This window comes from Aotus nancymaae, unplaced genomic scaffold (genome assembly GCF_030222135.1).
Source record: "Aotus nancymaae isolate 86718 unplaced genomic scaffold, 86718_ANA_hifiasm-v0.15.2.pri h1tg000031l, whole genome shotgun sequence".
In the NCBI taxonomy this organism is placed as follows: domain Eukaryota; kingdom Metazoa; phylum Chordata; class Mammalia; order Primates; family Aotidae; genus Aotus; species Aotus nancymaae.
The window spans coordinates 5701893-5946419 of record NW_026988444.1 but is presented as its reverse complement, the minus strand read 5'-3'; the positions used below and the strand labels follow the sequence as shown (position 1 = coordinate 5946419).

The window sequence follows — 244527 nt, the reverse complement described above, 5'->3', positions numbered from 1 at the left end:
CTTTAGCTCAGCAGAAGGCAGTGCCACCTTCAGAGGCTTTAGCTCAGCAGAAGGCAGTGCCACCTTCAGGGGCTATAACTCAGCAGAAGGCAGTGCCACCTTCAGAGGCTTTAACTCAGCAGAAGGCAGTGCCACCTTCAGAGGCTTTAGCTCGGCAGAAGGCAGTGCCACCTTCAGAGGCTTTAACTCAGCAGAAGGCAGTGCCACCTTCAGAGGCTTTAGCTCGGCAGAAGGCAGTGCCACCTTCAGGGGCTTTAACTCACCAGAAGGCAGTGCCACCTTCAGGGGCTATAACTCAGCAGAAGGCAGTGCCACCTTCAGAGGCTTTAACTCAGCAGAAGGCAGTGCCACCTTCAGAGGCTTTAACTCAGCAGAAGGCAGTGCCACCTTCAGAGGCTTTAGCTCGGCAGAAGGCAGTGCCACCTTCAGGGGCTTTAACTCACCAGAAGGCAGTGCCACCTTCAGGGGCTATAACTCAGCAGAAGGCAGTGCCACCTTCAGAGGCTTTAGCTCAGCAGAAGGCAGTGCCACCTTCAGAGGCTTTAGCTCGGCAGAAGGCAGTGCCACCTTCAGGGGCTTTAACTCACCAGAAGGCAGTGCCACCTTCAGAGGCTATAACTCAGCAGAAGGCAGTGCCACCTTCAGAGGCTTTAGCTCAGCAGAAGGCAGTGCCACCTTCAGAGGCTTTAGCTCACCAGAAGGCAGTGCCACCTTCAGGGGCTATAACTCAGCAGAAGGCAGTGCCACCTTCAGAGGCTTTAGCTCGGCAGAAGGCAGTGCCAACTTCAGGGGCTTTAACTCACCAGAAGGCAGTGCCACCTTCAGGGGCTATAACTCAGCAGAAGGCAGTGCCACCTTCAGAGGCTTTAACTCAGCAGAAGGCAGTGCCACCTTCAGGGGCTTTAGCTCAGCAGAAGGCAGTGCCACCTTCAGGGGCTATAACTCACCAGAAGGCAGTGCCACCTTCAGAGGCTTTAGCTCAGCAGAAGGCAGTGCCACCTTCAGAGGCTTTAGCTCAGCAGAAGGCAGTGCCACCTTCAGGGGCTTTAACTCACCAGAAGGCAGTGCCACCTTCAGAGGCTTTAGCTCAGCAGAAGGCAGTGCCACCTTCAGAGGCTTTAGCTCAGCAGAAGGCAGTGCCACCTTCAGAGGCTTTAACTCAGCAGAAGGCAGTGCCACCTTCAGAGGCTTTAGCTCGGCAGAAGGCAGTGCCACCTTCAGAGGCTTTAACTCAGCAGAAGGCAGTGCCACCTTCAGAGGCTTTAGCTCGGCAGAAGGCAGTGCCACCTTCAGAGGCTTTAACTCACCAGAAGGCAGTGCCACCTTCAGGGGCTATAACTCAGCAGAAGGAAGTGCCACCTTCAGAGGCTTTAGCTCAGCAGAAGGCAGTGCCACCTTCAGAGGCTTTAACTCAGCAGAAGGCAGTGCCACCTTCAGAGGCTTTAGCTCGGCAGAAGGCAGTGCCACCTTCAGGGGCTTTAACTCACCAGAAGGCAGTGCCACCTTCAGAGGCTATAACTCAGCAGAAGGCAGTGCCACCTTCAGAGGCTTTAGCTCGGCAGAAGGCCATGCCAGCTTCAGAGGCTTTAGCTCAGCAGAAGGCAGTGCCACCTTCAGAGGCTTTAACTCAGCACTATGGCCCAGCAGAAGTCAGGTGGATTGTGGTGAATGGCAGTGGATCATATGACCCTGACCAAGTTGTAACCCGCCGTCCACTGCTGCGCCAGACATGGTATCCTTAGTACCACAGGACAGCGGGGCCTCTGGAACTCGCATGTGGCCACGGGCCTGGGAAATGCATTGTTTCCAATCCCCGTCAGAGGGGCGGCTCAGACACAGTTTGCGTTCACTTGGCAGAGATAACAGTTCGAGTCCCCGGTCCGGCCCAGGCCGATGTGAGCCCTCTTTTCTGTCACACGTCCGCCTACTGGGCCTTCATCCCCTGGATGCTCTGTGGGATATTCTGCTGGATCGCTGTATTGATGCCATCGTGCATATTAGAACCAGAGAGGATTGACTGGAAAGTGCTTTGGATGCCTTGTAAGACACATTCATTCCAGAGGGTGAGTGGCAAACGTTACCGTCTCAAGGTCTGACGCACAGATGAAGACTTTAGAGGCTCAGTGCCCGGGGCATCCTGAGACGTTGCTTCCAAGGTAGAGGAGAAGCTTTTGTACCTTGCCCACCTACCGTGAAGAACAAGGATGGCGCTGGGCAGGCCTCACCGGATTTTGGAGGCTCCATGCACCTCCCTTGGGAATGTCCCTTTGCCAGGGGACTCGGACAGCTGTTGGCTCTGAGTGGGGCCCGGGCACAGCAGGTTCTCGAGCAGATTCACGCTACGATACCACCATGGTGTGAATGGCATCTGCCATAGAAAAGGAGCACCAGACCCCAAAATAGGAGGTGAAGTCCTGAAACAAGAGCGTGCTGTCTGCAGCAGAGCCGTGTTGCTGTTTCGAAGCAGCACTGGGCGTGATATCGGGCTCCTGGCCTCAAGACACCAGGTAACTAAGTGGCCTGAGCTGCCCACCAGGAGTCGGATGTTATGGGATCCCAAGTTTGCGGGTGGCAGTGGTGGTGCAGCAGCAATCCATTGTACACGGACATGCGTGGCAGGCAGGGTGGGTGGAAACAAGTCAGTCACAGGAACAGTGGCCTGGGCCACCCTGTTATCACCCGCGTCCACCTGGGCCACCCTATCATCACCCGCGTGCACCTGGGCCACCCTATCATCTCCCGCGTGCACCCGGGCCACCCTATCATCTCCCGCGTCCACCTGGGCCACCCTATCATGTCCCGCGTGCACCTGGGCCACCCTATCATCTCCCGCGTGCACCCGGGCCACCCTGTTATCACCCGCGTCCACCTGGGCCACCCTATCATCACCCGCGTGCACCTGGGCCACCCTATCATCTCCCGCGTGCACCTGGGCCACCCTATCATCTCCCGCGTCCACCCGGGCCACCCTATCATCTCCCGCGTGCACCCGGGCCACCCTATCATCTCCCGCGTGCACCCGGGCCACCCTATCATCTCCCGCGTGCACCCGGGCCACCCTATCATCACCCGCGTGCACCTGGGCCACCCTATCATCACCCGCGTGCACCCGGGCCACCCTATCATCTCCCGCGTCCACCCGGGTCACCCTATCATCACCCGCGTGCACCCGGGCCACCCTATCATCTCCCGCGTCCACCCGGGCCACCCTATCATCTCCCGCGTGCACCCGGGCCACCCTATCATCTCCCGCGTGCACCCGGGCCACCCTATCATCTCCCGCGTCCACCCGGGTCACCCTATCATCACCCGCGTGCTCCCGGGCCACCCTATCATCACCCGCGTGCACCCGGGCCACCCTATCATCACCCGCGTGCTCCCGGGCCACCCTATCATCACCCGCGTGCTCCCGGGCCACCCTATCATCTCCCGCGTGCACCTGGGCCACCCTATCATCACCCGCGTCCACCCGGGCCACCCTATCATCACCCGCGTGCACCCGGGCCACCCTATCATCTCCCGCGTCCACCCGGGCCACCCTATCATCTCCCGCGTGCACCCGGGCCACCCTATCATCACCCGCGTGCACCCGGGCCACCCTATCATCACCCGCGTGCACCCGGGCCACCCTATCATCACCCGCGTGCACCCGGGCCACCCTATCATCTCCCGCGTGCACCCGGGCCACCCTATCATCACCCGCGTGCACCCGGGCCACCCTATCATCTCCCGCGTCCACCCGGGCCACCCTATCATCTCCCGCGTGCACCCGGGCCACCCTATCATCACCCGCGTGCTCCCGGGCCACCCTATCATCACCCGCGTGCACCCGGGCCACCCTATCATCACCCGCGTGCTCCCGGGCCACCCTATCATCACCCGCGTGCTCCCGGGCCACCCTATCATCTCCCGCGTGCACCTGGGCCACCCTATCATCACCCGCGTCCACCCGGGCCACCCTATCATCACCCGCGTGCACCCGGGCCACCCTATCATCTCCCGCGTCCACCCGGGCCACCCTATCATCACCCGCGTGCACCCGGGCCACCCTATCATCTCCCGCGTGCACCCGGGCCACCCTATCATCACCCGCGTGCACCCGGGCCACCCTATCATCTCCCGCGTGCACCCGGGCCACCCTATCATCACCCGCGTGCACCCGGGCCACCCTATCATCTCCCGCGTCCACCCGGGCCACCCTATCATCTCCCGCGTGCACCCGGGCCACCCTATCATCACCCGCGTGCACCCGGGCCACCCTATCATCTCCCGCGTCCACCCGGGTCACCCTATCATCACCCGCGTGCTCCCGGGCCACCCTATCATCTCCCGCGTCCACCCGGGCCACCCTATCATCTCCCGCGTGCACCCGGGCCACCCTATCATCTCCCGCGTCCACCCGGGTCACCCTATCATCACCCGCGTGCTCCCGGGCCACCCTATCATCTCCCGCGTGCACCCGGGCCACCCTATCATCACCCGCGTCCACCCGGGCCACCCTATCATCTCCCGCGTCCACCCGGGCCACCCTATCATCACCCGCGTGCACCCGGGCCACCCTATCATCTCCCGCGTGCACCCGGGCCACCCTATCATCACCCGCGTGCTCCCGGGCCACCCTATCATCACCCGCGTCCACCCGGGCCACCCTATCATCTCCCGCGTGCACCCGGGCCACCCTATCATCACCCGCGTGCACCCGGGTCACCCTATCATCACCCGCGTGCACCCGGGCCACCCTATCATCACCCGCGTGCACCCGGGCCACCCTATCATCACCCGCGTGCACCCGGGCCACCCTATCATCACCCGCGTGCTCCCGGGCCACCCTATCATCTCCCGCGTGCACCCGGGCCACCCTATCATCTCCCGCGTGCACCTGGGCCACCCTATCATCTCCCGCGTCCACCCGGGTCACCCTATCATCACCCGCGTGCTCCCGGGCCACCCTATCATCTCCCGCGTGCACCCGGGCCACCCTATCATCTCCCGCGTGCACCCGGGCCACCCTATCATCTCCCGCGTCCACCCGGGCCACCCTATCATCTCCCGCGTGCACCCGGGCCACCCTATCATCTCCCGCGTCCACCCGGGTCACCCTATCATCACCCGCGTGCTCCCGGGCCACCCTATCATCTCCCGCGTGCACCCGGGCCACCCTATCATCACCCGCGTCCACCCGGGCCACCCTATCATCTCCCGCGTGCTCCCGGGCCACCCTATCATCTCCCGCGTGCACCCGGGCCACCCTATCATCTCCCGCGTGCACCCGGGCCACCCTATCATCTCCCGCGTCCACCCGGGTCACCCTATCATCACCCGCGTGCTCCCGGGCCACCCTATCATCTCCCGCGTGCACCCGGGCCACCCTATCATCACCCGCGTCCACCCGGGCCACCCTATCATCTCCCGCGTCCACCCGGGCCACCCTATCATCACCCGCGTGCACCCGGGCCACCCTATCATCTCCCGCGTGCACCCGGGCCACCCTATCATCACCCGCGTGCTCCCGGGCCACCCTATCATCACCCGCGTCCACCCGGGCCACCCTATCATCTCCCGCGTGCACCCGGGTCACCCTATCATCACCCGCGTGCACCCGGGTCACCCTATCATCACCCGCGTGCACCCGGGCCACCCTATCATCACCCGCGTGCACCCGGGCCACCCTATCATCACCCGCGTGCACCCGGGCCACCCTATCATCACCCGCGTGCACCCGGGTCACCCTATCATCACCCGCGTCCACCCGGGCCACCCTATCATCACCCGCGTGCACCCGGGCCACCCTATCATCACCCGCGTGCACCCGGGCCACCCTATCATCACCCGCGTGCACCCGGGCCACCCTATCATCACCCGCGTGCACCCGGGCCACCCTATCATCTCCCGCGTGCACCCGGGTCACCCTATCATCACCCGCGTGCACCCGGGCCACCCTATCATCTCCCGCGTGCTCCCGGGCCACCCTATCATCACCCGCGTCCACCCGGGCCACCCTATCATCTCCCGCGTCCACCCGGGCCACCCTATCATCACCCGCGTGCACCCGGGCCACCCTATCATCACCCGCGTGCACCCGGGCCACCCTATCATCTCCCGCGTGCACCCGGGTCACCCTATCATCACCCGCGTGCACCCGGGCCACCCTATCATCTCCCGCGTGCTCCCGGGCCACCCTATCATCACCCGCGTCCACCCGGGCCACCCTATCATCTCCCGCGTCCACCCGGGCCACCCTATCATCACCCGCGTGCACCCGGGCCACCCTATCATCACCCGCGTGCACCCGGGCCACCCTATCATCTCCCGCGTCCACCCGGGCCACCCTATCATCACCCGCGTGCACCCGGGCCACCCTATCATCTCCCGCGTGCACCCGGGTCACCCTATCATCACCCGCGTGCACCCGGGCCACCCTATCATCACCCGCGTGCACCCGGGCCACCCTATCATCTCCCTCGTGCACCCGGGCCACCCTATCATCTCCCGCGTGCACCCGGGCCACCCTATCATCTCCCTCGTGCACCCGGGCCACCCTATCATCTCCCGCGTGCACCCGGGTCACCCTATCATCACCCGCGTGCACCCGGGCCACCCTATCATCACCCGCGTGCACCCGGGCCACCCTATCATCTCCCTCGTGCACCCGGGCCACCCTATCATCACCCGCGTGCTCCCGGGCCACCCTATCATCACCCGCGTCCACCCGGGCCACCCTATCATCTCCCGCGTGCACCCGGGTCACCCTATCATCACCCGCGTGCACCCGGGTCACCCTATCATCACCCGCGTGCACCCGGGCCACCCTATCATCACCCGCGTGCACCCGGGCCACCCTATCATCACCCGCGTGCACCCGGGCCACCCTATCATCACCCGCGTGCACCCGGGCCACCCTATCATCTCCCGCGTGCACCCGGGCCACCCTATCATCACCCGCGTGCACCCGGGCCACCCTATCATCTCCCGCGTGCACCCGGGCCACCCTATCATCACCCGCGTGCTCCCGGGCCACCCTATCATCACCCGCGTCCACCCGGGCCACCCTATCATCTCCCGCGTGCACCCGGGTCACCCTATCATCACCCGCGTGCACCCGGGTCACCCTATCATCACCCGCGTCCACCCGGGCCACCCTATCATCACCCGCGTCCACCCGGGCCACCCTATCATCACCCGCGTGCACCCGGTCCACCCTATCATCACCCGCGTGCACCCGGGCCACCCTATCATCTCCCGCGTCCACCCGGGCCACCCTATCATCACCCGCGTGCACCCGGGCCACCCTATCATCACCCGCGTGCACCCGGGCCACCCTATCATCTCCCGCGTGCACCCGGGTCACCCTATCATCACCCGCGTGCACCCGGGTCACCCTATCATCACCCGCGTCCACCCGGGCCACCCTATCATCACCCGCGTGCACCCGGGCCACCCTATCATCTCCCGCGTGCACCCGGGCCACCCTATCATCTCCCGCGTGCACCCGGGCCACCCTATCATCTCCCGCGTGCACCCGGGCCACCCTATCATCACCCGCGTGCACCCGGGCCACCCTATCATCTCCCTCGTGCACCCGGGCCACCCTATCATCTCCCGCGTGCACCCGGGCCACCCTATCATCTCCCGCGTGCACCCGGGCCACCCTATCATCACCCTCGTGCACCCGGGCCACCCTATCATCACCCGCGTGCACCCGGGCCACCCTATCATCACCCGCGTGCACCCGGGCCACCCTATCATCTCCCGCGTCCACCCGGGCCACCCTATCATCACCCGCGTGCACCCGGGCCACCCTATCATCTCCCGCGTCCACCCGGGCCACCCTATCATCACCCGCGTGCACCCGGGCCACCCTATCATCTCCCTCGTGCACCCGGGCCACCCTATCATCTCCCTCGTGCACCCGGGCCACCCTATCATCACCCGCGTGCACCCGGGCCACCCTATCATCTCCCGCGTGCACCTGGGTCTTTCTCTTAGCCTCGCAAACAAGGCCTTGAGAGGGTTCCCTGGGACTGGATGACTGAGGAGGAAATCTAGAGCCTGGCTCATGGATACAATGGCTTGGTCTTTGGTGCAAACCAAAACGGACTCTCCCAACTCAGGGTTCCTAGAAGACAGTGGTGAGGGAACATCCTCCGCACGGGCAAAGCATCAAGAAATAGAACTTGTTCGTCTATTTTGTGTGGAGAGACGAGTGGCCCAAGGAAAGGAAACACACAAACATTAACACAGAGGGTGTTCCCAGAGGCGAGGGGCGGTGCTTCGCAGTGATAACTCATCCTTCAAAAGCCTCAGAACGCTGTCAGCCGAGCGGACCTTGGGATGTTTCAGAAGCTACACCTGACAGTGGCGGAAGACACGTTCACCTCAAGTGTCCGTGGATAGTCAGGACTGCTGCTGGTTTATGAAACAGAAGCTCAATACATTTTCAAAACACTAAGACCCACATACAGTATGAGCTCTGACTGCAACAGATAAATTAGAAAGAAAAAACAGAAAGGCATTTAGAATAGCCACCAAATGTCTGATAATTACACAATAGAAGTCTAAATAGTCTGTGGTTCAAAGAAATCACAAGGGAAATTATAAAATATTTTGATCTGAGTGATAACAAAAAGATCATCTATCAAAATTTGGGAGGTGCCGTGAAGAAAGCGCTCGGGGGATTTCAGCTCTCAGTGCTCATACCGGGAAAACAAATGTTTGAAATGAACCAAGCTTCTGCCGTAGGAAGCTAGGAAAAGAGCAAATTAAAACCAAGGGAGGCAAAATAAAAGGAACAATACACCAACACTGGAAACAGTGTGTTGCTTTTTTGGAGAGATTAGCAAAGTCAGTAACCCCTAGCTGGACCGATCAACGGGAAAACACGAGAAAATGTAAATTACCAATGAGAGGAATGAAACAGGAAATCACTTGAGAGCCCATCCCACAAGCGTTAAAGGGTAATAACGGGACATTACAGGTGATTTTATGCCAACACATTCAACAGCTTAGCTGGAATCAAGCATGCCCTGGGTAACACATTACCAAAACGGGCATGAAGAGAGAGACAAAAATCTAAAGAACTGTTCATTAAAAAATTAAAATTCATTCAAAAAAAAATCCTTCCCACAAAGAAAGCTCCTGTCCCACAAGGCCTCGCTGGATAATTCTACCAAAATATAAGGGAAAAATAGCCCGTATTCTAGACAAACTTAATTGGTAAATAAAGGAAAAAAAATACTGTCCAAACCGTTTTACAAGACCAGCGGAACTCTGCTACCAAAACGTGACAAAGATATTCCGAGAAAATAAGAGGTCAGTGGATGAAACAGCACATCCGCAGAATAAAGAAACGTAACTGTGATCACCACACCGCAGGCAGAAGAGGTAGTTGACAAAAGACGACAGCTGTTCGTGATAAAAACGCTCGCACACCAGGACAGGTGGGGACTCCCTGCCTCTGACGCAGGCAGCTGCAGAAACCCGACTGCTGACGCCAGCCTGACGCCAACATTAAACACGTCTCCAGGGTGAGAAGGCTCGGCTCGCCATGGGGTCCAACTCTGGGTTTGTGGCCTACGTCTGCTCGGTGAAGCAAGAAAAAATAAATAAAAGGCAGAAGGAAAAACTCTCATTCGCTACGGGGAGTTTGATTATCTACTTAGAAAACTCAAAGGAATCTACAAAAACGGTACTAGACCTTGTGAATTTAGCAAGGTCAGAGATGCAAGATTAATACAGAAAAAAATGGTACTTTATATTAAAAATAAACAACTGCGCCGGGTGTGGTGGCTCATGTCTGTAATCCCAGCACATTGGGAGGCCAAGGCGGGTGGATCACGAGGTCAGGAGATCGAGACCACCCTGGACAACAAGGCGAAACCCTGTCTCTTCTAAAAAAAAATACAAAAATTAGCCGGGCGTGGTGGTTCGTGCCTGTAGTCCCAGCTGCTTGGGATGCTGAGGGAAGAGAATTGCTTGAACCTGGGAGGCGGAAGTTACAGTGAGTCGAGATGGCGCCACTGCACTCTGGCCTGGTGACAGCAAGACTCTGTCTCTAAATAAATGAACAAAATAAACAATTGGAAATAAAAATTTTCAAATGCCATGTATAATGGCATCAAAAATACCAAACGCCTAGGAATAAATCTAACAAAAGATCTGCACCCAAGTGGGCTGTTTCCAGGAGGGCCCACTGGGAGGGACACGGCCGCTGGGGGCCGGGGACGTTGCCTGGTCCCGCCTCCGGGGCTGGGTCCGTGGTTTTCCTTGAAGAACTCCCTCCCACTTCACTGTACGTTGAAAACTAGAAACGTAGCTGAGAGTAATTTAACAAGACTTAAGTTTGTGTTTATGAAATGGAATTTAGACTTTATTTCCATTTTCCTCAACTTGTTAGATGGATTTGGTGCAGTTCCTGCCAAAATTTCAGCAAGCTATTCTGAAGAAATAGATACATGAGTCTAAAACGTACACAGAAATTCAAAGGATGTAGGATACGAAAAACCTTGAAAAGGGAGAAAAACGTTTGAGGACTTGTTCTTAATTTCACGACTTAACTGTAAAGCTACAATATTTGAAACAGCACGGGATTGACACGAGGCTGCAATGAAACAGAACAGAGAGGCCGTGAAGAGACCCACGCACATGCAGTCAACTGATTTTTAACAGCGCAGTCGAAATCAGTTCACTGGGGAAAGGCAGGGCTGTTTCACACTTGTTACTGGAACTGGGATATCCATACGAACAGAAATGAACTTTGACTTCTTTTCTACCCTATACGAAAAATTAATTTGAGGTGTATCATAGAGCTAAACACAAAAGCTGACAGCGTCAAGTTTTTAGAAGAAAACACAGGGAGATAGCGTCACGATCTCACAGTGGGCAAAGGTTTCTTAGGTAAGATACAAACAGCCCACACCGTAAAGGAAAGCTCATTGGTAAATACGACTTCACCAAAATTGAAAACACCTGCGCTTTCATAGGTAGGCCAGGTGTGGTTGCTCAGGCCTGTGATCCCAGCACTTTGGGAGGCTGAGGTGAGCAGATCTTTTGAGGTCAGGAGTTCGAGAGCAGCCTGGCCAACAAGGCAAAACCCCGTCTCTACCAAAAAACAAAAACATTAGCTGGGTGTGGCGGCGCACGCCTGTAATCCGAGTCACTCAGGAGGCTGAGACAGGAGAATCTCTCGAACCAGGTGGAGGTTGCAGTGAGCTGAGATAGCGCCATTGTGCACTCTGTCTCAAAAAAAAAAAAGGGATTAGGTAAGCTACAGAGTGGGAGAAAATATTCATGCCACAACACATATCTGATAGTATCTAGAATATATTGAAAAATGACCAGACATCAACAATAAAAAGATAAAAATCCAAATATTTGAACTGACAGTTTTCAGAAGATCTACGAACAGCAGCGAAGATCCTGAACATGAACAGGCGTCAGGGAAACGCGACTGAAACCGTCAGACCCGACTTTACACCCCAGCAAAAAAAGACAACGGCGAGAGGGGTGAGGGCGCCAGCACCCGGGACGCTCGTGCGCGGCTGCGGAGTGAAGCACGGAACAGCCACGCCAGGATTCCGTGGACAGTCTCTCATGAGGTACAGGCTAGCGTATGACCCTGCAATTCCACTCCTAGTTATTTACCCGAGAAAAATGAACGCATGTGGCCACCCGAAAGCTTGAGTAAGAATTTCGCCAGCACCTTATTCACAACAGCCCCAAATGAGAAATAACGCAGATGCCCATCTATGGTAGATGAACCAACACATCGCGGTGGATCCATGTGACGGGACGACGCTCAGCTGCAAAGACACACCGACGCCCACGACAGCCAGCACGTGTGCGTGTCAGAAACAGCAGGTGAAAGAAGCCGGCACAGCGGAGGGCCTGCCGTGTGTCCACCGACATGAAATTCAACCATGGCCGGGCGCCGTGGCTCACGCCTGTAATTCCAGCACTTTGGGAGGCCGAGGCAGGCGGATCGCTTGAGGTCAGGAGTTTGAGACCAGCTTGGCCAACATGGTGAAACCCCGGCTCTCCTAAAAATACAAAAATTAGGTGGGCGTGGTGGCACGCGCCTGTAATCCCAGCTACTCCGGAGGCCGAGGCAGGAGAATTGTTTGAACCCTGGAGGCGGAGGTTGCAGTGAGCCGAGATCACACCACTGCACTCTGGTCTGGGTGACAAGAGTGAAACTCCATCTCAAAAAAAAAAAAAAAAATTGAAATATGCCAGGCTGATGTGTGGTCACAGAGGTGAGGCAGTTGAGGGATGGGCACTGGCTGGGTGGGAGCACAGGGGACCTTCCACTGGAGGCTTCCTGGGGTCACTTCCCAAATAAACGATTTGTACTTGAATTCTGGCCTCAGTATCTGTTTCTAGGGACACCAGAGCAAGCCAGGGCTGCTCTCTGGACAAAAGAACAAAATTTTGAATGTGGCCCATGTGGTCCTGCATGTTCTGGCCCCAAACTCCTCAGCCTCCTCCTGAAGGCCCCTCCAGCTTGGCTTTCTGAGCTCCAGACCCTCTGTCCACCCCGGGGCCTGTGATCATCACAGCTGTGACAGGACAGCGTGTGTGGTCCCATCTCTGCCAGTGCCCTGGAGCAGACGGCCTCCTGGCTGCCCCCCAGCCCTGTCTCAGTGCACATAACTGTGCCCAGCAGCACCCACGAGTGCCAAGGACGGGGCCAGGCCAGCCCCGCCGCACAGAGGGCTTTGCCCACCTTGGCAAGGGAGCGACGCTGCCCAGCCCTCTTCTGGGGGTCCTTGGGGCCAGTGACGACCCGGAAACGTGGGTGTGGCTGTGGCTGCTGAAGCCCCCTGCCCCGGTCCCAAGGAGATCAGGACTGGTGGGGTGAGGGGCTGCCTAAGAAGTGAGCGGGGGGGATCAACGGCCAGAGGGAGCCGAGCAGGGGTGGGAGCCACACACCCGAGGGCCGAGCAGCTGAGGGCTGAGAGTGCAGGACTCTCCATGTTGGGGGGCGGAGGGCACGGGCCTCAGGGTTTAATGGACTGAGGTGTTGGGGGGCTGAGGGTGCGGGTCTCTGTGTTGGGGGGCTGAGGGTGTGGGACTCTGTGTTGGGGGCTGAGGGTGCGGGACTCTGTGTTGGGGGGCTGAGGGTGCGGGACTCTGTGTTGGGGGGCTGAGGGTGCGGGACTCTCCGTGTTAGGGGCTGAGGGTGCGGGACTCTGTGTTGGGGCGCCGAGGGCGCAGAACTGAGGGTTTCATGGACTGAGGTGTTGGGGGGCTGAGGGCGTGGGACTCTCCGTGTTGGGGGACTGAGGGTGCGAGACTCTCCGTGTTAGGGGCTGAGGGTGCGGGACTCTGTGTTGGGGGGCTGAGGGTGCGGGACTCTGTGTTGGGGGGCTGAGGGTGCGGGACTCTGTGTTGGGGGGCTGAGGGTGCGGGACTCTGTGTTGGGGGGCTGAGGGTGCGGGACTCTGTGTTGGGGGGCTGAGGGTGCGGGACTCTGTGTTGGGGGGCTGAGGGTGCGGGACTCTGTGTTGGGGGGCTGAGGGTGCGGGACTCTGTGTTGGGGGGCTGAGGGTGCGGGACTCTGTGTTGGGGGGCTGAGGGTGCGGGACTCTGTGTTGGGGGGCTGAGGGTGCGGGACTCTGTGTTGGGGGGCTGAGGGTGCGGGACTCTGTGTTGGGGGGCTGAGGGTGCGGGACTCTGTGTTGGGGCGCTGAGGGCGCGGGACTCTCCGTGTTGGGGGGCTGAGGGTGTGGGACTCTGCGTTGGGGGCTGAGGGTGTGGGACTCTCCGTGTTGGGGGCTGAGGGTGCGGGACTCTGTGTTGGGGGGCTGAGGGTGCGGGACTCTGTGTTGGGGGGCTGAGGGTGCGGGACTCTGTGTTGGGGGGCTGAGGGTGCGGGACTCTGCGTTGGGGGCTGAGGGCGTGGGACTCTGCGTTGGGGGCTGAGGGCGCGGGACTCTGCGTTGGGGGCTGAGTGTGCGGGACTCTGCGTTGGGGGCTGAGGGCGCGGGACTCTCCGTGTTGGGGGGCTGAGGGTGCGGGACTCTGTGTTGGGGGGCTGAGGGTGCGGGACTCTGTGTTGGGGCGCTGAGGGCGCGGGACTCTCCGTGTTGGGGGGCTGAGGGTGCGGGTCTCTGTGTTGGGGCTGAGGGTGCGGGACTCTCCGTGTTGGGGGCTGAGGGTGCGGGACTCTGTGTTGGGGGGCTGAGGGTGCGGGACTCTGCGTTGGGGGCTGAGGGCGTGGGACTCTGCGTTGGGGGCTGAGTGTGCGGGACTCTGCGTTGGGGGCTGAGGGCGCGGGACTCTCCGTGTTGGGGGGCTGAGGGTGCGGGACTCTGCGTTGGGGGCTGAGGGTGTGGGACTCTGCGTTGGGGGCTGAGGGTGCGGGACTCTCCGTGTTGGGGGGCTGAGGGTGCGGGACTCTCCGTGTTGGGGGGCTGAGGGCGTGGGACTCTCCGTGTTGGGGGGCTGAGGGCACGGGACTCTGTTGGGGCTGAGGGCACGGGACTCTCCGTGTTGGGGGACTGAGGGTGCGGGACTCTGTGTTGGGGGCTAAGGGTGCGGGACTCTGTGTTGGGGGGCTGAGGGTGCGGGACTCTGAGTTGGGGGGCTTAGGGCGCGGGTCTCAGGGTTTCATGGACTGAGGTGTTGGGGGGCTGAGGGTGCGGGACTCTGTGTTGGGGCGCTGAGGGCGCGGGACTCTCTGTGTTGGGGGCTGAGGGTGTGGGACTCTGCGTTGGGGGCTGAGGGTGTGGGACTCTGCGTTGGGGGCTGAGGGTGTGGGACTCTCCGTGTTGGGGGGCTGAGGGTGCGGGACTCTGTGTTGGGGGCTGAGGGTGTGGGACTCTGCGTTGGGGGCTGAGGGTGCGGGACTCTGCGTTGGGGGCTGAGGGTGCGGGACTCTGCGTTGGGGGCTGAGGGTGCGGGACTCTCCGTGTTGGGGGGCTGAGGGTGCGGGACTCTGTGTTGGGGGCTGAGGGTGTGGGACTCTGCGTTGGGGGCTGAGGGTGCGGGACTCTGCGTTGGGGGCTGAGGGTGCGGGACTCTCCGTGTTGGGGGGCTGAGGGTGCGGGACTCTGTGTTGGGGGGCTGAGGGTGCGGGACTCTCCGTGTTGGGGCTGAGGGTGCGGGACTCTCCGTGTTGGGGGGCTGAGGGTGCGGGACTCTGCGTTGGGGGCTGAGGGTGTGGGACTCTGCGTTGGGGGCTGAGGGTGCGGGACTCTCCGTGTTGGGGGGCTGAGGGCGCGGGACTCTCCGTGTTGGGGGCTGAGGGTGCGGGACTCTCAGTGTTGGGGGGCTGAGGGCGTGGGACTCTCCGTGTTGGGGGGCTGAGGGCACGGGACTCTGTTGGGGCTGAGGCCACGGGACTCTCCGTGTTGGGGGACTGAGGGTGCGGGACTCTGTGTTGGGGGCTAAGGGTGCGGGACTCTGTGTTGGGGGGCTGAGGGTGCGGGACTCTGAGTTGGGGGGCTTAGGGCGCGGGTCTCAGGGTTTCATGGACTGAGGTGTTGGGGGGCTGAGGGTGCGGGACTCTGTGTTGGGGCTGAGGGCGCGGGACTCTCCGTGTTGGGGGGCTGAGGGCGCCGGACTCTCCGTGTTGGGGGGCTGAGGGTGCGGGGCTCTGTGTTCGGGGCTGAGGGTGCGGGACTCTGTGTTGGGGGGCTGAGGGTGCGGGACTCTGAGTTGGGGGGCTTAGGGCACGGGTCTCAGGGTTTCATGGACTGAGGTTTTGGGGTTTGAGGGTGCGGGACTCTGTTGGCCCTGAGGGTGCGGGACTCTGTGTTGGGGCTGAGGGCGCGGGACTCTCCGTGTTGGGGGGCTGAGGGCGCGGGACTCTCCGTGTTGGGGGGCTGAGGGCGCAGGACTCTCCGTGTTGGGGGGCTGAGGGTGCGAGACTCTCCGTGTTGGGGGGCTGAGGGTGCGAGACTGTGTTGGGGGCTGAGGGCGGGGGACTCTCCGTGTTGGGGGGTTGAGGGCGCGGGTCTCAGGGTTTCATGGACTGAGGTGTTGGGGGGCTGAGGGCGCGGGACTCTCCGTGTTGGGGGGCTGAGGGTGCGGGACTCTGTGTTGGGGCCTGAGGGTGCGGGACTCTCCGTGTTGGGGGGCTGAGGGCGCGGGAATCTCCGTGTTGGGGGGCTGAGGGTGCGGGACTCTGTGTTGCGGGGCTGAGGGTGCGGGACTCTCCGTGTTGGGGGGCTGAGGGTGCGGGACTCTGTGTTGGGGCCTGAGGGTGCGGGACTCTCCGTGTTGGGGGGCTGAGGGCGCGGGAATCTCCGTGTTGGGGGGCTGAGGGCGCGGGTCCCAGGGTCTCGTGGACTGAGGGTGCAGGCCTCTTGGTGTGTGGGCTCAGGTCCTGGCTGTGCGCTCTCAAACACGCAGGTGCCCTTGTCCACGAGTGGGGTCTCCAACTAGCCCTGTGGGCCGTGTGGGTTCCCTTGGAGCTGCTGTGTGAGGACGTCTCGGGGTGTGACATCTGGGGCCAGAGTGTGGTGACAGCACCCCCAGGGGAGGGTCTGCCCCGTGGGCTCCGGGATGAGGGTGTCCCCTGAAGTCCATAGTCAGGTGGCTCAGGGAGCAGGATGGGCTCTTCTCAGACTCTGTCACTGACCACCCCACACGGGGAGGAGCGGGGCCGGGCTGTTTATTAACCTTCCTGGAGGGCTCACGGCCTGGGGGGCTGCGGCTCATTTGGAAGGTGCTGGGTCCCGCGCCCAAGTGGGCTGTTTCCAGGAGGGCCCACTGGAGGGAAAAGGGCTGGCTGGGGCCGGGAGGCTGCCTGGTTCTGCCTTTCAGGTGGGGTCAGTGGCTTTCCTGCCCCTAGGCCTGGGGGACCCTGCCAGGGTCTGTTTGCTCCTGATCATCCTCTTGAGGAGGGAATGGGCCAAGGATGTGCCAGCAGGTTGGTCACACCTTCCTCCTGACCCCTCGGGGGGGTGTGGGCCAGGTGTGTGTCAGCAGGCAGGTCACACCTTCCTCCTGACCCCTCGAGGGGGCGTGGGCCAGGTGTGTGCCAGCAGGCTGGTCACACCTTCCTCCTGACCCCTCGGGGGGGTGTGGGCCAGGTGTGTGCCAGCAGGCTGGTCACACCTTCCTCCTGACCCCTCGGGGGGGCGTGGGCCAGGTGTGTGCCAGCAGGCTGGTCACACCTTCCTCCTGACCCCTCGGGGGGGCGTGGGCCAGGTGTGTGCCAGCAGGCAGGTCACACCTTCCTCCTGACCCCTCGGGGGGGCATGGGCCAGGTGTGTGCCAGCAGGCTGGTCACAGCTTCTTTTTGGGGCAGTGCTGCAGGGCCTCCCTCAGGGCCTCTATCACGAGGTCCACATTCTCGCGGGTGGCATTGCAGCCCATCAGCCCGATCCGCAGCACCTGGGGCGGGGAGGGGGACATGGGCCAGGTCAATGTCAGCCTCCTGCCTGCGGCCCACCTGACCCTGACCGAGGGCTGGCCAGAGCCAGGATGGGCTCACCTGAGTGAGGACCAGCCACCCAGTGTCCACGAGGGGAGCTGAGAGCCCCGTGCAGGCCACAGAGGAGCCCCGAACACCCGGGCCAGGGCAGGCTCTCCTCCCTCTGTACCCACAGTGATGTGGGAGGGTGGGTGGTGCCACGGAGGCCTGTCCACACTGCCGCTCAGAGACACAGCGGGCACAGGCACAGGACTTAAGGGTGTTCCAAGTGGAATCATCAAGCTGCACCCAGTGACCTCAGCAGGCTGGGTGGGAGCAGGGTGGGAGGACTCGCTTTGCCTGGACACCCCTTGGAGAGCAGGGTCCTTCTAGGTGCTCCTATCTGGACTCTCAGAGGACCCCGGCCTCCCCTGGACCTGGTGACAATCCCGCTCAAGGAGGGGTGTCAGGTTTGGTTTCTACAAAAGGCCCTCCAGGTGCCCCCTCACCTTCCCCGTGGAGGGCCCGAGGCCACCCATGATCTCGATGCCAAAGCGGTCTATGAGGTAGCTGACGATGTCCCTCCAGTCATAGCCGGCGGGCACAGCCACAGTGGTGACCGTGGGCAGCCGCAGCGCCTGCAGGAGGGGCCCGCTCAGCAGGTGGGGAGAGGCCCTGCACGGGCCCGAGTGACAGCTCTTGGCCAGGGCCATCTGCCCCGGCTTCAGGTTCCAGAGGGGCCAGGGGGAGAAAGGTCCTGGAGGAGGGAATGGGGTTCCCACCCCTCCGGAGGTGGTGGGGGATGGGCAACCTCCCCCTGGGAGATCACAGGCCGTCCTGAGACCTGGCATCAGAGGCCGGGAGCTGGGACTGCTCCCTGGCCCTGGGGCCAAACCACTGGGCAGCTGCCCCTCCTTCTCAGGACCGAGCGTCCCCACTGCGGGGGCTGGGCAAGAGCCCCTCATCCTTCCCCATGGGTGCAGGGCTGCCCACTGCCAGGGCCTCCTCACCGGGTCCTTCACGAAGAGCCGCAGCCCCAGCGCCTGCAGGCGCCCGTGCAAGTATGCCACGGCCTCGCGGTGCTGGCGCCAGCTGCTCTCCAGGCCCTGCGTGGGAGATGGCACCGGTACGCAGTGGCATGAGTGCGGCGGGCAGGAAGCCTCGCCCTCTGCGGCGCAGGAGGAAGAGCTTGACTCACAGGCCTTGGTGCAGGGGAGCCTCCGGACCCCCCAGTTTAGATTTCCCCGGAGGCAAAGCCTGGGACTACCCCAGGGCCAGGAGGAAACCTCTGGGTCTGAGAGCGGTGGGGGGTGGGGTGGGGGGTCTGCCTGTGGCCTCGGGGAAGAGGAGGGGAGAGCGCCTTGCAGCACGGAGGAGTTGGGCGGGGAGGAGGGGAGGGGCTGTTGGGCCACACAGGGCCAGGGCTCAGGGTCCCGGCTCCCCCATCCTGGCATCCTCCCCACAACTGCTCCTGCCTCAGCTCTGGACAGGCGAGGGGTGGTCTTTCCAGCCCTGGGCCTCTCGCTCCCGGCCTCCAGGCACCAGCTCCCATGGCCACCCCAGGTGGGACCCTGGGGCAGCAGGTATTCTTTCCTCTGGCTACCCGGGCATCTTCCCTGTGCATGTGACCCCGCAATCCGCACTCCGCCAGGCCCCCGAGCCCGCTGCTGCCCTGTGCCCTGCCGTCTAGTCCTGCTCTCTTCCTTCGCCCAGCTCACACCCCCACCCTCCTTTACGACCCTAGAGCCTCTCCCTGTGAGTGCCCAGTGCCTCGCCTTCCCGGGGGGTGTGGGTGACATCTGGCTTAGGGGGCACCCCCGCACTAACCCAGCCCTAGGCAGTGGCTTTATGAGCAGACCCAGGAGGCCAATGTGGCAGGCACGGCCTTGCAACCTCACGGGAAGCTGGCTGCAGCCCAAGGACCCTTCCTGGACTCTGGACTGGTGGCTGGCAATGGGCCCCACAGGACGACAGGACCCACACGAAAGTAGGCGGGGCTTCCTGTCTCATGTCCTGCAGAGCCACTGGGCCTGTGTGCTGACGGTGTGGACTCTACAGTGGCCAAATCAACCCCTGGTCACAGCCAGCCGCGCCTGCTCAGCTCTCGCCCTGCCACAGGAGCTGGACCAGACTGCAGGACGGGCCTCCCCTTCTCCCCACCCACCCGCTCGCCAGGCCTCACTCGCTGCTTCACACAGCAACAGAAGGGATGGAGCGTCCACACCTGCCCCACTGCTGCTTCTGTCCCTGGGGCTCTGTCCTCCCGGCTGCGCCCACGGCCAGTGTGCCTGGGTCCCCGTCCTCTCTCCCCCACCCCACAGAGGGCCTCCCTGGCAGGCTCCCTTCCCTCTGTGCACCAGGGACATCTCCTTCTCTGCGCGCTGCACCCTCAGCCGTCCAGCCGGTGGCCCTGTCTCTTCCGGTGGGAGTGCCGTCCACACACCTGCTCCACAAGGAGGGCCAGGCCCTCTCTCAGGCTGTACAGGCTGATGACGGGGGGCGTGTGATGGTACCTGAAAGACATGAGGGGCTTGGTCCAGCACCACGGGCGGGGTCGGGGGCAGACGGGGCATTAACTCGGTCTGCCCCAGCCCCGACAGCACAGGCTCTCTGATCACAGGCCGGCCTTCTCCACAGGAGTCCTGTCTGGATTCAGAACGTTGGACTGGGAAGGCAGCTGCGTCTGCCAGGGAGAGCATGGCTTCGTGTGGGCGCCGGCTAGGACGCAGTGGGCGGCTGCAGGAGCAGACACACGCCAGCACCTCCCCGCCACCACCTCCCCGCCCCTCAGCCCCAGTGTGCCTGAGAAGCTGGCACTGGCCCTCCGTGCCCACTGGGCTAGGGCACCATTCCTGGCGCCTTGTCCCTGTGTGTAGCATGAGGGGCCTTGGGTTTACGGCCAAGGTCGTCTTTTGAGGGGGGTAAACTGAGGCCTGGGAGTGGGGAGATATGGCAGGGTCAACAGGGCCCGAGGGTGCGCTGGGACGTCTGGGGAGGACAGTGTTTGTGGAAGGGTCTGGGGGGCCACGCCCCTGCCCAGAGCCTCGGGCCGGGGAATGGGGGAACCTAGGGTGGGGCATTTGGTGGCCGGGAGCAGGTGAATTCTGGGGCTCTAGTTGGGGTTCGTGGGGCAGGAAGGTGGGAGCCCCCACCTCTCAGCCATGCCTAGCACCCCCGCCTTCCCGTCCCTGCCGGGCCTCACATCCTGGGCTGGCCGTCGCAGCCCCAGAAGTTGGCCAGGTACTTGATGTCCAGGTAGAAGGAGGAGGGCTTTTTCTTGCGGGAGTAGATCTTGTTCCTGGGGAGGAAGAAGCCGCCTGAACCCCGGCCCCTCAGTTTGGGCTGAAGGCCAGGCGGCCTTGTCGGCTGTCCTGTTTCACAGGAGTGAGACGTGGCAGGGCCCCCAGGAGGGCCTGCCCAGCTGCATTTGGGCTCAGGGGCTAGTGTGGGACCAGGCTGGCCGTGGGACCCTCAGCTGTCCAGTCCTGCGGGCCCTCGGGCCCAGCCTGCACCTCTGCCCACGTGGGTGTGACCCCGCCAAGGGGACCCTTGAGGCCGGCTCCCTCCACTCCGTGCACCCCTCTCTCTCCCCCAGCCCCTCCTACAGGGTCAGCCTTCATTTCCCTCATCACCCAAAGGTGACTGCTCTCAGGCCCCCAGGCCAGGCTTGAAACTTGAAATGTGTCTGTCTCTACAATACCAGGTTGACCAGCCAGCCTGGGCCTCTCCTCAGGCTCCTGAACACACCCAGCCGCCCCCTTGACCCTCCCTGTGGTCCAGCAGGCACCTCGGACCTCCCTTTCCAACACCGAATTCCTGACGTCACCCCGAAGTCCTCTCTGTTCTGGGGAACGGCACCTCCCGTTGCCAGGCTGCAGCTTGATGAGAACTGCCTGTGAAGCCTAGCCCCCTTCCCCTACCCCCTGCCCAGCCTGGCTCAGCATCTGGACGCTAGTGTGGGAGGTGAGATGAGGATGGCAGGGGACACCGTGTGTGGCCCATGTGTCCCTTGGGGCAGCCCCTGGAAGCTGAGCGAGGGTGGAGGCTGTGTGGAGGCCGGGTGGGGTGCTGGAACACAGGCCCCTGGTCCTTTCCGGGCCACTCCTTGGTGCGAAGCTGGGAACTCCCGGGGCACCAGACTCTGCACCCTGCACACGCACTCCCCGTGAACGCAGGGCCCGTGGCCTCCCCCAGCGTGAGCAAGAAAGCACCAGGTGCTGGAGAAGCCAGGGAGCCCCTCCTGCCTCGGCCCCCTGAGCTCCCTGCAAGCCCAGCCCTGCACGGGGTAAAGGGCTGTGGGGCACTCACTTGGCAGGGTCACTGAAGGAGAGGAATGAGGTCCCTGGAGGGGCGTTCAGGACCTTCTGGGAGCTCGAGTACAAGATGTCGATGCCTGCAGGAGGGCGGTTCGCTCGGGACGGACACCCCACCCCAGGGCAGGCCAGGCCAGCGGGGTGCCTGCCTCGCTAACAGGCTGGAGGGCTAAGACCCCACCAAGAATCTGTGCACGATGGCGGGGAGACGCAGAAGGGAGTCCTGGGTTCCAATCTCGACACTGCTTCGTGGCAGCCACGACCTCAGCCCTGAGCCTTTTAGCGCCGCTCCACCTCCACTGTGCTTGTCATGAGGGACAGCCCTGCCACCCCGCACTGCACCCCTGGGCTCCTCCTCCACTGTGCTTGTCATGAGGGACAGCCCTGCCACCCCGCACTGCACCCCTGGGCTCCTCCTCCACTGTGCTTGTCATGAGGGACAGCCCTGCCACCCCGCACTGCACCCCTGGGCTCCTCCTCCACTGTGCTTGTCATGAGGGACAGCCCTGCCACCCCGCACTGCACCCCTGGGCTCCTCCTCCACTGTGCTTGTCATGAGGGACAGCCCTGCCACCCCGCACTGCACCCCTGGGCTCCTCCTCCACTGTGCTTGTCATGAGGGACAGCCCTGCCACCCCGCACTGCACCCCTGGGCTCCTCCTCCACTGTGCTTGTCATGAGGGACAGCCCTGCCACCCCGCACTGCACCCCTGGGCTCCTCCTCCACTGTGCTTGTCATGAGGGACAGCCCTGCCACCCCGCACTGCACCCCTGGGCTCCTCCTCCACTGTGCTTGTCATGAGGGACAGCCCTGCCACCCCGCACTGCACCCCTGGGCTCCACCTCCACTGCTTGTCATCAGGGACAGCCCTGCCACCCCGCACTGCACCCCTGGGCTCCACCTCCACTGCTTGTCATCAGGGACAGCCCTGCCACCCCGCACTGCACCCCTGGGCTCCACCTCCACTGTGCTTGTCATGAGGGACAGCCCTGCCACCCCGCACTGCACCCCTGGGCTCCTCCTCCACTGTGCTTGTCATGAGGGACAGCCCTGCCACCCCGCACTGCACCCCTGGGCTCCTCCTCCACTGTGCTTGTCATGAGGGACAGCCCTGCCACCCCGCACTGCACCCCTGGGCTCCACCTCCACTGCTTGTCATCAGGGACAGCCCTGCCACCCCGCACTGCACCCCTGGGCTCCTCCTCCACTGTGCTTGTCATGAGGGACAGCCCTGCCACCCCGCACTGCACCCCTGGGCTCCTCCTCCACTGTGCTTGTCATGAGGGACAGCCCTGCCACCCCGCACTGCACCCCTGGGCTCCTCCTCCACTGTGCTTGTCATGAGGGACAGCCCTGCCACCCCGCACTGCACCCCTGGGCTCCCCCCAAGGTCCCTGCTTTCAGGAGTAGTGTGAGAGTTAGCCCAGAAATCCCTTCCTTCCTGTCTGACAACTCCCAAATCAGGAGGGGCTCTGTGGGAACAGACAGGCTCCGTGGAGTGGGCGGGGCACCTCGGTGGTGCAGGGTGCAGGCTCTGCCCCAAGAGCGGCTGGGCACGGGAGGCCCCTCGACCCCTCGGCCGGCCTGGCTGAGGTTCCCTGCAAGGTGACCCTGACAGAGGTGCTCACTGCTATGGGCAGCCTGGCAGGGTTCAGGGTGGACAGAGGGGTCCCCTACGCCTGATTGGCTGGAGCCCCGCCCCTTGCTCTTCCCACCGCTCCCACTACAGCTCTGTCCCTCCCGCCAGCCCCCACGCCTGATCTGACAGCTCAGTGGAAACACGGGGTTGCCGGGCAGTTTCTGGAGCTGCTCTTGCCCCAGTAAGCAGCAAGTGTTCCCCAGGCCAGGTGGAGACGGGGCCGAATCCTCACTCCAGCCAGGCTTCCTGCACGTGGAGCCTGAGGCGGCTCAGGCAGGGCAGGGTCCCCGGGGCAGACCCTTACCTTGCTGGTCCATGTACAGAGGGGTCCCACCCACGGATGCCACTGAGTCCACCAGGAGCAGGCACTTGTACCTGGGGGGGAGGGGACGAAACAGAGGGCCCAGGTGAAGCGGGGGGCCTCTGGAGGGCTCGGGCCCCAGCCTGGATGGGGTTTCTGAGGTACCTCCAGAGCCTTAGGCTGGCAAGGAAGGGGCTGCCTCCTGCCGCCGCCCAGGAGTTTGAGCCTTAGGCTGGCAAGGAAGGGGCTGCCTCCCGCCACCGCCCAGGAGTTGGCAGCTGCCTTCTCCTGCCTTTGTCAGGGTCCACTGGGACCTGTGGCTCTTCCTCTCCCACCTGAGCATCGGTGCAGAGGGAGCTGGGAATCAAGGGAGCATCATGGCCCTTGAGGGCCCCGGCTGCAGGGCCCCGCACTGCTGCTGAAGAGGGTCAGCCGGGCAGTCTGGGGTCCCCAGGCATGGCAGGCGGCTGAGGACCTGTGTGGACCTCAGGGACGGGGGTGGCACCAGGCTGGGCCACCCTCTGCCGACAGCTGCTCAGCCTAGCTGCTGGCCAGAGCCAGGGCCGGACGAGGGGACAGCAGCACTCTCGCCCTCCTCCACCTCCATGTTTTCTTGTCAAGAAAAAAAAGACACAGAAAGTATCTCGCGCCGGCCGCAGGCGGGGCTGGCTTGGGTGTTGCTGCACCCGGCCCGGGTTGTGTTTGCGAGCTTTACTCACGGCCACGGCCATGCCGCAAGCTGTCCGGATGGGACCTGCCGGAAGGACCCTCCCTGGCCGTCGAGTTTCTCTCCTCTGTCCTGTGCTCGGCCTTGCAACGGGACTGCTGGGTCCCAAGGGGCTCTGTACCCATTTCCCAGGGGATCCCGTCTGACTCCATTCAAGGCCCAGCCCTGTGCACCCCTGTGTGGGGGGAGGGAGGCTAGGGGAGGGAAATGGAGGGCTTCAGGCAGCTTTAGTGCCCTGGCAATCTTGGGTCGAGGTAGGGGCAGGCCCTGGCAGGATATGGAAGTCCGCAACAAGCCCTCTCCAGCCATGGGGACAGAGGTCAGTGGGCACTGTGTTGGTGCCTGGCTGGAGAGCACCAGAGCCTGCCCCAGGACCTGGGCTCATCTTTAGACTTAGCCCAGAGCGAAGAGGACCTGGGAGGTGCCTGCACCCCACACCGTGGGACAGAGGCTGGGGTGGGGACCCGGGCAGAGGGACGAGTGCTCACCCCTCCCCACAGCCTGGCTCCGAGCTGGGCTCCGGCCCACCGTGCTGGGGCCAGGCTCACCTGTGGCAGAGCTCCCCGAAGCCGTCAAGGGGCTGCAGCACGCCGCTGGATGACTCCCCGTGGGTCAAGAACAGCAGCACTGGCTTGTGCTGGGCCAGGCCCTGGGGAAGTAGGGACAGCTTCGGGTGGAGCTCGGGGGCGGGGGCCAGGAGCCCCACAAACACCCTTCACGGGTGGCGCAGCTCCAGGGAGCAACAGCTGGGCATGCCTCAACCCCTCCCTGATGGTGTGCGTGGGAGGAGGGGGCTGGCGGCATCTCAGCTCTGGGAGGACGGCTTTTCCAAGAACAGGACTTTTGCGTAGAGAGGGAGGAGGAGTGGCCCCAGCCTGCTGCCCCCTCTGTGAGGCCTGTTGCTAGGTGGACTGAGTCCCCATGCTCAGGGCAGGTTGGGGCTGACTTCAGCCCACAGGGTGGGGTATCTTGACTGTCAGGGAATTGCCCTGCACCCCTGACCCCAACCCAGCCTCCTGCCTCCAGCCCCTCGGGCCCTGCCCATAGGACCAGGCTCCTGACTCAGTTTCCCTGCCAGATAGAAGCCTCCCGACCAGTCTTCCCACGACTCCCAGGGAATGGAACCCTCCCCTGTAGCCGGTCACCAGATGCTAGGATGGGCTGAGGGCCAGCCGTGGGCCCCCGCCTCCCAGCCCTGACCCCAGCCTGCTGGCTGGCCACTTCCTGGCGGTCCCTGGGCCAGCATGCCCCCTACCTCCTCCACCTCCTGCAGTGTGAAGTGACCTCCAGGGTCCTTGGTCATCGGGTGCACTCGTGCTCCTGGGGGCGGGACAGAGCGGGCCGTGAGGGTCCCGCACACACTGTAGGAGCCAGTGTTGGGCACCAGCGGCCCTGATGAGCAGGGGACCCTGTGAGGGCTGGACCCTGCCCACCGTGTCACCCTGGCCACCTGCCTGAAGCGGAGGGTGGACTCTGCCCAGCGAGAGCCTCTCCGTGTGAAGAGCCAGGGCCATCCTGGCCGCTGGCTGTTGGAGCCCAGGCTCCTGGGGCGCTCTTGACAGAGCTCAGCTCAAATGCCCTTTCTCAGGCCACGCTGACCACTGCCCCCCAGGCAGAGCATGAGCTCCCGGGGGTCGGGGCTGCACCCCAGGGCTGGCACAAGGAGGCCCACAGGCTTGATGGGTGACAGACTGAAGGCCGAGGGTGAGTGAGGCAGCAGTCTTGCCCTCCGTTGGAGCTGGGACTCCAGGATCAGGCCCTCAACTGCCCCTCTCTCTCTGTCCCTGTCCCGGGTGCCACTCACGGCCAGAGTTGTGGGAGGGGAAGAACCTGTGGCTCAGGGGACAGCATGGGGACAGGGGAGGGGCCTGCTGGCCATAAACCCCCGGCATCTGAGCCTGCGTGCCCGGATGTCCCCTTGGGTCCTTGCCTCTGCTGACCCTGGCTCCTTTTGTAAAGTTTGTGGCCTCGGGGTCGGGACGCTCTCCGGTTGAGGCTGCGCATTAACCAGCATGGCCACGGTGGAGGTGACCAAGTCCACGTCCCTCAACGCCACAATCAATCATTAAACCCAGGGCACACTCCTGCTCCTGCTTCTCTCCCAGAAAAGTGTACTCGGGAGGCAGACTCTGTCCATACTCTGTATTTTGTGGATCACATCGAGTTCCAGAAGGAATGCTGCTAAGCTTTGAGGGGAGGCTTCAGCTTCTGAAACCCCAAACCCCACCCTGTCACAGAGGAGAGCTGGTGCCCAGGGCTCTCAGGACTGTGTGCTGGGACTGGGGGTTTCCCTGCAGTGCCACCCCCCATGCACTTCAGAAACCACTCAGGGGCTGGGGGATCGGGGCCCCTGTGCTGTTCCCAGCATGTTAGAGTCAGCCCCCGAGTTCCCTGAGCCTGCCTGGAGGAGGCAGCGGGCTGGCCGGAGGCGCGTGTGGGAAGGGCCACACGGGGGTGTAAGCGCTCACCCGACAGGGGATGCCAGCTTCACACAGAGGGAGGCCAGGGAGGCCTTGAAGGGTGGAGCCAGGGCCGTCCCCACCTGGTCCCCTTCCTTACCGAGGCGCTCCCCGATGTCTGCGGCTCGCTGCCCCCAGATGCCGTTGACCCCGACCAGGAAGGAGTCGCCCGGCTCCAGCACATTGATCAGGGCGGCCTCCAGAGCACAGTGTCCCGAGCCACTGATGACCAGCGTGAGCGGGTTCCTGGTCTGGAACAAGTACTGGATGCCTTCCTTGATCTCATCCATGATCTGCGGGCGGGTACAGGGTGAGACCCAGGCCCCCACTTCCCCGAGTGAGGAGGCAGTGACCCCCTCATCTCGTCCATGATCTTCGGGTGGGTACAGGGTGAGACCCAGGCCCCCACTTCCCCGAGTGAGGAGGCAGTGACCACTCCCCGATCCGTGATCTGCAGGTGGGTACACTGGTCAGACCCCTGCCTGCCAGAGTGAGGAGACAGTGACTGCCCCCCCACCGTCCATGATCTGTGGTGGGTACAGGGTGAGACCCAGGCCCCTCAAGTGAGGAGGCAGCTGATCCCCTCCCCCATCCATGATCTGCAGGTGGGTGCATGGGTCAGACCCAGTGTCCCTGCTTCTCCGAATGAGGAGACAGCTGACGCCCTCCCCTCGTCCATGATCTGGGGGTATGAACACAGGTGAGACCCAGGCCCCCCGAGTGCCCCCGCTCCTACCTGGTACATCTCCTTGTGCATGGGCCCGATCACCTGCAGCCCCCCAGCCGCCATGGTGCGAGGAGGCAGGTTGGCGGGGCCGGGCCCCAGCAGGAGCCGGGTGGGGACGGAGAGGGGCTTGAGCAGGGCCTTGGGGGGTGCCACCAGCAGCTGGTGCGAGGCCATAGTCCTCACCCAACCTGCTGCTCTGGGACCCAGGGTTGCACTGGCCTTGGCCAGAGCCTGGAACATTTCCCCTTGGGCTGGACACAGAGGTGAGAAGTGAGGATTGGTGGATGGGCTTCCGGGGCGGCCCTGCCTTTTGCTCTTGTTCCCTGAGCCTTATCTGTGTTACCCTGTAGGTCAGGGCCAGGCAGCAGGGGGCTGAGCCTTCAGGCAGAGGGAGCCTCCCGGGCTGAGTGACAAAAAAGCAGAGTGCCACAGAGCTGTCCTGGCCCCAGCCCTCCTTGCTTCCCGCTATGTCCTGCGTCCAGCCCCTCCCATCTTGCTTAGCTGAGACATTGGCTCCACCTGGAAGGGCGGACAACTAGAATTGGGGGGGCTTCGAAGTCATAGGCAGATTTAAACAGATTTTGATTGGCAACTGGTGGTCAACCTAAGCTTCAGTCAGAGAAGTGTTTCCTAAAGGGTCGGAGCACAAGTCACTGAGGCTGGGCAACAACCCCCAACCCCCGCGTTGGCTGATGTGTTGCCAAGCCGCTGCCATAGGTGTGGGCGTGTTCCCGTAAGACCTTATTTACAAAAAGCAGGTGGCAGGCCAGACTGGGTCCATGGGCCGTAGCTACTGACCCTGGCTCAGGTGATGGGAAGGCTTGTAACCAAAAATAAAACGTGAAGGCCCCCGGCAACCATGTGAATGGGCTTCACGCTCCGCCAGAGCACTTTAAAATCGAACCTGGAAGACGCTCAGGCCAGATCGTCACGTCTACACATCAATATCAGCGCAGACCCCAAGCCTGCGAGGAAACATTCACCATCTTCTTCCTCTCTCAAGGCCGCTACCTGGAGGTGTCATCTGCTCCCCACAACCCCTGTTCATAACCCAGACACTCCTTTCTGCTGGTCCTCTTTCAATGGAAATATGTTTAAATTCAAGTTGTCCTGCCAGTCCAGACGGAACCAGCTTCAGTCTCACATGTGTTGACTGATGCCTCGTGTCTCCCTAAAACGTCTAGAAGCAAGCCCGGCCCCGACCAGCCTGGGCCCTGGCAAGGTTGCCCTCCCCCCAGGAGGCTGTGTCATGGGTGCACCCTCACCTGGGTGAGGCCGCAGTTAATTTAGAAAGAAACTTTCTAAATTAATTGAGACCTGTTTCGGATACTTTTTGGTTTCCAGGCTCAATGCAGCAAATAAACCTGCACCACGTATAGACACAAGGCAAGGGTGGCGCCGTGCGTTCCGGCGTGCGTATGTGCGTGCGTGCGTTCCGGCGTGCATGTGTGCGTGCGTGCGTTCCGGCGTGCGTGCGTGCGTGCGTTCCGGCGTGCGTGCGTTCCGGTGTGTGCGTGCGTGCGTCCCGGTGTGCGTGCGTGCGTGCGTTCCGGCGTGCGTGTGTGCGTGCGTGCGTTCCGGTGTGTGCGTGCGTGCGTCCCGGTGCGCTTGCGTCCCGGCGATGTAGAGAAATTCTGGTTACTTAGAAATTTTTGATTGAAAAGGGGCCTGGAACCAGGTGCCGACGTTAGCTAACAGGGAAATCTAATGACTTCTGAAGCCCTCAGATAAAGAGGTTCGCCCCCACCTGGAGCCTGCCTGATGGTCACAGGTGGTTTGCCCTCCTCACTTGGTGACGCGGTTGACCCTCGCTATTCCGCCATGCTCACGTCCGCCATGCTCATGTCGGGGTCTCGAGAAAGGGAAAGGGCACAGTGAAGCGGGGCGTCCGGCCCGCCTGGCTGCTTCCCGCTGAAAGCGAGTTCGGGGGATGGGTCGCGTTTTCCCTGCCTTGCTCTCGGTCATGGAGGGAACGGAGCGGGCAGCCGGGATCCCACCCGGGAGGCTGTGTAAACGGAGTCGCCGCTGCAGGCCGGAGTCGGGACAGCGCAGCCCTATCCGCGGGTGGAATTGCTGTCGTCTGCAACATAGAAACCGAATGAGAGCATTCAGATGGCAGGGACCCGATAGTCGGGAAAAATGACAGAAGAGAAAGGTCTAAGGCATGGGAGAAGCCGAGTGATTTTTGAAAGCCAGTCGGTAAGGTTTCGGCCCAGTCTCGGTCACTTTGGGAAAGCGTGTGTAGCCATCTGGCTTGTTGGAAGATACCGGTTTCCGCTTCTCCAGACGCGGTAATGTTGGTGCAACGGGCCCCGTTGATGACAGCACAGACCCTCCTTGCTCAGCTAGGAGGCATCCAGAGCACGTCTGTTACCAAAAACCACGCCTGCTGGCGAGTCTGAAGACTTCCGTGGTGCGGGGAGACTTGCACCAGCTTTTGCTGAGGCTGTTTCAAGGGAGGCGCTAGGCTCTCGTCGTTACGATTTCTTGGTAAGTAAAACCTCCCCGAGGGGTAAGAGTTGCGACAGTTCCCACAGCTCCGGCCACAGCAGGTCCCAGGGCCCTTTTTCTTCTAGAAGAGAATTCTGAGTTGGAAGTGATGTCAAGACACTGATGTGGGTGGGAGCTGTTGTTCCCAGGTACAGTCACCATCGTGAAGAGGATGATCAAGGCTGGGCAGGGCCAAAGCCGGAGAAGGGTTTAAATCGTCCCCGGCAGTGCTGCAAAGCCGTGAGAGCCCAGGAGAGGCAGGATGATTATTCAGGTTAAAATCTTGGGAAGAAAGGAAGTGGGCCTTCTGACGGTTTTTAAGAGGCCCCATATGGGAGGAAAGATTGTGCTTACGTGCCGATGGAGGGGGTTTAAAAGCAGGAAGGGGCCAGTGCGTGGTGTGGGAGATGAAATAGGTGCACGATGGTTACTTCTGTGCGGGCTGCATCGCTACAGTAACAGACACGATGGTACTGGGAGTGCAGGGGTGGTGTACGCCGGCGCCCTGCTGTATTGGTCCAGTTTAACCACTTATAAACTGGCAGTGGTGAGACAGAGTTTTTTTTTTTTTGAGATAGAGGCTCACTCAGTCACCCAGGCTGGAGTGAAGTGGTGCGATCTCAGCTCACGGCAACCTCCACATCTTGGGTTCAAGTGATTCTCTTGCCTCAGCCTCCTGAGTAGCTGGGATTATAGGCACCCACCACCATGCCTGGCTAATTTTTGTATTTTTAGTAGAGACGGGGTTTCGCCTTGTTGGCCAGGCTGGTCTTGAACTCCTGACCTCAGGTGATCCACCTGCCTCCACCTCCCAAAGTGCTAGGATTACAGGCGAGAGCCACTGCTCCCAGGCAGAGTCAGAGTTTTGATTGTAGGAGGCTAAGGCCTCAAATGGGTCAAAGTTAGCCACATGAGTATCATTATCTAGGTGTACATCCCAAAATAACACTACAAATCAGGGCAGTTTCAGTGATACTGTAAGTATGGACGGTGAGGGAAGTAATGTGGTAGCAGGAAGTTGGAGGGGGTTTCCAGTTTAGCAGCACAGAAGGAGACGGTCGGGGTGGGAAGGAGCGTGAGAGGAATAGTGAAATTCCGACGGGACAGTTTGGTTGGAAACAGGGCGCGCTTACAAAGAAGGATCTATGTGGCTTGGAGTGGTGGGTTGTGGACGGCAAAGCCAGCCACGCGAAGGAGTTTCTCCTCTCACAATAGCCTGTGAGATGCTGAGGATGACGCTGTCAAAACAAGAGGACTGGGAAATTTTTATATGAGGGATACAGAGAAAAACATGGAAGAAAGAAAACAGGAGTCTCATTGTTCTAATTCAAGGAAAGTCACAAAAGCTGTTCCAGGTATAATTAGAAAAACCACCTTGCCGATAAAAAGCTAGTACAAGCTGAATAATTGCATGTGGTTCTTGAGAAATGGGGGTTGGATGAAGAGTAAGTGAATTGGCCGGGCGCGGTGGCTCACGCCTGTAATCCTAGCACTTTGGGAGGTCGAGGCAGGTGGATTACCTGAGGTTAGGAGTTTGAGACCAGCCTGGCCAACATGGTGAAACCCCATCTCTACTAAAAATACAAAAAAAAAAAAAAAAAAAAAAAATTAGCTGCATGTGATGGTGCACACCTGTAATCCCAGCTACTCGGGAGGCTGAGGCAGGAGAATTGCTTGAACCTGGGAGGCAGAGGTTGCAAGATCTCACCATTGCACTCCAGCCTGGGCGACAAGAGTGATACTCTGTCTCAAAAAAAAAAAAAGGAAGTGAATTGAGGATAATCTCAGAAAAGTGGAGGATCTCGAAACCCTTCTGGAGCACATAGGGAAATGACAAGGGAGGAAAGGAAAGTGGATGATAAAGACAGCAAAAGGCTCACGCGTATCCTTTGCTTCTGAAGGTTCTGCTATTAATCCAAAGGAAGGAGTTCATATTCAGGTAAAGTGTCACCTGGTTGTTTGCAAAACAGAAATTAGTAGATGTTACAAAGGCTCGAAGTGTGAGCAGGCTGGAGTTCTGGCGGTGCAGACGGCACAGGCGGGCCCGAGGGGAGAGTCCCTGCAGTTGAACAGCTGCGGGAGGGACTGGGGGGCCTGCAGAGGGTCCAGTCCAGAGGGCCTGACGGGGTTTCTGTCTTGAGGCAAAGTTTTTAAGTATACCCAGTCCCACAGGCTAGTAGGAGGGCTTGTTTCTGATAAGGAAGAGTCAGGTTTTGGACAAAATTTGTCCTGGTCTTCAGCAGTGGACCCAGGTCTTCAGATCGTTTGCCCCAGGGAGGCAGCAGATTGAGACAGATAATGAGCCTCTGGATCAAGTAATAGGTCTGTTTGTAAAAAGGGGCATCCATGAAGAATTTCAAAAATGACTCAGGTGGGTTGAAACCTGTGAGGTTGTTCTAGATCTCAATAGGGCAATGGGAAGAAGCTACCCGAGACGGCTGAGTTTCTCTAGAGGGCCTAGTGACCAGTTTTCAAGGCTAGCCTGGCCCTTGGATGACCGAGTGTGGTAAGCAGCATGCAAGCAATACTCTATTTGGAGGGTCTCGGTGATTCCTGGAGGAACAGAGGAAACAAAGGCCAGGCCACTGTCTGATCGGAGGGATGGAGGGAGTCCAGATCGAGGAATGACGTGTTCTAAAAGAGCCGTAGTTACTTCCGATGCTCTTTCTGTTCGACTGGGGAAGGCTTTAGTCCAGACTGTGAGAGTGTCTCTAAAGATGAAAAGGCATCTGAGTCCCTTATGAGGGGGCCTGTGGGGAGAGTCCTCAGGTCCTCTCCCCTGAATAGGCGGGAGGAGGGCCAGGGGGTTCATTGCACCCTCAGGATTTCATTGACAGCAAATTGGGCAGAATTGAGAAATGTTCCATTCAGCTGGGGCCAGGTCAGGCCCGTGAAAAAGAGGGTCGATTGAGGCTTGTAAAGTTTCGGCCCCCAGGTGGGTAGCTTGATGGAGATTTCAGGGGGTTTCCACGTGGAACCTTGGGGAGGAGGATTATTTTCAGAGTTTCGAGGCCATCCCTCAGGAATGAATGCGACACCCAGTTTAGTGCTTTCTGTAATGTGGGGTTTTGGGGGTCATGTGAGGAATGAGGGCGCCTGGAGAGGAGCCGGGCAGCTGATTTTGTTTGTTCGTGTGCGTAATTATCCCCCCGGCAGGATTCAAGTTCTCTTTCTGAGGAACCTGACAGAGAGGGGTTTTGCTGTTTCTGTTGGGAGACGTATGTCTTCTAGCAAGGTTGAAATTTCAGGGGCGTGGTAAGTGGGGGTGTCGGGGCTGTGAGAGAACCTCTCTCCTTCCCACAGCTGTGAGGGCGTGTGTCACGTGACACACAGGCTGAGTCGGTGTGTAAGTCACTTGAGCCTTATTCCAGTGCCCGGTTACAGAGCTATGACAAGGACTATTAGTTCAGCTTTTTGAGCCAAGGCGGTTCCTCTGGGTGTAGGACCTAATTCTGTAGCGTTAGTGATGCTAACCGTAGCCCAGCCTGACACTCTCCTAACACGAACCTCCCGCCATCGGTGCACCGGGTGGCATAAGGACTTTGTGCACAGCGTCCTTTAGATCAGCCCTAGCACTGCATGTAAGATCAGTAGTTTCTACATGAGAATGTCCACGGAGAAGCCATAGGTTTTACAGAGTTCAGGAGTTTGTAAAGCAAGTGATTGGCGCTTATGAATTCTATGATCTGAAATCCAATAGAAGGCCTTAGAATTTAGAATATCCAAGACCTGATGGGGGCGGGGTTAAAACCGTTAAGGTTTGCCCTAGAGTTAGTTTTGAGACTACTTTTACTAAGAGGGCCACTGCTGCTAAGGCTCGTAAGCAGGGCACCATCCTGGGATACCAAGTAAAGGTTTTGAAAAATATGCTGCAGGGCACTTAGAGGGCCCAGATCTTGGGCTAAAACTCCCAAAGCGATTCCCCTTCGTTCATGTACATGCAAAAAGAAAGGCTTGGTCGGATCTGGTAGGGCTGAGGCCGGGGCTGAGAGTGAGGCCTGTTTTAAAGTCTCCAGAGCATGCTTCATGTTACCAGTCCACGTGAGACGTTGTTCCTCAGCCCCTCTGAGAGTTTCGTAGGAAGGCTTGGCTATTAATCCAAAGGAAGGAGTCTGTCCTCTGCAAACCTGGCCACCCCCTCACAGGACCAAAGCTGTTCTTTAGTTCCCGGAGTTGTCACGTTTAAGATAAGATCTTATATTTTAATAAATTTCATTAATTTATTTTTGAGACTGAGTCTCACTGTGTCGCCCAGGCTAGAGTGTAGTGGCGCAATCTTGGCTCATTGCAGACTCCACCTCCCAGGTTCAAGTGACTCTTCTGCTTCAGCCTCCTGAGTAGCTGGGACTACAGGCACACGCCATCATGCCCAGCTAATTTTTTTGTATTCTTAGTAGAGATAGGGTTTCACCATGTTGGCCAGGCTGGTCTTGAACTCCTGACCTCAAGTGCTCTGCCCACCTCGGCCTCCCAAAGTGCTAGATTTACAGGCATGAGCCTCTGCGCTGGGCCTAAGATAAGATCTTTACAAGTGCTAGAGAGGCTCTTTGTACTGCGAGTTAAGATAAGACCCCAAAATTGAATACCCTGTGTGGCTGTTTTTACCTTAGAAGAAGACACTTTGTACCGATAATCCGCAAGTTTGTTTGGTGCTAATGCTGTGCTTTGGTCTGTAACAGCTTTGCTAGGACGACAGATTAGCGGGTCATCGACACTGGAGCAGGCTGCTGTCTGGGAGAAGCAGTGTGGACAGGTGGTCTTTAACTAGGGCCCGTCTAAAAGGGGGGCTATCTCTGAATCCTGGGGCAGAACCGTCCAAGTTAACTGTTGGGTTATTTAGGTATGTGGGTCTTGCCATTCAAAAGCAAACAAAAATTGGCTATCTGAGTGTAAAGGAATGCAGAAAAACACTCTCTTGAGATCAAGAACTGTAAGCCAAGCTGTGGTGGAGGGAATCTGTCCAAGAAGGGTGTAAGGGTTTGGGACAGTAGGGTGAATAGGAATAGCAGCTTCGATAGGAAGCCTCTGGTAACGGTTCTAAGGTAGGAGCCCTCTGGTTTCTTCACAGCTAAGGTGGAGCGTCGCAAGGGTTGCGTGGGCGCACACGTCTGTGGGTTACACGTTTTGTTTATTAGGGGCTTTAGCCCTTCTCATGCTTCTGGTTTCAAGGGCTATTGGGGGGTTCTGGGGAACTGACTGGGATGTTTAAGCCAAGTGATGACAGGAGCAGATGATATTGAACGGCCAGGAATAGAAGTTTCCCAAACCTCAAATGGCACGTGTTTTGAAGGTGAGGTTCTGCAGATTGTGGCAGCTCTTTGGTGATGTGTGAGTTAACACAGCTAGAAGGTGAAGCCTTAGCTCTAAGTTAGCTCGTAATTTTGTAATTTTGTTAAGTCATGCTCTAGTAACGGAACAGCGCAGCTTGGCAGGACTAAAAAGGAGTGAGTGAAGGGATAGCCTTCATTTTACAAGGGAGTGGTGGCGTGAAACAGCCTCATCGGGGTTTTCCATCCGCACCTGTGAGGGAAATGGAGGCTCGGCACACTGGACCACAGTAAACCTTTAAAACTGAATAACTGGCCCCGTATCTCTGAGGAACATTGCCTCTTATTCAGCCTCAATCAGATTTCCCTAAGGCTCCTCCACAGAGGTGGAAAGGCTAGGGGCCTTGATGGCCTCACGGCCCGTCTGTCATCTGGAGGATGGCTTTCAGAGGCTTGGTCATCACCCAGGGAGAGGGTGAGAGGTGCCCATCCTTGCCCTCATCCTGTTCATCCTGTTGGGTAGGTTGGCAAGGTTGTGGCTGTGATGGCCCAGAGGAAGAGGTGCCCCTCCCGTCGTCACGGGGGAGAGAGGGGCGTGTCCTTTTCAGTGACCCTCTTGTTTGCAACGAGGACATGGTCCTGGAGGAGGCGGCTTGTAACCCAGAGGTTTGAGACATTCTGTACGCCGGTGTCCTGGATTCCTGCAGTAGTGACAGGCTCCTGCTCTGTGAGCGTTACAGGGATGAGCCTTGGTTGTTCACGAATGGAAAAGAACCTGCCGATGCTGTTGCCATGTCCTCCAGCGGAGCCTCTTATTTTCGATGTTTCCTCCTGGTTACGGAAAACCTTAAAGGCTGCGTTCAGTAAAGCAGGGAAGGGCGTCTGTGGGCCTTGCTCTGATTCTGGAGGTTTTGTCCGACGTCTTAGGGAAGCCTGACGTGAACCGTGAGGCCAGGATGGACTGGCCCTCAGCGCTTCCGGGGTCTAAATCTCCACGTTTACGCATGGCCCACACCAGTCTAGCTTTGGAAAGAACAGGGTTCTCAAATGGCTCCTGAGTGATTTCTCATGTTTAGAAAAATTAACAGGTTTTATTAGCGCCTTTTTCCCTCCTTCCAACAAGCAAGTTGTGATATAACCTCGTCTGTCCCTGCCTCTGTCTGCGCCACTTCGGCAGCCTGGTGTTGCCAGTGGGTTCTGTGTTGGGGACACATTCTTTCCAGCTCTCTTGTTAGGGTTATGAGCATGACCTTTATCTGCCCCAGCTTGAGCTAAAGACATATGCGTGATTTTTCTTCGTGAGAACACGTAGTTACTGCCAGGAATATGCCTTGCCAGGGTAAGTCAGAGGCAGTAGTGAAAGCTCGAGATTCTCGAATGAACTTGGTAGGATCCTGGCTAAATGAGCCCAGCTTGGATTTGAGGAAGATCAGACGTCGGAAAAGGGACATGAACTCACATTGTTCCCAAACCTCCATTGGCCATCTTGTGGAGAGGAAAAACACGGATTTGCTGAGGACTCTGTGCTGGTGGCATCTGTGACTCCTGTGTGAGTGTGTGAGGGGGACAAAGCTCTGGGTGTGGGGGCGGGAGGGCTGACGGGGGCATGGAGCAGATGGAGAGGGTGCAGGTGAAGCGGGAGCAGGCTTCGGAGAGTGTGATGGGCGGAAGGAAGGTCATCTAGGACATCAGAATTGGGGAGGGAGGAAGCTCCTTGGAAGCATATGTGACAATTTTTGTGTAATTTTGGGTTTTGGGATAAAGCCAGAATGACTTCAGCACATGAGACCCCTGAATCTTCCTGAGGCTCTGGCAAAACAAGTGTATCTGTAAAATAGTATTCCAATCCAGGTCCCGTTCAGAGGCCAGTATAAATTCCTGGGGAGCGTATATTGAACCCAAGATATCTTACAAAAGAAAACCATATGCTTCTTTTTCAGAGTTTGTGGGTCAAAATTCGACCAGTTTTGAAGAACGCGATCCAAGGGGGAGTGGGATGGAACTGAAGAATGAGTTGGGCCCATGCTGGGCTTAGATCGGGGAGTACGAGACTCCTGAGGTGTCCCCGAGGGACTTGGACCTTGCCCCTCTGGCTCACTCTGTTCGGGGGCGCCCACCGCAGCTGGAGGGCCTGCTCTTGCCTGGATGACTCCTCCAGGTATGCCCGTGTTTGAGTGGTCAGCTCAGACCTAAGCGGGAGGAGAACTCCCCCGGAACCTGGGGTGCGGTTCTGCCTGAGGTGGAATTCGGAAGTGGGTCTGCAAACAGTGGGGCGTCTGGGCGGAGTGGGGATCTGGGTTACAGGGCGTTCCGTCACGGCGGACTTGCCACCCCGCCAGCAGTAGCAAGGCCGCTTTTTTGTCTTGGACTTCAGATCACACCAGACAGTGCCCTCGGCCCGAAAATAAAACAGAAGCCTGGCTAATTCCTCACCCCGGAGGGCAGTGATGGAAAGAGCTCTCTGCTCTGGGGCTTCAGGATCCCACTGAAGAGTGGCCTCCGCCAGTGCCATCAGTTCCTGAGTAAAGAACCAGACCATCAAGGGAAGCAGGGAGGGAAAAGAAGGGAGAAATCCCAGTGAAGTCCCCGTACGCACCACCAAGATGCCGGGCGAGGCGTCAGAGCCTCAGCGTCAGGAAGTGGCCAACTCTTGGCTTGGCAAGAAGAATTTACCGGCCGGGCGCGGTGGCTCACGCCTGTAATCCCAGCACTTTGGGAAGCCAAGGCAGGTGGATCATGAAGTCAAGAGATCCAGACCATCCTGGTCAACATGGTGAAAACCTGTCTCTACTAAAAATACAAAAATTAACTGGGCATGGTGGCGCACGCCTGTAGTCCCAGCTACTCGGGAGGCTGAGGCAGGAGAATTGCTTGAACCCAGGAGGCGGAGGTTGCAGTGAGCCGAGATCGAGCCATTGCACTCCAGCCTGGGTAACAAGAGTGAAACTCTGTCTCAAAAAAAAAAAGAATTTACCAATGACAGTGTGGGTCTGAAAGAGGAAAGCTGGGCCAGGCGCAGTGGCTCACGTCTGCAATTCCAGCACTTTGGGAGGCTGAGGCGGGCAGATCACGAGGTGAGGAGTTTGAGACCAGCCTGATTAACATGGTGAAACCCCATCTCTACTAAAAATACAAAAATTAGCCAGGCGTCATGGCAGCTGTAATCCCAGCTATTCAGGAGGCTGAGGCAGGAGAATCGCTTGAACCTGGGAGGCGGAGGTTGCAGTGAGCTGAGATCACGCATTGCACTCCAGCCTGGGTGACAGAATGAGACTCTGTCTCAAAAAAAAGGAGTGCAGCGGCTGCCTTAGCCAGGGGACTGAGTGCTGTGGGGAGTTTTCCTTAGGAGCATCTGTGGACCTCACAGCAGGGGCTGAAGGGCGATTTGCAGATAAATGGCTACATCTGTAGACTTTTTGGTGCCTTAATGATGGCCAGGGCTGCACGCTGAGTTTCGGCATGCATGCATTCCAGAGCTGTAGAGAAATTCTAGTTACTTACAAATTTTAGGTTGAAAGGAGGCCTGGAACCAGGTGCCGACTTTAGATGATAGGGAAGTCTAATTACTTCTAAATTCCTCAAATACGGAACTTTGCCTCTGGACGGCCAGCCTGATGGTCACCAGGTGGTGTCTGCTGTCCTCAGCCAGCTCAGGGGGCCTCTCCAGCTCTGCCTCTGGCCCTCCCCCAAGCACACTCCCCCTGCTCCAGGCAAACCGACGCGCCTGTGCCTTGATGCGTGTTGGTCTCTGCTGGGAGTGCTTGCTTCTGTCTGCTCAGCTCCCCTCGCAGCCCAGGGAGTCATCCCGACTGTCCAGTGTCCTCAGCTGCCGTCAGGCCACTCGCCCCATGGGTCACATCATCTGTTGACTGCCTGTCCCCCACCCCCTGGGGCAGGAACCCCTATATGCAGTTCTGTGTGCCCGGCGTGGCGTGTGCGAGGGCAGAGAGGGTCTGGACGCAGGGTGGCCGACGGGTCGCAGAGGGTGGGTGGGGCAGCCCCCGGAAAGCCAGGGAGGCCTGCGTGCTTTGTTCCGGAACAGAAGGTGTTGCTCCCTCGTCCTGAGTCGAGGTGGCCAGGAGAAGCTGTTGTAACCACCCAGGGAAGGTGTTTCTTCAGGCTGAGAGCTTATTGGGAGCCTCGGAGCTACTGACGACAGCGAACCGCAGGGCAGGCAACTGACCTCTGTCTCCCCGGAGTCCAGGAGATAAGGGCCGCCTGGCCAGGTGGACCAGGCCGTTCCAGCCAAGGCCGGTAGCAGCAGCGCCCTGGGGGCGGCCTCTCGCAGCTGTGAAATGAGAGGCGAGGGCACCGCCCGCTCAGTCACCCGCCTTTCTGGGTCTGGGGTGGGCCTGGGCCAGCAGCCCAGGGGGCCGGGATGGGGTGTGAAGTCCGGGTCAGGACCCGGGGCTGGCCTGCCTTGCCCTCCTGGGGAGGACAGACCCAGAGGTGACTTTGTTCCCCAGATGATGTCACCAGAGGAACCAGCTGGCCTGCCACCTGACATGCAAGGCCGAGAACTGAGTCTCTTCTAAAAATTTCACTTGTTTTGTTATGATTGATATGACATAATGCGAACAGTTTCTTTGGGTCTGGAGCCCATCTCACTTAGGCGAGCCCGTCGCCCTTAGGTGCTCTAGGGAGGTGATGTGTGGCATGCTGGTCACGGGATGCTCTGGCCACTCCTGCTGGGCAAACCCACCACGCGCTGTTTAATTGAACCCCGACGAAACCAGCCTGTCGGGACATCCAGGCTGCAGGTGGCCATTGGGGCATCTGCCCTTTCACAGGCGGCAGCTGGGTCCCAAGGAAGGGGAGGATCGGAGTGAAACCCACTGCCTCAACTGCGGGGCGGGACCCTGGGCTGGGGGCCTGTGCCTGAGATGCACGGGTGCCTGGGGGTGTCCAGCCCAAGAGGCCCCCTCCAGGTCACAGCCTGAATGGCAGGAGTTGGTTCTGGCAGGTGAGGGGCCTGCAGAACGGACGCCATTGAGTAGCTCGTGATGAGACGCCGTGTTCTGGGGTAGCTGTTCCAGCGCTCTGCCTGGGTCTGGAGTGCCGTGAGGGCTGCCACACGTGCCTGTGCTGTGACCCCGTCCCCGGAACAGCCCCTGCCATGCTCAGCCTGTGGCTGCATCCCTGCTCATACTGGGCGTAAAACTGTCCTGTGAGAACAGCCTGCTGGTGTGCGATGCCAGGAGTCCAGCCATGTGGAGGCAGGGCTGCCCTGGACCTCTTATCTGTGAGGTAGAGTTCTCTCCTGGGGTGACAGAGCAGGTATCAGGGGCCACAGGTCATCACGGTCATCAGGGTCATGGTGGAGAAATCCGGCTCGGCCTCTCCCGCCTGGGCCAAGACCGCCCTGATGCACTGCCTCCTCCCCATGTGACTCCGGCCAGCCCGAGGGTCCTCCCAGGCAGGGGGTGAGGGCGTGTGGATCAGCTTCCTGGGAGTCTGGGCACAGCCCCCTAAATGCTGGAGGACTCAGGAGCCAGGACATGGGGGATTTCCAGCTGACCTCCAGGGCTCCTTTCCCCAGGCCCCTCTGCCTGTAGTGAGTTCTTGGCATTGGTGGGTGGGTGGGGACAGGGGTGGGTAGGATCCGGCACTGCCCTCCTGGCATTCACTCTGGGTTCCTGGAGGAGAGGAATCCTCTACCCCTCAAGACCTTCCCAAGCCCGTGCCACAGAGATGTGAGCAGAGACCCCATGTGTGGTTGGACAGGACAGGCCTGGCCCCTTCCTGGAGGTGGCCGAGGAGGGCAGGTAGGTAGGGCCACCTCAGCCGTGTGGTCTTGGCAGCCGCTTGTCCCACTGGAACCCACGTCCTCATCTGCACGGCAGGGACATACACTGGGGCAGCGGGGGCCGTGGCGACTTGGGGGAGAGGGCAGCTGCCCACTGCTGGAGTCTCTGGGCTTCACTCCTGGGACTCCCACCTTCCCCCACCAACCTGGAGGCCCCCGGCACCCCCATGCCGGACAGTCTTATCACCCTCTTCTCCCAAGTGACTGTAGAATCCAAAGCAGAAAGTGGCACAGCTGACGAAGAGGCTGTCTGGGCCGGTGTGGCCGCGGGCTCAGCGGGGGCTGGCCCCGTCTGCCGCCCCTGCCCTGCCCTGCCCTGCCTTCTTGAGGCCACCGTTCTGGATACGGGGGAGCTCCACCGGGAAATGGCGCCCTCCACACATGGCAGCGGCGATCGGTGGATTCGGGGTGCATTGCAGCCCTCGGAATGTGTGTGTCCTAGTCCTAACCCTGTGAAGGCGGCCTTGTCCTAGGCTCTTTGCTGATGTGATCAGGCGAAGGGCATAGTGGGTGAGCGTGGGCCTGAGCCCAGATGAGGTTGCGGCCAGTGGGACTCATTCTCCGGACCGGACTGAAGACAGGCTGAAGGCAGCAAGCAGCACGGAGGGCATCCTCTGTCCACCCTCACTGCCCGTCAGCCAAGACACCCCCGCCAGCACCGGGACAGTCTGCAATGCCATGGCAGTGCCCAGAAGCCAAGGCCCATTTCCATGCCAACAACCGGAAGTTACCACCCATTTCCTAGCAACTTTGAATAACCTGCCCCTTCATTTGCATGTCATTAAAAGTGGGTATAAATATGACTGCCAACCTCCCTGCCCCGCACGTGCGGCTCACTGCTTGGGGGTGCCCTGCTCTGCCGGAGCTGCAGCACTGCCACCGCCTCCCCGGATCTGCCACCACCTCCCCGGATCTGCCACCACCTCCCCGGATCTGCCACCGCCTCCCCGGAGCTGCGGCGCTCCCACCTGAATTCCTTCCTCAGCAAAGCCAGGAATCTTCCCCGCATGACAGTGACGGTGTCCCTATTGAGAAAGGAGACAGCTGAACACAGGCACAGAGACAGACACACAAGGAGAAGGTCACGTAGCCACAGAGACAGCAGGGCGGTGCATCTGCACCGAGGACCCCGGGGCTGCCGGGGACCACCAGAACCTAGAGGAGGCCAGGGAGGACCCCCCCACCCCCAGAGGCTTCAGAGAGCGTGGCCCTGACAGCACCTTCACTTTGGACTTCCAGCTTTCAGAAATGAGAGAGAAAAGGCTTCTGCTGTTTGACATCACACAGCCCGAGGTCATTTGCTGATGCAGTCTCGGGAAGCAGCGCAGCACATCCACCGTCCTCACCGACTCCCAGGGCCCTCCAGCTTCATGCTGGTCACCGGCCTGCGCCCAGCCCGTCGGAGAGTCGCCAGTGTCTCTTTCACACCATCTCCTTGTTCTTTCCGCTCTGAAGCCTCCTAAGACTTTTGAGACTTTGATCCAGCACGTGCGCACGTGTGGGAATGCTTCTTCCACCACACCAACCTGCAGGAGGACAAACTCTGAGGAACAGCTGGGAGCTGTGTGGAGCTCAGACCATGGCAGGAACACGCAGTGCACCGGGGCCGCCTGCTGGGTGGCAGGGGCTGGGTGGCCATGGAGGAAGGCAGGCAGGTGCCCACGGGCAGCCCCAGCCTGTGCCTGTGAAAACTTTTAAAACACTCGACTCTTCATAGAAAAACTTAGAAACAGCCCCTTGTGGCGGGCAAGGCACCAGCCCTGCCCGGTTCCACCGTCCCGAGTGTGACCCTCAGCGAGGTCTCCAGCCCCAGCTGCCCCGCTGGACATGGTGATTCCACAGAGGCTGGCACGAACATGCCGTTGAGGAGAAAGGCGTCTCAGCGAGCTGGGTTTTCCTTTGTGCGTGGGCCGCACCCACTTACGAGCCTCTCCACCTGGAATTCTGCCCGTGGAGGGGGATGTCCACACCCACGCTGGCCTGCATCTCAGGGATTTTATGAGCATCAGCGGGTGTAACCTGCCACAGTGAAACCCGCCCAGTTGTCCCATAGACGGATGTTTCTGGTTTCTTTTGAATAAACAGAGAAATTGGCTCTCCCAGTCTTAAAACTTGAGAAAGCTACATTTGTCTTACCTGAGTTGTTTCCTCAGGAAACGCCCTCAGCCCTCCCAGGTAGTAGGAGGGAACAGAGACTCAAAGGTCATGGCATCTAGACAAAGAGGTGCCAGCGCCTTCCCCGTCATGGCTGCCTGACCGGCCCCTGCTTCCTCCTGGCCAGCTCCTCTTCCTCACTCTTCCTGCATGCAGTTACATTTCTGCCACGTAAACCTCTCGTTTCTGTTGACAGCGCAGTGGATTTGAGATGCGTCTCCCACCTCTTTGTCTGCAGCTCCCGGTAAAACGTTCTTACCGGCTTTCCGTGTGGCGAGCGGCAGGACCGAGACCAGACTCCTGGCGTTTCGGTGACAAGAGAACACTCGGGAAACTACAGTGTAAACCAGCTCAGCCCCGATGCCGATGAGAAGCTGGCGGCCTTGCCCGTCTCAGGGATTTTCCCAGGAAAATCAATTCGATGCCCACTTGAGGTGTACTTTTCAAACTGATTTTTAAAACAGTAAAAGTATTGTGTGCTCATTGTAAATACTTTCAAAACATCAACATACATTGTTAAAAAAATTAAATGCCTTAAAACCCTCTATTTAGATGAGCCCACATTATTTATTTATTTTTTTTTGAGACAGTGTCTTGCTCTGTCGCCCAGGCTGGAGTGCAGTGGCTCAATCTCGGCTCCCTGCAACCTCTGCCTCCCCAGTTCCAGCAATTCTCCTGCCTCAGCCTCCCAGGTAGCTGGGACTACAGGCGCACACCACCATGCCCAGCTAATTTTGTATTTTTAGTAGAAACTGCATTTCACCATGTTTGCCAGGCTGGTCTCGAACTCCTGACCTTGTGATCTACCTGCCTCAGCCTCCCAGAATGCTGGGATTACAGGTGTGAGCCACTGCGCCCGGCCAGAGCCCACTTTTACAGCGGTGGGCGTGTGTCACTTTCTCGTATTTATTTTGCCACATTTTTGTCCGTGTAGCTGAAATCATTCAATACACACTGATATTTGAATGGAAAAAACACCAGAACTTTCCTGGGCCTCAGTGGAAGTAACAGAAAGGACCGACTGGTGCTGTGCACTGTCTGGCCCTGGTGGATTTATCAGTCTCTACTATTCCACAACATTTTAAAAAGAAACGATTGAAGTCATCTGATAGCGCTTAAAGGGGCAGCGTGGCTACCTGTATGCATCGGAGTGACTTAGGAACATTTTACCAAGACGTTTCCAGGGCGAATCTCTTTTCTTTGGATCTGCTGGGCACCAGGAGAGCAGTTTATCACCCTTGTGTAGGGAAGGGTGACAGGCAGGCCGGGTGCTCCCTCCTGGACTTCAGGGGTCCCCACCACCTGGTGGATCGAGGGGCCGCTATGCCTAAGCTGTCTGTGCAGACAAGCGGTTCTGCTGGGCACCTGGTTTCCTCCCAGGGTTCTGGGACCTGCAGGGACGCCAGGGGGAGGGTGCGGCACGACCAGCCCCGGAACAGTCCCGGCGCTGAGGCTCTGAGGCGCTGAAGGGCTTCCCTGGTTGGGACATGTCACACGCGCCACCATAACACGGTGCTGGGGAACGGCACGTCCTGTGGGCTGCACCCGGAGAGGACGCTGGAAGCTCACACGGGTTTCCTCCATGCTCCGCTCCGTGCCCTGCCCTGTGCTGGGGAATGGCGTCCCGTGGGCTGTACCCGGAGAGGACGCTGGAAGCTCACACGGGTTTCCTTCACGCTCCGCCCCACGCCCTGCCCTGCCCTGTGCTGGGGAATGGCATCCCGTGGGCTGTACCCGGAGAGGATGCTGGAAGCTCACACGGGTTTCCTCCATGCTCCGCTCCGCGCCCTGCCCTGTGCTGGGGAATGGCATCCCGTGGGCTGTACCCGGAGAGGACGCTGGAAGCTCACACGGGTTTCCTCCACGCTCCGCCCCGCGCCCTGCCCGGGCCGACTGTGTGTGTGTCCTTTCCTTGTAACAAGTGGAAGGCCAGCGAGTCCTCCTGTAGAATCGTCGGCCTGGAACCTGGGAAGCCTGTGCAGCCACCTGTTTCCAGCTCAGGCAGTGACGTGGCTTCCGTCAGCTCCGTGGATTCTTGGGTAGAGCCACGGTCACAGCCCTGTGTGCTGACAACCTCCCTTTCCCGTCCCGGGAGGGTGCTGAGGTTTTGCTTCATTAATTCATATTTTTGTTTATTCACCGTCATTTATTGATGATCTTCTCTGGATCACTCATAAGAGAATAAATGGTCATGAAGAAAACTGAGAAAACACACAGGCTCACTGCTCCAATGTGCCGGCCCAGGAGCGGGGACCCGAACAACCACGCGGTAGGACCTCAGAGGAGAGGCGGCCGCGCCCGCTGCAGGGAGTGAGCAGGAGGGGAAGGAAGGCTTTCTGGCAGAAGCCACATCTGAGCCGAGATCTGCCTGGAGAGAAGGGTTGATCTGGGCATGAAGGTGGGGCCCAGAGTGGCCAGGCCTGCCAGGCAGCACCTGCAGGACCCCCAGTGGGAGGGGCGGGGGCAGCCAGGACCAGAGCAAGGACAGTGTGGCCGGGGGAGGCTGCAGGGTGGCCAGAGCGTGTGTGGAGGCCACAGGGAGGATTTGGATTTATGCCAGAGCCCTGGGGAATCACGGGAGGATGGACTCTACCTACAGCAAGGGCAGATCACAGCGTGGAGAGCCCGGAGGGTGTGCCCAGGAAGGGAGGCGCCAGCTGGGGCTGGGCAGTGTTTTGAACTGAATTGTGCCATCCAAAATACATGTGTTGAAGTCCGCCTCCCGTCCCTCAGGATGTGACCGTATCTGGAGATAACGTCTTTAAAGAGGCTGTTAGACTGAGCCCTAATCCAACCCGACCGAGTCTTTATAAGAAGAGGAGATTAGGACACAGACACGGGGGAGGCCGCGTGGAAACGCAGGGAGAAGACGGCCATCTACAAGCCGGCGCGCGCGGCTTCTGCTTCACCCCTCACAGCCCCGCCCTGCGTTCCCCAGTGTGTGTGCTGGGAAGTCCAGTCCTCTGCTGCTCCAGAAGCAGGTGGCCCTGCCATGCCTGGCAAGGTGGCGATTACAGGGACCGGCAGGCGGAACGTGCAGGCGTGCGTGTGCAAGGCACTCGGTACACATCAGCCGTTCCCACATGAGAGGGGACAGCTCTGGGCAGCGCCGGAGTGCGGGCAGGCTTTTGGCCTGAGTATCCTCCCTGTGGCGTCCTGGCCAACGTCTCAGCCCCTGGAAGACCCCACGAGGCTCTGCCCAGATCAGTGGCCTGGACACAGCAGCTCAGGCCTGACATACACATGAGCAGGGAGCCCAGCGGGCGGAGGTCCCCGTGCAGCCAGGACCGGAGGGCTCAGAGGGGGCAGGTCTGGGGTCAGAGGTCACCACTCTGCCAAGGAGCTGCCAGCCAGGGACTGCGGAGAGGAGGCGCGGTGGTTGGTGGGTGGTTGGTGGGGGACAACGCTCTGATCTCTGGGGAAACAGTGACACCCAGTGGCCGACTGCGGCCCCAACACACGGCACACGGGGTTCCTGTTCTTCCTGATGGCGCAAGTGACAGCTGGGAGGTGCACGTGGAGCAGGAGGACCTGCAGAAAGGCCCAGAGAGGCCCCGTGCCTCTTCTGCCGTCCCTGCCCAGAGCAAGCTCAGCCTGCGGCGTGTGGGCATGGACTCCACAGCCCGCCTGGGCCTGCAGCCGCAGGGAAGCCGCTGGACACTGACCCTGCCTTGGGAATCCTGACGGCCGTGCTCGGTCTGGGTGACATCACGGTGACCTCCCGCAGCGCAGTCCACAGGGCTGAGGACAGTGAGAGACAGTGACAGGTGACCTGGCTCTCCGAAAGGGACCTCACCAGCAGGCCAGGGCCGGTCGGGGCTTCCCGATTTGCAGGAAACTCAGTGAGGGGAAGGGTGCCGAGTCATGGAGGGACCCACCGGTCCCCGGCCTCCGAGGCCCCTGGGGTGGGAGCAGCCTGCACGTGGGGTGCATGCGGTGGGGGACGGCAGCAGGGGCCAGGCGTTCAGACGTGACCGGAGGACGGTCAGGAGGCAGGCAGGTTTCAGCAGGGCTTTGTGGGCTTGCTTCCCCGCGCATGACGCAGAAGGTGTGCAGTGGCTCCGACAGGGGCTTGAGTGGAGACGCCTGTGGACTCTGTGTGCCTCTCACCTTCCGCAACCCAGCTGTCCTCACCTCCCTGCCCAGCCTTGGTGCTCCCAGGGCCCTGTGACCCCCACCCGCCACCGTTCATTATCCACAAGCAGCAGATGGGGCTTTCTCACACAGGGCTCAGGCCCCCAGACCAGCCTGACCACCCTCCCTGGCTGGGCCTGCCCTGGGCTTCACCCACCGCCCTTCACTGCCCCCGGTCCTGCCCTTGTCCCTTCCCCCACTGAGTGGGCTGCTCCGAAGTCCCCTAGATTGTCCTTCTGGCTGTCCCCAGGGGCTTCCACAGCCCAGTTCCTGATGGCACTTGGCCAGCCGTGGGCCCTGCACATCAGGGCTGCTTCTCGGCCTTCTCGACGAGCTCAGTGCCTGGCGCTGCCGTCACCCTGCAGTGTGTCCTTGGCCAATCCCCGTCCCTGCCCGGCCTCCTCCTCCTCAGGACAGTGGGTTGGGCTGAAGCCCTGTAAGGTCTGTGGGGTGAGCCCTCTTGTTCCTCGCCCGGCTTAGCCCTGGGGCAACCAGGTGAATCTTCTGCAGGGCAGGAAGCGGAACCTCCTCGTGAGGGAGGAGGGACCTCCCACTGAAGCATGCGTCCCAGCAGTCCCGTTTGAAAGTATCTTCTGTGTAAGTAATGAGGACGTTTTCCAGTGACGCAGACGTGAGGACAGCGAACCTGCCGGCGCCAGCACCGGCCTCAACAGCCGGCAGCCTCCTCCCGGCCAGCTTTTCTCGGGACCCCTCCATATTACTTGTTTAATTTTGCTGAAGACTTTTACAGCAAATCCCCGGCAATGTGTTCTTCCACCCGGATCTTCCGGTGCGCCTAAACACGTGGGCCCTTTTCACACAGCCTCAATGGCATTGTCACACTAAAAACAACAAATGACAATTCCTTACTATCATCTGGGAGCCTGGCCTCAGGAAACGTACAATCATGGTGGAAAGGGAAGCAAACATCTTCACATGGCGGCAGGAGAGGAGTGCAGAGTGAGGGGGAAGACCCCTCATAAAACCGTCAGATCTCGTGAGAACTCGCGATCATGAGAACAGGATGGGGGAAACTGCTCCCATGATTCAGTTACCTCCCACCAGATTCCTCCCATGACATGGGGATTATGGGAACAATTCAAGATGAGATTTGGGTGGGGACACAGCCAAGCCCTATCACCTGCTAGCTTCCAAAACCTTATCTGTACACATAGCGCTCAGAACTTCGGAGCGCTGACTCCCACTCTTTGGAGTCTGTGCTCCCAGGTGGCTGTCCTCATGCTTTGTGCTGAAGTTAATTGTGCATTTCACTCTGTTTTCTGAATCTCTTTGTTTAGGGTTGAAAGGGAAGGGATTGGCCATGGCGTTTGGCACATGGCGCTTGGCACACGGGCAGCTCCTGGCAGGAGGCCAGCTGTGCCACAGCCCCAGCCAGTATGCTCTGTAGGGCTGTGAGGCTGCCCACTGCCCCAGCTGCCTGGCCAGGGTCCAGACTCCCTGTCCCAGGAGCTTCTGGGCAGCAGAGAGGGAGAGGAGGAGACAGGACTGGAGGTCACCCTCCCCCAGGATCTGAGCTTCCACCAGGAAGGAAACCAACCTCTATCCCCCACAAATAGACTTCTTTGGCATATTTTGAGATGGCTGTTCAGAGAGCCTGAAGACGGAGGCAGCCCTGCAAAGCTCTCTTTTGTGGGGAAATTTGCATCTGTGTAGAAAACCTGCATTGGTGCAGCCAGGCTTTTGCTGAGGCCCTCATTTGTCTGCATTTAGGAAAGATAAGCTGAGAGTCTGCGCATTAGCCTGTTCTCACGCTACCACAAAGAACTGCCTGAGACTGGGTAATTTATAAAGGAAGGAGGTTTAATTGAGTTCAGTGTAATTGAGTCAGTTCTGCAGGGCTGGGGAGGCCTCAGGAAACTTACAATCATGGCAGAAGAGGGAGAAAACAGGTCTTTCTTCACATGGAGGCAGGAAGGAGAAAGAGTGCCAAGTAAAGGAGGAAGCCTAAAACCATCAGATCTCATGAGAACTCGCTCGCTATCACGAGAGCAACACGACAGAAATCACCCCCACGATCCAATCACCTCCACCTGGTTCTGCCCTTGACACGTGGGGGTTATTACAATTCAAGGTGAGATTTGGGTGGGGACACACAGCCAAGCCATGTCAGTCCACCCCGGCCCCTCCCAAATCTCACGTCGTCACATTTCAAAACATAATCGTGCCCTTCCAACAGTCCCCCAAAGTCCTAGCTCATTCCAGCATTAACCCAAAAGTCCATGTCCAAAGTCTCATGTGAAACAAGGCAAGTCCCTTCTCCCTATGAGCCTGTAAAATCAAAAGCATGTTAGTTACTTCCTAGAGACAATGGGGGTACAGGTATTGGGTAAATACACCCATTCCAAAAGGGAGAAATTGGCAAAAACAAAGGGGCTACAGGCCCCATGCAAGTCTGAAATCCAGCAGGACGGTCATTAAACCTTAAAGTTCCAGAATGATCTCCTTTGGCTCCATGTTTCACATCCAGGTCATGCTGATTCAAGGGGTGGTTCCCCATGGCCTTGGGCAGCTCTGCCCCTGTGGCTTGGCTTTGCAGGGTACAGCACCCTCCCAGCTGGCTGCCCTCATGGGCTGGCTATGGAGTGTCTGCAGCTTTTCAAGACGTACAGTGCAAGTTGGTGGATCTACCATTCTGGAGTCTGGAAGATGGTGGCCTTCCTCTCACAGCAACACTAGGCAGTGGCTCAGTGGGGACTCTGTGTGGGTGCTCTGATCCCACAGTCCCTTCTGCACTGACCTAGTAGAGGTTCTCTATGAGGGTTTTGCCCCTGTAGAAAACGTCTGCCTGGACATCCCGGCATTTCCTTACATCCACTGAAATCTAGCTGAAGCGCCCCAAATCTCAATTCTTGACTTCTGGGCACCCACAAGCCCGTTACCATGTGGAAGCTCCCAAGGCTTGGGGCTTGCACCCTCTGAAGCAACAGCCTAAGCTGTATGTTAGCCCCTTTTAGCCATGGCTGGAGCAGCTGGGACGAAGGGCACTACGTTCCGAGGCTGCACACAGCAGAGGGTCCTGGACCCAGACGAGAAAACAAGTTTTCCCTCCTAGGCCTCTGGGCCTGTGATGGGAGGGGGCTGCTGTGGAGGCCTCTGGGCCTGTGATGAAGGGACTGCTGTGAAGTTCTCTGACATGCCCTGGAGACATTTTCCTCATTGTCTTGGTGATTAAATTCAGCTCCTCGTTACTTATGCAAATTTCTGCAGCCAGCTTAAATTTCTCTTCAGAAAATGGGGATTTCTTTTCTATTGCATCATCAGGCTGCAAATTTTTCAAACTTTTATGCTCTGCTTCCTCTTGAACATTTGCCGCTTAGAAATTTCTCCCAGCAGATACTCTAAATCATCTCTCTCAAGTTCAAAGTTCTATACATCTCTAAGGCAGGGTGAAAATGCCAGCAGTCTCTTTGCATAGCAAGAGTAACCTCTATTCCGGTTCCCAACAAGTTCCCCATCTCCATATGAGATCACCTCAGCCTGGACTTCATCGTGCATATCACTATCAGCATTTTGGTCAAAGCCATTCAATAAGTCTCTAGGAAATTCCAAACTTTCCCATGACTTTCTGTCTTCTGAGCCCTCCAAGTCTCTAGGAAGTTCCAAACATTCCCATATTTTCCTGTCTTCTTCTGAGCCCTCCAAATGGTTCCAACCTCTGCCTGTTACCCAGTTCCAAAGCTGCTTCCACATTTTTGGGTATCTCTGTAGAAGCACTCTACTCTCTGTGGTAAGAATTTATGGCAATAGTCCATTCCCATGCTGCTTTAAAGAACTGTCTGAGACTAGGTAAGTTATAAAGGAAGGAGGTTTAATTGGCTTGCAGTTCCACAGGGCTGGGGAGACCTCAGGAAACTTACAATCGTGGCAGAAGGGGAAGCAAACATGTTCTTCTTCACATGATGGCAGGAAGGAGAAGGAATGCCAAATGAAGGGGGAAGCCCCTTCTAAAACCATCAGATCTCATGAGAACCTACTCACTATCAGGAGACGAGCATGGCAGAAACAGCTCCCATGATTCAATTATCTCCACCTGGTTTCACCCTTGACCTGGAGATTATTAAAATTCAGTGTGTCGCCCTTGAAGGCTGAAGGAAGCATTGACCATCTGCCGGCTGTGAGGTCCCATAACCTGGCGAGCCTGGCCTCCTCTTCTCCCCCTCCCATAATCTGCCATGCCACTGGGATCTGGTTTTGGCTAGGCCCGAGACTCCATTCTTTCTGTAACCTGTTCAAAGAAAAACCAAACTTTGTAAAACACTTAAAGAGTTTTCTTCTGAGTCAATACGAGTGACCATGACCCAGGGAACAGACCCAAGAGATCCTGAGAAAGTGTGCCCAGGCAGTTGGGTCACTGCTTGATTTTATACATTTTAGGGAGACAGAAGTTACAGGCAAAGACATAAATCAATACACGGAAGGCGTACATCGGTTCTGCCTACAATCTGGCACATCTCCAAGTTGGGGCACTTACAGCTCATAGATGGATTCAAAGATTTTCTGATTGACAATTGGTTTGAAAGAGCTAAATTTTGTTTAAAGACTTGAAGTCAGTAGAAAGAAAGGCTTGGGTTCCGATAAGGGGGTTGTGGAGGCCATAAGTCTTGTTATGCAGATGAAGCCTCCCAGGCCACAGTCTTCAGAGAGAATAGAAGGTGAATGTCTCTTTTCAGACTTTGAAAATGTCAGACTCTCATTTAATCTCCCTTAGATCTGGGAAAGGCCTAGAAAGACAGGACTGGCTACATTAATGGAGATTCTCCACAGATCCAAATATCCCCCACAAAAGATGTCTTTGTGGGGCAATATCAAAATATGTCAATGAAATATAGTTTGGAGTAAAATATTTTGATTTCATTTGGGGTCTGCCATCTGTCATGTGAGGCTGTACCAAAGTCTGTTTGGAATTTGGTGTCTTACTGCCACAGAGAGTCTGCTCTGTCAGTCTCACGATCTGTGTGTTAAGGCTAATGCTGCTCAGCTGTGCCTGAACCCCAAAAGGGAGGGGAATAAGGAGGTATGTCTGACCCCCTTCCTATCGCGGCTGGGAATTCAGCTTTTCAGGCTTCAGTGGAGTGTCCTTGGACAAGAGGGGGGTCTACTCGGTTGAATGGGCTTAGGACTTAATTTTTGGCTCACAAATCTTAAGGTGGTATAAAGACAGCAACTATCCTGCCTTTCCTTGAGTTTTTTTTTTTTTAGATGGGGTCTTGCTCTGTCACCTGGGCTGGAGTGCAGTGGTGCCATCTAAGCTCACTGTAGCCTCCACTGCCCAGGCTCAGGTGATCCTCCCACTTCAGCCTCCCAGGTACCTGGGACCACAGGCATGTGCCACCAAGCCTGGCTAATTTTTTTTTTTTTTTAATATTTTTGGTAAAGATGGGGTTTCACCCAGGCTGGTCTCAAGCTCCTGAGCTTAAGCCATCTATCTGCCCACCTCAGCCCCGCAAAGTGCTAGGATTACAGGCATGAGCCACCATGCCTGGCCTCTTTGAGTTCTATTTCCCTGACTCCTGTGCACGTTAATAAATTTGTATGCCTTTTCCCCTATTAATCTGCCTTCTGTCAGTTCATGTTTTTCAGAGAAACTTCAGAGGGTAAAGGGGAAGGTTTTCCTTCTCCCTTACAGCCCCATTAGGCTTGAAGCCTAAGGCCTCACCTAATTCCCTGTGGGACCGGAGAGAGTGCTCTATGAAGGGTTACCCCGGGCAAGAGACATCCCTTTGTTATATGTAAATTTTTGATGCTGCAGAAGAAATAGCACTTGAATATAAAGTTTCTCAGCAAGGCCATTTGCTTCTGTAGAAGGGTGTGTCTCATGGATGGAGCACTGGCAAGCACCCCCTGAACAGGGGAGCGGAACGGGTTCTTATCCGCGATGGAGGTCGTCCCTGCTGCTGTGTCATTCCCCGATTGGCTAGGGTTGGACCACACGGTCTAAGTGAATTCCAACTGGGTGTTTTAAAGAGAGCAAAGGTGTGAGCCAGAGTGTCGGGGTGAGCAGTTTGGTGGGAAAACCGGTTATGGAACAGGTAACTAAAGGTGACTCAGCTCAGAGCAGGTGACCAGGGGTGACTCAGGTCAATGCTGGTGAGGGGTGAGTCAGGACAGAGCAGGTGACGCGGGGAACAAATGCAAACTACTGATTAGAACGCGTGTAAAAGCTGTTTACTGAAACTACAAGGACATTAAACTTTAAAATGGAAGACAAAGAACTGAACATACTGACCTGTGGATGCTTTGAAGAGAAATTTAGAACTCCGGCATCCAACACCTTCTTCAGAACAGAGCCCCAGGTTCCTTTCCCCAAAGCCCAGCCCAGCCCAGCCCTTCCCCTGGTGGCCCTCGGGGCCCTAGGAATGTTCTGTCCCCTCCTGGGCTGCCCCCAGACCTGGTACCTCTGGGTGGAGAGGTGTTCTGAGGTCATGGGCCTCCTGCTGACCTCTCCCCATCAGGGGAGGGCCGAAACCAGAAGGCCTGCTGGGAAGCTGGATTCCTGTCCCTCCTAGCAGCCCAGGGAGTCATGTGACTGAGCCATCCGCATGCTGTCCCGCCCGTTACAGAACTCAGCCAGTCCATGCAGCCCCTTGAGGAAATTCCATTATTTCTGTTTACAGATGAGGAAACAGAGGCTCGGGACAGTGAGTGACCTGCCTATGGGCACCTCCTGGAAAGGGAGGAGAGCAGCCAGGAGGCTGCCCGGAGGAGATGGGGCCACGTGGTCCCGGTCACCTGTGCGGCTGCACTGACGGGGCTTCAGCATTGAGGTGGGGTCCCTGTGCTCAGCCCAGGGGGCCTACCACCAGAGCGCATGTCCAGGCACCCTGAGAAGAGGCGTGTCGGCCACCCAGCCACAGCCAGACCCTCCTGGAAAGGCCACGCTTCTGTGGGCCCCGGGCCTGGGCAGAAACGGGCTCTCCCATGTGGACCGGGCCGGGCTCCTGAGGCACACTCGCCCTGTGGGGAGCTCCCAGCTAACCTTTCCTATCATTTTTAGACGCATCCTGGGTTCTACTTCTTTTTCCCAGCAGATGGCACTGGGGAGGCTGTGTGGAGCCCTCCAGACCTGTGAGCTCAGGCCATGCGTTGCTGGATCCTTGTCCCCCGCTGACCAGCCCAGGGAGCTCGCTGTGCAGGGTCTCTGCAGCTCCCGTCAGGGTCACACAGGGTGTCCTCCATGGGTCATGACTGCCCTGCTGTTGCCAGGACGCCTCCTCCGCACCTCCCCTGTCAGTTTCTCCAGTCGTGGCCCAGTGACTGCACCTGGGCTGGGGAGAGACAGAATTTGCCTGAGAAGAGATGCTCATGGACACGGAGCTCCACGTTCGCTCCCAGAGGCAGCTTTGCACACAGTGCTGGCGTTGGCAGCATCCGGACCGGCCTCCTAGCTCCCCACACGTCCTCTTGAATAACACGTGAAAAGGGAACTGATCCCCAAACTCCTTCCTCCAAGGTCGACTCCCTTCTGCCAGGATCTAAGGAAAGCTTTCATCTCAGCGCTCCCGCCGCAGGCTGTGTTCCTGCAGGCCATCTTCCGGCCTGGAGTCCGAGCTAAGTCCCTGCGTGCTGTGCTGCCTTGGGTGGAAGCAGGACCGCAGACCCTTTGATGGAGCCTGAGTGGCAGAGGGGCCATCAGAGAGCGCGGGCTCTAAAAGACTCCCCAGTTTACAGATGGGGAAACAGGCTGGAGAGAGGGAGCCCTGCCCAGAGCCACACAGCTAGCATCGAGTAGGTACTACCTGGGAGCTGGACCAGGTGTGCCCCCTCCTGACCAGGGCGGGGCTGTCAGTGTGGGCTTCAGGAAAAATCACTGTCTGGCGAGTGCACCAGGAGCTGGGGCCACAGAAGGGGACGGCGGAGAGGGAGAGGGCAGCTCTGTGGGGGCGGTGCCTCCTTTCTTCCAGCAGCCACACTCCCCGTCACAGTGCAGGACACTGGAGCTCATGCTGACCAGCAGCTCCAACTCAGGATGAGCCCCAGGAACTCCGGGACACGTTTGCCGGCACAGTGGCCAGGCCAGGTGCCCCAGGTGCCTGGCAGCCTCTGAGAACCTCTGATGAGACAAGGAGGCAGAGGCCCTGAGATCAGGAGCTGTGTCCAGCTCAACCCTCAGCGACTTCCTCCGAGAGCCCTGTGAGGCCACTGCAGAGGCCCGGGAACGGCGGCAGCCTGCAGCTCCAGGCCACGCTGCAGCGAGGCGCAGACCCAACGTCAAACTTCTGCTGTGAGTGAGAGGCCTCTGGCTCAGGACCGACTCTGAGGCGTCCGCATGTTCATCCGATATGTACACACACGGCTGTCCCTGCGGACGGCTGCCCTGCACGGTCAGGGATGGCGTCACCAGCATCCAGCTGCAGCACGCAGGTTTGGGGATCAGGGAGCCGCCTCTGATCAGGCTTCGCTGCAGGGCCTGGCTTTCCTGCTCAGCTGGCCTCCAGTCTCCAGCCACGCCCGGGTCCCTGCCGGCCGAGCACGTCCCGCATCCATCAGACAAAGCTGACCCTGGCCACGGGCCTCCATGTGGGTGAGTCACCGGGAAGGGCTGGTTCTCGCTGATTGAGTCACTCGCCTGCTCTGGAGTGTCTGTTCTTAGGTTACCCAGAGATGCCTCACCCAGGTGCGGCTGAGAAGCTTGAGCCTTTCTTTCCCTTATTGGTTTGAAAGGCCGCCCTTAGCACGTGCTGCCTCTGTCATTTCCCTCTGTGTGGGTTCCCTCACCAGGACTGAGTTGTTTTAATTATTACGGCCTCAGGGTTGACAGGCTGATTTGCCGTAGGATAGGTAAGACTCCCCTAGTAATTTCTCTTCGATTGTTTCATTTATTTTCTTCTCATAATCCACCGTGTTTTTTTTTTGACAGAATCTGGCTCTTGAATAACAGATGAAAAGGGACAGGGAGGCTGGAATAACAGACTGCACTGCCCAGGCTGGAGTGCAATGGCACGATCTTGGCTCACTGCAACTCTGCCTTCCGGGTTCAAGCAATTCTCCTGCCTCAGCCTCCCGAGTAGCTGGGATTACAGGTATGTGCCACCACGCCTGGCTAATTTTTATATTTTTAGTAGAGATAGGGTTTCACTATGTTGGCCAGGCTGGTCTCGAACTTCTGACCTCAGGTAATCGGCCCCACTCAGCCTCCCAAAGTGCTAGGATTGCAGGTGTGCGACTCTGCACCCAGCCTTATCAACGGTACTTAGATTTTCACTATTTTTCATATGTATTTAATTTTAAATATTTTGTTTCTGTAATTATATCGTCTTGTCATTTTCAAAGAACCAATCCTTTTTTTTCTAAGTGTAATTTCTGTTTATTTTCTATTTCGTGATTTGGGGTTTTGCCTTCAACCCTTCCTCCCGCCCTGCTGAACTGTGCCGTGGTTCGTGATCTGGACTCTGAGGCTGAACATGCCCCTCGTTTCCAGCCTGTCTTGAATTCTTGTCAAAGCCTTTAGGGCTTGAGCTTCCCTCTCACGGCACAGCAGCTGACCCCCTGGTTTTGATGAAGGCGTTCTCATTCTCATTCACTTCTAGAGACACTGTAACTTCAGTTATGTTGCTTCACTCAACCGCGTCAGTTTTTTAACTTCCAAGGCGTCACACTTTAGGCCTAGAGAACAATACCTTGTACAGCTGCTTTGAATAGTTTATCAGTGTTTTGAGGGGCTCTCTGCCTGCTTACGTCAGTGCTCACGGCTTTTGAGAAAAACCCGCAGGTGCCAGGGAGGGTTCCGGCAGGAAACTCGTGGCTGTGCTCCAGGGCACAGCTGCGGAGAGCTTGGTGACAGGCTGTTACACAGGTGTGGACAGGGCCGGGGACCCATCAAGGGAGATGTGGGTGGCATGGGGTCTTTGCCAGTACTGGACAGTGCCATCCAGGAACTGAAGCCTTTAGCAAGAGGGCAGCCTGGCTGGGGTGATCTGAAAAGGGGGCCGGGAGGATCAGCCCCTCCCTCCTTACCGGCTCCTCCTGCTGCCCAGCCCTGCAGTCTCTCCTATGGGATGAACGAGAACAGAATCTGGGAGGCTACCTCCCGGAACACAGGGACAGGCTGGGGAAGTAGGAGCGGGTCTGCACAGGGCAGAGGTCCACCCTGCACACCCCGGCACCTCCGTGTCGCGAGGTCCCTGGCTTCCCTGTAAGTACTTGTGTAAGTGTCTGTCACCAGGAAGATGGCAGGTGGACCTGGGCAGGACTGCAGCTTACTCAGTTCCATCCCCGCCAGCGTCAGCACTGGTCAAGTCCTCCACATGCTGACCCCAGAGAACCTCCAATCCCCCGCCTCCTGCATGTGTGTAGCTGACAGCAGAATCCAGGCCCAAGGCGCTGGGGAGCACCCAATTTGCTTCCCCTCCTACTCAGCTAAGCGTGGGCAGCAGGGGTGACCTGGCCCAGCAAACAGCACAGCGGCAATGCCGCGGGGCCGCTCTTCCTACCGCCGCGCTGCAGCTCCGGACGCAGAGGAAGCTCAGGCCGTTTAGGGTCTGGATAAACAGACGAGGGAAACCGGAGGGACTGGGAGAAGCAGAAGTGGAGGGGGCAGGGGACTGGACTGCCATGTCAACAGCCAACACTTCCTTCTGGTCCTGGTCCCTAGGAATCTCCCGGCAGGGCTGCCTGCTGACACGGCTGGCCTGTGATGGACTCTGGCCCCAGCCCAGTTGCTGCTGGCCAGACACTGACTCAGCACCCGGCTGCCCAGTGCACCGCAAGCAGATCCCGGTAGAGCTGCCCACGCTGCGCAGCTCCCCAGCGGGCCTCCCAGGCCAGAGCCCAGAGACCGTTCACTTGGGCCCTACCAGGCTCCACCTTCTGAGTCCAGGGCCCAACAAAGCTGCGCTCCTGCTGGTTATTTCACTCCTTCCTGAAATGGGTGACGACCCTGGTCCTACCTCGGAGTGATTCTGATGTGAAATTAGGGTTTGTGCAGGGATGGGGGTGTGATCCTGCAGTGACAGATGCCTGGGCCTCCTCCCAGCCCCGCAGAGTCCAAATCCCCAGGGCAGGGGCCGAGGGGGCGAGGCTAACATAGCCAGGACTCCTGAGGGTCCCCAGCATCGGGGGTCTCCTGGGCTGGGTGCCCCTGGCTCTCGTGACTTCATATCCTGACCTCTCCCCACCCACTGGAGCTCTGAGGGTCTCAGCGTCTCCATTTGACATCGCTTTCTTTCCCACTCGTGTGTGTACACACACACACACATCACACACGCACACAACCCACTCACACACACTAACACACATCACACACACACGCATACGCACACAACCCACTCACACACACTCACACATCACACACACTCACACGCACACAACCCACTCACACACACTAACACGCATCACACACACACGCACACAACCCACTCTCACACACGCACACATCACACACACACGCACACGCACACCAACACACTCACACGCACACAACTCACTCACACACACACATCACACCCACTCACACGCACAGAACCCACTCACACACACTAACACACATCACACACGCACACAACCCACTCACACACACTCACACGCACACTCACACCAACACCCCCCCCACACACACCCCCCCCCCCCACACACACACACACTCCTCAACAAACTGTCCAAAACCTAATGAGGATAAATACAGAATGTGGTGCGAAGTGTCTCCAAAAACACAGCAAGGCTTGGCCTCCTTGTCTGTCCACTGCACCGAGACCTCCAGGTCTGGGGGTTCCCTGCGGTGTGAGGGACACCTGTGTCATTTGCTGTCCAAACCAGGCACTGTCAGAGTGAAAGGGGGCACGGGCACAGAGGCACAAGGCAGGGCTGTCTTGCTGGGCCTGGACACGGGGTCACCCGCAGCAGCCCCAGGGTCAGAAACTGGCCGGACTCTCTTCAGAAATCCCACGCTGGTGCAATTCATCATGGCTCCTCCTCACCCTCTTCCCAGGAGATGGCCCAGTTTTAGGCTTAGTCCTCAAGAATCTCCAGTCAACATCTTCACCAGACCTGTTTCCTGGGGCAAAGGTATGGATGTTTATTTCTTTATGACTTCTATAAACATTTGGATTTTCAGGAGAAAAAGGAGAAATAGGGACTGGACCCCTGTTCTTCCAGCAGAGAAATGGGAAGGGCAGTTCATCTGGCAGCTCTGTCCTGCAGCCTGGTCCTCACTCCCTTCTGAGCCTCAATTGCTCCATCCGTAAAATGAGGAGGGGGCCTGGACCCCAGCCCCAAGCACGGAGTCATGATTTTGAGAACACGTGTCCACTAAAACGGATGGACCCAAAACAGTCCCTGTGAGCGAGCATTTGGAAGTCTGCGAGGAGGAGGCGCTGCTTTGCGCCTTCTCTGCCGGTCTGATTCTCCACCAGGCTAGAGGTGCGTCGTAACCAAGACTTCTGGTTGATGGCTGCCCACACCGGGGGTCCCAGGGCCCAGTGACACACAGAGCCACGTGGCCCGCTTAACTAGGAGCCCCTATAATTCATGGAGAACAATGGAGTCAGGATCTCTGGGGGATACGGCAGGGTGATTCGAATCTGCAGCCGGGGTGAGAACCCTGGGTTGGAAGTTCCCACCAGCCTCCATGGCTGAGCTAGGTGGAAGCTGTTTAGGAATGATGAGGATCTGGGAGGCGTGGGCTTGAGTGGGGAAAGAGGTCATCGCCGAAGGTTAACATTAGTGCAGAGAGAGGCTGACCTCTGCCTCCATTGCTGAAAGCCCAGGCTGGGGGCTTCCTACCAGGGAACCTGCTTCCCCCCATCTTCCAAGCACTGCCTTGCCCTTGGCTCTGGCCCCAGAGAAGCTACTGGAGTTGGGGGGAGGGTATTCTGCCAAAGACTTGGCTCAAGCCAATCTAGAGCATCCTCTGACCCTCAGGGGCCTTTTCAGCCTCTCAGCCTTGCTGTCTTCATTTGCCAGATGGGGGCGACAACGGTGCCCTCTGTGGGTGCAAGTAAACTAAGTTCAGCTACTCAGAAGCAAGCGCTTTGGCCAGGCACGGTGGCTCACACCTGTAATCCCAGCACTTCGGGAGATCGAGGCAGGCGGATTGCTTGAGATCAGGAGTTCAAGACCAGCCTGGACAACATGGTGAAATGGTGTCTCTACTAAAATACAAAAATTAGCTGGGCGCCTGTAATCCCAGCTACTCGGGCGGCTGAGGCAGGAGAATCGCTTGAACCTGGGAGGTGGAGGTTGCCGTGAGCCGAGATTGCACCACTGCACTCCAGCCTGGGGGATGAGGAGATGCCATTTAAAAAAACACCCCAAAACCAAAAGTAAGCATTTGGCAAATTCCACGGCACGGATGTGGCTGGCAAGGAGGGTCAGGGTCCTGGGGAGAGCCAGGGCAAGTGTCTATGGGCTGGGATGGTGGGGAGGGACAGGGTTACTGGGGAGAGCCGGAGCAGGAGTCTGTGGGCCGGGATGGTCAAGAGGGTCGGTCAGGGTTAAGAGGGAGAGCCGGGGCAGGAGTCTAGGGACTGGGGTGGTGGGGAAGGTCACGGTTACTGGGGAGAGCCGGGGCAGGTGTCTGTGGGCCAGGTCTGAGCTTCTGCTTGGCTGCCCCTGTGCTGCAGTGTGGTCTGCCTGCTCCTCACCCAGGTCCCCAGCTTTACTGCAAGAGCTGGGCCGTGACTGGGGCTCTGATGCGCCTTCTTTCCCTGGACCCAGGCCAGTGGCTGATGTCCTGTCTCCGCCCCATCGCTGCAGCCCCAGGGCATGCTGGAAACCTGGTGACACCACTGCTGAGGTTCTTGGACCTCTGGAGAGTCTGAGCTGCATCCCAGGCCATGAGCTAGGCCAGCTCCCACCCACTGTGGCGGGGTGGACACAGCCTGGGTAAGCACTCAACGTGCCCTAACGCCCACTGTTCACTGGACACAATTTACATGCCATGAAATTGATGGGTAATCACTTCACATCCCACAAACGGAGAAGCTGGGGCTCAAAGGGATGAATGACCACCCAGGCTCAAAAGTTAGTGAGGGACAGAGCCAGGATTTCTTTCCAGCAGCCGGTTCTCAGACAACTTCTTCACTGCTGTTGTCTCATTGACTTTCTCGTCCCCAAACCCGAGGACTGCAGCGTCCCCACGGTACACTTAGCCCCGAGACTTTCAGGGCCGCAGTGCACAGAGCAGAACTGGCATGGACGAGACAAATGAGTTCAGAGGCTATGGCCTTCACGCTACGCTGTTGTAAGGCAGGACGGCTGCATGGAGGAGGAGGAGGAGGGGGAAGAGGCATCCTCACAGGGCTTTGGAGGATGGGGATTCTCCGGTTTTAGGGGAAGGCTGCACAAGCCGCACTGAAGACGTGACTGCAGGGGCAAGGCCTGTAACGGTGCCGCTGCGCAGGCGCCTGGAGGGGATCTGTGAGGACCAGGTGGGCGACGGGGCCTCGGCCAGACAGGGCGCTCTACGGGAACAGGACCCAGGGTCTACGCCAGGAACACCGTCCACAGGTCACCCTTGGGAGCCATCTGAGCAAAGCTGGGAGGATTTGGTGGGACCTCGCTCCTCTCCCGGCGTTCTTCCATCTTGGCCTCAGTTTTCCTATTTGTAACATGCAGCTTTGGGTCTCAAAGGGCCCTCCAACTCAATCTGTGGCTGAACCCCAGCCCCACTGCGGTGCAGCGCGAGCCACAGAGCCCCCTACGGCTTGGCCACACTTCAGGGTCCGGGCTCAGGACCCCACGAGCCGCTCTCCCCGCAACCCGCAGGCTCCCGGCCGCCATCATCTAGCCCAGCAGGATGCGAGCCCTAGTTCAGTGCACCCCGCGGGATCCGCCCGCCGTTGCTGTGGCAACGGCGCTACGCTAGAGGCCAGCGCAGCCGGCAGTGCGGCGCGGAGGGAGGAGGTTGCCACGGCAACCAGGGCGCGCCTCCAGCGTGGCGGGGCCTCCAGTGTGGCGGGGCACAGGGGAGGAGTCTCCAGCGGGACGGGGCATCGGGGGCGGAGTCTCCGGCGGGGCGGGGCCTACGGCGGGGCGGGGCATCGGGGGCGGAGTCTCCGGCGGGGCGGGGCCTACGGCGGGGCCCCAGGGAACGCCGCGGAGGCTGCTGGCGGCTTCTTCCCGGACGGCTGGGCTGTTGCGGTTCCGCCCCACGCCTTGGCCTGGGACTTCGTAATTCACCTCTTCTCAGATAACCTGTCTTTTCACTCTTTTGTCTCTGGGGCTCTGCACTTGGTTTTATTTCCCAGTAGGGGCCCTTCTTGATTCCTAATGTGAACGTTTCTGTCTGTAGGCAATCCTGGAAAATTCTAAGCCAGTATTCGAGTGTTGTTTCAGTGCCTCTCCGTGCCTTCTGGAATTCCGCGGATGGCTCTCCAGCGCCAGTCAGGGCATCCCCTGGCTCCTGCTCCCGGCCCGACCCCACCCTCGTGGCGTGTCTGCTGTGCGCGCCCTGCCTGGACCCAGCTCCCCTCCAGGCCCTGCCCTTCCAGGCTTCCCAGGCCCCAGGGGGAACGTGGTGGGGGGCAGCGTCTTCCTGACCTGCCGTCCTGGTGTCCACAGAGCCCCCCGGGCTGACCCCAGGTGACCCCCTTGCCCACCGGGCGCCCCCGACCACCCAGCCCCGCCTGGTTGCTGCTTGGACGTCACAGCCCCTCCATCCCCGGCGCCCAGACTGGCCGCAGCCGCCTCGGTGTGGCGCTTGGGAGTCGTTCTTTTCTGTGTGAAAAGCTTGGATTCTGGATTTTAAATTTTGGGATATATTTTTTCTACAATTTATTTTTATTAGGTGGGACCATTTAAAATTTGTAGGTCAAAAGTAGACATCAGTAATTTGAAGTGATTTAACCTAATATTCTTTCCACAGTGGTTTATCTAGAAGTCTACATCTCTAATCGCATTTTAAAATGTCTTCCTTAATGTAAATTAATTAGTAGTGTAGATTCAGAATGATACAAAAAGAAGGTAAATATGAATGCATCTCACTCTTTACCTCATTGGCATACAAAGTTACACCTGAATAATATTTAAAAATTCAAACCATATACACAGAAAGAGGATATATTTAAAAGAAAGGAGTGAATGCCTTCTCAACAACCCCCACCGAGAGTCACCCCCAGTCATCACAAAGGCCGCCAACAGTTTCTTGTGATTCTTTTCAGTGAGAAAAACGGGGCGACGGGGTTCCATTGTGCTCACTCTTCTGTGTCCCTTCTAAACAATTTAACAGCAAATCCCCCGTCATCTTCCCCATCACCACATACTTTTGACACCTCCTTCGTTTTAGAAGCTTTGGAGAAATCACTCCTGTATATCCCCCAGTCCATTTAGCCAGTGCCAGTGGGCGAATACCTTGATTATTATTATTATTATTATTATTTTTTAGACAGAGTTTCACTCTGTTGCCCAGGCTGGAGTGCAGTGGCGCAATCTTGGCTCACTGCAAACTCTGCCTCCTGGGTTCAAGCGATTCTCCTGGCTCAGCCTCCTTAGTAGCTGAGTTACAGGCACGCGCCACCACACCCAGCTAATTTGTTTGTATTTTTAGTAGAGATGGGGTTTCACCTTGTTGGTCAGGCTGCTCTCAAACTCCTGACCTCAGGTGATCCAGCTGCCTAGGCCTCCCAAAGTGCTGGGATTACAGGCGTGAGCCACCGTGCCCGCCAATTACGTCGTTTTTAAATCCGTGTTGTGGTCAGTATTCTTGCCTATTTACGTTGGCAAAGTTTTGTGTGTGTATACACCACAGGCAAATTTCTAGCCATGGCATTGCTGAATTGAGGGTAGCAGCATGTGAACCCAGGTGCATTTTGACAAACTGCTAACCAGAAACATTGCCCTACCTGCCTTGGACACCGCCATGACTTCCACCATCACCACGACGTCCAGCACCATGACGTCCACCACCATGGCACAGAGGGGCTCATTTTCCCGTGGCCTGGGCACACTGGACGTTCTCAGACATTTTGATTTGATAGGTTAATTTGATAGGTCAAAAAACAACCCCAGTGTTTTGCTGTGCACTTCCTTAACTGCGGCCCTGTTTTCCCCTGCTGTTGGCCCATTCTCTTTCTGTTTTTCCTTCTGTAAACTCCCTTTGAAGTCTCTGCCCGCCTGTGTCTGGGGTCATCACTCAGATTGCCTGCTGCCGGTTTGCAGAGCTCCTTAAGTGGCAGGCCATTCCCTGCATCTTCCTGAGTGTGGAAATGCTTTTCACTTTGGCTTATGGTGTTGGGCCATAGAGATGCCGGGGTTTTGTGGAGTCCTCGTCTTTGTAGAGGGCTCGGGTGATGTGCCCCTCCTTCTCCACTCCGGGACGCTGCGCAGGGCCACCACGTCTCACCCCAGCCCCTAAGGTTTCGTGTTCACAAACTAATGTTGATTCCATCAGGAATTTATCTTGATGTCACTCACATGTCAGGTGGGGAACCCAGCTGTATATTTTCCTACAGTATCTGACACCAGTTATTAAATGATCCATTCCCCAAAATTGTTTGAAAGGACACCTTTTATCATAAAATTTTGATCTGTTTCTTCTTCAACACTGGCATCTTTTTAATTATGAGATTTTGTAACATGTTTTAGTATCTAAGGGCCGACTCTCCTCGGTCTTCCTATTAACATATTTCCTGATTAGTCTTGCATGTTGGTGTTTCCATGTGAACCGCTGTTGCTATTTTAATTGCATGGAATGTGTAGTTTTAATTTAGAGAAAACTAGCTCTTCTACAATATCGCCTCTTCCAAAAAGATGCTGTGCGTTCCCACTAACTTACTGCTTTCCAGTGGAGTTTCGAAGTTTTCTGTATCATTTCCTTATGAGTGAGAAAGCTGCGCGTTTATTGTTATTTTCTGGCATTCTGTTTGTTCTTATTTTTGTTTTATGTATTCTTTATTTATGTACATATTCTAGCAATTTTTGATTGCTATTAATGATTGGACTCCTCCATAATAGGTTCTAACTGGTCCTTGTTTTTTGTGGAAACAGTTGCCTTCTTGGTGATAATTTTTCTTATCAGCTCCTAACTTAAAAAATCTTTCTATAGCTTTAAGGGTACAAGTGGTTTTTGTTTTGTTTGAGACAGAGTCTCACTCTGTCACCCAGGGTGGAGTGCAATGGTGCCATCTTGGCTCACTGCAACCTCTGCCTCCTGGGTTCAAGGGAGTCTCCCTATTCAGCCTCCTGAGTAGCTGGGAACACAGGCACCTGCCATTATGTCTGGCTAAGTTTTGTGTTTTTGTAGAGTCGGGGTTTCACCATGTTGTCCAGGCTGGTCTTGAACTCCTGACCTCAGGTGATCCACCCACCTCGGCCTCCCAGAGTGCTGGGATTACAGGCGTGAGCCATGGTACCTTACCTACAGGTGGTTTTTGGTTACATGGCTGAATTGTACAGTGGTGAAGTCTGGGCTTTAACTGAACTCCTCACCTGAAAAGTGAACATTGTGTCCAATATGTGGTTTTCCATCCCGTGCCTCACTCTCATCCTCCCCGCTTCCGGGTCTCCAGTGCCCTTTACAGCACTCGGTATGCCTCCGTGTACCCAGAGCTTAGTTTCTGCTTATAAGTGAGAACATGCGGTATCTGGTTCTCCATTCCCGAGTTACTTCCCTTGGGTAAATGGCCTCAGTTCCATCCAAGCTGCTGCAAAAGACATTATTCCATTCATCTTCTGGTTGAGAACGATTCTGTGGTGTGTGTATACCATCCGTTCATCTTCTGGTTGAGAACGATTCCGTGGTGTGTGTATACCACCCGTTCATCTTCTGGCTGAGAACGATTCCGTGGTGTATACTTACCATCCGTTCATCTTCTGGTTGAGAATGATTCTGTGGTGTGTGTATACCATCCGTTCATCTTCTGGTTGAGAACGATTCCGTGGTGTGTGTATACCACCCGTTCATCTTCTGGCTGAGAACGATTCCGTGGTGTATACTTACCATCCGTTCATCTTCTGGTTGAGAACCATTCCGTGGTGTATACTTACCACCCGTTCATCTTCTGGCTGAGAACGATTCCGTGGTGTGTGTATACCATCAGTTCATCTTCTGGTTGAGAACGATTCCGTGGTGTGTGTATACCATCCGTTCATCTTCTGGTTGAGAACCATTCCGTGGTGTATACTTACCATCCGTTCATCTTCTGGTTGAGAACCATTCCGTGGTGTATACTTACCATCCGTTCTTCATCCTCTCATCAGCTGATAGGCACGTACGTTGGCTCCTTATCTTTGGAATTGTGATTCGTGCTGTGATAAACATGCATATTGGTAGTTTTGTTTTTTTTAAGCTATGTGATGACTTTCCTTTGAGTAGACACCCTGTGTTGGGATTGCTGGATTGAGTTCTAGTTCTACTTTGCTCTCTGAGAATTCTCCGTACTGTTTTCCACAGCGGTTGTCCTGATTTGCGTTCCCATCAGCCGTGAGTAAAGCATTCCCTTTTACCACGTCCGTGCCAACATCTACCTTTTTTTAAAACTTTTTAATAATGCCAGCTCCTAACTTATTGTTCCCTATAGCTTGTCACTCATCCCTTCAGTTTTCCAGATAGATGATGATATCATCTACAAATAATAATTTTGTTTCTTCCATTCCAATATTTTAACCTTCTATTTAAATAGAAAAAACCAGCTGTTTCTTCCCTGTACTGGAACTTCTGATACCAAGTGTGATGGTTATTTTCCCCACATCATCCAGTTATCCAAGTCTTCTTACACTAGGTGGGTGTCCTACAATTTAGTGATCACACTAATTACCGGGAACTAGTGCAGACCCCGTCGGTTAAGGACTTTGCCTGTCAACACTGCCCCACTTCAGACGCCTGTTGAAGGTAGTGGGTCCTGGCCAGACATGGTGGCTCACACCTGCCATCCCAGCACTTTGGGAGGCTGAGGCAGGCGTATCACCTGAGGTCGGGAGTTCGAGACCAGCCTGACGCACACGGGGTGAAACCCCGTCTCTACTAAAAATGCAGAATTAGCCGGGCATGGTGGTGCATGCTGTAATCCCAGCTACTCAGGAGGCTGAGGCAGGAGAACCACTTGAATCTGGGAGGCAGAGGTTGCGGTGAGCCGAGATTGTGCCATTGCACTCCAGCCTCAGCAGCAAGAGCGAAACTCTGCCTCAAAAAAAAAGAAAGAAAGAAAGAAAGAAAGAAAGAATGAAAGAAAGTAAGTAAGTAGTGGGTCCCAGGTTACCCACACTTGTTTTCAACTTGGCTACAAATCAGAGGCTTCAGGACCCTCTCCTCAGGCTCAGCAATTTCCTGACAGGCCACAGAATTCAGAGAAACGCTTGCAGGTACTGGATGATGACAGAGGACCTGTAAGGGACACAGGTGAACGGCCACCTGGAGAGGGACACAGGCTGTGGGTAACCCCCATCTGGGCGCCGAGGGAGGAGCGCTAAGCAGATCCCGGCACAATTAGTGTCTGAAGAATATCTCAGTTTATAGTGTTACTACACAGTCATTTCCTTTATATAATCCTTTATATATAACCTTATATTAGTTTATAGAATTAGTGCCTGAAGAATATCTTACTTCTCAGTTATTTCCCTATATATATATAAAATTATGTCTTAGTTCACAGTCTGAGGAATGCCTAGAGCAGACACGGTGCAGAGCATGAATTAAGGGATAAACAGCTACACATATATAAGCATATCTTGCCTATAGTTGGAGGAATGTCTGGAGCAGACACGGTGCAGAGCATGCTTTAAGGTAAAACAGTCATACCAGGACAAGAGTCTTTGGCCCAGACGGCAGTGTTCAGTATCGTAAAGATACCCGCTGTGTGGCAGGCTTGGAGTAAGAGCCACTCCTCCTGATAAAGGAGTTGTAGGACCTTGCTCCAGTTCTTGTGGAAGGCTAGCCTCAGACCGGCACTCTCGCCAGCGTCCGGGGGCTTAAAACCCCTCCAGTATAACTGCGCCTTGGTGGCCATATAACTTGTCAGCTCTCTAGCTACTGCGCTGCTCAGAGCGTCCTCATGTAGAAATCACTGGAAGCCGCCAGCAGGTGGCTGTAGACCTGGTCAGCTCTGTCGCCGCTCAAAGCATCCTCCTGTAGAATCCCTTAGGAGTAGCCTGCCCCTAGACAAGAGATATTGCAGGCTGCACCTCTTCACTGTGCAGGGCCCACCTCCTAGCTCAGGTGACCTAATGGGGGTGGACCCCTCGCTGAGCACTGCCCACCTCCTGGCTTAGGTGACCTAATGGGGTGGACCCCTCACTGAGCACTGCCCACCTCCTTGCCTCAGGGACCTAATGGGGTGGACCCCTCGCTTATCACCACATGAATGTCGTGACCCTGTCTTGTGCTTAAAGGTGGCCTCACTCACTACCCCTCCCCGCTACCTATGCCTAATAAATGCAGAGGCTTCTGGACATTCGGGCCTGGCCTGTCCCTGCCTGTAAGTGGCGTGGCCCCCGAGCCCGGCTGTCTTTCCCAGTCCTTCTGTGTCCTGTCTCTGTACTTCTCGGATCCAGCGCCCCAGCACCGCCATAGGGGACACCCTATGGGACACACGGGTGTGTGCACCAGCCCAAAAGCTATGCAAACCCTGTCCTTCAGGGATTTTTATGAAGACTTCCTGCGCTAGTCTGTTCTGGCTGCTAAAACAGAACACCTCAGATGGGATAATTGATACACAACAGAAATTGATTGCTCATCATTCTGGAGGCTGGAAGTCCAGGATCAAGGCACCGGCAGAGATGGCGTCCGATGAGGGCCCTCCCCTGGCAGAGGGCAGAAGGGGCTCCTGAAGCTCTTTAACAAGGGCACTAATTCTGCGTGTGAGAGCGCCATCCTCGTGACTCGGTCACCTGCTAAGGGCCCCGCCTCTTGATGCTGTCACACTGGGGATGAAGCTCCAACACAAATGGAGGGAGGACAGCAGCGTCTGGACCATGGCCCTTCATCACACAGCCTGACCCGCTGCTCAGTCGCCAGAGGGTGAGGGGGTGGGACTGAAAGTTCCGAGATTTAACTTATGGCTTAATCTTTCCGGTGACCAGCCCCCATCCTGAAGCTATCCAGGAACCCACCAAGAGTCACTCCATTAGAACAAAAGACGCTCCTGTCCCCCAGGAAAGCCCAAGGGATTTAGGAGCCCTATGTCACGACCTGAGGTCCCAGAACCAAGTATTTGGTCTAGGAAGCAAATATTAGAACAAAGGATGGTCCTAGCCCCCTGCGCTTAGGACGTTACAAGCACTTTAGGAGCGCAGTAGGGGAAACTGAGGGCAGAGGCCAAATACATGTTCACTCACGTGTTTTTTAATTGCACGGGCGGATACTTGTAAATGAAATGGAGGTGAGACTGCACATCCTTCATTGCAATGAGGCTTTCTCTGTCGTTTCACCAGGCCAGCTCTCCTTTATGTCGGGCTTGTGGTGTGGCCGGCCCTGGTCTCCGCGTTTTACATGTCCGTTCACCGAATCCTCAGCACTGCTGTATGGGGTTGGTACAGCTCTTATTCCTGTGTCCTGCAGAAGAGGTCACGGGCACAGGGGGCTCGTGAACTTGCCCAGAGTCATGCAACTGACGGGCGTGAAGCCACCTGCTGCCCTGGGCTGGGCTCTTTACCCGCGACCCTGCACAGCCACTCCCTCCCCAAGCGAAGGCAGACGCCGTCTTTCCCCAGATGCTGTGGCTGTTCCTGTTTAACTAGAAATAGCCAGCTTCCCGGTCAAATGCCTTTTCAATATCTACTAAAATCATCCGGTTTCTTTTTATCTTGTCACTTCCTGAGATGGATGATTGTCTTCGTGCCATCCCTGCCACTGTGCCACAGCTGTATTCTCCAGAAGAATCTAGCCACCGCCCAGGACCGTTCTAATGTACTGCTGACTTCCATCTGGTTGTGTTACGTAATTTTCGTATTCGTATTGCTGTGAAATTGCTTCGTGGGTTTCCTCTTCGGGATCTCTCCCCCTGTTTTGGCATCAGTGTTATGCTGGCTTCACAAAAGCAATTTCATCCATCTCCTCCTTTTCGTAGCTGTGGGTCACTTTACGTAATATGACAGCAGTCTAGATTTCTTCAGTTTGAAACAATGAGAAATTACCCGGACCCAGGCCTACCAGGTGGCCGCTCTTTGAAAACTCCTTCCACGTTAGTGATCTGTTTGGGGGTGGGCAGAGCCTGCTCCGGGGTGCCCAGCATTCCTGGACTTGCCACGCTACCCTTGGCCACCTGCACAGCCTGCAGCCTCGGAGTGGGTGCAGAGAGGGCAGTGGGGGTGGGTCCTCAGCCCAGTTGTGGGGGCGCTAATGTGACAATGTCTTGATCTCGTCGATTGGAGGGTGGGGCTCGCAGTGTTGCTCCCGTCCTGCGTCCCTGAACTCTGACCTCAGGAAGCAGTAACTGAGCGGGGAGAGCAGAGGCAAGCCCCAGAGCCTTTCACATGCCGATCTGCCTGACTTTTTCTGTTTAGAAGTTGAAAAATGATCAAGTGCTCAAAGAAAAACAACGAGATTTAAAGAAGAAGGAAAAGGAGGAAGAGGAGGGGGGTGAAGGAGAAGGTGGGGGGAGAGAGAGAGAGAACGAGAGGCAGAGACAGGGAGGGAGGGAAGGGGGAACGGAAAGAGATGAAACTGGCAGCCTCCGCCACTGGGTCTGGGAGCTGCGTCGGAGCAGGTGGCCCCGCTCTCTGGGCTTAATGCTCTGCTGTCGCTGGCCCGAGATCCTTAATAATTTCATCTTTTGTGTTTTGTGGTGCCGACGGGATGGTGAGGCAGGCGCAGAGGAGACGCACAAGCCTCTGCCCGCTCCTGCAGCTCCGTCCAGTTCTGGCGTTCACAGTGCCATGGCGTGGAGTTCAGCAAGACTCACGCAAGTGCCAGCTAGAGCGGGTCATGCCTGCAGCCCAGTGGGCGTGGCACGAGGCAACCCAGAAAGGCCACGCTTCACATTTGGACCAGAACTTGTTCCAAATACAGAAGGGGGCCGTGGCGGTCTAAGGAACACGAAGGACCTGGGGCCCCCGTCGTATCTTTTCTTAGTCATTTGACTTTCCTGTATTGGCCGAGCACTGACACTGAAACGGTGGCATGGAAGGAGAGGGAAGACCGGAAGACCCAGCGTTCTCCTTTCATCTCTCCCTCCTCGTCAGCAAGCAGAAGGCAGAGCGTGTTGGTGCCAGCATCAGGAAGCGACATAGAAGCGGGTGAGTGAGTGTCGTGCGTGGTTCCCATTGTTCTGGTAAGAACAGAAGACACACACAGATGAACTGGGACATAGGAGCTGCATGATTTCAGTGATTCGGTGTCCGAGGTGAAAGCTCTTCTATCTGCGTTTAAAACTGGCATTCTACCATAGAAATTCACCCTAGCAATTGAGCATTTTCATTTTTCTTTACTGAGGATGGCATTAAAGAGCAGTGAACACCGTGGCTAGTCAGGGGCGCCTGGGGAACGGGGAAGAGGGTTATGTCTTCAGCACCTGTAACTGCACGTTGCCAGGCTTTTGAACGAGGCAGCTTGGTCTCATTTTGCATCAGGTCCCCACGTTCTGTCACTGGGCCTGTGTGAAGGATCCAGTGGCAAAGTAGACGAGGTCTGTGAAGTGGGCGGAGGCTGCAGCCAGGGCAGGGGCCCGACGGGAGACGCACGGTTTAGTCCTGCTCTCCTGCCCACCTTGGGATGGCCTGGACCATGGGGAAGCCATCACGGGGGCTGTTACGGAGCTGTAAGATCCTCCTGGGCGGGACGGCACTGGTGACCACGGGGAGCTGCCCAGAGAGCCTTCTCACCGATGCCCGCGATGCCCACGGGCTGATGCGGCACAGCTGAGGAAGCGCCTCCTCCTCTGTGGGCTCTGGGGAGGGAGGCGGCAAGGACTGGGGATGGGTTTCAGGAAGAAGCCTGTCACTCAGGGCCTTCCCTGCACCCGCCTGGCTTCTGTGCCTCCCACTGCAGGCCGCCAGTAGAGCAGCTGCTGTCGCAACACCACTGGGTGGTCCCGGGCCAGAGTCACTCTACGCCCAAGGAATATGGCCAGCTGGAGAGTAAGGCATGCTCCCTGGGGATGCATGTCAGTCCATGTCTCTATGGCATTAGAGGAGGGGCGATTGGGAGTAAGCCCATGTAGGACAGAGGAGAGGGGCAGGTGCAGGCACGGAGCTTCAGACCCAGAGGCAGGTCTGAGCCTGCAAAAGAGACAGAGAGGGAAGGGGCTTGGGTAGGAAGAGTCTCAGACTGCAGTCCCCTTCCCAGAAGCTTTTGGCCAAGCTGCTGGGTGTCCCTGACAAAGCTCCCCATTGCCGGGGTCTTGCAGGGGACAGAGGGGCCAGCACTGGCATCTCAGACTCTGTCTTTGACGAGGAGCAGTCAGGGAACAGGCAGCAAAGTTTAGTCTTGATGTAACAGTAATTGCTATAAATGTAAATGGCTTAAATTCCAATTAAGAGGCAGAAACAGATTAGATTAAAAAATTTCAACAATGGGTTGCCTAAAAGAGATATGCTTTAAAAAGATACAAAAAGCTTAAAATTAAAAAGTTGGCAAAAGACATAGCAGGCAAATATGAACCAAAGAAAACTGGATCGACATGTGAACATATGACATTGAAATTTAAGCAAAAATTAAAAAAAAACTCCAAACACCAGACAAGGAAGGGCACACAGGCATCCGGGTGCAAGGAGCCACAGAATGATAAGGCATGCCTATCAGAATCCTTCCAGCATCTAAAAATATGGCCTCAATACACAGCAAGCAACATGTGCCAGAATTGCGGGGAGAAGCAGATATTTTCACAATGCTCACTGGAGATTTTTAAAAATAATAATCATAGCTCACACTGACAAAAATTAGCAGAAATCTCCAAATCCTGATCAATACAATTAGTAACCTTAAAAAACTTTTCTTTCTGGGATCTCACCTTACTGAGTCAACAGTTAATAATTTTGAACATTACATAATATACAGAACTCTCTGCCCATCAAGCAGAGAACACAACACGTATGAAATGAGGCTGCGTGTTAGGACCAAAGACGCCTCAGCGAATCCCGGAGGAACAGGCCGTGCAGACCGGATTGCTAGCTTGTTTGTGCTTCTGAGTTCCCTTTGCCCGTTCTTTGGGAGACCACCCCAAACGGACCATACTCCTTGGGTGCCCCGCCCTCCAGCTTCCCCTGGGGTTCAGCGAAAGCACTGCCGGATCAGGGGCGGAGGGAGCCTGAGGTCCAGGGTTTGCTGCCCTGGCTCTCCCCCTAGGAAGCTGTGGCTGGCTGCACCCCCTCCCCCAGCCTCTGCTTCTGCCCACCCCACTCCCCACAGGCGGTAAGGCTGCAGTACCACCAAGCCCTTGGGGCTCCCTGACCTCCTGCCCACACCTTTGTTGACAGTCTCTTTATCGAGCACTTCTCAAATTACCCAATTTGAGTGTGCCATCTGCTTGCTGCCAGGACCTTGACTGAATACAGACTTGTTCTCTCACAATAATGCAATTAAATTAGAACCTGGTAACAAAAGGTTATAATGAAAGAAACGCTATTGAAAAGTAAATAACGTTATTAAATAATCCTGGGTTTAAAAGGCGATCATCAGGGACAGTAGAACATATTAGATCTGAATGATAATGAAAACATTTTATGTCCAAATTTGTGAGATTCAGCCAAGGCAGTCCTGTAGAAGGGGTTTTGTAGCTTTTAATACAGTAGATCTATTGGAAAATCGGAAGGCTTAAAAAGGAGCTAAGCACTTGGTTCAAGACAGAGGAGCAGATGGAATCCAAAGAGCCACAAAGGAAGGAAAGAAGACAGAAGGGCAGAAGCAAATGAAATCACGGGAAAGACGTTTACCAGAAGTAAGCTGGACCTCTGAAAATATTTAAAAATATTATAAGAGAAAAATGCAAACAACAAAATGCAGGCCAAGTGCACTCCCATCATCCCGGCACTGCGGGAGGCCGAGGCAGGCGGGTGGCTTGAGCTCAGGAGTAAGACCAGCCCGGGCAACACAACAAAGTCCTGTCTCTACTGAAAATGCAAAAATAAGCTGGGCGTGGTGCTACACACCCATAGTTCCAGCTACTAGGGAGGCTGAGGTGGGAGGATGGCTTGAGCTGGGGAGGTTGAGGCTGCAGTGAGCCAAGATGGCACCACTCACTCCAACTTGAGAGACAGAGCAAGACCCCATCTTAAAAAAAAAAAAAAAAAGCAGACTATAAGGAAACAAGCACAGAAACTATAGATATATAAAAAAGATATGCTACTCATTTAAATATTAATGTGAAATAGATTAATTCCTAGAAAAATGTCAATTGCCTCAAGAAATAGAGAACCTGCCAGACTAAAAAGCATGAGGAAGACGGAGGTGATAAAGACCCCGGCCCCAGAAGCCCAGATGGTTTTACTGTTTCTACCACGTTAGGAAGAACAATTGATTTCTCTCTCACGCCAATGGTTCCAGGAAACAGCGAAGAGGAGGAGCTGCCTAGCTGGTTTCGGCGGGGCTGGGGCTGGGAGTGGGGGCCCGTGGCTGTGCACCTGCAAGGCGCTGGCCTACAGCTGTGGCGACTGAGGCGAAGCCGGCTCTCCCTGGCGTGTGGATGAAATGGTTAACGGAGGGGCCGCTAGGGCAGCGCAGGCCCCTGCTGGGCGCCAGGGAAGCTTAGCCAGGACGCCCATGGCAGGGGCTCCATGGCAGGGGCTCCATGGCAGGGGCTGGGCTGGGGGGGACCTGGCCCTGAGGTTCAGGGTGGCCCGAGGTCCGTGCACCCCCGCACCGTAGTGCGGGGAGGTCCCCGTGGACGAGCCGCCCAGAGGCTTTGTGGAAGGTGCCCAGCCCTGGGGCGGTGGACGAGGGCGGTGGCGCGCACGGAGATGCCAGTCAGCCCCTGGAACCGCGAACGCAGCGCGGCTGGGGGCGGGTGACGCAGGCTGGGGTTTGCCGCGGTGGTCCCCGAGCGGCTTGTGACCTGGGGGTCCAGAGGAGTTAAGCTGGACAGGCCCGGGTGAGGACAATGGGGGCCTGGAGAGGTGGGGCGAGAGGCGGGCGGGGGTCCCACGGGCCGTGGCGGAGGCGAGGCGGCGGGTTGCATCATCCCGCGAGGCCGGAGCGGGGCTCGGCCACCGCTGCTCTTCCTCTGGGGCCCGGGCCCGACGCAAGATGCGATTTCACGGCGCACCTGTTACACCCGGAGCCAGCATCCCTCCCCCCGCCCGCCCCCCACGATGCGTCTGTCGCGGGCTCCGGGCGGGGGCAGGTGGACGTTTTACGATTTCACTGGAAAGGGGCCGGGGCGGGGGAGGCCCGGCGAGGGGTCCGCGGGCAAGGTCAGGGGCCTCAGGGGCTTCGGGACGGGGCGCTCCGGGTCCCTCCCCCGCGAGGTCTCAGGGGCGCGCCGGGACCGGGGACGGCGCGTCCGAGCCGAGCCGGTGTCCGCCCCCCACCCTCCGCGGGGCCCGCCGCGGTGTCAGCGGTGACGTCACGGCCCGGCCCTGGCCCCCTCCGTCCCCAGCCCCGTCCCCGCGGCGGCCGCGTCGCCCGTCCCTCTCCCCGCGCGACAAACCAGCTGGCGGCTGGAGCTCGGGCGCCGCGCGCAGCCAACCAGCGCCTCGGGAGGGGCGCGGGGCGGGCCGGGCCGGGGGCGCGCAGCCCGTCACGCGGCGCCGCCGTCACAGCGCAGAGCAGCCGGCGAGCGGCAGCAGCTCCGGGCTCAGGAGCCCGCGCCCTGCCGGTGCCCATGCGGGGCGGCCGCCAGTGACGCCGGAGAGGTAAGGCCGCCGCCCGCGCGGCCTCCCGCGCCCTCACCCCTCACCTGCATCCACTGCGCCCGGGGCTGGGAGCTCGGGCCGGCGCCCTCGTTGCGGCCGGAAGCGCGGGCACCGCGAGGCTCCTTCCCTTCCCTACCGTCCTCCATCCCCGCAGAGAACAATGGCGAAATTCTGGGGTGTCCGCCCTTCAGGCGCCGCTCGGAAAGGCTCTTTCGCCGCGATCGCTGCTGCAGCCGGGCCCTGGGTTCAGGGGGGCGGGGGTCGCCTTGGGGAGGGCGCGCCCGGCCTGCGGGATCCGGAGACCCCCGCCCTTCCCAGGCTAACCCGCTCCCCTGGAGAGGAGCCGTCGGCAAGTCTGCGCCCAGACCGCGGGGTGAGGGGGCGCAGGGGAGGGATGGAGAGCTGGGCTGAGGACGCGGACCGGCACCTGAGAGGGTGAGAGCGCGCAGGGCGGCCGGGCGCGGGCACCTGCTCTGGTCCCCGGCGTGGGGGAGGGCGGATGCTGGAGCCGGGAGCAAAACAGGCGGGCGGGGCAGGGGCTGCGGCGCTGGGGCCCGGCCACCCGCTTCGTCGCACCGCCGGGCTGCCCGTCACCCCCTCCCCCGCCGGGTCCCCTCCCCGGAGACCCCAGCTCCCTTCCAGAAAGACCCAGCATCGGGAGGGGCCGCCGGCGCGCACCGCCTGCGTCTCAGCAGCCAGCGCCCGGTAACAGGTGTGGCCCGGGGCGGGGGAGGGGCTGCGGCGTCCAAGTTGGCGGCGCCCGGGCTCGGGTGACACGGGGGGGACAGTGGCCGCAGAGACCTTCTCACTCCCGCTTTAAGCCGCCCCTCACGCCGACTTCCCCCAAACCCGGGGCACAGCCCCGCGCCGGGGAAGGGTCGGGGCAGCATCCCCGCCGGGAGGGAGGGTCCGCAGGCACCGGGCGCGAGGCGCGAGACCCTGTGCGCGGGTAGGTGGGGTCGGGGTGGCCCTGCCGGCCGCAGGGGCTGGGGGGGAGGGTAAGGAGGGAATGCCAAGTCATGGGGCCTGCTGGGCGCGAGCGCGGCGTCGCCCGGCGCGGACCCGATGCGCGCCCACGTCCCCAGGAATAGGGACATTTCCCCAGAAACCGGAGGACCCTCCCCAAGCGGCGGCCCTTTCCCAGGGGTGCCCGCATTGCCGGGACTAAAGGCCTGCAGGGCAAGAGGATTGGATCTTGTGGCTGCGGAGAGGCCCCGGCCGCGCAAGGCTGGGACCGGCCTCACCCTGGGGACGCACAGCGTGACACCGAGGTGGGTTCCGCGGGACACGCGCTTGCACTCAGGCTGGCGCGGCCTCTGCCGGGGAACCAGGCCAGCGACCTCGTGGTCTGAGAAGGCAGCAGAGGGTTTGAAGGGGAGCTCTGGGGTCCACGGGGGTTGGGGCTGCACCTGCGGCGGCCATTTTGCAGGTGTGGTTGGCCTCAGCCGGGCTGTGGAGTGATGAGTCAGGAGTGGGCAGGTGTGGAGCCTGTGGTGGAGACGGGGCTGGCGGTGCAGGGTGTGGGTCGGGCCAGGGCCGGAGCTCAGCTGTGCCCTTGCGCTGAACACACGCCTCTATTTAGAGGGGTTCCTTGTTAGGGTGATGGGGTGGTTGAAGTGAAGACCCAGGAACCCTCTGGACTGGAGGGTCGCAGGCCGCTGGCTGAGGCGCCGGGGAGGGGCCAGGGGAGCTCAGCCATTACCTGTGGCGAAGTCTCCGGAGGGTGCTGGGTCCAAGGCAGGCCCAGATGACCAGCTTCACCCGGGCTGCAGATGGACCTGAGGCCCTGCAGCTGTCCTCCCCCGGCGAGGTCCACGGGGCGGAGAGAGACTGGAATCAGGTGCCAAGGCAGGTTTCCCGGTCCGGCCCAGGGAGGCCCCTGGTGGCGTCCACGAGATGTCTGCTGTGTCCAAGCCCCGCTCCCCGCCCGCGCTGCCCCGGGTGCCTCCTTTCCCCTTCCCCCTGGAATGTCCCACAGACTGCCCCATCTGGGGCTCTGCCGAGTCAGCCACTGACAGGAGGAGCCTGGAATTCTGCCCAAAGCCCGGGGATGGTGCTTGGCTGGACCGGGATTCAAACCGAGGCCACCCCATGGCCACCCGGCCTGGGCCTCGCAGTCCTCCCTGCTGTCATGACTGCTGACCTTGGGTCCACCGTGTCTTTTGGGAGGAGGGTAGGGCAGTCCTCCTGTGGGATTTGTGGAGGGTGGAGGGCGAGACGGCTACGTAGCCTCTGGAGAAGGCCCTGGAGAGACTGGGGAGGTCTCTTCAGGCCATTTGGTTAGGCCAGCCAAAGCAGGTGAGCTCGGTGGGGCGGGGCCAGGAAGGGAGACATTGTCATAGAGCCCTCGTCCTACAGAATTGGGGTCTGTGGAGGGGCTGCCAGCATTAGGCAGTTACGACTGACAGAGCCCTGCACGTGCCCAGCTGGCCCGTCCCTCAGGCCTGAGACCATCTGTGCACATCTTACCAGTGAGCTGAGAGGGACCTGAGCTGCCACCACGGGTGGAGAGGGGAGGGCCGGGGTCACTGAGTGGCTGTGATTGGTAGGGTGAGCACGAGGCCGTCTGCCTTCAGAGTCCGGGGACCTTTCTAGGACTTTGCCACATTCAGTGTTCTTAGGCCCTAAGGACGTGGCTCACCCCCCAATGTGGGTGGCCAAAGGGACTTGATGTTTCGCCTCCCACTGCCTGTTGCCCCCTCCATGCCCAGGAGCATCTCTGAGAACTCTGGGGGCTGGGCTACACTTTGCCCCCAACCTGTCCATGGGTGGTTTGGGTGCCCAGGGACACAGGCAGGCAGTGTAGGTCCTTGCCGGGTTCTGGACCTTAGATAGTGGCCTCGGGCCATCCCCACCAGAGGAAGGATTGGGACCCCAGAGCCTTGCATCCCGTCCTTTGGCACAGCACCTGGGGTGGGGGCAGGGGCAGGGGCACGGGCAGGGCACATTGGTCCCACCTGACGAAGCCAGCTTGCTCTTTAGCTCCTGAGCCCCACTGGGATCTCGGCTCTCTGACTGGCCTCTCGCCGCCCCAGTGCCCTCACCCTCAGGGCCTCGAGAACCCCGGGAACAGCTGGCTGGGCCTGGCCTGAGAACTGCAGATGGGGGTGCTACGGGGCAGAGGGCACAGTCAAGGTCAGCAGCCGGTGGAGCTGAGCCTCCTGACCCTCGGGCTCCTCCCCAGCCTGTGCTGCGGGTTTCAGTCTCCTGCAGGCCTGGCGCAGTGTGGAGATTGATCCGGATGTGTGGATGTGGGACTCGGGCTGGGGTTGCCGGAATCCGAGGAGGAGGGGCTACTGCGTCTCTAAAGCCTCGTCTCCCTGGATTTAATCTCCTAATCCCAGGCCCTGGAGGCTCAGCCCTGACTGCCACGGAGCCGGGGGATTCTGATGGCCTTCGGGGACTCCTGCCTGCGTGCCATCCCCGCCAGATTTCAGGATGCCCTGAGGTCTAGGTAGGGGAGGCATCCCTGCGCCTCTCCTCGCCCCTTCCCACAGTGCCCTTGAGGGGGCCAGAGCAGTCACCTGGCCACATACACTCATAGTCACATGCATCCACTTGGACACACACACACATACACATGCACATACACGTACACACACATTGCACACACACTGACACATGCACATGTACATATACACATATACACACACTGACACTTGCACATGTACACACACACGCACATGTACACACAATGTACATACACAGACACACATGCACATATACACACAAACACTGGCATGCACATGTACATACACACTGACACGTGCACCTGTACATATACACATACACACAGGCACACGTGCACATGTACATATACACATGCACACTGACATGCACATGTACATATACACACATACACACACTGACACGTGCACATGTACACACACATACACATGTACATATACACATACAGACACATGCACATGTACATGTACACACTGACACATGCACATGTACATACACATACACACTGACATGTGCACATGTACATATACACACATACACACACTGACACACGTGCACATGTGCACACACGGACACACGTACATATACACATACATACACATGCACATGTACATATGCACACATACACACTGAAACATGCACATGTACACACATACACTGACATGCACATGTACATATACACGTATACACACTGACACACATGCACATGTACATATACACATGCACACACAATCACATGCACACTGACAACCACACATACATTCACAGGCATACATACATGCTCATGCACACACATACCCACACATACATTCACACAAACACACACATACACACACATACTCATGCACACATGCACATTCACCCACACATATTCACACAGACATAGATACATGCTCATGTATACATGCACTCACACACCCACACATACATTCACACACAAACACATACTCATGCACACATGCACAGACATGCCACACATACATTCACACACATATATTCATGCACACACACATTCACACATACTCATGCACACATGCACACACCTACCCACACATACATTCACACATACATGCTCATGCACACATACATGCTCATGCACACAGGTATACTCACACCCACTCATTCACACAGACATACACATGCTCATGCATGCGTGCATGCTCATACACATACATTCACAGACATACACATGCTGATGCATGCATGCACACTCACACACCCATACATACATTCACACACATACATACATGTGCTCATGCATGCATGCACACACACACCCATACATACATTCACACACACATACACGTGCTCATGAATGCATGCACACTCAGATACAATACATACATCCACACACACACAGACATACACGTGCTCATGCATGCATGCACACTCATACACCCATACATACATTCACACACACATACATACATGTGCTCATGCATGCATGCACACTCACACACCCATACATACATTCACACACACATACACGTGCTCATGAATGCATGCACACTCAGATACAATACATACATTCACACACAGACATACACGTGCTCATGCATGCATGCACACTCACACACCCATACATACATTCACACACATACATGTGCTCGTGAATGCATGCACACTCAGATACCATACATACATTCACACACACACAGACATACACGTGCTCATGCATGCATGCACACTCACACACCCATACATACACTCACACACACATACATACACATGCTCATGCACGCATGCCCACACCCATACATTCACACACACGGACATACACATGCTCATGCACGCATGCACAGACACACCCATACATACATTCACACACACAGATATACACATGCTCATGCATGCCTGCACTCACACCCATACATAAATTCACATACACACAGACCTACACATGCTCATGCATGCATGCACACTCACACACCCATACATACACTCACACACACATACATACACATGCTCATGCACGCATGCACACACCCATACATTCACACACGCAGATATACACATGCTCATGCATGCCTGCACTCACACCCATACATATATTCACATACACACAGACATACACATGCTCATGCATGCATGCACTCATACACCCATACATACATTCACACACACAGACACACATGCTCATGCATGCACACTCACGCATACATTCACACACACAGACATACATGTGCTCATGCATACATGCACACACACCCATACATACATTCACACACACAGACATACACATGCTCGTGCATGCATGCACACACACCTATACATACATTCACACATAGACGTGCTCATGCATGCATGCACACTCACACACCCATACATACATTCATACAGACATACACATGCTCATGCATGCATGCACACTCACACCCATACATACATTCACACACAGACACACATGCTCATGCATGCACACTCACGCATACATTCACACACGCATACATACATGTGCTCATGCATGCACACACACACCTATACATACATTCACACACATAGACATATACATGCTCATGCATGCATGCACACACACACACATACATTCACACACAGACATACACATGCTCATACATGCATGCACACACACACCCATACATACATTCACACACACATACACATGCTCTTGCACGCATGCACTCACACCCATACATGCATTCACACACAGAGACATACACATGTTCTTGCACGCATGCACCCTCATACCCATACATTCACACACACACATACACATGCTCATGCATGCATGCACACTCACACACATACATGCATGCAGATACACACACACACAGTCTCTACATCCCTCGTCCCTTTGTTCCTGCCAGGATTTCTCGTCTGGAGCACTCTCTAAGCAACCTCCAGGTTAGGTTTTAGGCCCCACTCAAATGCTGCCTTGGCCATGACCCCTGCCGTCGCCCCGACCCTTCAGATTGGCACATAGATTTCCACAACCATAGGGTTCCGGGGCTGGGGAAGAAGACAGGGAGCACTGCTGGGGCGCAGCCTGCACTGTGCAGCTCACGTATACCCTTATCTGACGCCACCCCACACCCGAACAATGGGGACAGCACCGCTGGGTTCAGATCCCACTGGCGGTGGTTGTCCCGTTTTCCAGGTATGGAGACTGAGGCTCCTGAAAATCCCATGTGGCTTGTAAAGAGAGGACCGGGGACTCAGAGGAGAGTTGCTCCTTTAGCACTTTCTGCCTGTCCCCCCACCCTTCCCCTCCACCCCCATTGCCCCACCACTTCTCCACCCCCATGGGGGCCAGCACCGTGCCTCACGCTGAGTAAGCACGCAGTCAGTGCTCCTCCACGGCTGAGCGGTGTTCTAGTCCAAGTACTGCATTTCCTGGTGGGGTCCAGGGCAAGCTTTGGCCACCCTCTCGGGGGTTGGGGGTCCTTGGGTCTCAGTGTCTCCTGTTCAGAGCCTACCAACTCCTGAGCCTGGCTCAGGAATGACAGGCACCCTATTACCTCTGGGCCTCCCATGGTGATCCTGAAACACAGCTCTAGGGACAGGCGTGGCCCCGCCCGCTCCTATTCCTGCAGGGCTCCGTCCCTGGGGCCGGTAGTGCCAGGAGTGCCTTCAAGGGGTTCCTGCCCCCACCTCAGCCCTGCCAGGAACCCTCAGGCAGGCCTCAGTTTCCTTCTCCGTCTGGCATCAGCTCAAGCCAGGACGGTGCAGGACAGGGCTGTGCTGTCAATGGTCAAGGCCATGGGTTGGGGCTGCCCAGGTTCCTGAGGGGCTGCTGTGGGGCTTGGGCAGGGCCACACTCCATTGCTTGGTGTCATCTGGTCCCCACTGTCCTCCTGCTTCTGGGGCCAGGGCCCCACCATGGTTGCAGGTCCTCGGGGCCTGGGAGGGCTGCAGCCCTAGGACACATGGTGGCTGCAGGGGCCAGGCCCAGAACAGAGGATGCCTACGGCCCCGCACCCTTTGCATCAGCTCTGCACTTAGGCGGGCTGTTCTTGGGTGGTGTTTTATTTTCTCCAGCTCTTGGTTATCTTGATTTTATTTTATTATTTTGGAGACAGGATCTCACTGTCTCACTCAGGTTGGAGTGCAGTGATGCAATCACAGCTCACTGCAGCCTTGACCTCCTGGGTTCAAGTGATCCTCCTAATTTTTGTAGAGATGGGGTTTTGTCATGTTGTGCAGGCTGGTCTTGAACTCCTGGGCTCAAGCAGTCCTCCTGCTTCGGCCCCCCAAAGTGCTGGGATTGTAGGCATAAGCCACTGCGCCCAGCCTTTTAATTTTCTTGAATGGGTTTTTTCCCCTTGATGGCATCTCCAGAAGTGGCCTCTGGCAGCTGCTTGCCATGTCCCCTGGATTGGAGTCTCTGTTTCTTGGACCCTGAGCTGCTTGTTTGTTTCTTGGTTTCCTGTCATGCTTTGCTGGAGCACATCCTTGTGTGACTTCCTAGAAAAGGATGCCTGAGTCCTTGGTGTGTGTGCTTTGGCTGTGTCCTTGCTCTGGGTGGTGGTGTCTGGAGTGCTTCTGTTCCTAAGTAATTTATTTTCCCGGGGACTCTGAGGGCAGGGTCACCATGGCTTTCTGCATCTGGTCACTTAAGTTGTTGGCAACTTGCCTTTTCTCCCTGAAAGCTTTTCAGATCCTTTTCCTTGGCATTCTAACTTCATCTGGATGGGTATAAGGGTGGGGTTCGCACTTTCTGGCACGTGGTGGGCCCTTCACACTGAAGCCAAGGTCTCTTTTTCTATTTGTTTGTAATTTCCTCCCCTTTCATTTTTTCTTTTACCCTGAATTCGTGGATTGGTCTGTTTGGTTTCTTTTCTCTTGTATATTCTGCCTCCTTGTTTATATTCTAAAGTCCTTTGGCTTTTCTAGAGGGTTTTTGAAATCTCGTACTTCAGCTCTGACATTTTTCATCTCTAAAATGTTCACATTTCTAACTGTTCTGTCTCATGGCATTCTCTCCTTGTTTTGAAAATGAGCGTCTTCTTGAGACTCCGCAGGTGTGTGGACAGAGGGTGTGCTCAGCTGTTTTGTGTCTGTTTCGTGTCTGTTCCATGCTTTGCCTGTCCTTCCCACCGGGCCTGTTTTCTGCTGGCGGCTCTGGTCCTTCCCTTTCGTGATCTGTTGTCACACCCGGGGAAGACCTTAGTTGGCCCACCCCGAGTCAGGGAGGCTGTTGGTGGGAGCGGCAGGGCTGCTGCTGGTCACCCCTGAGTGGCTCTAACCAGAGCTTGGTGTGCGGTGGGGTGTCTGTGGCAGGCCCTGGATTAGGTGAAGGAGTGGGGCGGCTGCCAAGCTGCCCCTGCATATCAGAATGAGGGGTACCACATTTTTCAGCTCACTGAGGGCTTCACTCCTGCCGTGGAGAAAGCCATTCAGCGGCTCACATGAGGGCACCACTCCTGCCGTGGAGAAAGCCATTCAGCGGCTCACCTGAGGGCACTGGCGGTGACCACCCGAGGAGGGTGGGTGGTGGGGGTGTGGGTGAGGGCTTCCATTTTAGCCTCGCTTCTCACCCTTGCCTTCCATTGTGTGCCTGAGTTCCCGAGCTGGAGCCCCCTGCCCCTTCTCTGCCCTCCACAAGGGGCACTGGGGGCTGAGGTCCCAGGAGGCATCTCTCCCAGGCCTTTTGTTGTTGGGGGCTTTCTGGTGGGTTCTAGCTATTATCTCTTGGAAACTCAGAGTGACTGGTGTGCCAGGCAGCCATCGGACCTGGGGCCCCTTCTCCCTCTCGCGGTGTGGCCAGGACCTTACTCTATGACTGTCAGTTCTAAGTCTAAGAAACACCTGCTGAGTTTTTTCTCAAACTCTTCAGGAAGAATCAGTGTTTCAGGAAGTGGCTCATGCCGATGCTTTGCTCTGGGCTGGCCCTGTGGGGTGTGCACAGGGCCTAATTGGGAGCAGGTGGATCCTGAGGTGAAAGCGATCCCCAAGGTGAAGGCGGATCCCAAGATGAAGGCAGATCTCGAGGTGAAGGCAGATCCCAAGGTGAAGGCAGATCCCGAGGTGAAGGCGGATCCCCAAGGTGAAGGCGGATCCCTGAGGTGAAGGCGGATCCCGAGGTGAAGGCGGATCCCTGAGGTGAAGGCGGATCCCGAGGTGAAGGCGGATCCCTGAGGTGAAGGCGGATCCCTGAGGTGAAGGCGGATCCCTGAGGTGAAGGCGGATCCCGAGGTGAAGGCGGATCCCCGAGGTGAAGGTGGATCCCGAGGTGAAGGCGGATCCCCAAGGTGAAGGCGGATCCTGAGGTGAAGGCGGATCCCAGGTGGACCCTGAGGTGAAGGCAGATCCCGAGGTGAAGGCGGATCCCTGAGGTGAAGGCGGATCCCTGAGGTGAAGGCGGATCCTGAGGTGAAGGCAGATCCCAGGTGGACCCTGAGGTGAAGGCAGATCCCGAGGTGAAGGCGGATCCCTGAGGTGAAGGCGGATCCCTGAGGTGAAGGCGGATCCCGAAGTGAAGGTGGATCCCGAAGTGAAGGCGGATCCCTGAGGTGAAGGCGGATCCCGAGGTGAAGGCGGATCCCTGAGGTGAAGGCGGATCCTGAGGTGAAAGTGGACCCCGAGGTGAAGGTGGATCCCAGGTGGACCCCAAGGTGAAGGCAGATCCCTGAGGTGAAGGCAGATCCCTGAGGTGAAGGCAGATCTCCGAGGTGAAGGCGGATCCCTGAGGTGAAGGTGGATCCCTGAGGTGAAGGCAGATCTCCGAGGTGAAGGCGGATCCCTGAGGTGAAGGTGGATCCCGAAGTGAAGGCGGATCCCTGAGGTGAAGGCGGATCCCGAGGTGAAGGCAGATCCCTGAGGTGAAGGCAGATCCCTGAGGTGAAGGCAGATCTCCGAGGTGAAGGCGGATCCCTGAGGTGAAGGTGGATCCCGAAGTGAAGGCGGATCCCGAGGTGAAGGTGGATCCCTAGGTGAAGGCGGATCCCGAGGTGAAGGCGGATCCCCAAAGTGAAGGCGGATCCCGAGGTGAAGGCGGATCCCAGGCGGACCCCGAGGTGAAGGCGGATCCCAGGTGGACCCCGAGGTGAAGGCCATCTGGGCCGGGCGGGCGCCTCTGCGCTGCGGGCCTTCCGGCAGCTGGCGGGGAGGGCCTAGGGCCTGTGTCTGCCCCGCACTGTCACTCCGTGCCTGGTCTCTCCTGGACACGCCTCAGGCCGAGGCACACTTTGTCGTCTGCTTTAGCGCCAGCCCCCAGCCCCCTACCACAGGGACTTAGCTTTTCCTGTACTTCCCGCCGATGCCCCTGCCCCAGGGGGAGGCGGGGACCTGACCTGAACCCAGAGCCCCAAAGCCACAGGGGAGTTCCTGCAGGGCGCCCTGGCCTCTGTGCCTGCTGTGACTTGCAGGGCGCGGCCTGGTGCGGCTGGTGGGTCTTCTGCACGCATTTAACCGAGAGAATGTGTCCTGTTCCCCTCCCTCCATCTCAGGGCCCCTGGCTCAGGGCTCATGGCCTCCTTCTCCTGGATTCATTACCTCCGGCCAGCCACACCCACGTGGATGGCCACCATCACCTGCCCCCCTTGCCCTCTCCTGCCCTCGGGCCATCTTCTCTGCTCACTTCCTGTGGGTGCGTCTGGTCTCGTCAGGCCCTCAGACGCTCATGCTGCTGCCTCTGTGAAGGTCCCCAGCTGTGGGGTCCCCAGCGCAGACCCCACCCTGCCACCAGCAGCTTCTCAGCCTCTTCTTTGCTTCCAGGAAGTCAGCCTGGCACCTCTGGCTTCCTCCTGGCCACTCTTGAGCCTGTGCCCTCATCTCTGGCCACTCCAGCCAGCGTGACTTCACCCCACAGGACCAATTCATGCTTCTTGTCTCTGATGACTTCCTGCCCCACCTGTCCCAGAGGCTGTCCCTCTTTGCCTTTGAGGGGAGCTCACCCTTCCTCTGGGCTCTGGCATGGGCTGCGTCTGGCGCAGTGGCCCACAAACCCCCACCTTCTCAGGGCTCAGCTGCTTCAGACCCCCATCGTCAGCTGCGCCTTCGGCCATCAGCCACGCCTACAGGCTCTGGCCACCCTTGGGGCCACCTGGCCCCCTCTCAAGTTGGCTCACAGAGAGACTTCTTGAAGACAGTTACATCTTTATTTATTTATGTTTTTATTATTTTTTGAGATGGAGTCTCACTCTATAGCCTAGGCTGGAGTGCAGTGGTGCGATCACAGCTCACTGCAACCTCTGCCTCCTGGGTTCAAGCGATTCTCTTGCCTCAGCCTCCCAAGTAGCTGGGACTACAGGTGCCCACCATCTAATTTTTGTATTTTTCATAGAGACGGGGTTTTACCATGTTGGCCAGGGTGGTCACGAGCTCCTGACTTAAGTGATCTGCCTGCATCAGCCTCTCACAGTGCTGAGATTACAGGCAGCTGATAGTTCCATCCTGAAAAATTGTGTCATGTAATAGCGAGGACATACAAAAAAAATACAGAATATTACAACCAACGGCCACATGCCCACATCAGCTTTAGAACTTAGGCATTTCCAGTCTGCTCCCGCACGCAGCACTGACAGAGCGCTCACCGCCACCCGGCATCTCGGCCGACTCATGTCACCCTGGGGAAGAAGAGGGACAGATGGGGCCTCGTGGGAGGGAGATCCCTCCATGTCACCGTGGGGGGCACGTCGAGTGGCCTTGGTGGCGGCCAGCACCGTGCATTGGGCACTGATGGCTCCTGGAGTGTGGGTCTTGCCTGAGTCTGTGGCTACTGCCATCTGTATGAAACTCCGAGGCGGCTGCAGCCGACTCCGCGCGTTCGTCCGCATCTGGGATGCGGGGCAGTTGGGCCGTCTCCATGCTTTTTGCAACGAAAAACGATGCTGCATTTTGGTGCATTTCCCCCTCGAGTATGAGCAGCATCTCCACTTGTAGAGCTGTGGGGCACGTGGTCCGCAGCCCCAGTGGGTGTCGCCGTGTCGCTTTCCAGGTGGTGGCACCGCCCACTCCCGGGTGAACCGTCAAAGCTCCGGTGGCTCGCCCCGCGCTGCGCCTGGTGCGCCCCACTTCTAAATGTCACGATCTGGTGGATACAGTTTGAAAATGTGCTTTCCGAACTACTGTTGTGGTTGAGTATCTTTTCATGTCAATCGCCAGTTCATATATTTTTGCCCATTTTCTTTTGTGATTTTTAAAATTTTAATTTTTACCTGTCCTCTGTATGTTCTGCGTACAAATCTTCGCTGGATTTAAGTTCTGCAGACACATTCTCCAGGTGGGCGGGGTTCTCATCACCGTTTCATCGATACCTTTTGATAGCCCGACCTTCCTTTTGCTGTTTTCTGTGGGTTCAGAAATCCTTCCGGCCGGGCGGGCGGTTCACACCTGTAATCTCAGAACTTTGGGAGGCCGGGATCGCTTGAGGCCAGGAGTTTGAGACTAACCTGGGCAATGTGACGAAACCCCATCTCTACTAAAAATACAAAAAATAAATAAGCAAATAGCCAGGCGTGGTGGCACATGCCGTAATCCCAGTTACTTGGGTGGCCGAGGTACTTACATCGGGAGGCGGAGGTTGCAGCGAGCCGAGATTACACCACCACACTCCAGCCTGGGCGACAGAGTGAGGCTGTCTCAGAACAAACACACAAACAACAATCCTTCCCTAGGGGAGTATGAAGATATCTCTCTTCTTTGTTTTCTTCCAGAACCTTTTTTGTTAACATGAGGTCTTTAATCCACATGGAATTTGTCTGATATAAAAAGGCACCTTCCCCTGGTGTATTTCCCAGATTCCAGCCAGTTTTCCTGCCATCGCTGGCTCTGTCGTCGGCCCCTCCCACTTGCTCTGTAAAGCCGCCTTTCCCAGCTGTCGAAAGGGCTGTGCTTCTGCAGGTCTGTCCCTGGGGTCCCTTCCATTGCACTCCTGGTGGCCTGTCCTGGGGTCCCTTCCGTTGCACTCCTGGTGGCCTGTCCTGGGGTCCCTTCCGTTGCACTCCTGGTGGCCTGTCCTGGGGTCCCTTCCGTTGCATTCCTGGTGGCCTGTCCTGGGGTCCCTTCTGTTGCACTCCTGGTGGCCTGTCCTGGGGTCCCTTCTGTTGCACTCCTGGTGGCCTGTCCCTGGGGTCCCTTCTGTTGCACTCCTGGTGGCCTGTCCTGGGGTCCCTTCCGTTGCATTCCTGGTGGCCTGTCCTGGGGTCCCTTCTGTTGCACTCCTGGTGGCCTGTCCCTGGGGTCCCTTCTGTTGCACTCCTGGTGGCCTGTCCTGGGGTCCCTTCCGTTGCATTCCTGGTGGCCTGTCCTGGGGTCCCTTCCGTTGCATTCCTGGTGGCCTGTCCCTGGGGTCCCTTCTGTTGCACTCCTGGTGGCCTGTCCCTGGGGTCCCTTCCGTTGCACTCCTGGTGGCCTGTCCCTGGGGTCCCTTCTGTTGCACTCCTGGTGGCCTGTCCTGGGGTCCCTTCCGTTGCATTCCTGGTGGCCTGTCCTGGGGTCCCTTCCGTTGCATTCCTGGTGGCCTGTCCTGGGGTCCCTTCTGTTGCACTCCTGGTGGCCTGTCCTGGGGTCCCTTCTGTTGCACTCCTGGTGGCCTGTCCCTGGGGTCCCTTCTGTTGCACTCCTGGTGGCCTGTCCTGGGGTCCCTTCCGTTGCATTCCTGGTGGCCTGTCCTGGGGTCCCTTCCGTTGCATTCCTGGTGGCCTGTCCCTGGGGTCCCTTCTGTTGCACTCCTGGTGGCCTGTCCCTGGGGTCCCTTCCGTTGCACTCCTGGTGGCCTGTCCCTGGGGTCCCTTCTGTTGCACTCCTGGTGGCCTGTCCTGGGGTCCCTTCCGTTGCACTCCTGGTGGCCTGTCCCTGGGGTCCCTTCTGTTGCACTCCTGGTGGCCTGTCCTGGGGTCCCTTCTGTTGCACTCCTGGTGGCCTGTCCCTGGGGTCCCTTCTGTTGCACTCCTGGTGGCCTGTCCCTGTGCCAGTGCAGCCCGACTTCACGCCAGGGCTTCCTGCTAAGAGCAGGAAGAGGGCGTGCCACGCTCTGCCCTCTGCCCTCTGCCCTCTGGTCTTGCTCTTTCTCTTTTCCTTCAGCCTTGTTACTGATGCTCTTAACATCTTACTCTACCACATACATTTTTAGAAGCAACTTGTCATGATTCACAAAACAACTCGAGTTTTCATATGAAATGGCATTGAGTTTTTGAATCCATTTAGGTAAAATTAAATGTTTTTAATATATTGAGATTTCTTTTCCATGAAGAGTTTATAGTTCTCCATTCATTTCGATTTTCTGCAATGTTTTTGGTAAAGTTCTGCAATTTTCTCTGTAAAAAGTTAGTGACATTTATTCCTAGGTACTCTATAGTTTGGGTTATTTATTTATTTATTTATTTATTAGAGACAAGGTCTTGCTCTGTTGCCCAGCCTGGAGTGCAGTGTGTGATCGTAGCTCACTGCAGCCTTGAACTTCTGGGCTCAAGTGATCCTCATGCCTCAGACTCCCAGGGAGTTACTACAGATGTCACCACTACTCCTGGCTAATTAAAAAATAATTGTTTTTAGAGACGGGTCTTGCTGTGTTGCTCAGACTGGTCTTGAATTCCTGGGCTCAAGCAGTCCTTCTGCCTCAGCCTCCATGGTAGCTGGGACTGCAGGTGTGAGCCACTGTGCCAGGTTGGGTTATTTTAAAGGACACTTTAAAATATATTTTAATTCTTTTTCTCAGGTATATAAGACTTCTTGATTTTTACAACCTTACTGAGCCTTTCTCCTAATTCAAATAATTTTTCCATGGATCCTCTCGATTTCTGTGTAGATGAGCAAATGGTCTGCAGATAATGACAGTTTTGTTTCTTTCTTTCAAATTCATATTTTGTTATTTGTTGTTTTCTTGTCTGGTCCGGCTAGAACCTCTGCTACAATGTGAGATAGAAGTGGAGATGGCAAGCGTCCGGACTTGTTTCTGGAGTTAAAGGAAATGTTCCCACGATTTTACCATTAAGTGTGATGTGTGGGGAGATTTTTAGTAGATAGCTGTTATGAGGCTCAAAAAGTTTTCTCTTTTTCTAATATTGCTTAGAATTTTATCACAAATGAGTCTTGAAAATTACGGAATGCTTTTTTAGCATCTATGAAGGGCCTCATATTCTGTTTTCTTTCATTTGAAAGTTGTAATAGTGGCTGCCCTAACGTCAAGCGATCCTGCCGTTCCTGGAATATTTGTTGCTGTATTTTCTTGCTAATTTTCCGGACTTTTATACCTATGTTCATCCCTGAGATTGGTCTATAATCTTTCTCAAATCTTTCTTGTTTACTTTGATGCTAAAATTCTGTTAGCATCAGTGACTGAGCTGTGCGTGCAGCTGGCCCTCCGTGTCCATGGGTTCTGCATCTGAATTCGACCAGATCAAAATTTTTGGAAAAAAAACAGTGGTTTGTTTATAGCGAACATGTACAAACGTTTTTTCCCTTGTCATTGTTCCCTGGACAATACAACATAGCAACGATTTACTGGTACATTGCATTACATTGTGTTAGGTGTGCTAACAAAGCTGGCGACGGTTTAAAGTATGTGGGAGGATGTGTGTAGGCCAAGTGCAGACAGTCCGCTGGTTCCTGCGAGGGCTGGAGCACCCGTGAATTTTGGTCTGTGGGGCTCCCGGAACCAGTCTCCTGCTGATTCTGACGATGGCTTTATGGTGTTTGGTGTTTCTGTCTATTTCTTCCGTTCTCCTAAAAAGTTTGTATAGGACTGATAATTATCTTTAAAAAAAAACGTGTGGTGGAACTCACCTATAAAAAGTGTCTGAATCTGCGGCCTTTTTTTGTGGGTAGATTTTTAAACCATCGGATCAACGTCTTTAATGATCGTGGGAAGATGCGCGTTTCTGTGGCTTACTCTTTCTGCTACTTGCGCATCACGTTTTCCTGGTTCTTGGCGGGTCTAGTCATTTGGGACTGGACGTGACAGGATGCGTATATTCTGGAGTGTGACTTACACTTCTTCCCTTAGCGCGTGTTGGGCTGTCTTGGTAGGTGGTTGACTTACCTGAAGACCGATTTGCTCAGTCAAGGCCTGTTTCAAGCTTTTCTAGGGTTGATCTAGAGCAGACCACCTGCAGGAATAGTTTGGACACCCAACTAAGGCATGCCTTCTCCAGGGTCTCCATGGAGTATCGGGAGTGGAGGCTCCGGAGGACTCCCCGTTCTGGCCGATTGGATCACAAACGACTCCTCCCTCTGTGTGAGTTTTGGGAATCGTTCGGCTTACAGCGGCCTAGTCTTTTTGTGTCTGGATTATCTGGGAATGGACAGTACTCTGAAAAGACACAAGGGTACCCCTGCGCGAATTTCTGCCTTCTGGAGGAGCTCTGACTCGGCAGCCTCCAGCTGCTGCAGCCCACCCAAACTCTGACCTCCATCTTCTTACTGCCAGCGCTGCCAAGGTGCTTGGGCCCCACCTTGCTGTGCCTGCCTCCAGGCAGATGTGGAGTGATCACAGGGCTCAGCTCGTGCCAGGCAGATGTGGAGTGATCACAGGGCTCAGCTCGTGCCAGGCAGATGTGGAGTGATCACGGGGCTCAGCTCGTGCCAGGCAGATGTGGAGTGATCACGGGGCTCAGCTCGTGCCAGGCAGATGTGGAGTGATCACGGGGCTCAGCTCGTGCCAGGCAGATGTGGAGTGATCACGGGGCTCAGCTCGTGCCAGGCAGATGTGGAGTGTTCACGGGGCTCAGCTCGTGCCAGGCAGATGTGGAGTGACCACGGGGCTCAGCTCGTGCCAGGCAGATGTGGAGTGACCACGGGGCTCAGCTAGTGCCAGGCAGATGTGGAGTGATCACAGGGCTCAGCTCGTGCCAGGCAGATGTGGAGTGTTCACGGGGCTCAGCTCGTGCCAGGCAGATGTGGAGTGACCACGGGGCTCAGCTAGTGCCAGGCAGATGTGGAGTGATCACGGGGCTCAGCTCGTGCCAGGCAGATGTGGAGTGACCACGGGGCTCAGCTAGTGCCAGGCAGATGTGGAGTGACCACGGGGCTCAGCTCGTGCCAGGCAGATGTGGAGTGACCACGGGGCTCAGCTAGTGCCAGGCAGATGTGGAGTGATCACGGGGCTCAGCTAGTGCCAGGCAGATGTGGAGTGATCACGGGGCTCAGCTCGTGCCAGGCAGATGTGGAGTGACCACGGGGCTCAGCTAGTGCCAGGCAGATGTGGAGTGACCACGGGGCTCAGCTAGTGCCAGGCAGATGTGGAGTGACCACGGGGCTCAGCTCGTGCCAGGCAGATGTGGAGTGACCACGGGGCTCAGCTCGTGCCAGGCAGATGTGGAGTGACCACGGGGCTCAGCTAGTGCCAGGCAGATGTGGAGTGACCACGGGGCTCAGCTAGTGCCAGGCAGATGTGGAGTGACCACGGGGCTCAGCTCGTGCCAGGCAGATGTGGAGTGACCACGGGGCTCAGCTCGTGCCAGGCAGATGTGGAGTGACCACGGGGCTCAGCTAGTGCCAGGCAGATGTGGAGTGATCACGGGGCTCAGCTCGTGCCAGGCAGATGTGGAGTGTTCACGGGGCTCAGCTCGTGCCAGGCAGATGTGGAGTGTTCACGGGGCTCAGCTAGTGCCAGGCAGATGTGGAGTGACCACGGGGCTCAGCTCGTGCCAGGCAGATGTGGAGTGACCACGGGGCTCAGCTAGTGCCAGGCAGATGTGGAGTGACCACGGGGCTCAGCTAGTGCCAGGCAGATGTGGAGTGACCACGGGGCTCAGCTCGTGCCAGGCAGATGTGGAGTGACCACGGGGCTCAGCTCGTGCCAGGCAGATGTGGAGTGACCACGGGGCTCAGCTCGTGCCAGGCAGATGTGGAGTGATCACGGGGCTCAGCTCGTGCCAGGCAGATGTGGAGTGTTCACGGGGCTCAGCTCGTGCCAGGCAGATGTGGAGTGATCACGGGGCTCAGCTAGTGCCAGGCAGATGTGGAGTGACCACGGGGCTCAGCTAGTGCCAGGCAGATGTGGAGTGACCACGGGGCTCAGCTCGTGCCAGGCAGATGTGGAGTGACCACGGGGCTCAGCTCGTGCCAGGCAGATGTGGAGTGACCACGGGGCTCAGCTAGTGCCAGGCAGATGTGGAGTGATCACGGGGCTCAGCTCGTGCCAGGCAGATGTGGAGTGTTCACGGGGCTCAGCTCGTGCCAGGCAGATGTGGAGTGTTCACGGGGCTCAGCTAGTGCCAGGCAGATGTGGAGTGACCACGGGGCTCAGCTCGTGCCAGGCAGATGTGGAGTGACCACGGGGCTCAGCTAGTGCCAGGCAGATGTGGAGTGACCACGGGGCTCAGCTAGTGCCAGGCAGATGTGGAGTGACCACGGGGCTCAGCTCGTGCCAGGCAGATGTGGAGTGACCACGGGGCTCAGCTCGTGCCAGGCAGATGTGGAGTGACCACGGGGCTCAGCTAGTGCCAGGCAGATGTGGAGTGACCACGGGGCTCAGCTCGTGCCAGGCAGATGTGGAGTGATCACGGGGCTCAGCTAGTGCCAGGCAGATGTGGAGTGACCACGGGGCTCAGCTCGTGCCAGGCAGGTGTGGAGTGTTCACGGGGCTCAGCTAGTGCCAGGCAGATGTGGAGTGACCACGGGGCTCAGCTCGTGCCAGGCAGATGTGGAGTGATCACGGGGCTCAGCTCGTGCCAGGCAGATGTGGAGTGTTCACGGGGCTCAGCTAGTGCCAGGCAGATGTGGAGTGACCACGGGGCTCAGCTCGTGCCAGGCAGATGTGGAGTGATCACGGGGCTCAGCTCGTGCCAGGCAGATGTGGAGTGTTCACGGGGCTCAGCTCGTGCCAGGCAGATGTGGAGTGACCACGGGGCTCAGCTCGTGCCAGGCAGATGTGGAGTGACCACGGGGCTCAGCTCGTGCCAGGCAGATGTGGAGTGTTCACGGGGCTCAGCTAGTGCCAGGCAGATGTGGAGTGATCACGGGGCTCAGCTCGTGCCAGGCAGATGTGGAGTGATCACGGGGCTCAGCTCGTGCCAGGCAGATGTGGAGTGATCACGGGGCTCAGCTCGTGCCAGGCAGATGTGGAGTGTTCACGGGGCTCAGCTAGTGCCAGGCAGATGTGGAGTGACCACGGGGCTCAGCTCGTGCCAGGCAGATGTGGAGTGATCACGGGGCTCAGCTCGTGCCAGGCAGATGTGGAGTGTTCACGGGGCTCAGCTCGTGCCAGGCAGATGTGGAGTGACCACGGGGCTCAGCTCGTGCCAGGCAGATGTGGAGTGACCACGGGGCTCAGCTCGTGCCAGGCAGATGTGGAGTGTTCACGGGGCTCAGCTAGTGCCAGGCAGATGTGGAGTGATCACGGGGCTCAGCTCGTGCCAGGCAGATGTGGAGTGATCACGGGGCTCAGCTCGTGCCAGGCAGATGTGGAGTGACCACGGGGCTCAGCTCGTGCCAGGCAGATGTGGAGTGACCACGGGGCTCCGCTAGTGCCCGGCAGATGTGGAGTGATCACGGGGCTCAGCTCGTGCCAGGCAGATGTGGAGTGACCACGGGGCTCAGCTCGTGCCAGGCAGATGTGGAGTGATCACGGGGCTCAGCTCGTGCCAGGCAGATGTGGAGTGATCACGGGGCTCAGCTCGTGCCAGGCAGATGTCGAGTTATCACGGGGCTCACCTAGTGTGCGCCCCTTCTCAGGGATCACGGTTCTGACTGCGGAAGGTGTGATGTCTGAACACCGTTATTTTCATGTGTTTTGTCTTCTTTGCTAGTTACCGTTTAAGTGAGAGTTTAAGCCCGGTCCCTGGGACGCCATCAGGGCTGGACATGAAAACTCCAAGTTTTGCTAGTAGAGTTTTCATTACCACTTAGTAAATATTTCTGTATTTTCATCATGATTTTTCTTTTGGTTTGTTATTTAGAAGCTTATTTTTAAAATTTCTGACCATATGGGTTTTAAATTATTTTTAAATTAATTTTTAGTCTAATCATGTTCAAATTACAGTATTCATTTGATACAGGTCTTTGAAAGTTCCTGGGAGTGGCTTTATGGTCTAGTGCATGCATGCTAAAGCTCGTAAATGTTCCCTGTGTGTGGGAAAAGAATGTTTCTCTGATCTGCAGCGAGAGGCACCTGTGTCCATTAGTTCATGATTATCATTACGCACTCTGTGTTCTTATTCATCATATATCTGCTTGACCTCCCAGTTAGTGAGAGGTGTTAAAATCCCCGTCATGATAAATTAATGAATTCCTCCATGTTACGTGACCGTTAACTTTCATTTTATATATATATATATATATATTTTTGAGACGGAGTTTCGCTCTTGTTACCCAGGCTGGAGTGCAATGGCGCGATCTCGGCTCACCGCAACCTCCGCCTCCTGGGTTCAGGCAATTCTCCTGCCCCAGCCTCCTGAGTAGCTGGGATTACAGGCACGCGCCACCATGCCCAGCTAATTTTTTGTATTTTTAGTAAGACGGGGTTTCACCATGTTGACCAGGATGGTCTCGATCTCTTGACCTCGTGATCCACCCGCCTCGGCCTCCCAAAGTGCTGGGATTATAGGCGTGAGCCACCACGCCCAGCTGGTTTTATATTTTCATCCTTTTTCTCTCTCTGGGGTCATTTTGAGTAATTTTTTTCTGATATATTTTCCAGTTCATTAATTCTGTGTTGAGCTCCATTTAATTTGCTGATTGGCATGTCTGCTAAGTTTTCAGTTTTAAATCATTACGTTTTATTTCTGAGCGTCCTGCACGGTTCGTTCCCATATTTTACCCACTGTTTTTCTCTTCTGCTTATTTCTTAGAACATTTAAGCAACTTATTGTTATAATCTGCATTTGATAATTTTAACATCTGAAGTCGTTGAGGATTGAATTCCTCTCTTCCCTCTCTCTTTCTTCTCCCTTCCCTCCTTTCTCCTTCCCCTCTCCCTTCCCTCCCCTTCCCTCTGCTGTCCCTCTCCTTCTCCCTCTCATTCTCCCTCCCTCCCTCCTTCTCTCCCTTCCTCCCTCTCTCTCTCCCTCTCCTTCCCTCTCCCTCCCCCCTCCCTCTCCCCTCTCCTTCTCCCTCTCACTCTCCCTCCTGCTCTCTCTCCCTCCCTCCCTCCTTCTCTCCCTCCCTCTCCCTCCCTCTTCCCTCTCCCCCCCTTCCCTCTCCCCACTCTCTCTCTCTCCCTCTCCCTCTCTCCCTCTCCCTCCCTCTCTCTCTCCCTCCCTCTCCCCTCTCCCCTCTCCCTCTCCCTCCGTCCCTCTCCCTCTCCCCCTCCCTCTCCCCTCTCCCTCCCTCTCTCCCTCCCTCTCCCTCTCCCCTCTCCCTCCCTCTCCCTCCCTCTCCCTCCCTCTCCCTCTCCCCTCTCCCTCCCTCCCTCTCCCTCTCTCCCTCCCTCTCCCTCTCCCCTCTCCCTCCCTCTCCCTCTCCCCTCTCCCCTCTCCCCTCTCCCTCTCCCTCCTTCCCTCTCCCCTCTCCCTCTCCCCTCTCCCCTCTCCCCTCTCCCCTCTCCCCTCTCCCCTCTCCTCTCTCCCCCTCCCTTCCTTCTCTCCTTTTTTGGTGACTCTTGCTTATGGTGAATTGCTTCCCTGACGGTTTGGTGATAGGGACTGGCGTTCACTGCGGTAATCTTGGGGCCTCCTGGGAGGACTTGTGTGTGCTTCGCTAGGCGCTTTGGGTGCTCACTCCTGAGAACTACTCTGAGCTAACTTCTCGAATTTGGGTTCCACTGCTCATGCAGGTGTTGTAAATTTGAAACCCAAACTTTCTGAGGACAGGCCTGTGGCCCGAATTTCGCAGTAACACTTGCTTTTTCTCCACCTCGAGCTCGGCGTCATTCGGATCCCCTCCCGAGTCGTTCTCACCCAGCCTTCCACTTCACAGAGGCCGTGGCTTTGAAGGGTTCCGTTGTCCTGGTGACTTGTCCCAGCCCTCACCCTGTGTGTCTCTGAGCTCCTGCCTCCCATCCCCCACAGCAGGTGAAGCCCAGTTCTCTGCCACCTTAATGTCATCTCCTTCCTCTTTTTTTCTTTCCTTCTGAGTGCTCTCATTTTCTCTGAGGTTTGTTATTTACCCTGAACTCCTTCTTGGATCCTGAGTATCCCTGTTATTCATCCTGAGTCTCACCCGCCGCGCACAGAAGCAGAAGCCTCCGCTCAGCCCTCTTCCTGTCTGTTGGGAAATACTGATTTTAACGAGCAAACTGAGTTTTGAACGCACACGCACCAGTGTTTCTCAACCAAAATGAGGAATTTCTATTTTACCTGGACTGTTTGGTGATGCTTTTTAAATGGGTCTTTTTAGGTTGGGGTGAGCACAGCGTGGAACGATCGCACGTTTTATAAAATCTGTTTAGAAAACCAGCAGCCTTTGTGTGCCGCACCCAGGCTTTTCAGCTCCCTGAGCTGGTTTTAAAATCTGACCGCACGTTGCTAAATAATGTGCTCGTTCTGCTAATTCTTGCTTGTTTAGCCGTTCCGTAAATGGAATTAGAAAGTGTTTACCCTTTTGTGTTGGTTTCTTTTTCTCAGCGTCCTATTTGTGGTTTTCATCCATTTCTCATCTCTCCTTCCTGAAATGCCACAGAATCAAGGTAAAGGTCAAGTGAAGCAAGACCTAAACGCTCACGTCAGGGTGAGAAAGCAGGAGAGAGCACCCGGCAGCCAGTTCTGGGTGCCGAGAAGCAGGCCCACGTGGCAGCGGATTGAGCCCTGGGTCCCTCCCAAGGCAAGCATCGTGACCTCCCGAGAGGCCTCCCAAGCCAACCACAGCTCCCTCAGGGGCACTGGGATCTGAACCAACCTGGGCTGACGGGGGCCGCCCTCCCCCCGCCCCCCACCCCTTGCACTTTTAAGGCTGTGCATTTCCTGGTCCGTCCTGCTGCAGGACCTTTGCCACAACTTTCATAAGCATCTCATTATCACTCACTCAAAATACTTCCTAATATCCGGCGTGATTTTTTTCTTTGACCTATGGGTTTTTAGAATTGTATCGCTTAGTGTCCGAGCAATTGGGTTATTTTGCAGGTGATTTTTTTGGGGCTATTGATGTAGAGTATAATTCTATTGTGGTCAGAGAACATCTGCCTTATAACCCGAATTTAAGATGGACATTTGTGGAAGTTTGTGTTATGACCGGCGTATGGCAAATTGCAGTACACGTTCTGTGTGCAGTTCTAAAGAATGTGTGTGAGGCTGGGCACGGCGACTCACACCTGGAATCCCAGCACTTCGGGGAGCTGAGACGGGAGGATCGTTTGAGCCCAGGAGCTCGAGACCAGCCTGGCCAACATAGTGAGACCCAATCCCTACAAAATGGAAAATAAAAAAATGATCTGGGCATGACAGTAGCATGTGCCCATAGTCCCAGCTCCTCAAAGAGCGGAGGCGGGAGGATTGCTTAAGCCTGGGAGGTCAAGGCTGTGCTGAGCTCGGATCACACCACTGAACTCCAGCCTGGGAGACAGGAGACGCGATCTCTAAATAAATGAATAAGTAAATAATTAAATAAATAATGTGTATGATATATACTTTCTCCTTCTTGTGGCTGATAGAACAAGCAAAATTTTTCATCCTTTTGATTTAAACCTTTCTGTGTCTTTGTATGTAGAGTCTCTTATGAACAGAATATAATTTTTAAAAATCTGGTCTGACGATTGTTAATGTTTCACTTGGTGTGTTTGGTTTGTCCTGAGTTGAGCTTTTATCTGCTATCCTAACTCGTTACTCTCCACTCGACATCATCTTCTCATACGCTGTTTTTCTCCTTCATTGCCTTCCACTGGATTCATAAATTTTAATTTTTATGTTATTTTTCTATTAGTTTGTTAATTAAACATTAGTGTTCTACTTTCTAAGTGATCACCCTTGAAATCACAACACGTATCCTGAACAGCTGAATACAAATGGTTATTCCCAGCCCTTTCGTGACCGTGTCGGAACGTGGCTACTCCGAGCCCTTTCGTGACCGTGTCGGAACGTGGCTACTCCGAGCCCTTTCGTGACCGTGTCGGAACGGGGCTACTCCGAGCCCTTTCGTGACCGTGTCGGAACGTGGCTACTCCGAGCCCTTTCGTGACCGTGTCGGAACGTGGCTACTCCGAGCCCTTTCGTGACCGTGTCGGAACGTGGCTACTCCGAGCCCTTTCGTGACCGTGTCGGAACGTGGCTACTCCGAGCCCTTTCGTGACCGTGTCGGAACGGGGCTACTCCGAGCCCTTTCGTGACCGTGTCGGAACGTGGCTACTCCGAGCCCTTTCGTGACCGTGTCGGAACGTGGCTACTCCGAGCCCTTTCGTGACCGTGTCGGAACGTGGCTACTCCGAGCCCTTTCGTGACCGTGTCGGAACGTGGCTACTCCCAGCCCTTTCGTGACCGTGTCGGAACGTGGCTACTCCGAGCCCTTTCGTGACCGTGTCGGAACGTGGCTACTCCCAGCCCTTTCGTGACCGTGTCGGAACGTGGCTACTCCGAGCCCTTTCGTGACCGTGTCGGAACGTGGCTACTCCCAGCCCTTTCGTGACCGTGTCGGAACGTGGCTACTCCGAGCCCTTTCGTGACCGTGTCGGAACGTGGCTACTCCGAGCCCTTTCGTGACCGTGTCGGAATGTGGCTACTCCGAGCCCTTTCGTGACCGTGTCGGAACGTGGCAACCTTGTCTTTGGGTTTCCGTCATTTCTGTTGAGAAGTCAGTTGTCAATCTTAGTTTTGCTCCTTTAAAGGTTATATGCCATTTTCTCCTGGCCAAGCGTTCTGCCGTCACCCGTGGTCCCAGCAGTGTCACCGCGCTGCGCTTTGTGCGGCTTTCTTGTCTGTCTTGCTTTGCGTTTGCAGAGCTTCTTGAACCTGCGGGCCGATGTGCTTCAGCAGCTGTGGACAATCCATGGTGGTTAGTTTTGTAAATATTGCTTCTCCCCTGTCTCGGTCTGTTCCGGCTGCTGTAACGACAATATCGTAAGCTGGGCGGCTTACAGATAACAGAATTTACTTTTCACAGTTCTGGAGGCTGGGAAGCTCAAGAGCAAGGCACATCGCTGAGGACCCGCATTCTGGTTGGGAGAGGCCTCCTTGCCCGGTTCCCACGTGGTGCGTGAGGGGTGTCTCTGGCACCTCTTTCCTAAGGGCGCTGACCCCATTTGTGAGGCTCCCCACTCATGACCTAATCGCCTCCTACGGGCCCCACTTCCTAATGCCATCACTTTGGGGGTTAGGATTTCAACACAGGAATTTGGATGAGGTGGGACGCAGACATTCAGACCACATCCGCCCTTTCCATTTCTTCTCCTTTTGGGTTCCAGTTACAGGCATGTTTGGCCATTTCCCTGTGTCCTATATTTTTCTGGCTGTCACGTCTCTGTTTTCCATTCTTATCTGTTTTACATTTTCTGTATTTCTGTGACCTGTCCTCCAGTTTGCTAACACTGTCTTCAGCTGTGTCTAATCACTCGCGTTCCTAATTTTAGTTATAGTGTTTTTCAGATCTAGCATTTCCATTTGATTATTTTTTATAGTTTCCAGTCCTCTGGCAAAACTCTCCATTTTCCATTTATTTCCTCTGTCCTTTTTGCTCTTATTTTGAATACGTGAGTCAGGGTTGTTGGAAAGTCCTTGTTTAATGACTCCTAGACCTGGATCGTCTGTAGGTATGTGTCTTTTTTTTTCTCATGTGTTTATATTTTATTTTTCTTCTTTGTTTTTAATCAGAGTCCTTTCTTATTTTGTACCTTCTGAGTTTTGATTGGATGTCACACATTCCCTATTAAAAGAATGTAGAGTACAGAGATTATCCTGGGTCTGAAAAAATAAAAATAAAAGCACGTAGAGGCTCCAGATGGCTTCCCTTTTCTCTCCCAGGCAGCCAGAGTGAGGTTTGAATTAAGCCACGTGAGGGCAGGTTGTAGTTTTTACAGACTCGTCCTAGCTGTGGCTCTACCCTGCTCTTAGGTTCTCTACCTTCCTGGGCTTTCAGCCAGAGCCCGGTATCGTCACTGGGTGTCCTCCTGCACCGTGAACTCAAATCACTGTTAGCCCCTGAGACTGTGCAAGATGCCTCTGGTTTTCAGCTTGGGTTGTAAAATCCCACGTCTCCTGCCTTTAGAATCTGGTAAATGTCTTAAGGGAAGGATTGGGCGTTTGTTCATCTTAGTTCTTCATCCCTCTCTTCCGGGATCTTGGCCTCTCAAGTTTCCTTCTCTTGCCCAAAAGCTCTGCAGCTTGCTCCGTCCCTCAGCAACGGCTCTCTGCCTGGGAAGACTCCAGATTCCCAGCCTCTTGCCCCGTGTGCAGAATGCAAATACGCCCGGAGGCGGTGCTCAGAGGCCGGCTCCTGCCCCGGCAGCCCCTGCTCTGGAATGCTGGCTGGCGGCTCCGCACGGATTACGGATTCCTCCTCACCCAGCGTTGTGTCGGGCCTCCTGCGCAGTGCACTGGTCCGCGGCTGCCACTGCGCCCACCAGGCCTCCTCCGCTCTGCCTGCGTCGCGGTGTGAATATTCTGCACCCCAGAGCCAGAACAGAGGCTTCTCTGTGTCCTTGCAATGCTTTTACATTTTAAAGATCAAGTTATATAATAGCTTTATTTTTTACAATGTGGGATGGCCAGTTGTCCCAATACTGGTCTTACGTCATTACCTCAATGGCTGCCTTTTCCTTTAACGGATGTGTGTGTGCATGTGCGTGCGTGTGTGCATGTGTGCGTGTGCACGTGTCTGCGTGTGCACGTGTGTCTGTGTGCACGTGTGTGTCTGTGCATGTGCACGTGTCTGTGCGCGTCTGCACGTGTGTGCGCGCATGTGCACCTGTGTGCGTGTGTATCTGTGTGCTTGTGCACGTGTGTGTGCGTGTGCACCTGTGTGCGTGTGTCTCTGTGTGCTTGTGCACGTGTGTGTGCGCGTGTGCACCTGTGTGCACGTGTGTGTGTGCGTGCGTCTGCTTGTGGACATGCTCAGTCTGTTCACGTCATTTCTAGACTTTGGAAGTGGTCATATTCCGTAGGATATAGATGGGATAGCTGGTAGGGGATGTTTTCCCTCTTTGTTCTCATTTTTCGAAATTCTCTTGTCCTGCCAAATTCCACTGAAGGTCCTGTTAGAATATTTTGCTTATTGGAATTGCACTGAATTTATACAGCTAAATTTGGGGAGACCTGGAAATTTTGTGGTGTTGAATTGAATATCTGCTTTCATAAATGTTTTCTTAATTTCTAAGTACTTCCTATTTCAGTACTTGGGATAACTGAGTCAAAGGACTCAGACTTTTTAAAGGCCCCAGGCGTGCTGCAGAGCGCTCGCTGGAAACCTTGCGGGTCTGTGCCCTCACCAGGGACGCGTGAGCTTGCCTGTCCCTCTCTCCATCCCGGCTCCAATGTCCTGAGACTTGTTCCAGTTTTGGAAGTGCAGGGATTTTCAACACAAGGAAACACAGATTCTCAGAGGTCATCCCTCGGTCCACGCTGGCGGCCACTCCTGGCCATGAGGAGAAGACCTCATGGCAGAAGCACTCTGGAGTGTAGACGCGGCTGCATCTATGGCTCTAAGGGGCTGCGGTGTAGGCGGTATGAGTCCAACCACATCAGGAACTTGTCCCCACTTAGTCGTAGGGTGGCCTGGCACCTCCCCTCCCCTGTAGCCTCTGGAAGAGCTGTTGCCTGAGGGACAGCCCTGCCCCACACCCAGCGCGTTGTGTGTTCTGAGGAGGAGTTCTGCAGAACCTGGGGGTGGCCGGGCGGGGTCCGGGAGTTCAGCACCTGCCCTGGTCCCAGGCTCACTGTGCCCCTTTCCTTCTGCAGACATACCCTCCTGCTTTTGACCCTGGGGTTTCCAGGGGCAGCCCAGAGGGGCTTGTCCCTTCTTCACAGCTACAAGGCTGGGGCACTGTCGGAAGGGGCCTTTTGGCCAGATTCTCCCAAGGGTGGCACTTATGGGCGGAGACAAGCAGGCGCAAGGTTGCCTTTTCATGGAATCTCAGTGTGGAAGGGTTTCAGGGAGGCCACCTAGCCTGTGCTCTCATTGGATGCTTCTGGTGATGGGGGACTCACCACTTAGCAGGCACCCAGGAGCGCTGGAGACAGCAGCTGGTGGAAACCTCTTCATGCTGGCCTGCATGGATGCTGTTTCATGGAGCTCTGGCCATTCCTGTAACCAACAGCTCTGTCCTGAGCCTTTCCCTCTCCCTGTGCCCAGGAGCCCCATCCTTCAGGCCCCAAGTCCCGTGGGGGAAACCGCAGCGTCTGGGAGGTCAGCCCAGGTCCCGTGGGGGAACTGCAGCGTCTGGGAGGTCAGCCCAGGTCCCGTGGGGGATCCGCAGCGTCTGGGAGGTCAGCCCAGGTCCCGTGGGGGAACCGCAGCGTCTGGGAGGTCAGCCCAGGTCCCGTGGGGGAAACTTTTGCGGCGGCCGCTTTGTCATTGCTTTGCGGGGAGTTTTTTTTTCTTTTGAAAGAAAGAAAAAGAGAAAGAGGGAGAGAGAACAGGATTCTTGCTCCATTGCCCAGGCTGGAATGCAATCTAAAAATAGGTGTTAAAAACCTCTTTTTTGCTGATAATTGTGCTTAACAGCAAAGACAGGAAGGAATAAGAGAAGAAAATAAACAAACAGCCGACCAATATTTCATTAAGTCTGTGAAATGCTATGCAAATGCTGAAGAGTGATTTACTTCCAATTATGTGGTCACTTTCAAAACAGGTGTAATGTGATACTGAGAAAAATGTATGTTCTGTGGACCTGGGGTGGAGAATTCTATAAATATTCACTGAGTTTACTTGTTCCAGGTCTGAGTTCAAATCACGGATGTCCCTGTTAAGTTTCTATGTCGTTGATCCGTCGAATACTAACAATGTGGTGTCACAGTCTCCCGCTATTATTAGGAGTCCAGGTCTCTTTATAAGTCATTAAGAACTTGTCTCATGTATCTGGGTGCTCCTGTATCGGGTGCGTGTATATTTAGGGTCATTAACTCCTGTTGTTGCATTGATCCTTTTACCATTACGTAATGTCCTTCTTTGTTTCTTTTAGTCTTTGTTACTGTTAAAGTCTATTATGTCAGAGACGAAAATTACAACTCCTGTTTTTTCCTCTCTCTTTTCTTTTGCTCTCCGTTTGACTGGCAAGTCTTCCACCAACCCTTTGTTTTGAGTCTTTGTGTGTCCTTACTTATGAGATGGATCTGGATACAGCTTAATGATGGATTTTGACTTTTTATTCAATTTACCTGTCTTTGATTGCGGCATTTAATCCATTTAAATTTAGAATTAATATTAATATTTGTGAGTTCAATATTGTCATTTGATGCTAGCTGGCTATTTTGCCCATTAGTTGATGTAGATTCTTCATTATAGAGATACTCTTTATGTTTTGGTAAGTTTTTGGGATGACTGATACTGGTTGTTCCTTTCTGTTTGTAGTGCTTCTTTCAGAAGCTCTTGTAAAGCAGGCCTGGTGGTGATGAAATCTCTGAGTCTTGCTTGTTCACGAAAAATTTTCTTTTTCCTTCATTTATGAAGCTTAGTTTGGCTGGATATGAGATTCTGGGTTGAAAATTCTTTTCTTTGAGGATATTGAATATTGACCCCCACTCTCTTCTAGTTTGTAGGGTTTCTGCTGAGAGGTCTGCTGTGAGTCTGATAGGCTTTCCTTTATGGGTAACCTGACCTTTCTCTCTAGCTGCCCTTAGAATTTTCTCCTTTATTTCAATCCTGGTGAATCTAATGATTATGTGTCTTGGGGTTGGTCTACTTGAGGAATATCTCTGTGGTGTTCTCTGTATTACCTGGAGTTGTGTATTGTCCTGCCTTAGTAGGTTAGGAAAGTTTTCCTGAATAATATCCTGAAGAATATTTTCCAGCTTGGATTCATTCTCTTCATGACATTCAGGTACACCTATCAAACGTAAATTAGGTCTTTTCACATAGTCCCATATTTCTTGGAGACTTTGCTCATTCCTTTTTACTCTTTCTTCTCTAATCTTGTCTTCTCGTTTCATTTCATTAAGTTGGTCTTCGACCTCTGATATCCTTTCTTCTGCTTGATCAATTCGACTGTTAAAACCTGTGCATACTTCTCAGAGTTCTCATATTGTATTCTTCAGCTCCATTAATTCACTTCCATTCCTCTCTAAATTGTCTATTCTCGTTAGGATTTCATCAAACCCTTTTTCAAAGTTCTTAGTTTCTTTACATTGGACTAGGACATGTTCTTTTAACTCACAGAAGTTTCTTATTATCCACTTTCTGAAGCCTAATTCTGTTATTGGAATACACTCGTTCTCCATCAGGCCTTGATCCCTTGTTGATGAGGAACTGTGATCCCCTATAGAGGGAGAGGCATTCTGATTTTGGGTATTCTCAGCCTTTTTACGCTGGTTTCTTCCCATCATTGTGAATTTATCCATCTGTCATCTTTGTAATTACTGACTTTCAAATTCGGTCTCTGAGTGGACGTCCAACTTGTTGATTCCCAGTGCCGGAATCTGAGCAACCCACTGCGCCGGCCAAAACAGCGGCATTAAGATTCGTGGTGCTTTTCTGCCGGGGAATCTCCCATCTGGCTTCCCTCTTGAGTCCCTTTTTCAATCAGTTGAACAGGCGACTCTGCCTTCCAGGAGCTCCAAACGTCGACCAGAAGGGGACCCAGTCCTATTTACTCTGCACCAAGAACCGCCGTGCCGGCCACAAGAGTCGTGCTGGTGAATTGTGGGGCTCCTCCGCTGGGAATCTCCTGGTCCGTGAGCAACAAATATTCGTCTGAAAGTGTGGCGTCCTCTCGTTCTCTGTGCTTTCACACAGAGCTGCTAGTAATTGGCCATCTTGGATCTCTCTCCTGCGGGGAGTTTTCATCAGCCTTCCTCAGGGTCCTAGCACCCGAGAGGCCAAACCATTTTGGGGTTCTTGACCGCCACCCTGTCATTTCACAGATGGTAAACTGGGGCCCAGGAAGCTGAGTCACACGGCTGGGTTAAAGGCAAGGCCCAGGCCGGCCCCCCAGCCCTGGCTTGTACCGAGTTCCCTGTGACTCACGGGCTGCGCCTCCTCAGTGGGGCCTTCAGGAATGTTCCGCTCCCCCTTCCGCGTAAATTACCAGCAGGAAATGTGGCTGAAAACATTGACTTTTGTCCCATTGCTTAGGGCTGTCTGTCCTGTTCTGTTCATTTCCGAGTAACGTTCTCCTCCTTGCTAATTCAGAGACCCTTCTCCTGCTGATGTGGCCACCAGCTGGTGCTCCACACAGGATGTGATGGGGCATTCTAGAACACTGTGCCATTTTCAAGCATCCTTGACATGTTGATCTGAGCCCGCACTGCTCTTGGGGCCTGCATGGACCTGGCATGGAGCCCACCCAGACCTGTGTCCACAGGGGAAGCCCCTGCTTGGGGACTCTGCCGTGGGAGGGAGCGAAGGCCACCTTCATGTTCACGCCGCGGTCGCTCTGTTTCGTCAGGTTCCAGCTTCCCCAGGCTTTCGAAGCCGGGTTCCACTAGTCCCGCTGGGCTCCTGGTTTCTAGAATGATCTGTGCTGCGCGCCCGCTTGTGGATTCCACCCCACTCATGTGTCACAGCGGGGGACTTTGGAAGGGAGTCAGCTGCAGCAGAGTGCGGGTCCTGCCCCTTCAATGCTGTTTCCAATTCACGTTTCCCTTTTTCCCCAGGTGATTCCCCCGCTCACTGGGGCTCCCACTACTGCAAGGAGTGACCAACGAAGGCCACCGAGATGGCTGGGGCTTCGGTGAAGGTGGCGGTGCGGGTCCGCCCCTTCAATTCCCGGGAAATGAGTCGCGACTCCAAGTGCATCATTCAGATGTCTGGAAGCACCACCAGTGAGTATCGGCCTGCACGGCAGCGCGGTCGGCCGCAGTCGGCCACGGGAGGCCACGGGAGGCTGGGGCCACCGTCCTGTGCCTACGGGTCCGGCTCAGCAGTCAACCTGGCCCAGGCCCCAAGAGAAGCATCCCCCTCCTTGTCTCTGTGGTGTAGGGGTGTCCTGGGGCTGTGGTAGCAAACTGCCACCAATCGTGGTGGGCTTCCAGGAACAGATATTGATGCTCACGGCTCCGGAGGCCGGAAGTCCAAAGTGAAGGTGTCAGCAGGGCCTCACTGTCTCTGAGCTCCTAGGGAGGATCTTTCCTGCCCTCTCTGGGATCTGGTGGTTGCCGGTCACCTTGGCTTGCAGCTGCGTCGCTCTGATCTCTGCCTTTGTCATCACCTGGGCTTCTCTGTGTGTCTGTGTCTCTGCTTTCATGGGGCTTTCTTATATGGACACCCATCACTGGGTTTGGTTTTCTTATAAGGACACCCATATGTGTCCCCACGTATCCCAACCATATCAGTATCTTGGAGCAAGAACCAATTGTCGTGTCTCTGTTCTGTGGCTGGCTGGGCTTGGCGGGGCTCAGCGGGGTGGTTTGTGCTGGGGCCTTTGCTGCTGCGGTGTCACAGGCTCAAGTGCTGTCAGCTGCACAGAGTGGTGACACGAACAGCCACCTGGTCTTCAGGATGTGGACGTGACGGAGCCTCCCATTCACACGTGCTCTGCACCCATCCACCCCCCCTCATCTATTGCCTACCTGTGGAGCGGGCGTCCCGAGGGGAGGACGCTCAGGGCCCGTGGACCCGTACTCCCTAGGTTTGGTCTCTGAGGCCTGCTCAGGGGCTGAACATTCAGGTGTTGCTGGGGTGCTCTGGGCTCTGTTGGGTCCTGTGGAAGTGGGTGTGGCCTAGGGGTGATCCTTCCAGAAGCCCGTGGAGCTCTGTGGCTACTCATGTTGCAGTGGGCAGGCTGCGGAGACTGCTAAACTCCAGGCTGTGGGAGCTCCTGTGGCTGTGGGCCCCAGTGCACTTCGGGATTGTGTCCTGACTGTTCTGCGAGCTGAATTCTTTTGTCTGTCTGGTCCCTGGAAGCAGACCCAGAGACGAGGATTTGGGTGCCAACGGTTTATTTGGGAGGCGGTCTCAGGACGCACTGTGGGAGAGTGGGGAGGTTTGCGGGGAGGCTGATGAAGGTGCGTTCTAAGTGGGTGACCCCCGTGGCTGGGGGCCTGGCCTTGCTGGGCCCTTGGACGAACACAGTGCGCCTCCGGGTTGTCCTGCCCAGGAGGGCGAGGGCTTTTTGACAACGCCGGCTGCCTCAGCTGACTGCGGGCTTGGCCTTTGGGGAAACGTGCTCAGGTGGCAGGACCCTTGCCTTTACGTGGGAAGCCTCTGACTCTGGGTGGGAAGGGTGACCTCAGGTGCAAACCATGGCTCTGGGTGTGAACTTTGACTCCAGGTGGAAGTGACCAGGAGCACTGTGACCCTGGGTGGGCAGAGGGCATCTGTGCCATCCCCACGGGCTCTTTGTAAGGTGTCCCAGGACATCAGGGAGTGCCCTTGGAATGCCCTTCCACCCCGACTGGGTGCCAGCCACACAGCTGCCACCTCAGTCTTGCATGTGGGGTCACGCGGAGCTCCATGGTTGGCACAGTGACAAGGACCAGACCCCACGGAGCAGCTGAGGACCACCAGAAGCCGAGTGGATGGAAGAACAAAGTCTCAGAGATGGGCTCCTCCTGCCCCTGAACCTTGGGGATGGCCCAACCTCAGGCCAGACCCTGGAGGACAGGGTTGGGCAGGTGGGCGGGCTGGGGCGGGCGTCCCAGAAGTGACGGCCACAGTGGGCCACTGGCCCCCTTGCAGCCTCCAACCTGCCCCTGGCCGGGCCTCCGGGGGCACTGGGTAGGCAGCTTCCCCAGTTTGCATTTCCCTCGTACGCTGCAGAAGCGGGAGGGTGCAGCCTGGAGGGAGCTGGTGTTGTCGAGACCTGGACGTGGTGGTGCCGCCCACCCAGTGAAAGGTGGTCTGGCCGAGGCTGCGCCAGCCCAGCCCCCACTCCCCCAGAGCTGCTGGTTCAGAGACAGCAGTGCAGGCCTGGATCCCAGACCTCACACCCCAGTGGTTTTTGCCTGCCTCACTCCACCCTTTCCTCTGGCCCAGAGAACCAAGGCCGAACCAGCTTCACCCCAGGGCTTAGGAGCCAGAGGCCTGAGCCACATCTGTGGGCAGCCACGTTTCCTTAGATGCCTGCTTCAGATACTTGGATTCTGCCTGGCCCCAAAGACCCCGGAGTTCTGGGATTTTGCCTGTGTGCCAGCAGCCTCTGCTCCCCACCAAGCTCTAAGCAGAAGTCCAGGCAGGTCCAGGAGGTGTGCAGGGGAACGCAGGAGCCCTACACTCTTTTTGGGCAACTGGTAGGTCCTGAAGGAACCTCCCTTTCTCAAAGGTGAGCATCTGCAAGACACCAACATCTTCCAAGAATCACCAAACCAGAGCAGATGTCTGTGGGTTTCTGAAACCAAGGAGGAGGAAGGGCTGTGGACCCAGAGCTGGGGTAGAGAGCCCGCCAGGGCATTTCCTCCAGGACACCTGGAATGTTTCAGACATCGTCACTTTCATCCTCAGGAAACTGAAGAGCCACAGAGCCAAGACCACACATGAGATCAGTGTCCTGCCCACTGTAACCAAGGACACGCCAAGAAAGCTGGGTTGGCCAGGTTGGCCCGCATGCAAAAGGCGGGTTGTGAGGGTGGCAGGGACAGGCACCCGGGCCACTCGCTGGGGGCAGTCTGGTGATGGATATCACATGGGTGATGCCACCCCCACCATGCTGCTTGTGTGAAATGAAATAATGAAATGCAATGAAGATTATCCAGCAAGTGTCCAAAGCTGTGCAGTCAAAATGTCCACCCTGGTGCTGTTTTTTTTTTTTTTTTTTTTTTTTTAAGATGAAATCTTACTCAGTTGCCCAGGCTGGAGTGCAGTGGTGCGATCTCGGCTCACTGCAACCTCCACCTCCCAGGTTCAAGCGATTCTCCTGCCTCAGCCTCCGAGTAGCTGGGACTACAGGCACCTGCCATCATGCCTGGCTAATTTTTGTATTTTTAGTGGAGATGGGGTTTCATTGTGTTGGCCAGACTGGTCTTGAACTCCTGACCTCATGATCCACCCGCCTCAGCCTCCCAAAGTGCTGGGATTACAGGCATGAGCCACCGCGCCTGACCCTGGTGCTGTTTTATCAAGCCCAGGGAAACTGCCCAAATGCTTGCCCGCTGGGAGCTGCTGAAGGGACCTTAACTCTATCCCAGCCCTGGACTTGAGCGCTCCCGAAAGCTTCGTGTTTACAGCCTTGGGAAAATACTACACGATGTTGGGGTGAAGGCGGCAAAGTTGGCACAGAGCCGGAGAGCGAGACTGTGTGTAGGTAAAGGGCAGACGGGCACCCAGGCCCGGCAGGTCCTGTGGGCACGGGACATGCGTTTGTGTGGGAGACAGCGGGGTGCGAGGAGGGCAGAGAGTGGCAGAAGAATGAACAATCAGGAAAAGTCTCTAGAAAAGCTGTTTTCATTTTGGAGAAAGCAAACCAGTGCCGGTTCTGGGAGAAAGTGCTGGAAGCCGTGTCAGAAATCTGGGTGAAGGGCTGAGAGAGCCAGGAGAGGAGGATGCCTTCCAGTCCTGGTGCAGGGAAGCCTGCCGGAGGAAGCGGTCATGGGCTTTTCTCCTGGAGGTCGAGGGGCCAGCGTGTCCTAGAGGACTGGCCCGGCCCAGAACAAGCCCAGGAGGACACCTGCAGACGGGGCACGAGACAGGTGCGGGCGATGTCCCCCTGCCAAGGAGCAGGCACAGGAGCCGCTGTTCCAGATGACCGCTCAGCTGCAGCTCGGTTAAACTGAACCGGGAGAGGCTGCCCTGGCTGCTGCGTCAGCCCCCTGGAGGATGTTAGGGGGCTGTGCCGGGCCTCTCAGAGGATGTCATGGGGAAGTGACCTGGTCAGCCTGCCCTGCCTGCCTTCCTGCAGTCTCAAAACACGAGGAGAGGCCCCACTCTCTAAAGCGTGCCTTGTAGCTCTGCTGTGGCGCAGAAATTGGAAGCATTTGAAAGTAAATCTGTCATCCTGCAGTCATCACCTGCATAAAGAATTCGCTTCCTTAACGCACCAAAGCTGGCAGTTTTGTGAACCGGCCGAGCTGTCTGTGAGGTGCGGTCCGGTCTGGCCTGGCCGAGCTGCCGCAGGCTGGCTTAGGGGTAGGGTCGGCGTGACTGCTTCTGCCCTCCTCCTCTCTCCTCACATCACATTCTGTGCCCTGAGGACTGCAGGACATGAGGCCCTGAGGCTGCCCAGCCGTTCTGCAGATGCTGAGGCCGGCTGGGGATGCGGCCCCTGAAGTGAACTCCTGGAGTGAGGGGCATGGCTGTGCTCATGACTCACTGTGTGATCCTGGCTAGATGGCATCCCTTTGGGTCTCAGTTTCCCCAACTGTTTAGTAGTGAGGGGTGGTGCTGGGTACCCCCTGAGATCCCCAATCATTTCTGCACTCTTCTGGCCATGCAGAGGAGGCCCAGGGTTGAGGTGGCCTCTCATCCCTGCCCTCGCCCACAGGTGGAGACCTGGACCCAGACTGGGTGTGACCCCCAGGCCCCGGCCCCCACTGCGGCCTCCCCCAATCCTGAGCAGTCGGGGAGACAGGCGAACCCCTCTGCACAGGGAGCAGTGGCATCTGTGTGGTCCCTCGGGCTGCTGTTACAAAGAGCTACATACTGAGTGGCTTCAAACGACACAAGTGTCTGCCCCTGTTCTGAAGACCAGACTCTGGCATCCAGGGGCGCTGCCGAGTGGGCGTCTTAAACAGCAACGTTCCCTTCTCAGTGGCCTGGAGGCGGAAGTCCAGTCAAGGTGCCTGCAGGTCTGGATCGTGGGAGGGCTGCCTTCCTGCTGCGACCTCGCCTGGCTCCCCTTCTTTAAAGCCACTCATCCCACCAGGAGGTCCCCAGCTTCGTGGCTTCATCTCACCCTCATCCCCGACAAGGCCCCCCCGACAAGGCCCCCCCGACAAGGCCCCACCTCCAAGAGCCATCTGGTTGGGGTCAGGGCATTGCACGTGGATCTGGGGGCACACTCGGCCCACAGCATGCTCTGATGGGGACAGCCAGCTCAGCCCAGCCTCGCACCTGGTGCTCAAGGCCACAGGGACGCCGGGACTCTGAGAACACAGCTGCGTCTCTGTCCTGTCCCGGCGGGGGGCCAGCCCTTTGCAGGCCCGCGCAGAGCCCTGGGAAGGCTGCCTGGGATTGGGCAGCTCACTGGCCTCAGAAGGGCCAGCTCTGGGGGCCTGGCCAGAGCCCGGGCAGGAGGGGATGGGGGCCCTAAAGGGGCTGGTCGAGGAGCCCAGCCCAGCAGGCCCCGGGAGGACCTGTTTCTCCCTCCTCCCTCCTCAAACCTGCACAAGATAAAAATTCCAAGCCCTGGCAAAAAAAGCCCTTTCTCCGGCAGACTCCATGCAGGCTCTGAGAAGCGGGCTGCTGCGGGAGGCTGCCTGTCTCCACAGGCCTGGAGGACCCCTGGCCCCGGGCTGGGAGGTGTTTCAGGGACTCTGGCTTCTAGTCTGGCTGTGTCATGTGACCTGCAGAGAAGACATCCCCTCTCTGGAGCTTGGGGCCCAGCTGTAGTGACATAGGATGGTTCTCAGCCATAGCACAGGGTGTGGGAGGGGTGGCAGGGCCAGGGTGGGGTGGGGGGTCCCAGTCACAACACAGGGCCGGTGGGGGGGGTGGGGGCGGGGCCAGGGTGGGGGGGTGGGGGCGGGGCCAGGGTGGGGTGGGGGCATCCCAGTCACAGCACAGGGCCGCTGAGGGGGGGTGGGGAGTCTCAGACACAATACATGGCCTGGGGGGATAGGGACAGGGTGGGGTGTTGGTTCCAGCCACAACAGTGCCTGGGAGGGGTGGGGGCAGGGCTAAGTGGGGTGGGGTCTTCGCAACACAGGCCTGGGAGGGGTGGTGGCCCAGGACAAGCAGGCCTGAGGGATTCTCCCATGGGCCATTTACAGCTGCAACTGGGCCCCAGTCCCGCTCACTCACCCATGCTACCCTCAGTCCCCTGCCTACCTGGCATTCCTTGGGCACCACTTGTGCCCTGTTCCAGGAGGGCCCCCACCTCAGGGAGCTCATGGCCACCTGGGGTGTGGCACAGGGGCTTCATCTGAGCAAGGCTGGCACCCAGAGCTGGGCAAGGGTGGGACAAGGAGCAAGGGCGGGTTGGGGTGTGGGGAGGGGGCACGGCTCAGTGCAGCCGGGTGAGGAGAGGGTGGATGGGGCAGATGGGGGTGTGGGGATGGGAGCCCGGCCTGTGCAGGAAACTGGGCCCGAGTGCAGCGGGGGAGGGGATGAGGTGGACGGGGTGGGTGTTGCTGGCTTGAGCAGGGGTCCCGGGGCTCCGCGTCGAGCTGGGAGGCCCGGCCGTTGTTTCCAGAGCACTGGTTGATGGCTGACCCACGCCAGGGGCTCTGGAGGTGGCGCCACAGGGCCTGTCACCTGGGTCCTGGCAGGCACCGAAGTCCGGGCAGCTCGGCCTCCTCCCTGCCTCTGCTCCTGGACACAGCACGGATGTGGCCCGTCAGCTCCAAGGACAGGGCTGTGATGGTTGGTCCCCGGCTCCCTCCTGCTGGCTGCTCAGGGTACCTGAGTGTTTCCTGTAACTCCTCAGGCCTGGGACAGAGGCCCAGGTGGGACCAGAAGCTGGATGTGCCCTGGGGACAGGGCTGCCAGTGACACCTGAGCTGTCAGCAGGACGCGTGGCCAGAGAGCACGGCCCAGGCACCACGGAGCCTGGAGCAGCCATGGAGTGTGGACAGGTGGACAGGGTCTCAGCGCCCCACGCTGCCATAAGGAAGCACCACACTCAGAAGCGTGCTGTCTCGTGATCCTGCAGGCCAGACGTCTGAGATCGAGGACGTGGCGGGGGCGGCTGCTTCCGAGCCATGAGGGGCACCGTCCAGGCCCCCTGGCTTCTGGGGCTTGCTGGCTTCACCCTGACCTTTGCCCTCGTGTTCTCATGGCGCCCTCCCCGTGCACGTCTATCTCCAGATCTCTTTTGTAAGGACGTGGCCGCCCTAAGTGAGGGCCCGTCTCCGTGAGGTGGACCTCATCTCGCCGAACCACCTCCGCAGCGAGTTTACCTCCAAGTGAGGTCCCGTTCTGAGACAGCGGGGCTTAAGACTTCAAATCGTGAATTTGGAGGGACACAGTTTAACTCACAACGGGGGTGCTTTGTCCTCCGTGGCACTGGTGGCAGGTCCCAGGGTGCATGGTGGTGCAGAGGGTGTGGGCATCCTGGAGGCTGTGCCGTGTGACCCCAGCCCACGCTGGCTGAGAAAAACTACCCCGGGGCAGACAGACCTCCATCTCCAGCCTTCATCTCCCAGCTGGGGCAGTGGCGTGAGGGCTTCGTTCTTCAGGCTTGATGGCGTGATGGCGGTGGTCTCCGGGACCCCCGACCAGGATGGGCCAGGGTTCCTCCTGGGTGTGAGGACCTGAGAGGGGACTGCCTCAGGCCTCCAGGCCTCTGTCAACACCGTTCAGACCGTGTTCCACGGTGCAGCACGTCCTGTCCTTCCAGCCACTGAGGACTCACAGCCTGCAGATCTGTCCCAGGCCTGGGAAACGCTGGGGGCGAAGCCGGAAGGCGGCGGTGGGTTGCTGGGCTCCTGAGACGCTTGCAGGCCATGTGGCTGGGGGACCTCCTGGGACAGTCATTCTGGGACAGCTCCTGGGACGCCCCCAGGCACCGGCTCTGGGTGGTGGCATCATCACGTGTTCATGGATTTTCTCTGGGTTTGATGAACAGCATTCTGTGGGCACTGCCTGAAGCCAGCCCAGGCTGCCTGGAGTTGGGCTTGAAGTTGGGTGGATGAGGGAGGAGGGAGGACGGACTCTGGCAGAGGTCAGTCCCAAAGAGGTCTGTTCAGAGTAGCAAACCTAGAAGGAGCCGCACAGGCATGGCACAAACGTGGCAGACGCCCAGGCTCCCAGCGCTTCTCGGGCATGCGAGAGCTGAGCCGGAGCCTAAGGGCCTGGGCAGGGGCAGGCGCTGTGAGCCCAGAGTGGGCCGCAGAGATGGAGGGGCTGCGGCTCACCGGGGGGAAGGAGCCTCCAGGGTGGCCGCCTTTGAGGGAGCCAGTTGGACTGGGTGTGAGAATGACACGGAAGCTTGCAGGCTGGTACAGCGACGCCCTCGGGCATTCGTGGGTATCAGGGCCCACCATGAAGAGAGGGTAGAGACAGCTCGCCCGGCTGGGCGTGGGGGCCTAGGTCCCCTCCGATTTGCGGGCTTGACTCATCTGGGGCTCAAGGCCTCTTAGGACCACCTCCCTACTGTGAAGTGTCAATGCCACCTAGCCAGGGTCCCTCCCAGCACAGCACTGACACCTGTGTTCCTTCCTGCAGCCATCGTTAACCCCAAACAGCCCAAGGAGACTCCCAAAAGCTTCAGCTTCGACTACTCCTACTGGTCACACACCTCGGTGAGCCGGGGCCCTGGGTCGGGGGAGGCGGGCAGCAGTGTGGAGCCACGTGGCCCTCGGGGTCCCTCCGCCTCTCCGAGCCGCTCGTTCCCCTCTAGCTGGGGTGAGGACCCCACCTGCTCTCCTGGACCCTGCTCCACTCAGGGTCCCCAGCTAAGGCAGTGATGGAGGCTGCAGGGCTGAGGGGCCGTCAGCTCCCTCTGGGTAGTTTCCAGGGTCAGAGCTGTGTGTCCGTCCAGCTGCTGGTGGCTTCTCCAGACATCCCAAAGTCAGAATGCCCAGAGCTGATCCTGGGCCTGCCTGGCATCTGTGCCCTGCACGCTGGGAGCCCAGGAGACACCTGGACTCTTCTGCTTCCCCCCTCCCCCATCCAGTCCACACTGGGCCCTGTCCTCCACCTGCCACCTCCTGGACCCTTCTAGAAGGCAGGCAGCCTCCTCACCTTGGGCCCTCATATCTACATCTCTGAGCACCTGCCCCTCCATAGCAACCCCAAGCCTCCCCGCTTCTGCCCACCCCATCCAGACAGTCCTCCTTCCAGGATGACCCCCAGCCAACCATGCTGTCCTCCTGCCTAAAGTGCCCCACTGCCCTCAGGACAGTGTCCAGGCGCCGTGGCTCAGCCTGTGGGATCTCTGGGCCTTGCACCCTGTCCCCAGCTCCAGCTCTTGTCACCCCTGCTTGTCACAGTCACACGGAGCTTTTGAGGTCCCACCTCTGGGACTTTGCACGGGCTGTTCCCTCTGCTGGAACCCGTTCTCCCTCCTGGCGGCCACTCTTCATCCCTCACCTGTGACAAAGAGGACCCCTCCTCCGGGAAGCTGTCCCCCAGGCAGGATTAGGATGAGGTCAGGTGACCCTCCCCGCTCTGCTGCCCTTGGACACGATGGGCTGAGCCTCGGGGCAGCCAGCCTCCTGCAGCTTCATCTCCTCCTCGTCCCCAGCCCGAGGACATCAACTATGCCTCGCAGAAGCAGGTGTACCGGGACATCGGCGAGGAGATGCTGCAGCACGCCTTCGAGGGATACAACGTGTGCATCTTCGCCTACGGGCAGACGGGCGCCGGCAAGTCCTACACCATGATGGGCAAGCAGGAGAAGGACCAGCAGGGCATCATCCCGCAGGCACGAGGCGGGGCGGGGTGGGCGGGGGTGGGCCCAGCAGACGGGGCGGGGCCAGCTGAGGCTGAGAGGTCCGGGCCAGGCACCCAAGAGCAGCCCCCAGAGAGCAGGGACTGAGGAGGGGAAGGCCGGCTGAATCAAGGGTAGGGTTGGGCAGGTGAGAGAGCCAGGTGTGGCCGTGAAGCTGCCGACCCGGGCCGCAGTGCAGGATGGGCCTGGCCCTGACGGGTCCACCTTGATCATGCGCGTAAGACAGGGCAGCGGGAGAGCCGTGGCCGGGCAGCTGATCTCGGGGGGTGTGAGGGCTGGCAGTGCGGGCGGAGAGAGTGCTCAGGACAGGGGTGACCGAACACTGAGGCACAGCAGCTCCTCCTTTGCTGCAGGAAGCCCGAGTCCCCAGCCATCCCCCTGGGCAGGTCTCTGGACCTGAGCTGGTCACCACTTCTTTGCCTGCGGAGGGAAGGGAGGTCGCTGGGGTATCTGTGGGATGGCGGAGCCAGGGCGAGGGGCAGGCGACCCACAGGAAAGGATCAGGTATCAGCCAGGGACCCCTGAGTTAAGAGGGAGACTGTGGCTCCTTGGCTACAGACTTCCTCCGTGCCTCTACCATGATGTGTGTGTGGCGAGGGTGCACGAGGGGCCTGAGAAGGTGGACCCTGCCTGGCGCGGGCTGCCCACAGCACCCCAGCCCTCCCCTGCTGACCGTCCCCATTCCCGCAGCTCTGCGAGGACCTCTTCTCTCGGATCAACGACACCAGCAATGACAATATGTCATACTCCGTGGAGGTAGGTCCCCACCCACCGTCGGCCCCGGGGCGGGGCTGGCAGTGCCTTCTTCATGCCACGTGAGTGCCCACCACTGCTCTGCGCACCCAGTTTGTCCCTTGCTCTTCCAAGTGCAAGACGGCGGGCCTGGGCAGGGCTCGAGCCCCCCAAAGCACAGAGCGGCCAGGGGATCCCCGCCCGGCAGGGTCCTCTCCAGCAGCTGGTCTGTGCCGGGGCAGGGGCCGGCACCTCAGAGCTCAGGGCCTGGCCATGCCTGCCGTGCCCGAGGTGCCCCTGGCACGCCTGTGTCCTAGAGCCCAGGATGGCCATGGGGAGGGAGGCCACATTGACACCCCTGCCTCGTACATGCACACAGGGCTGCAGATGGGGAGCCCTCTGCGTGTGCCCCCAACTCAGCACGCAGTCCCCACCCCCTGACTCAGGGGTCCCCCCAGTGGCCACCCCACTCCCCGACCTCAGGGGTCCCTGATGGCCTGGCTCTGCCCTGCAGGTCAGCTACATGGAAATTTACTGTGAGCGTGTCCGTGATCTCCTGAACCCCAAGAACAAGGGCAACCTTCGAGTGAGGGAGCACCCGCTGCTGGGGCCCTACGTGGAGGACCTCTCCAAGCTGGCTGTCACCTCCTACAATGACATCCAGGACCTCATGGACTCAGGGAACAAGGCCAGGTGGGTTGGGGGACTCACTGGCCCTCCCTACCTTCCTGTCCCACCGCCTCTCCTGGGAGGAAGCCCCTTCACCTTGGGCTCGGCCCTTTCTGTGGGGTCTGTGCGTGCCCCAATGGAGGTGTGCCCTCCTGAGCCTGAGCCGTTCAGGCCTGTGCCAGCCCGAGAGAGGCTGATAGCTCCCCTGTGCAGGGGACACCGTTACCTCCATGGGCTGCTCCTTCATGGGCGTCTGCATCCTCCAGCCGGGGTGCCCGGGGGGTGCTAGCAGCATCTGTGGCAGCAGGGGCCAGCGTGCTAGGGTCGGGTGTACGTGGGGAGGGACGGCCGCACCGTGCTGCAGCCATGAGCAACCTGTCTCCTTGGCCTCCGCTGCCTTGGGCCTCCTGCCTGGGATGCCCGGGATGTCATGGCAACAGACCCTCCCCCCTCTGCCACCCAGGACTTCCTGAGGGTGAGTTCATGACCCCTGTCACTCTCAGCTCCTGAGGTCAGAGGTTGGGAGTCACACTCCTTGCCATCCTGCACCCCCTTGGTGGCCCTACGAGGACCATTGGGGGGGATGCTATTCCTGACAGGGCCCTCAGCGTGCCCTGGCTATCACCATGGCACCGTGCTGGAGCCGGGCCCTGTGCTACTGCACACTGTGGGCTGAGTCTCGGGAGCCTTCCCTGAGGTCCCTGGCAGGTCAGGGTGGCATCGGAACCAACCTCAGGCCACCCTCAGCAGCCTCGGGCTTCTTGTTCTGGAGGACACCGCCGCTGACCTGTGCCACCTCCTGTGGGGAGTGGCGGGCTCCTTGGGCTTCCCAGAGCTTCGGGTGTGGGCCGTGGTCGGGTGGACGGTGGATGCCCCTTCCCCTCCCACATCACGGCTCTGGAGGGCTCCTGCCCAGCTGGGTGCTGCATGGGCTTCTCTGTGCCCAGGAGTGGGAAGCTCTCCCAGTCACTGCTGCCCTAAAGATGCCAGGCAGGGGCTGAGGCTGTGAATGCCACTGTGGGCAGGTGGCCATGGGCCCCACTGGAGCCTTGGCAGGAGGCACTGTCAGTGCCAGCCCAGGCAGGGCGGCTCCTGGGGTCTGGGGGAGCTGCCCCCCGATAACGCAGTCCAGAGGGCTGGTACCACTGGTGACCTTGCACCCGGCCACAGGATGAGGGGTAACCGTGTGTGGCTTTCTGCTTTTCAGGACCGTGGCGGCCACCAACATGAATGAGACGAGCAGCCGTTCCCACGCTGTCTTCAACATCATCTTCACCCAGAAGCGCCATGACGCAGAGACCAACATCACCACAGAGAAAGTGAGTGTGCAGCTGCGTGGTGTCACCGAGGGCAGCGGGTGGAGGGCAGGCCAGTGGGGGCAGCACAAGGATGTCATGCCCGATGCCCACCTGCAGGGGGCAGCGTCCTTATGCTGACGCTGGCACCAGGTGGGGACGTCCCCAGCCCATTGCGTGCCTCGGTGGGGGTCAGCCAGGCCTGCAAGGCCCCCTCATCTCAGCAGGGGGCATCGGACATGCAGAGGAGTCCCGGCCTGTGGAGTTCTGGTGGGTGGAGAGCGTGGGGGGCTTTGGAAGAGGCTGGGCACGGAGGGGCTCCTGGGCTGTTGTGGTGGGTGGAGAGTGTGGGGGGCTGTGGAAGGCCGTCCTCGCGGCTTTGCTGCAGGCCAGGGCACAGGGATGAGGTGCAGCGTGCCCAGATGGCCCTTGCAGGGTGGCAGTGAAAGTGGGTGGTGGGCCAGGGTAGGCCTCTGCCAAGGTGCTGTGGACCCTGGTGCAGGCTGGTGGACCAGGGTCCCCCCCACCCAGGCCTGACAGCTGGGCCCTGGACTGGGGGCAGGGCCTCGCCGTGGGTGCCGACATCTGCAAGCACAGAGGGGCATGTGTGTGGGGCAATGCCACCCTGCCCACTGCCCCAGCCCCAGAGGCCCTTCTCCCACACCTTGGCATTCTTCGTGGACCAGGCCACAGGGCCGTCTCCTGGGGCCTTTGCCTGGACAGCTAGTCTAGGCTTCCTGGAGGGGCAGGGGCCGGGCACCCAGCCTCTCCCTGGCCGTGTCTGACTCTGCCCCCTGCCCTCGAGCCCTGGCCATCCAGGCAACTCCCAGGGGTACTTCAGCTGCCTCTGGGTGGGGGCTCGCTCAGGCAGCCGCGTGGGGAGCGCAGAGGGCTCAGTCCCCAGTGGTGCTGGAGGTCGCTGGCCCAGGCAGCCGCGTGGGGAGTGCACAGCTCCCCTTTGAAGCAATGAGAGGGGGCTCAGCATGGCTGACGTAGGTTGGGGGACAGACGGGGGTGAAGCTGGAGGAGGTCAGCCCAGCTGCCTGCCCCACTGCCCTCGCTAGGTGGGTACCGAGAGGGTCCTGTGGTGTCCGTGGGCAAGTCCTGCCCTGAGCTATGGCTCAGGAGGGGCCAGGCCTCTGGTGCAGGGACCCCCACCCCAGGCTGTGGGCGCCCTGGTTAGGAGCCTGGCCAGTGCCCGAATGGCTAGGTGCAGCCATGGGCTGTGAGGCGGCTGAGCAGGGCAGGGCCCTCCTGGAGCTGGGTTCCACTACCACCATGGATGCTGAGCACCGTCTGTGGACGTGGGGACAGTGACAGATGCACCTCGTGGGTGCTGTGGGGAGTGAGTGTGCCCTGTGTGAAGAGCACCCAGCATGTGGCGGCTGCATCCATGCTCCCCCCGGGAAGGTGGCTGGGCACTCACTCAGGCAGGGCGTGCGGAGAGCTGGGACAGAGGAGTGGGTGGAAACTGCGGGGTCGGGACCGCTGGGCCCGGGGAGGGGCAGCGCCTTGCAGAGGGGACACTTGGCTGGGGCTCCCCTAGAGGCCCTGGAGACCTTGCCCGGGGGTCCCAGGACGCCCCTCAGGTGTTGTGGCGTCTTCTGCATGTGATGCATCTACTGTTTCAGGTGAGCAAAATCAGCCTGGTGGACTTGGCTGGGAGCGAGCGGGCAGATTCCACCGGGGCCAAGGGCACGCGCCTCAAGGTAGGGGCCAGGCTGCCGTGCGAGGACTGCGGTGGGCCTGTGCCCACACGTGGCCTTCTCCAGGGTGGGCGGCAGGAGAGCTCTGCTGGGGGCCTGGGGGCCTGGGCCACCCCGAGGGTGAGCCTGGGCAGGGATGGTGGGCACAGGCCAGGGCCTTGGGCCACCAGCAGCTCTGGGCTGTGCCTGGGGCACCAGGGGCCTGGCGGGACTGTGGCACACAGATCAGGGTCCTGGAGGGACAGTGACCTCTTGTGGGCCGCGAGAACTTTGCGCCTAGAGGCTGGGTATTCCCTGGGGAAGCGGTGTTGGGGTCAGGAAGGAATGTGCCCCCCACCGCCCCTGCTGGCCTCGGCGCCTGATGCTTGAGCAGTGGCTCCAGAAGCGGCTTAGGGGACACGGGATGGTATCAGGGTTCGCGTGGAGCTGAGGGCAACACTGGGGGACACGCTCCCGGCCAGAGGCTCCGGCTGGCTTCCTGCCAGGGTACCCCATGCCTGTGTGGCCCCAGAGTTCAGCAGCTGGGGCGGCGGCTTCCGCCTCATAGTGCATGGTCCGTCCAGAGCAGGAGACCCCAGAGACCCTGGTGTCCTGACCCCACCATCTTCTCTGCCCACAGGAGGGCGCCAACATCAACAAGTCGCTCACCACGCTAGGCAAGGTCATCTCCGCCCTGGCTGAAATGGTGAGTGGCCCAGCCCGGCTTTTGCAGCCAGACCTCCCGGAGGGACTTTCAGGCCCTCATCTTCCCCTGTCACCCCCGTTCCCAGGCCCTGTGTCTGGGACGTGGCCGGGTTCAAGGGAGAGCCTGGAGATGGCCAGAGTGTCACACGTTGGAGAAGGGGTAGTGGCCCTGGTTTCTCCTGGGGGGTCTCAGTTTCCCCGCTTGTAAAGTGGGGCTGTGGCCACGGTTGGCCCCATGCGCGGGCAGACCTGTCCTCAGCACCACCCCAGGCCTGGGCTCTGGGGGGGTTCCCTGCCCTGGGGCAGCTGCTGTCAGGAGACCTCAGAGCAGCAGAGCCAGGGCGAGGGAGCCCGGTCGCCTGCTCTTCTGCCGCTCCGGGCCTCAGCCTCTCTCTGTCTCTTCCTTTTCAGGACTCGGGACCCAACAAGGTAAGCTGCTTCCTTCAGCCCGGGGCAGGGGAGGCCTGCGTGGGGAGGAGGCCAGTGGGGAGGGGTGGGGTGGGGAAAGGGGGAGGCCGGCGGAGGGGGAGGCCGGGGTGGGGGAGGAGGCCGGCGGGGGGGCAGGCCAGGGTGGGGGAGGAGGCCGGCAGAGGGGAGGCCGGCGTTGGGGGGGAGGCCGCCGGGGGTGGGGAGGCCAGGGTGGGGGAGGAGGCCGGCGGGGGGGGAGGCCGGGGTGGGGGGGAGGCCGCTGGGGGTGGGGAGGCCAGCGGGGGAGGAGGTGGCCTCCTCCCAAAAAGGAAGAAAGCTGGCTGTGGGAGGCCCCCCAGGCGCCTGTGTGTGTGTGGACAGAGGCGTCCGGGGTCTGGGGTGGCTGGGAGGCGCTGGGGTGGGAAAGGGGCCCTGGGAGGCGCCTAGAGCTGCGCGGGTGACTGACGGGAGCACGCGGAGGAGGCGCGGGCGGGCGCGGCATGAGGGGCGTGGCAGGGACCCGCGTGTGCAGCCGCGACGCTGTTCGGGGGACGGGGCGGGCCCGTGGGAGCCCGCGTGGGAATGCGCGAGGGTTTCTGACTGGCCACGAACACGTGTGGGGCGTGTGAAGAATTCCGAGGAAGCGTGTGGGCTGAGTGGGGAAATGCGGAGGATGGTGTTGGCGCCCGCGTGGGGGCCACAGGAGCAGCCTGGGACCCGCGTGGGGAGCTGTGTGAGAGGACGCGTGGTCTGCGGGCGACGGAGGGCCCGTGTGTGGGGCTGCGTGTGTGTGGAGGTGTGTGTGTAGAGCTGTGTGTGGGGGCTGTGTCTGTGTAGAGCTGTGTGTAGCTGTGTGTGTGTAGAGATGTGTGTGGAGCTGCGTGTGTGTGGGGCTGTGTGTGGGTCTGTGTGTGGAGCTGTGTGTGTAGAGCTGTGTGTAGCTGTGTGTGTGTAGAGATGTGTGTGGAGCTGCGTGTGTGGGGAGCTGCAGGGGGGGCCGTGTGTATGGGGCCGTGTGTGTGGCGCTGTGTGTGTGTGGGGCCATGTGTGTGGGGCTGTATGTGGGGCTGTGTGTTTGAAGCTGTGCGTGGGGCTGCGTGTGTGAAGCTGTGTGTGGGGCTTTGTGCATGTGGGGCTGTGTGCGTGTGGAGCTGTATGTGTGGGGCTGTGTGTGTGGGGCTGTGTGTGTGCAGCTGTGTGTGTGGAGCTGTGTGTGTGGAACTGTGTGTGGAGCTCTGTGTGTGGAGCTTTGTGTGTGGAACTGTGTGTGGAGCTGTGTGTGTGCAGCTGTGTGTGTGGAGCTGTGTGTGTGGAACTGTGTGTGGAGCTGTGTGTGTGCAGCTGTGTGTGTGGAGCTGTGTGTGTGCAGCTGTGTGTGTGGAGCTGCGTGTAGGGAGCTCTGTATGGGGCTATGTGTGGAGCTGTGTGTGGAGCTTTGTGGAACTGTGTGTGTGGAGCTGTGTGTGTGGAACTGTGTGTGCAGCTGTGTGTGTGTAGCTGCGTGTAGGGAGCTGTGTGTAGGGAGCTCTGTATGGGGCTATGTGTGGAGCTGTGTGTGGAGCTTTGTGTGTGGAACTGTGTGTGTGGAGCTGTGTGTGTGGAGCTGTGTGTGTGGAGCTGCCTGTAGGAAGCGGCATGTAGGGAGCTCTGTATAGGCCTATGTGTGGAGCTGTGTGTGGAGCTTTGTGTGTTAAACTGTGTGTGTGGAGCTGTGTGTGGAACTGTGTGTGTGGAGCTGTGTGTGTGGAACTGTGTGTGTGGAGCTGTGTGTGGAGCTGTGTGTGTGGAGCTGCCTGTAGGAAGTGGCATGTAGGGAGCTCTGTATAGGCCTATGTGTGGAGCTGTGTGTGGAGCTTTGTGTGTTAAACTGTGTGTGTGGAGCTGTGTGTGTGGAACTGTGTGTGTGGAGCTGTGTGTGTGGAGCTGTGTGTGGAGCTGTGTGTGTGGAACTGTATGTGTGCAGCTGTGTGTGTGGAGCTGCGTGTAGGAAGCAGCATGTAGGGAGCTCTGTATGAGGCCATGTGTGGAGCTGTGTGTGGGTGTGGTGCTGTGTGTGGAGCTTTGTGTGTGGAACTGTGTGTGGAGCTGTGTGGAATTGTGTGTGTGGAGCTGTGTGTGGAACTGTGCGTGGAGCTGTGTAGGGAGCTGTGTGTGTGTAGAGCTGTGTGTGGAGCTGTGTGTGTGGAGCTGTGTGTGTGGAACTGTGTGTGCAGCTGTGTGTGTGTAGCTGCGTGTAGGGAGCTGCGTGTAGGGAGCTCTGGGGCTATGCGTGAAGCTGTGTGTGGAGCTGTGTGTCTGGAACTGTGTGTGGAGCTGTGTATGTGGAACTGTGTGTGTGGAGCTGTGTAGGGAGCTGTATGTGTGTAGAGCTGTGTGTGGAGCTGTGTGTGTGGAGCTGTGTGTGTAGCTGTGTGTGATGCTGTATGTAGAACTGTATGGAGCTGTGTGTGGAGCTGTGTGTGTGCAGCTGTGTGTGTGGAGCTGCGTGTAGGGAGCTGTGTGTAGGAAGCTCTGTATGGGGCTATGTGTGGAGCTGTGTGTGTGGAGCTGTGTGTGTACAGCTGTGTGTGGAGCTTTGTGTGCGGAACTGTGTGTGTGGAGCCGTCTGTGGAACTTTGTGTGTGGAACTGTGTATGTGGAGCCGTCTGTGGAACTTTGTGTGTGGAACTGTGTGTGGAGCTGTGTGGAATTGTGTGTGTGGAGCTGTGTGTGGAGCTGTGTGTGATGCTGTATGTAGAACTGTATGGAGCTGTGTGTGGAGCTGTGTGTGTGCAGCTGTGTGTGTGCAGCTGCGTGTAGGGAGCTGTGTGTAGGAAGCTCTGTATGGGGCTATGTGTGGAGCTGTGTGTGTGGAGCTGCATGTTGAGCTGTGTGTGTGGAGCTGTGTGTGGAGCTGTGTATGGGGCTGTGTGGGGAGCTGTGTGTAGGGGGAGCTGTGTGGGGAGCCATGTGCGTGGAGGTGTGTGTATGGAGCTGTGTGTATGGAGCTGTGTGTGTGTAGCTGTGTGTGGGTTGTGTGTGTGTAGCTGTGTGTGTGTAGTTGTGTGTTTTGAGCTTTATTTGGAGCTGTGGGAGGGGAACTGTGTGGGGAGTTGTGGGTAGGGGGAGCTGTGTGGGGAGCCGTGTGTGGAGGTGTGTGTATGGAGCTGTGTGTGGGTTGTGTGTGTAGCTGTGTGTATTGAGCTTTATTTGGAGCTGTGGGAGGGGAGCTGTGTGGGGAGCTGTTTGTAGAAGTGTGTTGAGCTCTGTATGGAGCTGTGTGGAGCTGTGTGTGGGGAACTGTGTGTGTACCTGTGTATGGGGCTGTGTCAGGAGCTGTGTGTGTGAGGAGCTGTGTGGGACTGTGTGTGTGTGTGTGTGTGTGAAGCTGTGTGTGGAGCTGTGTGTGGGGAGTTGTGTAGTGTGTGTAGCTGTGTGCGTGTAGCTTTGTGTGGAGCTCTGGGTGGGGAGCTGTGTATGGTGGAGCTGTGTGTGTAGCTGTGTGTGGGGAGCCATGTGTGGAGCTGTGTGTAGAGGTGTGTGTGGAGCTGTGTGTGTGGAGCTGTGTGTGGAGCTGTGTGTGGGGAGCTGTTTGTAGCTGTGTGTGGGGAGTTGTGTAGTGTGTGTAGCTGTGTGTGTGTAGCTGTGTGCATGTAGCTTTGTGTGGAGCTCTGGGTGGGGAGCTGTATATGTTGGAGCTGTGTCTGTAGCTGTGTGTGGGAGCCATGTGTGGAGCTGTGTGTACAGGTGTGTGTGGAGCTGTGTGTGTGGAGCTGTGTGGGGAGCTGTGTGTGGGGGGAGTTGTGTGTGTGGGTAGCTGTGTGTGGAGCTCTGTATGGGGCTGTGTGTGGGGCTGTGTGTGTGGGAAGCCATGTGTGGAGCTGTGTGGAGGTGTGTGTATGGAGCTGTGTGTTTGGAGCTATGCATGGAGCTGTGTTTGTGGAGCTGTGTGGGGAGCTGTGTGTGTGTGGAGCTGGGTGGGGAGCTGTGTGTGTGTGGAGCTGAGTGTGGAGCTGTGTAGGGGGCTGTGTGGGGAGCTGTGTGGGGAGCCGTGTGTGTGGAGACGTGTTTATGGAGCTCTGTGTGGAGCTGTGTGTATGGAGCTGTGTGTGGGTTGTGTGTGTGTAGCTGTGTGCATGGAGCTGTGTGTGTTGAGCTTTGTGTGGAGCTTTGTATGGAGCTGTGGGAGGGGACCCATATGGGGAGCTGTGTGTAGAGGTGTGTGTGGAGCTCTGTGGAGCTGTGTGTGTGGAGTCGTGTGTGGAGCTGTGTGTGTGAAGCTATGTGTGGAGCTGTGTGTGTGTGTGGAACTGTGTGTGTAGCTGTGTGTATGGAGCTGTGTGTACGGAGCTGTGTGTGGAGCTGTGTGTACGGAGCTGTGTGTGGAGCTGTGTGTGTTGGAGCTGTGTTTGGAGGTGTGTGTGGAACTGTGTGTGTGGAGCTGTGTGTTGGAGCTGTGTGTGGAGGTGTGTGTGGAGCTGTGTGGGGAGTTGTGTGTGGAGCTGTGTGTGTGGAGATATGTGTGGAGATGTGTGTGTGGCGGTGTGTGTGGAACTGTGTGTTGGAGCTGTGTGTGGAGGTGTGTGTGGAGCTGTTTGTGTGGAGCTGTGTGTGGGGAGCTGTGTGTGCAGAGCCGTGGGTGGGGCTGTGTGTGTGGAGCTGTGTTTGTGGAGCTGTGTGTGGAGCTGTGATGGGGAGCTGTGTGTGTGCTGTGTGTGGAGGTGTGTGTGAGGAGCTGTGTGTGGGGAGTTGTGTGTATGAAGCTTTGTGTGTGGTGTGTGCGTGGAGCTGTGTGTGGAGCTCTGCGGCGGTGCTGTGTGTGTGGAGCTGTGTGGAGGTATGTGTGTGGAGCTGTGTGTGGAGGTGTGTGTGTGGAGCTGTGTGTGTGGAGCTGCATAAGGATCTGTGTGTGTGTGTAGCTGTGTGTGGAGGTTGTGGAGCTGTTTGTATGGTGTGTTTGTGGAGCTGTGTGTGGGAAGCTGTATGTGTGGAGCTGTGTGTGGAGCCGTTTGTGTGGAGCTGTGTGTGGGGAGCTGTGTGTGGAGCTGTTTGTGTGGAGGTGTGTGTGGAGCTGTTTGTGTAGAGCTGTGTGTGGAGCTGTGTGTGGAGCTGTGTGTGTGGAGCTGTTTGTGTGGAGGTGTGTATGTGGAGGTGCGTGTGGAGCTGTTTGTGTGGAGCTGTGTGTGGGGAGCTGTGTGTGGAGAGCTGTGTGTGTGGAGCTGTTTGTGTGGAGGTGTGTATGTGGAGGTGTGTGTGGAGCTGTTTGTGTGGAGAGCTGTGTGTGGAGCTGTTTGGAGATGTGTGTGTGGAGGTGTGTGTGTGATGTGTGGAGTTGTGTGGAGGTGTGTGTGGAGCCGTTTGTGTGGAGCTGTGTGTGGGAAGCTGTATGTGTGGAGCTGTGTGTGGAGCTGTTTGTGTAGAGCTGTGTGTGGAGCCATGTGGAGCTGTGTGTGGAGCTGTGTGTGTGGAGCTGTTTGTGTGGAGTTGTTTGTGTGGAGGTGCGTGTGGAGCTGTTTGTGTGGAGCTGTGTGTGGGGAGCTGTGTGTGGAGAGCTGTGTGTGTGGAGCTGTTTGTGTGGAGGTGTGTATGTGGAGGTGTGTGTGGAGCTGTTTGTGTGGAGAGCTGTGTGTGGAGCTGTTTGGAGATGTGTGTGTGGAGGTGTGTGTGTGATGTGTGGAGTTGTTTGTGTGGAGGTGCGTGTGGAGCTGTTTGTGTGGAGCTGTGTGTGGGGAGCTGTGTGTGGAGAGCTGTGTGTGTGGAGCTGTTTGTGTGGAGGTGTGTGTGGAGCTGTTTGTGTGGAGAGCTGTGTGTGGAGCTGTTTGGAGATGTGTGTGTGGAGGTGTGTGTGTGATGTGTGGAGTTGTTTGTGTGGAGGTGCGTGTGGAGCTGTTTGTGTGGAGCTGTGTGTGGGGAGCTGTGTGTGGAGAGCTGTGTGTGTGGAGCTGTTTGTGTGGAGGTGTGTATGTGGAGGTGTGTGTGGAGCTGTTTGTGTGGAGAGCTGTGTGTGGAGCTGTTTGGAGATGTGTGTGTGGAGGTATGTGTGTGATGTGTGGAGTTGTTTGTGTGGAGGTGTGTGTGGAGCGGTGTGTGGGGAGCTGTGTGTGTGTGGAGGTGTGTGGAGCTATTGTGTGTGTGGAGGCGTGTGTGGGGCTCTTTGTGTGCAGAGTTGTGTGTGGAGCTGTGTGTGGGGAGCAGTGTGTGTGGAGCTGTGCGTGGGGATCTGTGTGGAACTGTGTGGAGCTCTGTGTGTGGAGCTGTGTGTGTGGAGCTGTATGTGTGTGTGTGTGGAGCTGTGTGTGTCAGGCTGTGTGTGGGTGTCTGTGTGTGTGGAGCTGTGTATGTGGGGCTGTGTGTGTGGAGCTGTGTGTGTGTGTGGAGCTATGTGGGGAGCTGTGTGTGTAGAGCTCTGTATGTGAAGCTGTGTGTGGGGGGCTGTGTGTGTGGGGCTGTGTGTGGATGTATGTGTGGAGGTGTGTGTGTAGCTGTGTGTGTGGCTGTGTGTGTGTGGCTGTTTGTGTAGCTATGTGTATGGAGCTATGTGGGGAGCTGTGTGTGTAGAGTGTGTTTGGTTGTGTGTGGAGCCATGTGTGGAGGTGTGTGTGTGGAGCTGTGTATTTGGAACTGTGTGTGGAGCTGTGGGGGGGGGCTGTGTGGAGCTGTGTGTGTGTAGCTGTGTGGCTGTGTTTGTGTAGCTGTGTGTATGGAGCTATGTGGGGAGCTGTGTGTGTAGAGCTGTGTGTGTGGTTCCGTGTGGAGCCGTGTGTGGAGCTGTGTGTGTGGAGCCGTGTGTGTGGAGCTGTGTATTTGGAACTGTGTGTGGAGCTGTGTGGAGCTGTATGTGTGGAGCTGTGTGTGGGGGGCTGTGTGGAGCTGTGTGTGTGGAGCTGTGTGTGAGGCTGTGTGGGGAGTTGTGTCTGTGGAGCTGTGTGCATGGAGCTTTGTGTGGAACTGTGTGTGGGGAGGCTGTGTGTGTGGAGCTGTGTGTGGGGCTGTGTGTGGAGATGTATGTGTGGAGCTGTATGTGGGGTCTGTGTGTGGGGGCTGTGTGTGAAGCTGTGTGTATGGGGCTGTGTGTGTGGAGCTGTGTGTGGGACTGTGTATGTGGAGCTGTGTGTCGAGCTGTGTGGGGGGCTGTGTGTGTGGGTCTGTGTGGGGGGCTGTGTGTGTGGGGCTGTGTGAAGCTTTGTGTGTGGGGCTGTGTGGGGAGTTGTGTGTGTGGAGGTGTGTGCATGTAGCTGTATGTGGAGCTCTGTGTGTGTAGTTTTGTGTGTAGCTGTGTGTGTAGCTATGTGTGTGTGTGTGTGGCTCTGTGGGGAGTTGTGTCTGTAGAGCTGTGTGTGTGGAGCTGTATGTGGAGCTGTGTGTGGGGGGCTGTGGGTGTGGAGCTGTGTGTGTGGAGCTGTGTGGAGCTGTGTGTGGCGCTGTGTGTGGGGGGCTGTGTGTGTGCTGTGTGTGTGGAGCTGTGTATGGAGCTGTGTATGGGGCTGTGTGTGTGGAGCTGTGTGTGTGGAGGTTTGTGTGTGGAGCCGTGAGTGTGGCTCTGTGTGTGTGGACCTGTGTGGGGAACTGTGTGGAGCCATGTGCGGAGCTGTGTGAGACGCGGAAAGAACCTGTGTGAGGAGTGGAGGAAGAAATGCCTCAGGAACCATGTGGGGAACGGGAGGAACTCTGAGGGCCTGAGTGGAACTGTGTGGGAACTTGGGGAGCCGTGTGTGGTGCTGGGAGAGGAAGTGTGTACCGCGATGTGGGGAACTGCTTGCAGAGCTGTGTCGGGAGCTTGGTGGGGAGCTGTGTGGGGAACTGTGTATGGAGCTTGGTGGGGAGCTGTGTGTGGAGCTGTGTGGGGAGCTGTGTGGGGAGCTGGGTGGAGAGCGGCATGGGATTGCATGAGGGAACCATGCGGAGCTGTCTGTGGGGCCACAGGAGGAACTGTGGGAAATTCTGTTGGAAACGTGGGAATTGCTTGGGGCAGGGCATGCTCGTGTGGGGACCCATGTGAGGGCTCTGTGGAGCTGGAGCTGTGCATAGACTCTGAGGATCCAGGGAAACATGGCTTCTTATGATTCTCCACGCAACTTCTCAGTCTCGGCGACAACCCCTTACACGGTGCTGCACACATGTCCCCAAAAAGTTTCTCAGTTCCTCAAACAGTTCGTTACACAGTTCCACACCTGCTTCCCCACAGTTCCCACACTCCCCCCACCGGTTCCCACACTTCCCAATGCCGGTTCCCACACTCTCCAATGCCGGTTCCCACACTTCCCAATGCCGGTTCCCACACTCCTCCACGCTGGTTTGCACACTCCCCACACTGGTTCCCACACTCCCCCATGGTTCCCACACTCCCTCCATGGTTCCCACACTCCCCCATGGTTCCCACACTCCCTCCATGGTTCCCACACTCCCCCATGGTTCCCATACTCCCGCCATGGTTCCCACACTCCCTCCATGGTTCCCACACTCCCCGCACCAGTTCCCACACTTCCTCACAAAGCTTTGTGGTTTTTCATGCAGCCACAGCTTCCTCCCAGTTCCTCACAAGTTCCCATACAGCTCCGCACACAGGGGTGGGAAGCTGTGTGAACCAGGAGAAAGCATGTGAAACAAGGTGGGGAGCTGTGTGAACTGGGAGGAAGCATGTAGAAGGGGGTGGGGAGCTGTGTGTGAACTGGGAGGAAGTGTGTAGGATGGGGTGAGGGAGCTGTGTGTGAACCAGGAGGAAGCATGTGGAATGGGGTGGGGAGCTGTGCGGGAACTGAGAGGAAGCGTGTGGAATGGGGTGGGGAGCTGTGTAAACTGGGAGGAAGCATGTGGAATGGGGTGGGGAGCTGTCTGAACTGGGAGGAAGCGTGTGGAACAGGGTGGGGAGCTGTGTGAACCGGGAGGAAGTGTGTGGAATGGGGTGGGGAGCTGTGTGAACTGGGAGGAAGCGTGTGGAATGGGATGGGGGCTGTGTGAACCGAGAGGAAGCGTGTGGAATGGGGTGAGGTGCTGTGTGGGAACTGAGAGGAAGTGTGTGGAATGGGTTGGGGAGCTGTGTGAACCAGGAGGAAGCATGTGGAATAGGGTGGGGAGCTGTGTGAACCAGGAGGAAGCGTGTGGAATAGGATGGGGAGCTGTGTGAACTAGGAGGAAGCATGTGGAATGGGGTAGGTAGGTGTGTGAACTGGGTAGAAGCATGTGGAATGGGGTGGGAGCTGTGTGGGAACTGGGAGGAAGCACGTAGAATGGGGTGGGGAGGGAGCTGGTGGGAACTGGAAGGAAGTGTGTGGAATGTGGCGGGGAGTGTGCGAACTGGGAGGAAGCATGTGGAATGGGGTGGGGAGCTGTGTGAACTAGAAGGAAGCATGTGGAATGGGGTGGGGAGCTGTGTGGGGACTGGGGCAGAGCAGAAGGGGTTTTCGGGGGCTGTGTGGGTGCTGTGGGGACCATGGGACTCTGAGAAGCGAGGATTGTGTGAGGGATCATGTGGAGAGCCGCGTGAGGAAAGGTTTGAGGAATGCAGGAAACTTTCTGGGGAGCTGTGAGGAACTGAGATCGAGTGTGTCTGGTGTGAAGATTTGTGTGTGAAGTGTGAAAAACGCGTGTGTAACGAGGCCCTATGTAGCGATCTCTGAGGATCGGGTGGAACCGTTAAGCTGTGAAAGAATTGCGTGTGGGAACTTGTGGGAAACCGTGAGGAGCGGTGTGAGGAGGCTGAGCGATCCCTGCAGTCGCCATGAGGCTGGAGTCCAATTCGAAGTGACTGCCATGTTCCTTAGTGGAGGGAAGAAGGGAACTGAGGAGCTGGGCGAGGAGCCCTTTGGGGAAATGTGAAGCTGGATGGGGAGGCGGGAGGGACTGAGGGACTGTGTGGTGACCCGCCAGCAGCTCCCTGAGGGCTGTGTGCGGGACTGAGGACATGTGGAAGCCGCGTGGGAACCACAGGACTGGCCGTGTGAGGGACCCTGCGACGGACTGTGATGGAGACTTTTGAAGGAGCCGAGTGAGAGGGTTTTCGAGGAACTGGTTGAGGAACAGGGCCTGGAGCAGGGAGTGCGGGCAGAGGCTGGCCGATCTGAGGCTCTGAGGATCTGAGGTCCTTCCCTGCTTGTCAGGAGGGGCTTGGCCGAGCTCTAACGGGCAGCAGTGGGCGGGTCCTCAGCAGGGCTCATAGCACCTGCTTTAGCCAAGGACTGGTCCTCAGGCCATTCGCGCTGCATGAAGGGTAGGTAGGGACAGGGTGGCCTGGGGTGGCCGTCAGGATGGAAGGTCAGCTTTGCGCTGACCCAGGCTTGAGACAGTGGAGGCTGGGGAGGCAGAGGCGGAGAGCAGGGTGGTCCTGGGAGATGGCCCACTGGACAAGGAGGCCGTGAGGGAGTGGGAAACCCGGGGGGCTGCTCGCTCCTTGCTGAACTGGCTGAGCGGACATTTATGTGGAAACAAGAAATATGACCTATGGCGGAGAATTCACCCTCAGGAATTAGAAAAGCAGAAAGCAAACTAGAAATAGAGTTTGTTCCTACCAAGTTTCCAAAGAAAAGAGAAAGCAGTCATGCTGCCGAGCTGCGAGATGGACACCCTGAAACCCTGATCGCAGAGAGGTCAGTGCGGCATTCTGGAAGCCGCTTAGACAGGGAGTCTCAAGAGCTTCGCAGTTTTCTGTGCCCTGTGGGCCGGTGGAGCCTTCCTGGGGTTGTCTTCGAGAACAGTGGTGACTGTGCGTGCCCAGCCCTCGAGGTGGCTTCTGCGGGCATGTCCCTGGGTACAGGCTCCAGGGCCAGGGCCCCTGCCTGCCAGGCGGCCCAGCAGGTGCTCTGCAAATGCTTCATAAGCCAATGCTCACAGGAACCGGTAGACATTGGAAGTCACTGAAATCCAGTTAGTGAGTGCGTTAGGTCAGTCACAAAGGGTCCATCAGAAGCAACTCCCGGCAGCCGTGATGCAGATGCAGTTCAGGTTTCGAGGAACTGTTATTTCCCTTAATAGAGGAATAAAGAGCCAAAGAGCATGGAGGATGCTCGACTCTGAGGACAGGCGCTGGAGGAAGGCCTGTGAGCTGGCTTCTGCAGGCCCGCAGGGACTTAGGTGGGGAGAGGGCAGGTGAACGCTGGGAGACGGGGAGGGGTAAGCTGGTGGGGAGGTAAGTGCGGCTGAGGCCAGAGGCCTGGAGGGCCACATCTAGTTGTGGGGCCTCTTCCCTTTGGTCAGAAGGAGTCGCTGATGGTGTTCAAGGAGGAGCCATGGACTCAGATGGGTCCTTCAGACAGCGTAGCGGGAGGACACACTTGCTGGTGACATCGGCACTCCTGGCTCGTGTCCAGCTGTATGGCCCAGACACAGCAAGGGTGGAGGAGGGAGAAACCTGAGGGTTGTGCTCGCAAGTCCATGACTGTGGCCCGGAGGAGGCCTCGGGTGGCGCCCTGGGGTCTGGGCAGGCAGAGACCTGGGCGGCCTGCGAACGTGTCCAGTCCTGTGGGCTCTGCCCCCTGATCCCAGCCTCTGGCTTTGGGGAACCACGTGGCAGGGCCTGCTCGGGCTCCTCCCTTTCCCTTCCTCTCCAGTGGGCCTAGCTTGACCTTGAATGTTCCTCCCCCACAGAACAAGAAAAAGAAGAAGACGGATTTCATTCCTTACAGAGACTCCGTGCTGACCTGGCTCCTCAGGGAAAACCTGGGTGAGAACTTGCGGGTCTGCCTGCCCCAGGGCTCTCATCCCACCCCTCTTCCCACCTGAGGGAACGCCTAGTCACCAGGAGGTCTCTCACCCTGTCTTAGCTGAGGCTGGGAGGTGAACCTGGAGGGTCCAGTCAGTTCGTGGCCCTTCTGGAGGGCCTGGGGCAATGGCCAGCAGTGGGTTAATGGAGCAAGTGTGGGGACCAGGACGGCCCAGGGGGCGGCACAGCCCACACCTGCCTGTGTCCGTGGTCCTGGGTCAGGTGGGCTGTGACCCCCTTCTCTGGGACTTGGTTTTCCCTACCTGTAATGGGGGCTTGGGACTTGATCTGGGAGCGCTGCTTGCTGGGTTTTGAGGAGCTGTCATGAACCTCCTCCTCCCTGTCTGAGTTCTGAGCAGTGAGAGTTAGATGGGGAAGTGGGGACTGAAATGCACCCAACACTCATCCCGGCCCTCCCTGAATAACCTTAGAGTCCTCCCCAGCTGCATTTACAGCTGAGAGGCTTGTGCCCAGGGAGGTAAACTGAGTCTTGAGCCTGGTGAACATAGATGACTGGGGGTCTCGGGCCTCCCTTGGCTGCATGGCTGAGGTGTGCAGAGACCTGGCTGATCACCTCTGCACCCCACAACTAGCCGGGCTGCTCCCCAGCTCAGGCCGGCATTGCGGACTGCAGCAGGCCTGCCTGGTGAAGAAGCAGGTGGATGGGCCTTGCTGAGCGAGGATGAGAGTGTGTTCCGTGTGTTCCTTCACCTGAGATGCAGGCTGGGAAGGAGCCCCCTGCTCCAGGCACACCCGGGTCCAGCCCCAGGGTGGGGGCAGGGGAGTCCTCCCATGGAGCATCTCCTGGGGTACGTGTGGCCTGTGCCCAGCGCTTCACACTGTCTCCTCAGGCCCTATATGTAGGGACTCACTGGGGACCGTGCCCTGGGAACATGGCCCCAAGGACACACAGGTCCCTGGGGTCAAGCAGGCAAAGTCATCTGTCCAGACTTGAAGCACCAGGAGGTGGCAGTCCCAAGAGCTGGGTGGACTCAGTGGTGACCTTGTCCCATGGCTGAGGCCACCCCGACCGGCCTCCCTGAAGAGAAGGAACAGTCTGTCCCTCACACCGTACATTACGCATGCTGGGATCTGGCTAACACGGGCCAGGAATCCGATGATAAATACCAAGAAAAATGTTTCAAATGAAAATGGCAGAAGTGAGTGAGAAAATTATGGAACATAAATGGTCTTTATCTTAGAGTAAATGCCTTAAAACCCGCCACAACTTGCCTCTCTGCTTTGGGGGAAAGAAGGCCTGATTGTTGTAAAGTGGCCCAAATGTGAGGAAAACACAGAGAAGTAATGGGGTGCCTGGTGCAGAGGTGAGGAGGCAGCCAAGGAAGCCGGGGCCTTGCTGTTGTCTGTGTTCATGGGGGGTGTGAGCCCAGCCTCAGTTTACCTCTCCGGGCCTCAGCCTCCCCATCTGCTGATGTGGGGGGAGGGAGGGAACAGGCATAGCACTGGGGCCTAGACCCTTCTCCGGGCACAACCTGGTCTTCTGCCCACAGGCGGTAACTCAAGGACAGCTATGGTGGCAGCCCTGAGCCCTGCAGACATCAACTATGATGAGACCCTCAGCACGCTGAGGTGAGTTCTCCGGGGAGGCAGGCTCTGCTTCCACCCACAGGTCTTGGGGGACGGACCGTCCTGTGTTTGAATTAGGAGCGTCAGTGAGCAGGGGCAACTCTTTTTGGGGGGGTTTATGCTGGACTCTGTGAGGCTGGAAGGGACTGTTTCTGGGCCTCCTGGGCCTGCATGGGCCCTGTCTCATTCCCTCCATGGAGCCTTTGGGGTGTCTGTGGCACCAGACTGGGAGACCTATGCCTGTGGGCAAAGCAGTTGACACTCACCTGCCAGCCAGGGAGCCACTGGAGATTTTTAGATGGCAAAGAGGGCATAGGTGTGTCTTATGGGCAGGGCGGGCACCAGGTGTGGGGAGCCTGGGCCCTGGCCGTGCTGGACACTGCTCGGTGGCTTGGGTGATGGGCTCTGCCCTGTTTTGACCCTGCACCACCAGTGCTTAAGAGAAACAAGGGGTGCGTGTCCCGGTAGGGGCTGGTGTACTTGCTGGCAACGTGGACATGCGCGTTGGCTGGTACACAGCGTGGGCAGAAGCCTACGTACACGGAGATGTTCTCACATGTTTCCCATTGGACTTTCTCCCTCTGTCCTGAAACAACTGGGGGTGAGGACACCACCCTGTCCCTTCTCTCCTGGGCCTCAGTTTCCCCAAGCGGGTGAGCTGGAACTGGGTGACCTCACCTGAACGTCTCCTCTGACCTGTGGCCCCAAATGCCCTCCCCGGCGACTTGCCGTGGGGTGACTTCCCACTCTGTGTCAGGCTGTGCTGGCTTGGATCCACCCCTGGCTTGGCTGCTGCGCCTGAAAGGCTGGGTCTTGGGCAGGGCTCCAGGCACCCTTGGGACCTGCCAGGCATGGCCCTGTCCCGAGCACAGCCCACAGCCCCCTTTGCCGCCCAGGTATGCCGACCGGGCCAAGCAGATCCGCTGCAACGCCATCATCAACGAGGACCCCAACAACAAGCTGATCCGCGAGCTGAAGGATGAGGTGACCCGGCTGCGTGACCTGCTGTACGCCCAGGGTCTCGGCGACATCACCGACAGTGAGTACCCAGCCAGCCTGTCTGGACAGGGTGTGGGGCCTCAGGCTCAGGGGACTCGCAGGGCATCACGTCCTCTCTCCTGGGGCCACCACTCTGCTGGCCGCACAAGCTGCTCCCAGAGCCCCTTGGGGCCAAATCCCTGTCCCTGCTCTGTGTTCCTGGGCAGAACTGCCTCTGGGAGGGAGGCAGGGTGGGGGCCCTGGACAAGGGCGTTTCCTGGCCTTGGCCTGGATGGTACCGCATGGTTTGGGTTTGGTGCGGATGCGAGTGGGCCAGAGACAGCTCCCCTGGAAGCCCCACAGGCAGGCTGTGGGTGCTGGGGTCACAGCAGGCCCCGCGTTCTGGAGCTGGAGACCTTCACCACCCCACTTGTGGCCACGCACGCACTGCCGGCCACCCTGGCCTGTGAAGGGTGTGCCTGACCCTCTGGACAAACCTGTTCTTCTGTTTCTCTGTCTCTCCCCCTCCCCCACGCTCCCTTCCCCGTAGCCAACACTGTGCCTGGAGGACCCAAATGTGTGTATTCCCTCTGCTGCTCTCTGCATCTCTGCTTCCGGCCCCAGCCAGCATGGGGGCCTAGGGCAGCACGGGCAGGGAGGGGTGAGCCCAGGGCACCTGCTCTGCTTTCTTCTCCTTTTGGGGGCAGAAAGCACTGTTCTCCCTCAGCCACAGGGCCTGCTGGTAGACGTGGGATTCTCTCTGCCTCTGAGCCCACACCCTGACTCATTCCCATCCATATGGTCTCGATGGGAAACAAGGCCACGGGGGAGTCAGGGTGCAGCTGAGGCCTTCTCAGGCTCCAAGTGGCCGAGGTCAGGCCTCTGACCCTCTGTGCCCCCAGAGGCCTGCAAAGGTCAGAATATCAGCACCAGAGGGCCGGAGGGCTGGAGGGACTGACCTGTCCCCAGCTCTTAGCTCAAGCCTCCGTGTGCCAGGCTATTTCTCTAGCTGACCTGACCCCACACGCCCAGGCCCTCCACTCTGGAAGTGCCACGAGCCTCAGCTTTCACTGTGATGCTGCCAAATCCCACCCAGCGTCTGTGCCTCCTGGCCTTGGCTCTGGCTCCATGGGGCCGGGTACCTCCTGAGCCTGGCTGCAGGCACCCTCCACCTCCCCCACGCCCGTGTCCGGTGCTTACTGCTGCTCTGCTGTGTGTTTGCTTCTGCTAGGAGACCCCTGGCACTACCCACTCCAGGGATGTCACAGCCCCACCTTCCAGGCCTTAGGGGCGTGTGAGCGTAGGTGGGAGGGTGAGCGCCTCGTGGTGGCGGGGAAGGGCATCCCTCAGAGGGTCCATGTTCGCCTCCTCCACGATGGTCTCTGGGCTGATGTCCACGTCAGTGGCTGAACGGTTAGTGCAGCCTGGCCCCACAACTCACGGCTGTGTGGTGTCCCACAGTGGGTTCGAGGGGTGGGAGGATGAGCGTGGGGTCTGTGCGGTGCGCTGCTGGGTGGCCTCGGCAAGCCACTGAACAGGGCGGGAAGACGCAGGGTTGACAGGCTCCCAGCCCCCAGGTACAGGGTCTGCATGGCAGCCTGGCCGTGAGGCCTGGAGTGCAGCTCGGGATAGCCAGACACCTGGCAGGGGAGTGCAGGGAAGCTCCAGGATGCCCAGGGCTGTGTCACACTGCTGCTGGGGAGGGCAGGCTTGGGGGGCAGGCGGGCACGTGGGTGCCACTGCCGGTTGGGTCCCGTCGGAGGCGAGGGGTGGCAGGAAGGCCTTGCATGCGCTTGTCCTGGGCTGGCAGGGCTGCTGTGCCACGCTGTGGTTTGTGTCTTGCCTTCTCTGGGCCCCACCTCTTACTTTTTCCCATCTTCGTCTTTTTTCTCTTCCTCCCTGTCTGCCTGCCCTGCCCCTCCTCCTCATAGACGTATCCGACCTTGAGAACAATAACCTTAACCTTGGCGGGACGGTGAATCCAGCCCCTGACCCTCTCTCCACAGTGACCAATGCCTTGGTGGGCATGAGCCCCTCGTCCTCACTCTCAGCCCTGTCCAGCCGTGCAGCCTCCGTGTCCAGCCTCCACGAGCGCATCTTGTTTGCCCCGGGCAGCGAGGAGGCCATCGAGAGGCTGAAGGTGAGGGCACCACATGTGGCTTCGGGGTGGCAGGCTCTGGGAGTGGGGAGCTTGGAGGAGTGATAGCCCCTTGCCTCCTGGGCATAGCCCGTCCTCGTGGCTGCATCATGGAGGACCTGCAGGAGCCTCTGGTGTGTGGCACACAGATGCCCCATGGCTGGCCTGTCCCCAGACCACCCACAGCAGCCAATGCAGCCAGTTCACTTGGGCGTCCCCAGGCTGGGGTCTGCATGACACTCAGCTGCCAGACAGGAAAAGCCCTGTGGGTCCCTAGACATGGGTGTCTGGATGGCCTGTGCCCCACCCGGGCCAAGCCTGGAGCGGGGAAGCTCTAAGCATGAACACCCAGGAGGGAGACTCCTCCCATCGAGTCTCATTGTGAGTGGGCGCTTGCTCAAGGAGCAGTGAGCTGGATGGCATCTGTGGGTGGAGGGGGTCTCTTCCCCCTCCCAGTGGGTGGATGGCATCTGTGGGTGGAGGGGGTCTCGTCCCCCTCCCAGTGGGTGGATGGCATCTGTGGGTGGAGGGGATCTCATCCCCCTCCCAGTGGGTGGATGGCATCTGTGGGTGGAGGGGGTCTCTTCCCCCTCCCAGTGGGTGGATGGCATCTGTGGGTGGAGGGGGTCTCATCCGCCTCCCAGTGAGCTGGATGGCATCTGTGGGTGGAGGGGGTCTCGTCCCCCTCCCAGTGGGTGGATGGCATCTGTGGGTGGAGGGGGTCTCATCCCCCTCCCAGTGAGCTGGATGGCATCTGTGGGTGGAGGGGGTCTCTTCCCCCTCCCAGTGGGTGGATGGCATCTGTGGGTGGAGGGGGTCTCATCCCCCTCCCAGTGAGCTGGATGGCATCTGTGGGTGGAGGGGGTCTCTTCCCCCTCCCAGTGGGTGGATGGCATCTGTGGGTGGAGGGGGTCTCATCCCCCTCCCAGTGAGCTGGATGGCATCTGTGGGTGGAGGGGGTCTCTTCCCCCTCCCAGTGGGTGGATGGCATCTGTGGGTGGAGGGGGTCTCGTCCCCCTCCCAGTGGGTGGATGGCATCTGTGGGTGGAGGAGGACCCCTCCACTGGCGATAGCCCCGGGCCACAGCAGCTTCCTGCCTGGCGTCCCACAGAACTGCACCCCCTGAGAAGGGCCGCGAGTGTGGTGCGGGCTCCTGAGCCCCCCAGGCATCCTGTGTTCTCACCTGCACAGCTGCCTGGAAGCAGTCACCACCCCCACTGTCCCAGGTCTGGCGTGTTCCCTGGCACCCGGCAACGGGCCGGGGGTGTTTTAGGTTTCCAGTCACAGGCCCCTCGGTGAATGGCTGTGCAGGGGCCGGGTGAGCTGCACGCCTGGAGACTGAGGGGCTGGGGGGAAAGGCAGAGACCCCACTGAGGCATGTGAGGAAGCAGATGGAGTGGGGTGGGCCCCGTGAGCCTGGAGCAGAGGGCCCTCGTAGGGTGTTGGGTCCCACCGGGGTGTGGGGTGCCACTGTGGTGTTAGGTGCCACTGGGATGTTGGGGTCCCACTGGGGTATTGGGTGCCACTCTGGTGTTGGGTCCCACTGTGGTGTTGGGTCCCACCGTGGTGTTGGTTGCCACTGGGGTGTGGGGTGCCACTGGGATGTTGGGGTCCCACCGTGGTATTGGGTGCCACTGTGGTGTTAGGTGCCACTGGGATGTTGGGTGCCACTGGGGTATTGGGTGCCACTGTGGTGTTAGGTGCCACTGGGATGTTGGGGTCCCACTGGGGTATTGGGTGCCACTGTGGTGTTGGGTCCCACTGGGGTGTTGGGTGCCACCGTGGTGTTGGGTGCCACTGTGGTGTTGGGTCCCACCAGGGTGTTGGGTGCCACCGTGGTGTTGGGTGCCACTGTGGTGTTGGGTCCCACCCGGGTGTTGGGGTCCCACCAGGGTGTTGGGTGCCACTGTGGTGTTGGGTGCCACTGTGGTGTTGGTTGCCACTGGGGTGTTGGGTGCCACTGTGGTGTTGGGTCCCACCCGGGTGTTGGGGTCCCACCAGGGTGTTGGGTGCCACTGTGGTGTTGGGTCCCACCGTGCTGTTGGTTACCACTGGGGTGTGGGGTGCCACTGGGGTGTTGGGTCCCACTGTGGTGTTGGGTCCCACCATGGTATTGGGTGCCACTGTGGTGTTAGGTGCCACTGTGGTGTTGGGTCCCACCGTGGTGTTGGTTGCCACTGGGGTGTGGGGTGCCACTGGGGTGTTGGGTCCCACTGTGGTGTTGGGTCCCACCGTGGTATTGGGTGCCACTGGGGTGTTAGGTGCCACTGGGATGTTGGGGTCCCACCGTGGTATTGGGTGCCACTGTGGTGTTAGGTGCCACTGGGATGTTGGGGTCCCACTGGGGTATTGGGTGCCACTGTGGTGTTGGGTCCCACTGTGGTGTTGGGTGCCACCGTGGTGTTGGTTGCCACTGGAGTCTTGGGTGCCACTGTGGTGTTGGGTCCCACCCGGGTGTTGGGGTCCCACCAGGGTGTTGGGTCCCACTGTGGTGTTGGGTGCCTCTGGGGTGTTGGGTCCCACCGGGGTGTTGGGTCCCACTGGGCTTCGGGTGGAAGAAACAGGAGAGACCAGGCTGCTGCTGGGCAGCGTGGTCCGTGTCTGAAGAGGGGCGAGCACCCGAGGCTCCGGGCAGCCGTGAGGACGGCTGCGTCTTAGGAGCTGAGGCTCAGCATCTCCCAGGAGCATTTGCTGCTCATTTCCCTCCAGCTTTGTTACCTGTTTCCCCTGTTTTCTTGGGTGTGTCTAAGGGAAAGACACACATTCTCTGAGCTTCACCTTGGTCTTCTGGATGCCTCATGTGCCTGGACAAGGGCCCAGGAACATGGGCTCTTGTGCTTTGCAGCCCCTTCTCCTGGCACCCATGTCTCCATTGTCCTCTGCCCTGGCCCCAGCCCCGGCAGCTCACTGTGCTCTGCCTCAATCCCCAGGAAACAGAGAAGATCATAGCCGAGCTCAACGAGACCTGGGAAGAGAAGCTGCGGCGGACGGAAGCCATCCGGATGGAGAGGTGTGCGGCGGGGAAACTGAGGCCTGGGGAGGGGCGCAGCCAGCACGAAGCTGAGCAGGTTGAATACTGGGCCCTGCCCTCCAGTACTGGGCACCTGCACCCTGGGTGGCCACATCCCAGCCCAGGGCATACCTGTTCCCTCGCCCCCAGTGACCCCCACCTTGTATACTGCTGGCTGCTGGCCACCGAGGCCTGATAGACCTGATCCCTGTCCATGGTGCAGAGGGGTTGATCTCATCAGCAGATGCCCTGACCCACTGACCAAACGGGACACACATGGGCACCACCCAAGCTACGGTGGCCACAGGCCTGCTGCCCACGTTGGTCAGCCAGGCCCGAGGCCAGGAAGCCTCACGGAGCTTGTGTTGACTTCAGCTCTGTTCCTCCAGGGAAGCCCTGCTGGCTGAGATGGGTGTGGCCATGAGGGAGGATGGCGGCACCTTGGGCGTCTTCTCTCCCAAAAAGGTAGGAGTGGTCCCAATTCTGTGGTACTGCCCTGATCTGAACAGGACCAGGTGAGGTGCTGTCTTAGGTAGAGCCAGGGGGTGCCCTGGGAGGAGAGGAGCACAGGGGCCCTCTGGCCCTGTGCTCTGGGCTGTGAAGTGCACCCACAGGCACACTTGGCTTTTTGTGGGAAAATCAGTCCCCACATTCTCATGGTGGGGTGTCATGGTGGCTTTGATAGGTCAGATAGGTCTCGTAGTGGCCTGGGGTGTGGACTGGGCTCCCCAAGGTCAGGGCAAGGCTGTGGAGCCAACACCCAGTCTGGAGACTGAGACACGTGGGGCTGGACCAGGCCTGGGGCCCGTGCTGCTCACAGAGCTGGGCGCCAGCTGCCTCCTGGGAACTCAGCTGGAGTCAGATCTGACTGTTCCAGCAGGGACCCCTCTTCTCGCACCAGGCGAAGTCTAAGGGGTCTTTCAGCTGAGGGGCCTCAAATGGCACAGAGATCCTGGGCAGCTGCCTCAGAGCGTATGTGGCCCCGGCGCCCCCATGCAGCAGCCTAGGTGGGGCTGGGTCTCTCCTGTGGTTCTAGTCCCCAGACCCCACACACTCACCACAAAGATGGCCAGGAGAGTGGAGCACCTTAGGAGCTGAGCTCTGGCTGGCAGGGTGGGGTGCTGGCGGGTGGCTCCCTGGGCCTGCCTTGGGCTGGGCCCACTCTGGACATTGCTCATCTGATGGCTGCATCAGGAGTGGAGAGGGTAGCCCTGGGAGGGGCCCAGGTGCAGGGCACCCCTGTGGATCGCAGCCAGGCTGCCCAAGCCACTACAGCCTGTGCACGGCCCACACGTGCAGGACTTCCCTGCACACGAAGTGAGGCTTTTTGATGCTACTCATGCTTCTGGCCCCCAGGAGTGGGGTCTGCCCAGGACAGCACAGGGGTCCCTGGGCATTGCTGTTGCTGGCACATAGCAGGTGCCACTTCCAGTGGGGGCCTGGACATGGGGACAGACATCTGTGTGACCATAGCTTGGGAGGGGCCGGGCAGGGCTGTGCTCCAGACCAGGGGCCCAGCATGTGCTGAGATCCAGAGGCAGGAGGGGCCGGAGAGGAGCTGTAGGCAGATTCCAGTACTGGGCAGGGCAGGGACAGGCCGTGCCCTGACGGGGCTTCACTACACGCGTCTTCTAGACAGGCCTTTGGTTTGGTCTGGGATGGATTGTTCTCTGCACTGTTTCATACCTCATCCCCTTCCTGGAGAGGTAGGGCGGAACTCCAGGGGTGTGGCTTTATTGGTAGCCCTAGGTCTGGGAACTGCCTAGAAATGGGACCACTGGGGACCCCCTTCCTGAGAAGTTCAGTGTTCTTGGGACTCACAAGAGGTGCACAGGCCAATGGGGTCCCAAGGCTGCAGCCCCTACCTGGCCCCAAAGCTGTGGGCACAGCCCCTCCTGGCTGGACATCTTTCTCACTCGAGGGTGGGGACGGCTGGGTATGGTCTGTCCCTGTTGTCAGATGATCAGCTCTCCACCCTCTGCAGGGGGAAGCCCCAAGTGGCTCATCAAGGACTCCTTTCACAACCGCTTCACTTCCCAGGCCCCAGGGCTCAGCCCTCCATGGTCAGGGTCCTGATTCTTCTTGGCTCTTGGCTCGCACTGGTTAGCCCACTGTTTCTGGGCTGTCTGAGCTGGAATAGGGTCCCAGAACTCCATTTTGTAGTCCAAAGCTGGGAACCTAGGACCCGGTGGGACCCAGCCTCTGCCCTGCACATCTGGGGGTCCACCCCAGCCTCAGAGTACCCCAGGGCCCCCACATGCTGAGAGCTGGGCTCTCTGCCCTTCTGGAAACTTCCGCTGCAGGGCTGGGGCTGCTGGAGCAGACCTGGGTGTGTGCGGGAGGCTGGGCCCCACCAGCCTGCTGCTGTTGGTGGGCTGCCTTCTGCTTGAGCTTTCTGTGTTCCTGTTCCTCATTTTCCTGGAGTGACCAGCCTGGTGGGACCAGCTGAGGGTGGGGGCAGGGACCGTTGTGGGTGGTCCAGTGCCTGGGGAGAGGTTGGGGGGCAGCTGGCATCAGGCTCCTGCCCGTGCCGGAGAGATGATCCTCCTGTCTCCCCGCAGACCCCGCACCTCGTCAACCTGAACGAGGACCCTCTGATGTCCGAGTGCCTCCTCTACTACATCAAGGACGGGATCACCAGGTGGGGAGCCTGGCAGCCGCTCCAGCCTGGCCAGCCTGGGGTCTAGCAGGGGAAGGGTGTACTCCCCATTCCTGCTGCTGCAGAGGGGCGTCTACTGGGCTGGCCTCTCCCCCACTGTCACTTCCCCTGTGCTGATGTCCGCCCTGGGTGTTCCCCAAATGATCCTGGTGGGTAGTCCCTGGAGGCCAGCGGGTAGCATCCTGGGCATGCTGGGTCACTGCTGCAGGGCTGATGGTGCCCTCACCCCACAGGGTGGGCAGGGAGGATGGCGAGAGGCGGCAGGACATCGTTCTGAGTGGCCATTTCATCAAGGAGGAGCACTGCATCTTCCGGAGTGACTCCAGGGGAGGCAGTGAAGGTATCGCCACCCTCCCCTCCCCACCCGCGCCCTTGCCCCTCTGCCGTGATGATCAGGCCTGAACCATGTCACCCTTTCCCAGCTTCCCCAGCTCTCAGTGGGACCTGAGTCATACTTCTAGGCAGGACGTGTGTGTGTGTGTGTGTGTGTGTGTGTGAGAGAGAGAGAGAGAGAGAGAAAGAGAAAGAGAGAGGCACCTTTGGAGAGAAAGACACTTGGGGCCAGCCTTGAAGACATCTTCCACTGGGATGGTGCTTGGGAAAAGGCCTGGTGCCTTCTGTGGCCAGGGGTGGCTGCTGCCTTAAGGAGCTGAGCCTCCTTGAAGGCCAGGGATGGGGTGCAGGTGGGCTGCTGGCCACGAAGCGTGTTGGGGCCCAGGGTGAAGGGATGTTCATGGCGGGAGGACAGTGTGCCATGAGGAGTGAGTCCAGATCTAGGGTGGAAAACTATTTCCAGACCTCGGTTTCCTGTTGGCTGTGGGCGGCCATCTGTCCGTTTCCCCTGCGTGCCCAGCGGCCTCCCTCTTGGAGGTGACGTGGGGCTTTCCGCATTGCCTGGTGCCGTCCCACTCGGAGTGGGCCTGCGGTGTCAGGGTGCCGTCACGTGGCTCTTGGCCCAGGCTCAGGGCATCTCCCAGCAGCATCTGGCAGCCTCTGGTCTGCAGACCTGTCCAACTTGGCCGTCTCGGGATGATGGTCCTAAGTGGTGTTGGAGCTGGGTGGCTGTCCTGGAGTTCTCTGACTGCAAAGCCCTGCTCTCTCCTGCAGGTGGCCCAGGACCCGTTAGCTGGTTTTTTATCCTTGTCCACCTGGAGAGCTGGGCAGGGCCCTGGGTGATCAGGTCCAGCACGGCCTCTTGGCTTCAACATGGACACATGCATGTCCCTCCTGGGGGTCACTTTCTTCCTCTGTTAAGTGGGCTGAGAACCCTAGGCTCCTCTGAGGCCCAAATGAGCGTCTCCAATGGTCAGGGTCTGTGTAGCAGGGAGAAGAGAGGCCTGGAAGGGGCCACGCCCGGGGGTCAGGTAAGCTGAGTTGCTATAGGTCATAGCCCCTTACAGTCCTCCTGTCCTCCCGCCTTTCCTGTAGCTGTGGTGACCTTGGAGCCCTGTGAGGGGGCAGACACCTACGTCAACGGCAAGAAAGTCACGGAGCCCAGCATCCTGCGATCAGGTGCGTCCAGGGGCCCCGGGGTGCAGTCAGGTGGGCGGGAGAGGCGAGGCCTCTGTTCCCACGTTCAAGCCATCGCCTCCTGTGCACCGCCTGCTCCCAGCGGGATGGCAGCTCCGAAGGGTTGCGGGGCATGCAGGGGAGGGGCTGCGGGCACCCGACCAGCTCGTGTGCCTCCCCACTCCCCCAACTCCAGGTCCACAGCATCGGGACCCTGGGTCCTGCAGCTCAGCCCGTTGACACAACACAGGGACCCCAGGACATTGCGTCCATGCTGTGGACTGAGTGAGGAGCCAGGGCGTACCTGCCTGGGAGGAGGCTCCTGCCTCCCGGCCCAGGACTCTGCCCCGTGGTGCTGGTCTCGGGGAGACAGGGCTGTGGTCAGAGGCTTCCCAGAGCTGCAGTGTTGGGGAGCATCAGCAGGGTGGGGGCTGCAGCGGCCTCTGAAAGCAGCTCCCCGGGCGAGGCCGGGCTCTGTTCCCAGACACTGCAGCCTCTGATGTTCAAACACACACAAGCACACGTGGTGTAAAGGCCCTTCTTTAGGGAAGTCAGACAGAGGGCCCTCCTGCGTGGCATGTGACTATCGCCTGAATAGTTTGGGCTCCACCAGAGAAACAGCAGCAGCCTGACGCACGGATGGACTGAGATGGAGTGAGATACCTACATCCGTGTCTAGGTGTAAAGAGATTTATTTCAAGGAATGGGCTTATCAGATTGCAGGGCTGGTCAGGGAACGCTGAAGCCCGTGGCAGGTGCCTGCTGGGAACTTGGCGGCAGAGGACTCTATCCGCTGGGTTTCCTCCTCCTCAGAGGAAGCCCAGTTTGCTCTCAGGTCTTCACCTGCTTGGATGAGGCCCGCCCCGCTGCTGGGGGCATCCTTGATGTCCATCAGCCCATTGATTGCAGGTGCTGAGCACATGTGCCGCAACCTCCACGCCACACCCAAGGGGGATGTGACTGAATCGCTAGGTGCCGTGGCCTGGCCAGGATGACATAAAAATGACCATTGGCTTGGAATGGGGGAGACCTTTCCCCGACTGTCTTGGGGGAAAGCAGAGGGGGTGAGGATGGGGAGGTGACGCCCAGCATCCTCACTTCTAGCCCATCTGCCCCCGGAAGGCTTCTGGAGGAGTCCCCGGGACTCAGGAGTCCTGCCTTTGGGGTCCCTGGGCAGGCCTTGGAGGACAGGACACAGTGAACGTCCTGAATTCGTGGGGTGGGCTTGTCATGGGGGGTTGGTGTGGCTGAGCCTGGGTGACAGCAGGTCAGACGGACAGACAGACAGCTGTGCCCATTCTCCCTGCTTGTTTCGGGGTTGGCCCTGGTGCCTGTGGGGCTCGGGGCGAGGCCTAGGCTAAGAGAGGCCTTAGCTTGGGGCTTCCCTCCCTGTGTCCAAAGTGGGCTTCACGTGGGCCTGTGGACAGGGAGGACAGAGGAAGTGGCCAGCTGAGAGCGGCCAGCGAGGGGGTGCCCAGGGAGGACAGACCTGCAGGCACGGGCCACCTGGGCGGGAGGTGGGGCGCCAAGACAGAGGTGGGTCTCCCAGAAAGCTAGGGGAAAACTAGATCATCCACAGAGAGCCCTGCAGATGGGGCAGCCCTGAGAGGGGTCCAGCGGCTGTAAGGGAGGGTCCTGGCTGTGTGCATGGGGTGGTTGGGGGGATGTCCTGGCTGGGGTAGGGTCCCAGGGGCTTGGGGGTAGGAGGCAGGTGCAAGGCTGGCCTGGGGAGGGGCGGGGACACTAGAGCACAGCAGAGGCCCCAGTTCTGTGGTTCACCAATGTCACTGGCTGCTGAGTGGGGAGCGGCCAAGGGGTGGATTTGGGGGGAGAGTGAGGAGGCACTTTCATTCCCAGCGAGGACTCAGGAAGGAGTGGCTTGGAGCTGGGGACGGTGGGGTGCTTGCACCCGTTCCCCTTTCTCCTCACGCCTCCCCGTTGAGACCTTCAGGGACCTGAAGATCCCCTAAGGCCACCTGTGCCTCTGTCCCCCAGGGAACCGCATCATCATGGGCAAGAGCCACGTGTTCCGGTTCAACCACCCCGAGCAGGCCCGGCAGGAGCGAGAGCGCACGCCCTGCGCAGAGACGCCTGCGGAGCCTGTGGACTGGGCCTTTGCCCAGCGTGAGCTGCTGGAGAAGCAGGGCATCGACATGAAGCAGGAGATGGAGCAGAGGTGAGGCGGAGGCCACCCCCATCGGCCCGCTGCCCCGCCCCCCTCCCGTGCTCACCCCACCGCTCCCTTGCAGGCTCCAGGAACTGGAGGACCAGTACCGCCGCGAGCGGGAGGAGGCCACCTACCTGCTGGAGCAGCAGCGGCTGGTGAGCGACACGGCCCTGCCCTGCCCTCCCCGCCCGGCCCCCGTCCACACCAGGGACCCTTGTCCTCCCACACCCCCACTGCTGGCTTGCCCAGCCCCATCTCTTGCATCCAAGTGGTGGGATGCGGTGAGGCCGTGTCTAGGCGCAACGCGGGAGGCCCGGGCAGGGAGGGCCGTGGTGGAGCTGCAGCCTTGCTTCTGCAGGACTATGAGAGCAAGCTGGAGGCCCTGCAGAAGCAGATGGACTCCAGGTACTACCCAGAGGTGAATGAGGAGGAAGAGGAGCCTGAGGATGAAGGTGAGGGGGTGCCGGGCCAGCACCTGCTGCCTCAGGAGGGTCTCAGCGTGGAGGTGGGCAGCACTGGGCCCCTCCCTGGAGGTCAGTGGTCAGCACTTTTGCCCTGAGGTCTGGACCTCTCCAGGGAGAATACCCCCTTGTCCTGGGAAGCACTGTGGAAGCAGGATTGTGGGAGGGGATAGGCAGTGCCACAGTTGGCAAGCACCTCTGCACACCCACTTGCGTGTGTGCCCACATGCCCACATTCATGCACACACACGTGCACACACGCTGGCCTGACAGGAGTGGCTGGATGGTGACGGGGGTGGGGAATGGCACTGGTAGGAGCTCACCAGGCTCACATGCGTCCACTCGCCCCGTCCTGCTGACCACGAGGCTCATGGGGCCCCCGAGGAAGAGTCCACTCTGCACATCAGCTCGGGATTCACTTACTGAGCATGTGCCGGGAGACCAGCGCGGCTGACCTCCTGCTGCCGGGGCAGAGGTGGCCCATATGCAGGTGCAGAGGGCTTTGCGCCCATCTCGGCCTCTGGCCCGCTCGTCAGCATCTTTGTGCTGGCGTGACCTTGGTCTCTTCCCCTGTCTGGCCTTGTTTACCCAGCGAGGCTTCCTCCCACTGCAAAGCTCAGGTGCACCGGACTGAGGCAGCCAGAGGCTCTGGGTGCTGTGTTGGGAGGAGGGGCGGGGCCTCAGCACAAGCACAGACCCCTCCTGGTGTCCCTGCTGTCCTTCTCTCGAGGGCCCAGTGAATAGACAGGCCATGGGTGGGGAGAGGGTGTTCGGGCCAGCACAACCGGGAGCGCCTGGCCTGCCCTCCTGCCTCCTCTCCTGTGGGTCCCGCTGCCGGCCCCAGATGGCGCGTGGCTGTCATTGGTGGCATTGCTCTTGCAGCCGCTCTGATCTTCAGCCTGACTCACAAGGCTGCTCCTGGCAGCCTCTCTTCTGGGCCATGCAGAGCTTTTCATGTCGCGCACTGTGACAGATCTCTCTGCCGGTTTCTTCTTCCCGTGTACCCAGAATAGTCAGTGTGAAGCCAGGGGCAAGCACACAGCTCTCCCAGCCCAGGCACAGATCAGTTGAAGCCTGGGAGAGAGGGCCCGTCCACCTCTGGCCCAGTGACCCCAGCGGGAATGACCTTCCCGCCTCCAGTCTTTTTACCTGACCATCACCCGGCTGTGGTGTACAGAGAGCCTGGGGTAACAAGGCAACCCCATGGAGTGGCCGACCGGCTTGACCTTCCAGAGGGTGGGGCATGGGGGCAGGGTCATGGCCGTCCTGCAATGACCGTGCGTGACCTCCCCCACAGTCCAGTGGACGGAGCGGGAGTGTGAGCTGGCGCTCTGGGCCTTCCGGAAGTGGAAGTGGTACCAGTTCACGTCCCTGCGGGACCTGCTGTGGGGCAACGCCATCTTCCTCAAGGAGGCCAACGCCATCAGCGTGGAGCTGAAAAAGAAGGTGGGCTGCCCCACTGGCTGCACCGCCTCCTGTTGGAGAGAGGGCATCAGCTCACTCATGATGGGGACAGCTGCTTGAGACTCAGCGCCTGGCCCTCTGCCAGCCCCAGGGTGGCAAGCAGCCTGGCTTGACCTGGGCCCCCCAGAAGGGTGGGCGGTGAGGGAGCCCAGGACTGGCCAGGTGGGACTTGCCTTCCCTGCTCACAGGAGGCGGTGGCAGAGTGGGCAGGCAGGAAGCAGGTGGTCCCCTCCAGCAGCTGTCTGTAAGGTTCTAGTGAACGGCTATGGGACGTGCAGCTGGAATCTCCAGAAAGTGGGAAGGAAGCCCTTTTGGGGACCTGGCGCCCTGTCCCCCAAGGGGCTGACGAGTGGTCATCTTCCCCATCACAGGTTCAATTCCAGTTTGTCCTCCTCACGGACACACTCTACTCCCCTCTGCCACCTGACCTGCTGCCCCCAGAGGCCGCCAAAGACCGAGAGACGAGGCCCTTCCCCCGCACCATCGTGGCCGTGGAGGTCCAGGACCAGAAGAACGGGGCCACTCACTACTGGACGCTGGAGAAGCTCAGGTGTGGCTGGAGGGCCGCTGGGTGGGTGTGGCTGAGTCCTCCTGGGCAGGACTGAGGCCACAGGAGCGGCGGTGGGCACAGGCACCTGCAGGCACTGCTGTTCCTCCTGTTCCAGTTATGTTACAATTAGACGACAAATGTGAATAGAGTCCAGCCGTGTAGAATTCACATTCTCTCTGCCAGTGCAGTGGTCGTACATAGAAATGGATTTGGGTGATTTCTTTAGGAGGGAAGGACACGCGGCGAATGCTGCCCAGGCCCATGGGGCTCAGGACGGTGCTGTGGCGGGTGGGCAGGCCATGGCGCCAACAGAACAGGCTGGCGGAGTGCCCGAGTGAGCACAGCAGGGCCTGAAGGGCGGCTCCCCAGAAGGGCTTGGAGAGGTGCTGGAGGGCGGAAGCAGTGCCCCCTCGCTCCTCTGATCGGACTGCTGCCAGGAGGTGGGTCCCTCAGCTGAGCCAGTGGAAGGTGGAGGTGGAGCGGAGGTGGGCGTGGCGAGGAGGAGCCCGTGCCATGCCCCTGCATGCCCAGCGTGAGCTCGTGTCCTTCCTAACGCTCGGCCTCTGCTGTCCTGAGACGCTCGCTCTGATTTGTCTTGATCTTTAGTTTTTTTTTTTTAAGGCACAGGACCTTACCTTGTTGCTCAGGCTGGAGTGCAGTGGTGTGAGCACGGCTCACTGCAGCTTGAACTCCTGGCCTCAGCTGATCCTTCCACCTCAGCCTCCCAAGTAGGTGGGACCACAGGCGCAGAGTGCACCACCACACCCGGCTAATTTTTTAATTTTCATTTTTGGTAGAGACGTGGTCTCGCTCTGTTGCGCAGGCTGTCCTCTAACTCCTGGCTTCAACCAGTCCTTCCACCTTGGCCTCCCAAAGTACTAGCGTTATGGTGGGAGCCACTGCGGCCAGCAGGCCTCAACTTATGGGGGCGACTGAGTCACCATGTGGGGTCAGTGCCCTCAGTGGAGGATGTCACTCACAGGCTCCTGGAAAGCAGAGCATTGATGCCCCGCAGGGCCGAGCCCACTGTCCCCAGGAGCTAAGGGTGTGCAGTGCCAGCGGCTGGGTGCTGGGCCTGGGTGCACACTGACCCCTGGCGTCCCTGCAGGCAGCGCCTGGACCTGATGCGGGAGATGTATGACCGCGCTGCCGAGGTGCCCTCCAGCGTCATCGAGGACTGTGACAACGTGGTGACCGGCGGGGACCCCTTCTACGACCGCTTCCCCTGGTTCCGGCTGGTGGGCAGGTGGGCGCCTCCTCTGTTCCCTGGCAGAGAGAGAGAGAGCGAGCGAGGTGGCAGTGGGGGTAGGAGCGGGCTGTGCCCTGACACCAGGCGAGGCCCCCGACAGGTGCATTTCCATCCCAGACCCCGGCCCTATCCTCCCCAGTCTGAGGTTCCTCAGCCATTCCTCTCCACACACCGCAGGGCCTGTTATTTCAGGGGACGTGAGATAGGGTCTCGGCACTGCCACCCAAACCCCCTGTAGGGCTGTGGCCGCCACGACCCACGGGTCCATGTGTGTGAATATGTGAGGCTTTCCGGGTCACCCTGTGGCCTGAGGGTGGGAACGTGAAGGCAGGGTTGTGTCACCCGAGCCTTAGAGATGGCTGCCTCCTTCCCCAGGCTCCCAGTCTGGGGTCTGCGCCCAGCCCCCTGCACCCCCTGGGACTGTGGTATTCAGAGGCCTCAATGTGGCCAGACGCTTGAGGTCCTTCTGTGGCCTCAGCCACTCCGGGCCAAGACCCCTGTTCTCAGTCCCACCAGCAGGTGCCCTCCGGAACCTTCCTGCTGGCCCTACATGTGATTTCTTTCCAAGCTTGGGGGCGCATTTTTGGTTATCTCGTGTTTTGCAGCAGCATTCTCGATGGTCTGTGTGTTTGGTTTTGGTTTTAAACAGAAGTGCCCCCAGCCCCGGCCCCGGCCCCTGTTCCTCCCTGCGAGTCGCTGGTGTTAACTTCTCTCTGTCTTGTCGCACTAACCTCAGTTCAGCCATCTCTGGCTGCAACAGCTACCCTCTTCTCAACACATGCATGAGCGAGCGCATGGCTGCTCTCACCCCCTCCCCCACCTTCTCGAGCCCCGACTCCGACGCCACCGAGCCTGCCGAGGAGCAGAGCGTGGGGGAGGAGGAGGAGGAGGAGGAGGAGGAGGAGGAGGAGGAGGAGGAGGACCTGGAGGACGACGTCTTTCCGGAGCACGCGCTGTGCGACGGCCGGGACCCGTTTTACGACCGGCCCCCCCTGTTCAGTTTAGTAGGAAGGTTGGTGAGGTCGAGGAGAGCATGCTGGGGAGGGCCCAGCTCTTTCGCACAGGAGCACTGCTGTGGGCACAGGTGGGCCGCCGGGGCCTGGCCCGGGCCCTCCCAGGGCAGGCGAGGCAGGCGGAGGGGCTGGCCTCCTGAGGAGAGCACCCAAGGCCTCTCATGGCGGGGCTGCTCACCTATCCTGGAGACGGTGGCTCTGGGCCAGTGGGGAAGAGGCCGGGTTCCAGGTACAGAAGAGGCAGCGCACCCCGGAGCTGGCAGCTGTGGCCCCAGGCAGGCGGGATGATTTCTGCAGAGAGGCCGCAGGAACCCCGGGGTGGCTCAGGCACCCGATGCCCAAGTTCCTCCCTGAGAGTCCCAGGGCATGGCCCGCGGGGCATTTGATAGGTGAGGGCCAGCCACCCCCAAGCTGGGTGCCTGTCCCGTCATTCCCCTGGGAATTGACTCCGTCCTAGTGGAGGCAGCCTTACCACAGCTCAGCTGTGGTCCAGAAGAGGCAGAGGCTCCCGGCGGCTCTCACTGCCCTCCACTCTGTGGGGAAAGGAGCCGAACTCAGGCAGCCGTCCTGAGAGCAGGGAAGACCTTCCTTTTAGGAGTGGGGGGCAGCTGCCTACCGTTCTGTCTCCCTCTGAAGTGGTAGGGCCTGGGCAGACCGTGCCTGTCTAAAGGTGAGGACGGCTCCATCCCTCCTGACCTCCCAGGTCCTCATGGCCAGGGATGGGGGCATGTGGCCTAGTGCCCTCACGGAATGTGCCCTTTGCAGAGAGAAGTTCATTATCACGTTTCCCGAATGGACGAGAGGCCCCGGTTGGGAGACGGAATGGAGGCTGGGGAAGCGCAGTCCTGGGGAGCAGGGGCCCCGCCCTGCTGGCAGATTTGGCAAATCCAACTGCCTTCATGTTATCATGGAAGGAAAGTCAGCTGAAGGAAGGATCTAGAAACCTGGCTGTAGGAGTCGGAAAGTCAGCTCAGGAAACAGCTGAATTGACATATTCTACACATATGAATGTCAAGAGATAATTCTTAACAGCAGCTTTTTTTGGAGATTGAGATTGCTTCCCTGGGCTAGGCCAGTGGAAGTTTCCAGAAGTCTTGAGCTTGGAGCAGCAGTGCCGACAGTGGAAGGCTAAGGGTGGCCACAGATGGCAGGACTGACACTGGCTCTCCTCTGTCCTTGGGTGGAGATGGTGGAAGGAAAGCCTTGCTCTCCCCTTGGCAGCAGGTCCCAATGGGCGCGTGCCATGGGTTTATCCTGATTAGTTTTCCGTGAGACTTGCTTGGCTGCGAGGTGAGATAAGCTGGCTCACCAGACACAGACCTGCCGCACTGTCCCTCCGAGACGCTCTGGGCCTGTACTTCCCACTCTCCAGGCCCAGGAGGAGCCCGAGGCCAGTTCCACGCAGGCCTCTCTCAGAAAGCCCGGCTGTAGGGCCGGGCCCCCTGCACCTGCTGGGCCCCAGGAGTGGCTTCGGGTGTCAGGTAGGTGAGGGATCAGGACGCGCAGGGGGACGAGGACATCAGGACAGGTGGGGTGGGACTCTCGCAGTCTCGGCCAGAAAGAGCTGGGTCCTTCCAACATTTTTTTCCCCTTTTGTGGATTTGAGATTTTACAAAACTACCAAACCAAACCAAAGTCATCAGCGAGACCCGGCCCCGCATTTTGGGGTGGCCGTGAAGAGCTGCATTTGGAATCATCTTGATCTTTTTGGTTTGGCAAGAATTGGCTTCTCCCACGCAGCAGCTATGCGGGCCGGCCCCGGGGAGGCCCCTGGTTGATTTCCCTTTAACCTTCCGGTAGCTGCTGGCTCTCTCTCCAAAGCTTCAGCGAAATTGGGGCACCCACTCTTGTCCCCTCTGGAAAGGCTTCCCTGGGTCCCAGCATGCGTCTTTGCACCTCACCAATCCGTGGTTAGCGCCTGCCTCCTCCCTCCCTCCTGCCACACTCAGCCCTCGCTCTGTCTGCCTCTGCTGGCGCCTCTCTCTTGGGCTGGGTTTCAGTCTGCTTCAAGGTACCCTGGCCTCTGCGGAAGGCCCGTCCAGCACTAGCCTCCTGTGTCCTGCACAGGGGCTCCAAGGCCAGGGTCAGCCCCCAGGAGCCTCTGCCTCTGGTGGTCTGCGCACCAGGTGACCTGGGAGGTGGGTGGGTGGGTGAGCACTACCCAGGCTCAGGGATTGGGCCTGGGCTCTGATTTCCCCTGGCACAGGAGGGGCAGGGGACTTGGGAAGGGTGGGTGGGCACAGGAGCTGCAGAGAGAGCAGGGCGAGAGGCTGATGCCTGGGGTGAGGGTCCCCGGAAGGGGAGCGGGCTGGTGAGAGGCTGATGCCTGGGGGGGCTGGGGAGGGGCTGACTGCCTGGGATGAGGGTCCCTGGGAGGGGAGCGGGGCTGGGGAGGGGCTGACTGCCTGGGGTGAGGCTCCCTGGGAGGGGAGCGGGCTGGCGAGAGGCTGACTGCCTGGGGTGAGGGTCCCTGGGAGGGGAGCGGGCTGGCGAGAGGCTAATGCCTGGGGTGAGGGTCCCTGGGAGGGGAGCGGGGCTGGGGAGGGGCTGACTGCCTGGGGTGAGGGTCCCCGGAAGGGGAGTGGGGCTGGCGAGAGGCTGATACCTGGGATGAGGTCCCCAGGAGGGGAGCGGGGCTGGGGAGAGGCTGATGCCTGGGATGAGGGTCCCTGGGAGGGGAGCGGGGCTGGGGAGGGGCTGACTGCCTGGGGTGAGGGTCCCCAGGAGGGGAGCGGGGCTGGAGAGAGGCTGACTGCCTGGGGTGAGGGTCCCCAGGAGGGGAGTGGGGCTAGGGAGGGGCTGACTGCCTGGGATGAGGGTCCCTGGGAGGGGAGCGGGCTGGAGAGAGGCTGACTGCCTGGGGTGAGGGTCCCCAGGAGGGGAGCGGGGCTGGGGAGAGGCTGATGCCTGGGATGAGGGTCCCTGGGAGGGGAGCGGGGCTGGGGAGGGGCTGACTGCTTGGGATGAGGGTCCCTGGGAGGGGAGCGGGCTGGCGAGAGGCTGACTGCCTGGAGTGAGGGTCCCTGGGAGGGGAGCGGGGCTGGGGAGGGAGTGTAGGTGTCCAGGGCTCAAGGGCTTTGCTCAGGGTCAGCTCTGTGCCCCTAGGTTGGCAAGCCCATGCCACTCCCTTGGGTCCCACGTGGTGCTCTCGGTGGGCTGGGGCCCTTCTGCCTGGGTATGTGCAGCATGTCTACGTATGGTGTTTCTCGGCCGGAGATCCTGAGAGCCATTCTCTGTGTGTTGGGTGTGTCTGTGGCTGGTAGGGACAGGCCTGGGCTAAGTTCTGGCCCCTAGCTGAGGTCAGGTTATCGCTGGCACCTGAAGGGCAGGTGAGGGTCATGGCCTGCCTTGGCCTGTGAGGCCTGTGGTCCTGGAGGGTGTCCCCACTGGGCAGAGACCCCTGGCTCTAGGACACCAGGCACCGGTGCTCTGCCCCATCGCTTCACGGCCTGGGTGATGTTGGCGTGGGCTCTCCACCAGGTGGGGGCACGTCTTCCAGGCCCAGCTCACAGCGCCCTCGAGGCTGCTGCTGCCACTGGGGCAGTGGATTCAGGGCCCAGCGGTCCCTTCTGGCTGAACAAGTCTATCACCAAGCCAGACAGACTGGGACCGGCAGTGGGGAGAGATCACCCAGTGCTGGAGCCCCAGCCGGGCCCACATGCTCCCACAGGTGGCCTGGGGCCCTGGGTCAGTGCCATGAGGATGCTCACAGGGCGTGGTGAGATGGGGCAGCATCGGTCCCAGACCTGGGGTCCTTTTCATTGTATGACTTCCACCTGGATGTCCCCTGGGGCCCCACCCGAGCAGTCCCACCTTTGGGGCACAGTTTGGGCTGCATCTTGCCCATCTGTTTGAGAGCAGTTAGCTGCAGTCTGTGAATGCTGCAGTGTCTGGGTCCCCCCAGCCCCCAGCCTGAGGACATTCTGAAAAAGCGTGGAACAATCCATCTGCTTAATTAATCAGCTGTGATAACTAAGCAGGCACCCAGGTTAAGTGCCCACCCAGAGCGGAAGCCAACCCCAGCCCTAGAGGTAGGCCGTGGGGCCTGGTGTCCGTGCAGCGGAGCTGGAGAGGAGTCCCACGCAGGCCTCACTGCCAGGCCCTGGCGACTTCCTTCATCTCTGTGCCTCAGGGTCCTCATCTGTGCAGTGGGGTGTGAGTGTCACATTTCATCGTTTAACTTGCGAGTCCCGGGTGGATTTTGTGCAACCCTAAGGAAGAAGGGTGCAGCTGGCCAAGTCGGGATGTGCCCTGGCAAGGAGATGGGGGCGCCGCCTCCCAGGAGCTAGAAGAGCAAAGGGCCCGTGTGCTTGCCACGGAAGCCGGCTGCTGTGGTTTCTGCCATGTTGCTTCTCAGTGGGGTGATCTGAGCCTGGGGCTGCGAGGGGCCTGGGCCTTCTCCTCGAGCCCAGTCCCTGTCCGATTTGTGGGGCACTCAAGTGTGTGCTGCATCGCTGGTGCCTGAGCCCACGGTTGGCAGCCTGGCAGAAGGCGTCCCCTCAGGAAGCCCACAGCCAGTTCCACGCAGCGTTTATTCAGCAGGGAGGCCCTGTGGAGAGAGCCCGGATGGGGCCTGCCTGCTGCCGCCTCACGTGTGACCTGTGCCTCAGTTTACCTCTCTGTGCACTGCCTCAGACCCTCTTGGACCTGGCCTTTCAGGGGCAGTGGGGCAGAGTCAGGAGGGGGTCAGTGTGAGACCCTGAGAGCTCAGAGCGAGTATGGGGTGGCCACTTCCCTCACTCAGATGCAGGAGTCTCCTCCCTTTGGATGTGGTCCTGGGGAGCTCAGAAGTTGGTGGATCACCTCTGTGGTGCCATGAGTGGCACATGTGGGTGGCCCCAGAGCCTGGGGCTCTGCTGACTGCCAGCAGCCCCTGTGGAACTGCCCTGAGCTTCCGGGAAGGCAGCCCTGGCGAGGGGCCTTTGGGGTGGGAAAGATAGTGTCTGGCTCTGCTGGGTGGCCCGGGACAGCTATAGCCTCTCCTTCCTGGGAGGCTGTGCCGATGGATTCAGAGACCCCGTGCCTGGCAGTGTCCTCACCTGGCCCACAGTGAGAGGGGTCCCGCCCCCTCTCTGAGCACCACCCATGGGCTCCCTGCAGACTGGGTAGGGGTGGGGCAGCCTCTCCATCCTCAGTGCCCTTCTGCCCTCCAACCCCAGGCTGTTTGCAGTGGGCACTGCACCCGGGAAAGGGCGGGGTGGGTGGGGGCTGGAAGGCAGGGCTGGTGCAGAGGCTGGCGCATGGACTGTCCTGCCCGCACTCCTTGTGTCTCCCCCAGCGTGGGGCGCCCGCCGCCTGGAAGGGCCTGTGTTGCAGTGGCCTGAGTCCTGGCTCTCCTGGACATCTTACTTTGCTCAGCCCCTCGCCGCACCCCCACTGTCAGGCAGAGACTCTCTTCCAGGAGCCAGGGTGCCCTGGGGAGGGAAGGCATTGCCGTCCCCCTCCCAAGGGGATGCTGGTGAGTCCCCCACTGCGGGGCACCTGGCAGGACTGTGGGGAGGGGCCCCGCCCTTCGGGGTGTTCTCTCGGGGTGAGGGCCAGGGTGAGCATCCATGGCGCTTCTGGACACAACCTGGGTGGGTGGCCTGGGCAGTGGAGCCCCAGCCCCCACACCGAAGTCAGGCAGAGCTGCCCGCAGCCCTGTGGTAACAGGTCCCTGACTGGCTCCGGGGTGTGGGGCCCTCACTTCTCGGGGGGTGTCTTTAGAGGGGGTGCTGTGCTGGAGACAGGGCCCAAGCAGCCACCAAGGGGCTTCTTCTACCCCAGAAGGGAGGCCTAAGGAGACTTTCAGGCCCTGGAGGGCAGCAAGACCCTTTTCCTGCTGTGAGCCCTGCCTGGGCCGTTTTGTGGTGAGGGCTCAGCTCAGCAGGGCCACTTGGAAAGCAAGGGAACTTTCATGGGGATGTATAAAGTCAGAACGAACGAGGTGGCCAAGGGGAAGGTCCTGACGGTTGCTAGGACCCCTGGGCCTCCGAGGAGACTTGAGGCGGCAGATGAGATCGAGGGTACGGCTTCCCCTTTGGGAGCAGAGACACCCAGGGCATCCACAGGCCCAGGAGCCGCAAGGCTGGGTTGAGGCTGAGCTTGACTGTGAGGGGGAGGCAGGACGTGGACCCCCAGGGCCACGTGGGGCATGGACACCCGTATAAGGAACCTGGGCGTCACCAAGGGCATGGGGGATGTGTCTGATCGGTGCCCTGAGACCTTTCTGGCTGCTGTGGGGGCCAGGCAGGGCGGGGCTGGTGGTGATGGAACAGTTGAGGGGCTTCTTGGAGACCGTTGAGGTGGAACTGATGGATTTGATGAGGAGGAGGGGCCACAGTAGTGCTGGCTTCTGACTTGCTGCATCACGGGGGATGGGGGTTGGGGGAGCAGGGTCAGGAACCCACCTGAGAGGGTGCTGGGCATTCACAACCCGCTGAGTCTCACTCCACGCCTCGTCAATATCTGCTCTGGAATCGAGGCCCCAGGCACAGCCCTTTCCCGTGCTTGAGGTCACAGAGCTCAGAGCCGCACCTGCCTGGAGCAGGAAGCAGGGTATCTTTCCGGGTGCTCCCCTGGGGCAAGACCACGGGCCCAGCCTGGGTGGAGTCAGAGCCCTGGGTGAGCCAAGCAGAGCAGGTGACCCACCTCTCCTCCACCCACAGCCCCGCCCTGGTGCCAGTGCCCGCCTGGCCGGCAGGCCTCCCCCTTCTGCGCCCCTGCCCCCACTATGGTTGCTCTCCCTGACCCCCCATTGCCCTGACTCCCTGGCGAGGACTTCAGACCACCTTGCTGCCTCCTCGTCATTGACCCTCCACCCCCCATTCTGTCTCCAGGCCCCTCACCTTCCACCTCTGCACCTCCTTCACACACCTCCCACCCTCCTGTGTCACGTCCTGCCCGTCCCCACAGGGGCTGTGCTCCTACCCACTTTGTGCTCAGGTCCGTGGGTGCTGTGTTTATGGGGGCTTCACCGCCTGGACGGGGCCGGAGGGTTACGGAGGCAGTTTCCTGGTCTGAAGTTTGAGCCGAGCCGTGGGCCTCCCCCGCCACAGCAGGACTTACCCGGGTGTCCTTCTCATGCCAGGCTTCCTTCCCCTGAAGGAAAGTGCCCCAATCTCAGCATGCACTCCTGGACTGCTGGGGAGGGGTGTGCAGTCTTCACAGGGTCCTCTCCGGCCTCCCAGCTGCCCACACATGGGTCAGCACAGAGAAGGCAGCAGCTACCCGTCGACCGTAGGGGCTTGTGGTCTCTGCCTAGGCTGGTCCTGGGAAAGGGGGGGCTCTTGGTGCTCTGGACCCCGCCATGACCCTGGGGGTGTCCTCAGGGCTCCATTCAGCGCCTCCCTGGGCCCTGGGCTGGGGGTGCCCCGTCTTGGCCGACTCACCTCAGAGCTCCTACCTGCTGAGTTTCTGTTTGGGGAAGGGTCTCTGTGGGGTCTGTGAGCATCAGGGATCTCTGGGAAGTAGGCAGGAGGCAGGGCGATGCTGGCCATCAGTGCCAGTGTGAGAAGGGGGCAGCGCAACGTGGTCTGGGTCCTGGTCCGGTCCCCATCCTCCTTGAAGCAGGCTGAAACCTCCCTCCTCCGCTGCTCGCTTCTCAGGCAGCCGGGTCCGGGCCCAGCTGGGCTCTGCTCGCCGCAGCTCATTCCTCGTCCTCCTCTCTGTCCCCCACCTCCTGTCTCCTCTGGTGCCCACCCTGCCTGCCCCTCCGCTCTCGCTGTCCCGTCCTGGCTGTCCCGTCCGGTGGCTTCCCTCTGCTTTGCAGCGCCGTGTTGTGTCGTGAGCCGGGCCGTGCTGCCGCCGCTGCCACTCAGAACACGCTTGGAGGGGTGACCCGTGACGCGGCCTCTGCTTCTCCGCAGGGCCTTCGTGTACCTGAGCAACCTGCTGTACCCCGTGCCCCTGGTGCACCGCGTGGCGATCGTCAGTGAGAAGGGCGAGGTGAAGGGCTTCCTCCGTGTGGCGGTCCAGGCCATCTCAGGTGCGTGCCAGCCAAAGGTGTGGGCGGCAGTGGGGCCACGGGGGCTGGCTCTCACCTTCATAGGCAAAGATGGGGACCTGAGAAGGGCCTTCTGGCATCGGGTGGTGGTCAGTGCAGAGCTGGCCTCACCCAGCCCTCCACTCTCCCTGGGGTCAACCTGAAGCTGTTTTTCCACCGTGTCCTGGGCTGTGCCCCGGGCTGCTGGCCCCAAGTGGGCCCTGGAATGGAAGCCCCCACTGCCCAGCTCTTGGCTTTGGCCTCTGGCCTCCCCGGAGACAGCTGGGGGTGCCTCAGGGGCCATGCAGGCTGAGCCCAGCGCCTTCTGAGCCTGCGCTGGTTGGGGGGGTCCCCGCCTTCCCATCAGGCCACCTGCATCCTTCCCCAGCCTGCTGCAGAGCAGGTGGTCTCTCTCAACCCATCCCACCCACCTGGCTGTCTCTGCAGCCCCAGGAAAGGCCTGCGAGTGCCCAGCCCCCGTCCCCGGCCCTGCCCAGGGCAGCCCTCCCTGGGGTGCTCCTGCTTCCCTATGCCCTCCCTGTTCTCAGGCACAGGCCCATCTCCCTCCACCCTTGGCCTGAAGCTGTAAGCCCCTCCCTTGTGGGAGGTGGAGACTGGCACTGCTCGCACCCCTCCCAATGGCCGGAGGCACCAGGCCAGCCCCAGAGTGCCTGTGAGCCTTGCTTTGCTCAGGTGTAAATGGATCCGTTTTAATGCTCCCCACCTGATAGGAATGTTGAAGGGTAGTCAGGAGCGCAGACGTGAAGAAGCTTGGCCGCCTGGGAAGCCGCAGGCCGACAGGTGGCTAGTGCCGTGAGGTCAGGTCCCACTTCCTTCCCTGAACCCCCAAGCCCTGCCCCGGGCTTCTTCACTCCCTTCTCTGCACCCTCCCAAGGCCCGGGCTCCTCTACCATGGTCTCCTTTCACCAGGGACCACTACTCTTCCTCTCAAAGGCCTTGGCTGCCTGGGCACCCTGGGAAGAAGTAGTACAGACAGACAGACACGGGCGGGTGGATGCAGAGAGGACGAGCATCCATGGCTGCAGGGCTCCTGGCTGCCGGGCCAGGCTGCTCAGAGGAGCTGGCAAAGACAGCCGTACCCCTCTCCGGATGTCGAGTCCCCCAACTCTGAGATGGCTCATCTTCCCCACCCTGAGATTTCTCACAGCTCCTGAAAGATGCAAGGCGTCTGGTCACGCTGCCCTGCCATCCTGGCTGCCTTGGACAATTTTAATCTCACCTAATTAATTAATTTGACTCTATTGTTAAATTCTCCTTAGCCCATAATTTCTTTTATGAGACAAAGTCTTGCTCTGTCACCCAGGCTGGAGCGCAGTGGCATGATCTGGGCTCACTGCAACCTCCGCCTCCCAGGTTCAAGCGATTCTCCTGCCTCAACTTCCCGAGTAGAGTAGCTGGGACTACAGGTGCACGCCACCACGCCTGGCTAGTTTTTGTATTTTTAGTAGAGACGCAGTTTCACCATGTTGGCCAGGCTGCTCTTGAACTCCTGACCTCAAGTGATCTGCCTGCCTTGGCTTCCCAAAGCACTGGGATCACAGGCGTGAGCCATCGCAGCTGGCCAGCCACCGTGCCCAGCCTAGCCTGTAATTTCTAAATGCTGTTTGCAGCACCTCCCACTGGTCATGTCATTGCTGGTCATCCAGTCTCTGATACCACAGTGCTGAGAGTCAGGGGTCCGGCTGGGGAGAGAGGGTGAGCACCAGGGAAGGGCCCCAGCCCCGAGGCCAGAAGGTGGGATGTTTACTGGAGTTGCAATGCTCAGGGAAGCTGGGAATACCTAGCACCTCCCCCTTCATCCCAGGAGGTGGCACCTTGCCAGGTCCTCCTGATCCTGCCTGCGTCCGCAGCTCCCACCGAGGGGTCCTCCAGGGCTGAGTGGAGCCTTCCGAACCACTTCCTCCCATGGGCCCCCACCCTGACAGCCACCCCTTGAGAGTGGGCCTGCACCAGAGGCTGTGGGGCTGGCTCATGTCCTTGTGAGGGCAACTGCCCTCCTGGTCTGCCTTTGGTCAGAGGGGACCTCTGGGGTCCACAGGGAGGTTGCCTATTTCCCAGGCCCTGAGTTCAAGCTCAGTTCAAAGGTCTCCCTCTGCCCTGCACCCTATGGGATTGATAGGTGCCCCACTGCTCAGATGACGGTCGCCAGTTAAGAAGGCGCACAGCAGTTCCGAGCCCAGGTCTGTGTGCCCAGGTCCACAGCTCCTGCTGCCCCAGGTCATGTGCCGGGAAGCCAGGCTGGGACGGTGTCTTGGAAGTGCTGCTCTCCTGGGCTGGGTTGCCGGCCTCCTGCAGGCCATCCCACAACTGAATATTTTCTATTGGGTGACACCTAATGGGTTTCCCTGTCTAATGGCTGTGGTGGCAGAGAAGGGAGCTTAGCAAAGGCACTGGCCCTGGCGGTGGTGGTCTCAGAAGTCTCACCAGCCCTGCCTGTGACCGGGGCGAGGTCAGTTTGCTGTTCCCTCAGCACGGACTCCTCCATGAGCAGGTGCTGCCTGGCACAGACTGCGGCAGGACAGAGCCCAGGGCTTCAGGCAGTGGACAGGGTCCATGGGGAGCTTTGAAGGCTGGAGGGTGTGGGTGCCTGCGGTGGGCAGGCCTGGGGAGCGGCTGGCGGCCCTCGAATGTTGAGGCAGGTGACAGGTGGTCGCTCTGCACGGGTGGTGGCAGAAGCATGTGGTGATGCTGGAGGTGGGACCCGCAGGGCCGGCAGAGTGGTCTCTGCACATTGAGATGCTGAGGGGCTGCTCGGGTTCTTGAGCACCTGGGAACGGGGCAAGATTTGGTTTTAAAAATACAGACTTCATGACCCCTGTCAATGTGGGCTGTGATGAGGCTGTGGCCACTTTGGGGCCCCTGGGCAGAGCAGGCTGGTGGTCAGTGTCCAGGGACGTGCCTGGTTGTCACTGAGGCCCGGGCAGCAGCTTTGGTCAGGACCCTGCTGACTGCTCTGGCTCCTGCACCCTCACCTTGACTGTGGGGTGGCTCGGCCTGGCTCTGCCCACACCCACCTTAGGGGACAAGCTGGGCTCCAGCCATTTGCTCCGTTCCTTCTGCAGCCGATGAAGAGGCCCCTGACTACGGCTCTGGTGTCCGCCAGTCGGGAACTGCTAAAATCTCCTTTGACGACCAGCATTTTGAAAAGGTATCAAGCTCTCTCCCAAGTCCCAGGCCTGGAGGGACCTGGCGCTCACTGGAGTCCCATACTCTTTGCTCCTCTGCCACCCTGTCCCATCCCATGGGCCCTGAGTCCTCTTGGGGTTCTTCCCTTTCGTCCAGAGTGCTGAGCCTGCCCCATCTCTCAATGTTTAAAGCACACCACGCCCCTTTCCCTGGGTTTGCCCTGACTCCTGGATGTGCCCATCCCCCACCACAGCGTCTCTAGGGTCCAAACTAGGGCACAGAGCAGGTAGACAGCACGAGCCTCCAGAACAGACTCTGAGGTGCAGCCACCCCTACCTGTCTCCCTTCTCTGGGCCCACTGTCCTCTGGGTCCCCACAGCAGCACATTCCCACTGCCCCCTTCGCCTGTTCCCTGCAGTGAGAGGAAGGGGACCCCTTAGGCTGCCCACCTTCGGTCCTCATGTGAAGGGCTGGCGGTGTCCAGTGGCACCTGGACCACTCAGGCTCCTTTTCTGCTCTTAGAGAGAGAGTGGTGGAGGAAGGTCCGAAAAGCGCACCCTAGCCCCCGCTCAGGCAGCTCCTGCCCCACCTTCTTACACTCACTTCTCAGAGAACCTGCGCCCACCTGGCTGTACTGTTACCCGGAACCCTACTCCCTGAGCAAGGGTGGTCTGTCTGCCCAACACCTTTTCTCTTGGAGGGGCTGCCAGTGTTGGGGGTGCCCAAGAGGGGGAGGGGAGAGAGCTGACCTGCTGGGCAAGGGACCCTGGCAGGTGGGGGTCCAGCTGAACTGAAGACCAGATCTAAGAGACGGGTGGCGAGTTGTTTCCAGGACGGCTCAGACCTCACATAGCCATAGGCTGTAGAATCCAAAGATGCACAGCCACAGCAGGGGAAACTGAGGCCTGGGGAGGTGGGTACCCCCCCACAAGGCAGGGGCAGATCTGGGGTGTGGGTCCTTGGAGGCCCCAGCCCAGGCTCTGGGCGGCATAGCCCTCCCGTGGGCCTGTGACACGGTGTGCGGTGCCCCTCCCCGCCGGCTCCCGGCTCTCTCTGACTGGTCCCCTCTGATCAGTTCCAGTCCGAGTCCTGCCCCGTGGTGGGGATGTCCCGCTCTGGAACCTCCCAGGAGGAGCTTCGCATTGTGGAGGGCCAGGGCCAGGGGGCAGACTCAGGGCCCTCAGCCGACGAAGTCAACAACAACACCTGTTCAGGTGGGTCACTCACCCCCGCCGCGCAGGGCGCGGGGCATGCTGAGACCTGGTTCCAGAGCCCGGCCCGGGCCTGCGGCCAGAAGAAAGTAGGGTCTAGAGGTCCATGACCGTCTCCCTGACTCCCAGCAGCGGTGCCCCCAGAAGGCCTCCTCCTAGACAGCTCCGAGAAGACAGCGCTGGACGGGCCCCTGGATGCGGCCCTGGACCACCTCCGCCTGGGCAGCACCTTCACCTTCCGAGTGACCGTCCTGCAGGCGTCCAGCATCTCTGCCGAATATGCCGACATCTTCTGCCAGTTCAAGTGAGCCCCGCTGCCCTTGTGTCCCCATGCTGCATGGGACTCTGTGCCCAAGGCTCCCTGCCTGGGCGCTGAGCAGGGCAGGCCGTGTTGGTACCCGCGTCAGCCCAGCCCGAAGGCCCTGCACGCCCCAGCGCCCTCCTGGGAGGTGGGTTCCACCTGGTAAGGTCTCGTCCTGGGTCCCCTGCCCCACGCCAAAGCATCATCTCCGCTGCTTTGCAGCTTCATCCACCGCCACGATGAGGCCTTCTCCACGGAGCCCCTGAAGAACACAGGCAGAGGCCCCCCACTCGGCTTCTACCACGTCCAGAACGTACGTTCCAGGCGCTTCTCCCATCCCTGCCACTGACCGACTCCTCCCAGGGCATCTCTGATCATGGCCCACTCTTCCTATTCTGAAGCCCAGCTGTGGGCCAGGGTTGCCCTGAGCACCAGGAACGCCAGTGCCAGGCGGGGTGTGGAGGCGATTTCTAAGTGGGGGATCCTTAATGGGTTTACAACTGGGTGGTGGGGTAGCTCAGAGTCCCCGAGAGCAGCCGGTGGTGAGTGTAGGGCGGACGGGGAGCCGGCTGCAGGTACAGTGGGGCCTGGGTTTGTACCGAGGCCAGGGGTGGTCAGCAAGGACAGCCCTGGCATGGGTGTCGGGAATGGGTGCCAGCAACGTCCCAGAGGCCCAAAAAACTCCAGGCAGGAGAGTGCTGGCAGCGGGCAGCTAGAAGGATGGAAAGGAGGGGCCTTTAGGGTGGAGCAGCTCCTCCTCGAGGTGGAGAGCCCGGCTCCTGGGGCAGCTGGGAAAGAGGTGCTTAACGATGATAAAGAAAGCTCCCAGGGAGCCAGGCCTTGCGTGCCAGGCCACGGGCATTGATGTGGCAGGGCTGACGTCTTGGAGACTCGGTGGTTAGCCAGCTGGAACTTCTGCCACAAAGCACCACAGAGGGGGCGTCTATAGCAACAGAACTGTGGCCTCCCCGCTCTGGAGGCTGGAAGCCCCAGATCAGGGAGTGGGCAGGGGCACCTCCTTCTTAGGCATCTGTCCTTGGCTTGTAGAGCGGCCGCCTCTTCTCGCTTCTGTCCATGTGGCCTTCCCCCTCTGCATGTGTGTGGGCCCAGACCTCCCCTTTTCATAGGGCAGCAGCTGTGCTGGAGTGGGACCTGCCCTAAAGGCCTCCCTTTAACTCTGTCATCTCTGTAAAGGCCGTGTCTCAGGATACACTCTCATCCTGAGGTCTTGGGTTAGGACTTCAACATATGAATTTGGTGAGGGGTACACGGTCCAACCCATGACTCCTGCTGAGTGGGCCAGGGCCCAAGAAGGGGCATCCTGCAGGGGCCAGTGCTGCCCTTTGTCCCCTTCCCCAGCTCTGTGTTCTGAAAAAGCAGCTGACCACGTGGCCCCCGTTCGTCCTGGGGAGAGAGGCCAAGGGACGCGCTCCACAGTCCTGCCTGGGGCACATGGCGGGAGGAGGGGCTGGGCCAAAGGGCCTGGAGGAGGTTGCTGCCTGTTGTGGGCAGAGGGGCCCAGCTGGGGTCCCAGATCTGGGCTGGAGCAACTGGCTGACTGATGTGACTCTCCTTGCCCCTTGAATGTGGCCTGGCCGTGCCCTCCCGTTCTCCCACCTGCCGCCCACCAGATCGCAGTGGAGGTGACCAAGTCCTTCATTGAGTACATCAAAAGCCAGCCCATTGTGTTCGAGGTCTTCGGCCACTACCAGCAGCACCCGTTCCCGCCCCTCTGCAAGGACGTGCTCAGGTCAGCGCCCTGGCTCGGGGGTTCAGGGCTGTTGTCCTCCCAGCCCCTGCCCGGATCTTTTCATCCAGCTGTCTTGAGGCTGCAGAACCCATGCGCCCCCTAAAGCCCGCCTCCCCTGCCCATCCGGGAGGCCTTCTGCCCAAGGCTGGCAGGACTCAGTAGTGAAGAGCTCTGGGCCTGCCTGCAGCTTCTCCCCGTCAGGACTAAGGAGGGTTCCTTGTGAGCAATGCTCAGGGAACCTTCACCTCCTGCTGGCCTGGGCAGTGTGCAGGGACTGCCAGCTGGAGGATGCCAGGGAGACCACTTCTGCTGCCCACCGAGGACCCCAGGAAAGGGGCCCAGCTGACACCCCTGGGGGAAGCCCAGCCTAGCTCCCTCACTCCCGAGGCCTTTAGAAATGGGGCGCCCAGACAGACTTGCGGGGCTGTAGTGTCTCACCCCAGACCCTGAAGGTGGGACGAGAGTGTCTACCCTGGGCCAGGCCAACCCCTCCCGGGCACCTCCAGTGCAGAGAGAACAGCATAGAGGCCTCGGGGGGCGTGTCTCTTCCCATCTCCATCTCCCTGCAGCTGTCAGGCAGGACCGAGAGCTCAGGGGCCCTCCAGGGCGTCAGGGAGAGACAGGCAGTGAGGACTTTGTTTTGGGGGTGCTTGTCTGTCCTTGGGAGTGGCTGGGGGACTCTGGACTGGGAGCCAGAGCTTGACCTTTACCCTGGTTTCCTGTGACCCCTGTGGTGGGATCTGGGGTCCTGAGGGTCCCTCCTCTTCCTCCTACCCAAATGGCCTTGGGGGAGACAGGGCAGGAGGGGGCAAGGATGGGCACCTGGGGCCTGTGGCCCCTCTGTCTCCTGACCCTCCAGCCCAGCCTCCCACAGACACCTCACACCAGTGCTTCCTCCTCCACAGCCCCCTGAGGCCCTCGCGCCGCCACTTCCCGCGGGTCATGCCACTGTCCAAGCCAGGTAGGAAGGGTCTCTGGAGCCGCCTCAGGGCAGCGAGTGCCCTTCACTGTGGGTGCTGAAGTGGGCTGCGCTCCGCAGTGGGTGCAGTCCTCCGTGATGGGGCTGGGCACTCTGGGGCCACCCGAGCCTGTTGGGCCTCACGGGGTCCCATGGAGCAAGGGTCTGTCCTGCGTCCATGGAGTAGCCTGCAGCTGGTGGCAGAGGCATGGGGAGCCGAGGAAGGCAGGCAGCAAGAGTGTTGGGGGCTTTGAGGGGACTTCTGGCATCTCCGCTGAACACAGAGAGGTGGAGATTTGGGGGTAAAAGGCAATCTAGGAAGCTCCTTCATGGGGGGCCGAGGCTGGAGGTGGGAGCGAGAGTGTGGGGTCAGTGGGGGAGGCGTATCTAGCAGAGCTTTTGCCTGGAGCCCCTGCCTGTGGGAACAGGTGCGTCATGGAATAGCACTTGACATCCTTTGGGTTTTAGTTAAAAGAGTGGAGTTTTTTCCTGCAAGACCAAAACCCAGGGTCATGGTTGGGGAGCTGGAGACAGCCAGACTGAGGCCCTCACTTCCCTGAAACCCTCCTGCAGGAGGGGCTGTGTTCCAGGCATCAGAGCCCCAGAGGGTAGGCGCCCGCATGAGAAGCTGCCTCTGCAGCTGGCGTGTGGCAGCACTGGGTCTGCGCACCTGGGGACCGGGTGTCGGCCTCTCGTGCCTGCCTTTTGAGGACACGTCCTCTGCACTGTGTAAGATGAAGGTTTGCAGGCTGAGGACAACTCGGGAGGGCGCCCCCAGCTGCGGCAGGGCCTGTGCCTGGTCTGCACAGGCTTTCTGGCTGGCACATGGGCTCCCTGTGACTCAGTCCTCCCACAGCCTGCAAGAAAGACCTGTAGATCCATCTTTGTGGGAGAGGCAGAGGAGGTTCAGATGGCACTTGCTGGAGGAGGGCCTGTGTGCTGGGTCTCAGAGGAGGCAGTGGTGGGCAGAGGCTGTTTGCCAGGAGCTGGACGTGATTGGAGGGCCAGTGGGCACTGAGGGGCAGGGCCTCTCGGGCTGGCCCGGGTGCCGCTGAGAGGTGCTCGGACTGGTGCAGTAGGCTGTGGCCAAAGTGTGGTGTGGGTGACAGGCCTGGCCGCGTGGCAGAGGAGACGTGAGGGTTGTAGGCTTTTGAACAAGGGGCTCTGCTGCCGCCCCTCGGGTTCTTGGGGTCTTGATCCCTGTCCTCCTTATGAGCTGTGCCCATGTGCGTGGCCGTGTGCCTCTCCTAGCTGGGGTACGGAGAGCCTGAGCACCCGAGTGACGGGCTGAGGCCTGAGAGTGCACAGGACCGCGCGTGACTTGGGCATGGCTGGGGTTGGCTGGTTGTTTCCCTTGAGGGGGAGGTGCCCTCGCTGCCGCTGAGCCCCTTGGCCCTGACGTCTCCTCTGTGAGTGTGCCCTTGGCACACGATGGGTCGGGTCTGCCCTCCGCACACGCCTCCCTCCCGTCCCCACAGTGCCCGCCACCAAGCTCAGCACGCTGACGCGGCCCTGCCCGGGGCCCTGCCACTGCAAATACGACCTGCTGGTCTACTTCGAGATCTGTGAGCTGGAGGCCAACGGCGAGTGAGTGCTGCTGCTGGGGCCCCCGGGGTGTGGCCAGCGGCCGGAGAGGGACGAGGCCCTGGGCCGTCCAGAGTCGTTCTTCCAGTGGGTGTTCACTGCAGACCTCCCGTGGGCCCGGCCTCGTCTAGGGCCTGGGGAGTAACACAGACAAAGCTCCCCGCCGTCCTGGAGGAGCTGGCGTGGGGGCGGAGAGGGCCTAGACTGATAAGCGCCTGGACTGGTGGCCCCACGGTCCAGAACACAAGGGCAGCACACTAGGGGAGTGGCTGGGGGGCTGGGGCGGCAGACGTGGCATGAAGTGATCCAGGGACTTTTGAGCAAAGACCTGAGGAAGGTGGGAGGGGAGCCCTGAGGCCTGGGGGAAGTGGGTCCCAGGGCCCCAGTGCAGAGGCCAGTGGGGGCCTACCTGGTGCCCTGGGGCCAGTGGGGAGCTGGGCTGAGGCTGGCGGCTCAGGGTGGGGCCTGGTGGAGACTCAGGTCCTTGCCCCGAGTGGGACGGAGTCTTAGAGGTTGGAGCAGACGAGCCCATCTGCTGGGATTTCCTCTGGATCCTGTGGCCTTGGGCTGCAGATCTGCAGGGCTGAGGAGAAGCAGAGGACCCTCGGGACTGTTAGAAACCCAGCCCAGAGGGGCCAGGCCTTCCTACGGTGTCTCCCTGCTGGACACCCTGCCAGTGAAGTGGTCAGGGCCGCGAGGTGATGGCCAGGAGGCCTGGTGGGTTTCTGTGCTCAGCTGACTGCGGTCTCCATGGTCCAGGCCACCTGACCTTCACTAGACAGAGCTGCTGATTTTTCCCTGTTTTTGCTCCATCCACTGTTGTGCCAGGGTCCTGTGGGGCCAGGAGGGTGGGGAGGAGGGCTGACCGCCCCTCATGTGTGTCTCTCTTCCAGTTACATCCCAGCCGTGGTGGACCACCGTGGGGGCATGCCGTGCATGGGGACCTTCCTCCTCCACCAGGTGCGAGTCCCCTCCCTGCCCCTCCCCTGCCTGTGTCCCCCTCCCACACTCCACGTGGACCTTCCTCCTCCACCACGTGTGAGCCCCTCCCTGCCCCTCCCCTGCCTGGGTCCCCCTCCCCCACCCCACGTGTCCCCCCACCGCCCCAGCGGTCTGACTGTATCCTCTCTCCTGGCCCCGGCAGGGCATCCAGCGACGGATAACGGTGACACTACTGCACGAGACGGGCAGCCACATCCGCTGGAAGGAAGTGCGCGAGCTGGTTGTGGGTGAGCGCCGGGTGGGGGCTGCCTCGGGGTGTGGGGCCGAGCGGGTGGGGAGAGCACAGACCTCCAGCTGGGTGCCCGGGTTCTAACACACTTCTGCCTCTGTTGCTGCGTGACCCTGGCCAAGTCACATAACCTCCCTGTGGGTCAGTTCCTCACCTGCAAAGGAGAGCCTTGGACCTGGGTGACGAGCCACGATCTTCTGTTTAATCAGTATATGAGAGGTCTGGGGCTGCCCTGACCAAATGCCACAAGCTGGGTAGCTGAAACCAGCAGGCATTTACCATCTCACAGTTCTGGAGGCCGGAAGTCCAGAATCAAAGTGTGGGTGAGAGGCGCTCTCTCTCTGAAAGCTGTCGGGGAAAACCTTCCCCTGCCTCTTCCAGCTCCTGGTGGTGGCTAGAGTCCCGGGCGCCCCTAGCCTGTAGACGCATCGCTGTGTTTTCACAGGCTTCTCCCTGCCTGCGTCTTCCCGAGCCCTTTCTCCTAAGGTCATCAGGCAGGTGGGATGAGGGACCCATCCTGCGCCAGGTTGACTGCGTCTGTAGTCAGCTTGATCACCTCTGCAGAGCCCTACTTCCAAATAAGGTCCCACTCGGAGGTACTGGCGGTTAGGACTTCCACATACACGTCCGGGTCACAGTCCACCCATCACCATCACCAGGGATCTTACACTTTTTTCTTCCATGACCTCTTGTTTGGAACTCTTGGGTCTGCCAGACATTTTCTTTGCTAAGGTGTAAAGAATTTGTCTTCCCAGTTTTCATTCAAGGAGGCAGACAGTCATCTGTTCAAGCGTGCCGTTAGCATGAGGCCAGCCCAGCCCTCCCTTGCCCTGGACATTGCTATGGCCGGGCTGGGTGACTGCTTAAGGTGGCTTCTCTGGGGCTGGACCCATCACCCTGTGTCCCAGTGCAGGGCTGTAGACAGGAGGTTTCAGGAGCATGCTTGTGTTTAAAGTGTTGTGTCTGATTGCACATGAACTGGAAAGTCGTGGATCAAGCCCCCAAACCCTCCCTTCGAGGCCGTTCAGGGCAAGCCTAAAAAGAGGGAACCGATTTACAGGCAGAACGTAAGCAAATACACAGCTGCTTATGGACCTGGCCACATGGTCGTTGAGGACCCGTCCCTGGGGCAGCACCGCTCCCACCTGCTGAGTCCTGGTCTCCGTCCCCCAGGGCAGACAGGAGAGAAGGCGGGAGGGAAGCTGGATCTGCAGGGTTGAGGGGACACATCCTCCAGCCTGGGTCTGTCACCACTCAGGCCCCGCCTGCTTAGATCCCACCTTCTTCTCCCCACCTCCTTTCTACGAAGTCAAGAGAGTGTCTGTTTATGTGGGGTGGGAGATCAGGGATGCTATTGAAAGGGATTTGGGGATATACAGTGTGAACCCCAACACCCCCCCTTCAGGCTAAGGGGTTTAGGCTCAGCCTCTGGGCTTCGTGACAGAGCAGCCCTGTAACTGGACTCAGGGCACAGAGCAGCCGGGTCACTTTCTAGGGGGCACCTCCCTCTTTCCTGCTCCCCACCCGGGACCCAAGCTCATGGTTCACAGCCTTCTCCCAGCTCAGCACCCCTCCCAAGAGGGCCGTGGGACTTTGCAGCCCTGTGAGTTGGACAGGACTGTGGGCACGGGGTCAGCAAAAGGGATGAGAGTCGAGGAGACACCCCGGGTGTCCGTGAGCAGTGGGTGAGCGGGCCCTTTGAGGCAGGGGAGGGAGAGGAGGTGTGGACGGCAGAGGGTCAGGACCCCAACCCCACCCCGGCACTCTGCCCAGACCAGCTGGCTCATGGGTGTCAGTTTTGTGGGCTAGGTACTTGGCCAGACTCAGAGCAGGCTGAACGCTGCTGAAGTGAGGGCCCCGAAGGCAGACGGGGGCTCTACCCTGGCAGCAATCCCTGCAGCCGAGCTGCTTCTCCGCCACGGGCCCTGCCCCAGCGTGGACCCAGAGGGCCTGGCATGGGGAAGGGCACTTTGCTGGGATCCCACCTGCCTTCTAGGACCCACGTGCGAAGCTTATGGGTCAAGGTTCCAGCAGTGGGACGGGACAGGCCCCGTGTGCACCTGTCAGCACAAAATCCTAGCGGGTCCCGGGTTTTATCTGGTCCATGCGTGGCTGAGGAGAGGGACGGCTGTCATTCCTTCCTGGTGCAACAGAGAAAATGTACACGTGCTTGTTTACTCCTTTGACGGAGTGGAACTGTCACTGTCTGGCCTAGAAAGTATTAGGTGAAGCTGCTGGGCAGTATTCCTGCCTCCTAGCAGCCCTGGTGTCCTTCACAGAGACTGGCAGACGCCCCCAGTGCATGCATCTTAGCAGGCTCTCCTGGACATGCCCCTTGTAAGAAGAGGTTTCATGGCACAGATGACGCTCTCTCCTCTCCCCTCCCCTCCTTCCCCTCCCTCCCTTCTCTGCTCTCCTCCTCCCTCCCTCCCTCCCTTCTTTTCCTCGTTATTATCACCGTTTTTAGGTATAAGATTAAGTGGGTATAATCTTATAGGTATAAGAACGTTCCCCCTCTGCGTCTCGCTTAGACCTCCTTTTCCAGCAGTCTGGAAGGCCTGGCTTTCCAGGCTAAGCACCTGTGTCTCTCAGTGTATGTGTGGGGTGTTCATTGTGTCGGAGAGACAGTCGAGAAACACCACAGAGCTGTCACTGCAAATGGCTCCTGGGTCACTGAGGACCCTGTGGGGCCTCCCTGTACCCACCCCCGGTGCCACCTTTGACCGATGCTCTAGTGACCATGTGGGGAGCTGGCTTGCTGACAGGACTCCCGCCTGAGGCAGCCAGCAGGGCCTCCCAGGGTCCCACCTGCCCCCTGAGATGTGACCCGTGGCCCGTTGCCTTTTCTGCAGGCCGCATCCGAAACACTCCAGAGACTGACGAGTCCCTGATCGACCCCAACATCCTGTCTCTCAACATCCTCTCTTCTGGATACATCCACCCAGCCCAAGATGACCGGTGAGTCCGAGGCTCCCTGGACACAGGGCCCGGGGTGTGCTCCCAGCCTGCCAGGCCCTCGGCCCACCCAGCGCAGGGTCCAGCCACACGACGTGGCCCACTCCAGTGCTCTCCTGGCCCTCCTTCCTGGCACCTGCTGGAGCTGCGTGGTGAGGGGCTGGCAGCCTCTGCACCTCCTGGCTCCTTGTTTGTGCACCCCCATCGCTGGCTCAGGCCTCCCCATGCCCCTTTGTTCGTCACCAAGTAGAGGGGCCAGCGCAGGGATTGGAGGATGAGCTGAATTCTGTCCTTGGGAGTTTCATGGTTGGGTGGCGTGGGGACAAGTGGCTGTATATCCCAGGACCACGCTGCCGGGGGCAAGTCAGTGGCCTCTGGCAGGCGTCCTGGGGCCAGGGGTTGAGCAGCCAGGGTGGGGCACCCACAGGCAGTGCTTGGCACAGGCCCCTCCCACCAGGCTGCTTCTTTCCACACTCCTGGCGTGGCCAAGCCCCACAGTCTGGACAGTCCCAGTTTAACCACACCTGGGCTGGGGTATTGGAACCCTGGGGTGTCTGCGGCAGCCCCATCGGGGCTAGGAGAGGGAGGCGGCCCCTGAGGTTGGCCTGGGCAGGTGGCTCAGCACTGCCAGGGCAGCCCTGCTGGGTGGGGAGGTCCCTCGGGCTCCACTGTGTCCCAGACGCTGCCTTCCAGGGCCTCGGGGAAAGTGAGGCAGGGGCTCCAGTGTCCAGTCCTGGCTGTTCCTGGGGGCTCCACATGGCCTATGATGCACAAGCCCAGAGCAGACCCTCGGAGCTGGAGCCAGGGGTGTCTCTATGGCTCGTTGGCGTCTGTGTCTGTAGGAAAACATCTCGAGGGCCTCCCTGCAAGGAGGGTCAGGGTCATAAGCAAGGAGCGTCCCGGGGTGGGGGGCGCTGTCTCCTATTCTTCTGACTTGGGTCCAGACAGAGCTCGGTTTCATCAGAAACACCCAGAAAGTGGGTTCTTGGGGCTCAGCCCCTGCATTAATGCAGACACTGCAGGGGCAACCAGGGCAGGGGGCAGCTGGGTAGCCAGGGTGGGCAGAGACCTGGACATGGCGGAAGTGACTCTGGTCCCAGACCTGCCTTCGGCCCTCCGGAGGGAGCCTGCCCTACACTCACGTCCGCAGGACTGGGGAGGACTCAGGGTGTTCTATGTGGAGGTGGCGCCATGGTGGGGGGACACGTCCGGGATGGGGGAGGTGAGGCAGATGCTGGGTGGGGTCGGGGCTTGGGGGCTTCCTCGTGCCTTGCTTCTCCTGTGCCATGAGATTGCTCCCTGGTGAGCCATGGAGAAGGCCTGGAGCCCCCAGCATGGGCACTGCCTGCCGGGTGTGGGCTGCTGTGCCTGGGCTGTGGGGAACTAGGACTTGGAGTGGGGGGTGGGGCCCAGGAGGGTCGGTCTGCCGTGTGAGATGGGCTTTGGAGCCTGGGCGATTACCTCATTACCATATTTCCTGACCTCTGACCTTCCCTCAACCCAGGTAGCTCCTGCAGTGGGGTGGGCAGGGGCTCCAGCCCCCCAAACCCCCACTATCTCCCTGCACAGAGGGCTGGGTTTCTGAGGTCTTCCTCAGAAGATGAGCTGCCATGGGTGACACAGGAGGGAATGGCTCATGGCTGGACCTCAGGCCACCCTGTTCCTGGAGGCCCGAGAACCTGTCACTGAAGGGTCTTGGGCCCCACACCCTGAGGGCTGTGAGATGTGAGGCCGGTCCCGGGCCGGCTCTGGGGTTGAGGCCTCCCTGTGCTGGGATCAAGGCCCTGGGTCTGAGAAAGGAGGGAGGTGCGTTGCCCGGGCGTGGCCTCCCCAAGCGCCGTGGCCCTCGCTTGGCTCCCGCCCGTGCTGGCAGCGCCCCCAGCCCTGCCCCGGAGCAGTGTCGAGGACTGTCCTCTGCTGGCATCCCTAGGCAGACACCGTCCTGTGGCTTAGCTGACCAGGCCCATGGCCTTCCTGTGCCATGGACAGTGCTGGTGTCCTCAGACCCGGGTCGGGCCGGGCTGCTCCATGGCCTTTCTCCCCGACGTGCAGGCTCAGGAGCCCCGGCTTCTGGCTCCAGCCTGGGGCCTCGGCCGCCCCTGCGCTTTGCCACTGCCTTGCCTTCACCCGCTCCCAGGCCCCGCGCTTTGCAGCCTGCCTGGCTCAGAGTGGGCCCGCGGCCACCGGCCGCTCCCCTCTGCCTGCCCCTCCCCGCTCCCGCTGTGCTGCCCGGCCTCACTAACCGTGTGATTGTTTGTGTTTTGCAGGCAGTTTCTTGATTCGGACATACCTAGGTATCATCTGTGTCCCTCGGTTTCATTTCAGCCTCTTCTTTCCTTCCCTGCTCCTCCCTGACTGCCCCCACACCCCTGAGAATTTCACTTCCAGCTGTCTGGACTCCTCACACACGCGCTCACCTGTCCTCCTGTCCCTCCCGTCTTCTTTCTTTTGGTCTCGGAATCTCGGTTTGATTTCTTTATTGCTTCCACCCCGTCCTCTCGGCTGAGTCCCTTCTGCCCCCCACTCCTGATTCTGGCTGCTTCGTAGTTTCCTGCGCTGCAGTAGACGCTGGCTGGCCTCCCGCTCCTCCTGCCCCAGCCTTGCCTGCCCCTGGCCACACGCTGCCCTGTGGATGGGGGCGGCGTCCCGCACGCTGCTGGCTGCCCTGCTGCCCTTGGCTGTCCCACCCTGTAAGGTCCAGCCCTGCTCCCCGCTCCCTGCCAGGGGCCATAGCAGGCAGAGCCGTGAGCACAGGGGATGGGGAAGGGCAGACAGGAGCCAGCCCAGGAGACCCTCACGCCCCGGCACATTCCACAGCCTCCTGTGAGCCCCTCACCTGGCCAGGCCAGGAGGAGGGACAGCGGCTGCAGCCACGCTCCTCTGGCCTTGGCTGTGGCCACTGAGCCTCCTTTTGTGGAAGCGGCGGGTGGTGAATTCATGAGACCAGAGAGTCCGACTCAGGTTGTCAAGCAGGAGGCAGGGTGGCTCCCTGTCCCCAGCCACAGCGAGGCCCCTGCCCACACCAGCCTGGGGCAGGAGGGCCTCCAAGTCCCTAATCCAGAACTCGAGCCTGTGGAAGATCAAGGCTGCCCGCTCCTGGGTCCCTGCAGGACTGCCCCCAGCACTGTGGCAGACATCTTGCGGGCGGTGTTTGTGGAGTGAGCTGAGGCAGAAGGCCTTGCAGACCACGTGCGGGCCTTTCAGGCCTGAAGTTGGGTGGTGTGAGGCCGCTCCTGGCACAGAGCCCCGGGGCAGCAGGACTTGGCCAGCACTCTCTGAGGCCACGTCCTGGTCGGGTCATGTTGCGATGGGTCAGGACAGATGATTGAGAGCTGTGGCTGAGGGACTGTGCCCAGAAGACCCACTCGGGGGCGTCAGGGCAAGAGTCCCCATTGGCATGGCCCCTTGAGCCCGGCGCACGCCTCTTCCCATGAACAGATCTTTTCCGAAGGCTGCTGTGCCAGCTCTCCCTGGGACCTGGGTGCAGCAGAGGCCCTGTCAAGGGACGGCTGTGGTGGCGGCCTCGCGGAGGACGGAGCGCAGCCGTTGAGGGCCTGAGCGGGGCCTCCCTCTCACTGCAGTGCGTCCGGGCGGGCTTGCAGGAGGAGGAGGCGGCGTCGTGCTACTGGGGCCTGGAGTCAGCTGGCCTGGCTCTGGGAGATTCCCGTTCTCAGAGAGATCCGGGCCTGGGGAGCCCACCAGCTTGGGCGCTAATGTAGGAGCTGTTTTCTGGGCACAGGGAGATTCTGGCCCATCATTGTGACCTTGTGGCAGGGGTGGTCTGCATTTTGTTCCGGTTTGAGCTGGGCGGTGTTTCGGTCCCACACTCTCTGCATGTTTGAGGGGATGCCAGGCTGGTCCCAGACACCCCTAGGTGGGAACATTAGCACCTCCAGGAAGGCTCCTGTAAAGCAGGCACATGATGGCTCTGCGGGAGGAGAGGGGACTGTCCATCCCTTGCCAGCCCTGGGCCTCAGGGGCCTGTGTCCCTGTGCCTGAGTGAGGGGTTGGGCCCTCCTGTGGCTTTTCCCCCATTCCAGAATGAGCTTGCCGGCCCCTGCCCCATGGGCAGCAGGCTTGGGGCGTGGCCTGCATGGGAGGCCTCCAGCTCAGGGCATGCAGAGGGGAGGAGAGAGTGGGTTTCTGAGTCCTGAGAGTCGGACTTGAGCCTCCTTCCTGGGGCCCCCGTTTTGCCAGGCAGGGAACCACCACGATGGGCAGTCCTGTGGACACGCAGATGCTGGCTGTGGTGCGGGGTCTCGTCCCAGACGTCTGCAGTGCAGCGGGCAGGGACCGTGGGGCCTCACGGCAGTGCCATTTGCTAACTCTGTGGATGTGGCTGAGCAGGGCCCTGGCAGAGCCTTGTTTCCGTCCCGGAGAGCGAGGCTGGTGACGGCCTCTGCGCCCGGCTGCTGTGAGAGCAGTGAGATGGTGCTGGGTGGGGCTGGCACGGTCACCCTCTACAGCGCAGGGCCATGATGGTCACTCTGTAAGGGTGAGCTGCACTGTTAGTGTCGAGACTGCCTAGCTGCTCGTCCCCAGTCTGTTTCTTATCCCAGCTGTTACCATTGTGCTGAAGGCGCTGCACTGAGACGCTGCGGGTGTCTCTCTCACACATGCGCACACACGGAGTTTGGGGTGAGGACCAGGGTGCATGTGATGTCATCCATGCATTAGAGAGATGTGCTCCAACCTCCTCCCCTAGCATCTTACCCAGGTCACGGGGGCTGCCTGCCCAGAGCAGAGGAGGTCGGCACGGCCCTTCAAAGCCAGGCTTCTCTCGAGGCAGTGAGGAGGGGCTGGGGAGCAGCAGGGCCCACAGTCACCCTGGCCACCCAGCCGCATGGGGCCTCATTTCCCCAGAGAAGGGTCCAGCTCTGACGGCCTGAGGCTTCTCCATCCTTGTCAGGAAGGGTCAGCGGCAAGCTCCTGCTGAGACCCCGGACCTCAGGCTCTGCCCTGTCCTCCCCTGCCGTACCGTTGGTGGGGCCACAGCACTCACCCGCTCACTCATCCATCTTTCACGTGCGACTAAGCCAGTCCTGTCAGCCACATCCTGTGGGATTAAAGGCAAAACCATGAGGTCTGTCCTGGGGGGTCAAGGCCTGGTCAAGAAGCTCATTCACCCCCTCGTCCCTCCCGGATCCCTCCCCATCCCTTTCTCATTCTCCCATCCCCTCATCCCTCCGTCATCTGCCCTCATCCCCTTATTCTTTTCTCATTCCCCCTCATCCGTCCCTCCCTCATTCCCCCATCCCCTCATCCCCTGCTCATCCCCTCATCCTGTATTCTTTCCCCGTCCCCTCATCTCGCCCTCATTCCCCTCATCCCCCATCCTTCCCTCATTGCCTCATCCCCCCATCAGCTGAACTCCTCATCCCCTTGTTAGCTCCTCCCCTCATTCCATCTCACCCCTCCCTCATTCCCTTTTCATCCTCTCTTCCTCACCCCCGTCCCCTCACCCCCATCCCCTCACCCCCTCGTCCCTGTATCTCCAAATCCCCTCACCCCTCCTCCCCTTGCCCTTCATTCCCTCCATCCCCTTTCCTTCATTTATTCTCCCCTCACCCCCTCACCCCCATGCCCTCATCCCCTCACCCTCTCCTTTCTTCCTCCCCTCACCTCCTCAATTCTTTCTCCCCTTCTTCCCTCATCTCCTCCTCCCCGCACCCCTCCTCCCCTCATGCCCTGTTGCCTCACCTCCTCCTCCTCTCCCCTCATCCCTCCTCCCTCATCCCCTCATCTCCTCCTCCCCTCACCCCTCCTCCCCTCATGCCCTCATGCCTCACCTCCTCCTGCTCTCCCCTCATCCCTCCTCCCTCATCCCCTCATCTCCTCCTTCCCTCACCCCTCCTCCCTTCATGCCCTCATGCCTCACCTCCTCCTCCTCCCCTCTCATCCCTCCTCCCTCCTCCCCTCCTCCCCTCATCCCTTATTCCCTCCTCCCCTCCTCCCTCCTCCCCTCATTCCTCCTCCATCCTCCCCTCCTCCCCTCCTTTCCTCCTCCCCTCCTCTCCGCCTCTCTCCTCCCCTCCTCCCCTCATCCCTTATTCCCTCCTCCCCTCCTCCCTCCTCCCCTCATCTCCTCCTCCCCTCTCCCCTCCTCCCCTCCTTGCCTCCTCCCCTCATCCCTTACCCTGATTCGCATAGCAGACACTAAGCAAGCAGGCTATGTCCTGGCCTGCGACACAGCAGTGATGGGGACTGCTGACCTGGCTCAGGAGCTGGAGTCCAGTGATGATGTCAGCCAGGGCGAGGGGACTGTGGGGTTTCCCAGTGGGGAGGGTGCACCAGGAATGAGTGAGCTTGCCTGAGCTGGGGGCACAAAAGGAGCCCATGAGTAGAGGTGGAGGGGAGAGTGGGGAGAGGGGGCTCCCAGGCAGGACTGAGCCCCTGACCTGGCACTGCCTATGAGGCCAGATCTCATCTAGGATTCTCCTTCTAGGACAGCGACCTCCAGGGCCATGCCATTGAGGGAGGAGGTGGGGAGCAGTGACAGGCAGGTGGTCTCCCAGCTGGTGTGGCATCAGGGGTGGCACACAGTCGGGTGACACCCGCTGCAGCCCACCCCCCTGCCGGTACAGCCCGAGCCAGAGCCTTGTCTGATGTTGCTCGGAGCCCGTGCCTTCCTCAGGCCCACGGGGACAGGACGAGGCTCTCCCACTGTACCCCCACACACTCCTCACCTCTGTTGAGCCCGTGCCTGGCACCTGGCAAGCCTGCCACCCCAGCCCCTGTGTCTAAGTCCTTGGTGGGCTTCATAATCCAGCTGCAACGGGCTGTCCTCCAGGCAGCCTTCCTGACTCTGCCCACCTCCTTCTCCCCTGCCCAGCTGCAGGATCTCTCCCTCTCTGTGTGGGTCTACTGCGCATCTGCCCCCAGGCCAGGTTTCGCACTCTCGAGGGCAATGTCGGGCTCCCCAGTTGTATATGTCCCCACAGGACAGAGCCCAGGAGCAGGGCTCAGTCAGGCCAGGAGTGGGGAGCTGGGAGGGTGGGGCCGGCAGGGACCAGGGCTCAGGCTGGAGGTGGAGAGGCTGCAGGGCAGGGTGAGGCTGTGGCCCTCGGGTGCCTGGCCCAGCTCTTCCAGTTGGCGTGGCTCCGTGTGGATGCCAGCGTCCAGCTTTCATCCCAGAGACTGGCTTGGGCCGCGTGTGTTCCCTGCTCTCTTTTCTGGTGGCAGGGCTCTCGGGCTGCGTGGCGGGCCATGCCACGTGACTGCGTTGGGTCCCCTCCAGACCCTGTGGACCGTGTCTCTGAGGTGGGGGTTCAGGCACGATCCCCTGCTCTTAGCGGTGTGTTCACCCACGGGCGAGGAGGGCCTGCCCTGGCTGCCATCCGTGGCCTCACCCTGTTAGATTACTTCCCTGGGGAACCTGGGTCACTCCCTCTCGAGAAACGTCCTTCCCAGAGCACCCGTGTGTTTCTGTTGAACCTTTGAGCATGGGGCTTACTGTTGAGATTCTCCACAGAGGCATTTGCCCTGTGATGCCCGCCTTGCCCGTCAGCTTGCTGGGTGACTTGAAGAAGAGCCCGGCACTGCCATCTCAGTGGCGTGTGCACACCCTGAGGGGCCCTTTGCAGCAGGCTTGTTTCACGGTCAGGTGCAGAATAGCCCGAGCTGAGCAGCAGCCTCACTGCAGCCTTGGAGGGAGCGGGCGGAGTCCCAGCCACCTGCTCCGGTTCCTGGACGCGGGTCTGTGGCCGAGCCAGGGCCTGAGAACACGCCCACGGCACGTGTGTTGTCTTTGTCAACAAAACATTCTCAGCAAGCACTCAGGGCTCCCCATGCGGGCTCTCTCGTTTGAGCCCTGAGCCCTCTCTGCCCCGAGCTGAAGGTGTGGTGGTCCCTCTTTCTCGGCCCCAGCAGAGGGCAGCCTCAGTCCGAGGCTGGAGGAGGGAGCCACCAGAGAGGCCTCCCGGGCGCCGCTGCCCCGCTTCCCGGGCGGCTTCAGGAGGAACTGCGCTGATCAGCCTTGTCCTGAGAGAGGACCGTTCGTAACCCACCTCGGGCGCCCTGTGGCGGTGCGGCCGGACCCCTGCAGCCGTCTCTTTCTTTAAAATTCCCTGAGCTCAGCAAATCAGAGGAGGGGCTGAGGAACCAGGAGCAGCAGGTGGAGGTGGGACTGCCTTGCTGGGAGGAGGGGCGGAGGTGAGAGTTGGGCGCTCAGGCCCTGTCCTGGCTGTTGGTGGTGGGGCCTGGGAAGGGCCCATCCCTGCTCTGGGCCTGGGTCCCCAGCTGTGGAACGGTGGGATGCAGAGCATCTGCGGGATATCCGGGCAGCTGCTGGTGGCAAAGCTCCATCCAGGCTAACTCGAGGCTTTGCCCATGGGGCTGCCCCCATCCCGGCGTTTCTGCTTCGGGGTGTCTGGGCTGCGGCTGAGAACCTGTATTTCTAGCAGGTTCCCACCCTGGGCTGCATGTTTCCTCTTGTGCTGATTCTGAAGGTTTTGTAGCTGTCACATGGGGTAGAGTGAGGGGGGCTTCAGGGGACGGGGCCTGGAGCAACCTCGTGCCTGCTCCTGGAGTGGGGGTCCTGGCGTGGTCTCCAAGGCTCTCTCAGCCCACATCCTGCAGCGTGATCTTGGTCACGTCTCAGCCTTCCTGGGTCTTGGTTTCCTGCTGTATGATGGCGGGGCACCCGTCGGTGGTTCCCATGCTGTGCCTGCAAGCTCGGTGGGTCCCAGCTGGCAGTGTGGGTCCTGTGTGGGTGAGCTGGTACTCTGCCAGCCTGCTCCACCCCGATCCACCAGCCGCTGTCCCCTCTGATCTCACGTGGGGTCTGGGTAAGACCTGTCCTCCCTTTGTAGAGGCTTGAGGGGCACAGGAGGACCAAGGAGTGTTTCCAAGGACCGTCCTGGCCCTGGATTCCAGGGTCTGCTGCCCGTGACTAGGTGGAGCAAGGCAGGTTGTGGGCCAAGGGCTGGTTGAGAGGCCTGGCTGTAGCTCTGCAGGGCAGAGTGGGCAGCCTCTGGGGCACACCAGTGGTTTGGAAATGACCCAGGGGCAGCACAGTAGCTGTGCCCATGTCAGACCCTGGTCCGGCTGGCCATCTTGACACCTGGAGGATGGGGGTGGTCTGGGAAGGCCCCTTCCCTGCTGTGCACACAGCCCTGTAAGGCCCCTCCCAGCATTCTCTCCCCAGCTCACATGTGAGACTCCACCACAGTCAGGTTCTCAGATTCTAGTCCACTGGGGTCTGAGCAGGGCAAAGCCACATACTACCTGGACTGAGAAAATCTCTGCTAGGACCCGCAAGGGGGCTATTGTGGGCCTTGTGTGGAAGTGGGTGTGTGTTCTACTTACCGCCCCAGGCCTGGCTCCAGCAGAGCCCACTGGTCCTTGGGCTGCCTGCCTCACTGGACTCACTTCTTTGCTGTGTCCCACTTGGGGGCCAAGGAGCCCCAGGATGGGGCAGGGACGTAGCTCCTGATGACCAAGGAGTGCCTTGGCTGGGAGGACCCAGTGCTTTCTGAAGGGCGCACGGAAGGGAGTAGGCGCTGATGCTGGAAAGCCCTGCTGGTCCTGATCCTGGGGCCAAGGGGTGAGGGGTGGGCGGGCTGTGTCTGCACACACACAGATGGAAGAGAAGGAAGGGGAGCAGAAGCAAGCTGAGGCCCTTTAGAGACTTTAGAGGCAGGAGACAGAGGGTCCAGCACGGGGCTGAAGGGTTGGGCCCACCAGAGACAAGGCTGATGGGACCCAGTGCATAGAGGTAATGATGATAGCGATGCTAGCGTGTACTAGACAGTGATGTGTACCCAATAGTGACACTGACATGTACCAGATAGCGATGCTGAAATCTACCAGATAGTGACGCTGACGTGTACCAGATAGTGACATGTACCAGATAGCGATGCTGACGTGTGCCAGATAATGACGCTGATGTGTACCAGATAGTGGTGCTGATGTGTACCAGATAGTCACGGTGACATGTGCCAGATAGTGATGCAGATGTGTACCAGATGGCGATGCTGACATGTGCCAGATGGTGACGCTGACGTGTACCAGATCGTGACACATACCAGATAGTGATGCTGACGTGTGCCAGATAGTGACATGTACCAGATAGTGACGCTGACGTGTACCAGATAGTGACATGTACCAGATGGCGACGCTGACGTGTACCAGATAATGATGCTGATGTGTACCAGATAGTGGTGCTGACGTGTACCAGATAGTGACATGTACCAGATAGTGATGCTGACGTGTGCCAGATAGTGACATGTACCAGATAGTGATGCTGACGTGTGCCAGATAGTGACACATACCAGATAGTGACGCTGACGTGTACCAGATAATCATGGTGACATGTACCAGATAGTGATGCTGACGTGTACCGGATAGTGACATGTACCAGATAGTGATGCTGACATGTACCAGATAATCATGGTGACATGTACCAGATAGTGATGCTGACGTGTACCAGATAGTGGTACTGACTTGTACCAGATAGTCATGGTGACATGTGCCAGATAGTGATGCTGACGTGTACCGGATAGTGACATGTACCAGATAGTGATGCTGACGTGTGCCAGATAATCATGGTGACATGTACCAGATAGTGGTACTGACGTGTACCAGATAGTCATGGTGACATGTACCAGATAGTGGTACTGACGTGTACCAGATAGTCATGGTGACATGTACCAGATAGTGATGCTGACGTGTACCAGATAGTCATGGTGACATGTACCAGATAGTGGTACTGACGTGTACCAGATAGTCATGGTGACATGTACCAGATAGTGATGCTGACGTGTACCAGATAGTCATGGTGACATGTGCCAGATAGTGATGCTGACGTGTACCGGATAGTGACATGTACCAGATAGTGATGCTGACGTGTACCAGATAGTCATGGTGACATGTGCCAGATAGTGGTACTGACGTGTACCAGATAGTCATGGTGACGTGCCAGATAGTGATGCTGACGTGTACCGGATAGTCATGGTGACATGTACCAGATAGTGGTACTGACGTGTACCAGATAGTCATGGTGACATGTGCCAGATAGTGATGCTGACGTGTACCAGATAGTCATGGTGACATGTACCAGATAGTGGTACTGACGTGTACCAGATAGTCATGGTGACATGTGCCAGATAGTGATGCTGACGTGTACCGGATAGTGACATGTACCAGATAGTGATGCTGACGTGTACCAGATAGTCATGGTGACATGTACCAGATAGTGGTACTGACGTGTACCAGATAGTCATGGTGACATGTGCCAGATAGTGATGCTGACGTGTACCGGATAGTGACATGTGCCAGATAGTGATGCTGACGTGTACCAGATAGTCATGGTGACATGTGCCAGATAGTGATGCTGACGTGTACCGGATAGTGACATGTACCAGATAGTGGTACTGACGTGTACCAGATAGTCATGGTGACATGTACCAGATAGTGATGCTGACGTGTACCAGATAGTCATGGTGACATGTACCAGATAGTGGTACTGACGTGTACCAGATAGTCATGGTGACATGTGCCAGATAGTCATGCTGACGTGTACCGGATAGTGACATGTACCAGATAGTGATGCTGACGTGTACCAGATAGTCATGGTGACATGTACCAGATAGTGGTACTGACGTGTACCAGATAGTCATGGTGACATGTACCAGATAGTGGTACTGATGTGTACCAGATAGTCATGGTGACATGTGCCAGATAGTGATGCTGACGTGTACCGGATAGTGACATGTACCAGATAGTGATGCTGACGTGTACCAGATAATCATGGTGACATGTACCAGATAGTGATGCTGACGTGTACCAGATAGTCATGGTGACATGTACCAGATAGTGGTACTGACGTGTACCAGATAGTCATGGTGACATGTGCCAGATAGTCATGCTGACGTGTACCGGATAGTGACATGTACCAGATAGTGATGCTGACGTGTACCAGATAGTCATGGTGACATGTACCAGATAGTGGTACTGACGTGTACCAGATAGTCATGGTGACATGTACCAGATAGTGGTACTGACGTGTACCAGATAGTCATGGTGACATGTGCCAGATAGTGATGCTGACGTGTACCGGATAGTGACATGTACCAGATAGTGATGCTGACGTGTACCAGATAATCATGGTGACATGTACCAGATAGTGATGCTGACGTGTACCAGATAGTGGTACTGACGTGTACCAGATAGTCATGGTGACATGTGCCAGATAGTGATGCTGACGTGTACTGGATAGTGACATGTACCAGATAGTGATGCTGACGTGTACCAGATAATCATGGTGACATGTACCAGATAGTGGTGCTGATGTGTACCAGCTCCAGGCCCTGTTCTCATCACATTCAAGTATTAGCTCATTTAATCTACAGGACATCTTGAGTTAGGGCCAATTACTACCCCATGGTACTGACGAGGAAATGAGGCGCAAAGCTGTCAGTGACATCCTGAGGCCCCGCAGCTGTGAAGTGGCTCTGTGGCATTCCAGGCGGTCTGAGGCACTTGTTCCAGGCCAGGCTGCAGTGGCTCCAGCCCCGGCCAGCAGACCTGACCCTCCACAGGACCCCGGAATGTTTCAGGAGAGGAGGAAATCCCTCCTGGCCTTTGTCTTGGCTCCCAGGCTGTCTGCCTGGTCCGGCTGAGGACAGACGCAAGGCTCTCACAGCAGACACCAGGGAAGCGGGTGTCTGCAGGGCCAGGGCCAGGGCGCTCCACATGGGCTCGCACCCCAGCCCTATGTGCAGCAAGAGCCTGGAGCCGTGAGCCGAGCGTGCACCTGTCACGCTCTCAGTTATCTGCCCTGGGCCCTGTGCTGTGCGTGTTCTGATGTCTCCGTTTCTTCTGTGTGTGTACGTGTGTGTCCTGGCCGCCTCCACCTTTAGCGTTTCACTGGGAAGTGACACTAGGTACAGCTCACTTTTCTCTTCTGCCCTCGCTTGGTCTGTCCTCTTCTGCTTTTCCAAGTTCCTTTCTCCTCAGCATCTGCCTGCTTCTCTGCCCTTTCTCTGACTGCCCGCTGTCCTCACTCTCCCGGGATCGCTCCTTGGTGACGTCTGTCTGACAGTGGCCCTCCCTGGTCCCCCTGCTTCCTCCTACATCCCCGACCTGTGAGCTCCATGCCCTGTGTCCAGACCATGCTGTGCAGTAGACAGGGCAGCCTGGCACCACCTGTGCCCCACTGAGGCCTCGGGAGGGCCCGGCCGCCTTGTAACCTGCGTGGCCACCCAGCAGTGTGTGTCGATGTCCCTGAACTGTGTCCTCACGAGGATGCTTGGAGGGGAGCTGGGTGAGGCTGGGCGGATGGCGAGATGGGCAGCTCAGGGTGCTGCCCAGAGTCTGTGGAGCGGCCGCACTCTGGATTCAGGCAAATTGCTTGCCTTGGGTATGACCAGTCCTCCCTGTGGGCACCAGGCCTGAGGAAGGAGCTCAGTTGCTCTGCCATCCAGAGGGCTGAAAACGGGAGCTATCACATAACAGAAAACCTGTTCTGGAGCAGAGGGCACCCAAGGTGCTTGCAGAATGCAGTTCAACCCCATGGGGATGTAAAATCCCAGGGCTCTGGGGTTGGCCCTGAGCCACCCTGGGACGGAGTTTGCGGGTGGCCGGCTCAGGCTGTGCTCACTGTAACTCCGGGTTGGAGATCAGGGACACAGCGTAGCCGCTGCCGTTCCCCGTGTAGAGAGCCGCTCTCGCGCACAGCCTCGCAGCAGCCGCCCTGCCTCCGAGCCAAGCATCCTCCCCCTGGGCCTTCCTCTGCCCGATGGGCCAAGGGTGAGTCCATTGTCGGAGGAGATGGACCATGGAGGGCTCTGGCAAACCTGGGCAGGTCCCCTTCAGGTCCAGGGAGAGACGGCGGTGCCTCCTTACTCAGACAGGCTGGGGTGGGTCCGCCGCAGGCTCTGCCCTCTGTCTCTCTGCCTCTGCCCTTCCCCTCCTCCCCGCCGAGGCCTCTCCTCTTACCCTCCCTTCTCCTTTCCCTTGTTCCCACCATCCCAGCTCCCTGTCCTGCCTCCCTCTCTGCCCTTCTTGTTCTCATTCCCCGCCACCTCCTCTCCTTCCAGCCTCAGCGTGACAGCTGGGGCACCATCCATGGTAGAGCTGGGAGAACGCTGGGCTCACCCCCATCGGGGCTTCCAAGAGTCCCCACTCTCTGGGTCCTGAGTAAGGAGGGGCTGTCCTTCCTGGCACCGCCGCCCGGGCTTCCAGCCTGTGCCTCCAGCCGCACCCTTGCGGCTGCCCCACGTCTGTCGCTCTGTGTGCATGTCCCCAGCCTGGCTGAGAGCAGCCCCCTGCCATCAGCTTCTCCTTGGTCTCTGCTTCCTTCCAGGACCTTTTACCAGTTTGAGGCTGCGTGGGACAGCTCCATGCACAACTCTCTCCTGCTGAACCGGGTCACTCCTTACCGAGAGAAAATCTACATGACACTCTCCGCTTACATCGAGGCAAGGCACCCATGCCAGGGCACACCACCAAGACCACCCAGCCCCAAAGCTCAAGGTTCTTGGGAGCTCTGGACAACCCCAGATGACCTAGACGCTCTTCAGAGGACTTCCCCGTACATTAAATCCACGTGCCTTTTGTTTTTTAACTGGACGACAAGGTTGAATACATAAATCCATGTGTTCTTTTTGTTTTCTTTTTTTTTTTTTTACGACGGAGTCTCGCTCTTGTCACCCAGGCTAGAGTGCAATGGCACAGTCTCGACTCCCTGCAACCTCTGCCTCCTGGGTTCCAGCAATTCTCCTACCTCAGCCTCCCAAGTAGCTGAGATTACAGGCGCCCGACACCACTCCCTAATTTTTGTATTTTTAGTAGAGATGGGGTTTTGCCATGTTGGCCAGGTTGGTCTTGAACTCCTGGTCTCAGGTGATCCGCCTGCCTTGGCCTCCCGGAGCGCTGGGATTCCCGGCATGAGCCATCACGCCCAGCCTCCATGTGCTTTCAGTGGCAGTTAGCTCACTCTGCTAAGTGTGTGGGTGTGGTCCTCGGGAGGCAAGATGGCTGCAGCACCACCAGACGCGTGTCTAGTTCCAGGCAGCACAAAAGCGCCCCCTCCCCACCGCCAGGGTATACAGTCCGCCGGCCATGGCCAGACCCGGGCCACGCCTCCCTTCCAAGTGCAAGAGTCGACTGGAAGCGTGGGCGTTGCTTGCTGGTGGTGGCAGTGAGGGAGAGGGAAGGTGGGGAGCATGGCAGGGCATCCGCAAGGCACGGCCCCACTCCTTAGGTACAGCCAAAGTATTCCAGCATCACATGGGGACCATGTGCCCATCTCACGGGACGGTGCTGAGGTTGTGCTGGGAGATGCTGGCAGAGCTCTACCCAGCCAGTCCTCGGGACGCCTCAGCCACGCACAGCAGCGGCCCCCACTTCAGGAAGACAAGGGGCCAGCTGTTTAGCAGTCAGCGTGTCGGCCACCAGGAAGTCATTTTCTGTGGCATTTTAGTTGAAATGTACACGCTCAAACAAGATCTGCTTTGATCCTCACAGACGTTCCGGGGTCGGGAGGGTGTTGGCCCAATTCTATGGTGAGGCAGGTGAGGCCCGAGCGGTGAACCTGTGTCTGGGACCTTCTGGGTCTCCACACATGGAGACTTGCCCCTCAGGCTGCCCAGGGGTGGACAGGGCTGTGGCTGGCTGTCCCCAGCAGGGTTTGGCTTCAGGCCAGGAGCAGACAGTTTCTCCCACCTGGGTCCAGGCCAGACCTGAGGCCTTGGGAATGCCCTGGGGCTGCCAGTCAGTGCTGGGCCAGCTGGGCACCTGGGCACCTGAGGTGACCTGTCCCGGCCCTGCCTGTCTCAGATGGAGAACTGCACCCAGCCAGCCGTCATCACTAAGGACTTCTGCATGGTCTTCTATTCCCGCGATGCCAAGCTGCCCGCCTCGCGCTCCATCCGAAACCTGTTCGGCAGTGGGAGTCTCCGGGCCTCGGAGAGGTAAGCCCCTGGGGTGAGGCCGCCTGGACTGCCACCCTGGTCTCCGTGTGGGCTAGGCTGGGCTCTGCCTGACAGCGGTCCTTGGGCCACCCGGCAGCTCACACTGTGGGAGGCCCGGCCACACTCCCAGCTGGCTCCCTGCACTGGGTCCCCTCCCGCTCACCCCTGAGGGAGGCTCTATGGAGGCCACGGTGCCTGCAGGGGACAGTGCTACCACAATGAGGGGCATGAGGGAGCCTAGGCCAGCCTACAGGGGCGGAGGAGGGGGGCCTGGGGTGCCCACCTGGGACCTCCTGTGGGTGGTCCTGGGGCCACACCACGCCTCCCGGCCGGTGACTTTCTTCCCTAGGGAACACGGGAACCCGTGCCGTGCGAGTGCTCACCAGGCAGTGAAGGATGGGCTGGATAAATGTGGGAGGGGCTGGAAGGGGGCTCCGGACACAGCTTCCCGCAGGACATGCTGGGCAGCTCTTCTCGGAGGCTGGTGGCACCTGGGGGAGCCAGACACCAAACACCAGGACCAGCTGTCCTTGTGCACTGACCACACCCCTGCATTCTCGGGGGCGGCGGGGGGAGAATGAGCTGGAATATCAGGGCCCTGGCTGCTGGGCTGCTGAGGCTGCCAGGCACCCGTGGCCACCTTCAGTGGGTGCCCCTGTGGTCTGCCACGTGGACTTGGTGTCCAGGTTCACCTGACCACTGCCGGGAGGAAAGAGCTTGGGGGTCAGGACCTAGTGTCCTCAAGGGCTGGCTGTGGTCAGTCTGGAGGTCACTTGGTCATTGTGGGATGCCACTGACCTGTCTCTGTGAGAGGGTGGCCGAAGTGCTCTCAGAATCTGTCCTGGGCATGGTGGGGCTGCTCTTTGCGGGGCTCTCAACACCCTGGAGGGACTGGAGATGCCGGATGCTGGGGATTTGGGGACGAAGGTGCTCGTGCTGCCTGTGTCTCCCCCGGGCTGGGACAAAGCGGAGGCTGCGCTGGGGGCCTGGCCTCAGGTCACAGCCCCAGGGGCACCTGAGCAAGACCAGCCAACGCATCTTTTCTGTGGGGGCCGGAGGGGGTCTGGGATGAGGACTCTGAACAGGGGCTGTAGCTCAGGGACCCTGACACCCACCACTCCAACCCTGTCGAAAGTGTGTGTTTGATGGTGGGGCTGGTCGGCAGCCAGGTTGGCTGCGTGTCCCCGTTGTGGGGCCTGGTGACCACACGTTGCTCCCTCTGCTCCCTGCAGTAACCGTGTGACCGGCGTGTATGAGCTCAGCCTGTGCCACGTGGCTGACGCAGGCAGCCCAGGTAGGTGTCTGTCCTGCTCTCTCTGGGTGGGTTCCTGGCCTGCTTGACCTCTGCCCACGTGGGATGACCATAGGCTAAGCTGCCCTTTGCAGGAGTCCCTCACCTATAGAACACAAGCACTCACTCTGTGGCTTCTGGGGTTCTGACAGCGGGGGAGAGTGAGGGAGGAGAGTCAGGCCTGCTGGCTTCCTCAGGTCCCCAGGACACAGCCGCCAGGGTCATGGGACGCCAGGCCAGATGACCTCCTATGGAGGAGGCCTGCATGGCTCTTTGGGCCCCAGGGTGGACCCAGGACCGGGGGAAGCTGATCTTCACCCCAGTAGAGAGGCAGCTTCAGAGTGGGGCGGGCTCTAGGGTGGGTGGGAGCAACTGCCACCTATCAGGTAGGGATGGAGCGTCCGTGTCCCCTGTCCAGGAATGCAGCGCCGGCGCCGGCGAGTCCTGGACACGTCCGTGGCCTACGTCCGGGGCGAGGAGAACCTGGCGGGCTGGAGGCCCCGGAGTGATAGTCTCATTCTGGACCACCAGTGGGAGCTGGAGAAGCTGAGCCTCCTGCAGGAGGTGAGGCAGCCTCGGCGGAGGAGGCCCGCGTGGCCGTGTCCACGTGGCTTTGTCTGCAGAGCAAAAGCTGGAGAGGGCCCAGTGCCTGGTGCCCACTGTGGGGACAGCACAGCGGTTGGGAGCCACAGCCACCTGCAGGAGAAGCCTGTGACACCCTAGCTGCTCACCCTGGGGCTGGGTGGCACATGACAGAAACATGGCCGGGGCAGCATGGAGCCATGTTCTGGAGTTAGCCGGGGAAGACTATCAGGCTTGCAGACAGAGGCCAGGAAGGGCCCAGAAGGAAAGTCGGGGGATGGGGGGCGATGCTGCCCTCCGCGGCTTTAATCCGGGAAACCGACATGCGGCATCTAGGCGCTGCCTCGGGCCGAGTGTGCATGTGACACGTGATGCCTGAGGCGCTTGAGATGTGTGAGGCCAGGGCCGTGCCCACCCATCAGCCCTTTCCCGAGGCTGCCGGCACCGCGGGGCAGCACGGCCCTGCCCCAGAACCTGGTGCTCGAGATGCCTGTGTCCGTCCGCTCACCGCGGGTCCGCACAGTGGCCCCAAGGCCGCAGGCCGAGGCGGCAGGGCTGGGGGTGCTGAGTGCTGTCAGCCCTGTGGCCTCATTTCACAGCTGAGGGCCATCAGTCTCCGTCTCAGCCCAGGGGAGGGGTGGGCTCTCTGGGGGTCTGCCCAGAGGGTCCTGCTGCTGCTGAGGCCGAGCCCCGCCCCAAAGGCCACCGCTGAGGTGCAGCAGGTGAGGCCTTGTGTCCTGTCTGAAGGTGGAGAAAACCCGGCACTACCTGCTCCTGCGGGAGAAGCTGGAGACCGCCCAGCGGCCTGTCCCGGAGCTGCTGTCCCCGGCCTCCAGTGAGGACTCCGAGTCCCATGGCTCCTCCAGCGCCTCTTCCCCGCTCTCAGCTGAGGGCCGCCCCTCGCCCCTGGAGGCTCCCAACGAGAGGCAGCGGGAGCTGGCCGTCAAGGTGGGTCTAGCTGGTGGGCAGCATCGCCGTGGCTGCAGGCCCTGGAGGGCCCTGGGTCATTCCTGGGTAGCCCGGCAACCCAGCCTTGTCCACGCCTGCCCTGCTTAGTGCCACCAGGAGCTGGGAGCATGAGGGGTCCCTAGGGTCCCCTTGCCCACTGCCGCCACCCCACCTGCACTGAAAGTTGGGTGCCTTTTGCAGCCTCCCCTCCCAAGTGATGATGTGCCCTCTCTTGAATACCTATGCCAATGGGGAGCTCACCACTTCCACCCACAAGTGGCTCTTCTGGCGGCTGACCGGGCCGCCGGGAAGGCCTCCTGCACTGCAGGCAGCTCTGCCTCTGGCCCTCACCAGTCCCTGAGCCTGACCCTGGGAGGCTTCCTGGGCTCCCCTGATGGCCTGAGAGGGGTGGAGGTGCTGCCCGCCTTGACCTGCTTTTTGTCCTCTGGCTTGGGAACCCACCTGTGTCTGGGGCGGGGTGGGCGGAAGAGCCTGCAAGGCTGTCTGGGCGGTCCCAGGGGGGTGGCCCCTGACCCCTCACGCTCCGTCCACAGTGCTTGCGCCTGCTCACGCACACGTTCAACAGAGAGTACACGCACGGCCACGTCTGTGTCAGCGCCAGCGAGAGCAAGGTGGGTGTGGAGGGGCGGGGCTCGGGTCCCTACAGTTATCCCTGAGGAAAACTCCCATTCCGAGTGGAAAGAGGCAGCTAAGGGTGTCCTAGGAACGTGGCTGAGTGCAGAGGGACACATAGCAGTGCCGGTTTCCTGTCTGCCTGGGGTCCATGGGAGGCGGGGCATGAGTGAGGGGCCGGGTGGGTCCTGTGGCCTGGTGCGCACCCAGGCACGTGCAGGCTTCTGCTGTCTTCCTGGCTCCCACCCTATCTGGCTGTCACCCTCTGGCCTCTGGCCTGGTCAGTCAAGCCCCCACTTGGCTGTCCCTTCTCCTCCTGAGACCGTCCCCACTGGGTAGCCTGGGAAGCTGCCCCTGTGCTATGCCATGCCTGGAGCTCCCGCCTCAGCCACAGCCTTCCTTGCCACCATGGCATTGCCCAGCGCCACCTCACACGGCACGGACGGGAGGCAGCAGGGCAGAGCTCACCCAGCACACTCCTTGAGGAGCTGGCAGGGTGGCTGCCTGGCTCAGGCCAGAGCCCGAAGTGCTGAAAGGGCCGGCCAGGGGCTGCAGGGTCCCGGAGTCTGGAGATGGCCGACTTTCAGCATGGCTGCTGCCAGGAGGGGTAGCGTGCCCCAGGCAGCAGGTGCAGGGTGGGCGCAGGCATGGGGAGCAGCACCCGCAGGGGCCGGAGACCTCCTTCCCTGTGTCCCCTGAGAAAGACCTCTCATCTGCAGCTCTCCGAGATGTCTGTCACCCTGCTGCGGGACCCGCCGATGTCCCCTCTAGGGCCAGCCACGCTCACCCCCTCCTCCACTTGCCCTTCTCTGGTTGAAGGGCGCTACGGTGCCACTGACCTGAGGTGAGTAAGCTCCAGCCTCCCGGAGAAGTTTCCGGCACCACGGCCGACCGTGACAGTGGCAGTGACTCCGGGACACGGACAGAGCAGAAGGGGGCAGCGGCCGAGGGAAGGGCCTGGAGGGGTGGGGTCCGCGGCCCTGTCAGAGGGTGCCTGTGCCCTGCCAGCTCCATCCTGTGTGTGTGTGTTCTCTTCCCTGAAGACCAGAAATGGGTGGGAAACGAGCCACAGCTCCCTTTTCCTGAGCCGAGCTTAGAAAACGGGAACAGAAAAGGCTATAAAAGAGGACCTGAGAACCGCCAGGCTCCGCATCGCGAGGGGAGCACCTGGGCCCTGCAGGGGACCCTGTGTGAACCCCTCATGTCCGATTCACAAGCCGGCAGGCGGTTTTCACTCTCGTTTTAAAATGCCTTAAGGTTTCCAGATTTTCATTTAAAAAAGAAGGAAGGCAGCCTCGGCCCAGCCTCCTCGTCAGCAGGCCTCTTTGACCACCAGATCGAGTCACGGGGGCCTGGCCCATGCAGGGTGCGGGGGTTGGGGGCAGTGGGACCCTCTGCTCAAATGGCTCCTTGGAACCATGTGTCACCTTCAGTCTCACTGTGGAGGGGAAGCGATCTGGACTTGCTTTCACAGGGTGGGGGGGCAGGAGGGCCACTGGGAGGAGGGCGTGGGGCAGGGCACCGGCTCCCTGCCTGGGCCCCTGAGGCTCGTGGGGGACACTCCCCACCATGCCCAGCACTTCCTGGAATCAGGCGCATGCCTGGCTATCCTGGCGGGTGCTTCCCGGGAGCTCCTGCTGTAGGCGGCCTAGTTGGGGAGACCCCACAAAGCTACCCTACTGTAGCTCTGAGGAGGGCGAAGCCTGGCGGGAGACAGCCCCAGGCCCAGGGAGGCCTGCGGCATGCAGCCCTTCCCTCTGCTTCCCAGGACCCCACAGCCCTGCTCCCGGCCGGCCAGTCCAGAGCCCGAGCTGTTGCCAGAGGCCGACTCCAAGAAGCTCCCTTCCCCTGCCCAGGCAACAGAGACAGACAAGGAGCCCCCGCGCCTGCTGGTCCCTGACATCCAGGAGATCCGAGTCAGGTGTGTGAGGCCTCCCTGGAAAGCGCCGCCAGCCAGCTTTGTGCCAGCAGGGGACAAGCAGGCCACCCCGACCCCATGCTGCGGGCCCAGGGACCCTCATACTCAGGGCGACAGGCAGGTTGTCTGACCCCGCACACTGGAGGTCCAGGCAGGCTGTCCCTGACCCACAGGCTGGGGCGGCTCCATGCTGGGAGGCCAGGCAGCCCCCGTGACCACATGCCTGGGCCGAGAGATGGCACAGAGCACAGGGCGGTGGATGGGGTCAGAGCCAAGGCCCAGGTGGGGCCCTGGTGGTCACGGGGCACGGTGCGGCAGCCCTGCAGCCACTTCAGCCTTTTCCTTTAAGTTTCCTTGTTTCCTTGTGCGGAAACTGAGGCCCGGAGCAAGGTTGGTCGCCTGGTCTCTGGCCTGCTGGGTTGCAGTCGTGCCAGGTGCCCTTCGATGTCTCGACCAACTTTCTGGCCAGGGAGGTGGATGGCACTTCGGGGGCCCAGCTCTGAGGGGTGGACGGTGAGAGCCCACGTCAGCCGCCACCCCTGCCAAGGGCCCCGGTGAGCAGCTGTCTCTGCCCTCAGCCCCATCGTCTCCAAGAAGGGGTACCTCCACTTCCTGGAGCCGCACACGTCGGGCTGGGCCAGGCGCTTCGTGGTGGTGCGGCGACCCTACGCCTACATGTACAACAGTGACAAGGACGCCGTGGAGCGGTTTGTGCTCAACCTGGCCACCGCCCAGGTGGAGTACAGCGAGGACCAGCAGGCCATGCTCAAGGTGCGGCTGGGCCCGGCTCAGGCTCGGGCACCGGGAACCCCGGCGGGGCGGGAGCCGAGCCACCATCCTCTGCAGCCTGCGTCAGAGCGGGAGGCCCGTCTGCTCACCCCAGGCTCTGGCGCCCCGTCCTGTCGCACAGAGGCTGGGCTCAGGGACTCAGCCTCGGGGATCCTCTGCCCTCTCCCGCCGCCTCTCTGCCTGCCCGAGGGGCACATGGCCCTGGTGACAGCTAGCAGGGATGGGCTCTGGGCAGGGCAAGCATTAGTATTCTCCTGCGTGATGGCCACAGCCATGTCCCTTCCTTCTGGAGTCACCCAAGATTGGTGGCACCGGGCCTGCAGGAACGGGAGAGCAACAGGGCTCCCAGGAGCCCTCCTGCCGCCACTCCGCCCAGCCGCTGCGCCTGGAATGGCGCTGGACAGGCTCAAGAGTCTGCACTCCCTTAGGCTGGCCAGGGAGAAGGTTCTCTGAGCCATCTGGAGGCGGCCACAGTGTCTACAAGGTGGTTTTTGATTTCCTGTGGTGGGGTGGGTGGTGTGAACCCACATCTTGGCCAGCAGCCCAGCCGGGGTCCCAGGGACCAGGGGCCATGAGGGGCAGGTACGTCCCGTGGGGATGCCGAACAGCAGTGAGAGTGGTCCTGGGACCACTGGCCACACGCAGACGCATCCAGAAGGCCGTCACAGCCCCGGCTGGGTCAGCCTTCCCCTCTGCGTCCCCTCCCTGGGACTTTCCCAGGTGCCCGTTCCCTGCCTGCCTGGCCCTGGGGAACAGGAGGGTGGTGTGCTGACCATGACCACAGGGCCCGGCACCACCTCACCAGCGGCCCCCTCTGCAGACACCCAACACGTTTGCGGTGTGCACGGAGCACCGCGGCATCCTGCTGCAGGCCGCCAGCGACAAGGACATGCACGACTGGCTTTACGCCTTCAACCCCCTCCTGGCTGGGACCATACGGTAGGGCCTGCCTGCGAGGCCGCTGGGGAAGCCCCGCGGCCGGGGAAAGGGGGCGCGGCTGGGGAAGGGGGCGCGGCTGGGGGAAGGGGGCGCGGCTGGGGAAGGGGGCGTGGCCGGGGAAGGGGGCGCGGCCGGGGTAGGGGGCGCGGCCGGGGAAGGGGGCGCGGCTGGGGGAAGGGGGCGCGGCCGGGGAAGGGGGCGTGGCCGGGGGTAGGGGGCGCGGCCGGGGAAGGGGGCGTGGCCGGGGATAGGGGGCGCGGCCGGGGAAGGGGGCGCGGCCGGGGAAGGGGGCGCGGCCTGCCCTTGCTTGCGTGGGCTGGAGACGCCCATAGAGCTGTGAGTGCTCCCTCTGAGTCATGGCTTCTCGTGGAGTGATAGTTCCCAGGTCAGACTTCCAAAATGACATCCTAACCCGGCGGCCTTGGCAGGCTGCGGAAGGAGCTGGTCCCTCCCACGCAGAGACGTGCAAAGCAGGGTGCGGGGCGGGGGAGGAATGGGTGGGCTGAGTCCCACAGGCCGGAAGCAGAGATTCAGCCCCTTCTCCGGGTGGTGAGGGAATCAGAGGGATGCGGGGTCGGTGGCTGCCCCTCAGGCTGCCTGTCTGCAGAGGGCACGGTGGAGATGGCTTGGAGCGTTCCAGGCCTGACCACGCCGCCTCTCCCGACTCTCCTGCAGGTCCAAGCTCTCCAGAAGGAGGTCTGCCCAGATGCGGGTCTGAGCCCTCCCGTGACAGCGGGCAGGCTCAGCCTGTCCCCACCCTCGTCCCTGTCTGTCCTGTTACCTGCCGCCCTGCCCCTCCCCTGCCAGACAGCCCACGACCGGGTCGAACCCCAGGGGACACCCACACCAGGCCCGGGACCCATGCCACACGACCAGCTGTGCTCCCAGCAGAGGCTGCGAGTGCCGTGTCTTCTTGTAGAACGTACTCTGGGTGGAACACGCTGGGAGAGGCTGGGGGGCCAAGGGCACAGGTCACGGGGCTTCTTGCTGCCGTTCTAATATTTTTTTAAGCATAGACAGACTTATAATTAATATACGTTAGTTAGTGACGTTGAAACAGTCCACTTGGAAATTAACTATAAGACTTGTTGTGTTTATAAGTATTTATTTCTAATGCCTCCACATAGCCCTATACTATTCAGATGGAACCCCCAACCACCTCCACCCCGTTTGTTCCCGAGTGTGTCTCCCAAGCCTGCTAGGGACAGGAGGGCAGGGCAGGGACAGCCACCTTGGAAGGCCTCGGTGAGAAAGTGTCTGGACCAGTGGGGCACCTCCGTGCTAGCACACGGGTGCATCACCTGGGCCCCGGCTTCTCTGTAACCACACGCGGCCCGGGGAGTATGTGTGGGAGGGTGGGGGGTCTTCTGATGCCTGAAGTGTGAGCAGCATGAAGGCTGGTGTGGGTTACTCTGGTGGGAGGTAGAGCGCACATCCCTCTGGGCAGCCGCCTGAGACGTGACTCTAAGGAAAGTTCCGGCAGCTTCCCCCAGGAGAGGGTGCGGGGTGACACGCAGCTCTGAGATGAGGCAGATGGCACCCAGGCTGTGGAGATGTGTCCTGGGCGGACAGCCGGAGGGAGCAGGGTCGGGGTCACCCGCCAGTGTGCAGACTGTGGGGCTGGGTGCTGTCCCTGGACCCTTGGGTTCAGGTGGCTGGGTTGAGACCAGGATGTCAGGGAAGGTCCAGGTGTGGAGGGCTGTGGGGCAGCCTCTTCAGCTGCCGTGAGAAACAAAGTGAGCTGAAGGTAGCTTCTGGGAAGAAATTCTGCCATTTGTGGGTTCTTACAAAGACGTTCCTCTCTATTCCCAGGAAAGAGTTTCTGTGAGTCCCACTGAGAAAATCCCATGGGTTGGGGGTGTCCCTTTGTTCTGGTCCCATTTCACCCTCTCTGCAGACACCGATGTCCGAGGGCCGCCCAGGACAGGACAGGGCCAGCCCCAAGCTGAGAGTCTGGTCATAGCAGTCACGTCCAGAGGCCTGGGAGGTCTTAGGGCCTCCGCAACCACAGCCGAGGCCGACTTGGTCTCTTCAGCTCAAGGAAAGACAGCAGCCAAGTAGCAAATCTCCTGTCCCGCCATGGCCCACGGGAGCAGTTACGTGGGGTCTGGCGCTCCTGACCTAGGGCCAGGTGTTCTGGCCCCGCCCAGCACTTTCGCCAGATCCTGCCTCCTGGAGTGGGGGAGACGGTTCCGAGGCCTCTGGCCTCCCAGGCTGTCCCATGTGATGCTAACATGAGGCTCAGAGACCCCGATCCCAGGCCGGGGGGAGAGACGGCCGGCCCAGGAGTGGGGAGCATGGGCCTTCTGTGCCACAGGGGAGGGCCCTGGCGTGACGTTTTCCTTTGGGAATGTTGTTTGCGTCCCTTAAGTCCCCCCTCGGAGAGCGGCGCGCAGGGCGGGCGGGCTGCGGCCCACACTGACTGCAGCCTCTGTGGCTGCCTGCCGGGCCAGCCTGGTTGGGAGCTGGGACTATGGGCTCGCCTTTTCAAACCTGGGCTCAGGTGCTGTGTGCTGCCTGCGCCCTCGCCCCCTACCTGGAAGGCTGTCCCAGGGGCCGATGGAGGGTTTCTGTGAATGAGAATCACGGTTCAGGAAGCCACGCCTGGGAAGGCAGGACCCAGAGCTTTATTTGGAAATCTCCCAGCTGAGGGTTTACATTCCAGAATAAAATTCAGAAGCCAGGTGGCCTGTGCTCCACATGGGTGTCCTTTGGAGGCAGTGGGTTGACATGCAGAGAGGAGGGGACGCAGAGCAGCTTCTTGCAGAAGCACCCGCTCCGGACGCAGGGCCGCCTGGAGGCAGGGAGGAGGGACAGGGGCAGAACACGCTGGTCTGAGAGGAGTCAGAGCCCCATGGGCCCCAGGCAGGTCAGAGGAGGCACAGGCCCCGCCACGGCCAACTCAGGTCAGCCAGCCTGAGGCCGCAGCCTCCGAAGGGTCTGGGCGCCCCCCAGGTCGCAGGTGTCTGAGGCCAGCCAACCTGCAGAGCACCTGCGGCATGGGTGGGGCTGAGGGGAGGAGCCTGGGAGCCGCCTGAATCAAGAAGCCTCCACCGCCACGGAGGCTGCCGGCGTGCCCTCTGGCCAGGTGCCGTGTTCGCCGTGACTAGGAGCCTTGACTCCCTCCCTCCAGGCCTGCTCTAGTGAGGGATGCCAGGGCCCAGAAACCCAGAGTTGATGGTGAGGGTCAGGAAAGCCGGCTTCTTGAAGCGCACTCTGCCAGAAACCCCCTATGGTCGCATTAGCGGAGTTCTCTGAATGCCCAGGACTTGGTTTCCACAGCTGTGAGGTGGAGGTGCTCACGGGGTGCGGTGCGGACGAGACGGCTGCTGCTCCCTGCTAGGTGGGGAAGATGAGGCAGGTCTGGAGAGCCGTCTCCCTCGGAGGCGTTCATTGACTGCTTTATACTGCTGGGTCTGGGGACTTGATTTGGTTTGGAGGCAGCCATCCTCCATAGGAAATGGGGCGCTCCTTCTGCTGCGGCCCCAGATAGAGGGGGATGCCGGGTTCCAGGCAGACCAGCACTGGGGCCCTGGTGAGACCTGACCAGTGCCCCGGCGTGGCAAGTCCAAGGCCTCCCACTGGGAGTCATCACCGGAAGATGCCAGTGTTCCATTCACCAGCCACATGGGTACAGACCCTCCCCACCCAGGACAGCTGTGGTGAGGTGGCCCCTGTTGCCCCTGGTCCCTGGTGGGGCTGATGTTACAGGTGTTTGCCATGCTGCTGCACTGGTCCAATGCCAGCCTCGCCCATGCAGCAACCACGGAAGGCACACTCCCTTACCCCTGGGGCCGGGCCGCTGGGTCCTCCAGATGGACAGCAGCTGTGGCGACCTGCGTTTCTCCCTGGACCTGTGCTTCCGTAGTCCGTCCCCTGGTTCCCCTGTGGCTCAGAGGCCGCGTCCCTGGCTTGTACATATGTGATTGCTGTGGGCACACCCCAGACCCCGTGTCGTAGCCGCCGTCCCCACGTCACGACTCCCGCCCCGACGTCTTACGCCTGAGTGTCAGCCCTCGGCTCCTGTACCGTGTGTGCACTTGATGCTGTGTCCAATTAAAAATAAACGTGGCTCTTACCCAGCCCGTGGGCTCTGCTGTGGCTTTATTCACATGTTAGGTGTGTTGGGGGCTCAAAACATGGTTGCAGGTGCGAGCATCCAGTGCGGTCCAGAGACAGAGCCCCTCCCCCAGCGATGAGGCAGGGAGGGGCTGGCTCTGGAGGTGGGTGGGGGAGGTGATGGGAGGGTGTCGAGGACTGAGTGTACAGGTGGACTCACCTCCACCTGTCTCCCTCCGTGACCGGCTGCACCCCTGTGAACCAGCCCAGGCGCCTCTGCAGGGACACAGTACCTCCCATCCTCATGCCAGGCCACTGCACCCATCCCAGGCAGCCTCTGGGGCCTGAATTCTTCCGAGTCTCCGGCCCATGGGGTCTGCGCTGGGCCAGATCCTCAGCGCCTCCTGGAGTTAACGGGGGCCAGGCCATTGCACACGGGGGCCTTGGGCTTGCCCAAGGCATGGCAGGAGTTTGGGAGCCAGCGTCGCACAGATGGCTGATGGAAGGATGGGGTGACAGCTGTGTACTTCAGGGGACTCTGGCGAGGGCCCCCAGGCCCTCCAGAGGTGAGTGGCTTTATGTCACAGGCGACAGCCATTTCCAGGACGTTGAGTGAGGGTGGCACTGCTCAGAAGGCGGTGCCCCTCAGTGGGCCTGGGAGGTGGACCCTGCTGGCCAGCATGGGGACTCCGGGGCCTGTGTAGGTCACCCTCTGGCTGCAGGTGGGAGGGGCTGTGTCAGGGCTGGCATAAATACTGTTCTCCCGTGAGGAGGACTGCGTTTGAGAGGCTTAGTCTTCCAGTCCTGAGATTATAGACTTAAAACTCTGCCACCTGGGTGAAGGGCACACACAGTTCCTGAGCTCTTTTGGTTTTTTTATAGCTCCTTGTGAGCCTACCATGATTTCAAAATGAAAAATAAAGAAACCTTTTTTATTCGTTGGATTTTCTAGTTTCTCTACAATGAATTTGTGTTACTGTGTCATTCTTTTAAAAAGTAAGAGGCTGGGCGCGGTGGCTCATGCCTGTAATCCCAGCACTTTGGGAGGCCGAGGCGGGTGGATCACGAGGTCAGGAGTTCAAGACCAGCCTGACCAACATGTTGAAACCTCGTCTCTACTAAAAATACAGAAATTAGCTGGGCATGGTGGTGCATGCCTGTAATCCCAGCTACTCAGGAGGCTGAGGCAGGAGAATTGCCTGAACCTGGGAGGTGGAGGTTGCGGTGAGCCGAGATCGTGCCACTGCACTCCAGCCTGGGTGACAGAGTGAGACTTTGTCTCAAAAAGAAAAAAAAGTAAGAGTGAGAAGCAAATCAAACCTGAATGCAGTGACGGGGCAGAGTCCCAGCGTTAGCATTGGAAAAGGCTAGGACGGGCCTGACACAGACTAAGTGCTGTCGAAGCTTTCTGTTTCTTAAAACAATAAATGAAACTAACAGGATTAATGTTACCTGTAAGTGGCTGTGCCTTCCAGTGCTAAGGAGAAAGCTGCCACCACCTCTGCTTCCACCTGACCTTGTTCTTGGGGCCCCAGGCATGACGTGTGTCGTCTGAAGGTTCTGGAAGACCAGGGAGTGGACCCGGGAGTGTGGGCTGAGTGGCGCTGGGCTCCCGAAGCTGGTGCCTTCTAGCAGCGGTGTGGCCGGGTTCTCGGACCTGGGACCACTCTGTCCCAGGCAGTGCTAAGCTGAGCATGGTCATCCTGTGCCCTGTGGGGTCTGGCTCACCCTCCCCGGCTGCACCCTCTCCTCGCTGGGCTGGTCTTTCTGGCCACACTGGTGCCTCAGCGCAGCCCTGGCTGGGGGTTCTCCGAGGCCCGGGAACCATTCGGACCCTTTGGATGCCTGCAAGTCTCTGCTTCCATCTAGTAAGTGGCACGGTGACTCAACGTGGACAGACCCATGTCTTAACTACAGTGCTGGCTTCTGCACCGGGGGTGGTCCTTTAGGGGTCTACACAGAAGCCTTCACAGCCTCCAGAATGTGTAGAGGGTAAAAAAGCCTGGAAGCCCCGGCCTTGGGGAGAGGGTCTACACCTGTGCAGACAGCCAGTGATAACCCCAACCTGGTCCCCAGGGAGAGGTGGCCCATAAGGCACCTGCTCCCTTCTGCCTCAGCCTCCTGCCCCCTCGACACCTCCTGCTGCTGCCCCGAAGCCTGACTCGGCCCAGGGCCCCTCCCATGCCCCCTGTGAGCTGGAGGCTGAATGCTGAGCCCAGGGCCCGGGGAAGCTCCGTAGCTCCCGGCCTGTGCAGCAGATCCTGAAACTGAGACTCAGACCCTGAGATGGTTCCAGAACCCTGGGCTGAGCTTCACTGGCCCATCCAGCCTGTGCTCTCCACTCCACAAGGCCTTAAAGCTGGCCCCGTGGGCCCTGGGAACGGACCAAGCCACGGCATGGCTGTCCAGAGGCTCACGTGTCCACTGGACGTGTTGTGTCTCTGGGGAGCAGAGCCCCGGCCTTGGGGACACCCAGACAGGATCCAGCCAGACTCCTCATCCCACTGGGGTGACACCCACAGGCCAGCAAAACCCACCTGGACCCTGGGCCAGAGGGCCGCAGGCCTGCCCTGTCTACCGGCCAGGAAGCAGGAAGCAGGAAGCAGGAACAGGGACTTAACCCTTGCCCCCGAGGCATTCTCCTCTTCCCACCAACCACCACCTGGAGCCCGCCAGGCCGCAGCCAGGAGACCTTGACTTCACAGGTGTGCTGGGTGTCAGAAGGATTCCACCGCAAAGCACAGGGTGTTTCCCAGGAAGAATCGCAGGAGCTGCCTCTCTGCCCCGCAGGGCGGGCCTCCAGGACCCGGCCCGAGGGCGCCTGCAGCTTCCCACCCGCTCTGCGCCCCACACCCTCCTCTTCTCCTGCACGGAGCCAACCGCTGCTTTCCCGATTCCTCCACACTGTGCTTTCCACGACAGCAAACAGCTGGGCAACATGGTCCTTACACACAAAACCGCACACTTACCCTGCTTCTGGGATGAAGTCCTACCCAGAATCACTGTGTGGGAGTTTGGGTGAATTCCTCTACGCATATGGATGTGTTCGTACGTGCATCTTACGTGTGTGCCCATCACACGCACGTGCACATACATGCACACCCATGCACACACGTGTACATGCATGCACACATGCACACAGACGCACACCCACACATGCACGCACACATGCACGCATGCACACGCACGCACGCACGCGCACGCACGCACACACGCACGCACACGGCTTCTGAACGTAATGCCCATCGTTCTCTCACTGCATGTCTGAGTCTCTTTAATCTTCCCCATTTGACAGGTGATAAATGGCGCCTTATCATTTTCAGTTATATTTATTTGTGTTGCTAAATTATTTTCATCTGTTTAATAGATTTTTTTTTTGAGACGGAGTCTCTGCCTCCCAAGCTGGAGTGCAGTGATGGGATCTTGGCTCACTGCAACCTCCGCCTCCTGGGTTCAAGTGATTCTCCTACCTCAGCCTCCTGAGTAGCTGGAATTACAGATGCCCACCACCACACCCGGTTATTTTTTGTATTTTTAGTAAAGATGGGGTTTCACCATGTTGGCCAGGCTGGGTTTGAACTCCTGACCTCAAGTGATCCACCCGCCTCGGCCTCCCAAAGTGCTGGGATTACAGGCGTGAGCCACCGCGCCCGGCCAGACTATTTTTACTTCTTTTGTGACTTGCCTGTCGTGTCTCTTGCCAAGTTTCCCTGTTGATTTGCAGTCAATTACACATACATCAGACAGCTCATTTCTTTGTCATATGTTTGAATTTCCTAACTTTGTCTTTCTGTTTTGGTAATCTTTTATTTTGCCTTGTAAAATTATGTTCAATATTTTTAAAGTCAAGTATAGTTTCTTTTTCAAAATTTCTAATTTTGTGCCGAAAAGAATTAGCCCAACAGGCTTATGCCTGCCGTTCCTTAAAGGCCTGCTGCAAGGTTGATCCTCAGATGGCATCTGGGGACTTGGCAGTTGATGAGGGTCACTTTGCCCAGACTGTACAAACAATGTAGCCCATGATGCACTTTCCTTCTGAGTCCGGAGTTTGGTGTGTTCTGGGCAGGGCGTGACCAGCTTCCGGTCAGCACCTCAGGCACTGAGTCTCTGCTGAGTTCCCTGACGGGCAGCTCTGCGTACAGATGGCCATGCACGGTTACTGGGAATGAAACACGTCCTGTGTTACTCCGTGGAGAGAGGCCTTGGCAGCACGAGCCTGGTTTCCTTCGCGCCACGCCCCATGCCGTTTCCATTCCCAGACGTGGTTTCAGAGCCTTTTGCCGTAACCAGTCTCAGACACGGCCCCACTGGACGCGAGGTCCTCTGCATTCATCCAGAACGTCTCTGAACCAGGGGTGACCTCGGGGACCCTGTGATACAAGAACACACTTTGAAGCTCCTCTCCCTTTCATTGCACTTACCTCTAAGAGCGATTTCCTTTATGTGATCAAACCATTAACCTATCTGGCACGATACCACCAAGTAGAGTTTACTCCGGGAATGAAGAGGTTGCTTCTTATCAGGACATCTGTTAATAAAATCCACCATATCAATAGAGCTAAGAAAAAATGGTGGTCACCACAAACGCAGAGAAGCGGGAACGGAGCAGGGCTGCACGCTAGCGCCACTGCTGTTCAATGGCGGTTTGGGATCACTAGCTAATTCCTTTACACACGAGGAAGTGATCAGAGGGATAAAATAGAGAAGGAAATGTAAAATTTATCTCTTTTGCAGATGACAGAATTATATATCCAGAAATCCCCAAAGAATCCATGGGAAAACCACAAGTAACCTGAATTTGAATTTCAATGGTCAGTATGAAGATAGATTTTATTTTTGTTTAAAAAATACATATTTCCAGCCAGGTGCGGTGGCTCACGCCTGTAATCCCAGCACTTTCGGAGGCCAAGGTGGGTGGATCACGAGGTCAAGAGATGGAGACCATCCTGGCCAATATGGTGAGACCCAGTCTCTACTAAAAAATACAAAAATTAGCTGGGCACGGTGGCATGCGCCTGTAGTCTCAGCTACTCGGGAGGCTGAGGCAGGAGAATTGCTTGAACCCGGGAGGCGGAGGTTGCGGTGAGCCGAGAACGACCAGCTAATTAACAATGACACACTCCTAGAGGAGAGATTGTGTTGTCTAACTAGAACTCCTCTCTAAAACTGGGAGAAATCGCTAGTTCAGAGCAGGGATGAGAACACAACACTGTGATGAAAACATTTTCAACAGAAACATTATCACACTTTAAGGGTTTTGCCAACAGGACCCAGAGTCATTGTCAGACTTTAAGAGTTGTGTCAAAAGGACCCAGGATCCAACTTAGAGTCTCCCACCGGCCTAAGATGGGACAATTTGCACATCAGTAAGGCCAATAAATAAACGTGACGACTGGAACACGTGCTACGGGTTGGCTGTGTCCCCACCCAAATCTCATCTTGTAGCTCCCACGATTCCCGTGTGTTGTGGGAGGGGCCCAGCGGGAGATGATTAAATCATGGGAGTGGGTCTTTCCCGGCCGTTCTTGTGATAGTGAATTGGTCTCAGGAGAGCTGATGGTTTTAAAACACGGGAGTTGCCCCTCACAGGTTCTCTTTCTGCCTGCCGCCATCCACCTAAGATGTGACTTGCTTCTCTTTGCCTTCCGCCATCATTGTGAGGCCTCCCCAGCCTTTTGGAACTTTAAGTCCAATAAGCCTCTTTCTTTTGTGAACTGACCAGTCTCCTGTATGTCTTTTCGGCAGCATGAAGCAAACGAATACAACAGGTAATATGACCACATCCACGGGTTGATAGTGACGCTGTAGCTCGCCGGTGCCCATCGGAGGAGGCAACTCATTTTGGAAACAAGTAAAGCAGGAGAAAGAGCCGAGCATGATCCCGTCTTCCCGTAGAGACTGTGCCTAAGCGCGGCCAGGTGGCCGAGGAGCAGAGGCTCATCTTTACAGAAGTATTTTTCCTAGAAAGGAACAGAGAAGCTGGTCCTAAAACCCCATGACCGTATGATCCCTAACACATGAACAAATGGCTGAATGCAGCCAGGCGGTGAGCACCAGCAGCTCTGGATGGAACGCCACAAGCCCACCCTCAGGGTGGTTTACAAAAAACTGACGCTGAAGCCGACCACACGTCCAGATCTGGCTGTAAGAGATACAGGGAAGACAGGCTAAGCCGGCAGACACGGCCGGGCACATCACCGAAGCCCAGACGCGGGAGACTTCACTCAGAAATGACCTCTGCTCTTCAACCGAGAAATCACAGGATGAGAGGATGAGGGAAATAGTTAAAAGAAATGTGAGAGACCTCATGTGGATCCTAATTTTTTTAAAAGTTAACCACACACAGGCTGTAGAAACAGTCTTAGAGATCATTGAAATACTTGATTATGAAAGAATAGCAAAGTTCTATTTCCTGATATATAAAGTTGGTTTATATATAAAGTTAGTTTATTTTATACATATATAGTTGATATATATATAGAGAGAGAGAGAGAGAGAGAGAGTTTATATCTATCTATCTATCTCAAGTTGGTTTAATACCTTTATTTCTCTTTAAGAACCAGAACCAGGAATACTATATCCAAAAGTTAGTCTGCAAGTTCAGCACCGAGCCAGCGTGAGTTAGTCTGCGGGTTCAGCACCGAGCCAGCGTGAGTTAGTCTGCGGGTTCAGCACCGAGCCAGCGTGAGTTAGTCTGCGGGTTCAGCACCGAGCCAGCGTGAGTTAGTCTGCGGGTTCAGCACCGAGCCAGCGTGAGTTAGTCTGCGGGTTCAGCACCGAGCCAGCGTGAGTTAGTCTGCGGGTTCAGCACCGAGCCAGCGTGAGTTAGTCTGCGGGTTCAGCACCGAGCCAGCGTGAGTTAGTCTGCGGGTTCAGCACCGAGCCAGCGTGAGTTAGTCTGCGGGTTCAGCACCGAGCCAGCGTGAGTTAGTCTGCGGGTTCAGCACCGAGCCCGCGTGAGTTAGTCTGCGGGTTCAGCACCGAGCCAGCGTGAGTTAGTCTGCGGGTTCAGCACCGAACCAGCATACAGCTGAAGTTCTCTTTTGGTTTTTAACTTCCTCTCATACATATGCTTCAAGGACAACGTGATGTTAATTACTTCTGCTTTGACACTGTGACAGTTCCAGAACGCGGATCCTAGGGAGGGAAATGCCTGCCTCTTGAACTTCTCTTCCTTATGAGAGGGTTTAGTTAGGTCATTAGGATGGTCACACGGCTTCAGCTGCAATATGCCTAGTATGACATGGTTTCGTTAGAGGTGTCTATAGTCCAGGTGTTTTTCATAATACAAGCAAAAGTTTTGAACCTCTGAGTACAAAGCAGCCTGGCTGGCATAATATGTAATTTGGAAAATAAAATCTTGCAGAAAAAAAAGTTAACAACATTAGGTGAATGTCTTTGGTGCATAAAGAGCTTGGAAGTCACGAAGCTCATCCTTACAACAAGAAAAGCCGACAAACCTGAAAATCAGTGTTTTCTTTCACCGATCAGAGCTTTGAGCATACGGCCACTCCGCACTCTGAGGAGACAGCACAGAGTCCCAGCTGATACTGGCGCCTGGAGCAGACGCTGCTGGAGCCAGCCCTGGCAGGAGGCCCTAGACGGCCGTCCTGGCGAATCGCCGGAGGCTGCGTGTGGACCAGCTGGAGAGAGAGGGGGCCCTGCGCCCCAGGCTGGGGGGACGCTCACGTGCTCAAGTGTTTTACCACCTTGAACCCCACCAAGTTCTCACAGAGAAGAGAGAAGGGAAATCCCCTCATGTTCCCATCAAGGGGAGGGGCAGAGTAATCATCTCGAAACATGCCCAGAACTTCCTCTACAACGCAGGCCTCTGGGGTGGAGGTGGGAAGGAAACACGAGAAAGAGATGGGCACTTCCCCAGCTTGATTGCAGAACGTCCACAAAACCTCGCAGGTGACGTCAGGCTTAACGCCTAGCGGCCGGTCCCGCTTAGACCGAGGGAGGCGGTGGCGTCCCTGCTCCCTTCAACATCCTGCTGGAGATTCCAAGTGCGATCAAACAAGAAAAGGGAGTGAGAGGCATACGCGTTGGGGAGGAAGAAACAGAAGTATCTTTCTTTGCAGACAACAGAGTTTTCTATGTAAAAAATGCCAAGGAATTGGCAAAAACAAAAAGCAAAACTCCTGGCACTAGGAAGTGGGTACAGCAAGGCCGCAGGGTACAAATTAACACACGAAAGTCAGCTGCTTTCCTACAAACCAGCAGTGAGGAACTGACGTTTTAAATACAAATACCATTATGCTAGCATTAAAAAAGAAACAGAAGTAGGTATAAATCAAAGAAAATACGCAGAGGGTCTTATGTCGAAAACTACAGAATTTCTGAAAAGAATCAAAGAATATTTTAAGAATGGAGAGAGTCTGCGTTTACGGACTGGAAGATTCAGTGTTGTCACGACGTCCGTACGATGTCCATTTTTCCCAGCTGGTGCTGGAGATTCAGTGCGTCCCAATCGAAATCCCAGCAAACGAATCAGACACGCCCCCGTCGACACCTGCCCCTGGACGCTCTTTCCTGAGAGGTCGGCAGAAACCAGCGCTTTTGAAAGACTTGCCAGACCCCTGACCCCTTTTTCTGGTTTCAGTACAACAACCAGCATCCCTTCCCAGCCAGAGACCATGAACCATGGGCTGATTTTGGCCGTGGTCCCCCGTGTCACCTCTGGACATACAGGGCCTACTTTTTCTTTTTTTGAGATGGAATTTTACTCGCGCAGGCTGGAGTGCAGCGGTGCTATCTCAGCTCACCACAACCTCCGCCTCCCGGGTTCAAGTGATTCTCCTGCCTCAGCCTCCCAAGTAGCTGGGATTACAGGCGCCTTCCAAACCCCCGCCCCGGTTAATTTTTGTATTTTTAGTAGAGATGGGGTTTCACTGTGTTAGCCAGGCTGGTCTTGAACTCCTGACCTCAGGTGATCCGCCTGCCTCGGCCTCCCACAGTGCTGGGATGCAGGCGGGGGCCTCCTATGAATGCACTGAAGTGGAAGTCTCCGCCCCAAAGGCATCATGGGATGCATGTAGCGGGCGCGTGTGTTCCTGAATATTCGTAGCTCCTCCGTGCACGTGGACAACCTGCTCAGCATACATTCCTCCCGCTTCCCTCTGCAGAAGTTTGTTTCCAGTTCCTACGCTTCCCATCCTGCGCTAGCCAGGGGCTGGAGTGGGTCTGGGGGAGAAGGAGAGGGCTGCTGGGGGACACCCCGCAGGTCCCATGTGCTACACCTCGTTTGGCCGTGGCTGGTATCCCAACACTTGGGTGCAGACCCAGTGGACAAGACACATGCCGCCAGGTGATAGGCTGCCTGTCTCAGGGCCGCAGGGCTCACGCCCCATCCCCTGGGGGTCCAGAGCTCTGGAAGTTCCCAGCCCCGGCTCTCTCCTCCCACGGACTCCCAGGCGCAGCGCCTTCTCCACGCAGCTGTGGGCAACTGACCCTCTGCAGGAAGTTCAAGAGACGGTGATGGCGCTCGGCTTTCATCTCTGGGAAGCACTTGCTTTTTTTTTTTTTTTTTTTTTGAGACGAAATATCACTGCTGTCCAGGCTGGAATGCAGTGGTGCAATCTTGGCTCACTGCAACTTCCACCTCCCAGGTTCAAGCGATTCTCCTGCCTCAGCCTCTCAAGCAGCTGGGACTACAGGCATGCACCACCAATTTTTGCATTTTTAGTAGAGATGGGGTTTCACTATGTTGGCCAGCCTCGTCTCGAACTCCTGACCTCATCATCCACCTGCCTCGGCCTCCCAAAGTGCTGGGATTACAGGTGTGGGAAGGACTTTCAGGGCAGGAAGATATGTGAGGGGTGGCCCTGACTTCCCCGAGGGCTGGTGGAAGGCAGCACAGGGCAGGGCTGCGGCCGGCTCTGACCAGACGAGGACACAGAGCAGGTGCAGGAGGGCCTCACGCAGACGCGACCCCAGGCCGAGTCAAGAAGCTTGGAGGTCCTTGCTGAGGTGGGCACAGCGGAGGTGCAGGGAGCCAGGAATGGGGGGACCTTCCCATAGGCAGGAGACACAGCCCAGGTGCAGGGAGCTGCGGGTTTTCACTCAAGGGAAGACACCAGCAGGTGCAGACAGGAGGGAGTTTCCCCGAGGCAGGTCACAGAACAGGTGCAGGGGCCTGAGGGCCCCTCCCAGGCGGAGACACAGTGCAGGTTCAGTGGGGGCCTCACCCCAGTGGGGCACAATGCCGGTGCAATAGAGGGGCCTTAACTGAGCTGGGAACGCAGCATCCGTGCAGGAGGCAGAAGTGGGGGCCTTGTCCAGGTAGGGACCTGAAGAGGGGACCCTGGCTCAGAGGGGCCACAGCCCAGGTGCAGGGAGCAGGTATTGGGGTCCTGGAGCCAGGAGCCCAGGTGGGAGTTAGGGAGCTGAGCTCGAGGCTCTGCAGAGCTGGGGCTGTCTCCAGGGTGCAAGGCTGGCCCAGTGTGGCCAGTGGGGCCAGGTGTGTCACGGGCCAGGAAGATGCCAGGCTGTGGGGCAGGGCCCCTGGGTGGCAGCCAGTGGGGCGGGAGCAGGGGCTGCAGGTGTGGTGTTCCCAGAGGCGCAGGTGCCCTCTCCCACACCCCTCAGTCCCGGTCGTGGGAACCAGCCAGCCCCTGCCCGGTCCTCTCAGGAGTCCTGCAGGCACAGCTCCTCGCGGGGCCTGGGCTGATGGCAGGTCTTAACGTGTCCCTCTCCTTCTTCTTTGCCACCTTCGCCCTCTGTGAGGCGGCCAGGAGGGCCTCCAAGGCCCTGCTCCCCGTGGGCGCCTATGAAGGCTTCGCCCGGGAGGCAGTGGGCGCGGCCCAGCTCGGGGCCTGCTGCCTGGAGATGAGGACTCTGGCGGTGCTGGGGCCCTGGGCTGGGGGCTTCGGGCCTGACCTGCTGCTCACCCTGCTCTTCCTGCTCTTCCTGGCGCACGGGGCCACCCTGGACGGGGCCTCGGCCAACCCCGCCGTGTCCCTTCAGGAGTTCCTCATGGCCGAGGCGTCTCTGTCTGGCACACTGCTGAAGCTGGCAGCCCAGGGGCTGGGCATGCAGGCTGCCCACACCCTGACGCACCTCTGCTGGGCCTGGGAGCTCAGCGGCCTGCACCTGCTGCAGAGCCTCATGGCCCAGAGCTGCAGCTCGACCCTGCGCACGTCCGTGCCCCACGGGGCGCTCGTGGAGGCCGCCTGCGCCTTCTGCTTCCATCTGACCCTCCTGCACCTGCGGCACAGCTCTCCCGCCCGCAGGGTGCCCGCTGTGGCTCTGCTCGTCACCGTCACGGCCTATGCAGGTGAGCAGTGCTTTTCCTTCCCCTGGGCCCTCAGGACTCCTCTACCCGTGTGGCCTCCATGCACACGCAGGCCCGTCCACACCCAGGAGAGGGGGCTGCTGGCCCAGGTGGCCCACAATCCCACAAGAAGGGGCAGTGATTTCCTGTGATGTGGCGGGTGGACGAGGGCCTGGGCTGGACACGGGGTGCCGTGGAGGAGCCTGTCCCCTGCCACAGCCATCCTGCCTGCGGTGCTTTCCCCACTCCCAGCTGTTCCTGGACCTCTCAGAAATTCTGCCCCTGGGGTAGTTGGGACAGCCGAGGCAGAGGCTTCTGGGCCCAGCCCTGGTCTGGTGTGGGGGTCCCTGCACCCTCTCTCACCCCTTCTGAGTGACAGGTCCTGTCCCACCTGCCCCACTCGGCCTCTGTGGCCCCCTCCTGACACCGAATCCTGAGATCCTGCTGCATCTGGGCCCCCAGTGGGACCAGGCTCTCAGGGTCCTCTCAGCCTCAGACCCTCCATCTGATCCAGCCCCATGCCTGCCTTCCCCTCCCACTCCCAGGAAAGCCTTTGCGTGGGAAGCTCCCAGGACAGGTGTCCACAGGGCTGGGGCTGCAGGGACAGCAGGGGTGGCCGGCTCATGCTCCTGGCACTGCGGACACCACAGGAAGGGCCGCAGGGAGAATCTGCCGGGTCCTTCTGGGGTCCGAGGTCCTCATCAGGACAGGACCAGCACTTGTGACCATGGCACTGCCCACGGCCCAGCCCTGGGCAGACACCATGGAACCTGGACCACAAACGCCACGGAGAGGTGCCACCAGAGCCTGTACAGATGGGGAAACCGCAGGGCCACAGCTCTGTGGCAGGCTGCCCGGGCGTCTGTCCTGGGTGGTGCTGGAGGGCTGCCACCAAGGCTCCTGCCTCCTCGAGGCCCCAGGGCGCCTAGCCTCAGGGACGGAGCTGCCCGGGTCCTGGTGTGCACCTAAGCGGCTGCAGGCTCTATGTCCCTGAGGCCCCTGCCCACCCCCGCGCCCGCTCCCTGCTCTTCCTTGCCCAGAGGCAGGTCCGTGGCATTGGTGGGTCCTGTGATTTGTGGCGGTCACCCTGGCCTGGGGCTGCAAGACAGTGCCCGATGGCAGCTGCCTTCCTGCACCTCACAGCACACAGCCCCGTCCTCTCCTCTCCCCGCCACTGCCCTCTGGGAGGAGATCTCTCTACGTCTCCCGGTCTCTGTCTCTCCTTGTCTCTCCTCTCTCTCTCCATCTCCCGGTCTCTGTCTCCCTTGTCTCTCCTCTCTCTCTCCGTCTCCCGGTCTCTGTCTCCCTTGTCTCTCCTCTCTCTCTCCATCTCCTGGTCTCTGTCTCCCTTGTCTCTCCTCTCTCTCTCCATCTCCTGGTCTCTGTCTCCCTTGTCTCTCCTCTCTCTCTCCGTCTCCCGGTCTCTGTCTCCCTTGTCTCTCCTCGCTCTCTCTGTCTCCTGGTCTCTGTTTCTTTTTCTCTCTCTCACTATCTGTCTCTCTTAGTCTCTGTGTCTGTCTCTCTGTCCCCTGTCTCTCTTGAAGCCCACATCCCACAAGGTGAGGTGCTGGATTCTAGCATGGTTGGGAGGGACGGGAGTTCATGACAGGATGAGACACGTGGAGGGTGTTCGATGGCCCTGCGGGGCCCCCAAGCTGCTGCCCCTGACCCAGACCTTGGCTGAACCAGCCTCGCTGCCTCATGTGTCCATCAGTGCAAGGACCAGGTGGAGCCCGGTGCTGAGAGTGACACGCAGGCCTGCAGGCACGGGCTCTCGGCGTGGACTCTGTGGCGGGGTTGGCTCCTGCCTGGAGAGGGGCAGCAGGCAGGGCTGGGGACCAGGGCTGTCTGTTCTCTGCCACAGCCGGGCCCCTCACGTCTGCCTTCTTCAATCCTGCCCTGGCCGCCTCCGTGACCTTTGGCTGCTCGGGCCACACATTGCTGGAGTACACGCAGGTGTACTGGCTGGGCCCTCTGGCAGGTAAGGGCAGGGGCGGAGTGGCATCCCTCAGGCTGCTGGGGCCCAGAGCGCGTCCTGGTACGTAGGGTCCTCCAGGGTGGGGGTGGGGGTGCCGGGTCAGTGCTCCTCGGGAGGGCTCTGCCGTGGGCATGGTGTGTGGGGTAGGGGCCTGTGACGGCAGATCTCACTTTGGACACCTTTCCAGAGCAGAGCGGGCTGGAGCCAGGGGGCAGGCTGGGGACAGACCAACCTTGCAAGGGATGTGGGCAGATGGGGGACGGTGTCTGCAGGGGGGCTTCACGCACTGGGGACTCTCCACACACCTGAGCTCGGCTCCCCGAGAGGGACTCAATCTGGTGGCCCTCAGGTGACAGGGAGCCCCACTTAGACGGTATGGGGTGCCCTGATGCACTTCAGGGCTGTGAGCGTGGGGGTGGAGCGGCCCCTTTGCACCCTGGGATGGCCCGGGAGGCCTCTCCGTTCCTGCACAGGCCTGGCTTCCTGCGGGTGACGAGGCCCCGGACTCTCTCCCGCCGGGCTTCTGGGTGCCCTGCGTTGGCAGCGTCTCCCGGCGGGTCCGCAGCCCGAGTTTCCCCCGGGCGTCCACCTCCCGTTCAGGGCTGCCCTTCGCCGCCCGCCCGGCTGCACTTCTGTTTCCTGCTCTCCTCCGCGTCTCCGATTCTGGTTTTTCCCTTTTTGGTGGCTCCCGTCTCGCAGTGGCTTCCTGAGAAACGGGATCTGGCGGGTGCAGCTCAGACCCCCTGCGTCCGAAGCACCGTATCCTGAGGCGTCGCTGAGGCCTGGGGCCGAGTCCCGGGTGGGAGATCAGTTTCCTCCCGAGTTCCTCCTGAGTTTCTCAGGCCCCGCGCCGTGGCCCGGGGTGGCTTAATGGGCTACAAGGCAAACGGCCGCCCACGAAGAGGTTTCACGTGACAAACGTGCGCTCAGCCAGCTCCAGAGGCTGCAGGTGGAGACTGGCACGGACAGGGTCAGCTCTCCTCCGAGGCTGCTGGGGAGGGGCTCCTGCCTCTTCCGGGCTCTGGGCTCTCTGGTACCTGGGTGTGCCGTGTCTGCCGGCCGCCCCATAGCTGCCTCCTCTGTGTCACTGTCCCTTTTCTCCGTAGAGGGACACCAGTCACTGGATTTGGGGTTCACTCCACTCCAGTATGACACCACCTGAATTTAATTTTATGGACCAGGCCCTGCTTCTGACGAGGGCACACCCTGGCTTCTGTGAAGGGCAGGACTCTGGGGAAATGCTCTTCCCTCCGCTGCCACCTCCGGCTGGGGAACTGCCCCCAGGGAGAAGCCCGAAGGGCATCTGGCACTTCCAGGAGCCAAGTAGGGAGAGGCTGGGGTCCCTGCCTCAGAGCCGGCCTCCAGGCTTGGGTAGCCTGGTGCTGGAGCCCAGAAGCCCCCTCTAGAGAGGAACTGTCTCCTGCCAGGGCCAGGCAGGGAGGTGCTGGCTGTTTCTGTATCTTGGGGCTTTGGGGCTCCAGAGCTTCCCATGTGGAACTGCCGGCCCTCCTCCCAGGTGAGTCTGGGCTACCCATCCCGAAGGACCCGGGCCAGCTTCTAAAAGCACAGGGCGTCTCCGGAACAGCTCGGTTGTTTCCCGGCTTTCGGCCCCTACCGTCCGTCCACGCGCTCGTCAGCCCCGCGCTGCGCTCCTGCGTCTCCTCCCGTCTGTCCTGGGTGCTTGACACCTCTGAGAGCGTCCCTTTCCTGTGATCTTACAGCAGCTTCAGGAGGCTGAAAAACAGGCTGGTGTCCCCCCATCAACCTCCTCCACCCGCAAGTTCAAAGTCAGCCTGAGCCCTGGGGAGCTCCGAGGTTGCAGGCAGGAGCCCTGTAGCCAGGTGTGGGCATGGGGCTGGCTCCCGGGGTGTGAGCGGCCACCGGCACCTACCGGCTGCACCCCTGAGCGGGTCACCCCACCTCCCTGGACCCGCCCTCCTGGGAGCAGAGATAGGACCAGCCTGTGCCTTGGAGGGCTGAGTGAGGGGCAGCGGCCCATGTCAGCAGGCAGTGGGCACAGAGGCCACTGTCAGGAGCCACAGCGGCTGCAGGTGGTGACAGGCGGGTCTGCTTAGGCTAGTCCTAGTGGAGTCCACACACCGTGGGTTAAATCCTTAGAGGACTGAGGTCAGACTCAGAGACGATCCACTCCCGACTTCCCAGTGACCCAGGCAGGCAGGGACGGAGGAGTCTCTGCTCCTGGGGTTCTGGAAGGACGTGGCCATGAGGACTCAGCGGGCCCCGCCTCCCACCCAGGGCACACACATCTTTCTTGTCCACTCCCATCCCCCACCTCCATGCCAGGCCACAGCCCTGCAAACAGCCACCCTGGGACGCCACATCAGGTCCCGGAGGAAAATGGCCACAGAGGCTCTGGGGGTGGCTCAGGACAATCGGGGGGGGTGGGCATCACAGTCACCTTTCCCAGAGCATGGTCCAGAAGTGCAAGGAACCCCACGGGCTTGTCCCGTCCCCACAGCTGGCATACCCAGAGGGAGGGGCACGACCAGGGAGGGAAGACCAGGGCCAGGCAGGGGCCAGCCTTCATGGGTCTTAGGGCCCTTGCCAGGCTGCCTGGCTCCCCTGTCCTGGCGCAGGCCTGGTAGGGGGTGTCCCGTCTGTCGTTGGGCTCAGGAGCCCCACGGGCTGCCTGGGACCTGCCTTCTCTTTCAGGGATGGTCCTGGCTGTGCTGCTGCACCAGGGCCGCCTTCCCCGCCTCTTCCAGAGGAACCTGCTCTACAGCCAGAAGAACAAGTACCGAGCACCCCGAGCGAAGCCGGCGCCGGCCTCCGGGGACACGCAGACACCTGTGAAGGCGTGCAGCGGCCGGGAGCCTGGGCGCAGTGGTGTTCGGGGGCCCCAGTCCACCTGAGCGGCCTTGCTCTGTGTGAGCCCCGTGCCAGGGCCCTGCTTCCGGCTGGACCCTGGAACCCTCTGGAGCTAAGAGGGAACCTGACCTCCCCTCCCCAGAAGCCGTTTGTCAATAAAGCATTCCTAACACCCGTATGTCCCCTGGGCCGAGGGGCTCCTGGACAGGCAGGCAGGGGTGTGCGGACATACGGAGAGCCTGGTCTGAGTCTCCCTCTCTCCTGCGGCTCCTTTCCGCCTCTTGTTAGAGAATAAGCAGGAAAGGAAAGGGCAGGATGACGGAAGAGCCGGGGAGTCCTCCGGGTCCGGAGTCTGCAGGGACGGTGCTGCAGCCCCGGACGTGCTCGGCAGGGAGCCCACAGCCCGGGAGGCTGAGACCCGCTGGGACGCTGGGGATGGTGCTGGGGCCTGAGGCTGCAGGCTTGTGAACCAGGCCCAGGGCATCCAGTCCCACGGCCCCTGAGTTCCTGACCCTCAGGACCACGGCCCTGTCATCTCCCAAAGTCAGGTTGATCACGGGGACTTTGGCGGAAGAACTGGGACCTGGAGGCACCTCGAGCCATTTCCTTCCCAAAGAACAGAACCAGCCTGGAAACTTCCACCTCAGGAGACAAAGGCCCCCCTGCTATGGGTTCTGCTGCCCCATCCAGAGGACAGTGAGCGAGGGTGATCGGGGCTCCTGCCCCAGGCTGCACCCCGTCCTCTGGTGGGCAGCAGCCCCTGGGTCCAGCTGCTCTGCTATGGGGGAAGGACGAGAGGGCAAAGCAGGGAGGTGTCCTCAATGCCTGTGGGCTAGGGGACACTGCAACCCCCAGCGAGACCTCCACCTTGACCCCCTGGGCTGCAGGAACATTCACAGGACTCCTGGAAAAGGTGGGGATGGCTCGGAATCGCGGTGCCACCCACTTTTACACCAAATCTGGGTGTTCTGGAGCCATCTAGCACATATAGGGGTGTGATTCGTATGCAAATGAGCACATCACGACCCAGAGCCCAGTGGGGCCCAGGCGGTCTCAGCCAGCGTTGCCCACACACGGGTGTTTCCTGAGAGCCAGCCCTGTGGGGCATCCAGAAGCCCAGATGGGCTGCCAGACGCTGCCAGGCAAAGGGCTGCTGAGCACACGGGGAGCGAATGGGGTGGGGACCAACCAGCTCCCCTCAGAGGGGGTCTGTGTGGGGCTTGGCTGGGCCTGGGTGTCACAGGGCAGCTGCAGCAGGGGGTGGGGGCCCAGGACGGAGGGGGCCTCCCCGGCAGCACCCGCCTCCTGGGTGCGGCGGGTGTGTCTGTGTCCGCAGGATGCCTCCGGGGTGGAGGTCCGGGTGCTAAGGCAGAAACCGTATCGATTGAGCGTGGAAGAGCAGACACAGCCACATCCCAGCAGGTCACCAGGACGCTCTTACAATTACTCCAGCTCAGAGTCCCTTTCTGAAAATCTCGAAATTCTCAACAAAATCCACAGGCCTTGAAGCAAAGCCCATTGCGCTTGACTGAAATGAGCGCAATCTTGATATAAAATGTTGGAATAACCTGATATTAATGCGGAAGACGTTCTGGAATTACTTTTTCTGACACTGAAGATATGCTGACCGGATCACAGTTAAAGATGTAAGTTGTGTACAGCCGTGAGTTCACGTTCAGCGTCTCCCGTGAGCGCCACAAGTGCAGGAAACGTCGGAGGAAACCACCGTGTCAGATTCGCATCTAAAACCGCCCTCGAGCTCCCGCAGGAGTCCTCAGTCTGGAGCGCGAACGTTTCCGGGAGCAGCTGCTCATCCGCTCGATGTAAAATCCGAGACTCCGAGGGGCCCAGCAGAGCCGCTTCCCGGGTCGCCACGGCCTGTGGGACGGTCCAGCAGCTCCGGGACCTGCCCTTAGCGGAAAGAGCCTTCTCCACATTAAAAACTGCCGACGTGACTTGGAGTCGTGACGGCGCGGAGCTTGACCTGCAGCTGGCGCCGCTGCAGCACGGCCAGGCGCCCATCCTGCGCTACCAGCTGAGGTCAGACCTGGACCCGGCCACCGGCCGCCCCTGAGCTCGGCCAGCTGCGGGTCAAGCTCCGCGCCGGCCACGAGGCCTCGCCACTGGGGAGGCAGGTGCGCGCCCCCCGCGCCATCCGCGCCGCCACCTCCCGCCGCCGCTTCGCGGGCCCCCCGCGTCCCTCGCGCCCCCCGCGCCCCCCGAGCCCCCCGAGCCCATAGCGTGCTGTTGAAGTGCGCACAGAGCTCCGGTTCCAGCGTGTTCCAGGCGCGCCCTGCGCTCCACACGCGGCTCCAGCGGCTCCCGGGCGAAGGCCGCCAGGTGGTCCAGGCCCCAGGACCGCGCGGCGCGGCAGCACCAAGGGCTGGTCCAGGCACTCGGCCGTCAGCACCAGGTCCAAGCGCGGCCGGGGCCTGCACCCCCCGGGCCAGGCGGCAGCGCGCGGGCGGCGCGCTGTGGTCGAGCCCAGGTCGGAGGCCGTGAGGTTGCCGGCATGGCGGCTCAGGCCGCCGGGGGTCGTAGAAGGCGCAGGTGTGGACCAGGAAGCGGCGCGGGCTCCGGGCTCGGGCTCGGGCTCGGGCTCGGCCCTCTTGGAGCAGGAGAAGGCGGACTCCGGGGAGCCGGGCGGGTCCCCCAGGACGCTGAAGTAGAAGAGGTTGGGGGGCAGGACGCGCCGCACCCGGGCGGGAAAGGGCCTGTGTGCCCACGACGGCGGCTGGCTCCGGGGACTCTCCAGGGCTCCAAAGGCCGGAGTCGCCTTGGGCCCCACCCAGGCGGAGCTTCCATCGCCCTGTCCCGGCGGAGCTCCCCGCAGTCCATCCAGAGGCGCCTGGAGGAGGGGGCGAGCTCCCCCTTCTATCCGAACTCGGGGTCCGCCACGGACCACTCCCCAGAACCCCCAGGACAGGAACGGCCACCCCAGCGCTCTCCTGCAGACACCTCCCCTCCCTACTCAGAGAGCCCGGTTCTCCAGGAGAGACGCGCAGGGAATTCACCCTTGGAAGGGAAGAGGCTTTTCCAGACCTGAGGGGTCCCCTGGGGTCCCCGTGAAGCTGTGCGGGGTGCAGGTGGCATCCACCTAGAGTGTGGGTCCTCACCCGCCCTCCCGCACCCCAGGCTCAGGGCCCAGGACACCTCCGTGGGCTGGAACCTCAGGTGCTGGCTCACGATGTGGAAGTGAGGGCTCCGGCCTCTGGGGAAGCCCCCCACGGCACTGGCCGAGAAGTAGCGTGAGTAGAAGAAATGGGAGGCTTGGTGGGGAGCGGAGCGAAGGTGAGACGGTGCTTCCACCCGGAGCGCCGCAGGCTGTTCAGGACGGTGCTGCTGGCGCGCTTGTGGGCCTTCAGGAAGAACAGGTGGCTCCCGGCTTGCCCGGAGCCGGGGCTGCCACCCCAGGGGGTGAGGGTTCAGGACCTGGCCCTGCAGTGACATCACATCTGCCCTGGACGCCTGGGCTTCCGTTTGCCACCCCTGTGTCTGTGTCTGGGCACTGCCTGGTGAAGTCATTGGCAGGTTGGCCAGAGCCCGGCCCCAGGTTCCTTCTGACCAAGCTGTGCCTGGAAGGTAGCTCTGCAGAGATGCGCTGAGTCCTGCTCCCAGGAGGCTGCTTCCAGCCCAGGGCTGCCCCTGCAGAGTGGGCTGGACATCCGGGGTTCGCTCTAGGACCCACCTGCCTCTGTCCATGGTGAGGTCAGTGTGCCGTGGCCAGGAGGGTACTGATCCCAGGTTCCCCGTGACGCTGGCCGGGCGCCCGTGTGCAGCGGGCAGTAGTTCCTGAGGAGCTCTGAGGTGTGGGGAGGAGCCTCCCGGACGATGCTGTGAAGCTGCCACCTTGCAGTTCTGTGGCCAGCCCCGCCCATGAACTGCTCTTCATCGTGAGGGTGTTGGGGGGGCTTTAGCGGGCTGTGTGTGTGCTGGCAGGTGTGGCACATGGTGTCCTCTTGGGAACTGGCCAGGAGCAGTGACACACAGGTTGTCACCTCCTCCTCTCAGAGCACACCCATGACCCTGGGTGCTCACCCCTCACCTCTGCGCTCCCCTAGGCCCATCTTCTGTGTGGACTTCCCCGCTCCCTGTAGCCACAAATGTGGTAAATATCACACAACACACAAAATATACAGAGTTGAGGCCAGACATGCCAATCACAGCAAGAAAGGTGAATCTCTGTAACTCGCCTACTGAAATGTACACATTGGCAGAGGCTCGCAAAGCAAACCCCAACTTTATTCACTCATAGAAGACATGTTAAATCGGATAAAAATAACGGGACTGGCAAATGGAAATAAGATAGGGGCTGTGGCCCTGATATATGAGTAGGTGAAACTGAGGTCCAAGCGTATTTAATGAGACAAGAAGTCTCCTTGCTATGTTGAAGCTGACCAGTTACAGCGAAGACATCACAGCTGTGAACATCTGCGCATCGGGACCTCAGCAGGCGCCCTCCTGCACCACAAACTCCACAAGACTCCTGGAGGGGCAGAGCCAGCCTGACCAAAGGGTCTGTGCAGTTCTCAGAGGAAAATGAAGAGCTGTGCATATTCGCATCAATGGAATAAAACAAAATAAGTCAAATACCCGCTTCAAAAAGGTAGAAGGGAATAGCAGTAAAAATCAGTGGAAGCAGAGTTTTAAAAAGATGGAAACAGAAATTAATAAATTAAAAACAAAGAAGTAATCAAATCTTATTTCTTTAAAAAATTAAGCAACATAGAATATAAAATTATAGACTAATTTCTTCAGTGAATGCTAATATAAAATAAGAATTAAAGTATTAGCAAATATAATTCAGAAACAGTAAGATAGCAATGGCCCGATGGCAGTGGAACATCAAGAATCAAAAGCGGTTTGACAGCAGCACATTGTTCTAATAACTCGCCTGTCAGCAGCTCTAGGGGTAAAATCGTGCGGGTATTTCCACTGACACTTAAAAAGAAGCTACGGGCCGGGCACGGTGGCTCGTGCCTGTGACCCTGCACTTTGGGAGGCCGAGCGGGCCGATCACGAGGTCAAGAGATTAAGACCATTCTGGTCCACATGGTGAAACCCTGTCTCTACTAAAAATACAAAATTTAGCTGGGCGTGGCGCGCACCTGTAGTCCCAGCTGCTCGGAAGCCTGAGGCAGGAGAACGGCGGTTCAGCAGTTCAGCTCGGAGGTTGCAGTGAGCTGAGATCGCGCCACTACACTCCAGCCTGGCGACAGAGCGAGACTCCGTCTCAAAAAACAGAAAAACTACAACATTACAACATCCATTCCTTGTTCAAAATAAGTTAACAAATTGGAATCAATGGATCATTTCTTACACACACACAAATACGCACGCGCACACACACAGAGGCACATACAAGCCAGCATCTCACTTCCTGGGACAAGACCACAGTTGCTCCTGAGAAATCGGGAAGAAAGCAGGAGCTCGCACGACGTCCGTCGGCTAACAGCATTCCACAGGAGTAGACGGAGGCACAAAACCGGAAAGAGGAGAGCAGCCCATCTGATATGCAATGATGGAGAAAACGCAGACCCTGAGGCAGCTCAGCACGTGACAGAATATAACATTAATGTGTCAGTGATACACCGTATACAAGTAACAGCCAAACACGGAAGGCTTCAGCTGTCAACAGCACACAGAAAAGTAACAGTAACAACAAAACGGTAAAATTCTGGACATAAACTTATTAAGAAATGTGTAAAGCCTGTGCAACAAAACCCTGAACGCATTTCTAAAAGACGTAGCAATAAACCTGAAAAAGTGGGAAGACACGTCACGCTGCAGACGGAACGCCCCCAGGCCCCTCCAGCTTAGGAGATCGGCAGCATGCTTTGGGGTGGGAAAGCAGGCAGAGGGGTCAGGCGTCTGCCCGCATAGGCAAATATTGGCTTGTGACCTTGCTTTCCTGGGCTGGGAGCCCATGAGACACAGGTGGCCCTGAGACAGGCCCTGCAGGGAGGCCCTGCGTCTCCTGGGGGCTCCCCACCCGGGGAAGGGAGCTGCAGGATGGGGACCCTGCTATGCACCTGCGTGGGGGGATGCAGGGGGCAGCAGCTGAGGGAGGAGGGGAGCCTGCCTGGAGGAGGGGGCTGGCGTTAACCCTGACTTGGCCACAGCGCGAGAGGGGCAGGGCTCAGGGGCCAGGGAAGGGGCCTGCCCTCTGCTGAAGCCCTCAGCTTTCTCTGCGCGCCCCATCCTCAGCTCCCTGGGAAGGGTCTTGCCTGACGGTCGTGAGGCAGGAAGTAAGGCTCTGAGACACAGAGGGTCTTGCTCTGGGTTCCTCAGCAGTCGGCGGGGCTAAGCTTCCAGGAGGGGCTGTTTCCTCCCTGCCCTTGGCCCTCAGAGCACCCTCTGCTCCGTTCCTTCCATGCTCTGGCCCCAGACCTCCAGCAGTCTGCCCAGTGCAATGGGTGGGCAGGAGGGGCTGGCCTGTGGCTGCCTGGGTGCCCACGCTGCGGTCCCTGGGTGTCAGGTTTGCTCAGTGACCACTGTGGCCGCTCATGCTGCTCTGGCCGCTCTGGCCGAGTGCCCCGTCCCTCCTGCTCCAGCACGTCCTGTCCGGCCAGAGAACGGAGTCGTCCCACCATGGGGGGCATGGCCAGTGGGTCTTCTGTGAGGTTCGGCCACACCCAGACCCCACCCCACCTCCCTCCACAAGCCCCTGACGCTATCTCCCTGACCCCCTCTCCCAGCCCTCCCACCCTAACCCTTCACCTCTCACCACTCCCTCCCACTGTGCCCCAACCCCAGCCCTCTAACCGCCCCCCCGACACCCTCCAGGGACTCTCCGGTGCCCCCAACCCAAGCTCCTCCCCAGCCCAGCCACCCGACCCTTCCTCTTTAAGATCCTCACCAGCCAGACCCTGTTTCTGGGGAGTTTTCCCTTCAGCCGCGTCCATTCCAAGGACTGTGATGCTGGGGCCTGGGTGGGGCTGTGGTGACTTCTGTGAGAAATACCGAGCTGCCCCCCGCACGGCTCTGCCACGCGGCACTCCCGCCGGACGCAGGCACGGGCTCCTGCGGCTCCCAGGCCTCCAGGGGTCACCCATGTGGATGCCCCACGTGCCCGTGGGTGTGCAGAGGCTTCTCACCGTGGCTTCGTCCGCAGCTCCTCATAACACGCGGTGAGAAGCATCTTTCTGTATTTTTGCCATCTGTGTATCCATTTTGGTGAGGTATGAATTCAGACTTTTTACCCATTTTTTAATGGGCTGTTTGTTTTCTAAGTTTTAAGAGTTCATTACTGAGTTGTGAGTGTTCTTCGTATATTTTGTTTGTTTTTGAGACAGGGTGTGACTCTGCCACCCAGCTGGAGTGCAGTGGTGCCATTATGAATCATTGCAGCCTCAGCCTCCTGAGCTTAAGTGATCCTCCCTTCTCAGCCTCCCGAGGAGCTGGGACCACAGGCACAGCCAGCTGATTTTCTATTTTTGTAGAGACAGGATCTCACTATGTTGCACAGGCTGGTCTCGAACTCCTGGGCTCAAGGGGCCCTCCCACCGCAGTCTCCCAAAGCGCTGGGATTCCAGGTGCTAGCCGCTGCACCGGCCTTCGTAGCGTGTGGATGCCAGTTCTTGTCACACGTGTTTGGCAAAGATTTTCACCCAGTCTACGTCTTGTTTTTACATTCTTTTAGGTGTCGTTTGCGGAGCAGATGGTTTTAATTTTAATAAACCCAGTTATGATTATTTTCTTTCATGGACTGTATGTATTTCTGGTCTTACATAACAGAATTTGTCTACAAATACAAAGTCACCTAGATTTTCAACTCTCTTTTCTGTTTTCTTCTAGGAGTTTTATAGCTTGGTATTTTACATTTCCATCTATGTTCCATTTTGACTTATGATTTGTGAAGGGTGTAAGGTCAGTGACTACACTCACTTTCCTTCCTTCCTTCCTTCCCTCCTCTCTCCTTCCTTCCTTTCTTTCTCTCTCTCTTTCTCTCCTTTCTTTCCTCTCTTGCCTATGGCCTTTTAATTGTGTCAGCACCATTTGTTGGAAAGACAGTCTATTGTCTTGTGAACTGTCTTCTTCCTTTCTGGAAGACCAGTTGAGGATATCTGGGAAGGTCTGTTTCTCTGCTCGCTGTCCCGGTTCACTGATCCATGTGTCTGTTCTTCCACCAGGCCCGCACTCCTGTGATCACTGTATCTTCACCGTAATTGAAGTCAGGTGGTGTCAGATTCAGGACCGCACTCCTGTGATCACTGTATCTTCACCGTAATTGAAGTCAGGTGGTGTCAGATTCAGGACCGCACTCCTGTGATCACTGTATCTTCACCGTAATTGAAGTCAGGTGGTGTCAGATTCAGGACCGCACTCCTGTGATCACTGTATCTTCACCGTAATTGAAGTCAGGTGGTGTCAGATTCAGGACCGCACTCCTGTGATCACTGTATCTTCACCGTAATTGAAGTCAGGTGGTGTCAGATTCAGGACCGCACTCCTGTGATCACTGTGTCTTCACAGTAATTGAAGTCAGGTGGTGTCAGATTCAGGACCACACTCCTGTGATCACTGTGTCTTCACACTAATTGAAGTCAGGTGGTGTCAGATTCAGGACCGCACTCCTGTGATCACTGTGTCTTCACACTAATTGAAGTCAGGTGGTGTCAGATTCAGGACCGCACTCCTGTGATCACTGTATCTTCACAATAATTGAAGTCAGGTGGTGTCAGATTCAGGACCGCACTCCTGTGATCACTGTATCTTCACCGTAATTGAAGTCAGGTGGTGTCAGATTCAGGACCGCACTCCTGTGATCACTGTGTCTTCACACTAACTGAAGTCAGGTGGTGTCAGATTCAGGACCGCACTCCTGTGATCACAGTGTCTTCACCGTAATTGAAGTCAGGTGGTGTCAGATTCAGGCCCGCACTCCTGTGATCACTGTATCTTCACCGTAATTGAAGTCAGGTGGTGTCAGATTCAGGCCCGCACTCCTGTGATCACTGTATCTTCACACTAATTGAAGTCAGGTGGTGTCAGATTCAGGACCGCACTCCTGTGATCACTGTATCTTCACAATAATTGAAGTCAGGTGGTGTCAGATTCAGGACCACACTCCTGTGATCACTGTATCTTCACCGTAATTGAAGTCAGGTGGTGTCAGATTCAGGACCGCACTCCTGTGATCACTGTGTCTTCACACTAACTGAAGTCAGGTGGTGTCAGATTCAGGACCGCACTCCTGTGATCACAGTGTCTTCACCGTAATTGAAGTCAGGTGGTGTCAGATTCAGGACCGCACTCCTGTGATCACTGTATCTTCACCGTAATTGAAGTCAGGTGGTGTCAGATTCAGGACCGCACTCCTGTGATCACTGTGTCTTCACAGTAATTGAAGTCAGGTGGTGTCAGATTCAGGACCGCACTCCTGTGATCACTGTATCTTCACCGTAATTGAAGTCAGGTGGTGTCAGATTCAGGACCGCACTCCTGTGATCACTGTGTCTTCACAGTAATTGAAGTCAGGTGGTGTCAGATTCAGGACCGCACTCCTGTGATCACTGTGTCTTCACACTAACTGAAGTCAGGTGGTGTCAGATTCAGGACCACACTCCTGTGATCACTGTGTCTTCACAGTAATTGAAGTCAGGTGGTGTCAGATTCAGGACCGCACTCCTGTGATCACTGTATCTTCACCGTAATTGAAGTCAGGTGGTGTTAGATTCAGGACCGCACTCCTGTGATCACTGTATCTTCACACTAACTGAAGTCAGGTGGTGTCAGATTCAGGACCGCACTCCTGTGATCACTGTGTCTTCACAGTCATTGAAGTCAGGTGGTGTCAGACTCAGGACCGCACTCCTGTGATCACTGTATCTTCACCGTAATTGAAGTCAGGTGGTGTCAGATTCAGGCCCGCACTCCTGTGATCACTGTGTCTTCACACTAACTGAAGTCAGGTGGTGTCAGATTCAGGACCACACTCCTGTGATCACTGTGTCTTCACACTAATTGAAGTCAGGTGGTGTTAGATTCAGGACCGCACTCCTGCGATCACTGTGTCTTCACAGTAATTGAAGTCAGGTGGTGTCAGATTCAGGACCGCACTCCTGCGATCACTGTGTCTTCACAGTAATTGAAGTCAGGTGGTGTCAGATTCAGGACCGCACTCCTGTGATCACTGTATCTTCACACTAATTGAAGTCAGGTGGTGTCAGATTCAGGACCGCACTCCTGTGATCACTGTATCTTCACAGTAATTGAAGTCAGGTGGTGTCAGATTCAGGACCGCACTCCTGTGATCACTGTATCTTCACAGTAATTGAAGTCAGGTGGTGTCAGATTCAGGACCGCACTCCTGTGATCACTGTATCTTCACACTAATTGAAGTTAGGTGGTGTCAGATTCAGGACCGCACTCCTGTGATCACTGTGTCTTCACAGTAATTGAAGTCAGGTGGTGTCAGATTCAGGACCGCACTCCTGTGATCACTGTATCTTCACCGTAATTGAAGTCAGGTGGTGTTAGATTCAGGACCGCACTCCTGTGATCACTGTATCTTCACACTAACTGAAGTCAGGTGGTGTCAGATTCAGGACCGCACTCCTGTGATCACTGTGTCTTCACAGTAATTGAAGTCAGGTGGTGTCAGATTCAGGACCGCACTCCTGTGATCACTGTATCTTCACAGTAATTGAAGTCAGGTGGTGTCAGATTCTACTTTGTTCTTCTTCAATGTTTTCTTGGATATTTGGAGTTTTTTGACTTTCTATATAACCTTAAATCTGTTCAGATCTTCAAAATCATTTTCTGGGCTTTTGACTGGACTTGCATTAAATCTATAGATCAAGCTGGGAGGACTTCACATCTTGACAGTGGCGTCTTCCCGTCCGCAAACACGGATTCACAGATTCTCCCCTCATTAGAAGGGCAACCTTCACATCGGGATACTGAAGTTTCTACAGCAGATCCCATGCACATTTTGTTTGACTAATACCTAAATATTTTCACTTTTTGGTGCCATTACAAATGGTAATTTGTACTTGAAATATGTTTTGGAAAAATTTCAATTTGACATAAAACCTTTGAATTTAATGAAGAATGGTAATAGTTGGTACATACATTATTTCAAAATATTTCAAAATATTTTCACTAAGCACCAAGTAGAACAAACTCCCAATAATCTTTTCTCTGAGAACCCATTTAAAAGAGTGCTTAAAACTTAATCTATTTATTTAGGTTTTTCATAAACAAACCTAAAGCTGCCAGAGTTTCTAATCACCACGTGGCGACCAGGTTAACCATCTTGAGGTCATCTAATATAAGCTTTCAAGAGCTTGGTTTGACCTGCACATTCTCACTGAGGGGATGTCTTGGCTTCAGGCTGGTAATCACAGGTGCAGAGGCACTTGACAGGCAGAGGCATTGGCTGCGTGAGCTGGAGGACGTCAGCGTTCAGCAGCAGAAGGCAGCCAGCACCCCCAGGGCTCCTCGGCGCACCTTCAGCAGGCATCTGCCAATACCACGGAGTCCTAATTAGGGAAAAGGAGTCGGGGAAAGCAAAAAGAGAAGGCAGATGAGCTGTAAACCTGCCTGCCTTCATGGCACAGGACACACGGCCTTCCTGCATGGACAATCATCATCTCGTTGCGCTCAGCTCATCACCAGACCCTCGGCTCTGCTATAACTCACTCCTTAATTCCAAGACCTCTTGCACTGTTATTCAAGTATTCACGTCAGGAAATGAGCCGATGTCGTGAACTCTTTAACAACCAGCTTTGGTTTGTTTTTTAACAGATAACTGCAGTCTTTTTTTTTCTAGGAAAAACCATTCTGTATTACAACAGCCAGAAACTTCTGGGTGCACTCATCACCACCAATTGGAATTTCTTCCTGATCAGTGCTATTGACATAATCCTGACTCACCAGAGAAGCAAAGCAATCCTCAAACGATGGCTCCAACTCATCCAGCAAAGTGCTGGTGGAAGGTCTCAGAGTGCCTGGAGCTTTCTGAGGGAGCACAGCCTGGCCCAGACGCCCCGTGGGGTGTTGGGACCCCCGTGGCTGGCCAGAGAACGTACCGCCTCTCAAAGCTGCTGGGTCTGGAATCAAAATGTAATTGATTATTGCAGATATTTAGAAAATCAGTTGACCCTTCTGCAAAGTTTGTAGCCTGTGACCTTGTCTTATCACTTGTGAGTTCTAGGGCTTTCTGTTCTGTTTTTGACCAGTCTTGGGATTTTTACGCAGACGATCATACTTTGTGAACACAGGCAATTTTACTGTTTCCTTCTTAATCTGTATACCTCCCCCTTTCTTCTCCTGTTGTTTTCTTTTTCCTCGTATTATTATTTTTAGTGGCCACACGGTACTGGTACGTGCTGACGGGGTACGGTGTGAGAGCTCCATACACGTGTACAATGTGTAATGATGACATCAGGGTAATCAGCATGTCCATCACCTCAAACGTTTATCATCTCTTTGTCTTGGGATCATTCAAAATCCTCTCTTCTAAGCGATTTGAAAATAGGCAACAAATTGCTGTTAGGTACAGTCACCTTACAGAGGTACAGGACACCAGGACTTACTCCTCCTGTCTGGCCGCACTTCCGCCTTCACTACGAACTTCCGGCCATTTCCTCCTCCTCCCTGCCCTTCCCAGCCTCTAGTGCCACCTTCTACTCTATTTTACGAGGTCAACTCTTTTGGCTTCCACGTATGAGTGAGAACATGTGGCATCTGTCTTTCTGTGCTTGGCTTATTTCACTTAACACAATGTCCTCCACGCCCATCCACGCTGCCACGAATAAAAGAACTTCATGTATTTAACGGTTAAACAATACTACACTGGACGTGTATACCACAGTTTCCCTGTGCATCCATCTGTCGTTGAGCATGTGGGTTGATTCAATATTGTGCCTATTGTAAGTGGTGCTGCGATAAACCTGGGAGTGCAGGTACCTCTTTGACTGACTGACTTTCTTTCATTAGGTATTGATGCAGCCGTGGGATTCCTGGATCACGCAGCACCTGGAGGAACCTCCGTGGGGCTTTTCCATAATTGCTGTGCTGACTTCCGTTCACACCGTGTGTAAGAGCTCCCCTTTCTCTGCATCCATGCCAGCCTTTGTTAGTTCTTTTTGATAATGGCCATTCTAACTGGGGTGATGCCTCATTGTAGTTTCGATTTGCAGTTCTCTGATGATGGTGATGATGAGCATTTATTCGTATACCTGCTGGCCGTTTTTATGTCCTCTTTTGAGCAATATCTATTCTGCTTATTTGTCCATTTTTAAATGAGATGGTTTCTGTTTTTTTGCTGTTGTGTTGTTTGAGTTCTTTGTATATGCTGGCTATCAATCCCTTGGGATGAACAGTTTGGAAATCTTTTCTTCCATTCAGTAGTTTCTCTTTTCACTCTATTGCTGTTTCCTTTCCTGTGCAGAAGTTTTTTAGCTTGTATAGTCCCTTCTGTCTATTTTGATGTCTGTTGCCTGTGCTTCTGAGGTCTTCTCCACAAATCCCTTGCTCACTGTCCTGAGACATATCCCTGTTTTCTTCTAGTTATGTCATCGTTTCAAGTCTTGCAGTTAAGAGTGTGATTCATTTTGACTTGATTGCTGCGTGTGGTAAGAGTGGTCTAGTTTTCATAGAGATGTCCAGTTTTCCCAGCGTTACTTGTTGAAGAGACTGTTTCTTCCCCAGTGAGTGTTCTTGGCGACTTAGTATCAAATCAGTTGGCTTTAAATATATGAATTTATTTCCGGGTTCTGCGTCCGGTTCCGCCGGCTTACGTGTTTTCATTTCCGGGTTCTGCGTCCGGTTCCGCCGGCTTACGTGTTTTCATTTCCGGGTTCTGCGTCCGGTTCCGCCGGCTTACGTGTTTTCATTTCCGGGTTCTGCGTCCTGTTCCGCCGGCTTACGTGTTTTTTTTTACGCTAGTATCCTGCTATTTGGTTTCTGCTGCTTTGTAGTATATTTGAAGCCGGACAGTGTGAGGCCTCCAACTGTGCCCCTTTCGCTCAGGATTGCTTTGGCTATTTGGCATCTTTTGTGGTTCCATATGAATTTTAGGATCAGGGCACTGGAGTTGCTTGGCCTGTAGAGTGCGTGTGTCCACTGAGTCATTGCTGCTTCCCTGGGATGTGGAGTACGACATCAGCTCCCCCAGGGACGTGCAGCTGTTCAGCTTGGCCAGGGCACTGACTCCCCAGGGAGCAACGTGTCACTGTAACCGAGCTCTGAAGGACTCTTTGCAGCGCAGACACCATTCCCTGGGGAGCAGGGCACTACTGCAGCTTGGGTGCTAGGACGCACGACCACCCTGGGTGACACCACCACCACTTCCTGGGCGTCAGGACACTACTCCAACATAGGAACTAGGGAGTTGTGACTGCTCTGGGCAGCCAGGGCACTGTTTCCCTGGGGTGCCTGGTGTTGAGGGGCAGGGCTCAGCAGTGACTGGGAGGGGTACGGAATGGCTCCCACAAAGCCCTGCATCCTATCCTTGGGAAGCAGTGTGCAGCTTCTACTCCAGTCCCATGGGACAGGGTGCGGCCATGACCAGGAGAGGTACTTGGTGCCACTGTCAAAGCAGCAGTGGAGGGAGTGTGTGGCTTCAGCTCCAGCCAAGGGGCCCCTCAGGGCAGGGCCCAGCCACAGCTGAGAGATGTAGGCAAAGTGGCTTTTCCTAAGCACTGTTTCTTCAGGGGGGAGTGTGCAATTTCAGTTCAGACCTGGGGCTGTGGGGAGGGGGAGAGAGAGAGAGGTGGACCCACTCCATCACTGCTTGGCCCCAAGGGAAAGGGTGTAACAGCTGCTCACAGCTCAGCTTGGGATGTTGGGCCACCAGGAAGGGTGGCTTGGTGGCAGCTGAACCTCAGGTATGAAGGGTGCCATGGCTACTCACCCCGGGAGCAAGACACACTCCAGCAGTCATCCTCATCCCAACACAGAGCATGAGATGGAAATAAAACATGTCAGGACCTCCAAACTTGTGATGCCAGAGGGAAGGTTAAACATTGAGACAGTCACACAACACTGCCATCTTTTCCCCAAATACATAGTCAGCACTTTACGATCTTGCGCCAAATAATTATCCATTCGCCAGACCTCCACAGAAAGGCAAAAGACACCGGGCATCCTGAAGCCTTGCAACCTTTCAAGGCTGCCTATCTGCTTAAAAAAGGACGTGTCAGTTGTAACTTTAGGTCTGCACTCTGTGTCCAGCTCCTAAAACTAGAGGCTGCCAGATTCCGCACTGAAGATGCCCATCTTCCTGGATACAGAACAAAGACAAGATGAGATCAACCATTCTTCTGCCCACCCGCCACCCTACCTGCCTTCACCCTGTAAGAATGTGTAAATTCTAAACCTACCTCCTGAAAACCTGTTTGGATAACATCAGACACAGACACGTCTGCAACTCGTTTTTCCCCCCGACACACCCCCAAGCTCTGGCTTAATAACCCTTGATTGATGGAGACTCCTGTGCCAGTCACTGACTTTGGTTAACAGGTAACACAGTAGCTGTGGGGGCCACAGAGTGTAAACCAAAAAGTATCCGAGACAAGTCTCAACCAGTTTGGAAGGTTTTTGCCAAGGCTAAGGATTGTGTTCTGCGGCCCAGCCTCCGGAGGTCCTGAGAACATGTGCCCGGGTGGTTGGGTCACAGCTTGATTTTGTACATTTTTGGGGGCAGAAGCTACAGGCAGACATCAGTCAATACATGCGAGGTATACACTGGTTCGGTCTGAAAGGCAGGACATCTGGAGGGGTGGGGCGAGAGGGCTTCCAGATCATAGGTACATTCACAGATTTGCTGACTGGTGATTGATTGAAAGAGCTAAATTTTGCCTAAAGAGTTGAAATCAACAGGAAGAAATGCCTGAGGTTAACGTAAGTGGGGGTCATGGAAGCCAAGTCCTCACTATGCAGGTGAAGCATCCAGGGAGCGGGCTTCAGAGACAGCAGACGGCCAATGTCTTCTTTTCAGTCCTTGAAAGGTGCTAGACTCTCCTGAAAAGATTTAGTAAGAGAAAGAGATTCCCTACAGAATGTAAATTTCCCCCACAAGAGACAGCTTTGCAGTGCCATTTAAAAACACATCAAATAGGCCGGGTGCGGTGGCTCACGCCTGTAATCCCAGCACTTTGGGAGGCCGAGGCGGGTGGATCACGAGGTCAAGAGATCGAGACCATCCTGGTCAACAAGGTGAAACCCCGTCTCTACTAAAAATACAAAAAAATTAGCTGGGCATGGTGGCGCGTGCCTGTAATCCCAGCTACTTGGGAGGCTGAGGCAGGAGAATTGCTTAAACCCAGGAGGTGGAGGTTGCGGTGAGCCGAGATCGCGCCATTGCACTCCAGGCCGGGTAACAAGAGCGAAACTCCGTCTCAAAAAGAAGAAGAAGAAAAAAAAAACATCAAATAGGTATATTTTTTGGTAAAATGTGCTGGTTTCTTTCAGGGCCTGCTATTTGTCCCAATGCTATGCTGCAGTCAGCTGCAATTTGGTATATTATTGCTACAAAGAGTCCCCTCCCTCAGTCTTAAGATCTCTGTTTTAATGATAATGCTGGTCAGCTGTGCCTGAATTCCAGAGGGAGGCAGGGATGATGAGGCCTGTCCAGCATTCCCTTCCCATCATGGCCTGGGGATGGCTTCGGCTGAGAGGGGAGTCCATCAGTCACTTGGGGGGCTTAGAAGTTTACTTTTGGCTTACAAGGGTCAGGGCACAGTGTCAGCTTCTTCTGTGGGGAGCACAGCAGTGTGGACTCCAAGCAGCTCCTTCTGCCACGCTCAGTCCCTGTGAGGACTACAGGGGACCCCACAACTGAAGGTGTGCGAGATGTTGATGGGGGCTTCTGGGACCTTCTGTTTCCTCCCGCTACAGGGAGCCATCCTTCCGTCCTCCACGTGGCCACCCTGAGTGTCTGTGCTCACCGGGGTTTCTGTGACTCCTTCCATGCACTTGGTGCTCTTTTCAAGTTATTTTTGTTAAAATGTAGTTGTTTACTGGTTGCTTCGGCTGCCTTTGTGAAGGGTGTTAAAATGCGCTCTGAATGAAAAGACCCCCCAAACAGGCTTCGTGTGAGCAACATGGCTGTTTATTCACTTGGGTGCAGGCAGGCTGAATTCAGAGTCGGCAGAGGGCATTGGGATAGGAGGTGGTTTTATAGGTTTGGGTGGGCAGTGTGAAGTTACAGAAGTTACAGTTCAGGGCGGTTTTTGCAAGTGGGGAGGGGGTCGTAGGGTCTGGAGTGATGAGATTGACCTATCAGTTGAGCAAGGTTGGCTACAAAGTCCAGTTGCCTTATCAGTTGAGGCGGGAATAAGGAACAATAGAAGAATGTCTCAAAGTTAATTAGGTGCCGCACGGGTTGGTCATTCTTCCCTTTTATGGTTTTCTAGTTACTTCAGACTTTCTAGTTCCAGGAACTCACCCGGAGGTGTATGTGCAGGTCACAGAGGTTACCATGCCGTCCACGGTGTAGTCAGTCAGCCTAAAAGAGCTTACAGAGGGGACGTGTGCTAAGGGCTCTGGTCAGCCATCTTGCTGGTGGTCTGGCCATGTCTTGGCTTACCGTGCCTGCTAGGAATCCCAGTGTGATGCTGTGTACAGGTGGTGAAAAGCAGGATCCTTGGTTTCTCCCTGATCTTAGCAGAAAAATTCTAGTTTCTTGATATTACACACGTGAGCTGTAGGTTTCTGAAGATGTCCATTATCAGATTGAGGAATGCAAACCAGAATTAAATTCCTGAGCCCCACAACTGATTGATGGACCCCCTCTCAACCAAGGACATTCCAAAGTTAAACTGAAAAACTAGTTCAGGCCAAGAAGAGGGGGTCAGACAGGCCTCATTATACCCGCCTCCCTTTGGAATTCAGGCAAGCATTAACATTAAAATAGAGATCTTAAGACAGACAAAATAGACTTTTTGTAGCAATAAGATACCAAATTCCAATCTGACTTTAGTATAAATAGGTCCTAAAATAAATAGAAGTATTTTACCCCTAAATACATTTTTTTGACGTGTTTTGAGATGGCCCTGTGAAACTCTTTTGTGGGGAACGTCTACACTCTGTAAAGAATCCCCTTTCTTTTCCAGGTCTTTTTCCTGATCCAGGAGAGAATTAAGTAACAGTCTGGAACCTTTTCAGGTCTGATAAGAGCTGGGAAGCCTGCTACCTGGAGGCTTTATCTGCGTAATAAAAACCTTGGTCTCCACAACTTCTTATCTTAACCCAGACATTCCTTTCTATTGATTCCAGGTCTTTAGATAATAGCTTAACTCTTTCAACAAATTGTCAATCAGACAGTGTTTTAATCCATGTGTGACCTGGAAGGCTCTGCACTGAGTCGTCATGCCTTTCAGGCCAAACCAACGTGTACCTCACATGTATTGATTAATGCCTCATGTCTTCCCAAAATGTGTAGCACCTAACTAGCCTGACCACCCTGAGCACATGTTCTCAGGAACCGGGGCTGTGTCACGGCTCATGGTCCTCACACTTGGCTCAGAATAAATCTCTTCACATATTCTACGGAGTTTGACTCCTTTTGTTGACAGGCACTACCCCTCCCCACCTGGTTCTACTTGGCTGAGACTTTTTATCACGGATGCTGTTGGAGTTTGTTAAGTGCTTTTTCTGCATTATTGAATATGATCATAAAATGTTTCATCTTTATCTTATTGATGTGGCACATTATATTGCTTTTTAATTAATATAAAATATGAATATAATTAATAAAAATATAAAATATGAAAATAATATAATTATAAAATATTAACAAAATTGATATAAATATTTAATTCATATAAAATATGAACCATCCTTGCATGCCTGGATTAACACATCATACTTAGTTGTTACTGTGTATTCATTTCCTGGGGCTGCCCTAACAAAGTGCCACGACTAGGAGGCTTAAACAACAATATTGTATTCTCTCACAGTTCTGGAGACTAAAAATCTAAAGTCCGGTCGTCAGCCAGGCCATGTTCTCTCTGGACGCTCTCAGGAAGAACCTGTTCCAGGCGTCTCTCCTGGCTTCGAGTGTTGCTGGCCATCCTTGGTGTTCCTGATCTTGTACAAACATCTCTTGAGACTCTGGCTCTGTCTTCATATGACCATCTTCCCTGTGTGTCTCCATTTCTGAGTCTCTTCTCCTCTTTATATGAGGACACCAGACGCTTTGGATCAGGGCCCACCCTGAGGACCTCATCGCAACTTGATTATATCTGAAATGACTCTGTTTTCACATAAGTTCACCTTCACAGGGACCAGGGTTTAGGACTTCCAAGTATCTTTTGAGAGAATATAATTCAGCCTAGCAGGTGTAGTGTGTAATATTTTTAAACATTACTGGATTCCATTTCCTGATAGTTTGTTGAGATTTTCGTATCTGTGCTCATGAGAGGCACTGGTCTGCAGTCTTCCTTTTTGATAAAGGCTTTGTCTGGTTTTGGTATTAGGGTTCTGGTAGCCATGGGGAATGAGTCAGGAAGTGAGCCCTCTGCTCCTGTTTTCTGGAAGAGCTTGTGGAAAATTCCAATTCTTCCCTTAAATGTTTGGTGGAATTAACCAGTGAAGCCATCTGGGCTGGTGGTTTCTGTTTGGGGAACTTACTAAGTTTTCATTTAGTTATATTTGTATGTATTCTAACATATATATCATATATATAGGCCGATTAAAATTATTCCGCTTTGTGAGTTTTGATAGTTTGCATCTTTCAAAGAATTGTTCCATTTCATCAAAGTTATATAATTTGTGGACATAGTTTTCATAGTTTTTTTTAATGATTCTTTTAATATTTATGGGAGAAGTGGTGGTGACTTCTTTTTATTTCTGATGTTAGTAATTCGCGGTTTCTCTCTTTTTCACTTGGTCAGCCTGGCTAGATGTTCATCGGTTGTATTAGCCTTTTTGAAAAAGGTTTGAAAAACCAGGTTGTGATCCCATAATTTTCTCTCTTGTTTTACTGTGTTCAATTTTATTGATTTCCAATCTCATTTTTATTATATCTGTTATCCTGATTGCTTTAGGCATAAATTATTATATTTCTGCAGTTTCCTGGGATGGAAACTTAGGTTACTGAATTTAGGTATTTCCTCCTTTATAACGTATGCGTATGACATCTATCAATAGCCCTATCTAGGCACTGCTTTTGCTGCATCCCACAAATTTCATGAGTAGTTGTATTTTCATTTTCATTTAATTCAGAATATTAACTTTTATTTATCTTGAGAATTCTCTGACTCATGTGCCATTTCAGCGTGTGCTGTTTAATTTCCAGATGCGTGGGGATTTTCCAGCTATCTTACTGTTGATGGCTTCTAATTTTATTTCATTGTGATCTGAAAGATTCTTTGTATTTTTGTGTCTTACGTTTGTTAATGTATGGTTTATGGCCCAACATGTGATCTAATTTTGTGAATGTTCCATGAGAGTTTAAGAAGAGTATGTATCTTGCTGCTATTATAATTAAATTAGCTATTCTCATTTTCTTTTGATCAGTGTTGGCATAGTGTATCTTTATTATTTTACTTTCAACCTATCTAAATCTTTGTATTAAATGAGTTACTTATAGATAACATACGACAATCTCTTCTAACTGGTCTATTTAGACCATTCACGTTCAACGTGATCGTTCATACAGTTGGATTAATATGTATCACATTTGTATCTGCTTCCATTTATTAATCCCACTCCTCTTTGTTTATTCTCTTTACCACAGACACTGCTTTTTACTGTCTTCTCTGGTTTTAATGAAGCATTTTATACAATTTCAATTTAGCTCCTCTATTAGGGTATCACTAGGGAACCAACACGATATGTTTATATTTTTTTAAATTTTAGTGGTTGTCCTAGAGCTCAAAATATACAATTTTAACTAATATAAGTGGAACTTTGAATAACACTATATTGCTTCATGTGAAGCATACGTGCCTGACGCAGAGCGTTTTCAATTCGCATCTATATCCGTGTTCCCAACCTGTATCAGGAAGGACGCCGACGGGCTGAATGCCACTAACGATCAACTGGATCTAACTGACGTTTCTGAAATAATCCATCTAGTTGTAGGATATGCATTATTCTCAAACTCTCACGGAACACTCATCAAATCGGACCACATTCCAGGCCAGAACACACATTAACAAATGTAAAAAGTAAAAACACAAAAGATATTTCAGACCACAATGGAATAAAATTAAAAGTCAACAACAGTAAAATTAGCTTTCCCCAAATATCTGAAAATTAAACAGCGTACTTTTAAATAGCATATGGATCAAAGAAAAAATCTCAAGGTAAATAAAAAATAATATTTTTAACTAAATGAAAATATCATTTATCAAAATTTGTGAGATGCAGGAAATTCAATGCTTAGAGGAATCTGAATAGCATTAAAATGCACATAATATAAAGAAATAAGTATCTACCTAAATTCAACAACCTAAGATTCCATCTCAGGACACCAAAAAGAGAACAATTTCAGGCTAAAACGAGCAGAATAACACAAATAATCAGAACTAGATCAGAAATCAATGGAAAGTAAAATGGAAAAAAATAAAGAAAATCACTTAAACCAAAAACTTTTTAAAAGAGATCAACAAAATTGGCACAAACTTCAAGCCAGACTGCACCAAAAGAAAAAAAGAGAGAGAGAGAGAGAGAGAAGACACCAATTACTAATATCACAAATGAAAGAGTCATCACTACCGCTTCTTTGAACATTAAAAGAGTATTAAGGAGACCATAACCATCCTATGCCCATAAATTTGATAGCTAGACAAAATGAGCCAACTCCTTGAAATATAGAAACTATCAAAAATCACAGAAAAAGAAAAAGGTTATCTGAATTGCCACGTCTACATGTATATAACAAAGAAGCTGAGTGAATAATTAATGATCTCAACCAAAAAAACACACGACTTTCAGGTAGTTTCACTGGTGAGTTCTACCAAATATTTAAGGAAGGAAAAATTAGTATTAATTCTCCCCAATCTCTTCCAGTAAAGAGAAATAGAGAAGACACTTTTTATCTCGTTCTATGCTGCTGGCACTACTCTAACACCAAAGGAGACAAGGAAAGCCACAAACCAATATCCCCCATGAACACGCACAGAACTCCTCGACAAAGCATCACATCATAGCCAACCACATAGAAAATAAAGTCTGTGCTGCTACCCAGGTATCCAAGGCTATTTCAATACTTGAAAATTAATCTACCGTATCAACAGGCTAAAGAAGAAAAATCACATGATTATATCAAATGATTCAGAAAAAGCATTTACCAAATCCTACATCCGTTCATGAAAAAATTCTCAGCAAACTAGGAATAGAGATGCTATTTCTCGACTTGATAAAGTTCATTTACAAGCAAACTTACAGCTACAAGGAAACATCACACTTACTGGTGAGAAGCTGGTCACTTTCTCACAAGATCACAAACGAGGCAGGGATGTCCCCGCTCACCACATCCACTCAGCATTGCGCTGGAATTCCTAGCAGATGCAATCATACAGGAAGAAGAAATGAAAGGTATCTATGTTGGAAAGAAAGAAATGAAGAAACAAAGGAGAGAAAGTTATTTTTTACTAACAATGCTGAAACAAACAGAGGTCTATAGGAAGGACAGCAAACCTAGACATGAGCCTAACACTTTCCCCCCAAATTAACCCAAAATGGATGGTAGACATAAGTGTAAAATGCAAAACTATAAAATGTCTAGAAGAAAACATAGGAGGAATTCTGAGTGACCCTGGGTTTGGTGATGTTTTTAGATAGCACTCCAAAAGCATGATTCATGAAAGAAAAATTAATCTGGGATATTATTTAGATTAAAATTTTCTGCCAGCAAAAGATATTGTTAACAGACTATAAAGACAGTCCATGAAATGGGAGAAAAATCTTTGCAAAATGCATGTCTAATAATTATTAAGGACTTGTATTCAAATTATACAAAGAATTATTAACATTTAGTAAGAAAACAAATTAAAAATGAACAAAAGATCAGGACAGCTCATCAGAAAAGATACACGGATATCAAATACGCATGGGAAGTGAATATTTGTCAAGTGTGCACTTCCACACGCACATTTGATATACATAATTACATAATTCATCATTAGAGAACTAAAAATTAAAAAATAACACGCCTATTCAAATGGCTAAAATCCAACAACCCGACAATACCAAATGTTGACGCGTACGCAGAGCAACAGGAACTCTCGCCCACTGGTGGTGGGAATGCAACATAGCGCAACTGCTTTGGAAGATAGTTTGGCACTTCTTAGAAAGCTAAACATAATCTTACCACATGGTCGGGCAATCACACTCCTAATGACTTACCCAACTGATTTGAAAACTTTATGTCCACAGAAAAATGTACATGTGAATTTTCATAGCAGCTTAATTCATTATCACCAAAAATTAGAAGCAACAAAGCTATCCTTCAACAGGTGAATGAATAAGCAAACTTCAGTACATCCATACAATGGAATATTATTCAGTAATAAAAATAAATTAGCTGTCAAGCCACAGAAAGACATGGAGACAGCTTAAATGTATATTGATAAATGAAAGAAGCTAGTCTGAAAGGTGATGTACTATACAGTGCCTATAAAGTGTGTATCAAAAATTATTATATAACATAGACAATATCAATGGTTGTCGGGTTCGAGGGGAATGAAGGAAGTTAAAATGTGAAGCAAAGGAATTTTTAGAACAAGAAATCTATTCTTTAAGTACTATATTCTGTATGATGCTATAAGGGTCGATACTCGACATTATGCAATTCTCAAAATCCATAGGACTTTAGAGAATAAAAGGTAAATGTTAATATATGCAAAACTTTAAAAAGTCATTTAGGAGGTTTGAGGCTCTCCAGAAAGAATGCGAACTATGACAAAACATCTAACTGTATTTCCAGTGTATAAAACGATCTCACTGAGGGGAGTGGAAGGAAAAGGTGCTGACCTAAATAACTGTGGAAGTGAGTGCTGCCTGTAAGACTGAAGGACACTGCACCTGAGCGCTGTGCTCTGCTAGACAGTGTCATCCCACAGGCATGAGGGGGAACAGTTCTGACGCCGCTATACATGCATGCTGAAGTTGGGCAACTAGGCTAATGGATGGCACAGGGTGGGTGCCAGGGTTCTCACTGGGTGGGATAAGCAAGGGAAGGAAGCTAGAGTAATCTACCCCCTCTGCTTCCAGGTAAACCTGCCCCGTGGCCATCTGCAGTCTCTGTCTCTGTGTCACAGATCGTTGCATGAGCCTCAGAGGGGGTGTGTGCAGCTGGGGGGACGTGTCCAGCTGCAGCCCACCCCTGCCCTGTGGCAGCCCCCACACCCCGGCTTCATGGGCCCCAGTGACCACCCCAAGTGACTGCACCAGGACCCCCATTTGCTGGTTCTGGTCACCTTCTAATCCTAGAAGGCGGCTCTTCTGATGGATGTTGTCATGTGCTACTTCAATGCACCCCTGAAACTCCCACAGGGATTTTGATGGGGCTGCCTCTTTAACAGACTAGTTTTCCACTGGCTACGACCCATGAGTCAGCACAAACTCAAACAGGAAAACCACACGCCAGTCAGCCCACCCACGGAGCTGCTTTGTCCTTTCCTTCTTTAATCAGAGAATCATGCCTGTAATTGCAGCACTTTGGGAGGCAGAGGAGGAAGGATCACTTGAGCTCAGGAGTTCAAGACCAGCTTAAGCAGCATAGCCAGACCCCCTATCTACAAATGATTTAAAAAATTAGCAGGGTGTGGTGGCGTGCACCTGTAGTCCCAGCTACTAGGGAGGCTGAGACGGGAGGATCGCTCAAGCCTGGGAGTCTGAGGCTGCAATGAGCAGTGATCACTCCACTGCACTCCAGCCTCGGTGACAGAGCAAGACCCTGTCTCAAAAAACAAACAAACAAACAAACAAACAAACAAAAACAAAACAGACCGAGAGGTTTCCAAATAGTGTGCCCTCCGTTCTCCCTGGACCTGCCATCCATACACCAAGCAGCTTCTTGCTGATCAGCTGAGAGCTATTCACTGATCAGCTGGGCACTGTTTTCATGGTGACAGAATCTGGAAGCTCCTCAGAGGATTCCAACGTCAGTCCTCTGGGAAAAGAGGCTCTGCTCATGGGGTGATGAGCTCCTCCTACATTCCCCCAGGAGCACGTACCTGCACCTGTGCACATAAATTAAGTAAACTTTCCATTTTATTCTGGAATTCTGTGCACGGACCTCTCCATTGGAGTGTTTCTGGCATCGCTTAAGACATTCCAGGTATTTCAGGTTCTGGGGTTACTGTATGTCCTTCAGTCATAGAAACAGTCTCAACCAAAGCCTATGGCCTGCAAATGTCTCTCAACCAGAAATTTTCCTGCCCAAAATTGCAGTTGTCAGCACTGGATGGGGCTCACAGGCTTTGCTGTGAGTTCGGTCTGCTCCACACAGGGCTGGACCACACAGAGGGTGTGTGCCGTGCTCCTGCTTCTAACAGGGTGTTCTTTCAAGGGGAAGCCCTTTCTGTCCCCCAGGTGCTTCATATTCTTTCAAATTAATGACCTCTGTGGGTTTGGACGACGTACTGGCTCCATGTAGCGTGCCCAGCCAGCGCTGGCTGAAAGGCGGATGTACCTGTTGGGATGCTTTGCTCTGTCCCCACCCACATCTCATCTAGAATTATGACTCCCACAATTCCCATGGGTCATGGGAGAAAGCCAGTGGGAGGTGACCGAATTATGGGTGCAGGTCTTTTCTTTCTCATAATGGTGAATGAGTTTCACCTGATGGTTTTAAAAATGGGGGAGGTTCCCTGCACAAGCTGTCTCTCTCTTTGCCTGCTGCCATCCGTGTAAGACGTGACCTGCTCCTCCCTGCCTTACGCCATGATCCTGAGGCTTCCCCAGCCATGCGGAACTGTAAGTCGATCAAACCTCTCTTTCTTTCGTGAGTCGCCCAGTCTCAGGCAGGTCCTCATCAGCAGCAGGAGAACGGACTAACACACCTGTCTCCTGTGTTACATGTGGCCCTAGGAAAGCACCTCCCAGCCAGATGCAGAATCTGCCCCCGTGACACACCCAGGTACAGCAGGTGCAACCCCGTCACATAAAGTCTGCTCAAACATTCTGATTTTCATCTGCACTTTCGCCTTCACCCCATCAGCCTCTGCTTCCTGTACCCTCCCACCCTAGCTGTAGCTTCTACGGAGACTTCGCCAACAGGTTTGGAATCACAGTAGGAGAACAGCCCGTTGCTGTGCATTTATCTGGAAGCAAAAACGCCACGATGACCAGTGTATGACCCCCACATACCAAGGTGTTCTTTAGACATCGCCTGCAGCAGCGAACCTTTTATAGAGATGTTTATGAACCTGACCAGCAGTCGCACATCTTGGCAAGAAAGTCTCCAGATGTGACCAGCTGCACGTGTTCTATCCTACAAGCTTGCTAGATAAAGAATTCCTTCTGACTGGACGTGGTAGCTCATGCCTGTAATCCCAG

The 244527-nt window shown here is 57.9% G+C and overlaps 3 protein-coding genes across 24 annotated transcripts; 2 read left to right on the top strand and 1 right to left on the bottom strand.

The window, feature by feature from the left end:
- Positions 1-11144: 11144 nt before the first annotated feature.
- Positions 11145-28838, bottom strand: AGXT (alanine--glyoxylate aminotransferase). Of its 4 annotated transcripts, XR_010344998.1 has the most exons (12): positions 27536-28838; positions 26900-27092; positions 25596-25660; positions 24889-24989; positions 23617-23687; positions 21668-21752; positions 20562-20657; positions 19803-19872; positions 18370-18465; positions 17869-17997; positions 11699-12035; positions 11145-11231 (listed from the first exon to the last, which is right to left on the bottom strand). XR_010344998.1 is itself a non-coding variant. In XM_064383429.1 (11 exons), the coding sequence occupies exons 1-11, from the start codon at positions 27764-27766 to the stop codon at positions 11988-11990; spliced, it is 1185 nt and encodes a 394-aa protein (XP_064239499.1). In that variant the 5' UTR covers positions 27767-28838; the 3' UTR covers positions 11302-11987. The 4 variants fall into 4 exon arrangements, 3 of the variants coding, with proteins under 3 accessions (XP_064239499.1, XP_012320482.2, XP_012320483.2); XM_064383429.1 differs by lacking the exon at positions 11145-11231 and having other exon boundaries at positions 11302-12035; XM_012465059.3 differs by lacking the exons at positions 11145-11231; positions 11699-12035 and adding an exon at positions 16575-17340.
- A 46391-nt stretch (positions 28839-75229) lies between these two features.
- On the top strand, positions 75230-198995 carry KIF1A (kinesin family member 1A). 18 transcript variants are annotated; one of them, XM_064383413.1, is made up of 50 exons: positions 75230-75288; positions 108028-108195; positions 116630-116706; positions 117651-117830; positions 118548-118613; positions 119104-119282; positions 120466-120577; positions 122185-122262; positions 122879-122944; positions 123355-123372; positions 134911-134986; positions 136537-136615; positions 137509-137651; positions 138141-138167; positions 139522-139730; positions 142658-142737; positions 143127-143202; positions 145299-145378; positions 145630-145736; positions 146825-146908; positions 148901-149081; positions 149155-149227; positions 149431-149524; positions 150831-150979; positions 151369-151547; positions 152656-152793; positions 153533-153808; positions 161657-161775; positions 164856-164941; positions 165995-166133; positions 166263-166434; positions 166654-166744; positions 168063-168181; positions 169087-169142; positions 170618-170726; positions 171617-171683; positions 171868-171952; positions 174807-174912; positions 177177-177203; positions 189215-189329; positions 190690-190823; positions 192056-192117; positions 192533-192678; positions 193444-193644; positions 194199-194276; positions 194997-195121; positions 196046-196198; positions 196774-196966; positions 197805-197923; positions 198599-198995. In XM_064383413.1, exons 2-50 carry the CDS (start codon positions 108090-108092, stop codon positions 198639-198641), a joined length of 5478 nt encoding a protein of 1825 aa, XP_064239483.1. In that variant the 5' UTR covers positions 75230-75288; positions 108028-108089; the 3' UTR covers positions 198642-198995. The 18 variants fall into 18 exon arrangements, with proteins under 18 accessions (XP_064239483.1, XP_064239486.1, XP_064239484.1 ...); XM_064383416.1 differs by lacking the exon at positions 75230-75288 and adding an exon at positions 76004-76051 and having other exon boundaries at positions 139597-139730; XM_064383414.1 differs by lacking the exons at positions 75230-75288; positions 177177-177203 and adding exons at positions 76004-76051; positions 187770-187793.
- A 13658-nt stretch (positions 198996-212653) lies between these two features.
- On the top strand, positions 212654-218108 carry AQP12A (aquaporin 12A). Of its 2 annotated transcripts, XM_012465036.2 has the most exons (4): positions 212654-212776; positions 212813-213260; positions 215122-215238; positions 217909-218108. In XM_012465036.2, exons 1-4 carry the CDS (start codon positions 212654-212656, stop codon positions 218106-218108), a joined length of 888 nt encoding a protein of 295 aa, XP_012320459.2. The 2 variants fall into 2 exon arrangements, with proteins under 2 accessions (XP_012320459.2, XP_012320458.2); XM_012465035.2 differs by having other exon boundaries at positions 212654-213260.
- Positions 218109-244527: the final 26419 nt, after the last annotated feature.

Excerpts from the sequence above, each read along its gene's own strand:
- AGXT (XM_012465059.3), bottom strand. The coding sequence starts at position 27,766 with ATGTTCCAGGCTCTGGCCAAGGCCAGTGCAACCCTGGGTCCCAGAGCA. Across the intron at positions 21,753-23,616 it reads TCTGTACATGGACCAGCAAG|GCATCGACATCTTGTACTCG; the intron begins GTAAGGGTCTGC and ends GCCCTCCTGCAG. Across the intron at positions 17,341-17,868 it reads TCGGGCCCTCCACGGGGAAG|GTGCTGCGGATCGGGCTGAT; the intron begins GTGAGGGGGCAC and ends TCCCCGCCCCAG.
- AQP12A (XM_012465035.2), top strand. The coding sequence starts at position 212,654 with ATGGCAGGTCTTAACGTGTCCCTCTCCTTCTTCTTTGCCACCTTCGCC. Across the intron at positions 213,261-215,121 it reads CACCGTCACGGCCTATGCAG|CCGGGCCCCTCACGTCTGCC; the intron begins GTGAGCAGTGCT and ends TCTCTGCCACAG. Across the intron at positions 215,239-217,908 it reads CTGGCTGGGCCCTCTGGCAG|GGATGGTCCTGGCTGTGCTG; the intron begins GTAAGGGCAGGG and ends CTTCTCTTTCAG.
- KIF1A (XM_064383413.1), top strand. The coding sequence starts at position 108,090 with ATGGCTGGGGCTTCGGTGAAGGTGGCGGTGCGGGTCCGCCCCTTCAAT. Across the intron at positions 138,168-139,521 it reads TGTGCCTGGAGGACCCAAAT|ACGTATCCGACCTTGAGAAC; the intron begins GTGTGTATTCCC and ends TCCTCCTCATAG. Across the intron at positions 170,727-171,616 it reads GAGCTGGAGGCCAACGGCGA|TTACATCCCAGCCGTGGTGG; the intron begins GTGAGTGCTGCT and ends TCTCTCTTCCAG.